This window comes from Anopheles moucheti, chromosome 2, assembly GCF_943734755.1.
Source record: "Anopheles moucheti chromosome 2, idAnoMoucSN_F20_07, whole genome shotgun sequence".
NCBI classification, from domain to species: Eukaryota; Metazoa; Arthropoda; class Insecta; order Diptera; family Culicidae; genus Anopheles; species Anopheles moucheti.
The window spans coordinates 56,066,179-56,346,018 of record NC_069140.1 but is presented as its reverse complement, the minus strand read 5'-3'; the positions used below and the strand labels follow the sequence as shown (position 1 = coordinate 56,346,018).

General features: G+C 43.4%; 26 protein-coding genes and 5 non-coding genes across 35 annotated transcripts; 20 read left to right on the top strand and 11 right to left on the bottom strand.

Annotated features, from left to right (window-relative positions):
• The first annotated feature begins 39,222 nt into the window (after positions 1 to 39,222).
• On the top strand, positions 39,223 to 40,007 carry LOC128297920 (transcription initiation factor IIA subunit 2). Its single transcript, XM_053033635.1, has 3 exons — positions 39,223 to 39,387; positions 39,478 to 39,712; positions 39,793 to 40,007. The coding sequence occupies exons 1-3, from the start codon at positions 39,316 to 39,318 to the stop codon at positions 39,822 to 39,824; spliced, it is 339 nt and encodes a 112-aa protein (XP_052889595.1). The 5' UTR covers positions 39,223 to 39,315; the 3' UTR covers positions 39,825 to 40,007.
• A 683-nt stretch (positions 40,008 to 40,690) lies between these two features.
• Positions 40,691 to 42,176, top strand: LOC128297739 (carbohydrate sulfotransferase 11). Its single transcript, XM_053033431.1, has 3 exons — positions 40,691 to 41,135; positions 41,203 to 41,460; positions 41,532 to 42,176. Exons 1-3 carry the CDS (start codon positions 40,842 to 40,844, stop codon positions 41,967 to 41,969), a joined length of 990 nt encoding a protein of 329 aa, XP_052889391.1. The 5' UTR covers positions 40,691 to 40,841; the 3' UTR covers positions 41,970 to 42,176.
• A 1,976-nt stretch (positions 42,177 to 44,152) lies between these two features.
• LOC128299606 (elongation of very long chain fatty acids protein 7) lies at positions 44,153 to 65,176 on the top strand. Its single transcript, XM_053035612.1, has 8 exons — positions 44,153 to 44,219; positions 55,633 to 55,704; positions 56,488 to 56,678; positions 56,931 to 57,011; positions 57,117 to 57,279; positions 59,450 to 59,586; positions 59,943 to 60,197; positions 62,125 to 65,176. The coding sequence occupies exons 1-8, from the start codon at positions 44,201 to 44,203 to the stop codon at positions 62,311 to 62,313; spliced, it is 1,107 nt and encodes a 368-aa protein (XP_052891572.1). The 5' UTR covers positions 44,153 to 44,200; the 3' UTR covers positions 62,314 to 65,176.
• Positions 65,177 to 84,420: 19,244 nt separating this feature from the next.
• On the top strand, positions 84,421 to 121,935 carry LOC128299386 (elongation of very long chain fatty acids protein AAEL008004). 2 transcript variants are annotated; one of them, XM_053035339.1, is made up of 11 exons: positions 84,421 to 84,889; positions 92,120 to 92,199; positions 109,340 to 109,508; positions 111,700 to 111,782; positions 114,170 to 114,277; positions 116,302 to 116,385; positions 117,185 to 117,241; positions 119,478 to 119,583; positions 119,654 to 119,790; positions 119,861 to 120,013; positions 120,501 to 121,935. In XM_053035339.1, exons 3-11 carry the CDS (start codon positions 109,451 to 109,453, stop codon positions 120,720 to 120,722), a joined length of 1,008 nt encoding a protein of 335 aa, XP_052891299.1. In that variant the 5' UTR covers positions 84,421 to 84,889; positions 92,120 to 92,199; positions 109,340 to 109,450; the 3' UTR covers positions 120,723 to 121,935. The 2 variants fall into 2 exon arrangements, with proteins under 2 accessions (XP_052891299.1, XP_052891300.1); XM_053035340.1 differs by lacking the exon at positions 116,302 to 116,385 and adding an exon at positions 115,161 to 115,241.
• Positions 121,936 to 127,797: 5,862 nt separating this feature from the next.
• On the top strand, positions 127,798 to 130,848 carry LOC128297344 (WD repeat-containing protein 37). Its single transcript, XM_053032970.1, has 3 exons — positions 127,798 to 128,647; positions 128,724 to 129,585; positions 129,656 to 130,848. Exons 1-3 carry the CDS (start codon positions 128,257 to 128,259, stop codon positions 130,029 to 130,031), a joined length of 1,629 nt encoding a protein of 542 aa, XP_052888930.1. The 5' UTR covers positions 127,798 to 128,256; the 3' UTR covers positions 130,032 to 130,848.
• A 337-nt stretch (positions 130,849 to 131,185) lies between these two features.
• Positions 131,186 to 144,434, bottom strand: LOC128297343 (polypeptide N-acetylgalactosaminyltransferase 14-like). The gene is made up of 4 exons (XM_053032968.1): positions 142,986 to 144,434; positions 132,616 to 132,905; positions 132,017 to 132,548; positions 131,186 to 131,951 (listed from the first exon to the last, which is right to left on the bottom strand). Exons 1-4 carry the CDS (start codon positions 143,318 to 143,320, stop codon positions 131,309 to 131,311), a joined length of 1,800 nt encoding a protein of 599 aa, XP_052888928.1. The 5' UTR covers positions 143,321 to 144,434; the 3' UTR covers positions 131,186 to 131,308.
• A 4,562-nt stretch (positions 144,435 to 148,996) lies between these two features.
• LOC128303446 (galactose mutarotase) lies at positions 148,997 to 150,703 on the top strand. 2 transcript variants are annotated; one of them, XM_053040409.1, is made up of 3 exons: positions 148,997 to 149,890; positions 149,968 to 150,302; positions 150,441 to 150,703. In XM_053040409.1, the coding sequence occupies exons 1-3, from the start codon at positions 149,165 to 149,167 to the stop codon at positions 150,619 to 150,621; spliced, it is 1,242 nt and encodes a 413-aa protein (XP_052896369.1). In that variant the 5' UTR covers positions 148,997 to 149,164; the 3' UTR covers positions 150,622 to 150,703. The 2 variants fall into 2 exon arrangements, with proteins under 2 accessions (XP_052896369.1, XP_052896361.1); XM_053040401.1 differs by having other exon boundaries at positions 149,015 to 149,890; positions 149,968 to 150,303; positions 150,364 to 150,703.
• Positions 150,704 to 150,892: 189 nt separating this feature from the next.
• Positions 150,893 to 152,319, bottom strand: LOC128298402 (uncharacterized). The gene is made up of 2 exons (XM_053034152.1): positions 151,951 to 152,319; positions 150,893 to 151,882 (listed from the first exon to the last, which is right to left on the bottom strand). Exons 1-2 carry the CDS (start codon positions 152,317 to 152,319, stop codon positions 151,046 to 151,048), a joined length of 1,206 nt encoding a protein of 401 aa, XP_052890112.1. The 3' UTR covers positions 150,893 to 151,045.
• A 930-nt stretch (positions 152,320 to 153,249) lies between these two features.
• LOC128298404 (glutathione S-transferase 1-1-like) lies at positions 153,250 to 154,090 on the top strand. The gene is made up of 2 exons (XM_053034155.1): positions 153,250 to 153,418; positions 153,502 to 154,090. The coding sequence occupies exons 1-2, from the start codon at positions 153,284 to 153,286 to the stop codon at positions 154,009 to 154,011; spliced, it is 645 nt and encodes a 214-aa protein (XP_052890115.1). The 5' UTR covers positions 153,250 to 153,283; the 3' UTR covers positions 154,012 to 154,090.
• Positions 154,091 to 155,436: 1,346 nt separating this feature from the next.
• Positions 155,437 to 156,258, top strand: LOC128298403 (glutathione S-transferase 1-1-like). The gene is made up of 2 exons (XM_053034154.1): positions 155,437 to 155,619; positions 155,703 to 156,258. Exons 1-2 carry the CDS (start codon positions 155,485 to 155,487, stop codon positions 156,210 to 156,212), a joined length of 645 nt encoding a protein of 214 aa, XP_052890114.1. The 5' UTR covers positions 155,437 to 155,484; the 3' UTR covers positions 156,213 to 156,258.
• Positions 156,259 to 156,579: 321 nt separating this feature from the next.
• LOC128310865 (glutathione S-transferase 1-like) lies at positions 156,580 to 157,668 on the top strand. The gene is made up of 2 exons (XM_053047602.1): positions 156,580 to 156,735; positions 156,814 to 157,668. The coding sequence occupies exons 1-2, from the start codon at positions 156,595 to 156,597 to the stop codon at positions 157,552 to 157,554; spliced, it is 882 nt and encodes a 293-aa protein (XP_052903562.1). The 5' UTR covers positions 156,580 to 156,594; the 3' UTR covers positions 157,555 to 157,668.
• Positions 157,669 to 157,882: 214 nt separating this feature from the next.
• Positions 157,883 to 166,447, bottom strand: LOC128310436 (glutathione S-transferase D4-like). The gene is made up of 4 exons (XM_053047083.1): positions 166,320 to 166,447; positions 165,637 to 165,740; positions 158,539 to 158,702; positions 157,883 to 158,455 (listed from the first exon to the last, which is right to left on the bottom strand). Exons 1-4 carry the CDS (start codon positions 166,445 to 166,447, stop codon positions 157,952 to 157,954), a joined length of 900 nt encoding a protein of 299 aa, XP_052903043.1. The 3' UTR covers positions 157,883 to 157,951.
• A 3,376-nt stretch (positions 166,448 to 169,823) lies between these two features.
• On the bottom strand, positions 169,824 to 171,045 carry LOC128299917 (glutathione S-transferase D5-like). Its single transcript, XM_053036070.1, has 2 exons — positions 170,869 to 171,045; positions 169,824 to 170,784 (listed from the first exon to the last, which is right to left on the bottom strand). The coding sequence occupies exons 1-2, from the start codon at positions 170,998 to 171,000 to the stop codon at positions 170,284 to 170,286; spliced, it is 633 nt and encodes a 210-aa protein (XP_052892030.1). The 5' UTR covers positions 171,001 to 171,045; the 3' UTR covers positions 169,824 to 170,283.
• Positions 171,046 to 172,504: 1,459 nt separating this feature from the next.
• Positions 172,505 to 173,294, bottom strand: LOC128310481 (glutathione S-transferase D5-like). Its single transcript, XM_053047128.1, has 2 exons — positions 173,163 to 173,294; positions 172,505 to 173,078 (listed from the first exon to the last, which is right to left on the bottom strand). Exons 1-2 carry the CDS (start codon positions 173,292 to 173,294, stop codon positions 172,578 to 172,580), a joined length of 633 nt encoding a protein of 210 aa, XP_052903088.1. The 3' UTR covers positions 172,505 to 172,577.
• A 2,257-nt stretch (positions 173,295 to 175,551) lies between these two features.
• LOC128303559 (monocarboxylate transporter 12) lies at positions 175,552 to 179,014 on the bottom strand. The gene is made up of 2 exons (XM_053040552.1): positions 178,159 to 179,014; positions 175,552 to 178,014 (listed from the first exon to the last, which is right to left on the bottom strand). Exons 1-2 carry the CDS (start codon positions 178,882 to 178,884, stop codon positions 176,689 to 176,691), a joined length of 2,052 nt encoding a protein of 683 aa, XP_052896512.1. The 5' UTR covers positions 178,885 to 179,014; the 3' UTR covers positions 175,552 to 176,688.
• A 19,187-nt stretch (positions 179,015 to 198,201) lies between these two features.
• On the top strand, positions 198,202 to 207,827 carry LOC128298335 (heart- and neural crest derivatives-expressed protein 2). Its single transcript, XM_053034085.1, has 5 exons — positions 198,202 to 198,417; positions 202,536 to 202,961; positions 203,038 to 203,312; positions 203,801 to 203,953; positions 207,664 to 207,827. Exons 1-5 carry the CDS (start codon positions 198,279 to 198,281, stop codon positions 207,799 to 207,801), a joined length of 1,131 nt encoding a protein of 376 aa, XP_052890045.1. The 5' UTR covers positions 198,202 to 198,278; the 3' UTR covers positions 207,802 to 207,827.
• Positions 199,615 to 199,685, top strand: Trnag-gcc (transfer RNA glycine (anticodon GCC)). The gene has a single exon. It is a non-coding gene; the product is annotated as a tRNA-Gly (tRNA).
• Trnam-cau (transfer RNA methionine (anticodon CAU)) lies at positions 204,980 to 205,052 on the top strand. The gene has a single exon. It is a non-coding gene; the product is annotated as a tRNA-Met (tRNA).
• Positions 205,989 to 206,060, bottom strand: Trnaw-cca (transfer RNA tryptophan (anticodon CCA)). Its single transcript has one exon. It is a non-coding gene; the product is annotated as a tRNA-Trp (tRNA).
• A 3,177-nt stretch (positions 207,828 to 211,004) lies between the features above and the next one.
• On the top strand, positions 211,005 to 211,077 carry Trnam-cau (transfer RNA methionine (anticodon CAU)). Its single transcript has one exon. It is a non-coding gene; the product is annotated as a tRNA-Met (tRNA).
• Positions 211,078 to 211,428: 351 nt separating this feature from the next.
• On the bottom strand, positions 211,429 to 211,500 carry Trnaw-cca (transfer RNA tryptophan (anticodon CCA)). The gene has a single exon. It is a non-coding gene; the product is annotated as a tRNA-Trp (tRNA).
• A 587-nt stretch (positions 211,501 to 212,087) lies between these two features.
• Positions 212,088 to 214,454, top strand: LOC128310290 (hydroxysteroid dehydrogenase-like protein 2). The gene is made up of 4 exons (XM_053046893.1): positions 212,088 to 212,347; positions 212,832 to 212,995; positions 213,113 to 213,326; positions 213,393 to 214,454. Exons 1-4 carry the CDS (start codon positions 212,334 to 212,336, stop codon positions 214,249 to 214,251), a joined length of 1,251 nt encoding a protein of 416 aa, XP_052902853.1. The 5' UTR covers positions 212,088 to 212,333; the 3' UTR covers positions 214,252 to 214,454.
• A 187-nt stretch (positions 214,455 to 214,641) lies between these two features.
• On the top strand, positions 214,642 to 215,819 carry LOC128297211 (hydroxysteroid dehydrogenase-like protein 2). Its single transcript, XM_053032813.1, has 4 exons — positions 214,642 to 214,731; positions 214,796 to 214,959; positions 215,025 to 215,238; positions 215,304 to 215,819. Exons 1-4 carry the CDS (start codon positions 214,718 to 214,720, stop codon positions 215,764 to 215,766), a joined length of 855 nt encoding a protein of 284 aa, XP_052888773.1. The 5' UTR covers positions 214,642 to 214,717; the 3' UTR covers positions 215,767 to 215,819.
• Positions 215,820 to 216,312: 493 nt separating this feature from the next.
• On the top strand, positions 216,313 to 226,206 carry LOC128299542 (N-acylneuraminate-9-phosphatase). Its single transcript, XM_053035540.1, has 3 exons — positions 216,313 to 216,516; positions 222,120 to 222,602; positions 224,752 to 226,206. Exons 1-3 carry the CDS (start codon positions 216,394 to 216,396, stop codon positions 225,097 to 225,099), a joined length of 954 nt encoding a protein of 317 aa, XP_052891500.1. The 5' UTR covers positions 216,313 to 216,393; the 3' UTR covers positions 225,100 to 226,206.
• LOC128299540 (neurochondrin homolog) lies at positions 216,404 to 220,395 on the top strand. Of its 2 annotated transcripts, none has more exons than XM_053035538.1 (2): positions 216,404 to 216,516; positions 217,777 to 220,395. In XM_053035538.1, exon 2 carries the CDS (start codon positions 217,879 to 217,881, stop codon positions 220,078 to 220,080), a length of 2,202 nt encoding a protein of 733 aa, XP_052891498.1. In that variant the 5' UTR covers positions 216,404 to 216,516; positions 217,777 to 217,878; the 3' UTR covers positions 220,081 to 220,395. The 2 variants fall into 2 exon arrangements, with proteins under 2 accessions (XP_052891498.1, XP_052891499.1); XM_053035539.1 differs by lacking the exon at positions 216,404 to 216,516 and adding an exon at positions 217,231 to 217,695.
• Positions 226,207 to 226,384: 178 nt separating the features above from the next.
• LOC128309571 (DNA polymerase alpha subunit B) lies at positions 226,385 to 243,268 on the bottom strand. Its single transcript, XM_053045998.1, has 5 exons — positions 243,136 to 243,268; positions 242,725 to 243,017; positions 228,307 to 228,407; positions 226,721 to 228,221; positions 226,385 to 226,635 (listed from the first exon to the last, which is right to left on the bottom strand). The coding sequence occupies exons 1-5, from the start codon at positions 243,209 to 243,211 to the stop codon at positions 226,459 to 226,461; spliced, it is 2,148 nt and encodes a 715-aa protein (XP_052901958.1). The 5' UTR covers positions 243,212 to 243,268; the 3' UTR covers positions 226,385 to 226,458.
• A 583-nt stretch (positions 243,269 to 243,851) lies between these two features.
• LOC128309828 (dipeptidyl peptidase 3) lies at positions 243,852 to 246,489 on the top strand. The gene is made up of 4 exons (XM_053046306.1): positions 243,852 to 244,098; positions 244,197 to 244,349; positions 244,454 to 245,348; positions 245,436 to 246,489. The coding sequence occupies exons 1-4, from the start codon at positions 243,979 to 243,981 to the stop codon at positions 246,434 to 246,436; spliced, it is 2,169 nt and encodes a 722-aa protein (XP_052902266.1). The 5' UTR covers positions 243,852 to 243,978; the 3' UTR covers positions 246,437 to 246,489.
• Positions 246,490 to 246,790: 301 nt separating this feature from the next.
• Positions 246,791 to 249,349, top strand: LOC128302631 (nucleoplasmin-like protein). The gene is made up of 2 exons (XM_053039499.1): positions 246,791 to 246,925; positions 248,125 to 249,349. The coding sequence occupies exons 1-2, from the start codon at positions 246,904 to 246,906 to the stop codon at positions 248,628 to 248,630; spliced, it is 528 nt and encodes a 175-aa protein (XP_052895459.1). The 5' UTR covers positions 246,791 to 246,903; the 3' UTR covers positions 248,631 to 249,349.
• A 614-nt stretch (positions 249,350 to 249,963) lies between these two features.
• LOC128310284 (4-hydroxybutyrate coenzyme A transferase) lies at positions 249,964 to 255,605 on the bottom strand. Its single transcript, XM_053046927.1, has 4 exons — positions 255,255 to 255,605; positions 251,727 to 252,524; positions 251,386 to 251,652; positions 249,964 to 251,300 (listed from the first exon to the last, which is right to left on the bottom strand). Exons 1-4 carry the CDS (start codon positions 255,436 to 255,438, stop codon positions 251,113 to 251,115), a joined length of 1,437 nt encoding a protein of 478 aa, XP_052902887.1. The 5' UTR covers positions 255,439 to 255,605; the 3' UTR covers positions 249,964 to 251,112.
• A 2,663-nt stretch (positions 255,606 to 258,268) lies between these two features.
• Positions 258,269 to 279,328, bottom strand: LOC128310133 (alpha-1,6-mannosyl-glycoprotein 2-beta-N-acetylglucosaminyltransferase). Of its 2 annotated transcripts, XM_053046729.1 has the most exons (11): positions 279,233 to 279,328; positions 272,670 to 272,798; positions 272,461 to 272,577; positions 269,906 to 270,060; positions 265,045 to 265,197; positions 264,847 to 264,935; positions 264,629 to 264,774; positions 264,379 to 264,539; positions 262,563 to 263,252; positions 259,599 to 259,813; positions 258,269 to 259,527 (listed from the first exon to the last, which is right to left on the bottom strand). In XM_053046729.1, the coding sequence occupies exons 1-11, from the start codon at positions 279,237 to 279,239 to the stop codon at positions 259,305 to 259,307; spliced, it is 2,085 nt and encodes a 694-aa protein (XP_052902689.1). In that variant the 5' UTR covers positions 279,240 to 279,328; the 3' UTR covers positions 258,269 to 259,304. The 2 variants fall into 2 exon arrangements, with proteins under 2 accessions (XP_052902689.1, XP_052902768.1); XM_053046808.1 differs by lacking the exon at positions 262,563 to 263,252.
• Positions 267,832 to 269,873, top strand: LOC128310379 (uncharacterized). The gene is made up of 3 exons (XM_053047044.1): positions 267,832 to 267,902; positions 268,978 to 269,092; positions 269,267 to 269,873. The coding sequence occupies exons 1-3, from the start codon at positions 267,832 to 267,834 to the stop codon at positions 269,843 to 269,845; spliced, it is 765 nt and encodes a 254-aa protein (XP_052903004.1). The 3' UTR covers positions 269,846 to 269,873.
• Positions 279,329 to 279,840: the final 512 nt, after the last annotated feature.

The window sequence follows — 279,840 nt, the reverse complement described above, 5'->3', positions numbered from 1 at the left end:
CTGTATATATCGAGCCAAGATAAGCACACGGATAGAATGCTGTGGGCTAACAGTCACGCTTATTGTGAGCAATCCGTCCCGTGGCTTCCTACTCCCGCGCTGGTACCATTGCCTATACCGTAAGCTACCGGAGCAATACCAAAAGGTTCATTGTGTCAACGTTTGGTCATATTAGGTTGTGCAATGGCTACTTTCTCACTGGTCCCACACCATCCGCAACCAGAACGTCCTATGAATCACGACTTGATGGATGATGGAGACGCCTGGTCGCTCTCTCACACGGGTGCACCTCAATCGGTGTCTCCGAATATTCTCACAAACCTCCAGCATCGTGATATCGACAGCATCGTGGTCGAGAATAAACGCGCATACGATGTGCATATGTATAGGCAAAACGAGACATCCACAACTTGTGAAACTGTGCAAGCGATCGTAAAGTCAACAACCACCAGTGGGACGGTTGACGAAACAACGGAACCATCGCCAAAGCCAAAAGAGACGTCTATTAATATCTATTTAATAAAAATGATGACATTGATAAATATGTTTGCCATCGTGCGCTCTCGTATCGTTCTGAACGTAACCGAGGCGGGCGGACGTGCATGTGCCCGTCCCGTCCATTTACGTATGCGCCCGAACTGACAACGTAACGAAAACATCCCATCGTAGGAGGCTTCGTTGCGAATCCGTACAACTAATGCTTTTTTCACTTTCTCTCTCTCTCTCTCACGTACTCTCTCTCTCTATGTTTTCCCCTCTATTATATCATTCTTTCTCTATCATCCATTATTTTCGCTCATAAAGTTCGTCAGTTCTCGTTTTTCTACACCATTTGGAATGGTTCGTTCCTGTTTACTTGTATCACACAGTTACGAAAATAACACGTTTATAAATAAATGTCGTCAGTTTTGACTGCTTATACCACCACACACGTTTGCACACACACACACACAAGCGCCCGTACACACCTCCATTTTGTCGTTAAAAAGGATTTCAGATTGCAATCAAGTTCACCATCTGCAGAAAGTTATTGCGGATCGATTAAAGGAAGAGGAATGTAGATGATGATGGTCTATCATCGTGCCGGTGAGTATCCAAGCGCAAACGAGCAGCTCCCCTTACACGTTTCCAATTGATTTGACTGATTGTGATAGATGACTTCGACGTGAAGGCATTAACCTTCGATAAACAGCACACCATCAGTGGAACATAAAAACGTATTATGAAACACTTTTCGTTCCTTCGTGCAGTTCGTTCTGCTTTGTTGTGTACGGTTTAGATGAGTGAAGCAATGAGGTATAAATACTCATTGTTTGGATATTTTGATTTTGTTTCGCTTTTCGTTATAAACATGAGAAGAGAGAAAATATATTATTTAATTAATTACTGTTCGTTATTGTACTCAAATTTACTAAGTAAAGACTACCGAAGAACTGTACAGTGGCTTAGTTCTCTTTACGTTAAAGCATTTTATCCACACTCTTCCCAGCCTAACCGTACATTCAAAATAGAAGATGACGACATTGACAAACAACTCTGCAAAAGGCCAACGATTGATGTCACAACCTTTGCCTAAGCATTTCACCTTTCCACCCCAATCATTCGTTAACAGCTTTGGACGGGTTTCACTTTTACACGATGAAATGGAACGTATTGTCCCCATTTACCTCTGATGAATTTACGATCCTAACAGAAAGGCACGAGCGGCACCATATACCAGTCCAAGCGGAAGCACTTTTTTGTTATCTACATCTCTTCGCTGGGGGAACGTCTGCTGCGTCTGGCCCATGTTGTTGTGGGGGGCAATTTTGTGAAAATAAACCGACCCCAGTCGGCATACATGACACGGAAGGCAGAACCACCAGTAAGATACAAGGCAACACATTCCCCTCATCCCGGGGTTCCAAACCACCGCGTAACAGATCAGCCGACAGTTGCCAAACGGTTCCGATTTCCGTGCCCATTGGCACCGAACGCCAATATTATTCCATTTGCCAAGCGTCTTCAGTCGCTTCGTTGGCCTTAAAGCATCGCTGGCTGATACTGTTGCGGTCGTCGCCATTGCAAGAATCCGCTTGCCATCATGCATATGGACCAGCAATCCAGCAGCCCGCACCACCGAAAAAACTTACGTAACGTTGCCAGGCAAAGAAAAAACGAATAAAATTCAATTTCTTTCCTTCGTGGCAATGAAGGCAAAAATCCGTCTGTGCCGGAACAAAAGAGCAAACCGAACGTGTAGACGCCAAAAGGAACATCGGCAAGCAGAAGTTGCGAACCAACCCATCCTACGGAGCTGTACCACGCTGACGAATTGTCTCAAGCGCACGGTGGTCTTTGGGAAAAGCACGAAAGCACGCCGTGTGGGCAGTGGTAGTGCAAAGACAAGCAAAAGAATTTGTTCCCAAGGACAGCCGTACATACCTTGTGACTTGCGTCGCTTCGAGCAAAACGACCGACTTTCCTGCCATTCTGCTTCCATGAGTTTGTTCTTGTGCTTGTGTTTTATCTCAATTTGATACTGGCTTAGCGTTGTACAAACCTTCACAAATTCTTTCACTTTTCTTTCGCACGATAAAAGAACATTGTTCGCTCGCCCTTCTTATCAACAAAGCCACTGAGACAAAGTGTACCACTTACAGATGGAACTTTGCAAAAATCCTCTGGAGAGTGAATTTCTTTAAATTTGCTCTTTAAACAAAAGCGCCCCCATATATGATAGAGTCATTCTAGACGGAAGCTCGCATACGCAAACATGTAAGAATTTCCTTTATCGGTATGTTGAAGCTCACCCCCAAAACAAAACCAGCCAGCAGCATTAAGACATTGCAGAAAGCAACGCGAAAGCATGCCGAAATCTCAAACCAAAGCAGTTCGCCTCATCACCACCACGCTTAAATGATAACTGACACAAGCACGTCAAATAAATTCATCTGTTGCCAGCGCCCGGAGCAATATTATGAGGACAGTTTAATCTTCCACCATTCGCTCCATCGTTTTTACGCCCGTGCTTTTTTCCCCACATCATTGAGGCATGATGAAAATTTATAATGTTTGCCTGCATCCAACGCTACCGGAAACCGGCAAGCAGCGCCCACACAGCACAGGGGGGAGATTATTCAAAAAAGTGTTGTGCCGTTTTGTCGCAAAAAAAAGGAGAAAATAAAATCAAGCCTCAAGTACGGTACTCCTACCAGCTGTTTCCGTCTTTTCGCCGAAACAAAAACACCCCGCGGAGGTAAAAACCAAAAAAAAAAAACAAGGCTAAACAATTTTTGGCGAACGATGTATGGCTTTTACTGGCGCAACCCAACAGATGAAAATGAGCCTCATTTCTTCGGTTCAGTTCGGTTTGCTCTTTTCAAAACTCGTTTGCATTACAGGCAGTGAAAGGATGCGCTGGATGGTATGGATCAAAGTGTTCGAAAACGCCTCTCATTTCCAGCCCTAACGAGTCTGGTTTGTTATTTCGGGGCCCAGAAATAACACTCAGATTAAGACAAATGATGATAATCGTACAACAGTAATACATAAACAACAATATTAACCAACCTCCCGTCACGGGCTGCCGCAGAACGAAATGAAGTGTTTTAAAATTCATGAGAGTGAGTGTTGCATTAACTTCGTGCCAGGCAGGACGGTAGTATCACACATTTGTACCACGTTCGATTAGTTAGCTGACATCGTTGTATTTAAATTTGCACCAGAAAAAACGGTTATTGTAATACTCTTGTAGCTGCGATCGATAAGTGGCTTTGTTTAGCTTGGGTTTAGTTTCCTTTATTTTAACTAAACTTCGATATATATATACCTATATACATAACGCAAACTTTTAACAAATTAGGCACTTCTCGCTTTGGCTTTTAAATCGCAACTGATTGTCACGTTTCTCCCACGCATCGTTGGGCACGCATCGTCCCTTAACCTTATGCTCCTGCACCTTAAACAGCACCTTATTTGGGCATATACTTTTCGCGCGCTCGGATTCGCCAAATCCTCTTCGGCCGATCGCAGAATGTTGACCCTTCGATCGAGCCGAACCCTGCTTTCCTTGCGGTGTTTTTAGGACACGCTAATCGATCAACGCTTGATCGATTAGCGCACCTGTTATTCCATTAACCTTGCGCTGTCATGTCAAGTCGTGTCAACAACTCTATATACTTTGAAAAAGAAGATTTAAAACTATTATCAACTTCGCTACTTTTAGATAAGAAGTTCTTGCATGTTTAGATTCACAATATGATAATTTGAGCAGTTCGGAACCGGTGGATCGCAATATGACCTTACCAAACGGAAACTTCATCCAAGCATCAGCTAATAAGTTCTTTCAAAATCTGTACCAACCCGAATTATTCTAATCATACGTAATGAGAAACATACAATCGTGAACTACAGTAAAATGAAAATAATTGACACTAGTATTAGTAAAAGTTTTACAATGAAAATATGAAAATATTATAAAACCCTTTAAAAAACAGAGAGAGTTTAAAAACTAAAGCAATACACTGGTGCAATAGATTGGTAAAATTAGTAGGATTATTGCTAAACCTGCAAAACACCATCTGTAGCTGCAGGATAATGTTTTGATTAATTTACTTACATTAATACGCTTTATCAAGAGTGTCAAAACCCATGCTGTGTGCATATGTGCAAATAATAAATATTCATAACTTATCAAACTCACGTACACATACATTTCATAACAATGTTTTAAGTACACCACAAAATTATACCAGTTTGAGTGCTTTACTAAGCCCAACCAAACCGCATAAAGCATCCAACATTAAACAGTTCTATTTTAATCCTTCCTAATCCTTCTAACCCACCAGCAAACTCTGTTTTTAATCAACTTTTAAACGAGGAGCGCTACATTTCCGCTTGTTTTTAATCTCACCATTTTTTTTTTTTTTTGCGCCACCTAACCCAAACTAGACGGCGACCTAACCAAGTCAGCAATAAATATCATGGGCAATCGTACACCTGTTCAGTGAGCTAACTTTGCTTATTAAAAACTTTTAATTATTTTGGATTCCAACCAAACCTCCGGCCCCGTGGGTAAGTGTCAAGAGCGATACCCGGGACTAGATCCGGTTGAAACTAGAAAATCATTAAAACTGAAAATGGTTTCGATTCGATCGTTCTACTATTTATCCAAACAGGCAGTGCAGAAGAGCAGTGCACTGCAGGCCGAAGCTGAGCGTAAGCTTTGACCTAAAATAAATTGACCTTATCCAAGCGCTTCAAAGACGACCTTCTACGGCAACGCCTTTGCAACGATGTCTTGGAAATGGAGGATGTTTTTTCTCCTATCATTCGATCAACCGGCACCTTAATTAGGGCTCAAAGATTGCTCTGAGGCCATTGGATAATCGTACCTAACCCTTGCATTTCCAATCACATCCAGCCGGGACAGTTCGGTTGGACTTCAAATGAAAGATAAGCCCATTAGCATTTTGCACTCTCCCTTAATCAATCCTTCTGCGTATTTTTTCCCATACATCAACAAAAGAAAATCAATAACACTGCTCGAACCTTCCGCTGTGCAGACAAATGTTTTGCAATGATCGAAACTCTTTAAACATGATGCTAGCACACAACCTTCAACAACGCTGTCCTATTTATGCGACCTATCACCAAAGATTGTTTTTAGCGTTTTTGTTTTGAGCTGGTTTTACAGAAATTAGACACGAACAACACTATTTGGTATACTAAATTATCGATCGTTCAGATCAAAATGGTGACGCACGGTTGAATTGACATCCCATGTCTGCATAAACATAGCAGGCGTGTCCGTTTCGCTCGTTTCCGCATCAGCTACCCGAAGCATCCTTTAACATGTACTACGGTCGAGATATTTGCTTAGCGTATAGCGCCGTGCCGTGCCGTGCCAAGTGACAGAACCGGTCTTAAATAACATGAAAAACCTCGTCTTTCTTGATGTACATGGGTTGATTTTCTCCAGTCTCATTTGCTCTACCTCCGTGGGTGTTGCGTTTGGTTCGACAAGAAGCACCACATCGGATGGAACCAACAACAAGAAAGGGACTGTTGACAGCGCCAGCGTAGAGCCTGTTCCATTCGCTTCGGATTTGCTGGTTCATCCTTGATCCTTGCCGTGATTGACACGCTGCTTCATTGGGTGGATACGAGGGATAAAAGGGGAACCGGAAAAGCTGGCTTGCAGGGAATCAATTTGTATTACCACTCTATTTCGCTCTATATATTTCTGCCCCAAACACACACATCAGACGCTTGGCAATCAAACCCGAAAGCAGCACCGACGTAAAGGCAGTCAACTCATCGTTTCTCAGAAGCTGTTTGCCGCTAGACTAGCCTTGTCAGACACAATTTACAAAATGATTTGTGCGAAGGTAGCTGCTGTTTGTTGTTTAAAATATACAGAAAATGCATTCTTGTTCGCTACACTTTTCCAAATATTATTCGCGACAGAAGATGCTACAGCAGCCGCATGGTCCAACTTAAATTGCCACCCGAGTGATTGTCAACTGTACGCAAATTAGAAACTCTTCAAAACTGGTATTGAAAAAACGCTAGCTAAAATATTGTTATCCTGCTTAACATTCTAACGCCTCGTAGTGCGCTGGCATAAAAGGGTCTGCACTTGCATTTCGTGCTAGTTCGAACAGCAACAGTAATAAAAAGTGAAAGATGCATCGTTGCCATCAACAGAAGCTCGCATGCATCGGATTCTGTGCCCAGCTCCATCATTTTTCGATGACAGACATTTATTCGTACTTCCAGTGGCATTCCACGACTCCACGATGGTACGCGCAAAGCCGTTCGAATGAAAGATCTTTCCCCCATTGCAGGCTTCCCCATTCGTTCGGTTGACTTATTACATGCTAACGCGAACTCGGGAGCAAGATTGCGATCAAAACTTCTTCCCCTAACTTCACCGATTTCACCGGATGAAGCTGACGCAAGGAAGGAAGAAGCAAGTTAGATTGATTGGGATTGGCAAGCGAGCACAAAATACTTCATGGTAGCCTTCTATACTCTCTTCAAAATGCCGACAGTTCCAACACATAGCACGCGTTGTGAATTCTTACCATCTTCCGCACGCAAGCTTCATTGCGCACCGATGATGGGATGGCATCGAAGGAAGAAAAAAAACACACCGAATACACCCAAATGGATGGAGGATGCCGGTCACTGCTTCGGTTTAAGTACCGACGGATCATGTTGAAAAAGGCAGCCCAACCTATCCCTCTGGTCCACGATAAATGGTTTCTTTGTTGTGCGACCGTACAGTGTGGAGGAATCAATAGTTCCTTTAGTACAGCGTGAACAGTTAGTGGACGGGCGGACGATGCCGGGAACGATGGTGATGAACGCTATTCGCCCAAGATGATCGCACGGATGCGCCGGATGCACGAATGAATGGATGGGTTTTGGGTTGCTGTTTACCGGATCTGCCGGACTTGATTACAACTTTTGTCCTCGCTCTCAAGAGCGTAAGCTGAGCACTTGAAACGTGATCAAGTGTAAAGTTCAACAAACAACCACCCTGCCCTGGATCCGGCATATCCTACTTTTCGGCTGGTAAACTGCAAGAGGTTTAAAGTTCAATGTTAAACAATTTTCAGGTATCCAAAACAATTAAACGCACTGCAATGAGTGATGGGTGTGGAAGAATTATGTGTGTCCGGTTGCTATTCACGAGAAATAATGATAATGCTGTGAAAACTTCGTCCCCGGAAAATGTATGCCCCATAAAAGTTATAATTTATTTTCATAAATATGAAAAAGATACGACATAATTAACATACTCCCTCGCCAACATCAATCCGTGCTTGTTGACACATTTCATAGCGAAATACCTCTACAGTCCACTCTTCACCCGCCAACGGGATCGTACCGGATGCACCGCGAGATATTAATCTAAAATAGATCACCCGTACGCTTTCACACCACACCCGGCCGTTGGCGGGCCCTTGCACCAAGTGCGTCGTCTCCGTAAATTGTCCACTCATGCATCCATTAACGAGCGCTTCCCGCCAGCGCTTTGTGTGCGCCAAAACACGACATTTGTCGTGCACCCAAACATGCGGAGATTACAGCGACGGTTGTCAGCACCCTGCGGCCGTGAAAAAGGGGCCGCACAATTTATTGCACTGTCACACCAGTGAATTACCGTCGGTGTATGACGATGTCTGATTTTCGCGAGTGTCGGGTGTCATGCGAAAGCGCCATTTTCTACCTTTTCTTTTGCAACCTTCAAAACCCATAGCGCTTCGCGGCACGGGATTACAAGCAGGAAAAACAAATCAGCGCTGGAGAAAAACTGAGCTTAATTTGATTGGAATATTTGTGCCGATGACACACTCATAAATTGTGCAGGATGATGCCAACAGTTGTAAACGACCTGTGTGAGATTGTCAGCTGTATTTAAGTGTATGAATACACAACCCTGCGCAAGAACAAGATCAGCTAAAAGAGTTCCATTTTAATCCAAATTTTATAACGTTGAGTCGGTCTAGTGAAGAAGCTCTCCAACAGTTCAACAGTTCTTCGATATTTTAGACCTTTCTTTTAGATATTTTTAATAAATAATTACTTACTACTATCTCATTGTCACACCGCTTATGCTGATTTCAACAATTCAATTCAATTTTCACAAACTGTTCACGCACAACAACACAGTAGGCAGGTAGTTGACAGTTGACGATCGGTTTCGTCAAGTTTCGTCAACTGTCGGAAGGTGAGTGCCAGGGGCACTCAAAGAAAGTTATAATTACGGGTGCAAAACAATAAATCGCTCTCTTTTTTCTACGCTGCACCCACGAGTCCGGTAAATATTTTAAGAAAGCAAATGAATCCGAAATCCGCAAATCCGTTCACAAGCCATTTCCTCATTGTGCTTTACCTTATCTCGGACGCTGGATATTCGACTAGTATTTTGTTTAAAAATCGCCTGGAAGTAGCAACGGTTTGTACGACTCATATATCATGAAATCTGAAAAGATTACCATGCCTACCGTGAATACTCTATTCGCAAAATACAGCCACAACAACTGTGATGAAAATAAAATTTAAACTCGCCAACAATGTGCCAGGAACGAAAATACTTTTCCAGACGTGTACCGCACTCGCTGCCTAGCGATGGTTTACTTCGTGCATCCCAATTCTTCTCAAAGGCGAACGAATTTCGCTAATTAACTAATGGCGACAATTTTCATAATTGAAATTTAAAACCCTACCCGAAGGCAACACTGCACACCATCGCCTGGCAGCTGCATCTGCCCTGTTCAAAGAGCTCTAGTGACAGCTCTGTTGGCACCTTCCAAAGAAGCGCAAATCAGGGGAGTTGTTTTTTACAGTCGTTTTTGTTTGTTTTTTACTTTGCAAAACTTCATGCACTGAAGAATCCTTCGGGCTTAAGCGGTTGTATTTTTTCTCCGGCCGTTTGTGTTTTTTTTTTGTTTGTTCTCTACGTTCAACGATCAACAAAACGAGGGAAATCAAGTTAAGAGCTGGCCAGTGCTGGAACGGGGCTGATAATGCCTGCAAAAGCTGCAATCGTAAAACATACTGAAACTGTGGAAGTTTATGCACATTGCTGCTGCCGAAAACAGGCCACTGGTGCTCAAAAACGATGGAATGCAGGCGCTGCAGTGTGGAAAACTTTTGCAATCCGTTTTATCATAACGAACTCGCCTCGCGAGAGGGGGGCAAACAGGGCACAGACATGGTAGCCAGGTAGATGGAAAACTTCCCCGGCAGAAACCCTCGAAAGGATTCACCTAGTCAAGCTGGTTCTGTTCTTTCCCAATGAACGAGGCGCATCTAAGTACGGTGATAAACAGAGAAGGCATTAATGGCATCCTTGTTCTTTTGTTGTTGTTTTTTTTGTTTGAATATCACTCCTTCCTTCGGAATTCGTTTGCAGTGGCGCATTCGCCTTTTCTCGAAGATAATGCCATCCATTGCGCGATATTGTCGAGATTTGGTCACTGCTACTGCGACCCGGGGCAAACACTTTGCAATATTGAAAACAACAAACAGTGCAGCACAGTTTATGGTGCAAAGTCTGAGGAGCGAGCGAGCCGTCCGTGTGATCAGTTGAAGCTGAATGCAAAACTTGCTAATTAATAAAACAACTCCATCCCGCGCTAAGACCGTGTCACTTTGCTTCTCCTGCATTTGCATGGCTTAATTTACTAAGAAGCTCACTGCGCTAAAACTCGCCTAGGTCTGCTGGGGCGCAATTATTTGAAAAGTTTCTATCGGAAAAATTTAAAACCTTTTTTCACACCACAAACTGTACGTAAATCGTTTGTTCTTTACGGCAATACATCCCTGCTCCTTATATTGGTGAAAATTTATTGTTTCTAAACTCTTATATTACTTATAGTAAATACTAAAATGTTTGTTTTACAAGTCTCTCTCTCCCTTGTTGGCATAACGGCCTTCTATGCCTGTTATTTCTGGCTTTCTAGACTTAATTTTATCACGTAGCCAAATTGTCAGGCCTTGCTACGGATGGGATTTTAGTCATTTGTTGTCGCGTGAAGACCGTAATCAATACATCACAGGTCACCCTATGTTTTACAAGTATTATTAACAATAACAAACAATCAAAACAACTCAGAATCTTACTATCGATAGGATATGGCGAGCAAAGTTTACTGAATCCTCCACACGAATAAAATTAACTCAGCCAGATTGTTAGAAAAACTATCTAATATTAAACCCCATAAAATACATTATGGTCAAAATTTATACTTAACAAATGGTGAATATAATAGGAATTGAAAATTTATGACAAATAATAACACTATAATACTAGTAAAGGCAGTCCCTGAGATACGCTATTATAGCGGACCCGGGAAAAATCCGAATCGAATTCTGGTGTAATTTCGTTTATACCTCAAATTCACAGAGTCCTTCTCTCTATAATTCATGCAGCGGATCAGACGATTTTTAGAAATATTACATTAAAATAATTTAAAAACAAATGTTTGATGTGACATAAAAGGTATTTTCGACCAATTTTTCACCATTTTACTTAAATGTTGTGCTATAAACTAGCTCAGCTGTCAAATTTCCAAAAACCGCGTATCTCCGAATCCGCGTGTAAGAGAAACCGCGTATCTCGGAGACTGCCTGTACTTAGTTTCCATACAATTTAATCATTAAACATTTTATTTTAAATTGCATCTCTTGGCCCGCCGATATGTGTATACCAACGTGTCAGTATTTATACAATTTGTTTTCCAAATACGCCACGAACACAAGAAAAGTTGTGTGGTTTATTATACTTTTCATCCAACAACTTTTTTTCCTCGGCTCTATTGAGTATTATTTTACATTTTTTCATCATATCTCCGGAGGCAAAATAAACCGCCACGAAATAAAACAGCTAAGCATCACACATCAACTCACTTTTGACCGATTGGCAACATCTGGCGGTCAGATTGCAACCGAACAAACAACAGTTGAAATCTATTTGAGACCCCCGAAAACGCTTGATCGTCGAACCCCGCAATGTTTCGTGGCAGCCCGCGCGATCCAATCTCGTCCCATTGTGCCATGTTTGGATTCTAACTTCACAGGCGTTTCGTGTACAAGCGGTATCCATTCAGACGCAATTTAAAGCAAATCGAAATCCCAAACTCACCAAGATCCGTCCTCCGTCTCCAAATGGGAAGGCGTCACCAGGACCACATGGAACACGAATTGAAGGGCACGAACAAAGAAGGGGAAGAACGCATTCCAACAAAAGAAAACACACACACACACAAATGAAAAACTTGTCATTCTAACCAGATGGCAACCATCGACTTCCGGCCCCTCTGACTGGAATCCATGAAGTGTTTTTTTTTCCTGTCATTTTTTTTTGTTCCCGCTCACTAAGCTCAATCTTCATGCTGGCTAAACGGTCGGTGCACTATCTATCGCCTATTGCTGGTGCGATTTTATGCAAATGTGGAGCATACAACTGGAAGCCTAAAACTTGCAGTCTGGCGCCTCCCATACTCGTGCCCTGCGGTAAGCGGAGAACAGTTGGGGAGAGAGGCGTAAAAAAGAAACAAAAACACACATCCACGCGCTCGTTTGGACCAGCGCCACTATTTCTGGCCCGGCCCCGACGTAATGCATATTTGTCATTCGAGATTCGGCGGCCGTCGAGCCGATTTGATCCGCCGAAAATGGAAAGCAAGCAAAGGCGCAGTCTTTACGAGCAGTCGCAAACCGTTTGCAATGGCGAACCACCGAAATCGGATATGGTGCAGCATGAGATGGCCCGTGCCCGTGGATGTCAATGGCCGCCGTATGTTTTGTTCGTTTTTCCTTTACTTCTTTTGTTGCTATTGATTACTTTCCTGTATGCAGCTTAGCATAGCTCAGCGCACATCAGAAAGATCACGGTACTGGCTTCACCGTTATTGCCTCGTAGGTGCGTACCTTGCGACAAGCGGAACGACCCCGGTACGGTACCGTGTCCCGTGGCGGAGAAAGCTTATTAAATTCCATTAGGCAATTTTGGCTGCTTCCGCAATTTATCATTTCCACATTTTTTTTACAAATGCGGTTTTCTGCTGCTGCTATTTCTGCACCCGCATCTCCAAGCATTCCGTGTGGAGGAGGAGGGTTTGCTTTGACGTTGTCACTGTTACGGAAATTCGGGTAGCCTTACCAAAATTGAATATTTGCTCCTTTTACGTGTTCCTTCCGAGGAAACCACTTTGTTGTCACGATTGGGACACCGTACACACATACACACAGCAGGCAAGGGCGCAGGAAATTATGTGCGAGTTGCAATTACCGCCAAACGATCCCTCCAACAATGGAGATACGGCCTAATGCCGTAGTGCGCCAATGGGTTGAGCGAAAAGTTATGCAGTGCAAGAAATGTGCAAGGCTCAATGTGTTTATAATTTAAAAACTATTGTTTCAACAATGTTTTACGTAGTTTTCCTAACTCCCTCTCCTTTTTTGATCATTTCATGTGTTTTTGATGTACAATTGTTCAATTATATTCAAATATACAGGCAGTCCCCGAGATACGCGGTTTTTGAAAATTTAACAGATGAGCTAGTGAGATGAGCACAAAATCTATGATGCAAAAAGATGAAAATTGGTCGAAAATACCTTTTTTTGTCACATAAAACATTTATTTTTAACTTATTTTAAAGTATTCTTTCTTAAAATCGCCTGATTCGGTGCATAAATTACATTCAGAGGAAGAAGTCGACTCTGTGACTATGAAATATAAACGAAATTGCACCAGGACTCGACTAACGCGGAAATTCAAGTTACGCGGATTTTTCCAGGGTTTTCCGGTCCGCTATAATAGCGTATCTCGGGGACTGCCTATATATTCAAATTAAAATGATAATAGTTATGTTGAAATATACTTTTCAAACTTGTTGTTTAAATTAAGGTTTTAGCTGGTGTACTCAACCCGTTAATGTGGTAACTCTTACAATATTCATGACTGCATTGAAATTTAAATGCATAAAACCCTTTAAAACTGAATTTTTATTATCATACCATCTCGAATATTCTTAACTTTCTTAAACAATTTAGCATACTTATTGACGCTTAATGTCGTACATTTGTACTGTCTTTCCGGTTTTTGTTCTGCACGCCTAACACATCAATTCACACATCATAAGCTAAATTTGACTAATTACATTAGTTTTATATTATTTCTCTGTCGTGTTAAACTAACAAACAATTTTGTTGATAAAGATCAACTTTTTTTTTGACAACACAAACTTTTCCAACCATCGGTTTTCGTCCCACCCTCCGATGAATTTGCGCTACTAGAACGTTAAAATGTAATTAACATGAACATGAACAAAGGAACTAGTTAAGACACGGTATCGCAAACTTCCAACGATACCGGACGCCTTTTTGACTTCCATTTCCAGTGGCTTGTGTGTGTGTGGGCTGCCACACAATTTCCACCGTTTGCGATCTACACTCCGCCTCAAAGAACGTACCAATTGAAAAGCACAAGAAAAATGTTTATTTGATTATCGTGCACACGCTTATTCTCGGTGCGGTTCGAGCATACCGAGCACTACACCACCACCACGTAGCAAATTAACGCACGTTTGAAAGGTCGGAAAAACCCCCGGTCGTGCCGGGAGAAAAGCGGGGCAACGACACTGCTTCGATTGATAAATGGTCTCTCATAAGCGCGATGACTTTGGGAACAAATTATTCGTGAACGGCAGATCGCGCGTGCCCCGAAGAGGGTGCGTTACCGAACATGAAAGGCCGATTTTTTTTGTCATGTGGCAAACGACCCGTTTGCTTTCCGTCGAAACAGTTCCGCGGTGAGGTTTGTTTCCTGTGCAAATTCATACGGCATATGCGCTGTGCGCGCAAACCACTCATGCTTGCTCATAACGGTAATGTGCACGAAATTATTAAAACCCACCGAAACCATATGGGCAAATCGAATTCCTTCCTGCAGGAGCGGATGCGCCAGCGCCACAGATCATATTAATTTTCACAATTCATCGCAGACCGTAATACATGACGTTCTCATTAGCATAGCGCCTAATCTAGCCGAAACCGATGTGGTTTCATTTCGCTCCCTTCCAGCAGTCAATCATCGGAACAGGTCAAACAGGTCTGTGGCGTTTGTTCTATTTTAATTTCATGTGCACCCATCATCAACTTCTGACGTTTCGAATCTGTTTCGTATAGCTCAAACAAACTCATACGCCCCATGCGAGAGGGCGAACGTTTCATTGGATGCTGGATAAAGCTGGAAACCGATCACACACACACACACACACACACACATCCAGCTCCATCCAGCATCCAGCAATAGCACGGCCCTGGCCCTGCGGATTAAAAAGTTGCTCTAACATTAATTAAAATTTATTTCACAACATAAATGATTGAGAGTGGAGCAGGTTAGAGGTGGAAGCGCAATGTTGCGGAGAAAGAAAAAAAATCTCTTGCCACCACGTCGTCTCACAGATATCCTTTAGGGGTGATCATTATTGGAAAAACGGAGGAAAAGCAGCTCTCTCGAACGAAAAAAAAAACGGTCACCGAGAAGAAGGTAAAGTACGAATAATCCTATTGTGAAGCAAACTTTCCGTCCTTCCAGCGGTTTTGGCCAGCACACCCTTTTTGGAAGTTTTCGGTCAAATTGTTTTAAATCAGTTGACCAAGGGTTCACGAGGGTCCGGAATACGATGCAGTAAGTAGGATTTTTTAATATGCCTATAGCAAACACGTTGTTGTTCATTGTTCAACAATTTATGCACAATTTATACATGATAGCGTTTGATCCCGTACCAATGCCAATGTCCTTTAATTTAGCGATCAAAAATGTTTCACAACTTTTGAAAGATGGAGTTGTTAAATAGAATTTTATGTTTTTGCAGTAATTACAGGGTGAGATGAAAAAACTGCAACAAAGTAACAATTCATATTTTTTGTATTTATTTTTTTAATTTAATGAATGTAAGCAAAAAATGTCGAATATAACATAAAATTTTGTAATCAATTTACATTTGTTCGAATTGGCCACCTTTGGCACGAATTATGGCCTTTAAACGGCCGATGAAGCCGTTGCATGCTGCCCGAAAGTGACTCTGCGGTATTTTGGCCCATTCTCGGCGAAGCGCTTGCTTGAGCTGATCGACACTTTGATATTTTAATTCCAACCTTATTTTCCAAAATACCCCAGGCACAATAATCCAACGGATTGGCATCTGGTGATTTTGGTGGCCATTGTGCGGTGGAAATGAAGCGTGGAATCTCATTTCGTAACCATTCTTGTGTGGCGCGTGCTAAGTGTGATGGTGCTGAGTCCTGTTGGAATGTCCAGGGTCTGCGACCAAAATGTTTGCGTGCCCAGGGCTTCAGCGTTTGCTCCAAAATATTTTCACGATAGATTTGCGCATTTATTTTGACCCCGCTGTCGATGAATACGAGCGGTGAGCGACCATCGGCGGTTATGGCGGCCCAAACCATCACCATGGCCGGCTTTTGAGTTCTGGTGGCCAACCGAAGATGCAAATTTTCAGCTGACCTCTCTGGCAAGTAAATCCGATCGTTTTGTTTGTTCACAAACTGCTGGATAACAAATGGTTTCTCATCAGAGAAAACCAAATTCGGTAATTCACCAAGTTCGGCCAAGCGAAGCAACTCCTTGGCTCTTGTGAGTCTAACTTTTTTTTTGTGCATCGGTAAGATCTTGTACTTTTTGGAACTTCAAAGGCTTTAGTCCAAGCTCGTTTTTCAATATTTGTCGAATGGAATATTGCGATATGTTAAGCTCACGAGCCATTTGTCGGCCACTGCGACGTGGATTTCGTTGAAGCCGCTTCTTCACTTTTCGAACCATATCTGGCGATGTTGCTGTTTTTTTTCGTCCACTTCCTTGACGTCGGGCTACGCTACCAGTATCACGGTAACGAGCGATGGTACGAGACACAAAGGGTTTATTAACATTTAAATGCTGGAGGGCTCTAACGATAGCCAGTTGGGGTTTTCCAGCCAAATGTAAAGCAATTACGCTGTCACGCTTGAGCTCCATCACGAATACTTAATTTTCTGTTTACTCCAACAATAAAATGCTTTACTACACTTGTAAACAATATAGTGAGCTGTCACTGGAAGAAATTTGACAGCTGTCAAAGGAGCGGTTCAAAAATAACAACAACCTGAATTTGGTTGCAGTTTTTTTATCTCACCCTGTAGTTTCGCTACAGTTGAGTTCCACACATCCGTTGGAATTGATTTCAACCCAAAGCTGGCCCCACTGTAGCTGTTCAACCAGTGATTACTCTATTCACAAACAAGTGCATTCAGAAAATATTTATGGTTTGCTAAATGAAGCGTGGCAGCAGTAGAAAGTTTTTTTTTTTTTCAATGTAAAAATGTTATTGTTTCAACATGTAAAACAGATCACTCCAGAATAAGTACTCCCGCATAGTATTTGCTATTGATTGTCCGCAAAGCACCATCCAGAAGGTAAAATTTATCAATCATAATTCGTACATCATATCATTACATATTTTTTTCTCATTTTGAACGGTTATAAATATTTCTTTTTCACTTTTGACGGTACCCAGACATCGAGGCGAACTCAACCTACACATTCCAGCTATCAACGCTACAGCACTGCTGGTGAATCGGCACATCGTCGAGCAGGATTGCCTGAGGATCGGAGCACAGCACATATCTTTTGTGCTGGTAACCTCCCAACACAGGCTCCATCTCGGCAACATATCCTTGCCCGAGAACGGTGATCCAGCACTTGGCGTACTTTCCAGCACTGGCGGATTTAAGTACCAAAACCATTCATCGAAGTATGATCGAGAGAGTTCCGGATCCAAAAGTAATCGTGAAGTCACCTTCTACCTTCCTTCGGATGGATCTGGAAGAACATATACCACCAACTGTCCTCGATCCAGAGGTCCACACTATTCCTGTTGATCAACAACAAGGTACCACACGGGTTGCTAATGCAGAGGATCGTCGGCCTGCGCGTTATGCTCCCAGCCAGAGACCCTGGCGCACAAACTTGCAAAGTGTTCGAGGGTATCTTATGCTTGGAGCATTCTGCGGCAAGAAATCGTTCAGTCATTAGTCATTTCAGACTCTTATCCTACGTTTGTTTGCAAATTACATCATTCACATTGTTGGAAAGAACAACGCTGCGATTGAGCTAACAAGCCTTAAATGTTCTTTGTAAAGCACTGTACGCCATTTCCCCATTTTTCCCTTTCATTATATTAATTAGGATGTAAGTTGTTTTTTAAAACGATTTTTATAAAAATAATATTAAGTGTACAAATAAGTGATCAACTTATATCGAACATTGTAGGGATTATGGTGAAAAATTGATTTACTGTTTCCATTTTTAAATAAACTCGATAGCAAAATGTAAAGAGTTGTTCATAGGTCGAAACAAGATCAAGCGATCAGGAGCGGCTTAACGTGATGTAAAATTGATTCATGTATTTTTCCTTCAATGCCCATTTCAAACTTTCTGTTCGTGGTGTATTTGGTGGCCCGGTGGTGTATTGGTACCAGCGCCGGTCTACACACGACAGGACCGATCTAAAATCCCATCCGAACCAATCCTTCGTACGCAGCACTGACCATCCGACTAGGGGTAAATAAAGTCAAAGAAAACCAGCATTGACAGGTCTAGACCATTTGAGGTTGTTGTGCCGATAAAGAAAAAGATTCATGACGTATCGTGGACTAGTCCTAGTCCTTACAACGGAGAAACGATTTGGATGAGATTTTGTCTCGGCCCTGTGATGTGAGACAGGCGCCGCTACCAAATTTATCACCGGTCCGGTTTCTAAGCAAAAAGCAATATTGATGGTTTGATCAATTTGAATAAATTCTGCCTCTAACCATTATGTCCCACAAGGAATACGCTTTCTGAAAATACCAATTTTATAGCTGCAAACTTCCAATGATTTTGCTCAAAAAATATTCAATACCGATGACAATGCTCAAGCAATAAATATGAAACATGTGATTTAACATGTAAAGTACCGGTTCGGTTAATTTTTGTAAAAAGCTGAAAAACTACCTGTAGACCCAACACATTCTAAGCACATCTTTCTCCACATCAATATTCATCTTTGGTTATGGAATGTGCACAGAATATTATTACCCATGATGCATAATTTGGCGGTTTCGTTTTACCACAGTTCTAATATTTAATTTTATCACACAAAAATGCTAGGACGCACCGTAATGTAATGATGCAATTAAAAACACGACTGTAATGAACGTTTGTTTCCCCCCGAAGCGCACACACGTGCGCACCTATGTGTTCACAGCATACGAACATTGAGCTAAGCGTCAAAACCAGCGAGGATTAAAAATTAAATACCATCATAACACGATAATTAAAATCAAATGCTTTAAATAAACCAACAGCCCCGCATCGGTGGAAATTTGCGTTGATGATGCTCATTCTAAATCCACTCTCGACCACTCGCTATTAGAACCGTTCACATAGCGCTGGTATTAAATTATGAGCCTTAATGCTATCAAATATCGCCTATAAATGATCCGCAAATACTTCACCCACATCCACCCGCCACCCTCCCTTGCCCCTCTTAACCCTTTCCAGTGGGTTTTACTTTTTAATTTTAGTTTTAATTTAACCGTTTTTTTTTCGAAAAAAAAACCGGCTGCTTTTCCGAACTGCAACAGGGCAGCAAATGGTACATCGTTCACACCATAAAAAGAGCCTACTGCGATGGTAAATGCACATCCACACGGATTGCCACACACGCGCGCGCGAACACCCGTACACACAGTGCATTTTTGTGGCCAACCAATACGAGTGCCGGGATGCATCATTTGTGCTTTTCATGCAAATAACCTTACCAAACGTCGTGCGGGCGGGACCGTGGGCCGCGCCGTGTCCGAAAGGGTGGTTGATCAATTTTGTGATGTTTGTTTATGTTACCACTTTTAATTGAAACCATTTGTAGTGTTTGGTATCGGTTTACCGGTTTGTTGAGTACCGGGGTATTCGTATGCCTTGTGCATTTGGATACCGCTCTTACCCGCGTTCGATGTGCGTTTGCTGTGCCGGTTTAAAAGCGTCCTTTGGTGCCTGCCCGTATACTTCGTGTTTCGTTGCTTGCGCCACCAAAACCTGGTAATACCCTTGTATACATTATTTTAATACGATTATTATAATTTATTCCGCGGAGAGAAAAAAAAACATCACCCACTTTAATGTCACTTAAGAGCAAAACTGCATACATAAAATAGTTTTCGTTCTAATTTACATCTAAAAAGGGGGCTTATTTTCATTAAAATAGTTATACGATCGCATACACTACGGTTTACGCATATCAATTATCAGGTGCTCAAAATAATTGCTTATTACAGTTTAGGTCTTAACTAAGATGGAATAATCTCCATACTGTGAATAGTATTTTAATTTTGATAACAAGTTTAATTTAATCACAATATCTTTTGTTATACCATCACTCTTATCATCGTGTAGCAAATGTTGCCTTTAAACCTTTATAAAGACGATCTGCATGAATGTTTGTGCGACATTAATGACATATGTTTTCATCCCTTAGAACCAATTTCGGTATATGTGCTGATGATTGCTGCTGTTCATTTGTTACACAAACCATCTGCCTAAGCGCTCGCCTGCCTAACTGCACAGCTGTGGACTCGCAAAAAAGGAAATTAACATCAAATAGTTGCATTGCTATTTTTGAACCAGCAAATCAACAACCTCATCCGCTTGTCAAATCAGTTCGCCAACGGGCTCGTAGGTTATTTGCAACACAGTTGAAATGTGACCTTCAATTCGTGCCTTTTTTAATCGTTTTTGCTCAAACTAATCTAACCTGGAGCTGTTTTTACCCCGTGCCTAAATTTGGTGGCTGGAATTGATGCGTTTAGTCTGAAGCGATATTTCGTGTTGACTCTCCATCTATGATTTTATGTTCACATATCCCATAAAGCTAATGCGGCTGGTGTTGACGTTCGTACATGAAAGCGATGGAGGTGTGTTGCTGACAGCGGATGAATGAAAAAACACGTGTTTTATACGTATTGCCGCACATAAAGGGGTTTCCATGCCGTTGATCTGTTTCGTACCATCACAGCAGATCTTTTTTTTTTTTCAAATATTAATATGTACACGTACATTTGCAACTGGCAGATAAAAAAAAACCTAGCAAACCAAAGAATCTGTTGCACACAGTTTTTATCAAATTATCTAAGGCTAAATCCATTCTCCTTGCGGCACGATAATTATGTTAACGATTTGTTGATGCTTTCCTTACAGAGCTTGATCATGTATGTAACTTTACCAGCGCAGGGCTCTTAATATGTTGATGCATGATTTTTACACACACCTATTCCATAATATGAATCTTATGTAGATATTTAACAAAAGAATGATTGATAGTATGACTATTAGCTGCCTTAAAATGATGGTGATGTATGATTTAAAATGGTAGAAACTAAAGAAACAGTTTTTTTATAATATATATTTGTGCAAAGTATGGCGTAAACAAGTTGCTTCAGAAAACAATAGTTAATTTATGGTGTTTCGAACATATTTTAGTAATATTCAATTTAGTTTCATAAAAACTTAGGATTGCGAACCTATGTTAATTTAGCCAAGTACCGTATTTTAGCATGTATAATGACCTCCTTTTAAATCCAAAAGGATCAAAAAAGACCAAAGTCCAATTAAGGGGGTCGTTATACAAGGGTATTAACTTTTCCGTTCTAGCTTTATGGATTAAAGGTAGTTTTGTTGAAATAAAAGGATGGATGGATAAGACAAGGATGAATCTATGGTTTAAAAACTGTTGTGAACAGACCTGGAGCTCTTATGAAAAATCAGCAATGCTAGTACTGGATACATTTAGAACTCTTCTACCAGCAGAAGTTAAACAAATTGTTGCTCAAGCATAACGTTTCTAGAAGTCATTCCTGGAGGTCTAACCAGCCAGCTGCAGCCACATCCGTTTAAGAGTATGGTAAGAGAAGAATGGAGTAAGTGGATAAAAGGGGCTGATTCGAATCTGACTCCTTCAGGAAGAATAAGAACAACCAGCGATCTGACAATGGGTCATTACTGCATAATCAGGATTCAGCGAAGCGATTGACGTCAAATTCTTTCAAAAATGCGAAATCAGTAACAATCCTGATGGGACTGAGGATCATGCAATTTATGAAGATAGTGATGACGGAGCATGTTGACAATGAAAATGTGTTTGAAGACACCAGTGAGGACGATATGAAAGAGTATTTTGGATTGTAATAAAATAAAATCTTTTTTTCCAAAAATCTTGGATAAATTATCTAGGGGATCGTAATACACGGGTGATCGTTATACACGCTGAAACTCGTTTTCAGCATGTTAGACCGAACAACAAAGCTCAACGTCATGGGAGGACAAACATAAGGAATCTTCTGAAATACTTCAATAATATATAAAATATTTATATACTTGGATATATATAATAACCAAAACCACTAAGTGGAAGTAACTTCATTGCAGTACAAAGATAAATAAGAATTGATTAGTGTTAATTAGTGTTAACAGTTGACATTCCAACCAAATGATTTTTCTCTCATTCCGATCATTTCGAAGCTTCAATAGCAGTAGAAGTGTTCAATTTTGGTAGATATGAATCGTAGTTTACTTTATTATTAAAACGAATGAAATTTTTTTTTATTGTAATCAAAAGACAAGATTTAAATTGAATCTTTACAATTTACAAGTCTGTTTTATACTCCTCGTCGTTTCTAAAGCGATGGTAAATCAATAATTGCATTTAAATTGTTCCCCTACATTCTTCAGTCTCTCAGTCGCTACCGCATTTATCGAATTGATCATGGTAACTTACACCTTCAGATAACATTTGTCCAGTGAACATCCGTCAATGCATTCGTCAATGGAAATTCTACTATAACTCAGCTGCCTCAGCTCCCTAAATAGCACCTGACATTCTAACCACCAGCTCTTGGTTACCTGTACCATTTTCACTTCCTCACAAAATTATCAGCCTTATTGAGTACCAGAAATAAAGGAAGCGAAAATAAAAAAAAATATTCCATCGATTTCATTGAGAGCACATCGGAGCACTGCAACACAAGCATTCCGTACAGTCGTTTAGCGAAACATGGTACATCGTTGCTCCCCAGAGTGGTAATACAAATCGATACAGATTTTCAATATGCATTCGACACGTGCACCCCCACGTACATTGGACTTCCTCTACTGATGTATGCATTTCACAGTAGCTTCAACGAACCGCAGCAAAATATCATCGTCGAATGCCAATGCCAACAGCCGGCACCAGTAGATGGAGAACCACCGTGAAGATGCATCGTGAGAAAAATCACACTCAGGCTAAAAACAACCAGCAAAAACGAAGGGAAAAGTGTTTGATAAATATTCCACTAGCCACACAGCCGAAGCCAAACCGACGGACCGCTGTCGATGAAAGGTGGAATGGACGAGAAAGCTAATTTTACAGCGTAGAAAAATCAGTGAAAAATGTCCCAGCAGGCAAGAACGAGGAACAGGACAGCTGCAGATGATGCAGAACAGCAGACAACAGCAAATAAAAAGGCACATCTCCAACGAAGTGGGCCACCACCATGCCGGGGACCGACGAATGGGACACATTGGAAAGCAAAGACAGACAGACACCGAGCAGGAGATGAAGTTCGTTACCGGTGACGGTCCTGGGTGGAATTTTCAATGTCCATCGATGAATAAAATATAAATCGTGTAACGGACAGTTCGAATATAAATGGCTACATAAATAGACTGTCCTTCGGGGTTGGTAGCATATCGGAATGCTCTTCCATCTTTCGTTATTTTTTGTTTCATTCAACGCGCCCTTCTACGGCTACATTCCAGCGTGCACGTTCCTGTTTACAGCAGCTATTCTCTGCCTGAGAAATCCCACCATTGCGATGCATCCATCACGTTCTTCCGCTCCATCAAAGTAGGCTTTTTTCCAAGAACGTGTGCCAAACCACTTTGTGTCACACCTTTGGGATTTCCTTTTGATGACAGGGGACACACGTCCGAGCGGTTCAAGCGCACGGTGGAAAGGATGGCTTCACAATTGAAATATCCTGAATCGCTGTTCCTCCCCAAGGAAGTCCTGCGGGGAGTTTCGAGTTTTAAGCGATTCCAAATTGATTGAACCCTTATTTCGTGCCAGGGCCGCTCTCTGTTTGTGTGTGTTGCCTTTTTTAAGCTCGTTTGCATAACGCTAAAGGCCGGTGCGGTCCTCTACCCCGAAGGGACACTTGCTGACAATCACATCCCCCAAACGATCCATTAGATATAATCCGCCTCCTATTAATACACGACCGGCATGCCGCCATGCCCGGGCACTCGGTGCGGCAAACAATTTTTGCCAGAAGCAGCCCGGTGGTGTGGCCCCACCGGCAACTCGTGTGGGCCACTCGGAAAGGGCTCACCTTTTTGGCGTTTAATTGAATTTACTCACCATCCCGTACCGTACCGCACCCGTTCACTTGTACGGTGCAGTAAATTATGAATGAACCCTCTACTGTCGGCACTCGGCCGTGTGCTTGCCGCCCGCATCTAAACACCACCACACCATCCTTCATTTTCGATGGCCTTGCACTTCATTTTCGTCCGCTTCCGAACGGGTTTTCTTTTGGTTCGCAGAAAGCAACCGTACCGCTACGGGTGGATGCAAACCGCACACATATTTCATAAATAATCAGAACTGTGCTATGTTGCGCTTTCCCCGGTGCGATCGTACGGAAGAACCGTCTGATGTCTTTCTTCCGCCGAGAATTCCCCAACCCGGGTGTTTGCTGGGTGGGGGGGTTTTTTGTGTATATTTTAGCATAAATGTGTTGCTACTTTTGCTTTCATTTTGTTTTCACTTATTTCTTCCCGCTTCTTTTTTTTTTGCTGTATTCGGTCGGTTCTCTGCGCCGTTGTCGCATCTTGACGTTCCGGTGCCCTGAAAAGGGTTTCTCGCAATAATAATCATGCTCTGGGGAATTAGATAGTGGTGCCGTACGCCAACGGCAGCAGCAAAGTCAGCGTCGGAACAAATGGACCGTAACAGTGAGGCCATCTACCGTAAGGCATCGCGTCTGACGATGAAGGCAAACACTATAGTTCAAGACATCCACTGTACCGTGTACTGGTGCTGAGGCTGATGAAAGATCCGAAAGCGCATCGCTGCTTGAATGTTGTCCTTTGTGCCTTCTCAAACTGCCACAAAAACCATCCCTTGTTTGTTGGGTCCCCTTTTTACCCGGAGGTCATAAATTTCAGTGGTTTTGTTATTTTTTGTTTGCCATCGCACTCATGCGTTTGCATGAAGTGGAACCGATTGAGAAGATTTATCTTTTAATCGAACCTCGAACGGTCATATTATCCGGCAATCAGGCCTTTGCAGACGCTAATGATGCATTTCAGTTCAGCAAACGCAGTGCTCCCGTTAGCGGAAAAAAGCTCCAGTTCGCTCGAGATGAAGAAAACGAAGTTTTAATATAACTCAACCAAGTCTTGAATGTTAAATTTTCTGGTTTATTAATAATTGATAACAATATTTCAAAATAACCAAATAACAACCATGCAGCAGAAATACATAGATTGTATAAATGTAATTATACAGGCAGTCCCCGGGATACGCGATACCTGCTATACGTGGATACGAGGTTTTTAGAAATTTGACAGCTGAGTTAGTTTATAGCACAAAATCTAAACAAAAAGGTAAAAAATTGATCGAAAATACCTTTCTTGTTATCTAAAATATGTTTTTTTTTTATTTTTGTAATTGTAATTTGTTTATTGATCAACGGTAATGTATTCTTTCAAAAGGTCGCCTGATTCTCTGAATAAATTAAGTGCAGAGAAAGAAGTCGACTCTGTGACGCGTAAATTAGAGATACGCGATTTTTTCCCGGATTACAGCGGCCCTCTATAATAGCGTATCTCGGGAAGTGCCTGTAATTGGAAACTACAGTAGAACGTCAATAATCCGGGGCTTGAATAACCGGGCGGATCGATTATCCGTGCGCTACAAAATGACAGCTAGTAGAATAGTTTTAACTTTTTTAAGCATGTTGATGACTAATGTTGACGGGAGAGCTACTTGAGAGTTTTTTAAAATAGTTTATCAAGTTAAACCTCCTGGAAAATGTTAAAGATTGTTAGTAAACAATAATTTCTAATAAAAAAAATGTGAATGCTTTTAGGGATCATCATCTTCAAGCATTGCACGTACAAAGCCGAAGGGCCTGTTATCCGTCCGCAGTTGCCCGGATAATCGACATTATAACGTACATGAAATTATGCAACAAAGTGTTTAATACAATTTAATACATTATCAGTGAGAACATAAAGAAAGAAAATGAAGAAGAGAGAAAGTGAGATAAATCTAAACGTAAAATTACATTTACCATTTTTCTGCCATATCAAACTGCAAGTAATTGATTTGGTTCATACAAAAATAACCTTTGTTCTGGTTTTAAAGAAAATTCTTCGTAAAACAGATCTGTAGTGTATATTCATCATTTATTATTCGCACTCATTATGTTAAAAGTAAGCTCCTTTTACCTCAACTACCTGTTTTTAATAATAAAACAGCGGATTGTTGTGCTGTAAATAAATTTATATCATTGACTCTACATTTAATAGCCACTCTTAGTGTTATAGACTTTTCATATTAAAATAAATTGCTGCTATTATGGTGCTATTGCTTGTTGCTATAACAATGTGGAACGTAATCATGAAAGTGATTGAGTTCGTACGCATAACCAATCATAACAAATGCAAATGCATAACAAAGTGCAATTAAAAAAAACGTCACAAGACTTAATGTTACACGTTGCATCGAACAACGCAAACTCGTTAATAATCTCATTCCCAGCAAAGCACGCTATTTAACGTGTTCGAATGAAATTCCACCTGCAGGGACCAATTTTCAACTACCCGCAGCCACTCGATTCTTCGTCAGTCACCCAACAGGTTCTGGATGCACTTTCGCTGATACGTGCCGCACAGTTCATTCGATATCCCTTTTGCGTGTTCTTACCGCTCCGCGCACAGTGCGGACCGAATGCGTGGTTACGTCGTACTCTTTTGAGCAAATCTTCACTAACCCGTGGTATGTGAAAACGGATAGCAAAAATGAAGAAACATTTTTGCGCGATGGAATTTTTATATTAAAAAGTCGAAAGCGCATGCATGTACGTGGTGGTTACTGTGGTTGACCAGGAAAATGTCACTCGTGCAGGGATTGGACCACCGGTAGGAACGAGAGAATCAGCATATTATAGCGGCATCGCGCAATAACGTCGAGTGTGCAGGTCCAGCAGGGACAACGATGTGAAATGTGAGTTGGCGAATCGATGTAAATTCGTCGTCGACTTTCACACCCACAGTTTCCACACCCATAGTCGAATATCAAAAAGGATATTAGCATGTTTTCAGGGAACGATTTCTTTGCAAAAAAAATACGTTATCGCACTTTCTTACCCGGAATTATCCAAAATAGAATCGTCAATAGATCCCATGAATGTCCAACCAAATTGAAAAAAAAACGATACTAAATATAATCTTTCTACCCGTTCAACGGATGCGCCCTGGAAGGAACAATCGCTTATAAAACGAACATGATCTCCATGGTCATTTTCGCACAATAAAACGCTTTGTGCGCAAAGGTTTCCGATGCATGGAGTAAGTAGTACAAAAAATTAATACCGTCGGTCTGATGGTTATCACATCGGAACGACACAGTGGTCCCTATCGCGAACGAAATTAACTACTAGTCTATAAAAATATCAACCCTTATAATGACAGTTATGGCGGATTGGTATCGCAACGCAACAAATTTGCACCCTTAAAACGGTGAAGGCAATTGCCATGACTACCATACAAATCGTGGGGAAAAAATCGAGTAGTCGTTAAAAAAGTCTTTAATTTGTATCGCGAACGAGCTAAACTAATTATATCAACCCATATATTTACCTACTGCCTCGATGCAGTAGTTATACGGTATCAACCCCGTTTTATGTGAAGATTTAAGAGCTTACTTCACGGGAAATGTAATGTAATGTAATGGGAGATGTATTGTTGAAAAGAAAAAGTACAAACTTATAAAAAAAATTAAAAATTTTCATTAATTTAAATTTTTTATTCTGGTAAAACGGACTTCCGCTTTTTTTCTTCTCATTTTTTGTCTGCTTTTCTTTGCTAATCTCTTTCCTTTTCAAAACTAACCGTATTCTGTTAGGTCGTCTCCACATGAGCGGTACCGCGAAAAACGCTTATAACTTTCGTTAACCATCTGCTCGGTCCGGCTCATCTCGGTCCGTGGCGGTTCTCAAATCTTCCGTGGCTGCTGTTCCGCAGAGTTGTCCATCTTAAACCACGCCGCGTTTTTCGCGGTACTGCCGCGACCGCCGTCCATGTGGAGTCGGAATTACCTTGATTTAACCACGTCCAAATGAAAAACATATTACACTAACATTCACGAATAACTTATTTCTCTAGAATAAATGACGATTAGAACCAGACCGCCTGCATACGGGAAAAGTCACTTTAGAAAAAATAAAATGGAAGAACTAGCCCAGTCGTGGAATGGTAAATGTGGAAGAAATGTGCTGCAAGTTGCTGCATCACGCAAAACACTTCTTCGTTAGCCGACGATATGAAGACAAACCATAGATTTTGACAAATGACAAAACTACTAGATCTGTATTTATAATGGTTGGTATGATTTTATAGACTGGTAGGGGAAAAACGTTCGCGATACCATTTCTAGTAGATATATATAATGGTGGATAAAACCAAGCAGGTGGATAAATTTTAACAACTTGTTTCGCGATAGGGACCAGTGTTTGCCCTGTTTCGCCTTCTCGTACCGAAAGAACTCAATACGCGATCCGCGGCTGGCTGGCGGCAACAATCTTCATAAGAGATTTATTGCATTCTAGAGGTCCGTTTTTCGAACATCACTCGGAAAAATCCATTTCACGCAGGGAAACTGCCTGCAAGAAGCATCGCCCAAAAATACGTACACATGAAGCTGCAGCACGCCATAGAGAAAACGCTACATTTAGCTCCTCTTTGGCGATCGTGACCGCAAAAAAAAAACACATACACTGGCGACATTGTTTCATAACGTCCTGTTCACAGTTTCAGTAGGAAATTCGATGGTGTTTTTCGTGTTTTTTAAGGCGTTTTTTTTTTTCACAACCGTTAAAAGTTGGCAAAGGACTGAAAGGATGAAAGTTACCTTTTATCCCCCCTATTACAGCTGCGATACAACGGTAATAAACATGTAAACAGAGCGACCCTACTGCTACCATCCCGGCTTCATGATACATGCTCTATGATTTAGGCAAAGCTCGTTAAAAAAACATGTTTATACACATCATCTTTATTTGTATGTAGGTATGTATGTATAAACGCTGTGGCACTGGAGCCTGCTGTTTGCTGTGCAAGCAGTAACAGGTAGGAAACCGTTCCCGTGTCGAAAAAATGTGTCACATACGATACGAATAACGGCTATACCAAACCAAACCAAATCCCTTTTGGCGCGGAAATCAAACTTCATAAAGCTAGCTACCAAATGGTACAGCAAACGCCAGTCGGTTAAAAGCACAATTTATGATTGGGCATTTAGTTGTAAATAAGAGCTACGTGGTAATTTACCCCGGAAAAAAGTCCCGTAAATAGAACCCGTTGGGATACTTATTAGATAGAAAATAAAACACAGCAAAATATGAACTCATACTTGAAGAATTGAACATTTTTAGAAGCAAGTGAAATGTACACGACACACAACAATTGCATCAATACGTATGAAAGTTAAAATATCTACAAATACGCAAAATTAACAGCTGTACCTATCAAACTACAGTTTCCAGGATATTTTGAATGATACCAGATGACAATTTAAGAGTTAGTCTTGTGCCAGTAACACTTTATGGGTAAACTTTGATGAATTATGTAGTGTTTTGTAGTGTGTGAAGTACGGATAAAATCGAGTCGAACAAGTGTTCATAATTAAAATGATAAAGAACTCGATATTGTTACATAATTGTTTTAATTATTATGTTATCGGTGAATTGTAATCGACTATCCTAAAATAATTCACGCAATTTTCGAAAGAAAAGCTATAAACATTTAAACGAAAATTATTTTTTATACACAATACGACCTTTTTTTATTTCTTCGGCCAGACCGTATTGCCGTATTGCTTCAATACGATATTTAAACACGAGTAAATGAAAATAGTATCACAGACAATTATTTTGAGATATTCCCAGGTAGAAAATACCATTTAATTTAGTATTTCTTTCTATTTCACTAAATGTTGACTGAAAATTCGAAATTATAACACAGTGCTGTGATTACTGGGTACTTCAATTCATAGACAAACACAAGTGGTTGGTTTCTTATAACGCACAAGGTTCTGAAATTGATTTCCACATGACGGTTAACCAACTAAAGACAGCTTTTTTGGCAGTTCTTTAATGTTCCTCAGTTTGTTGCTGTTCATTTATCTATTTTTGTATTTGTGTATGTTGCAATGTGTTGAGCCGTCAGTTAAGCCGGTCTTCACACGACAGGGCCGAGGAAATATCCCATCCCAACCAAACCTGCGTAGCAAGGGATGACTATTCGGCTACGTGGTAAAAAAGTCGATACGGCCTGGTCATTCTAACCAGAAAAAAAAACCTGTTGTAGTCCAATGTGTCCAGTTTTAGGTCCAGGGCTCTTAGAGTTTAAGAAAATTAAAGTTTAAGTTGTAAATGTATTGTTATGTAGGCATTATTTGCCAGATTACATTAAACAAATAAAATAAATAGTCATGGTAGCTCAAAAGCAACCTTTTTTCTCATTAAACCATAAAGAAGCAGCAGAGGTACAGATTCTTTCTTCAATTCCTCTGCTGAAATCATCACCAAATAACTTTAACCTCCAAACTTAAAAGCCTACTATATATTGGTCTATTGTTAATTGTTAACAATCTTCCACTTTATCTAATCTTAGCTGGGTGATCCGTGTCGCTTACAGTAGAACGGTTTGATCGAATTTTGTGTCGTTTACATCTTGTGAGCCATCACCACTAAACCAACATGGAGCCGCCCAGTAGCTCCTACAAGCTACTCCCAATAATTCCCAAAACACACGGATGATATACCCGTATTATGAAATGTATCAATTTTACGTGATAACTGTACATTATACAAATGAATAATAGATTGAATGAATAGATTGATAATTATTCTAACAATTTTATGTTATTATTGTTTTTTTTTGTACAAAATATCGCTTTATGTTGCGAAAAAATGTTGATAATTCCAATAAAAAATGAAAATAACTTTCAAGTATATTGTTCTCGGATTTAAGGGAAGTGTATGTCTATGTATGTAAGCATATCCTATACGTGATCCCCTACCTTAAGACCCAACCCAAGATGCACAACAAAACGAGCTAATTACGATTTGTGCGACCGCAACATTCTGATAATAGCATCACCATTCGGTATTTTGCACCGTTTCGGGACGGAAATACCCGGCCAAAGTTAAAACCATGCTCACGTACTAACGCTGCAGTACGCCCCGGTCTGCAGCTGTCTGCACCGGTCAAAGCCAATGAATGCTCGCGATAATTATCAATCAATTTTTCATTATTCATCATTTGCACAATTCTCAGTGCCGCGCTTACCGGCACTGTCCATACCTGTAAATGCCGCCGATGATCGTTCCTTCCTATTCGGCATCCGTTCCCGCGGGAGAGAACGGAATCGAATCCCGAAGTCCCGCACACTTCCGTTTGCGCAACTTGCGTGGTAGAAATGTTGTTGATGACTCGCCCCGCTTAACAGATTGCACACAGAACACACACACGCACCGAAACGCACATATACCCCCACACAGGGAACACCGCCACCACCTCCACGACAAATTGCCCCTTTTAATGACTAGCCGATGATTTCATTCGTCTGGATCATTTTATAGCACATTTGGCACGGTGCACATTTGTATCCTTCCTGTGCTTTATGCTTTACGGCAACTTTTATTTTTTCACTCGCGATGCATTGGAGCACCGGGGTGTGATTTAAATATCACTGCACAACGCGCTTTTTTCGCTTCTCACCTTTTTGCCGTGCGGCCGTACGGCCGGTCTTCCTTTTCACAAATGGATTTGTATCCGTTTTTTTTTTTTGTTTAATTTACTATCCACCCTTTAACTCATACGCACAGCACACGCGCACCGCCTGGCGGAATGGTTTTCACACCAATTTTGCACTCTCTTTTGATGCCGGAAAACACCCCGGCACTGCATCGAATGCAGCTGGGCAGCCTGCGAAAGCCCGACGAACAATCCGATCCGAGTGCGCACTGTTCCAGAAACGGGTTTCCATAAATCTACATTATTATAAAATTTAAATGGATTCGTTCACCGCTAACCATTTCATTGAGTAAATTGTGCTGAATAATTAAGGATTATTTATTGAAAATCCACCCGCTATGCTGTGCCGCTGCGGTGTCCTAGGCCGAACACAGGATGACGCTTTCCTACCGAGTGCGGCACCGTAAAGGCGATCCTATTTAACGGTTTGTTTTTAACACGCACCACGCAGACATACTTTTACAACCCTTTTTGGCTAACACTGATCTTCCAATTGCGGTAGACGTCGCACAAACTGGAAATGGTTGGATTGGGACAAATGCAGCAGTTAATGCATCACTTGGCGCCAAACATTCCACTAAGCCGGTTTGACACACTTCAACGCATGAATTACGATATCTTCGCCACGTGTGGCACGTTGCCGGCAACACGTTTCCCCCGGATTTTGACCATAAACTTTGGCAACTCGTCGATCCAACACTATTTACCAATTATGCGCCTAATCCACAAGCCTCACCACACAGAACCACCGGGAACCGTACGGTGGTACAAAGAAAATCCCGGGATTTCGATAACCGCCTGCAGATAACGCAACGCCACGTGTTGTTCGCTTGACACAAAACGTTCCACTGCGAGCTGCCTGCGAGTTCCCGTTGCAGCGGCGGCGCTCAACCCGAAGCGGGGACACGAACCGACACTCACGGATTCGTGACCGGCAGCCGAAGCGGGCACGAAAACGATTTTTCTCATTTTGGGCCGAACAGCGGACCGAACAGCAGGATTTAGGAGCCCATCGCGGGCGTGTGAAGAGGGGAGGGGCGGATCGAGAAAGCGTCCTCGCACAACGGGATTGTGGGATGCAACAATGTTATGCTGTGTGATGCACGTTTGCTGGTACATCAATTGAAATTGTATTTTATTTGTTATGATACATTTTTTTTTTTTTTTTTTTTGTTTCGTTAGAACGGCCTGGCCGTATCGACTTATTTTACCACGTAGCCGGATAGTCAGTCCTTGCTACGGGGGATTGGTCCGGATGGGATTTTGGTCCGGGCCGTTCGTGTGAAGACTGGCTCCGCTACCATCATGCCACCGGGCCGCCCCATTTGTTATGATACATAATTAAAATTAATATAAAATGTAAATGTAAAAAAGAAGGAAATGCAAAGGATAAAAATGATTGAAAAGTGTACAAAAAGGGCACAACAGAAAACAGCAGAACGAAAATGGTGGAAAACTGGATAAATTGAGATAGAAAAAAGAAAATCAAGACAAATATCGAATTAATTTATAATTGACGATGTATTGCTTATTTGTATAATTCATTGCTTTAAAATAAAATAACGTGAGAAGCGAATGAGGCAAATTTGATATCAATATGTAATATGTGTTTTAATGGTTTTATTTAGAAAAAAAGTGTGCTCAAATAGAGGCGGATTTATCTTTCTCTGGATATCAAACGGTGGGACCAAATTGGACCCCTTACTGTCATTTTTACCGTAGTCCGTTTATCATGTAAAGATCCGAAGAAAATTTCAATTAGTTCATCTATGAAAAAGAAAGGTTTTAATAAAAATATGCTTACTGAAAATATACTTCTTCAATAATTCTGAACTTCGTAGCGGAAAAGATTATGCTTCGGTCACATCAACGATAGACATTATCAAACATAATATTGGGTAATTGGTAGCGGGACACACTGGGGTGGGCCGGTTGTGAATAGGTAGCGGTTTCAGTCATCGCACGAAAGTACCGGTCCAAAATCCTATCAGGACAAACCCGCCGTCCTTTTACGTGGTAAAATTAAGTCTAGAAATGGCACGCATTACCAAAAGAAGATCGTTACGCCAAGAAGGGAGAGAATATATAATAGGTTAATATAAAACCATGCTGAAAAATTAAAATATTATTTATTAAAACTTCAACTATTCGGCTAGTCTATTCGGTCTTATTAATTAATAAATTATAAGGTTAATAAACTTTAAGTGCAATAAACTTCCCATCAGTGCACAAGAAACTAGTAAGTAATTTTCGCCTGAAACCCGTACAGTGATTGTGGAATGCGATACAAAATTCGTCAGTGCAGTCAGGATTCTGGTTAGGTCTAATGTTCATTTTAAAATGCTTACGCACAAATTAGTTGATGCATTCGATTTTCCATCGGTTAAGATGATATGATCAAAGCATTGCTAATGTTAATGTTAATTGACAAGGGAATGTCTCTTGAGAAATTGTTGCGTTTTTGTAAGAATTCTTCAGCAGAAATAATTACCAACTGGCCGGGCCAGTCTGTCTGTCGAACCTTTCCATATCCCACCATCTACAATAATTCTCAGGAATGTGTTGGTATGTGCAATAACAAACTTTAAAAAAATACGTTTCGACAAATATAATTGAAATGTTATGCTTTTTGAATCAAGATGCATCTTGTGGCCTCCCGTGGCCACTTAGCTCGCTTATAGGAAGGCATTCCAATGCATTTCTCACCTCTTCTTTTCAAAAAACATTTTTACGATCTGATAAGCCTGTAGCGAGATACAAAACTAGATGTTTTTTTGCTGTTGTTCGGTTGATAAGCTCTAATTAAATCAACATCAAGCTTAACTGAATTCAGCTAACACATTTCAAACATAAAACCAATCGCGAAATCGATCCCAAAGCACAACAGTGCAAGAGGAAGTAGGCGCGAATAGAGGAAAAAAAACTCCTCTGTACATGTACAGTGCAGCAAACAACCGCAGCCAGCTTAACCGGTAAGCTTTGCAGTGAGATAAATGCCATCATAAAAACAAAGTCAAACATCAAACACATTAAAAGCAAATCGTTACACATCATGCAGCCGCATCCGAAGGGCAACCCGGCCATCGACCGACCGGCACATTGGCTGCATTGGCTTTTCCGGCGCTTTCCCTATCACCATTCCCATCCATTCGATTGCCCACACTAACATTGTTACGCGTAACACCTGTTTTTCCGATTGGCCCATCGTACCGTACCGGCCAGCCCGCTCGCTTTCCCTACCGGCGCGGTTCTCCGTTTAACGACCCACGGAACCATAATTCATTTCATTCAGTCCCGCCACCGTCACCACCATCACGCCCCCACCATGCTGTTCCTCGTGCACAGTGGCTTGTCGGGCGGCAGTTAATTCAGATAGTTTTTCCTCACCGCATCAAAAAGCCATCAGCTGGGGGGGTGGGACGCGTAGGGACGAGCCAAACGGCAGAAGACAAACGTGGTACCATGTTCGAATCCGTGGCCTTGGTTCTCTATCTTCCTCGTGCACGGATGCAGGAAAATCTGCTGCGGTGACAAATGACAAACAAAAATTAAAGAAATGATTTATTCCATCTTGCAAGGAAGCACACCAAGAAGCCACGGCTTGAAACTAAATTTATCATTCCTTCAACACGGCCTGGCTGACCAAAGCAAAGTGCGGCAAGCGTTATCCACCCCTCTAACTCCCTTCACCTCCACAAAACTAAGCCACCTCACCAACCCGCCCCAATTGGCGCACACAATTAATAAGACGGATTGCTGCGATCGAGTCGGAGTGTTCGATTTACGGGCTCCTTGCCGCGATCCAGTCGTGCCGGGCCGGGCGAATGTGACGACCGCTGGTATCGCTGTCAAAATCGAGAAGCACAACAATCGATATCGCTTAAGTAGTTTGTAATTAAGAAAAACAAATCCCAAACTAGACCGATGGCACGCAGGCAACACAAACCCGACACCCAATAATAACAGACCGAAATGATTGCTGTTTATTTTAAGTACCGTTCGTGCGGGGCGAGCTCTGTTCGGGGTGGGTGCAGGGAAGAATGTGACCGCAAGATGGATTTTCCATTTTTTTTCCCCCTCCGTTGGCTAGGAAACATTTGCTGCCGGCTGAACCCATGTTTTCTATTTTGTTTTTATGTCTATTCCATCTCTCTTTCGTGCACATTCTGATGATTGTTCTGATTTGGGATCGTTTCGTTTTATTGTATTGTATTTGTAAGCCATGTAGCGATATTTTTAGTAGCAAATATTAAACTATACTTAATAATTATCAACTTTATATGACGTTTCCATATTTCTAAAATAATATCTTTTAGTACTTTCTGAAAATATAAGATGATTTAGTCGATTTAATAATGATGGGGAGCCAAAGAAAGCAATCTTGTTTTGATTTTCTTATCAAATATTTATATTTTACTCTCCTAAATGTTATAAGTATGAACGTGTGCAATTAATTAATAGCAACTTTTAATAGCAATTTCATAATTAACTTTTTAATTAATAGCAAATAAAAATTAACTGACGTTATTGCAAAGCTAATAACTTAATAAAACATGTTTTTTTTCTTACAGTAAGGAAATTGTATAACTATTGGGAATTGTCTTAACTAATCGAAGACCCAACATATTTTCCCATGTTGCTTCAATTGTGTACGGTGTACAAACACAACCGTAAAACGATCATTCGGCGTTATTTATCCTACGCCATCGGCCCAACACATCTTCCACCGTACGATCGAGCGCGGAAAACAACGCATAAACGAATCGTAAGCGCCTCTTAATATGCTTCCATCCTGTGCATGCACTTTTACGAGCACAGCAACTGATGGTTCCGTTCTTCCCGGCTGGTAATACGTATTTCATAAAACAAACAACATCTTGGCCAGCTGCATCCACACATCCGAACATCGACGCCGAAGCGATTGGTGTAAACCAATCGAGATGACTTCCACCATCCGTTGGAGGAGGTGGTGAACCTTGCCAAATACTAAACCTCGGTGACGTTTGAAAATATTAAAAATGGTCGCCAATACCTGCCAAACCAACGCTTGATTGCATGCATTCAGGGCGCTTTATTTAAATGGTCCTACAACGGGCAACGAGCAGGGGAGAATGTTTAGTTCCAATGGATTCATTTCTTACTCATCTCACTTTATGTTGGGTCGCTTGTGACGAATGTCTCCGGAATTGCCATTCAAACTGGAACAAGGCAACGCACGGCGTCTTCGAATCTCAGCACACAAATTGAAGATTAATTACGCGTTGCCTTGCCCTGCCGTAAGCACTTCTTGCTGCTGCCAAGATGCTGGATGTACTAGTTAGTCTGTGGCTGCTTGCAGTTATATTCGGCTCTTCGCTTGATTAGCTGTTGTGTTTTTCCCTCTGTGCTATGATTTTTATGATTTCCCCGTTTGTTTCTACACTTCTCCACGGACGCGACGTTTCCCTTTTGCTATTTATGTTTATTTTTATTCATCTTTATTGGTCCAGCTGGTGGCACCCTGCCATTGTAGCGGTGGTGGCACGGTGGCAGTTTTCCGCAGGGCTAAGTTTTATTTGTTCCACACTCGCACACACCCGTAAGTAGTGCTGGGACCAGAGGGAAATGCGATCCCCTTCCGATTGATAACTTGTCCCGGCAGTACGCACGATTGATGAATAATTGAAAGCAACTCTTAGCCATCCAATCCATCCGAGCAACGTTCTGTCACGATGTCACCATCAATCTAGAACTTCATGTTTTCTTTTTTTGCAAACGGATCAGAAACACAACCCCCAGCCATAGGCACACGGGTTAGCTGAGGTGGAAAAATCTTAAAATTACTCCTGCAGCCTATTCTACCCTCGGCCGGGCTCGATACGGTGCGGCGTGACGACCCCGGACAACATTCATTTCAATTAAAACGAAAATAACGACCGACAGCAGACACGGTGGGAAAAAACGAATTTTCCATTTGCTCTTCGCCGTGGCTCGCGTCGGAAAAGCCTCCATCGGAAGCCAACGCTTGCGGTAGCAATATCTCCGTCGCATCCAGCGATTGCATTGTTTTGGGGAAGGTATTTTTCGGAAGGAAATCTGGAGCCGCGACTCTCAGATTTTTCTACCAATGATTCGTTGCCTTCTGTCAACGTCATTAATTTCATCGAACCGTGTGATCGGTACCCGTTGCCTGATCGTTCCTGCCCAACCGAGCTCCTTTGTGAGAAGGTTTTTTCTTGCCTTATTTTATTTTATTTTTTCCGGGTGTCAACATCCCGTCTCTCCGTGGCTTGTTTTCCGGCCTCGGGGTAAGTTTACATTTATGGTCCAAAATAAACATGCCCCGTGCGCCCAAGATTGTATAGGAACAAAGGTAAACGAAAAAGCATTCATAAAGAAGCGAAACGTCGTAGTGACTTTGGATCTGTTTGCATCCACCCCGTACCGTACCTGGTCGATTCCTGGACACCGCGCTTCCATAATGGACAACCGCGGATTCACGATTTCCGAAATATTTCCGTTTATTTTTAATCACTCCCAAACACTCCCAAGCAACCGCGTACCTTCAAGCGGTGACGAACTTATTTCGCTCGACGGCGGTGCGGCATTATTCACATACCTTTTCACCCTAGAGGCAATGGTATTCGATAGGCAGGGGTTTGAAAATGAACTTCTTCCCACTAATGGACTGGTAGCGCTTTCGGTACCCAGCAATGCATAAACGGCGAGGGCAAACAATCATTACCATTGCCGCCGTGGCATCTCTGAGTTTAGGCGGTGCGTGATCGGAAAGCAATAGAAAGTATCAGATTACCATTCGAAGCTTGGACGGTGGCATACGGTGAGCAGATAATGGAATAGGACTAATGGTGGACGCTCTTGGTGTTTATGAATTGTGACCGGCAATTGGGGCACACAAATAAATTTAAAAAAACATTGTTAAACGATCTATTCTGTGATTGATAATCTAAACTTTGTTTATCAATTTAAGAAAAGGATTAATATCTAGATGTTACCAAGGTCCTGGTTCATCTCCGTTGTTGATTGTACCTACGTTTTGCTCTGTAATTGATCATCAATTGAACAGTTTTGCATATATTAGGTAAAATAGCAAAGGATTTGTTTCTTTTTATCCATGAATAAGATTTGTTTTAATCGTAAAGGGTTGTCCGATTTGTTTTAATTCATAATAATTCTATTCAAAGAATTGATTCATTTTAGTTTACAAAAACTGTTTTGAAGCTTGTGTTAACCTTTTTCATATTGATAATTCTTGCATCACTGTTTACAGTATCCTTTTCATATTATTTTTTAATAGAACAAATGAATTTTAAACTAGTCTTTTCATTGCTTTATAAAAAAAAAATCTTCATTCTGAAAGAATGCAAAAAAATGAATTTATATTTTGTTTACCAAAAACAGATATCATAACGGGTCGTTTGAAACATAATGCCCATGCAGCACCGTAACGCTCCAAAGTGCCCACTGGCAATGTTTGACAAACCCTGCCCACAACTGTCATTTTTAGTGTTTTGATTTTTTTTATCACTCTGCGAAGCTGCTTCATTTTGCTAAACCACCCACCCACAGTAGCCAAGAACGATCCTGTAATTTTAACGCTGTAATTAGTGAAAACAGTTGTCTGGGAAGTGAATATGTCTTACCAACTGTACCGGAACACTACACTCGGCAACACCCTGCAGGAGAGCCTGGACGAACTGATACAGGTACGATTATGATGCCAACGAATCATACACCATATGGTACACAATAACACCGTCTGACGAAGCGCATCTTGTTACGCGGATTCTTTCTAGTATGGACAAATCACTCCACAGCTTGCCGGGCGAGTTTTAGTCCAATTTGATAAATCTATCAACGCGGCGCTGTCGAATCGGGTAAAGTCCCGAGTCACTTTCAAAGCAGCTAAACTCAACACCTACCGCTTCTGCGACAACGTCTGGACGCTGATGTTAAACGATGTCGAATTTCGGGAAGTGCACGAGTTCGCACGGGTGGATAAAGTCAAAATCGTTGCTTGTGATGGCAAAAGTAAGTACTGCCAGCAAATGCAAAACTTGGCTTCATGGATTTACTCATTATCTTCTACGGCTTATTGCGCTTTTTTTCAGATGTTAGCACAGGCGATGAACCAAGCAGATAGTGCAAACGTATATATTCTCGGTTTAATGTTTTCCACCTTTCCGGATTCAGTTGGAAGCCCTTCTTGCTGGAGTGTTTTCACGACTTAGTGTGTAAGAGTGCTTCTATAGGCATTTGAACGAATATTACGCAAATACCATTTACCGATAATTGTAAATCGCTTCAATAAAACATTTTAATTTGGCTCACGTGCATGTATTTTCGAGTGGTGTCAATAATAGAGCAGCAACATGTACTGAAACACTTTCCTAGAAGTTGCATCGGCCATATTTCTCTTACACAAATAATACAGTACAAGATGGAGTACGATTTCTAAAGATTTTTAACACATCGTTCGCAGTGTTTAATACGGAAATATGTTCATCACAAAAGCTTGATGCAGAATAAATACTGCAGGTCATCCAATTTCTTTGCCATTAATTATGAACGCTCGAAATCCATCAAACAAAAAGTGCATTTTTGTGTTCAAATGTGAAGAATTTACGAATTGTATAAAAATAAGATTAATTTTGGTCAGTATGGTTCTTACGTTTGACAACAGTGCATTACAACGTTAATTATTCTTTTGTCATAACTGTCATAAACTCCAACATGGCGATCAAAAACAATTGTTGTCCAGCCTCGCGTTCAAAGAATCGCTTTTTAAGTTTTTCCAGTTATGTAGCAAGCAGGATTGTTGTACATCATAAAGAAACAGGTAATTTAATACAAGTACACGTTATTATCATCATTGTTCTCAACGAGCAGTAGCAAGCGATGCTAAAGCAATACAATCTACATTTTCTTTTTGTTACCCACTGATGATAATTTAGCTGGAAGATGACGTGTTGTTTATGACATTGAAATGTAAACAAAACACCTGAGCAACAATGTGCGAACTACCTGCCCAAAGAATGTGACCTGCGTGAAAGCATACATCCGCAACAACGATCCGATGACCAAAGGAACTACATTTCTTTTTACTCGAGTGAAAATTTAACGTCTTTCATATTAATGCAACATTGTAGTGATATTCAAAATGTGTGTCACATGCAAGACGGTAATAATTTTCGTTTTGCTCATACCGCACCTGGAAGCTAGTGATTGGTCCGCGGAAGAAGCGAGCAATTCCATCTTAACTTCCGGGTACAAAGAGTACGAGTACGAACTAACACAAGCGCACAATTTATACCGGCAAGATGTGCTTCAAAAAGCGTGTCATTACAATGTTTCGGAAGATATCGTGGAACGGTTGAAAAAACTGAGACAAATTCCCACGGACCATCTTCTAATCGATCGTGACCATAAGTTCCTTTACTGCTACGTTCCAAAGGTAGCATAAACTTGAAAGTAAATTACCTTAATTATTGACTAAATTTTACCTTCTCATCGTTTTTCAGGTAGCATGCACCAACTGGAAACGTGTAATGATGATATTGATAAACAAATGGAACGGCACGGATCCATTAGAAATTCCTGCTGATCTGGCACATTCGTCCGGCATGTTTGAGACGTTCCAATCGCTGAGCGACGAGGAAAAAATTGCTGTGCTGTCAGATTACCATCGATTTGTCTTGGTTCGTCACCCGTTCGAAAGACTGTTGTCAGCCTTTCGCAACAAGCTGGAGGGAAACTCTAAAAGTGCCAAATACTTCCAGGTAAAGGCTTCGAACAACGTCTAAGCGCAGACCGTAAACATTTCACAATAACAAATTGGTTTTCTTTCTAGGCACGCATCGGCAGAACAATTGTCAAATCGTTTCGATTACATGCTACAAACGAATCGCTCACCTATGCCGACGATGTTACGTTTAACGAATTCGTACAGTACTTACTGACACCGGAACTTAGCAAAAGCGGCAACATGTCCTTTAATGAACACTGGGAACCTATTTCGCACCTTTGCCATCCATGTTTGGTGCACTACAATGTCATAGGCAAATATGAAACGTTGACGGATGATTCCTCTCTAGCACTGCATCTTGCCGGTGCAGGTGGTTTAAGCTTTCCGATGGTGTACAAATCTTCTAGCACACGAGAGCGGCTAATGCATTATTTTGACGACATTCCTTCAGAGACCCTGAGGCGGTTGTATTTACTCTATGAGGAGGATTTTAAAAATTTCGACTATAGTCTAGAAGAAATATTTGGCTTCGAACTCGTTTGAGCGAAACGACAGTACCTAGAAATACTTAGACTCTCGTATTTAAGTACTAACTTTTTTAAGGGTTTACTGGTGTACTTACTGACAAACAAACAGGGATGTAGTTGCGGTGTTTTTTTTAAGGTTGTAGGACAATACATGTGATATTAACATTAAATGTTAGGACTTTGTTGACAATAATTAAATAAGCAATAAACATTCTTATTGATATTCTTGTAATAACATGCAAAGAGCGTATTTGATTCATTTATAACCATCATGAAGTTATAAGAATTCGGCCTGATGCTGATAACTAAAAGAATCAGCTCAACTCCACTATCCCGTCTGATACGCACATGCATAATGATACACGTGTCGAATAGCGATTAAGTTCAAAAGCATTGAATTCATATAACCAATGTTAATTCGTCCCATTATCATTCCTTTTATTCCAAATCTCGTTTCCATTTTTTTTTTAGTAAAATTTTCAACAAAAAATTGCATGTTCTAACATTTATGGCGACAGTCTAAATCATATGAAATCTTATCTGATATGAAAAAATATCATACACAAAAACTTGTCTTATTCTATTGAGACTTTTACATACCAAATTCATCCTTACTGCTAAATTTAAATCAAATAAACTGAGTAATAACAGAAAAATATGATGATTTGAATCATGAGTTGAGCAGCCCTGCAGCAGACCGAAGAAATGCAATGTGCATAGAAGCCATATTGGAACACTATTTTTGACAATACGGACTCATTGAAAAGCAGTTTTTTTAGTATTCCAAAATTTCATAAATTCTTTACCTCTTCTAGAACATCTAAAACTTACTTCGTCGATATAGAATAAGATCAGTTTTACATGCTCCAAGGGTTTATTAAGTTTTGCCAAGTAAAGGTTTTAGTAAAAATGTTTAAAATGGCTATTTCTTCATATTTAATTAATAAATCTCATATCATATCGTCATGATCGTATCAATGGTGAATGATCGTATAATGCAGGAAAACCGATTGAACAAACAAAATATTCGATGTGCATGGCTCATAGTGCCACCGGCAGTCCTGTCAGCAGCGGCACAAAACTGACAGTTGATCAAGCTGTTCAGCAACGGTCGGCGAGCTCACGGGCAACGGCATACAGCGTATCTCAGGCTCAACCCGTACTGTGTTAGTAGCGCTTGAAAAGTTCGGACGTGTTTTGCTCGCGCTCCTGCCGAAGAATTGATTTGCCGCAGCTCAGCGTAAAATAGTGAGTTTCTGTTCACTGCAATTGAACACATTCTGCTGGACATCTTGCCGGTTGGTAGGGCTGTCGTTACTTTAGCTTTCCCTCGATTCGCTCCTTCACCGAACAGCTGCTGTGTGATCCGTGCGTGCGTGACTTTTGTGATTTTTCCCATCGAGTGAGTCCCACCGTATATGTTGATTTGGGATGGTGTGATTTATCGTCGATTATTGTCGTGGTTTCTGCAAGATGTGATCGATTGATTAGCCACCCATTTGCAGCACTTCAGATGTGTTTGTAGCCGTTGGAAAAATAATGGTTCTTCCATGACGGGCATCGCAGAGATCAACAATGCCAGCAGTGTTTTCCGCCCATAAGTTTTAATGTTTGCGAGTCGTCTATTTATCCATTGCCGATAGCGAAGATGTGTGATATTTGATCCGCTGTCCCGCCTATCTTCCAATCCGCAGCGACTTCCGTGGTGCATCCTGATCATTCCGTCTTGATTTGTATAGTTCTTGCAATGTTCTGCCGATTGCGAAACGTAGCAACCTGATGCAATTAGCGCTCCGCATATCCAGCGTCTGCCATGTGGCGCGATGTTGTACTTTCCCGTTTTGGGAAAGAAAGTTTCACGGTAGTGTTGTTGTACGCGTGGACCCACCGATGGTGGTGTGCGGTAGCCTCGATTGTTTCTTCGTCGTCTAATGCCGATGGTTTTGTTTCCTGCAAGCTAATTTTAGCCAGTGGAAGTAGTTTTTTTCTCGGGTTAGGAAAACAGTTTGTTGCCGCACCGCTCGCACAATCGTAGCTGGACCGTACAAGTGAGATGGAGACAGAACGCACTTTCGGCGTTTTTATCTTCTTGCGAATGGGTGTGTATGGTGCCGCAGTTTACAGCGCGCGAGTTCAGTACTCGGATTGGCGCTAGCATTCCCAATCTCCGTGTGCCGTGGCCAAATTGCCTTCATCGCATTCGGAAAATTGTTCTGTTTTTGTATTCCACCACCAGCAAACCGGTGCATGATGTTGGGAACAACAAGTAAGTTTTGTTGTACAGTGTATTGTGCGAATAGTACGCGGAGTTGGCGGGACGTTGAATGTAAACCGTTCGTTCGTTGTGCCGGTTGTTTGCCGATTGTTCCCAACAAGGGATAACCCGGAGTTCGCCACGGAACTTTTGACTTCTGATGGTGAATCGTGAGGAATCGAATATCTAGCGCAAGACAACAGCCAAGACAAATCGGACAAATATCATCCGGAGTTGTGACATCATCTATTTTGACACAGCAGCAAAAGTAGCATGCCAAGCGCGTCAAATTCAGCTGTTATGACGACGCGCCACTTGCCACTGGTTAGAGTAAGAAGGGCGATCCAATCTAGATAGCATTGCCCATCGTCATATGGCCTACTGTCACAGTTTTAGCGGTACGGGGTGCATACTTTCTTCACTTGTTCTGTTTGTAGTGCTTCAAATGGCAACTGCAAGCTTGGGGCTCGAGCTCAGGACACCAGGAAAAGAACGAAACAGCGCTCCGTCGCCTGGCCTGGGTTGCTCTTGCTTGGATGTCACAGGATGCAGTTGACGAGCCGTGGAAAACAATCGAACAAACAATCTACTGGCCCACTCCGGTGCTCCTCCATCATCACTCACCTTCCGAGCAAAAGCAAGGACATTTTCGTCCTGCACTCGACCGGTCTAGCGAAGTGTGAAGACGGGAAGACGCCGTTCTTCGCTTCACGTACCGCCTAATGGAAAGCAACGTAACCGAACGCCAAGTACAGTTTCAGCAGGTCATGCATTTATTCCATGCTTCCTACGGACCAGGCCTTCACGGCCGTCATACGCGATGCGGAACGCATATTATAGGTGTATCAGCTTCATATATATATTTTTTTATTGCTCACGATTGATGGCAGAAAGATAGTACAGAGGCTTATCGATAGGAGCCCCCAAAAACACATCGCATGCCCATCCCCGACCGAAAGTAAATCCCAATCCCGTGGGTGCGTGTGCAACACGGAGAGACGGAAGTGAAGGTAAACTTACTGTTTCACACACTAATGATGATATGGAGGGGCCATGGTCGGTACTGCAGTGCCGAATGCCTGGTCACGAGAGAACTGCGGCTGGAAGAGCCCGGTGAAACAGGTGAACATTATCACCGTTTGCTGGCAGTGTATTTGTGTGCGTACACGTACTTTGTCCCACAAACGCAGTGGGAAATCGACTTGTATCGATTTCCAAAACTGTCTACTCCATAAAACACTTCGTGCAGCGCGTTTTGTGATTGGCCACTGTTACAGCAGGAAAAAAAGCGAGGGAATACCACCCAAAGCTGGGCGACAACCGTAAGAAACACGGTGCACCAGTATGTGTGCGTGTGGTCATTTAACTCCCGCCCTTCCCCTTTACTTTTCATTTTCTGTTGATATACCGTAGTGAGTAATCGAATTATGAATAACCCCTTTCAGCATACTGATAAGATGAGTACGTAAACGCTACAATTGTGTGTTGGATTGGGCAGACGAGTGCTTAAGCAATACAAACGAAAAAAAAAAATAGCCATATGATTCACTGCTCGTGTGACTGATTTTTCCCGCGGAAAACGCATTGTCAGCTGGTACCACTACCACACTACCAGGCGCATCAGATGGCGATAAGAAACTTGTTGCACAATTATTTGGCTCCATCCACCCGGTGTGGGTGCAAGTAGACAGCCGAACTGTACACGGGAACTGCAAAGATTCCAATCGTTGCTTCTTCATGCACCCGCCCGCGAAATGTCTGGTCAAGGCTGTTTGGGTCTTCCAAAGACGCAGCTACGATGAATCAACGTCTACGCGCATGGAATAGTCGTACACGGGGTAGACTTTGCTCCCAGGCGCACGTCACTGTTATCGCGTATCAAAACATGCGCTTCATACACATATGGGGATGGAGGCTAAACGTAAGAAACGTTACTCACATTATCTGGCTGGCTGGATATTAAATAAATCCGGTAGCAGCTGTGTACGAATGATCGATCTATCAAGGGGTTTATCGATGGACGGGTTGCGTTACGGTAAACTCCAGTACAATGACTTTAAACGCCTCTGATATGTCTAATTTATCTAGCTGGTCATATTGTGATAACGATCGTTTGCAATCTTGAACCTTATTTGAGCTCCTGTCATAATGTAAGATTAACGCTCTACAATATCTGTGAATCTTACCACCAATATTGATATACACGCTTACGCGGCTGCGGAAACATCTGATAGTATAATTTTATAGCCAAGAAACAAACCCCACATGCATTAATTCGATCACTAAACAACCCTACTAGCCTTCAGCCCATCCTCCGCAGTAAAGGCACATTCCACAAGAAGGCAACCTCTCATCAAGGGCCATCCAAGAACCCCGAAAGGTCAAATCGGAAATATCCACCGGGCACATATTCGACACAGTGACCAGTCAGCGCTACGTGCCGCAGAAAAGGAATCTTCACTGCCGAGCGAAAGATTTGTCAATCGACGCTTGATAGAGCAATGATGACCCCGATTAGTTTGGTCGACTGGTCGGCCGCCGCGCATAAGCAGACCTTACGTGAAGAAGTGTTTTTTTTTCTGTATGGCAGCACTACCCAGCACCCGTATGAATGGAGACCATTTCCGAAACACCACCGGCATAGACACCACCGGTGCGTGGATCGAGAGGGAAGCTATGTTGCTATTGCGGCCCGGTTCGGAATCCTCCACTTGGTCTCGCGCACAAGGTTGCACCGTGCGAACGAACGTTCGAGAAATCATTTCTCAATGAGGAAATATCAACAACGCGCACTTCCACTTCAAGCCCCCCAAAGAGGAGAAGGTCCACTCCTATTGCGCCGTCCGTGCACAGTGCGGTTGAAGAAGCGCGAGGAACTGACGTCATTTTACGTGTCCACGGCGAGCCTCTCTTATGATGGCAGAAAGAGAAAATACGTGCAAAAATAATATCCCCCTGTATGGCCGGTCGGGACGGGGCGACGACAAATTATCGGGCAAGCATGGAATTGCGTGCAGTGGCACGATGGCAGATTTGGAACCACCATATAGGGGTGGGAAGGGCAGGAAAGACATGCGAGCAGTGTCCAACACCATCACCCTGCCGGTAAGGGGTGCCGACAGTTTCCCTGTGTCATTTAAACAGGCGACGGTGGCGGGCGTTTTCGTGTGCGGTCTGTGGACAAAATCACACGCAGGCAAGTCTCGGTTAGCCTCCTCTCCTTCGCAGAAACGTATGCACACGAAACGGAGCGACTCACACACGGCAAACAAAGTCAAACCAAACCAGGAAGTGTGTGAGTGTGTTTTGCAAGGTTCCTACCGTTTCCGCGCCTTTCGAGCATCCGCACGGACTTGCCGTAAGCATTGCCCGAACGAAAACCCCGCGAAAGAACGCGATGAACTCTTTTAAATGTCCACGAAGTGTGGAAAACGGGAAAACCCGTACCGTCCAAACCTGCTGCGCCGAGGGTGCTGCGCTAATTTTGTCAGTACGGCCAGCAGTGGTGCGCAGGGGATGGGCCGGGGTTTGTTTGGAAACCGTGCCAGGTTAAAGCTATGCCTGACGAGGCAGCGTATGGGTACGCCAATGGGTTCGAAAATTGCTAGCCTGATGTGTGAGTGAGGGCTCTTGTTGCTGTCGTGGCCTTTTTCCACCCCAACACACCAGGGCAGTACGACACAAAGAACAGCGAATTTAGCAGAAAGTAGTAACCACCGACCAATGTAGATTTAATGTATGGCTTAACCAGCAGGTAGCTTTCAACCGTTTTAACGATTTACTTCAAGCGTCATTACTGCATAATATTTGTGCAAAAGCAATGTGGCTAGAATAGTAGAACCCGGTTAATGTTATTCTACATTTTTTCCAGTTTGAAAATCTCGTTATTAGCTCCAACGAGTCGAGTCTGGTTGCGTCGAATAAATCGCACTCAGAATCTATCTCATAAACCTTTGGACCTACCAGTCGGCCGTGCGGGTGATTCCACAATCCAGATATCGCCAAAGAATTGTGTCGGCTCCCAGCGACCTGATTGTTACTGTCCGTCGCGCGGCCAGTCGCCCTCGAGTCGATACAACCATCTAATTAGCGTCTACTCCGTCTAAAGTCTCGAGCGACGTCGCTCGGTGTGTGTCGGTGCTTCCACACAAGCACGTGTATGTGGTGGAGAATTTTTCGATGCTTTCGATGGCCGTTTCCATTTCGAACTGTCTGACCTGAGCGTCATCATCACCCTGCTTCTTCGTGCACTGGTTTTGAGGCAATTAATAATGGATGAATGTTTAATATCGCTGGTGCAGTTTGAGTGCACACGGGCGAGAAAGAGATGCATACGCGTAATTTTCATGAATAACATTGCACCTTCAGCTGGTGGGCGCCGCGTAATGGATTATCTTGGTCCGGGTAGATCGGCGCGCGCGCACGCCCATGAGCACCTAATCGGATCTCGAACATTATCTTACATCATACATGCATTGCATGCAGCAGTACACCGCTGTAAACGTTTCTCGAAACTACTCCAATACTTTTTCGCCAAACTCTCTAGAAGGCTCTCGAGAAGGTTGGCTCAGATTGCAGGTTCTTACCGTGCCACCTTGCAATGTGAGACTGTTCGAGAGATCGAGACAAGAGGCTCGCGCGTTAGCTGCAATCACTTTCCGCATTTACGGATGCTGGCACGTTTCATGCGCAACCGATGAAGCAATTCCCCTGGCGCTGATCAAAGGTGAGCATGGTGGAAAATGCTGAGTGAAACGCAAAATGTAGCGGCTTGACGGTGAATTCACTCGTGAAATGATGCGCTTTCTTCCCGATTTTTGGTGTTTTTTTTTTCGTCTGTAAGCAAACGGTTCCCACCATTTTCTACCGGGGCTCTCCATTAGCATTTTTGCCATTCACGCGTGTACGCGTGTCGTCACTTAAATCCTCGTTAGTCACGCTTCATTCCAATTTCACTGTGGACGATAGAGGGTATCCGCTTTTCGTCGTCTCCACCGTGTTACATTGACGTTTGCCAAAGTGACATCACGATCATCATGCGTACCGTTTTTCAACACTCCAGAGTTCGTCTGTGGTGGACTTACGATTCCAATCAACCATTTTGGCAGCGTTTATTTGCGCTTTGTTCATTGTTTTTTTTTGTTTTATTGCTGGCCAAGCCATGTACTTTCTAGATGATAGTTGCAAACCCATGATCGTTGCTGTTTGAAGGTTAGCAATGGTTCGCGTTACACGATGAAACAATAGTTTCATCCTGTGGTAATATAGACATTACTAGACGAGCGTTATTGTTTGGCACACACACCATTTTGTTCCGTGTTCGGTGTCTCGGAATGATTCTCTGTACTGAATGAATGACTCGGTTGCTCTATTCTGAAGATTAATGACTCCTCAAGCGTTCCAACTCTCCTCTACAATTCTTCAAAAATGCATACATCCTCAAGGATTTGTAGCGTCCCCGCTATTTGCGTAAGAACAAAAGAAATGTAGACGGATCACTCGCGGGCAGTCGATTTGAGCTCGCTCGAGTAGGAAAAAATATTAGATAAGTAAGGCAAATTTTTGTAATCAAGACAGAAGATGTTGACAAGTCAAGCGGCAAGGATCTGCGATCCGAACACGCTATTAAAAGAAGTGATCTCCACTTCAGATTCATAAATCAATATCAATGTTAATGTTAAGTTAGAATTAGTGGGGCTGTGTGTATTGGTAGCGGCGTCGATCTTCACACGACAGGACCGCTCCAAAACCCCATCCGGACCAATCCTCGCACACCGAACTAACTATTCAGCTACGGGGTGTAACTAAAGTCAAAAAGAGCGCCAAAAAATTTAAACCTCGTGGTATTGAGGCTGTTGTGCCGGTAAAGAAGAAAATTAATTATTATAAATTATAAAATAGAATCCTTATAATTATAATTATAAAATAGAATTATTATAAATTATAAACTAGGATCCTTTCTAATCAAACAAATTATGTTCAGTTAACGTACACGTAATGGAATGCTTGCAGTATTGGGATTGTTTTATCATTACAGAAATTATCATACTAGAAGCTAAAAAGATAGTCGAAAAGAATTGAGAATTGATGAATCTTTATAGTCGTAAATTTGAGGTTCCATATTTTTTTCATAATTATTGACTATTTTGATATTCGACTCAGGATTTGAGTGACTCTTGACGGAACATGTGTCTTCTCACAAAGATATATTAGATTTGGTTAGATTCCATTCATCTATCAGTTCATTTTTTTCTTATCACTACTTGTTGCTTTATTATTAAACATTTTTAGCAATTGAATTAATTCATTCGACCCCTTCCCGGTTTGTCAAATGATTAGTCCACAACATTCGACACAGCGGTGAAACAATGCCCTTGAGTTTTTTTTATTTATTTTTTGTAAGGTTAAACACTAGGGCTTGTGTACCCGTTGACTTTGAAACCGGAAAATCAGAAATAGAGTAACACGTTTGAAAGTTTATTAAGAGACACAGAAAATTAAAAATAAAAAAAAAAAGATGTCACCCCTGCGTTCCCCCGTGCTGAATATTGATGAACCACAACACGATCGATCCGACGGGCATTGGCTGGCTATAACAGTTTTTTGTTACACCCTACGCCGGTTCTGTTCATTTGCATTTGCTACAAACCCTCTCGTGAGGCAAGATTCTTCCATAAGCCTACGGGGCTCGTGACTGCCAATTTTAGGTTGGTGGTACCCCCCAACACAGCCGGTGTGCTTCTTCATCTTTTTAAGAAAAATTCAATAAGGAACTGGTTTTTATTTTGCTCTTTTTTAGGTTAAACTTATCAGGTTTTGCGTACGGATCGTCGACCCAGAACATTTATTTTAATGGTCCTGGGATGTGAATAGTGCCGATAAACCCTGCTGATGATCACCATAAACTTCAGGTTCCGGGAATGTTCGATCATCTCTGCTGTAAAAGATGTAACACGATCGAGCTTTTGTGTTTGTGTGTGTGTTTGCAGTGAAATAACTTTCGTACCCCCAGCAGGTGTTCTTCACACTGCAGGGTTTAAACATTTTATTAGCAAAATCACAAACACGTGGCGTATGCGCACCACCAGTTGGACAAAAATTTCGCACAATTTGTTACACTCCGCGCATACTTAGCCGCGCGTGTTCGAAGTGATAACCAAACAAACCCCGGCGAGAATGAGGCAGTGATTATGCGCAAATAGGCAATACGCGACTCAAACCCGGCTCGGTTCCAGTGGAGATGTTTGATGCTTAGCTTGGCTTCATCTGCTTAGAGTGTGGGCACGTAAGCGCCAAGCCTTTTTTTTACAAATCCCTAACCTTGACGGTGCTCATCACCATCGTCTCGTAACTAAACATAATATTAGCCCGCGGTAGTAGTCGGCACCGCCGCGTCCCAACGTGCATTCTCTGCTCGGCGATCGAGAAGGAATAATATTATTTGCTGGACACGCCTTTAATTTCTTTCTATGCTGTCCAAATATTGCCTTGACGTATTTCCCAGCGCTTATATTTATCAATGATCCATTGTGCATCACATTAAAACTTAGAAACTTAACCTCCTGCCAGCAGGCTGGCTATCACAATAGAAAAAGTGAAAATTTCCAATGTGACTAAGCCTGCCCCCAGTGTTGGTCGTGTGTGAGGCAAACCAGAATAACACACACATTGTCCTTCCGGTTCAATGACAAACATACTCTGAGAGTTGAGTTTATGGGCCCGGTAAAAACACTATGGACCGTGAAATTAATTCAATTAGCTGTTCCGGTTTCGTGTTTCGTGTGCCATGATTTATCGAACGATCAAATATTAATCGTCGCTAACCGATTAATCTCACTAAATGCTGCGAGGCTGCTGCGCTTTTGTTACAGCAAATGTGCTGCTAATAAATGTTCATTTAAACATGATCGGCAATCATCAGCGCCACACGCGCCCATGGTACATCCGTTGATGATGGCAAAGACCGTAATTAAGTAGGTGTGAGTACGCGTTGTGATAACAGCGGTGCGTCTAGTTGCGCCATTAATCAAAGCGCCCGCGAACTGCATGATCATGATCATGCATGATCCCGTAAAACAATCGCACAAATAATGGTTATATGATGGGGGAAAATACGTTCTACATAGCGGAACGGTGTTAATTTTTGGCACCGACATTGAAAAAGCACAACACAAATACAGCCCAAGTCGTTAGCCAAACAACATAAATCGCCATTAAACGTGGCTTGCGGTGCCAAAATGGGCTGGTTTGCGCGGGTATTATATTTCCGAACATATGAATTTATGTGATAAAGCCGTGTCCCACCAAAGCGAAGCGAAGAAAACCATCAAGAACGGTATCGAAAAGGACCGGAACGAACACGAAAGATTTCAATGCCCGGTCGAGCGAGTTGAGCGATGAGAGATAGCCATCAGAAGTGAACCAACGTCCGTCGGCTACGGGTGTGCGGTCTGGCTCTGTGTGTGTTCCTGGCTACCATTCAAAACTTGGCAAACCCGAGGTGAGCAGAGTCGTTACTATAATACAACAAAAAGAGCCCTCGAGAAAAGTGATCGCTTGCAACAAGTCCCCCCAGTACAGTAACCTTCAAACGTTCGAAGTTTTGCTTTCGCTCTGCTCCGCGCCTGGGAAATTAATGCTACATCCGATGACCTTCATTTTCCTTGAAATAATCACTTGCCCAACCGCGTAGTGGACCCCCCCCCCCTCCCACCCCTCTCAAGCGCTTCGTATGTGTATGTGTGTTTGTTATGCTTATGAGAAGGAAGCAAACAAATGTTATCGCGTCGGTAAAAGTGAATGATCTTGCGAAAGACAAACACTCGATCGATCGCGCGATCGTGCAGAGCAGTGAATGAAGATCGGAAACATTCCGCTAAATGAAAGGGAAAATGTCCGGTTGAATGATAGGTCGTATAAATCTCGGGTCAAGCCACTGCACACACATCCACCGGGATCGTGGATTTCCTTTCGAATTGAGGACACAACACGCACCTGTTGGTGAATTTTACAACGCCGCCACCAAAACAAGCGTCGTGCGCGCGCCTGTATCGGTGGTCCCCACCTTTATGGACACTGGTCTCTAGTGCTGGTGTCTCTTCTCGCTTCGCTTTTTTTTGTGTCATTTCTTCGGTACCAGTCTCGATGACGCCTGCCTATCGCCGGCCAGAGCCACGGTACATGACGATGATGATGATGATGACATAACTGGCGGCCTCCTGGCAGCCACGGCGGCTGCTTTTGCTGATGTTGATCGAACGCGCTTTCGCGTGCGGTGTTGTTCGTTTTCCTTTCAGCAGGTTCGCTTGCTTAAGCAACTCGAAAGGGGGGTGAATGGGTGGTTGTGTGTGTGTGTGTGTGTGCGTAGCGGTTTTCTTTGCGTGGAAACTCGCTGCGGTGCGATCTGAGTGGTGATCTGCCGCAGCCGCCCGCAATGGAAAGTGAAAGAATTCCCACACACCGCAGCCAGCTACAGCTCTACCATCTCGCACACACCTTTGGGATAACGTTTTGTGTTGCTCTGTGGTCTGTGTGTGTGTGTGGTATGGCGTGTGTCTTCGCAGACGCCTTTGGTCAGTGATTATTAGGTTGCCCGCGTCTCGTGACTGGGTCGTGTGCAAGATCTCACCACCACCACCCGGGCACCCGGTTACACCCCCGGGCGGCAACACCGAGCCGTGGCTTTTCACGTGTGTGTTTTTGACCCACCAGCCATCCCGAGAAGCTGCAAAAGTTGAAGTAAACAACACGGATAATGAAAAGGAGGCAAAAACGAGCAAGTAAAGCATAATCACGAGCACACTTGCGCCTCCCAAATTGTACCGACCGGGCGACGGCAGCAGCGGTGGAAGGTGTGCAATGGTGCCGGTTACGGTGCAAAATCGAACCGTCTCGAAGGAATCTGTGTGCAACGTCGAGAAAAGGCAGTACACTGCACTTTACACGTTGGACGAGCTTACCGTTTTGTTTATTGCAGACACATTTCGCCATTCACCATTTCTCGTGCCACACTTCTTATTTGGTGACTACCGATACTGCAGGCGAAACGATCCGCTACTCCGCGGGAGCGCAAAAAAAAGGGAACTTGGCCAGTACCAGTTGCCTCTGTTTGGGTCTAGCGCGTATTACATGCGAAACAAGTACGCAGACGACTGTGTGATGCACGCATACCACAGCAATGGACGCCTGGGACACCGATTATTACGGTGTCCAGCGATGGGACAACCGCTTCTTCAAGGTTACCCGGTGCGACCGCACGAAGCCAGTTCGACCGAAAAAAAAAATCCTTGTTTTCTCCCCGATACGGGTTCGAACAATCGTGGCTCGAGCGGACGGGTATTCCTGTTTACTTCACACATTGCCTGCAGGGCCCTACCGGAGCCATATAGAGAGTGCGAGTGGAATTCCAAACGACTACCAGCTCCCTTGTCCCGTTGACTGGCCGGTTGACGTCTGGGTAACGGGCGGTGCGTTTTCGGTTTTCACTATCGTTTGCATTACATAATTGCGACAAGTTGCGCATGTCGTTATTTTGCGTGGCAGACGACAAAAGCGACCCCATCTTCGGCGCTCAGAGGAAAGGGAAAACAATGCGTTCGATCGCATCGCCCGCGCAAGATGGGAATAGCCGACAGGATAGACCACTTTCGTTGGGTGCTGCTGTACGTGACATGCAGTACATCATGATGCTGTCTTTGCCCACGGACGGAACCAAAACGCGAGCATGCTTCCCAGTGATCAGCAAAATTGCGAGCAAAACCTGCGAGAATCTTACATTCCGGCAATTGGCAATATTCGCGATGGCGTTTCCTACCCAAAATCAAGATGGACGCGTGATCTACAAATAGATGAGTATCAATCCGCGATTAGGCAAACGAGCATGCATCGAAAACGACACCACACAAATAATTGAGTGTAAATAATCTTCCATTCTTTCGTGCGTGCCCCCGTCGGTGTGTTGCGTTTGTGTTTTGCATTCAGAGGCGCGCATTTCCTCATCAAACAACGTTTTATTCATGCTGTTTTCCACCGGCGCTGTGCGATGCCATGGTTTCGATTCGGCACCATCGCTGGCAGCAGCAACCAGCCAGCGATCTTGGCCTAATTTTCGCTTTCGTTAGCTTATCATTGGTGCTGCGTGTCTGTCGCATATCTTTTGCCGTGTGCTTTTGTATCCCTCTCTTTCGCATTGTTTTTTGAGCACACCAGCAGATCGCGAGCTGCGATCTTCATCGGTTCGTGGAGATTAATTTGCCTCTCCGCAGTGGCAGGAATGCAACGATTTCGGCTGTGTGCGTGTGCATATTTAATTGTCGTAGATTGTGGACGTGTGCTTCGTGCGGCTTGGCACCAAAAGATAACAACTCCACCTCTGCATGGCTACACACATCAAGCTAACCTTTTTTTTCTCCATCTCTTCCTACAGATTCACTCAAAATGGCACAGATTTTAACCAACATATATGACTGGTATAGAGACCTCATGGACAATCAGAGCGGTAAGTGAAGAATAGAATCGATCGAACCGTTTGCGCACCCTCGGCAAGGTGTAATGACTTGCACATGACACTTGGTCGGTGGCAAGTGCGTTGTTAACTAATTAGCGACACTAATATCACCACAGGCTGCAGTGCAATTGTAAATTTTCTGCCTCATGCTTAGTAATCCGCACCAATCGCGCGGTGTCACTGTCGGTCCATCTGTTTGACGCGTGACCCGCGTGTCACATCAATTGGCTTCGGGGCATACCGAATCAATTACCGATCGAAAGTAAGCCACCGTCCGACACCCGACTGATCGACACTGATCGGTAGGCTGTTGGCGTCGAAGTCTTTTGGTTTTAACATTCCATTCCGATCCATCCCGGAGGGACGGGGACGGGTGAGGGGTGCCGTGATTATGCATTCCGTTTGACGTTCCACAGCGGTAATGTGTTGTGCAGTTGCTTTAACCTAACCTCAGCTGTTGCCTGCCGCTGTACCACCGCAATTGTACGGTTGCGTTGTTCGGATGCATAATTTTCAAACGCCACCTACGGGTGCGACAACAATGACAACTATGGCAGTGAAATGCTGCCGATATATCGGTGTCAGCGGTTTAAGGGTATGCCTAAACATTTGGGTCGTCCGTCGTCGTCGCAACCTTAATGAGGTCGTTTGATGTATGTGACGACTTGCTGTGTGGGCCGAACAATTAGGCAGGGATTCGTGCAATGTTGTGCTAAATGGTTCACTTTCTCCTAATAGTAATCTCGTTCCTCTTTCTTCTCGTCATGCTTCCAGATCCTCGGGTCGCCGATTGGCCGATGATGTCGTCGCCCTTTCCCACTCTAGGCCTTTGCATATTTTATGCGTACTTTAGCAAATCGCTAGCACCAAAGCTGATGGAAAAGCGAAAACCAATGGATCTTAGGAATACTCTAGTAATTTATAATCTCTTCCAAACCATCTTCAGTACATGGATATTCTACGAGGTACGTAATTTGCATTACCATTTACGCGTGTGCTGTTCAGAAAACGCCGCAATTGTTATTGTTATCCAAGATCGTTAATTAAATGTGATCTTGTTTCTTGATTAATCGTAAGACCATTTGTTCGTAAGGGTGTATATCGCAATCACGCTTATGTAATTGATATACGCTGATGAGCAGCGCATGTATTATTAATTTAATTTAAAATTCACTCCCATATTTTTTTCCCCAACAAAATCGTTACGATCGCAACAGTACCTTCAAAGTGGATGGGGTGGACGCTACAGCTTTAGATGCCAGCCTGTCGACTATACGGATAACCCACTCGCTCTACGGGTAAGAATCGTAATGAACGCATATTTTGTCCTTTTTCTAAACCTAGCTGCTGACCTATGCACAGGCTATAATGTCCGATATCTTTTACACCAACCCATTATGTAGATGGCCCGAACGTGCTGGTGGTACTATGTCTCGAAATTCACCGAGTTCTTCGACACGCTGTTCTTCATCCTACGGAAAAAGACTCAGCACGTCTCGACACTGCACGTTATCCACCACGGCTGCATGCCGTTCTCGGTGTGGATGGGCATGAAATTCGCCCCCGGTAAGTATATTCGGGATTTGCACCGAAACAGCAACCTCTCACCACCGGCCAAAAATGGGTCAATATGGAAAGGGTTGCGCAATCCACTTAGTCGTTTCATTTCCCACATCCATGCCGCTCCGGGTGAGACATGGAGAGACAAAAAATCTTTTCTCAAAAAAGGAAGATCTTTTTATTCTTTTTTTGTGTTGGTTCAAGCCAACTTTCGCCAGCGTACGCGAAAAAAAATCCGGTAGATTTTTTGTGTATTCGACCGATTGTCCGTTTCACATTTATCAATCCCACGTTGTGCTATTATTTTTATGGCTTGTTATTATTATTTACACTCTGTCATTACGTATTACGGTGTACGGATCTGTGGCGATCATTCGGATCTTCAATTTCGCCAAACTAGTGTGGCGCTTGCCGTAGAAACAACGGGAAAGTTGTGTAGATACTATTTTTACGTCAAGCTCCCCCCATATGCCTTCCCGCTACCAACACCGTCCTCTTACTGCGGCCTTGCTCGGTGGCGCACCGGTTTTCCGCTGCGCCAAAAACCGGTTTGTCCGACCGATGAATGATCGACATTCCGGGATGATGTGTCGTTCCGACGGTGGATAGGATATTTTACAACTTGGTTGATTTGTGCACCTCGACACGTTTCGTTTACATTTGTCACACAAGAAACAGTGTCACAATGCTGCTTTCCCAGCACAGGAAGGTTGTGTGCGTGCGTGTAAGCTTGGGCATCACTTTCCTTGGCGGAAGTTGCTAAACTGACATCTAATCATGAGTGTTGCCAGCCAAACATCAGTTGCGAAAGTATAAGTGCGAAGTTGAATTCGTACACGCTAGACGTACAACAATTTGCACTGTTTGTCTCCGACGTCATAAAACGATTAGAATTCAGTGTCGGCGCAGTCCTACACTACTGTCGGTAGGCGGTGGAACGACAAGCCGGTTATATCGTTTTATAAACGCACAGACAAGAAAATGCGAGTAAAATCGGGATCGATCGAAAGTCGAACGACAGCAGTCGGCTGAAAGTAAATGGCACTCCTGTTGTAATTGATCATACGTTTCACACCCTCTCGCAGCTCCTCATGCTTTACTAGTCTGTCTGCGTGTGTGGATAATGAAAGATGTTGTAACTGACGCACTTGCTTCTGCTTCTGCAACATTGCCGAGGGAAACATCTAGACGGTACTAGATTCGTTCAATTCGATCAACGACTGTCTGGTGTTGGAAACAAAACCAGTAGCTACGCTGGTTTTATGCAAAATGATCTAGCGGAGAAGGATTAATTATTCCATCATCTCCCTTTAATTACAACCTTTCGAACGTGGTCATAGAGAATTAGGAATTTGATCATGGAATGGTGCTAACGACAATCACTTAAACTGTTACCGTAAGTGTGTAATGTCTTTATTATTTGAAAATGTCAATCTGATAATTCGTTTAAAATTAGCAATCAGCTACACGCGATCTGTGACATGATCGTGCCTAAAATGTTCCTACACACGCAACATTGAGACGTTGTCAGTAATGTGTTGTGCTTAAATAACTGCTATTTCTAGAGCAGAATCATTTCCAGTAATGGTTTGTTTATTTTGTAAATAATTTTCTTTCATTTTTGTATTTACTCAATTCCAAGTTATTGTTATATTATCGAATTTTCTATCAACTCAATTCGAACTTACATAAACAAATACACAATACATGCGGTAAATCAATCAATAATGCCAAGCTAGCTAAATAATAAATTATAGCCGAAACCAACGTTGCTGGGTAATAAAATACAATGCAACATAAATTGCTCGAGTTATCCGGACATTTTGAGACATTTTTGAAACAATTCAATGTATTGTTGCTTCAACTGTATGTATTGTTCATGTATTGCAACAGGGGTTTCCCTGATGATCGTGTTTTAGAAAGTTTTATTAGTAAAAATGAGATTTAAGCTTTTGCGTTATATAGACAAACACTATGTAGCCACAAATGCGCTTGCCGATTAAAAAGATTATTTCTGGTAGTGTATGTTCTGAACACCCAATTTGCATTTTCCTGGAATATGGAAATTTGGAATTGTAACTTAACTGCACTGACTCATATCACGCCAATTCTATTATTATGTTGTACGGTCCCATGATAAAGTTTTCCTGTTGTTTTATTCTTATTTTCTTAACAGGTGGCCACAGCACATTCTTCGCAATGCTGAATTCGTTTGTACACATTGTGATGTACTTCTACTACATGGTAGCTGCTCTCGGACCACAATACCAAAAGTACATCTGGTGGAAAAAGTATCTCACCGCATTCCAGATGGTAAGTGATAGCCATAGCGACCCACCCGTTGGGGTCGATGATTTCTTCTGTGTATGCGTGTACGGTCCGCACTGCATTAACGCTTTAGGCCGCCCTTAGTGAAGGGCGCGCAACGTATAAGGACGCTGGTGTGTGATGCGTGTATACCTTCAGTACTTCCGCAATTCACTTTTGGTATTGACCGGAACCGGCACCACGACACCCGGCCACCACAGGTCCAAGATGCTCGAAGGCTAACTGGATCTAGATTTCTTGCTGCGGCACGCAGCGATCTTCGAGTGGATCCCCATATCTATCAGTACGAAATCACCGATCATTTTCATCCGATTTTGTTTGTCTACCTTTCCACTTCGCAGGCCCAATTCGTCGCCATCTTCACGCACCAGTTCCAGCTGCTGTTCACGGAATGCGACTACCCGAAGGGTTTCATGGTGTGGATTGGACTGCACGGTATCATGTTCCTGTTCCTGTTCTCCGATTTCTACAAGCAGGCATATAACAAGCGGGTCGGACGGGCCAAAAGGGAAGCGGAAGCATTGTTGGCTAAGTCGCATGCCAACGGAAAGCTACACAACGGCGATGTCGTCAATAACAACCAGGGTGCTTGCATGGTATGTAGCGCGGCTCTCGTGCTCAAACGTCACGAACCCTTAACATTTTTAGAAAAAGTCATGCTTTCGTCACAGTTTTTGCTAAACAAGGAGTATCGCTTTTTTTCACCGCTCTACACCTGCCCTAAACCGGCAGACGCGCAAATGCGGAAACTTTTTTTTTCCATTCCGGCCATCTTTGTGGCGATCAACAATTGCTAAGAGTTTATCACAAATTGACGTCAAAATGATGATCAATTGTCGACAATGACTGGTGCTTATTTGTTATGTGCGATTATTTGTACTGGCTGTTGGTAATTCAATCAAGTTCAACGGGTTTTTTTTATTCACCCGTGTACGGCGCTTGGGGGCACTTGCGCAGCTTTTCTTGTGCATTTAGCGGACGGATCGATGTTCTTGTTTAACTTTGTCTCAGTTTCCCCCCGGAAAGGTGGTGCGCAATAATAAAAATCTCTTGAAGGTTATCTGAAGAAGAAACAGAACATTCACCATCGATCCGAATCGATGGGTGCCGATGGCAAGGGTATGGTGTAGAAGAAAAGCGCTTAACTAGCACTCCTGGTGGTTTCGTTGTTACCGCAGATAGAGACGGCACCTGACCGGAAGGTCATAAAAGTACACCGATCAAGGACAAGCGGTCGGGACGACAAGAACAAAAAATCACGTGCTCTTGACAAACTTCCATTGAGAAACGAATGGGCAAAACATTTTTGAACCCTCCCGCCCCGTTCCGGCCTAATGTGCCAACCAAGTGTGAATAGCGTTTGATTATTTATCTTTGCGGTTAAGTGCGCGCTCTGTTGTACTCACTTTTTGCATCCTCCAAATGATTCTCTTTTTTCCGCCAAGGATCTTATAGGAGAGCAGCGAGTATTGCGCGCGTTATAATCACACGTTAAAGTGGATGGTGAACAATTTACTTATTTGACCGTTGCAAACACGCATCTAATGATGCTCGAAATATGCCGGCGAGTTTTGTTTTCCCTTGACCTTCCGCGGTGGAGGATTTTTCCTGGGTCGTTGAAATTGACGTTTTGTTCGTTATTTGTTCACTTCCTTCAAGAAAAAGCACACTTGCGGTAATTGCGCGAACCCATCTCGTGTGTTAGCACTTCTCGAAAAGAACCACAATGGTGCCACGTTGGGAGGGATCGCAACTTTTCGCACCTGGTGGCGGGAAGATAAGCAAACTCTCGAACCCTAGAAACGACACGGCTCGAAGGCCAGATTTACGTAACATCCGTTCTCGTGACGCATCAAGCCTGCACACTCATTCGGGTGTTTGATTGTAAAAAGCACAATTTTATATGCTCCTGTAGTGATAAGTGGATAAGATTGGAGGATATTCTTGTGCTAAAACTGTTAAGCTAATAAATTGGCGATTGATTACAATCATTTGTACCGTGTTAAATGCCGGCGACAAATTTGTTTTTTGATACACTCAATTAAAAAACCAGAAAGGATTTATCAGCGATTGTCATTTTACACAATAGGCTCATAATCCATCAGAATATCTATATGAAATTAGTTAGATTTGTTCTGTATAAATTTCACAAAAAGACTGATCATTAGAAAAATATGTTTAATTATTTAATTCTTTGTTTTGAATCGATTCTTCATCGGATTCAATATTATCACCATTGTTTGGTGTGATGCGCAAATCGGATGAGATCTCACTTCTTCTTGATGCGCAAAAACGATGAAGCTGAGCACAATTGTTTACCAATCAATTTTATTTACCTGGGAAGTGGTTTTGATAAATCCCCGTCCTTTGCCACCTGATACCACAGACCTATTTTTATTTTTAATGCTGTATCGCAAAAATTGTACCGAAAGCACATCAGACACCTTTTGTACACAGCATAGAGAGGGAGCGCTAATACATTTACTGATTTATCATTTACTTATTTTCTCAATTTCTACTCAGCCCGTCCTGAACGATGATGATGAACTGCACCAGCGAAAGGTTACCGGGAATGGAATATATTTGAATGGTGGTGCCAAAACAGCGAATTCCTACAGCAATGGCAATTCGAACGGTTTTGTCGAATCAATCCAGCAGTCGAATGGTGGCATCGGCGAGAACGGGGGAGCACGGGTCCGGAAAATCCAATAACGCTAACAACAACTAGAAGTAATAATCATTGGTGGTTAGCATCATCGTCATCATCATCTTTCTAATTGTCACCATCATCACCACACACAACCGCCTCCCCCCTCCCATGTCAACCGTGTCCTCTTAGCTTTCTGCGCACGGCACTCGAAGCCCACGGAAGAAAGCAGGCAACCATCGGGTCGAGGAAGTTGTTTATTTTTAGTACGCTTTTGTCTAAAGATGAATGCAGTATTCAGCCTCCCTCGGTGACTCGGTCCCCAACGTCATTCTCCGTTCAGCCGTTCAGCTGCACAAATATCATCCTTGCTCCTGTTGATCGTTTGACGCATTTCATAGCACCAGCAAAAATAACAAATCGGCGTACATTAGGCATCGGTGACACAACGGTGCTTTGCATCAAATAGCAACCGGAACACAACTGAAGCTTGAACTTGAACGGTACTCAAACCCACATGACGGTATTGTGGATGCGGGGTGCTGGTTGATGGTGTAGCTAGCGAGCCTACATTAAATCTCGACGAGAGCGCTCCGCTTTCTAACGGGAACGGATTAAAAAAACACACATCAGACATACAAACACACACACAGACGCGTAGCACGATAGGATGCTGCATTAAGAATAATGTATTTTTTGGAATTTTTTACACTGTACGAAGTAAACTAGGGCAGATGTATAGAAAGGTACGCAATGAAGGTGTTGACTGGTGCGCATCACTCACGGTGCATCTTTCTTCTGAATAGTCCATGTTGATCGAACGACGATGCACTGGCAGAGGAAGCACACTTTGCGGTTGACCCTTCGAGGAAACGATAAACGATCAAGTTGTTAGTTAGATGGGGTGGTGTTATATTTTTTTGTTCATTATCGTTTTTTGTTTATTTGTTTTAAAAGTCATGTTGTACAGAATGAAAAAAAAAAAAGATTAGCACTGGAGACATGTTAAAGAAGGCAAAGGAATTGCGAATACCTGTAGTAAAACAATCGTTGCGTTATTGTAAATCAAAACAAAATGATATAAAACAATGCAACGCAGAGAGGGAACACAAGAACAAATGGCTAGTAGCGAAAGGACGAGATTAAAGAAACCGATTCTATATACATTTTGAGCGAAAACAAGCAAACCATAGAAACATTTAATCAAAGCGGTAACGAAAACCGGGCGAGAAGAATGCCAAGAAACAAAAGAAAACTATCGATGTATGTGATTGTATGTGGACTGTTTCCAACCATACGCGGTCTGTGTACAGCAACAATTCGGTTTTAGTGAATAAGGGAAATCGAAAGCATATGGTGGTGGTAGTACAGGAGAGGTCACACACAAGAACTACAACATTCTGCCGATGTTCTGTTATCGGGGACGTCGGTTTAGAATATTAAAGTAAGAAGCTGTAAGTGTAAAAACAAATGAAGAAATATCTTAAAACAATACAAAGGATTCAACTGTTTGTTTTCATGCAATATGTGTTTGGCAACGATCCATCTGAAGCGCGACATTTTGCTTGTTTCGTTGTTGGTAGTGGAAAACGTTGATAACGGATGTGTTAAAGGATTCATCCTCGTTTGTTTCTGGTTTATTTGCATATGCATTAAGCTCGAGTTAGTTTACGCCACAGAACCGTGACGTGTTTCGAATTGTGTTGCTCAAACGTAGGAAATAATTTCCATTTCCGCTCTTCATCTTTAGCACGTGTATTGTCCCATGGCATAAAAGTTATCTCCCTGCGTATGAATTATAGTAGCTGCCTCTTTTTGATTGTTATTCCAGCTGAATCATCTTTGAGTGTTTGAGAAATGAACGAAGTATGTAGTAAATGTTCAACGTATCGTTGTTAGTTACGATTCCATTTGGGTCACGTGCCGCGAACTGCAGAAGGTGTTTGCGTTGCCTTCCTAACAGAAACAAGTTTTTGGATCCTTCCTAGTCTACCCGGCATTGTGTGTTGTTTAGTTACCTGGCATATCGACAGAATTGTGTAGCTTGGAAGTAGTTACTGATAGTAAAACAATAGTAACTCACACAAAATTATTTACACGACGCCATACGCTTCATGCGATCGCAAACGAGCTGTAAAGTAATAATTGGCAAGCGGGTACTTGAATACTGTCTGTGAAATCTGTGTTTTTTTTATTATTCACTGGGTATGGCCAGAAAAGTGAGAGCGATAAACTGATACCAAGACGAGTTTGTTGTTAGTTTTAAAAACTTTCTACGTGATAGCTGTTCATGCGGACTAGGGCTCTAAGTGCGGTTGATCGTTAGCTTTTGACGAACGTAGCAGAACATAGCTTAAGGTACTTTGCGTGCGTGCTCGTGAAAAGTCAACAGCGGCCATGCGTTTCGGGTCGCAGCTACAATACCAAGAGGCAGAAAGAGGAAATGTTCACCATCTTTTAAAACATGCGTTTATTATCCTTCTTCATCGTCGTTGTCCATTGTTAGTGCGTAAGGGATAATGTACTCGTAGTCATAGTTCTATATTGTTTTCATACATTGTTCATCTTTATTCTTTCTTTTGTTTTCTTGCTCGGTTTTGTATCCACTCGGACATTTGACTTTCGCATTAAACAAAATAACAGACAGAACATGTTTTAGGAACCATTTTCAACCTGTTACGTTTTTCGTATAGTTTTAACAACAGCACAACAAGCGAGCAGGAATGACAATCGTCGCTTCATTGTTAGCATTTGACAGGGTTAGTAGCTCGGATTCGAAACCATTTCAGCGTGGTGGTGCGGCGCTGAAACGATCCCCCAGCACCACCAATCGATGCATTATGGCAAAACAAAAATAAAAAAAAACATAAACTGTACTGATGTTGAAAGCAAATGTTAAAAACTGTTATATTCAAACAGGAAAAGAAACCAACAAGAGAACAAAACTAAAGCAAAGAAATCATGTATAGAAGTAAGGCAGAACAAAACGCGTATAGCAAAGGAAAGCAAACAAAAAAAAACTATTGGGATGGAGAATAAAAAAAACTATTAATTTAATTACAACCAACTGCGTTTTATTACTGTGGGTGATCAATTTTAATTTATACTTTTTATTGAAATCTTCGCAGTGTAATTCTTTGAAAGGTTGTTCGTGAGTTCGAAGGAAAATCTTGTCCATTATACAATGCTTGAAGTGTTCAAAGCCTCCTTATCCTAATGAGAAATCATTTCCGAAATGTTATCACACAAACTACACGATGAATTTACATTCTAACATTCCATTGCATTGTTTTATATGCTGACTAAAGTTATTTATGATAATAAACCATTCCTCTCTACTCCTTTTTATACCTGAGAGTTTAAAATTTCATGAAAATAGCGAGAGTTTTTGTAATCGAACCTCACCTCATACCCCAACACTGGTATGGGAGAGACGATGTATTTCGTAAGATAACATGTTTGACAATATCTTCGGGTCCAAGCACTCATTTGTTCCGGGTATTGACATCACCTTCTATCCTAGATCTATATGCCTCTATTTATAGACCATGCTTGCAGTCATAGAATGCCTCTTTCATAGGTTCCATAGGAGATATGTTCAGTATTTTCTCACAAGGACGTTAATTTCACGCCCCTTTCGCCTTTTCGGTTGATTGTGAGGTTCGTTGTCTTTCGAGTTGATGTCTCCAGCACGGAATCAATCCAAACAGCTTCCGGCATGTTTGTTCTTAACCGTTTGAGTTACTCTTTTTGCAACACATTTCAATCTTTAACCAACAAACAAATCACTGAGAGTGACATGAGCATTGTAGTGGAGGTAAAGATAACCGACAAAAGTCGCCAATCGTAGCAAGCCGCGCGCATGTTCTAATCACGCACCGCTATTGTGATGACTCAAGGATGGTGGTAAATAAATCGTTCCAGAACCGCCATCTATTCACAGCCATGCGCACGAAACGGTAAATTTTCCACCCGCTAATGAAATCTGCAACACTTGCCGCATAACGATCCAACACTCGAGGGCGGTGTTATTTTTGCCTTTGTCCTGCTGTATTTCCCCTCCTTAACGATTACGATAGATCGTTCACGGTTTGCTGCGCTTTCCGGCTGCCAAAGGTGGGTTCATTAAAATGATCCAGGCGTACGCGTTGTCGGATTGAAGCCGTTGGATTACGGTGTGTAAGTTGTCGACAGAAGTTGTTCTAGCGGCTGGTAATTTGATCACGTCCCAAAACCCAACCGACGGCTGACTAATGCACGCGTCAGGATGATCCGGATCCCGTCATGGGTTTACCCGGGGAAGTACCCGGGTTCTATCTTCCCAGCCCTTAGGCTCATGTTCAAGCGTTGAATTACTTTCTCGTGACTACTTGCGTCCGAATGGTGCTCATCAGCCGCTGAGCAAAATTACCGATTAGTACTTCACGTTCCTGGTAGGTGCGGTCCTAGAAGTGCGTGCAGACAACCGATGGCGCCGCCCCGATTCTACGTACAGCATCAACCATGTGAGCCCCCCGATCAGCGTGACCTTGGTGCAAGCAACGCAGCCGTTGCTATCGAGAATCGTGATGAGGTTTTCCATTAACTGTGATAATTTCGTCGATCCATTGAGTTATCCTACAAATTTAGCGACATTACCGTTGCTAGAAGCTTCCGCCCAATTTGCTGTACAGCTCTCCGACAGAAGCAAAATAAACCCCTCGTTTATGCGTACTGCAAACCACTACGGCAAACACTCTCCGATCTATCAACGGTCGCGGACCGGTGGGACTGTGATGCTGCCAAGATCGAAAAGCTAATCGGAAACACCTGCATTTGTAGAACCTAGTATCATGTGTGTGGTGTTGAGACCGCAATATTTGCCCAATGGGGCCAGCAAACAACCACCGACTCCCCACACGCCCCGCTCGGCAGACACCTTGGGTGTGGGAGTTTGCTAATCAGGCACTGGTCTTCACCATTGCAAAAAATGCTGACTTGCGAAAAAATGCTTGGTGACACTTGTTTTCCTTCCGCTTCCTGGCCTACGCTCACGTGATTGACACTGGTCTACCAAATAGCGGTTCTTCTATTGCGCCGCTAATGGTCCAAGCAATTCTCATGAATATTATATAAATCAACTGTGGAATTAACCGTAAATCAACCGATACAACCAACTACAATTACCGTTTGTAGCACACTGCCGAATGTAGAATGATGGGCCACTACGAGTTTGAAGAACCAGTAGGCATTTGAGAATGGTCATTTCGGAAAATAGCTTCCTACTAACATTATAATTCTCCCCAACAGTCTAGTAATGGGCTCCGTTTCGTAAACTGTCAGGATATAGAAAGGATCAATCGTGTGAGAGCTTGTGGTAAGTGTTAATGGAACTGAAATGCCGATTATTTCTGACTATTTTATCTGAAGTAAAGCTTTTGAGATGATATCACAGTCTCTTGAAGTCTTTGCTTTTTCTTACGCTTATCGGCGACAGCATCAATATTCGCTTGATTGAACATTCTTAATCTTTTTTTTATATAGAATTATTCCAGGACCGTCGATCAATGCATTACATTCTTATATCCCGTGTTTTTATATACATGTAAATTGATTTGGTCCATTAAAATGTTATGTTAAATATGGTTTATTAAATTAAATCATCCACAGCGAAGAAAAAGTGTTACTATTTTTATTGCACACAGTGTACTTTTATTAAATTCGATTAGATTAGATTAGATTAGAGATTAGATGTAAATTTTAAGGTTTGAAGTTCAGTTGAAGAAATGTTAATGTGTATGATTGCGCCCTACACTGATTGACTGAGAATTCGAGAGGTGAATCCTCCAAGGGGGACAAAAATAATAGCTTTGATTTTAACACATCCGAGAGCGCTTCCAGGTGTCTATTGTTTGCTACCCGTTACCAGGATTCGCAATAGAGCTGACCACTGAATGGTTAAAGGATAAACTCCAAATCTTGCTGTTGACTCTTCCAGATGGTAGAGTAAATAAGAGCCATAAGAGTATGCGTCGATGGTGGTTTGGCACGAAAACATGTATAACCCTCATGATAAGTCTTTCGTGCTAAGTTTCTTCCTTTGGTGATCCAATAGGTTTGTCGGCTGATACTTAACATCAATTGCGGTCCAGCATGAAATTGTGTTAGATGATAATGCTTCATAAGCAAGCTAGTCAAAGGATGGTTTCCCGGGATAACGATTGGATGCTTCGCGTTGTCCGATAAAGATGAGTGTTCCAATCGTCCACCAACTCTGATGATTCCATCTGGTGCTATTTTAGGGTTGATCTGTTTCAATTTGGATGATGCAGCCACCGGCTCGTTGCGTTGAAGTGCCTTCAGTTATGCCTTAAAGTAATCAGTGTAGGGCGCAATCCTACACAGTTAAGTTGAAGTGTATCAACAAAAAGTTGGTGTTCCGTGCCGGTGGTTTGTAGATTTCCTCAAAGACGTTCAGATCCTACTTATTTCAATCGCACTCGTCAATTGATTTTAGTAGATACAAAGCTCATCTTTCACTTATTCCACTTCCATCTCTCTATTGCATTCGTAGTAGCAAACATCATAAATTAAATATAAATAAATTAAAGTCTTAAATTAATAAATTAAATTAACAAACATTAAATAAATAAACAATAAACTACCGTAGAGAAATGGAAAAAAAGCTTGAGGATGGCATTTTTTGTAAAACCATGACGTACGGGAAGCACTTCATTTTTCTCCTACAATTAAATAAACATTGCAAAGTTTAGATTCTTACGCAATATGCACAAAATATATTAACAATTATTTTTGTCACACACCTGTCAAATGAGCTATGCAAACGTTTCTTAAATATGTGTACTTACCTGCAAAATGTTTAGAAGTAGTTAACTCCTACACATCATAGTATTGGTTTACTTATTTTTATTCATTTATTTACTTACTTGCTTAACCCCACGGCACAGATATATTCTCTGAATCTACTGATTAGCACTGTAACCCTCACACTTGGACGTAAAAACCTTCTAAAGCTCATTTGCTGTTTCTACGATGAATAAAACAGCTCATCATTCCTACTGATAAACAGCATTGTCTCATGCAATATATAAATAAAAAGTTAATTAGATGTTCTGTTGCGTTAGACGATGATTGCATAAATGATGTTGCGTTGCGTTAGGTGATGTGTCGCAAAAGTTGATCGCGTGCTTAAAAGATGGAATTATTGTAACCGATCGGGCTTGCCTATCAGTCATTGTGTATATTTAAAACACAATGCAACCGACCATGCCCGGTATAAGGAAAAGCGCAACGAGGAAATGTCTTGCACTGTCTTGCATTGAAAAGGCAGTTCTAGACCTCTGAAGGTTGTTGTGCCGATAGCAAAAGAATAAAATAAAATAGTAAAAATTTAAACAAAAACAACATAAACCTTAATATGTTCATGTATTCACATTTAATTCAAGTCTTGCCTGGTTATCGTCAGGGCAGCCTAAACAGTTGACGCAATTGGTCCGATCATGTACAGGCAGTCCCCGAGATACGCTATTATAGCAGACCGCTGTAATCTGGGAAAAATCCGCGTAACTAGAATTTCCACGTAAGTCGAATCCTGGTGCAATTTCGTTTATACTTCAAAGTCACAGAGTCGACTTCCTTCTTTGGACTTAATTTTTTCAACGAATCAGGTGATTTTAAGAAAGAATACATTAAAATAAGGTAGAAAGAAATGTTTTATGTGACAAAAAAAAAAGGTATTTTCAACCAATATTCATCTTTTTGCTTAGATTTTGTGCTATAAACTAACTCATCTGTCAAATTTCCAAAAACCGCGTATCTCCGAATCCGCGTATAAGAGGAACCGCGTATCTCGAAGACTGCCTGTACTTCATTTTATCTTTTTTTAATCAATTAGTGCAACTTCGGAATCCTGGCTTGTGCTTCAGTAATCTGGACTTGATTGATCGGTTTGTTGGCCTATGGTCGAGTGGTGATGATGATGATGACACACTTTGCTTCCTGAATACGTTAGTTTCTTCCAGTTTCAGGATGTGTGGTGATGGGAATTAGGATACCACAAAGTTTAAATCATCTGAGTTTGGGTCATTTCAGCTATCCTTTTAAACAAAAATTGAGCTCTTATTACACAATTTAAATGTAGTCCATTTGACAAAACATTTTTCAATATATTAGCCTTTAACATAAAAAAAAAACAATCAGATTCCGGTTGTACACCGTCGAATTTTTCATGTAAACAATACTTGGCCGTTAAACTTAACATCCGGTATTTGTTTACGCGGGCCTTTTGGAATATTAAACTAGACCAAACAGAACTAAATATACGCATGGTTAACGAAAACAACGATCATATCACTTGAATATCCAAAGTCTACAGTTCACAAAACCCATACCCAGCCGTATCGGCCCGTATCGGTGTTTTTGTGCTCTGCAGCTTAATTGCGCCGTACAAAACAAAATCCCCCCCTTTTTCTTAGCTTCTCGTTATGTTTTTCCATCTGATGTTAGCTTTCCACTCAAATCCACATGATTGAGATTGCAACCGAAGGGGCGACAAAAAAAGAAGTTTCAAATGTTCTAAAGTCCGCTGGTTCTACGATGAAGGATACTTGAAGGACAGCGGCGCTGATGGTGGCACGTTGATCGTAAAGTGCCACTTCGACACTTCTTTTCGCAAGCTCGCACGCTGTTCATCATCTGACCCACAATGGGTGTATGGAAAAAAAACATCCCGCCGATGATAAAATGTTTCGTCGGGTAAAAACTGACCGATCTTACAATGGCGTTTACCAGACCGTAACGACAAATTAATTGTACGGAGGAAAAAGGGTAGCTTATAAGAATGGTATAAAAAAAACAAATTCAAATACTCAAATGAAACAAAAAATATAGTTAAATTCTGCCAGCTAAAATTAGTATAAAAAAGGTAATACCATAACCGATCATGAGATCAATGATAAAACCGATTCCGATTTTAGTCCAGTCCCGTGAATTTGATTTTGTGAATTTTGTAACGAAAGTAAAACAAATTTTCAACAAAAATGGAGTTTAACATGGTCGAGATGTTTATTAAACAGATAGACCACATCAATGTTCCTCCATCAACGCAACGCAACGGTGATGTGTGTTAACCTTTACACTTTGATTTTCATTGAGAGTTCATCCATCATCAAATTGATGATGAAACCCGGCGCCATTCCTCTACTTTCAGCAAAACTAATTTTCGAAAACCCATCAACCGCGCGCTGTCGTTGCATTAGAATTTTAATTGGGTGACTTTTCGATCTTCAACGATCGGCCAAGTAATCACATCCTTTGAGGCGCAATAATGAATGGTAATCATCTTAACGCTTGCTAATGATCCCACCCTCGGCTCCTTTCGGCAAATCACCGCTAACGATACGCACCGGAAGCTGCTGACCCGCGAAAGTGACACGCTTGAGGCGAACATCCTCGCTAAATGCCGACACACTTACATCAAATGTAAGTGCGCGTGATAACGTGAAATACGCCCCAACTCCACGGTGCGCCGGGCGAACAAAAATGGCAACCATTCCACGATTTACGACGGCTTGCATGCAGCAGCCGTTAGAAGGATCGTCGTAAACTTAATGCTTAAGAACCGATTGCAACACGATGTCACCTCGCTCGCATCCCACCGAATGGGGCTCAGCACGGGCTGGCCGCTGTGTGCCGATGCGGTGAAGGTTAGGTTGACGAAACGGCTTCAGCGAATCAGCTGGAAAGGGGTCTCCTTGAGGGAACCTTGGCCTATGGTGGACGCTATCAAGAATATCACGCGCAATAGCCCCGCGCCGCGAGTCAGTGTCAAAGGCGGCATATAATGGTTTTAATTTCCACGAAGGAAAACTAGCAATAATTTATCGAACCGCCGGCGCCGCGCATCGTCCGAGAAATGTTTCGGTTCATGCTCCCGGTTGATGATCTGTCCGCTTTTTGTACCGTATGGCGGTTTGGGCGGTTTAAGGCAGGCGGAAAAAAAAACCACGCACTCCAAGGCAGGCAGGATGCATGGGTTTTGGCGCTGTGATACATTTTTTTCTTCTAGTTGTTACTTTCCGTTGGACCGAACGATCCACCAGCGCACGTTCCACGATCGCATGGCCATTAACTCATAATACATTTTCGATGGCGGCGAGCGTGCGTGCGTGATTTTCACGTGCGATGCGAACGCACGGCGTCAATTATGTAAAACAGTGCACGACGGTTGGACAATTTTGTAGTCGGATTTTTTTTGTTTCTCCGCAACTCCTTGTGTTTGTTTTGGTTTTGGTTTTGTTACTGTCCCGATTTTCTTTCCAGCTGATGGATTGCCTTCGCGAAAGGTGGCTTGGGTATGTTTTTTTTTTGTTTTTGTTTTGTTTTGGCTTGGCGTGCGCATCACCCTTGATCCACATTTGCGGGCTCGAAATCGGAATCGTCGGATTGCGAGCTTGATTGTACGGAGCAGCGTGTGGTTGTGTTTGTGGTCATTTTCTTTATTTATTTAGCCTCCGCGATTGCCTTTGGCCGATGTGCATCAAACAGAGTTGTACGATTGTTCGATCGAGGCAAACGATTAGAAACATGATCATCAAATTCACTGTGTGAACGTGATTGATCGTGTTTTAGAATCTTGAATGTATGCGCTTAGTAAATGGATATGCTCCATTGGCATTTAATGCAGAATTCATTTTTTTACATTAAATTAATTTTACACTAATATCGCATCGATTAAATAACTGATGATATTTTTGATATCTATTGATATTTATCTAAAATTACCATATTAACTTATACATTTTAAAAAATGGACAATTTTCCCAATTTTCCACACGAGTTCTCTGCCCTCTAAAGGGATACTCGGCATTGTTTCGTTTTTTGTAACTATCCTATTATGTACAGCCATAAAATTTGACAGTGCTATCAGTTCATGTGCAATGGCCGCAACGAAAATACTAGTAGTAAGGTAACTGCTTTATAGAGGTTGTTGCCACAAACTGCATGTGTCACACCGTTCCGAAGAGGTTTTCCAACCGAAAATCGCTGCGCATTCGTCCGATATGACCGATCTTTCTTCTTTTATGTCTTGTCCTATCTTAAACAAGGTCATAATGCCAAGTCTTATCCTGGCCATCGCATCAAAGAACACCTCGATAGCAAAACCTTAAGTTGAAGATCGTAGAAAATCGTAGATTCCCGCGGAAGTTAAAGCAATCGTACAAACATTGAAGAAGTACTTGGATGAGAAGAACTTTGGTTTGTGAAAGAGTTGGGCAAGACCAGTTAGTAAGTTAGTAGCAACGGTTAGTAACACGGAGTGACTTTTGATAGTGTTGTGGGGTGGTGTGTTAGTTAAGGTCCTGGGCATTAGGCCATGTGGATTAAGCATTCATCCACCTTCAGACTTTATCCATTATATTATCTTTAATCATTTTTATTTATCGTTGTTCACAGTTTGTTAATTTTTTGCCCATTTTATGTTCTCTCAAAAGATATCTTTGAAGTGTGATATTGAAAATCTTCCATCAACACGAGGCAAATTTGTTATTATTTATTACATTTAACGGTATGACGTAACAAGCGTATACGCATAGGTTGAGATATTTCTGGTCATTTTACTTACTTACTTACATATCCGGCGCTATAATCACTTCATGGTCTTGGCCTGTTGCAGGAGTCCTCTAAACCGCTCTCGTTTGAGCGCAATCGTCTGCCAATCAAATATCCCAGCACTTTCAGACGGACACATCTGCACCTTCACTTAATCTCAATTTGGACCTACCACGCCTCCTCTGTCCATGTGGACGACCTAAAAGGACGGGCTGGATCATCCGATGTCATTCACCAGCCCAGCGGAGCCTGCTGAGTCTAATCCGTTATACGACAAAAATCTTTCTGAGCATTATTCTCTCAAACGATTTCTGGTCATCTGTGAGTCTAAAAATTCATAAATAAAAAACCATTTACGGTGTATTTTTGGTATATTTTTTTGCAGACAGATGAGTCCTTTCATTCCAAAGTCCATGAGTATTAAGTCCACGTCCAAAAATGATAGTTTGTTCTGTTTAAGACATTGGATGTTTTTCAAAAAAACAATATAATACATTCAATAACAAACGAATGAACGGCTTAAAAAAAGCTTTCCATTTTGTAAACTAACAAGAACCTGTTTGATGGCCACTTCAAGTCTCTGTACAGTCTATTACTGTTGGCCATCTTCATAGACCTCTCGAAAACATGTTCTAAGACATTAAGATCTAATGAAGCGACTACCCAGATCATTGTGATGAATTCAGACAGGCTTCTATTGCCTTGCTGGCAGAAAGGGATGCATTATCGCGGTAGAAAATAATCCGGAAAATACCGATAATCGCTCGTGTGATTCCGTAACATATTTCCTTTCTAGAATTATACTGGGTTGGATGAGGTCTCTTTCAATTATCGGAGATATGGGGAAAAGCATGGAGAATTTTACTTTCGGCAAGATCGGCCAACAATTCTGTTCATGAAAGTCAAGTCAAATCTGGCAAACTGGCAAATTATTTCGTCGTTATAGCAAAAAATCCTCTGAAGCCATGCTTGATGTTAAGAACCTCTTTTACAGCGGAAATAGGAGACAGATGGAAATATTAAACATGATATGCCTCACCGAAGTTATCAACTAATATCAATTAAACAGTACACTTATTTACTTATAAGATGCTACATATGATTCGCGGCCTTGGTCACGGTCTACAGAAGTATCTTAACGCAAGACAGACACATCAACGCCATCATTTCATTTAACTTGTTCGTGGTTGTATATTAATGTACTGAAGATACTAATGATCAGTTTTTTTTTACCTCAGTAACATATGTAACAATTAGCAACACTTTGTACTTGCGAGACGATCCCAAACATGCGATAATTGTTTATAATTTCGGAAGCTACATGCATTTGCTCAAATTACCATCACTTCCTCCGGCAACCGGTACCGTGGGTTTCTGCCGGTCAACATCAATTCTCCGTCACGCACAGCGCATTAAACGGGTGCACAACGAAACCGTGCCCGAAAAAGCCGGAACTCTCCGAAATGAAGGTCCACCGCCTCGCGGGGGACAGCTTACCGCCTCCCCGAAGAGGCTTCTGTTTGTGGCTACTTACATTGCACGCGAAAGGTTACGCCATCTAATTATTCGCTGCGATCTCGGCGCACTTCCAGCAGCGCAGGTGGTCTGTTACTTCCTAGTCGTCTTAAACACCGGGTGGTGTGAATCCGTCAAGGTCACGGCAACAGTCCACTTGAAGGTGTCCTCGATGGCGCACTTGGCTCGGTAATTGCGGGTTATCGTATGTGCCGCATCACTCAAGCCGAGTAAAAGGACGCCTCTGAAGATGATGTACGGTGTCGATGAAGACAAGGTAACTCATTAGTCACCAATGTCTGAGCGCAGGTCGATGGTCCCGTTTCCGAATGGGTCCAGTTTCGATCAGCTGAAATTTGGCGCACTTGAGCCACTAGCCACTATGTGCATAAAAACACTGCAATCCAAACACGGCACTTCATGACTGTGGCAGCTGATGGTCATATTGCTTGTGTTGGGGGGATTGGCCTGTCGAGTACTTCCACGGCTTCCACGGCTGTCTCAACGAAACCAGGCCGACACTTCCGATTGGTTTTTTGTAAGGCTGGTGCACCCATCGACAAACGAAAACATGTACCAAAAATCGGCACAATGTCTATGTAGGGCCCCACTTACAGAACATTGAAATATGCCCATCACATCACGTAACAGGATCTAATCGATAGGATCGTGATCCGCTGCGATCGTGGACTCCACTGCTAGCTAACAACACAACGAACGAATTAGAAATCAAGCGGCATTTGCATAAATCTTCATCGAAGTTTTGGTTATTGCCGTAAAAATGAGCTTCATCATAGATTGTCTACAAATTAACACGTGTCCGGAGGTTATCGCTTTCGATTCGGATAACCTCCGCGCGCTGGACTTGACCACGAAAGAAGTCTAACGACCTTGTACATTTATTTTTATATGCCCTTTGATTATACAACTCCGAATGCTCCGTGAATCCGGTTTTCCATTAGCTAGTTTTTTTATCGACAATATAAACAGCTTGATAAATAATTATGTAGTACAAGCAAACTAACACAACCACGCGCCCATGAGTCATGTGATGCATTATGGGTGGGGTTTATTGAGGTTTTCCTATTGGTTCTATTATGGTTTTTATTAATTGAACCACAAAAAAAGACACTTACAAAAATGTCAAAAATTTTGTGGGCTGAAATAACATTACGACAAGAAAGAAATTTTAATCATAGTGCACGTTTTTATCAATCCACAGACATCCCATGCGTCCTGTTAAACCACAGTTTTGGCAAATTAGCACCGCCATCTAGATGGGGTTCCATTTTTTTAAAATAAATTTAGCACCAATGTTAACCTCCACTTTCGATTTCTTATCTTTCACCTTCATGTTTTATTTAACGACACAAACGACCGACCAAAATGCATCCGGAGAAAAATGACAACATTGTGACACTATCTCTGTGCAACAAGTGTGCCATCGGAGTTTGTTTGATTTTGTATTTGACCCCGCAAAGCAACCGTCAAAACTGAAGGTTTGTGCTAATTTCTAACATTTCTTTATCTTGGTTGTTTTTTTTTTCTTTCTACGCATTCTATTACGCACACTGCGTCTTCAAACTGGAACTTGAATTTAGATCAACGACGCGTTGTGTTGTGAAACTCTCCATGTCGGCTCGGGAAATTCCCAAAATCTAAAGTTCGCTGCTGTTGCAATATTTTTTTTTCAGACGCCACTAGCCAGGGCATGGACGCGGTCGATTACATCCGCCACGCAACTGACGCAAACGAGACCCGCACTGTTCTGGGCCAAGAACACCTCACGTCGTATTATTTACCTATTTGTGGATCATCATCAGTTCCAAGACCACAGAAGTGACCGCAAGTGGTTATTTCGAGCACCTTCCCCCCAGGCCCAAGAAAGCTGTCATTATGGCATAGGCGAGATTTGGAACCTGGCGCGAGGATTACGACGCGTTTGACGTCATCAAAACCGAACAATTCATTGCGATTTGGCACAGCAATGGACAAAGCTGGAGGGTAGCTAATTTTTGTGCTTTGGACTTTGCACCACGGATCTTCACGGAATCAATGTCCGCGGGGCGGGTGTGTAAGTGCAATTAGTTGTTCAATTGTTGGGAACAAATAGCCAACCTAAGAACACTTCTGTAACACACAAAAAAGCAGAACCTGTTTCAAGAGTTTCCTCCTCACATTGTCTCAGGTTTTTCATATCGAACACCAACCGGGCTCCTCGCCAACATCCACAATAATCGCAAAGTCACCAGCGTCAATATCGAGTGTCTCATTAAATGTTCTGGAAGGTTTCGGAAAGAAAGAACGCTTCCCGTTTTTTTTAAGGCACAACATTTACCCGATGATCTTAAACAGACTTTTTACCTTATGTGTACACGGATAACGCTTCTTGCGGGCGACTGGCTACAAGGAAGCCTCGAATAATGTCTTTTTTGCGCCCGTTTCGGTCCATCGATAGACGATTTGTTTGCCGGCTTTATTTAACCCTTAGCGAACCTGCCGAAAGCACACCGGACCGGAATGGGTTAGGAAATGAAAAAAATGGAAAACGATTTGTTTACCACAGGTTGTTTCGGTACGTAAATTCAATTATGTCTCCCTCCACGATGACACTCGACTGGTTGCTTAACCGCGGGGAACTCGTTACTACCATCGAACCAGTGTCAGTCATTAACGATTGATGCTGAAGTCGCCAGTAGTGGTAGGTTTAACAGTAAAAAGTCTTTAAAACCCAAAAAAAAAAACAACACTAAAATAAACTTCACGCAGACAACGGAAACGATTCGCAAACGATTTCTCTCCATACTTGAGGTGATTCTTTTTTTTTTAATAAAACTCCCCAGTATCTTTTTGCTCAGTAAAATGCTTGTTTTGCGTGTACATACGTGCCCCGAAACCTCCAACATCCGTATCCATAGCATCAAGAGGCAACTTCACGTGCCGGAAAGCAAGTAGTTCATCTGCGTAAAGAAGATCGTTGACGATCTTCGGTTTCTCGGTGTTGGAGATGGTTGATTTCTATTTGTCTGCAAATTGGTGCGTATATTTGCTTTAGTTGACTTACACTAATGATTGCTTTTTGCTGCCAGAAGGTACCTGCAATTCTACCAGTAGCACCAAAGTCACCAACACTCGAAACCAATGCACTACGGAAACATTGAGAACAGGAAGGCTTGCGTGTGCTCCTTGACTTATCACGTGGGGGCCGACGAATGTCCAGAATCTTCGGAAATGTGACGCATCTTCAACGCACCTACCGTTGTTTGAGAGAGTTTGTTTTTTTTTTATACAATCACGGTGTTCCCGTCACCTGGTCAGGAAGACTGATGCTGCTGTACAGCGTACACCAACATTGTAGTACATTTGTTTGTGCCACCGCTGTGCTGACACCATATCGGACTCGTTCTGACGTCAGATGCTTGCGATGGCCAATCGTTTTCCAATTACATCCCGAGCAATTCGATTCGTTTACAGTAATCACAAGCAAGCGAATGTCATCGGACAAGTATCGGGGGAAAAAAAGGCAAAAGATCAACAATTCCTGTGCAGTGGAGAAGTGCGTCAAGAGAAAAGTCCAAATCATGCTACTTGCGCAAATGATAGGTGACGCGGATGTTTTCAGAACTATTAGTAGATGATGTATATGTGTAATGTACTGTATTTTTTTAATTACTACACGTGTCGCCTACCATTCAACGTATTAAATATGTGCTAAACGATTCCACATCTGGTGTAATATGGTTGCTAGGCGTGAAAAAACAAAGCACATCCTTTGGGTCTAAGAGGAAACAACATCTTATGACCAATCTAATAAACTGGTTAAATAGCGTAACAAACATGCTTCCAGTCACGTTAAATTTAATTTATGAGGAACTAGAGATGCAGCTTCTCATGGACAATGCTGGGAACAAAGACATCAAAAAAACGATACTCCAAGTACTGCATGTGTAACAGTTCACTTCTAAAAACATCACGCCGCACGTAAGAATTCCGGTACGAGGTTCGCTTTTTGGGGAACGGTTAAGAGTTCATAAAACTCTATACTCATGGCGTCTGACGATTTTGCGAGCCTGCCGAAGGTAAAAACAACAACTGCTCAAGCTTCTGTTTCGAACGACTGTCGAAGGGTTTACGTCCGCCTACCGTACACCACCTTAACATTAGCCTAGTGATTTTGCAGTCCTGATCTCGGTCCGTGTCAGCAAATTAGCTACCCGGTGTTCCGGTGGCGTGTGAAGGTTACTACTATGAAACGGTTATTTGAAACGGAAGACATCTACTGAACGTTTTATGATTAGCTGCGTATCGTTCAGTGGTTTTATTTAATAACGTTTTGTTGTTGTGCTCTGGCCTGTTTACATACCGGTTATGGGGCTGTGGCGATTGTTTCACTTTTCGACGCTACGCAGTTTAGTGAGAAAAAAAATAGTGAATCATTTTGGGGGATTTCTCATCCCTTTCGTTATTATTTTGATCGTTTTAAGCTTCTTAGTGACGTCATTAACTCATATTATGTGATTATGAAAATAAACTTTTAAAATCTGGTATTAAAACCGTGTATTTGCATTGGAGAATTTCTGTACACTTAGAACTGAAAACAAATCAACAGATACATGAAACACCTGTTGATCTTACGGGTGTTCAAGAACGTCAAGTATCACAGCTGAAGCTGCTTGAACCACCTTAATCGTACCTTCCTTACATGTCCTTCACAGCACACCAGCCGGGCTAACGGACGTTCGAGGTATCTGGCCTTATTCGATGCTTCCTGCACTATAGTAATTATCCCGATGAAATGACCTCCTTTAGCGCGTGGTTGTACTATGACGTACGATAATGCGACACGTACGATGATTTTGATTAGGTATGTGTGTCTTGTAGTGTTTAAAGAGTCTTCATATGCGTAAGAGTGGTTCGTCTAGAATGGGATGTCGAAAAGCGTATATCGTCATCGAGTTGTTTTGGTTGTCGCCTTTCGACCGATATTTTTCGAGCTAACGAAAATAGATATGACACAGGATCACAGGATTTTGGTGGGGCGCAAACCCATCAGATGTTCTGCGACTGTATAAGACTACGGTACTCTCTGTATTGGGATATGGAAGCATACGCTTTCATTGGGCATCCAATTCGCAGTTCCTTAAATTGGAGAGATTACAATATCGCACTAGGGAGCATGAATTCTACGCACAATATGTCCCTTGGAGTGATGGCCGCTGAGATGACGTTTTGAAATGCTGTCGCTTCGCCTTCAAGTTCGTTCTTCAGTATCAATTCCCTTGATGTTAGAAAATTTTAAAGCGCTTATCGAGGCAGGTTTTAAGAGCAAAATTATTAATATCTATAATAATTTTGTTACTCTACAAGTCAATCCTAGCGCCCCACAAACAGTAAACCGTGCTGCCCTTCCTGAGTGCTACAGTTCCTCCTCGTTGCGTGAGGAGATCAAGATCACTCCTCATGATCTTCGTCCGAGGGTTGTACCAGGCATTTTTGTAAACAAGTACGGCCATAACGACAAAATGAACCAGTATTACACTGATGGGTCATCCTCTCAGGAGGGCACTGGCTTCGGTGTTTTAGCGAGACCACCGAAGCATTCTTCAAATTGAGGCAGCCATGATCCGTGTTCACGGCTGAGCTTGCCGCAATTTTTTACGTACTATTCTTAATGGCAGCGAGTCCCCCTGATCAGTACTTCATATTTACAGATAGCCTTAGTGCTATTGAAGCACTGAAAACTCCGAGGGCTGTTAAGAGCCAAGACTATTTTGTAGTTAAAATTGTTGAATTGCTCGGCTCTATCTTTAACAACGCGTTCAAATATTGCTAATCTGGGTCCCTTCTCGTTGTGGAATTCCCGACATTGGCCAAAACAGGCGTCAAAGAAGGCGTTTTTTACGACCGATCCAACTCCCACCAAGAGTTCTTACGAACTCCACAGCAACTTTTCCTGTCCCGATGGCAGTGCAAGTGGAAGGCGATTCCTTTTCTCGGTCTCTCCGCAAGTGTCCCTGCGACCTTGGTTCGGTGGGCTCCCTGTAGATCGTGCATTCATTCGGATGATGTCCTGACTCATGCCGAATCATTTCGCATTGGAAGCACATCTACAGCGTATCAATCTTGCTGAGCCAAAAGTGTGTGGCTGTGGGGTCGGATTCCATGATTTGGACCATCTTCTATGGCACTGCGTGCAGTGGCGGATTTACACGTCCCGGGGCCCTAAGCGGTAAAAAATGGGGCCTCCGTAAAATTACAAGTTATTTTCAATTCGTACTTTTTTCTTTATAGATTCAAATTTATAATTGAAGCAATACGGCCGGTAAAATCGCATTAAAAATCCTATTTTATTTGTTTTAATAATACGCTCAGGCCATTCTTCAGTAATTAGTAAACCATTTACCACTTAAGTTTTAATAAAGGTTACAAAAATATCGATTAGGCAATTAGGTTATAACCACTTTAAATATTTTGCTAACCCTGGATTTTCTAATGCTGGGTTTTAGTTGAAAAAAAAAATATATAAAAAGTGAAAAACTACAACCATTGGACAGGAGAGAAAATGTGTTCAAAGTACTTTTACACCTTCAATAATATTTTCAATCAAATTTGTCAAATTGTTAAATAAGTAGAAACAAATACATACCAACAATCTTATGATTTATTTCACATTCTATACTTATGAAGTAAATAATTCTATAAAAAACACTTAAACCTAATAATTAAACATTATAATGAAAAATAACACTTATATTAGTTTTTTCCTTGATTTTTTTCGAGCAAATTCTTCGATGATAGTTGTTGTGTCAATTTTATCCAAAAATTCTTGCTCTATGCAAAGAATGGCCATATTGTTTAATTTACATTCTCCCATTGAGTTCCGCAAATAATTTTTCACACGCTTTAGAGCAGAAAAGGAACTTTCACCTGATGCATTCAAAATGGGAATGGTGAGCAAAATTTTCAAAATTGTTTCCACATTTGGACATCAGTACAAAAGTACAGGACATCTCGCGGGATATTTTATACAGCTTAGCAATTTCTAGGGAGCTAAGACAGTCATTTTGAGCTCCTCCTTCCTCCTGGTGAAATTGGACAGTCATTGTCTTATTCTCACCGCTTATAATAGCTCCTCGCACTCCCACACATTGAATCCAGGAATAGGTAGGCTATAGACGTGACGTGTTACGTATTGGTAATGATTTTGTAAGTAAATTTTAGCTGTTTAGACAGAAATGAGTATTGTGAGCATCTTTTATTGAAATTAAGTGTAAAACGTGCGCTAGGAAGGCTTAGCTAGGAGCTTGTTTGAAGCTCGATGCTCCTTACTTGCTCGGGGGCCCTTGCTAGCTCGGGGCCCCCCGCGGCCGCTCAGTACGCGTACCGTTAAACCCGCTGCTGACTGCGTGGAATTCGAAACCGCCAGACCCTCCTTGAAGAGTTCAGTCGTGGCCATCGTTGGAATCCCGGATACACCGGTACGAGCTGTTTTGGCTGGCAGAGACCTGAAATACATGAGGCTTATCTTCCGCTTCACCAGAGACAACGGTCTTCTCCTTTGAATCCCATCCTTATTCCCACGCGATTCCTTTCATTCCGCATCCTTTGTTATTCGTTGTGTGGTCCTTATAATTGTGTGGTGCCATTGTCAAGCCATTGAGGAAACGATCGCCTTTGAGGACAGCACCAAAGCCGCAAAAGGGAGGCAGACTTATGCTTGTAGTGTATGCTTGAAGTCCGTCTAAACCATTTGTTGTCTGTTTTGTTTCAGTCCCGTCATGGCTCGGCCAATGACCAACACAGCTCGGCTAATGTCCAATCGACTAATATGCTTCCTGCTCATAACTTCATCTCGAAGTGATAAAGGATAAATGAAAAATGCATTTTTGCATTCAATAGGAACTGTTCTGTTCTATTTGTCTGTAAATGCATTTTACACGCGAAATCCTTGAAAGATGTATTTTTAGTGCGAATCTTAAAATGAATTGCCCTGGAAATGAATCAACAGTGTGTCTTGCATTTTTCGCATCCCAAATAGCGATTACAAATGTAGTAATTGTTGCCAAAATAGGCGACCGGTGTGTGCGTAAGATGCCGGTTCGGAACGCGCGCGTGTGCGTTAATCATGAGCGTGAATTTACGAGAGACGCACCGTGTACGAGCAACGGAAGTGCGGGAGCGAAGTGATTTTTTGAGAGCAAAAGTAATTCGCTCTTTTTATCTATCTCTCTGGCACAAATTACAGGGTTCGTAATTAACAAGTTAACGTTTGCTGTTATTTTCTTACTTCTAATGTTCATCATCATAATTAGTTTCCAATAAACCTACCGCTGCTTACTACATTAAAGCATTATTCCGAACTAATATTCCATGTTCCTAGCTGTTGCAAGCTTTAATGTACAGCCTTTTACCGAGTTACGCGAATCTCAAAATGTTGACAGTTCGTGTTAAATTGTATGTGGAATTGATTTTTTTGTGTCAAATTTCAAATTTTCCTAAAAATATGTTACATTATGACATTATAAACATTAGTTTTGGCAACAAATTACTCTAATTGACGAAATAAACTTAAAAATACCAATTATTAATATGCTTCCTAGCGTTCCATCAAGAAGAAATCGACCCCTAAATACAAAATGTAAATGATATTTGAAAGGGAATTCGAGTTACGCGAAAATTCGAGTTCCGCAAATTGCTTTGGCACGCATTATTCGCGAAACTCGGGAAAAGACTGCGCTTTTGGCGGTTGTTTTAGTTTCAGCTGTGCAAACCCTGCAAGGAACAAGTTCGCGCTCACCTGGCACGTGGTTTTTCTGGGGTGCGTGTGTGTGCGTGTGTATCTCTATCGCTCTTTCTTTCTTTCTCTTCCGCTGTTGGCGCACGATTGCTGCGAGCGGAGCAATATCCCGCACGCAGGTTAGTTGTGTGTGTGTGTGTGCTTGGGAGTGTATTTTTGCTCTGACCGCACGCGCTCCATCGGGAGCCAAACCGTGCTGATATAAACGGCCGCCCCCGGGTCGGTGGTGGGAGAACTCGCTAAAACCAACGTCAAAATCCAGCGGAAGCGTCAGTTGCTTACAATCAGATTGGATGCGTAGGAAACCCATCTAAATCGCGAGCTCACATTCATGTTACTGCTGCTGCCGTAGTGGTGCTACGAGATCCGTGTGCCGTTGTGGTGCCGCCGTGTTACCGTTGTTCTCGCTACCAGTGCAATAATCGCTCCCGAAGTGCAATATTCTAGTTTGAAAAGAAGAATTTACCAACGATCGGGATAAAAAGATAAGAAACAATTGTAGCGCGCGCGTGTGTGCTCCCATTGCCGTACGGTTTTCTTTTTAATTTTCTTTCGTTCGGTGTATTTGTGTGTCCCAGTGTTGCTTGTTGCTTTTTTGGCGAAGACAATCCCACCCCAATCGCATCTTGCCTGTGTTCTGCCGTTCCACGACGCCGCACCAAGTGCAAAAGAATCTGCTTCAAGCGGATTGGCAGCGAATCCCAGCAACACTGCAACAAGTAAGTGCAGTTTCGTAGTGTTGATGTGCGTTCAAGGTGGCGTTCCGTTTTGGGTGGGGCAGAGAAGGGGATCGTACCGTTCCGTTGACGAAAGTGCGGTCATTTTTTCCTCCCAATTTGCGACATCAGCCTGCTACGTACGGTGCGCCAAAGAGTAGCGCTAGCATCTGTCACCACAATTTTCACACACCTTCATCAAGGGCATCAAAGGAAACCGTGCGCGCGGGAAATGTTACCATAAACGATACGTGCCAGCGTTTGTGCGTGTGTGTGCGTTCGTGCGTGCGTGTGTGTTTGTGTGTGGCTGATAAGAAAAATTTGTACGTTACTTTGCTCTGGTCGCGTGCAACACACAGCATACCAACACGCTGTTGGAGCGAGAAGGCAAACGCACCACAAACAGAAGAGCGAGATACGTGTGGCACACGGAACACATGTCTGCTAGTAGGCTGGGAAGTTAATTAAGCGTAAATGAGAATATGAATAGTAAAGCAGGCCACAAGAGCAACAGAACCAGGAACGGCGAGGGATAGACCGGTGTGTAGCAAGAAGTAGGCTGAGGGAGTGCTGCCAACTTGCCAATTGAGGCCACACCACGTGAGAAAGGAACAGGAACGAACGTCAAACGCGGCTGAAAGACACAACATTAAGCAAAAGGGCAAGGCAACAACGGATGGAGAAACAGGTCTCGCGAGGTGTCCAATTTTTGTTCTCCCCGACAAGTGAAAGTGCGTTCTAATGCGTTTTTCTCACCGTCTCGCCACGAAATGGGTCTGCGAAAACGGTTACCGGTGACACATTTATCCGCCTTGCACCACCTTCAAATCCGCCACGCCAAGTCAATCATTATTCGTTCGCGAAATGATTAGGCGCTGTTGTTCGGCATTTTTCTCGGGCTGGTGGCGGTGGTTTTGTTTATTCCGCGAGGCCCAAGAACAGCCCGGGATTACATAAGCACTTTTCTTACCAGATCTCATGCACATTCTCCTCTCACGAAACCGTATTCCATCTCGCGCGCGCGTGACACAGTTTTTGGTGTGCACAGACCGGGAAGGAAGGTTCCGGCACGTGCGCGGAAATGGATCCCGAGGAGGTTGGCAAGCATAATCGTTCTTTGGCAAAGGGAAGATACGTTTGTGTGTCTTCTTGCACACACAGTGTGCTCTGTGATGTGTATCTGTGCCTCTCTTTATCAACGTTCATCTCACCGCTGCACAAAATATCCGCCAAACGAGAGCCAGAGATGTGCCAATTACAATCTGCAAGGTAAAAGCCGCGCATTCCGATCGTGTGTGGGTACATGCACCGGTGTGTGTTTTGTGTTTTGTTTTTTTTTTGCTTTTTACGTCAAATGCTTTTACGTCAAAAGTTGAAGAATCGATCTTTAGCTCTCAAGATTCGAATTCTTTGCAGAATCCCGTGTCCGGTATTGCATTCGTTGTGAGAAATGCGTTTGGGTTATGTAATGTTGGAGTATGTTTATTTATATTTTAGATAACGAGCGTCTTGCACCGATTTACAACACACTGGTTGCTGAAAGTGTACACAACTTGGAATTTACATCGGAAGTTATAACCATGCGAAATGTTTTCAATCAACCCGTTCTTCCCGCCGATCTGGTTGTCTCTCTTGCTTCCTCCGTGGCCTTTAGAGGGCTTCTCGATGCATCCAATGATGGAAATGGAGCAACACAACGAGATTTACACGTGTGCACACGTTTGTGCGGTCCCCGAAGGTCGGTGAATGGCAGTGCGGAAGCGGGGAGAGGACGCCGCAAATAGTATGTTTTGCAACCTGCAGTTGCAGCTTACGTTGAGTCTAGGTGTAATGCTGGACGCACTAGGTGTATACACCGGTTTTCCACCCAATCTTACTATCTGCCCCGTCAACAGGTAGACGACCGGTGCCTCTCCCTTGGCCCTTGCATGCATTCTGGGCTGACGCTTGTTCGCTGCTAATATTCAGCCATTGCCGCAATAGACACATTTGATCGCGAAACTTCCAAGTTCATGTAACCGCCACGCTTCCAGTTCTTTCTAAACACAGCAAAAGGACCTGTAGATGATGTTGACGGAAACAATCACGGCCCGCGGGCCAGGCAATGCGTGTACGTACGCATACCACCACTGTCTCTCTCTCTCTCGTACACACCGCCACACAAACGTACTAATGGGCCGAGCCCCCTTTTATCATTAGGTGCGGTAATAAATTCGCCAATTTCCCCAAAAACTCTGTTGCCGATGATTAATGTTTGGCATGAGTTTGTTGGTTTCGATTATCTGTCCCCTCTTTGCTGATCGTTTGCTTCTGATTAATTCGATGCAGACATAACATTGACTGTACCCTGGAGGATTAGTCATCCGTAGCGGGCAGAATCTGGCAGAATTCTTCGTCTTCGTGTTCGTCGGTGAGCTGTGGTTAAGTTGCTTTTTTGTTTATCTTATCTTGTGCTGCAACAAGTTCGATATCGTCCATTATCCAACTCGCGCTAGTGGAAAGCGGAGATTTCCGGATGTGAACTTACGTATCGTTGAACTGTACCCATCCGGCAGTTTGGGGTTTTACACCGTCCTCTCGCGTAATTCACCGTAATTCACCTTTCCAGCCCTTTCGTAATTCCATTTCGTTACTGATACCGTTGTGCAGGACAGTGGAAATCTTAAACGAAACGTCCACTGAAACATCTCTCTGATCTTCGTTCGATTTGGTCAGAAATAACTTGTGATGATTGTTTTGGAAAAAAACGGGGGGAAAATGCCTTCAACCAAAGTGTTGTAAAGCGCTTAAAATAAACTCAGCCATTGGGAGATAAGATCCGGTAAGGGAGATATCCCATCAAGACCGGAACTGTCGATGGTGGCAGATACTGTTCTCTCACCACATGCTTCATCCTAATGCGACATACATCAGTTGGCTGACACAATTTGTTTTATATTAAATAAAGGTCCGTTTTATCGTCCCAGTTCGTTGCACTTCGTTGCAAAAAATGAGAATGCATTTCTCAGCAAACAGTTATAGTCGATTTTGCTTTGGCACGTGGTCCTTCATCCTATCACACACACTCACACATTTCTTGCAGGGCCCCCAACTTGGCAAGGTCCCCCGGTATTAAAAGTAGCATGAAACTTGTTCGTGTTCGTTAAATAGTTCGAATTCCATTAGCGACCTTGCAATTATGCAATTTCTCATTTTTCCAGTTACACCACCACGCGGTGTAAGTTTATATTGACGCTCTCCCACGCTTTCCTCAGACGGCGGGTTGTATGTTTAGTATCCCAATTCCTAATAAAACCCTTTAAAACATTACACCTGTTCGAACACGCCGGATTCGGGTGCTACCCTTCCATGAAGCTTTATAGAAGGTTTATGATCACCGATCTGTGTGCGTATTAGAGCGTTAGAGGTTTGGTATTGATCGGAATGTTTTTTTTTTGTTCAATTTTGGTTATGTTTCGTGCGACTATGAGTTACGTCGTGATCGACATCGTCGTCTTATCTATCTAGCTCCAAAAAAAAAAAAGAAACTTGCCCCATCAAAGTGCATGGTAAAAATCGTTTATGAGCGTTAATCATTCAACCTACATTCAACCAGATTCGAGTGAAAAACGTTCATTTTGACGGCTGTTACACCATTATGTGATTTTTCAACGAATGTTAGATCACGCCTGTTTTGTGTGCCGTGTGTGTGTGTGTTTATTTTAATTGGTTTCATTTGATGAAATATGTAAACAAATTAGTTTGTTAAACTGTCCTTTTAATTAATAAAACTATTGATACAAAAAAAAAATATTTGCTTATTGCAGAAATTATTAAGCAAATATTAAAGATTATTATGCATGAATTTATATTTGTTTAGGTCAATTTATTTAATAATGTCAAAACCGGGGGGAAACGGTCCGGATGGAATTGGGTACCGAATTTGTGATATGAAGCACTGATTTATGATCATGCTATATTTGAACAAATCAATTATACCGATACACACAAATATTTATTTCTTCCTTATCATCGATACTTCTGTTTTGAAAACAAGTTGTATGCCATAAACTGATGCAGGAATTTCCGCTTTTTAGAATAAATTAACGCTAACATTAGCTGATACCGGTGCGAATTTCACTCCGCCATTCATTTACTCGTTTCATCAATATTTAGCATAAATCAAAAGCATAAAACGTGATATGCTAAAAACATGCAAAGCTTGGTGATGATGGTGGGTTGGTGACTTTATTTGTGAAAGTTCAGCATATTGCGTGCATGTGAAGATTTGATAGCATCTACATAAATTGTCATAATCCTTAAAGTGGCAAGCTGCATAGCCCCCAACCGATCAGTGGTCGGAGTTTGTCAAAATCTCGCTAAAACACCTCGCCAGGAAACGCTCAATTAATGTAAAACAATTCCGAAGAAATCACTTTCCGAAGGCTGAGAACGACAGTCACAATCGGCCAAACGCTTTGCCGAACGGTGAGCGACAACTGCAATGATGCGGTTGTTAAATGTCCAATTATGCCACCGTTAATTACAGGCCGTTCACATGAGCTTTTAGCATAATGAGCACACCCGCATCTCGGCGAAGCAATCGCTCACAAGCGACCATGGCCAGCCTTTGCGTCCCGGTCGATGTGTTGTTGTTTTTTTTGCCTTCTTCGGTGCTTTGCCACCACCGTGCCCGGCGGTGCCGAGCCTAATGGCCGAGTGCTCTTTCACTCCCACCTAATGATCTGTGCCGGCCCATTACCAATGCAAACATGCGCCAGTAATGATTGGATGACTGACAAGCGCAAGGCAAGGAGATGCATTCTAATGCAATCGCAATCACAATTCTATTGCCGAGCCATCGGGTGGGAGGTTTTGCTTTGGTTTCGTTGCATTTGAACGAGAAATTTAAATAGACACAAGCACACACAAAGGAACCCGCTGGAATGGAAGTTATGAAACGCAACCTTCCCGGGGCAAACGTAGAAGAAAACAAACGAAACGAAAAACCAACAATCAAATTCTTAACGGTCGAGAGGCGCGCAAATGAAGCCATTTGCGGTTGAACCGTTGCCACGCGACCCTTTTTTCCGTTTAAAATGTTGCACCGGCCCAAAAAAGGGTTTCTTGTTGTAAACACGACAGATCGCACAACACTATCAGTTGGGAACGATCCGGTGAAACGTGGCCGAAAGTGATCGAGCGCGCTTGCACAAACAGAAGAAACCGGATGTCAGCGTCGTCGGGTCAGCGGGCGCGGTGGTGTATCGTCTATTTTGCCGTGTGACTTCTTCCCGTCCAGCAGTGAACGATTGCGTGTCTGTATGATTGCTATTCATCAGGTGTGCCTATACGCCGAAGAAGCGTCCGTAGCGCAACGCGTGACCATAATACAGAGCGGGCATTCTAAGCACCTCCGGAATGTACCTACGGTGTATATATATATGTTCTTAGGTTTTCTTTCCATATGAAGGAATGCTCCTATAAATGGGCAGTGTTATCTGATAAATAATATTATGTTGTTGATAAATTACGGCCAAGCAGAAAAATGCGCGACGCTTGTCGATGCGGCCACCGCTTCCGATGCGACCAGCGGAATGAATGAACCTATTCAATTACCAGCTGTGTGTCTCGTAGTCTGGTTTGGGTGATACGTTCAGCTGTCAACGATCGTGTTGCGAGTGGGGTGGTGACTGTCCTCTTTCTAATCTTGACACAGTTAGCTGTGTGCTTACGCGTTCGCGTGTCCGCCGGTGGAAGGAAGAGCCGCATTATGGTTGAGTTGCAGGAATAGTAATGTAACGCGCCCTTGTATACGATAACGGTAGGCAAAGGTATTATGCGTTCCATTTTGGATTCCCTTGTGGTGTGTGTTATGTTCACCGCACATAATCTTTCTTCGTTGCATTAAGATCGCTCAGTCTTGGTCGGGGGTGGATGTCCTCCAATCCACCGTCCGTCGTCCGTCTTATGTGTTTTTTTTTTGCTTCAAATGACCACGAAAAGCGAAATCGGAACCGACATTTTGATGGTCCTTGACTTGTGACGGTGAGCGGTACCATCCCATGCGAATCGATCGTCCACACTAACGTCTGAAACGAAAAAACACTAACTAGCATGCTTGAAATTCAATCAAAACTCGATCGCAACTGGTCGCAATCGGGCATAAACGATGCAGTCGTCGTTGACAGTCCGCGCTTAGGCGGCCAAACTTTCGGCTGCCAAAAGCAAACGGCAACTATATGTCCGTTTGACCGGTTCCTCCCAGGCGCAGCCGAATCGGGGTTTCACTTTCGATTCAGGTGAAGGTTAGTCTTCGCCATCGGTACACCCCACGAGCGGTCATCCTTCGGTACCTGCCTGCCGGTCCGGTTAGGGAGACGGGCGTTAGGTGGCCGCCGCCGGTCTGCCGGTGGTGTTATTTGATTATTATTATGCCATCGTCCCCCGAGCGCTTCTTCGCAGCGCGACCGAAGGCATTTGCGTTGGTCAGGTTTTTCAGCAGTGCACACGGGGCCTGCCCCCAGGACGTGCCCCGAGGGTGCATCATTCCTCGGCGGGGTACCGTGCCAGGCAGCGCGCTGGTTGATGTTTTGCTGCTGGCGTGCCTTCATTCTTTTGAGGCTAAATGTGCAGCGTACCACTACCGCACGGGGGACGTATCTTGTTTAAAGACGGCCAAATTCAAGGGTTGACCGGTGAGGACAGCGGACATTAGTAGGTGCGAGGTAGAATGAGGTGCGCGCAGTGCTTTGGTGGAATTGGTGAATGTCAGCAGTTTGACGCTTCCAGCGGTGGTGTTTTGGTACGAACTGTAGCTTGAACCCTAGCCATTTGTTGCATCATAATATTGTTTCGTTTCGTTTTTTTTTTTCGGTGAGTGTCATCCCAACCCAGACCACCGCCACCAACCCCGGCCATCATCTCTCGCCATGTGTGAGCCCAGTTTAGGGAGTCCGCTTGATGGTCAAAGATATGGGAACCGTGAAAGACGAGAAACTTGCATCTCACGGTCAAATGATAGTAGGGTGTAAATATGCGTGCGTCATGCGTGAGTTATGCACTCCATGGCATGCTGCGGAGTGTGTCACACAAATCATTTACCATGGTTCAAGCAACCTCAAAAGAAAAACGGACCAAAAAGCACACAAATAGCGTTACTTTCGGAATGTTTACTGATGTACACCAGCAAAACCATAAGTTCATTGCCATACGAGTGTTTAACCAGTTCCGATCTGTTTCGTTTCTCTGCAGATATCATCGTCAACGAATGCTTGAAACCACCGTGGTCCTGACTGAACACCTCCGAAACCCTTAACAACGTGAAGCTATAGGTAAGCTAACTTTTCGTACCTTTTTGTGCACCTCATGCGGCTCCCGTCCGGTTCGGTCGACTTTCAATTAAAAATAGTATCCCCAACACATGCTCGCGCACCGAACGAGCACAGGTGCTGCGTTTTTATATATATTTATGCCGATAATGGTCGCTCCGTATAGAATCAGCGCACCTCGGCAAACCGGACCAGTTTCTCAGGAGTTTAATGTTTGGTGAACAAGTGTGGTATATACATTGCACTACCGCACACTACCGTTTCATTTTGTCTTGGTGTGAGTGACTGTGGCTTAAAAATAACTTAGCTACAGCAGGATAAAGCGAACGCTCCAAAAGTAAAGTATTTTGGACTGGTTAACGGTCACATACGCCGCCACCTAAAAACAAGGTCAAGGTGGGCTGGAGAGCGGTCTGGTGGATCAACAACGGTGGTTGGGGCTCCTATATAGGGTGACGAGGGGGGAAGCGACCCGTGTGAAGTCTGCATCCGAAGGGTATTGATCTTCGATCCGGTAGGGTGTATTATGGTAGGTTACCTTTGCGATTTTAAATTCCTTCGATTATACTGCTTTGCAACAAGACATTTTTCAATTGGACAATAGGTGTGCACTAGGTGTGATGCCGGAAATAGACCGGTTTAAACAATCTGTTTCTTTTAGGTCAAATGGTTTATACGATTATTATTATTATGACTGACTTTACACTCCTTGTAAAGTGTAGTGTTTGTGTAAAGTGTGACGAAGTTTTGATTTTTTGAACTACTCGCATAATTCCTTTACAGGGTGATCAATATGTGCGAATACACTTTCACAATGCGATTAAAAACTAAATAATATTTTTTGTTTTTGGTTTTTGCTATTGAACATTATGGCTATAAAGAACGTTTACAACATATCTTTTAAAAAAATCCCGTATTTCGTATTACTTCACGAGCTTCATGTGTTGCTCGAACCAAGAAGCAAACGGCTCGTACGACTTTGCATGGAAATTTTGTCCATGTTTTAAGATTTACCGTCTTGAGCTAGTGCAAATCGAAGTCCTTGTATTCGTTGAGAATCGACTTCGAACAGAACCAAACAAAAATCATTCTTTAAAGCCAGGTTTGGACCAAATTTCTGTATATTCTAGTGCACCGTCCTGCTGGAACTTGTAGTGCTCATCTCCGTTGGGGTTTTGGAGACTGGAAGCAACAATCTGCACCAGAAACGAAGTGTTAATGTACGCCGGGTTGAATTTGGGATTATTTTTCAAAGAATACCCGTTTCAATTCCCCTTTTTGTGACTACCCTCCAAATCACCAAAGACGATGTTTTTTTTTAGATGCGTAGGATGTTCGTATTCAATTCAGGAATGATGTTCCATATTGAAAGCTACATCTGGTCTTGTTGCATATCATGTGGCTGCTGCAGCACGAACAAAATATCGTCCAAAAAATGAATTCTTCATCCCCGTGCCGAAAGCGAGGAATCTTCGAGTTAACCTTTGGACATAGACAATGGGAAAAATAATGAAGCGTATTTGGCGCAAAAGTGCATTCGAACTTATTAAACACCCTGTACCATCTTACCACGATTGGGTTTAGTGATCGAGAAGCTAGTCTTCAAACGAAAGGAATATTTTTAAATCGCTTTGGGAAATTTAATTTCATTTTTTTTCCCAGCTTTTACGGGCAAATAAGTCTCAAGTGATCATAGTCATTCAATAATTCTTGTAAAAAGATTCTATGAGTATTTGCATACATTAAACCGAATGTCGAAGCATCAGGACATTTCCTTTGCGTATTAAAATGAATCTGACAATCTCAACTGTAAATAGATGATTTTACATAAGTCTATGTCCTTCATCTTTTGTATATTTAAAATTGCATCAAGATCAACACTATAATTGTTTGGTTCTGAGCCATATCTTTAAAGTAGTCGTACGCGATCACGAAAAGTTCATTCGCCCGTTCTAGTAATTGCTGTAGCCGCTACCAGCGTCCATTTCGAGAACGAGGTGGTTTCTCGCAGCAATTATCGCCAACTAATGATTTGGTTGACGGTCAAGGAAAGGCCTCCAGCGAGGGGCCTCGAAAGGACTCTAAGCTACTACACCTCGCCTTTAGTTCCACTCCAACTGGCGGTCTGACTTCGGTGGAAGATTTCAAACGGAGTGGAATGCTGGGGATGATTTTGTGCGAGACACAGTGACGTTCGACCAGCGCACACCGGCGCGATACAGAAGCCGGAGGTACGAGTTATGAAAGAACCTGTTATTTATTGCAATTTTATGTCGAATGGCGAGCGGAGAACATTCTCGTTTCGAATTATTGCCCCTTCCCGAGTGCGTTCGTGAGTGTGAGTGTGTTGTTGAACTATTTGTCACCCTGTGCGCACAGTACCACTTTACATCAGCACGACTGCCAGCCCTCCTTACTTGCACACTTGCCAGACGAGAATTATTGGACCGGCCGGCAAGCAAAACGATCGCACCAAACGAACGTGATCGACTCACTGTTGACATTTTCCAAATTGGCACCGGGTCGCTAAACTTTTCTATGAAAGCCGATGGGCACAACTGTTCTGATGTGAATGTGGCGCAATTGGAGCAATTCTGGGGCCAGTCTGGTGACGAGAGGCAATTTTCTTCTTTGCTGCTAAATTTACGCAAGAAACTAAATCTTCTACTCAAGAAGAAGTTATTCGTTGATTTAAACTACAGCATCACAGCCGATATCTGGGCACCGGAAACATTGTAAGCGCACCATCAATATCGATAAACATTAAATATGGTTGTGGAAGCTGATGTCTTCAACAAACACTAGACAAATGTACCTTTGGACCCGAGCCGGTGTTAATACAATTAGCACGCTACCACACTCGACGAAAGACGCTGAACGGTGCAAAGTGTAATCTACCGTTTCCGTCGTCATCATTGACATCATCTCGACAGGTATTGAATGGGATGCGATCGACGAGAATTTATCGAGCGGTTTCGACACGCCTCGGGCTGCCATGTTGACATTAGACAGTTTGCCGTCAGTTCCGGTCAGTACAGTATGATTTTTCTCTTCTCGAACCTGTCGTGTGTTAAAACGAGAAAAGATGCGAATTACCAAAAGTTCTGATTCAGTTCTGCCGCTTTTTGTTTGTTTGCCCTGTTGTCCATTAGCATAACCTGTCAGCACAGTAGGTGAAGATGAATGACATCATTTGCATTATGTGCTACGTTCTCAGCGGCTCCGGTAATCGGTTAGTGGGGCCGGATGATTGATTGTGATCGACTTACGGCAGGCTTAATGTATATTGTACATAAAGACAATACAGAAACAATAGCAATAAAATAGTTCACTTAAAGTTTCAGGCTTTTTAAGGTATCTCGTGTTGCTGATCTTTATTCTATTGTTCTGTCATGCACGTCCAAGATTATGATTTCTCAACACGCAATAAAGTAGTCCTGTCAAGTGAGTTGTGGAATTTGACGTTTTTTTGTTTATAGATTGCAATGCATTACTAGATTACCAGTTGCACAAGCGATGTTACCCAACACCATTTAAAATGATCTCGTAATCTCGTGCGAATTGGAGATTCCGCGCCCTCGCTTTGCGCTGTGAAACTCATCGAGAACGAAACCATATATCCACCGTGTGCTAATGAAAGGGAGAACATATTATGATCTAAGCTCCATTCCGTCACCGCCGTCATCGCGATCATTAAGCCGGGTCGCTAATCACACTGAAACGATCATGTTCGTGGGGCCAGACTCCTTCCCCACTCCGGCGCTCGGGCAGGTGATCGACGGGTGTGTAAATGGCTATCATTATTCTTATTAGTACCCACTGCTAGCAACATCTCTGGGCTTGTAGAAGCCGTAAAAACGTTCTCGCAGAGGAAAAGTGGCAATGATTTACGTTCACCAGTTAAAAGGGTTGTCCCTTTTGCTTTTGAAGCTTTGTTTTAAAACACCCACAGGCTCAGTGGCAAGAATGTTCGCAAGTTTTATCAGAATGTTCAACCCACTCACGATGAGCGCAATAATTAAACGTTATGATGTCGTTGGAAGCTAGTGCATATATATTTAATGCATTCAATTGGCAGCACTCCATTGTTTCCATTATTGAAACGTTGGATCTTAGCTGTCAGAGGAAGCAACCGCTCAGAAGTGATGATGGGAACGGTCAGAGGACGGTGATCTGTTTGTTTTACGATTTGATTTCGCGAACGTCGTTACTTCCCTGTCAACGCGGGCGCTTGCTACAAAATTGCCCTTCGACCCGCCAGAAAACACCATTGCGACAGTGCGGAAGATGCGGACGGTACGGCAAACAAACTCACACCGCTGTCGCGTATCGAGAATCCTCTTCGCGTGCATCGATTTTCTAATGCATCGTTCGCATGTCAGCAGCGCTGGAGCGATTCGGCGAACAGCTTGCCAATGCATGCTTGGCATGCAAAGTGACGATATTGATCTCGACGACGACGGACGCGAGTGTGTGCCAACGCCCCGGTGTGTTGTGTTGTGGCAGAGCTGATCGATAGAGCTGCCGTCAAAATGGCTCGCAGCGGACGGAAAGTGGCCATTTCGTAAGCGCTTCGTGTTTCGTGTTTCATTTCATTAGATCTTGAGGCTATTGGAAGCATACATACGTCATATAAAAGAGATCGACAGATCGCGCGCGTGTGTGTGGCTGTTTGGCCGCTTTAAGTATTGGGCAAGCGTGGATGGATTGTGTAAAACCGAAAGCAATACTTTGTGGGCTTCTGGTAGTGCGCTGCAAGCACTGAAGATTTTTATTGTTTTCGATTACATTCGATCCCTGTCCCTTTGCCCAGAGGGGGCACAAGATCCCAAAATGCGCCCGGATGATTTTGTGCCGTAACTTCCGACACACTCATTCTCTCTTGCTCTTTCTATCTTGGTGGTCGTAAATTACGTTTTTGAAAATAAAAGAAAACAAATCGGAGAAAACCTTCCGTAAACGCTGTGTCTGCGGAGTTCGCGGGAGAACAAGCCAAGTTGAAGGCGACTACAAGTTACAAATTGTCACCATATCGTGGGAAAGCCACATCCACTGGGAAGCAAGCCGGAACACAGGGGGCCAAGCAAAAGCGGTGGAAGCAATTGTACAACGCGCTCGTGGTGTCCGATGTGGCAATGGGTATCTGCGGAGGACTTTCTGGTGGTGGTCACCTTGCGATGTGGTGCTGGTTACTTGATGGTGAAAATACTGCACAACCCCCCACGCGCACCCCTCCTCTGTGTGCGTCACCTAGACCTGCCAGTTACCTTGTTTGCTTCCTCCCACCCCGTCCTTTCCCCCGTGGTCATAATGGTCATAAACGATTCCACAACTCTCAAGGCCAGCGCACAAAATTGGGGAAAGAAGACCGCAGACCGCAGCCGTGAAAGGCGAGACACGCGTGGAGGGAGGTCGGTTGGGGCTGGAGCTGCAAAAGAGACTGTTTAATGCCCCTGGATCTGGTGCCGTGGATCCAGCACGGTTGCTCCCTCCTTTCCTCCCTTCCCTGCCACCATTTCACACATGAGCAGAATTACTCGCGGCACACCAAGCGAAGTGATAGTACGCGCGTGTCCTCCAAAGGCCGCTCCAAGCCCGCGTTCGTTCCAGGTGTCGGGCTCGGTAATCGCCGCAGTGGATACGATCTTTCGAACATTGGTGGGGGGAATGCGTGAATTCCGCCGCGAAGAAGTGAAAGTTGATTGCGCGGGATCAATTCCAGCGGGCGGCAACCTGCGCCCTCGCAGGCACCGGTTTCTTCTCCGAGGTGACATGACGGCACCATCCTCAGCCTGACCAAAACATTCTGACTGTTCAATTTCGTGAATGAATTCCTCGTATTGGGGGTTACTAATTCCTTGCTGTCCCGTAATCGGCGGAAATGCCAACCAGTAGTAACTTTTACATTTCTTGCAAGAAATTGCAAATTGAATTGTATTGGTTTATACCGAAATCGTCGTATAAAGCTGTGATTTAGCTAACGATCTACCAATATCTATCAACGGTTTCTCCAAATTTATATTTAAAGCATTGTTGGAGCACCTTTTTCCGCACACGGCAAATGAAAAACTGGTCATGCATGGCGCTACTATCGCCCTGACATAGTACCAACATCATTGCGCAACGAAATTCGGATACGGCCAAGGTTTTTCCAAAGGTCTTAACATTACTTTGACCAACATGATCCAAATCACGGTCTGGTGTATCACAAAAGGTGCCGCTCTACTTCGGATTCGACCGATGATCAACTTGAAAAGCTGATCCACTCATTATCAAGGTCAGCTGACCACTAGACGTGCTTCCGGTCTTGACTTGCTGTGAGACCGCTGCTTTCGGGGGCTGTCTGGCTGTGTACCCATCATCATCCGCATTAATATTAATATTGTTTCTTGTTGTTCATTTCATTTTTCGCGATTTCCCCGTAACCTTCGGCGGGGTGGCGTTATGGTGGATGTTACATCAGTAGAGCGCCACTGACGTCGCGCATCGCGCATCGCGTGCAAGAAGCGAATTTTAGCCAGCAAACAGATAATGTCGATATGCATTCACCCGTGGCCAAGAACCAAGCGGTCCGCTGCAGAAGAAGAAGGAGGTTAAAGTCGCCGTAAACCCGTCACTGTGTAAAATAACCTTGATGGGAATGTAAACATGCGGATCCGGGAGTAGAGAGCGAGCGACGCAAGGGATGGGATGCAAAGGCAAAGCTGTGGCAAAAGTGTGGCCAGAAAGTCGAAAAACTGGCCGATAAGCGGCATATTCTGCAGCGGCCACTGCAGAGGAAGTCATCGACTGCGAGTCGACAGCAAACACTTGGTGTCGACCAAACGTTGACCGGCTGGCTCGTTTGAGATCGTTTGTAGATCTTTCTCGATCGCCTAAGGTGATTAAGGATATGTGCGGTAGAAGATGTATGGTGTGATGGGCGAAAGAGAACCACATAATCGCACACACTACCACTACGGGTGCGTATGGCTTGCTTGCCACCCGACCATCGGCGGAAAACTAGTTTTGTTTTTAATTTATCACACACGCCCATTCGGCTGTGTTTGTTGTTGGCCACGTAAGAGAGGAGCAGTACTGGAAGGTTCGGTGGACATTCTTGGTGTGTGCTATCACCGTAACCGCGGGTGTATTCGTTAGGATGGATGGTGCACAAAAACCGGAATGATGCGAGAATTTGGCGATCGTGATCATAAACGGCGATTATGGTGTGACATCGGTCGAAGTGCCCCACCCGGTGCCTTACCCAATCCCAAGAACCTCTTCAGGTTGTGTAGCGAGAGAAATATCAGGAAAAATTTTACAACAAATATAATAATTGTTTGACTGCTTTTTGTAAGATCTGTTTGCTATAGAAACTCTCGAGTATAACAACACACAAAACGGGAACTAGAATTTCTTTTTGTTTCTTTTATAATCGATATGTGTTCTTCTTTTTAGGCACAACATCCTCAAGAGGTCTTGGTCTTATAAGGCCCTATACAATGTCTGGCTTTCTGTGACTTTATTTACCCTTAAGCGGGATAGCCTCAGTCCTAACGCACGGGGGTCTGGATGGGATTTTGTCACGCTCCTGTACTGTGAAGATCGACTCCCCTACCAATGCACCACTGGGCCGCCCCATTTTCGATCTGTAGAGGAAGATAAACAACGGAAATAACGTACACACATCGTATGCCCTAAACGGGAAACCCCAAGAACATGTTTCGATACAGCGTAGAATCGAAGCTTCTGCACGAATGATTACCGGAGGAATGTATGGACACCCACTCGGTAGAATGATGCGATGTGGGGTGATTGGAATGCTAGCTTATATAGAATGCATACCAATTGTATTCACCAATATATCCACCCCAGCGCAAGACGTATGATGCGAAAAAGAGTGAGCCTTACTCTCTCTCCGGTGCTTGTGCGTTGCGATACAAACCCTGAAGACGACTCGTTATCCACTGCAACGCATATCAAACAGCGTTGAAACAGAACACACCGTGGGTGTGTTGCGCCCAGCATATGTGCCAGTGTGTGTTTACATGCCTATAATCGACGTCTTTTTTGCCAGGACGATGCGCGATGCTTGGGGCGTGTGGGCGGTGTGCGTTGGGGGAGTGAGAAGGAAAACGCAGCACGCGACTTTGTCACCTTCTTCGGGGGGGCTGGCTGGCTTATGGACGATGCACCGAAATGGAAACGAGATCCAGGGGGACGGGTGAAGGGGGAAGGGTCACCCGATGGGGCGCAAGGCAATGGGACGCGTGTATTGGGTCAGGGTATCGATTGGTCATTGCAGCACATTGGGTGGGTTTCCTACATTCCAACCGGCGCAGCGGAGGGACATATGCGTATGCGAAGGTTCACTTTGGAATAATCGTGACGCATAACTAGCGGTGGATAAATTTGGCCATTTTGCATCAGCCACCAGGTAAGGTTAATGTGATACGGCGAGGAGAGTATTTATAGCCCATAGTTTGGGGGGTTGAATTTTTCCTTTTAGGACATTTACACGTTTCAAAATAGCGAAATAATTATGACACTAAGGGAACCGGGATGACGGTACAGAGCTGTTTCCCTTCTCCAGTTCGAATAGTTTGGCTGCGATTAGGCCATCGTGATCATCTCCCGCATGTGGTCCATGTGCGCATCTTTCGCGCCTCGAAAGCGCACACACCATGCGCGTTTGCATGTGGGAGATGTAAGAGGACACATAATGAACAACAACAAAAATGAAGTCATTTACCACTACACCACTACAGCGCCGGAATCGAGCACACTGAGGCAACGGTGCGTCGAAACCGTATACTTACCGGAGATGCCGGAGAGGAGACCTACTAACCGCGTTAATGAAAGTAAAAGTAAGCTAACTTCACTCTCTCATCCACCCTTTCTTCCGTACCGTCAAACATTTCGTGGGGTTTCGTTTTTTTTTTCTTTTCTCTCTTCTCAACGTTAGTTTTTGGTCGCTTTTGACACTAGGCCATTTGACTGGCAAAGCTTACCAAAACTATCGAAACCCGCGCCACGCTCGCGCTCGTTTCCTTCTTTGCCTGTGCCTGCGTTTGTCCGGGGAAGAAAGGGTCCGCGATCGTGTGTACCGCGTGTGAAGCTGCGAAGTTTGAGCCGCGGGTAAGGTGTGGAGTTTTGACAGAGGCCTCCAACCTGAATATTTGGACGCGATCGACGACGATCGAGAGAGGTGGAGGGGGAGCACACCATTTTGAGGACTACATAACAAATTATGGTACTATTTAGTAAGTCGAGTTTTTTTCCCTTTGTTTGTTTGTTTGGTTAGGGGTAAAGGGGAGGGGTGGTATCGGGAAGAAGAGAAAGACAACGGCGGCAGCGCAATACAACCCGAAAAAATCAATGAGTGATCCGCGCGATCGACAAGGATCATATGTAATCGGGCTCGTGGCACGACAGGGGCGGCAGACATTAGGGGGCATTGGGTGTATGTGAGGCAGTTCCAAAATTTCAACAATTTCCACACACACATACATCTGTGCTCTGTACAATCGGGCCGGTATTTTTGGTGCTTGACGCGCGTTACAAGACCACCACCAGGTTATCACCTTCCCGATGTAATGGTTTGCTGTAAAAAGGGAGATTTCTGCATCGCAAACGTAGCCGAACTTTAAGGCGAGTTTAAGCCGGAGAGGGCTTATTCTGCATATTTGCAAAGTCAGGCGCAAACTCCGAACGGGGAAGTTAATTGGGAAAATTCACAAGGTGTCAATGTGTGCGAAATGACAATTGGTCGGAAAATGGTCGTTCCCCCCCTTCTGCTGCGCCGCGTGCATTTTGTTGGTGCTGCAGTTTTTTGAACGCTGTTGCTTCACATTTGAATGAGAAGGTGGCTGGCTGGCAGGCTGGCAGGCTGGAAGTTAATTGATATGATTCGCATGTTTCCACCCAACTAACCACCTGCCTACACACATGCACGCGTATGTGTCGCTCGCTAGATGCTTGTATATGTCATTCGAAACAAAGGAAACCCAGCGTCCGCGCTCAACCCCGCACTTGGCGTGTCGCGATCTCGCAGTATTAATCACCGACGGACCGACGCGCGACGATTGCACAGGAGCATAGTTTTGCTTTGCCAGGCTGACCTTGTCAAGAGCGCGGGGCCCGCGCTTTCGTACGTTTTCTTATGTAATGGCCATTTATTTTATTATTCAAGTAAAGTTTTAACGCATTTCGAAGCGGGTTTTTGGGTAGAAGGCTGCACCACCACCACCGCTATTGCTCACCCAATCGTCTGAGGGCCGATGGATTTCGTTTTTCGTCTCTTTATTTGATCGGCTTACTTTTCGGGGCACGGAAAGATATTGAAAAGAGGGGGAGGGGAGGAGGGTGTGGAACCGAAGGGAGATAGTGTTGAAGTATAGCCAATATAATCAAAATGTGTATGTGTGTGGGTATGCGTTTTTTTTTGTTATGTTATTTTGGAAGTTTCGATAGGAATTCCCTCCCCATCAGACGGGGAGAGTTTGTGTTCGGGTTCCAGGGAGATGGAGATCGCTGGACAACCCGACCCCGGGCTTGCTTAATCTACGAAAATAAAACATAACAGAAGGAACAACGACAAGATGCACATAACAACCGCGACTAGTAGTCAACCAACAGATCTAACATAGTGTGTGACCCGCTTCCTCAGGCGAAGTGGATTCGCCCTCATGATAGTGTAAATAAGAAAAGTTGGCACTCATCAAGTTGGTGGCACATTTGCCAGGTGGTGTTTGCCTGTTTCGCGTTCTTTTTTTGTTGTATTTCAAAACACGTGCGTTATATTGCCTTTTTTATAATTGTTGCTTGCAATATGTAATTTTTGTTCTATAATAATGAAAATTTTATGAATTTATGATTGACTTTATTTATGAACAAAATGAACTTTATTTATCCAATTGAAAATCTACCAAGGTTCGTGGGGTAATGTTGGCAACGGAACAGCAACTTGATCTCATTATAACTCCACTCCCACACACACACGACTGAGAGATCAGGGTGATCACCATCATCATCGATCAGTTGGCTGGAACCGAAGGGGGTGGTTCGGCTCGTCTCGAGTGCTCTCCACCCCTCGGGTGATTAAAAAGCATAGGGCGGCAGATAACATGACAACGAAAACTGCAAGCAACCCGCAACCGTTTTGTCAACTACAGTCGCCTCCAACACGCATCGGTTTATTTTTTTTTTTTGAAGTGTGCGCCGCGTAGCGCACATAACTCAACATCGAATTTTCATCGACCCATCTCCCACCGGGCCACCGGACAAACCCTCCCCCGTGTGTACCCGAATTATACACACACACACACACTCTACGGACCAGTCGCGTTGTTTGCGAACTTCGGAACCCCGTGGAAGGTGTCTGATGGTGGGGAGGGCCTTCTCCTCGTGGAGGGGGATTGTCCTCCCCCTTCCCTCTCGCGCTCGGTTTGTTCGCTGTCCCCTATAGCTTCCCTTGTGCTATGTTTCCGCAGCTAATCGCGGGTACGCGCCGTGGGGAAGCTGAAAGTAACGTTTAGAAAACGACTGATTGTCATCGAGTACGGTTCGCGCGCGCGGTCGAGAGTTCGCTCCAACGTATATCTGATAGGCGAGACGAAAACAGAAAAAAAACAACCAAGACCACCGCTGCCCAGTGCCACAGTGCCCTATGGTGGGTGTTTTCCACCATCAAACCGTCGTGCCGTCGTGTAATATTAGGCGTGTTTACAGCCTTCGCGCGTCAACCGGAGAAGAAACAGTCCTCCAAAACCCCAACACTGCGCTCGTATCAGTGGAACTTTACGCGCCCAGCAAGAAGGTGCGCCTCAGTGTGCGGACAATACCGAGTTTGTGGTGTTCTGTTCTCTCTGGGTGTGCAGATAGGTAGGTTTTTCCCACTGCCCGGTGGATAAAAAGAAAAAGCGCGCGTAAAGCGGTTCCTGGGAGGGTTTTTGATTTTTGGGGGGGGAGTTGTTCAGTTTGGTGGGATGATTGGAATTTTCGGTTTGACGGTGCAGAATTGGTTGAATCCATCAGCGATATGCTGTGCTTAGCGATAGTGTGTTTGCATATGGTGATCGCGTTGCAAGTAACGTAAAACTGCATTTTTGGCACTTTGCATGCCGACGAGCCTGGTGGTGCGCTAGAGTGAAACGATGAAACGTGTGTTGGTTTGCGGGGCTGTGTGGCCACAAAATTAGCCCCATTCAGCTGAATGATTCGTTCGGCAAGCGAAGCACGTGTGTTAAGAAACTGTAAAGCGCGCACCCATCGAACTTCACACGTAATAAATGGCAATGAACTTTTGTCCGCGTCAGTCCGAATTGCATTGCATGTGGTAACAGCGCGGTGATATGAAGCTCCCAGCCGGGGACGGAGGATCGTTCTGTTCGTGTGTTGATGTAGTGAAATGTTTGAGCTATGAAAATGATTTGAACAACAGAGAAACACCCAACCCGAAACCTCGAACCCCCCAGCCCCAGGTAGAAACAGGTTCCGCATTGATTCGTATCTGACATCAGCTCCCGTGCGCGTTGTTGTGTCACGATCGGTTTCCCTCGATAGGAGAGTGAACTGGAGTTGCTCCTTACGTGAATTTTTGGTCTATGACAAAACTCAACAAACGGTTACGCAACGTGCCGAACCTAAACACCCGTCCCAGTATCGCACCAGAGTGACAAATGGATGCAAGGAAAACGAAAACGAACGTGCCCCGTTCAGCCCCCCGACGCAGTGTGTGATCTATAGCTCGCAAACAGGGATGATCCATCCACGAGGAACGAGGATTATTCTGCCACATAATGCGTCTGCACCATCACCGTGGCGCAGATTTACCGGATCATCATGTCGCACTATCACAGTGGGATGATGTGCCCTCCCCCCTGCCTATCAGTGCGATGCGATAACAGCGCCCCATGGGTGTGTGTTGATGATGGTGGACGAAGAAGTTGCGGTTAAAAATTTTATGGAAAAATTCCACCCCACTCTCGGGGGGTGCTCGGGTTCCAGCATTTTTGCACGCCGTTATCGCTTTAGGGACGTTCGCAGCCCACTCATCTAGAATGACATTTGTCAAATCGGCAAAAATGTGGGCCAACTCTTCCCGGGCTGAATGATTTTGCCGCCCGACGGGGGCTCCCCGAGGGAGGAGTGACTTTGTAGATATCTCCGATAAGAAGGGGAGCGCTATTACCGTAATAGTGTTGTGGCACACGCGGGCCTCGGGGATCATGACTCACCAAATGCTCGAGTTTTGTCGCGATTACGCACTCCCTTCGCGTAACACACACGAACCGCCCAAGTGAAGATCGAGTATCTAAATGGTGACATGTTTAACTGCTGCTTATTGCCGATGGGGAACCCGGGCACGATCGTTCCAGTGCATCGTTGTTTCCCGCGGTGTGCATTTGTCAGGGCACCGTTTCCGTTTGTCAGAGCTCGTGCCAACGGGTAGCGATCGTCTTTTCTAGTTCATTGAGAGCCCAGTTGAAGGTTTCGCACCTCTCCAGGCTGTGCCTAGGCTTTTAGACGAACCTCGACAGTACAATTTATTTTATTTTACCCTCAAGAGTCGCTCGGGTTTTTTGATAAAGAGCTTAGCGCTAAAGCGTGTTTAATGTAAGCTTACCGCATGTGCACTACATGACGACTTTCCGGCGAAAAATGGGAGCAGCTCAACAAAACGGTTAATCCCCCCCTCCGCCCAAAACAGAAAACAAGATATGAGGGGTAACAGCTCAGTACATAGTCTGGCTGACACCCCAACCATGGCGCACCATATAACATTGGCCGAAAAGTAATAAAAATAAGGTTTAAGCTTTGCTTACAGCGCGTACGTACAGACAATGTGTAGTGTAAAGTGTAGTAAGTTTTGTTTTATAGTGTTTCTGTGAAGTATGTTGAAATAATTTGAGGTTTTTCTTTCAACGGTGAACACACACTTTTTTATTGACTTCATCTTAAGCAATGTTCTCGCGCCGTTCACAATTTATCACATGATTGATTGTGTTGCACACGCTGCCACAGAGACGGTAACATCTTTGTGCTGCGGGTGTAAATTGCAGGTTTTATTAGTATTTGGAAAATTTTCACATAATATCGCATGCAACATTTCATTTAGTAGAAAGGCCTCGGAGCTACAGGAGCGTTCGTGGCGATTGTCAACAGTGCTCTTTTTAAAGAATTTAGTTAGAGCTGTCCTTAATGAATCTTTTGAGAAGAGTCATTCGAATGATTCTTTAGCGAGGAGTCATTCAAATCAGGAATCGACATGTAGGACTCTAGCTGGAGGTAATAAATCTCTTTACTGATTCATGAATCTTAGAGGAATCATGAATCTTGTAAAAAGAGATTTTGATTCATTCAGTGCAAGGATTCATTCTGGTTCAGGAATCTCACTCAGATTCACCGACAATAACCACAAAATATGCAATACTTTAGCAATGTTTTTTGATCACGGATAAAGATTTGTTACTGCAGTTGAATGCCCATTTAGCGAATTGGTAAATTAATTTATTAAAAACATGTTTTTGTAAGTTATCATCTTATTTAGATTTGTTTTACAACTGTTTGATCTGTGCGCTTGAAGATAACGTGCAACAATATTTTCTTATTTGTAGTCGCGTTTTGTGCAGTAAATGAGGAAGAACTCTGGATCCTATGACGAATAAAGCGTATCTGCTCCGGAACTCGAGGGTGCTCAAACTGTCTCACGGCACACGACACAAACCAACGGTTTCAGCGCATCAGCAGGTTATGACATTACAGCAAAAGAGCATTAATTACTTACTCCGATGCGGCTTGCGACGTGATGAGTTAATTGGCATTGAAAATGGAACGGGAAATTGAATCAAAGTCCGCGTCCGCTCGCCTCTGTCCGAGCTGCGAGCGTTCTGACAAAACGATTACATCCACCGATCGTGACCTGGTGAAGCGTATCCAGTGCCGGGCTAGAATTCCGGCATTTTAATATACCGGTTCCTCCCGGCTGTAATGCTCGGCTCGCTTATGTAACGAATCGAGCTTCTACCACCAGTAGGAGAGGGCAGGTGGACTGCTTTTCGTCCAACCGACAGCATGGGTGCGCGTTTTCTAACGCACTCTCAACTACAAATTTCGGCTGATGCGTGTCTATATGTGTTGGGGCAGCGGGCGCGTCATCAACGAAACAGAAAAACGTCACCATTTTCGTGTGTCTCTCGGCGAGAAGAAACCTTGTTCTTGGCTTGGCGGTTCACAACTGACGCACGCACGAACATTTTTAGCTTACATTTTGTGCATTTTGCCCTTTTTGCAGCCGGCGCGCTGGACTATAAATAAAGTGGAAAAAGCCATGTTTCGAATACGAATATAAATCCACTCGCCGGCTAAAGGGTTTCTCTGCCAAGAAGATGGACGCTTTTATTCGGTGCAGTTTTATTCGGTGCATGTAACTGCAGCCGGCCACCGTGTGTAAAACCCGAACGGCGCCGGGTCCGTGCGTCGATATGTCTGGGTTCTAGTTGAACTTTACTTCACAGTTTCGTGACCCCCCCTCCCCCGTTCCGTGAAGGTTCGTGATCGGGGGAGGGAGCAATCGATCGTACGAACCGCCGGGTTTGTAGTGTCACATGAGCACGTGAAATTGAACGAACGTCAGCGCACGGTTTCATGTTCGATGCACTCTCCGTTCGGTGTGTGTGTTCCTTTGCCTAGATCACGAACGGGCGCGAGGGTGGCGTACTGTTGTTCGCATCGCCGCACGTGCAAGCGCAGCATGATGTCATACACTCGCACAGTGGCGCGGGCCAACGGATGCACTCAGCTGTTTCCGCCCGGGCGCGACACACCGTCCGGTTGTTGATGGTTTGGCTTTCTTTTACCCACGTGATGATGCCAACGATTTCGCTTCACAGCGCGGGAAACAACGGTGTTATGCAAGAGAACGAAAATCACTGCGCCTACCTCTCCTCGGTGTGTCGTCTCGCCAACGGTTTATTATCACGCCAGGAGGAGAAGGAAGACGGGGCGTGTACGTGGCCGTCGCGCATGTAAAGCACATTATCCCGTTTTGCCACCACCGAGAACATTTGTGCAGCTAGAATTTGAAATATGATCCACCGACAGCAAGGATTCGTTGGACATGTTGGCGCCTCGCAAAGTTTCATGTTGCGCGCCGGCAGCAAATGAGTTCGACTCATGCAATCGCGAGATTGTTTTTTCTTCCTCCACGCTTCGCTAGCGGTCTGCGTGCCGCTGAAAACAAAACCAGTGTCCTAATTGATATAACTGCATGTAGTACGCAGGAAAGCAAAGCCGCCAACCCGCATGTTAAAGCATTACCGTGAGCCTGTTGCTGCTCCCCGTTCATTTCCTGTGTTTCGAAGGTTTACAGCAAAACAAAGCAAAACAAAAAACGGTTCGGAAACTTATCTGATTATTTCCCGCAGCAAAATAAACCACACTAACTTTGTCCATGCAACCACCACCACGACCACCAACGAAGGCGGGTATCCTTTGTTTTGTGGGTGTGTGTGTTAGTATGTCACGGTACTACGGAAACACTGTAACGGTCATCGATTCTCTAGCCCTCGAAGGCGAACGATATCATCAAACCCCGATCCAGTGAAGACTTCTGCAGCGTTTACCAAACAAAAAAAAACACACAGGACGAATTCGTTCGTTCCGTTCGCTTCGAATGCAAACGCAACGGCAATGTAGGTCACCATCGCTTGGACAGAGCCTCGCTAAACAGTAACGAACTCATTTCAATAGGTGTTTTATTTTCCCGCTTGTGTGCGCGTCAACACGCCTAGAAGCCGTGGCATTTGAGCGCGAGCATCAATATCTCACACCGAGCAGGGAAATGGCTTTCGATTAATAATCGATGTGGGGTGTGTATATTGGGTGACGACGACTAGTGGTCGTGTGTTTTGGGCCGGACGGTGGTAACACCACACAGCAGCATATAAGGGCCCGGTTCGGTGTGTTAACGGCAGAAAATTGTACATCACACCCAATGCAATGCAAGATGGGCTTCACGATATAAGATTGATTTTACGTTTCCCCATGGCCAAGTTACGCCCGACGGTCGGTCGTGCGCGCCGCGCTAGGATGTAATCAAATTATCACATTTTTAATTAATCCATTCCCCCGTTTTTTTTGCTCTGCGATATCGTTTCAGCATTCAGCGGCATTCAAGCGCTGCCCGAGAGCCAAATATCCCGTTCCCGCATCGCCACATCGCTGATCGTATTATAGCCGCCACGTCACAAACCCGCACATACTCACAGAAATGGCCTTAATTATGAAATACATTGACAGTATGCATCACTACATGGACAAATACGGAGGTAAGCTGGCGAAATGGGAGTGCAGGACCCTTTGCAACAACAGGACCTTGCAGGAAACTATTTTGTCAACGATGCGAGTTGCAGGCGGCACGCTCAGAAATACGTGACACACGACGCGGTGTATGATAAACACGAGCCGAGCGCCAACCCCCACAGCAACAGTTCTTGATCAACAGCAAACAAAAGGGTGGCCCTGTATGCCTCATTAAAGCTACCTATGCAAGTGGTGAAACGTGTTGGTGAAGGTGTTTCATACACACCGCGGACACTCCGCGTAGCGCAATGGTGGGCGCCCCTGCGACAAGTGCATTAGAATAATCAAAAGTAATTTAAAACGCATCGTCCGACGTGGGGAGCGTACTGCAATGTGGTTTTGTTTAGTGATTCTGCTCCCCATTGACGATTTAAATATGCATAAGAAAGGAGAGAGGCCACCCCAAGTGGCTGGGAAGGGGCTGAAGCGTGATTTAAAATTCTGCCAAATGCGCACTACGGACGCACTCGCTCGCGGGTTCGAAAGATCGTTCAAATCGATTTGCTTTTCGATTCGCGCCTAGCGCTCGAGAAAGAGCTTCCGGTTAACGCGGTTCGCGGTATCGATTTCCATAACGACGACTCAGTTCACGGCGCGCCAGTTCATGACCCAGAGCTCAGCAAGATGTAGTGCATTCACCTGCGTGTCCCAGCACCTCAATGCGCACTTGCACTGTCGTCGTTGGACTGGTGTAAATAGCGTACTTTCCGCTCGCCCGGGGGGCAACCCGTGTTAATTGGGAGTACAGAAGGACGTCGACCCGCAAGCTCGATCGCACCTACCCCGGAAAGTGCATCGTTGTAATATGCCCCCGGCGGCGGGTGGCGTGAAACGCACAATCATGGAAATAGGCGCAACGCGCGTGCGCACTTTGTTCTATGCCCAATGGAGGCGCATGGTGGTTGAAGTTGAGCTATGCTTTTGTTGCTTCCTCCCTATATCTCGGCTGTGCCATGGCACCTTTTTCTCGAAAGCAATTGATCGATTGATTGTCTTGATTGTCGCGAAGGGATCAATTAACGTTCGCGCGTTCATGCAATCTTTGTTGAGTTTTTTTTTGTGATTAATTTGTCCCTTTTGCTTGCACTTGGACGATGGCAGGGCATGGAAAAGTACCTGACAACCTTCGGCCGGTACCGGTAGATGCATTCATTATCCAAACCGCGTGAGTGGAACGATTCAAAGATGCATGCGATGTCTAACTGGTGCACCGCGCTGTGACGACGTGCATCACAGATGGAGATCTAGCGATGTCATTGACGCACGACTGATTGTAGAATTTATTAACCAGTGGAACTTTTTCCTTTTTGATCGCACGGAGAGAGAGAGAGAAGTTCTGTGCCTTCTGTGCTAATTGAAACGCTAAAGACGTGTAAATGATCGACATCGTTAGCATTGTTGCGAATCACCTGGGATCTTTTTCGTCGTTGGGTAAATTCCAACGTATTCCACACGTAACGCTTCAAAACACACAAAGATACTATTTCCCCTTCGAAAGTAAGTAGCATTCCATGACGTCAAATCTCTCAGTTGTAAATCTCATTATAGTGTTTTGCTATTTAGTGTCACACATCGTTAGCAAACCGTTTCTAAATTGTGGAAAGCCCATTGCAGATGAATATCGATACGAAAAGCATTACTGCCGGTAGATTGCGTGTCTACATTGGATAATGATGAAACAAACATTTGTCGCCCCCATTTGCCATGCAATCGCCGTAAGCACGCACCAATCAAATGATGGTTGGATACGTATCCATCTCGGTGTGTAATCAATGACGCTTTGTTTGTACTGCCGTTTAACACCTCATTTTCTCTTTTTGCCTCGATAATTTCCCGGTGCGTTTCCCGGAACATCGACATTTTGCAAACCGCGACATTTGGAATTCGGTAGCGGCATTCGGTTTGGTGAGCTCTCAAACCCCCGAACTAGGTGGCCCATCATCAACATGCGCGATTCCCACGACCACTCAGCTGAAGGGTTTGAGCATACTCATTAGGGAGTTGGGAATTGTTGCGCTACTCTTTTATCATACATTGTGTCTCCACGTTGACATCAAACTATGGTTCAGTGATCCGTGATTTACTACTATAAATAAAATACTTTAAAAAAACGCATAAAAACAAAGAAATAATCATTAATTGCTTCTCCTCTTTCAGACCCCCGGACGAAAGATTGGCCACTGATGTCGTCGCCGCTCCCAACCCTAGCACTATGTTTAGGATATGTGTACTTAGTCAAAGTAAGTATGCAGACAGTAAGTTTGCTGTAACGAAACTATCGAGGAATAGCATCTCTCCTCACATGTGCCTATATAGCAGCATCGTCTGAGGCTATCCAAACGCAAAGAAATACTCACACAATCTTACTCCTTGCTAAACCTATACAGCGAGCAAACTGAAACAGGATTTCCACACTGAAATATTCAAATTTTGTTCCACATGCATGTGCGAGTTCATATTTCTTGTTTTTTTTTTAAACCTGTGATTTCGCCTGTGGTTCATTTCAGACAATCTGAATAATGAATAGTGGATTTTTCCATGACGCTTTTTTTTCTCAAACCGTATTGCTTATGTATTTTTGGTTTGATATGGCAAGAAAACAAACTTCGCACCATCTCCTAAATTTCTGTTGAAGTTTTACAATTTTTTTCCGTAAAAAATTTCAAGGTAATCAAAGACCCAACCGGTCCACGATATCGTGGTATGGTGAGAGAGGGAAGGAAGGAGGGGGTGATGATGGTTAGGAGATGGGTGTTCGTATCTCGAAACTAAAACTGGTTTACGTGCGATCGACGTTTGATTTTTGATTTCTAAATCGAAAGCCCACGACTTTTTTTCTCTCTTTCTCTCTCCCTTTGTTGTGACCTGTGTTTAAGCAGACAAATTTCTTATAGAGGGAACCCACACGCTGTGTAGGTCAGTCCGATGCAGCTTCACATTGGGCGGTTTCTCAACGTGTACCTATTTCCTCACGCAAAATTGTGAGATGATGCTCCCCGTGCGTTCCTCACTAGCGGTACGAAACAGGTTCATTCATCTTGTCTGCGGACCCGGTTGGTTTAGTGCGGGTGTCGAAAGTCGATGCGGTCGATTTGTGGACAACGCGGCAACCCGGGGTCCTCCACGGCTCTGATCGATATTGTACCAATGCGTCGCTATGATGGCCGTCTGTGAAGCAATGGACAAACAACACGAACACGCGGAGTTCACGGTTGCCACCGGTGCATCCATCCTGCCACTACCAACCCACCTGCCGACGGGTGGACATTAGTGCCTGCTAGTGTTGTCGAAACTATCGAGTCAACCTTTGGAGAACCCCTCTACATTTATTTCTCATATTTATGGAGGGTCGATCGCGCAACGATCATCATGAGCGTGATGTGCGTACGACTCGCTCTCCCATTTTTTTTTGTTGGCCCGCACCTGCACAAACGCAACAGGGTGAACACAGCAAAGTGCGTACCGGAGCGTCGTGAACTAAGACAGGATCGCTTCACGAACAAACTTTAAAACTTCGACCGTTCTTGCATAATGCCACGCGAATGCGAACCATCCGTTACCGGACGGGCAATTTTCGGAATTTCACTTTGCGCCTTACTGTTTAATTTTACCACCTCCCTCAATCGCTCCCACCGATAAATTTTCTTTCTCTGTCGCAATTGATCGATGCTGGCCAAAAAATGGAATCAAATTTCCAATTCCATCATCAGCAGTGCGAAGAGTGGCTTTGCAAAAAAAAAAAAAAGATGGAGGGATAACCTTCAATATGCGTAAGACCAGTGGCCAATGCGTTACAGCCAGTGGCAAATAAAAATGCTTCACCACAAGCATAAGTATAGTTTTAAACCCCTCTCTTACCGACCCGGCTGGTGGTTGATGTTATGCATTTAAAAGTGAAACGAATACTCTCTGCACACGCTAACAACCGGCTGGCTGGTTGCTGCCACCGCCGACGACGCTGCTGCTGCTGCTGCTGGGTCGTGAAAGCATGTCGAAATGGAAAAAAAATCGGTTAAGGTTAGCTTATCTAACATACCTGACCTTAACCGGACCGGATTGTTGTGGACCGGGGGCGGCCACCATTGCTCAAATGCGCGAAGTGCACACGACGACGAAAACGATTATTAAAACCCCTGCCACGTTCCGGAATGCCGAACCGCTTTGACAGCAGGCAGCGGGTTGAAGGCGAGAAACCCCCGCCTGGCGGTGGCAAGGGCCGCTACCACCACCACACCGTTTGAATGCGTTTTAGAACGCGATCATAACGGTAGCGGCGGGTTAATAGCTATTTAATTACCACAAAACCGGGCCATCGTCGTCGATCTTGATGCAGGTTGCAATTTCGCCGTCTACTTTTCGATCGCGTTCGACGCGCTTTGCTTTATTACCGGTGGTGACAACAACAGCCGCAGCAGCAGCATTTTATTTACGAGATCAATCTCCTTGAAAAATGGAAAAACAACAATTACTCACCCGGTGCCTTACTTCGGCAGCTTTATGGAGCAAAACAAGCTTCCGTTAGTTCCGAGTACCGCTTTAGTTGCACGGAAGTGCTGATCTTCGCACACGTGGTTAAAGGCTACAGTACAGTGTATTAATGCTTTACTTTTATCTGTTTCTTCCTCAGGTCCTGGGTCCAAGGCTAATGGAAAACCGCAAACCCTTCCAGCTCAAAAACACCCTCATAGTGTACAACTTCGTTCAAGTCGTGTTCAGTGCCTGGTTATTCTATGAGGTAGATTGGCTGACGTTCTGAGGCTACTGTTATTGCAACAAATAATAATTGTTGTATGAAGCATTCAAAAGACGACCGAAACGCAATGACCAAAACGCGTCGATGTACATTTACAAGAAAAAGGTTTTTTTCCCCCACAAGACCATGACGCCTATTAGACGACTCACAGCTCAGAATTTCTTTGCGCTGTACCACATCGTACGCATTTTGCTATTAGACGTTTGCATCAATGTTTCCATTTGTGTATGTGTGTTGTATTTTTGGTAGCATTTATAGCGTTGCATGCCTTTAAACCACCTTCCAGTATTCAATGCATATACCGTTCTACCATGTTCTAGCATGTGACTGATCGGGATATCGGAAGCAATGAACTGCGCACAGTCAGTCACCTTCATTCAGCCATTTCCTTATAGCGCATTTGCTTGGCTCTGTGTCAATACACTTGTTTGAGGTTGATTGTGTGTGGTGCATCAAATGTTAATTGCAATGGACTGAAAATTGGTGGGTGGAAACTGCTATGTGTCCGTAGGCGGATTAAATTGGGCCATTGTTTCCGTAAGAATCTATAAACTTTGAACTTAATGTATTTCTCAAGAACACGCTGAGTGGAATCCCTTTCACTAGTGTGTTTATCGTACGTATCGCAGCGTACGACCTTGCCCAGTTTACATCAACAAAAGCAACGAACTCATCGTGTGTCCATCTCCCCGCGCAAGCTCAAGAGAAGAACCAGAAGGAACCCTACCAGGACGAACCTCCCACCCTTCTGAATACGCTTTAAACCTTGATTGTTGTTTTTCTTCTTTTCTTCTTAAAACCAATTTTTGCTTCCTGCTTCCTTTCGTGCCGTGTGCCGACCGATTCCATCCACCCGGGTACGTAGTGTTTAATGGGCGGCTGGTGGGGCGAATACAGCTTCCGTTGCCAACCCGTGGATCATGGTACTACCGGACGCGCGATGAGAGTAAGTGTTGCCAGCAGCTGGTTGCAGCAGTGTGTATCAGCAACGATCGCGTCACCTACTCTTCGAAGAGTCTAGTTTTTCCCTTTTCCCCATCCACGCACACACTTGTGCGCGATTTGATGTTCCACAATCTCTTCGATCACCGTGGAACGTCCCTAATTTGTGTCCTCCTCCTACGTAACATCTGTTATCTGATCGTAACCGTCGTTGCAAAGCAAAGATCAATCATCGATTCATGGTCAAGCGTGTATGGTGAAAGGAAAATTCGAAAACGGAACAACACCCCGAAACCTTCGTACGGCACTCGTCTTCATCCGTTCAATGCTATGACCCGAGCGGAACATATATGTGTTGTTTCCTATGATTCAGTCTGCTGGAGAGAAGGGGTTCCCAAACATCATCCTTCCGCTGTAGTCACCGTTTAGCTGCATCATGCAGTACAATCGGGAAAATTTACCAGACACACACACACACATATATCATCGCACCGATATATGCATCATAAGAATCCTAGCTAAAGACCTAGGCCTACCTCATGTGTTGGTATGTGTGTACGTAGTTTAGCGTGTCTTATTACTGTAAGCAACGAGAAGGCGATCCTGATTGCTACTCTCTGAAAGCTGTTAAAGACCAGTGATCAGTAGCGTTAAGCAACACTAAACGGTTTGTATGTTTTTGGGAGGTTTTGTTTTGTATATGCGGGAGGGCAGAAGTTCCATTATTACAAGATTTCTGTTTGAGCTTTTCAACATTGCAGCTAATCGTTGTTTAGTGTACAAGCGCAGTTGTTGATGGTTCCACACAGTAGTTACCGTTAGCAATGACAGATGCTGGTACAAAACCTCACACAAGAGGCAGACCAGACACCAGACGCGACGTGTAGAACGAAATGTACCAAACACCGTATTCTTACACACGTTCACACAATTCCTACACAACAACCGGACGTAGACTGTGCTTCAGACAAAAATTATAAAAAGCGACAATAAAAAAAAAATCAGTACAATATTCGGATTCGGCACATACTAACCACTGGACCACTTTTTGCCACTTTTTACAGATTGGTGTATCGGGTTGGCTAACGGGACATTATAACTTCCGATGCCAGCCAGTCGACTATAGTAACCACCCCAAAACGCTGCGGGTAGGTTTCTCGTACGAGGCAAAACTCGGCAAACGCACTGAACGTCGTGTGGAAAGTGCCAGGGTTGCTTACCGGGCGGAGGGGGGGCCCATCAGCTTCATCAACATCAACAGCGCTCATTCCATACTATCGCTAACATTACTTGCTATATTAACCACGGTGAAAGCGAACATGCTATTTTGTTTACCCAATAATGCTTTATTTATTAATTGCTGACACACTTGTTTTACTTCCACTGGCTAATACTGTTTGCGTAGAATTTATAAACATACATATATCCTTCGTTACTACTAAACCATACTAATGCGCAACTGATAACGATCATAAGATCGGTAGAATTGAGAAATCCTCAATGTTTCATTTTTTTTCCTAAACTCGCAGATGTCCAAATTGTTTGCAATTTTTAAATATTAAAGTTTCCTACCCTCACTGCATGCTCTTCGTATGTCCATCCTATCCAAGTCCCGTTTTCCTCAATTTTTAATTTTGTTATCTCCTTTAACACCCATCCTTTGCATCTAATGTTCTATCATCGTAAATTTCCACAATCATTATCCTGAGAGAGACACTTTTGTCCCCTTTCACGTTGTTTTTATCTGTGCTCGCGCTGTCTCATCCTTCTCGTATATCCCTGCAAACCCAACTCAACCGTCAATTCAACAAAAGCATATCGCACCCTGGCCCCTTTCGCTGAATCGTTGTCATTTTCTGCTAGATGGATAGAATGTTCTTTAATAACACTGTTTTCTTTTTTTCCCACCTGCTGCCGCGGTTGGTTAACCTTTGCCGGATGATTTAGATGGTGCATGCCTGCTGGTGGTACTACTTCTCAAAATTCACCGAATTCTTTGACACGGTAAGTATATTATGTTTTTTTTTTTTGCAGTAAAACAACAAATCTCCACTTTGCAACACAAGCGACAAATACTCGATCTCATTCGTTCCTGCTCAAACGTTCAAAAGATCGCGCAATTGTTAACGTTCGCCGTCCATCATTAGTCGCCAATTGGGAAGAAACTTTGACGGCTGTGGCGAAGAAAAACATAATTGAAGTGTGCGCTCCAATACCCTTGAAACATAGTCGTGTCACGGTCATCCTTGCGCTGATTGTGTGGCGGTGACCTGTGCACGGAAGACACGCACCCTGGCTCATTTCCTTCAGGCTGTAAAAAAAAGGCGGCAGCTACTGACGGACGAAAAAAAAACCCCGAGAGAGAGCCCTCTTTGCAGTACTCGAATCAACATTTACGTCAATCGAAGATCACTTCCTGCTTTGTCGTGCCTGTAACGAAAACTAACAACCTCTGCGAATTAGCTGCGTAATACACGGCGCGAGATGATGAGCCCTGTTTACTTAGGTTCAGCTGCTGCTGGACACACGTTTCGCAAATAGGATCTGAAGATGGTGCCTCCATTCTGTGGTATTGTTTTTTTTTTTGTTGCGAGTTCCCTCACTGCTCAAGACATGGCGAGTCATGTTATGGACGATGTTGGACCCTCAAAAATTAAGAAAAAACATTGTCTGACCGAGGGCTCGTCTTTCTTCATTAAAGATTTTACAAAGAAAGAGTTTGTATCTCTCCTTTTCTGGTGTAGCTACAAATTATTATTCCCAAAATGGTGTCGACGAAGAAGAGGAAAACCGCCTCTGTGCAGAAAAAAAAAACAATATTGACATGGAAAACAAATATCGTCATCATGAGAAGATATAAAGTGCCAGTGCTCGTGCAAGATGAAACACCCCATCATCTTCACCACGGCTCGATGCCTTATAGTGGACTAGACAAATGTGACCTGTAGATTTCCGGGGTGTACGAAACCACTACCCGTAGTGGTTATATTTGTACAGTTTTTGACGGTTGTTGGGAGTGTTTGCTTGAGTTTCTGATTCGACAGCGGAACGATAACCGTTCGGGGGGAGAGAGGGAGAGTTGAATGTCAAGTACCGTATCTCATTGTCCAATGCTGAGGATGACCACATACATTGAGGATCAATGAACTCTTCTCGATTCGCGCACGATCGTTCGTTATTAACGCAAAACCAGCAGGAAGCGTCTTCAGAGTGCATTATCGTCAGTGTGCAGATCGGCCCCCCCAATTGGATGCTAAACGGCTTTTTGGGTGAGCCTGAAAAGAGTCTGCGGGAACAATCTTTGCAAAGTAGAACGACAAAGGTGGTAAAACCCGATCTCATTCACGCTGAAATGCTACACTCCCGTTAGTTGATTTTCTCGCTTATCGAGTTTTGCCGAGTCTCCATATTGCCTTCATCTGTGTTTGACTTCGACCATGTTGCCACCGGTATGGATGGGCCCGTTGGCTTGTGCACGATCACACACGATCACCACAGAACCGGCTGCATGGTGCAGATTTATCCAGCAAGTTGAAACCAATTCCGGTTTTGGTCTTCCACACTGGAATGGTAGGATTTTTCGCACGCAACTTATGCTTTGCTTTTTTCTTGGAAAAGGCTAATTGTCACCAGGCCCAGCACTGCACGAAGAAGACACAGCATCGCCTGAGAAATGAACGCTTTGTATGTAGGTACTAATTTGATGCAATATGAAATACTTGTAGAATACTACTTCGTGCACTCATTGTATAGATTCGTGCATTGCTCTCAGCATGGTACCATGCCAGAGGTGCTAGATCTCGTAGTTGATCTAGTTAGTACAATCGCACCATCAAAGGAATGGTTGCGACTGGTAGCGATCGCATGTAAGTGGCAGCTCTACTGACCGGGTCATGCTAGGGCACCCTAGAAAAGCGTGTCCGTGAACGCGACTGTGCACGTTGCAACCGGACTGCCTTGGGATGCCTCGTTCTGAGAAAACATATGTGTGACCGATGGTGGTCACCGTAAGCGGTTAGTGCGCGTACTACAAACCACTCGCCAGTGCACTTCTTGCACTGCACGTAAGGCGCAACATAGCAGTGGTTCAAGACGAATGAGCAATAAGAACGGAATGGGGTGTCATCGAGTGTTTGTGCAGAGATATATACTGAGAAGATGACAGAAGATCAACACACTGATCGGTATCTCGTAGCTATGAGCGACTAATACATCCAATGTTACCTTCCTCTCTTGACAGTTGTTCTTTGTGATGCGCAAAAAGAGTAGTCAAGTGTCTACACTGCACGTCATTCACCACGGATGTATGCCAATGTCGGTGTGGTTCGGTGTTAAGTTCACTCCAGGTAAGCTATCCGGCAGTACGGTAGATCCGTTCTCTTACTAATACCCTCTGCGCTCTTACCCCACCAACAGGCGGTCACAGCACATTCTTCGGCCTTTTGAACACGTTCGTACACATAGTGATGTATACGTACTATCTGTTTACTGCCCTCGGACCGCAATTCCAGAAATATTTGTGGTGGAAGAAATATCTAACCGCCCTTCAAATGGTAAGTGAAGCAGCAGCCCTCCTTAGTGTTGTTATGCCCCACAATGCTAACGTTCACATTTTGATTGCAGGTCCAGTTCGTCCTGATTATGGTACACGCTTTCCAGCTGCTGTTTATCGACTGCAACTACCCGAAAGCTTTCGTCTGGTGGATCGGAATGCATGCTGTGATGTTCTTCTTCCTGTTCAACGAGTTCTACCAGTCCACATACAAAGCCCAAATGGTGTGTATTGGGACTTCTTTCCCCCCCAAGTTCTATCGAATGCCTGTGCTATTGCTCCAATACCAATGCTCTAGGGAGCATTTTTTTAAATCAAAATTATGTAAATTTTACCAACGAGCTATATTCGATCGATCGCAATATAACGCAAAGTGGCCGAGCCTGAAAGCCACTTGCGTGTGGTAGAATTTTTGCCCTTCACACGTCACTAGCAATGGTGCGATCATCATCCAACTATAAAACCAGTTCTTTTTCGAATTCTTTTTCTTAAATGTGGAACACACATAACGTTTCACGTGTCGCTAGTGTGTTTCTGGTTCGGATTCAAGACACGGATGTCATAGACCTCATCATTTATCGAACTTTAAGTTAACGTCTCGCAAACTCGTTTCAATTTAACATGCACTATTGTTTCTCTCATACTGCATCTATTTGAAAATTGTGTTTATAATTCTGTTGCGTTTGTTTGTTTCTTTCCTTCGCTTTACAGCGGAAGAGGGACGCGGCTGCCGCTGCCAAGAAACGGGAAGCTGAACTACTCCTGCAACAGCAGCAACAACAAAATGGCCACGTGGCCAACGGCAGCGCCAACGGTACGCTCAGCAATGGCACCGGCAACAAGGCAGCCGATTACTACGTACGCGGGGACGTACCAGCCGAGATGGAACTAACGCAACGGTCTTCAACGAATACGCACACGGCAGCCCAATAATAGCGGGATACGGCAGACCGGATTCGGTTCTTGTAATTAATTATTAATTTATTGTAAAATTGTCCCGGAACCCGCGAATGTGTGTGTGTGTGTTTGGGTGTGCGTGCGAGCACGTGTGTGTAGGGTATCGTAGATGCCACCGGGTAATAGCATCCCAAGTCAATCGGTTAATCGCATCCCAAGGCCTCTCCCTTTCCTTACACTCATCCCCAATCCACGCATAATTTTGCAGCTCTCCAACCATTGCCCGGTCTGATGTATCTTTTCAGTACAGGCTCTGGTACGCTCCTACTGCTTTTGAATTAATACAGTACGCCACGTACACCGAGATGGATATAGTAGCTTGTTTTTTAAAGTATCATTTTAATTCTCCCTTACTACTACTACTACTACTACTATTACCGTGGAATGCCGAGGCACACATACAAAACAGCACACACGTCGTCGCAGAGCAGCAAATCTAACTAAAAGCATTCAATCTGACGAAGGCTGCTTAGGGCAAGGTTAGTTACGGCATGTTACGCCTTCGGGTCTGTTTAGGATTTCATGCAAGCAGAAGTATGTCTCTTTGGACATACATACATATAAAATGGAGATTAAGAGGCAGGCAGGCAGCTTTACCCCCTTTTGTCTTTTTTAAGTTTAGTAAGAAAGCTACATTGGTGTGTTTTTGCATAGTGATGATTTATTTCGAAGCAAACATATTAAAAAATACAAACAAAACACAAGAAACAAATGCAAGCAATCGAACGGGGCAAGCTTAGCGGACCGAGTTGTGTACAGAATACAAGCGACAAATGTATAGCCGTAGGTGCAACGATGGTGCAGCAATCAGGAAGGTATATAAAGCAAGTTGAACTGAACGTGTGACAAGTGCAATGGTACATAGCGTTAAAAAGGGTTAGTAGAATGGGTACGAAAGCAAAACAAAAAGCGGTCGAATAAAATCAAGGATATAATTGATAGGAAAAGAGTTCGAGCAAAACTATCGATGTTTATGTGCGTTGGAACGTATGTGTGTTTGTGTATGTGTGTGAGAGAGAGAGAGAGAGAGAGAGAGAGAGAGAGAGAGAGAGAGAGAGAGAGAGAGAGAATATGATTAGCGCATTGCAGCGACTTTGCGTATTCATTCAGCAGGTCGATTGTGAAATGCAGCAGTAAACTACACTACGATCCACAGATGTTTGTCGAACATGATGATGCTGCGCATTGAAAGGTTTGCTAAAACCTTCCGTGATCCGTTGTGCTTGAGGGCGTTGTACTGCTGCTGGGTCCGACCTATCTTAGATTATGCCAGCGTTGTTTGGTCTCCTGTCGGTGTCACCGCAATGGATAGATTGGAGAGGGTACAGCGGAAGTTTACTCGAATCGCCATTCGGCGGTTCTTAAACAACCCCAGTGCTGCTTCCCCTCCTTATCCTGTGCGGTGTCAATTGTTAGGTCTGGCCGGGCTAAAAGAGCGCCATGGTCATGCGCGCGTGCTATTTATTGCCAACATCCTTTTATCCAACATCGACTCCCCTAACCTTCTGGCGGCTATTCCCCTTTATATCCCATCCTACCGCTTGCGCTTACGTCCACCCCTCTTCATCCCTTTGCGACGCACGCGATTCTCCCAAAGTGATCCTTGGGTTCGTGCGCATTCTGAATTCAATTCCGTGGGTGATTTGTTTGACCACAGTGTATCTTTCTCTACTTTCCGTTCCCGTGTTCTGTCTACTTCTTCCTAATGTGTCTCGTCTCCTCAATCCTATTTTCTTGTCGTTATTTTTGTTTTGTTTGTAATCAAAGACGTCATTGTACAGCCCTTGAGGCAAGCAATAAGAAATAAAATAATAATAATAATAAAACAGTACATAAACGTGAGATAAAGAGAGAATGATTGTGAAGCATAACGACAGATCGACCTTAATGCTTTGTAGTACTAAATTTTCCACCAATTTCAATAACGACATGTTTTGGAACTAGAGTCCGTCAATCGTTTTCTTCTTCGATCCTGCAAACCCTCTCCCACCTTTCCCAATCCATCAATGCTTCCTAAACTTCCCCTGTCGATTTGCCAGTCCTACCTGGTGGAAATGCCCGGTTTTTAGTAGCTGTCGTGATGTGTGGTGTCCTATATTATACGTTTAAGTGGAATACCAATCTACTTTTTCACTCTAAGTCTAAGGAATATTTTTTGGAAGGACACTTTCGGCAATAAAACAGAAGATTTAAACTGTATCCCATGTTACGAGAAGAAGGAGAAATGTATCGTCAGAAAGAAAGCAGCAGCGTTTGCTATACAGACTTTTCCCGAGTTGCGCGAATTATACAACTTTGACGGTGCGTTAACTTTCGTATTTGTAACTTTACTTGTATCTGTTAAATTACGTAACATTTTGTTGTTAGTAAAATCAATTTTGGGTAAAAATTCAATCCAATTGTCGAAATAAACGAGAAAATATCAATTTTGAATGAGCTTCGTAACATGAAAATAAATATTCGATCTTTTAATACATTTTTGGAACGATATTATTTCTCTAGAATTCGCGTAACTCGGGCAATACACTGTATCCACCGATCGTTCATGGTGGAGCTGAAGTATTAAGAGATTGCAGCCCTTTATCATGGGATAGCGCGAAGAAGGAAAAGTAAATTAATGCGTCGAATTAGATGTAGAAATACAGACTTTCAAAACTAGCGGTGAAATCTTAATCGATCATCAAGCTATCCACCGATCTCTGACTGTGCTGATATACATACTGGACATAATCGAAGAAAATATTAATCCAAACGCTGGGATTGTACGCAAAAAGCCACCTACTAACCCTGTGGATGATCCTTCCGAGTACCCGTACTGTATAGAACCAACTAAGTAGACAGTTTCACTCGTCCCTACCGCTTCTGATGGATACCATCGGTGTTTATTCGATAGATGTAAATATAAAAGCTCCATGCTCCAGACGAATTGCAAAGGGAGGCTTGATTTTACAATCGACTTAGGCAAACGCTTTAATTTCTGCTTCGCAAATCGAATACATCATGTGGCAAATAAAACGATGCCTCTGTCTCTGTGTAACGCGGTATTGTACTAACCTGTACAAAGGAACAACCCTCCAACAACTGCTCGCAAATTATCCCAACGGTTTATAATTAAAAAATAAATTAAAAACGAACAACAGAATCAGCACGCTAGAGAAATGAAGAATGATACTATACAAATTTTTGTAACGTGTTTCGTAGGCGTGAAAATGTTTTGGAGTAGTAAGGGAAAACCAAATCTCAATACTACTGAGTACTGCAAATTGTTCAATCGCGTAATTAACGAAAACTAAACACTTCTACCTAGCTGCACCCACAGAGAGCGACCGATTAAACGGCATTGCGATCAACGACGATTTAATAGCTGTGTTTTCTGCTGGCAGAAAGAATAAATGGTAACTGTAATAGATAAAATAGTATATTGTGCGTGTATGAGCTACAAATTTGCCATGGGTGTCATTCACCAAGTGTGTAGATATTGATCATTCATGGGTGTTTAGGCGAATAAGTACTATGGTTTTGTAAAACATAAAAAAACGAAATCACCGTTCAAATAGGAGCCTAACTGACTAACACTACCTTACTGTTCACTGTACAGCCAAGCCGATGATGTGTTGTTGCATAGGTAAAAAATGAGTTTAAACTACTGTTGAGTGATGTCTCACACATAAGCGAGCTCTAGATGGTTTAACTATGTTGATTACAGACTAAACGCTAAGCATACGGTCGTTTCGAACAGCAGTCACGTAGTTTTACGCAACCAGCCACACATCCACACAGTTGAAGAAAAATAAACATTTGAACAGACACACTGAGTACATTATCTTACTAATCTTCTTGCTTATCCGGCTTTGAAATCCCGCGAGACTCCCGCGACTCCTCTGCTTATGTGGGTGTGTTGTGGAAAAGACGACTTAAAAGGTGATATCACTCCTGGTGCTTTACTGCTCCGAGTGCAAGAATAATTAGGGGCTTACAGCAATGCCTCTTTAGCGCTATATTGAAGATAGTCAATCACATCCTTTCAAGGATGCCAGGACATTCTTCTTACTACCATATCTCTATTTATTGCCGCTATCAGCAAGCTTCTTCGACCCGATCCGTACTCTACCGTCCTGTAGTATCTTATGCATGGACGTCCTTATTGCTGCCCCGTTTGTTTCTTGAAGCTGCATAACTGGATCTTTACAGACTGAGCTGACCTGAATTAGTTTTCTACAGAATTTTCCTCGACAGCAGCCTTTCTAAGATGTCTAAGATAATCTTAATACCGTCGAATTTAGACGTTTGCTTTGAAAAGAGTCCGCTCAATTTCCTTGAGGGTCAACCATGCTTGCTCGTGTATCTTGGAGGTTGAAGTCACCAGCAAAATAATTAAAGAAATACCTGAATAGGATCGTTCTTTTATGTGAAAAAGTCTATCGACTAGCAGACAATCTGCCAGAAGGAGCAGCTGAAGGCTCTGGGAAAGGTAAACCTTTTAACGTGTCCATTAAAAAACTGGACAAATTAAAGCAATATTTCTTACGAATTCTTTGTCACCTACAGGAGAACCCAATACTGTGTTTTGTAGCTATCCTTTTATCCGCCACCAAAATGTGACAGATGAATATCGAAGGTAAACTGATGTCTGCGAAACAGTAAAGAAATCCTGACCAAGATGCTTGTTTGTTTTGTGAAAGTGTTTGTCATGACCAGTCACATATGAACAGCAGTCATTCTCCCAGAAAGAGTGATTAGTAAAAAATACTTGTCGAATGGTGATTTAAAACGATTAACCGCTAACCCCCAAAGGACTCTTGGTGCCACTTTTTTTTGTCTCACATGTCTCAGGGGTGTATGTACCCCATCTTTGCGTAAGTTAGGATTTGTAAGCATTTGTTGCCTCGTTAATCTCCAACCCAAGGTTTTCTACCGTCTGCTCAATCCTTTGGTAAGCTTCCACTCCGTAACAGATCCGTAAACCAATGATGTCTATGGCATCAGCGTATGCCAGGATCTGGATTGACATATAGAAGAAGATCCCCGAAGTGTCCACCTCCGAGTCACGGCAGTGTTCACCTGCTCAACGATAGGTTGAAGAGTAGACAAGCTAGACCATCTCCTTGTCGCAGACCCTTGGAAGTAGCAAAGGGCTCTGAGATTTTTCCATCCATCATCACCTAGCAATGGCCGTTGGCCATTCCCATTCTTACTAGTCTGGTAAGTTTTGCCGGGATTCCAAAACAGTCGTAAAGTTTTACTCTGGCTATGCTGTCGTTTACGGGCTTGAGATCGAAGTCGATGAAGAGATGGAAGGAGTGTAGCTACTGGTCCGTCATCTTCTCCAGGATCTGCCGCATGGTGAAGAACTGTACGGTGGCTGTATTTCCGTTTCTCCTCTGACAGTTTCCAACTACCTTTTCTACGAAAGGGACACGATCAAGGAAACTTTACTGTATTCAATTATCCTCAACAGTTCATACTGTACCAAAGATCGCCCATTTAATGGCGCTCAGATGCCAAGAAAAGAACTGTTTAGGACATACCTCCGAAAAAATATCTGCTCCTACATTATCTATTTAGCTTCACCTTGCAGAGCCAGATAAGTGTACATGTTTCTTTTGCGTAAAACCCCTATCTGGCGTACAACCAATTCAAAACAACATCAGCAATCTGATATAAAGTCGTACGACAGCATTATCTCCTATTTTCGGGCGATTATAAAAAAAGTCGCGTAAAAAATCTGGTTCTGGATGCAGCTTCTCACACTATTAAGGTAAAAAACAACAAAACACCATATCGTATGTTGACTTGAGCGTCTTGCATGTTTCGTCACTTGAGCCAAGATTTGCATTCTGTATCATTTATCTGACGCATTTCATCTACCAGTACCGCTCGATTGTTATGCCAGCAATCATTAGCTGATAACTTTTGCGGCTGGCAACCGACGCGAATGCTTTATTCTATTGCTTGTCGTTCGGTGAGATTAGCTCATTCGTGAAGTATTCGTGGAGTAGAACGCAACGCCACAAAACAAAACGCATCTTGAACATGGAAACAATAGAAGATCTGCCGAAAATCGACTCAACACAGCATTTGGATAATGTTGTGAGCCGTCAAGAGTACGATCAACTGCTGGACGATTATAATAAGCTGAAGGAAAGGAACGAATCTAAAACCACGTCGGAACAGGACCCGGAAGTTTTTGAGTCGTACATAGGCCGTATCGCCCGATTCGAATATCTCATGAAGCAACTACAGGAAGACTTTCTCGAAATGAAAGCAAATGTTCGATCGCGAACCTTCGTCAACGGTTTCGAACAAAACGTTGTGCAACGATCGCGCGGTGAAGATAGCAGTGCAATAAACTACGTTATGACGATCGTACATCCAAAAAGTCGCACGAAGTAGGTTTGGTTTGGAGACCTGGCAAAATAAAGATTTATTTCTATAAATTGTGTCACTATCATACAACTCGGAATGAAATTTAACCACACAGCAGAATAGATTCCAGAATGTAAAAACAGCCTTTTTTAGTTACGTGTCGTTGGCAACTGATAGACGTTTTAATTGAATTATTGAAATAGAAATCACAGTATCACGCATTTTTTTTCTCTACAATGGTGTATTTGTTAGCACATAATAAAATCGAAACTAAAAGAAGAGTAAAAATGGCCATTAAGTAGCGGAAGAGTCTGAGCGAAAGGACTTAAAATTGACTACACGCATTCAATTTCAATCCACCTGGTCGGTAGTTGTCAAATGCCATCGTAAACGTCAAACTGTTGAATATTTCAGGGCTGTCAAACCAAAATGCACATTGTGGTACACTATTTTCATTACAACACTTTCTTTAATATATCCTCTTGAAATGGATAAAAGTCACTTAAATTCTATTTCGCACATCAACCTAGAAAACTCAATAAAATCGCACCATATTTTAATCGCTTTTGTGAAACACAGACAAAAGTTATACGTCCCTGTTCTACTTGACAGCCCACCTCACCTTTAGCCACTTCGATCAAAGCTGGTGCTCAAAACAAATTCGACAAGTAGCGCTAGGAGAAGTCCCTGTTTTGGTGTAGATTATCGAATAAAATCGGGCCTCAAAACACCTGTACCCGTGCCGTGGTTAGGGAAAACGTCGTAACCTAGCTCGGTGGCAAACGGATCGGGAGGTGCCTCTTCATTTCTTCGCTGATAAACATGATTGTTTGAACGAAATTGCGCCCCAGCTATCGTGCGGATAGGAATTGATTAGAAAATATTGACCTTCAGTGACACGATTTGTGAGAGTGCAGCTGAAAAGTGGGTTGAAGTGGGTGAATTTTCCCAATTGCCTTGAAAAGCGAACGACTGCAGCGGCAGAAGGTGGTAAAAGTTTTGGGGAGGGGGCAATCGACGCATTTGCACACTTGCATAACGACGACAACGATATCGCTAGCGCTCCCGGAGCGCAACGGAGGTGGTGGTGGCGCACGGAAACGGATTAAGGCACCAGCTCACGGTAGCGGATTCGATAAAATCGATGGCTTTAGATTTGCTTGGTCGTCAGAAAATGCCATTAGATGGATCCTCGTCGAAGCAACCTGCGGTTGGCTCTTCCTCGGTTAGTGGAAGTTCCGCCGGAGTTAGTACTACGGCAGGCGTCGGTGGACCAGCTGGAGTTGCTGGTGTTGGCGTGGGAGGAAATGCCACTGGACCGGCAGTAACTGGCGCGACGGCCGGTGGTGTCAGCGGAACCTCGGTCATGGGCAAACAGTTAACAGCGAAGCGCTCGTTAAAGCTGGGCAGTTTGGCGGAAGACATAATGCCCGGATCGTTGGGAGGTGGCGAGGAACCGTTCCGAGCACGACTGCATCATCTGTTTTCACAGATCGAGAAGGAGTTTGAACTATTGCATGTGGAAAACATGAGCTGTAAGTACACCGAACCGAAATTAATTGCATCGTTTCGTACACATTTTACATACTCCTGCTGTTTTTTTTTTCGCAGTGCGTGAAAAATTGGAAGCTGTCGCTGGTACTCCGCGTGATTCAACCGTCGGTGAGAGGCTTCCACTACAGGACGCATTCGAGGTGGATGGATCAGTAAATAAGAGCTTCAAATCGAAGCTTGGCAGTGCAGGCAGCAAGGTGAAGGCGGGTCACAAGCTTCGAGCACAGACGAGTCGCATCGTTTCAAGCTTCAAGGCCCAGTCCGTCGTCAGCTCGTTAGTGCGCGAATTCTGCGGCCACAAGGACGGTGTCTGGCAGGTCAGCACAAAAGCCGGCCAACCCATCATCGGTACCGCTTCGGCCGATCACAGTGCATGCATTTGGGGCATCGATACGGGGCGATGTCTGCTGCAGTATCAGGGACACAGTGGATCGGTCAACTCGATCAAGTTTCATCCAACGCGCGACATCGTGCTGACTGGCAGTGGGGATGCCACCGCTCAAATATGGCAAGCTGCCGTGAACTGGGAGATACCGGCACGGAAGGGCCATTCCTCGGAGGAGGAACTCGAGGAAGAGGAGGAAGGACCGTACGAAGAAAAGGAACGGATTGATGTGTTGCGGACGCCGTTGTGCGAATTTTCCGGCCCCGGAGGACACACGGCGGTGGTAGTGGCAGCCGACTGGTTACCCGGTGGCGATCAGGTTATAACGGCCAGCTGGGATCGGACTGCGATTCTGTGGGACGTGGAAACACGGGAACCGTTGCATCCACTGTGCGGTCACGATCACGAGCTGACTCACGCGTCAGCCCATCCGAGCCAACGGCTCGTTGTGACGGCTTCGCGTGATTCCACCTTCCGGCTGTGGGATTTCCGTGACTCCATTCCGGCGGTTTCAGTTTTCCAAGGACACACTGAGTAAGATGCCTAACTGAGTACGAATGTCCACCTCGCACGTCCTGTGAATGTAATCGTCTTTTTCTTCCAGAAACGTCACCTCTACAGTATTCACACGTGATGACAAGGTAGTCTCCGGATCAGATGACCGGTCGGTGAAGGTATGGGAGCTGCGTAACATGCGTTCTGCGCTTACAACCATCCGCACGGATTCCGCCGTAAATCGGTTGGCCGTGTCGGCCAGCGGTGTGATCGCCATCCCGCACGATAATCGCCATATTCGGCTGTTCGATCTGAACGGACAGCGCATTGCCCGGTTACCCCGTACGAGCCGCCAAGGCCATCGACGTATGGTATCCGCAGTCGCCTGGACCGAGGATATCAGCTCAAACTGCAATCTCTTCTCAAGTGGTTTCGATCGGCGAGTGTTGGGCTGGGGCGTTTGTTTGCCACCCAAAGACAACTGAGCAACTAATTCATGGGTACGTGCAGGTAACCGCGTCAGAGGATCGAAGCAGAGCAGGAAGCACATGTCGTTTTTTGTTGTTTCGTTCGTTACATTGTTTTAGTTTATTCAATAATGGTTGTTTGTTGTGTATGTTTCATTGCGCGTTGCATTGCCACCAACTACTTAGTCATTAGAGTACACGGTACAGTAAGCTTCCCAGTGATGCTGCGTCAGACGAAGGAATTGTAGAATCGGAATCACAATCGATACTTGCTAGACGAAATTATTATTCTGCTACATGTTCGTGGCTCAACGACCATGCTTGTTCTTGTTAACTTTCTCTTTGCATCCGCATCTTAAATGTGTTGGATTTTTGAAGGTTTTTTTTCTTCTTCCTTGTTTCATTGCTATGGCGGGATAAAAAAGTCTCGGGTAAACTAATCAAGGTAGCGCAAATGCAAAATGATGCTAGAATTAGCAAACGAGAAGAATCTCATTCACATTCTGGGTAAATATTTATATGCGGTTTCAGGTCATTTTTTATATTCTAAGCATTTTTTTCTTCAATAGAAATATTTATGTTGTGGGACAGCTACCTCACAAAACTGATTAGATTTTGTGAATGCTGGGAGAAAAAAAGCACACAATTACCTTAGCAACACCTTAATTTTTCAAACATCAGCAGCAGAGAACACAAATTAATATTTAAATACAGTCAATATACAGTCACTAATGGCACCTTACGGAAATGGAGGAGAATTCTAATGTTCCAACTATATTTTAACCAGCATCAGTTTGGGTGGAGCAGTTTGGGCAGTTCCAGGGTACGGGTTAGTAGAATGTAAAGGAAGAATGTGTATTATCACGTAGTACTATAAGGAGGGATAGATACAGACAGGTAGAACTGCATAATTGCAACGATGAACAAAACATCACAGTTCCGTCACGGACAATGGACGACAGTAGACTGGAGCCCATTATTTTTAACGCTTACACGTTACGAAGATTTATTAAAGATTGGATGGACGATGGAGTTGACGTTGAAGAGCATTGTGGGTAGTCGAGACGATAAGCAAAATACCAAATGTATGTACGAACGCACGACTGGTACTCAATTCGAATGTAATCTTGTGATGTAAACAAACACACTTGGAGAAAGGAGACAGTACTATCAACTAACAAACATCAATCGGGTGTATATTCTTTGCAACGAAAGGAAAGAACGCACCGGACCGGAACAGGCTGGAGTTGAAACGCTTTGTGTATATTTTTGGTACATGAGCCGCAACCGTCCACCTACGTGAGCTGTTGCACTTCTACGGAGAAACTCCACAGCTGCGATGGTGCACCACGGCGGCACTCGGACGCACCGACATCATCCCTGACGAGACTTTCCAAGCACATGCCGCTTGCTTGGTGTATCAGTGTACCACCCTGTCGTTGCCACCGTTGTCTATCCTTATCGTCAGTTCGCGGAAGGTTATTCTTCTGACGGCAACGTTCAGCCAGCACGAAACCATTACGCACCGTAAGGCAAACCGCCCGATCCGTACTTAACTGGCCGTTGGTTTTATGTAGCGCCCACTGCAGCTGTCCATCGCTGCCGTCCATATCACGCGCCCCACAGTCCACCAATGTGACGTCATTCTCGTTCAATCGCTTGCGCATTCTTGCCGATGCTGGCACTCTCTTTGGTTTAACGGCAAGACATCGTTCGCCGTGTCGTAGCTGCCCGAAAGCGACATTGTTCTCGTTGGGAAGCTTCAGGTCGAGGAACACGTTCTGCAGGTACCAGCTGAATTTGCGACAGTTGAGCGATCGTCGCAGATGCTGCTGTTGAGTAATCGATCCCGCATCGATGGGGACCGCCTCTGGGCGGGCTTCGTAGAAGAAGTTTTTGAACTCATCCATCCAAACGAGTGCCACACGTTTTGTGTTGCTGTAACAGCAAGCGGGTTTCGATAGATTACTTACTTATTATCACTATCAGGGGTATTTACTCACCGTAGATACGTCACATGGCTCCCGTCCGGTAGAAAGCTGAACGGATGCTTACGCCGGAAGACGTGCCCAACGCGTGAACAGGGCACCACCTCCACGTGTGCACCGCACATCCACGCTTTCAGGGACATCTCGAGCGATTCGCCACCCCAAATGTCCATACCCGGATCGAATCCTCCCAGCTGCTCGAACAGATTCTTCGCCACGATAAATATGCCGCCGGAGATGGCGGGACTGTAGAACGGTAGCGATTCATCGTGCCGCCGATGCTCGAACTCTTCCTCGGCGATCGGCAACCAACGAAAGTGAAGGCTCCAATCGAAACCGCCCCGCAACCGGGCACTGTTTGCCCGATACTCGAACGTACCTGGATCGATGATGTCTATCACCGGGCTAAGGATGGCGGTCGCGTCGATCGCGAGTCGATCGTGCAGTGGTTCCAGCCACCCCCGATTCACCTCACAATGGCTGTCCAGAAACAGAATGTAGCTTCCAGCCGCGTACGTCGCCCCAATGTTTCTGGAACGTATCAGTCCTGCGCACGGAAAGTGACGGATTAAACGCTGCAGTAGAATGGACTAATGCTCTCCAGTAAGTATTACCTTGTCGCACCGAATTACGGTAGTATCTCACGAGCGGAATTTGGTTAAACCATTCGTAATACCTAACATCCTGAGGGTTTCTATCCATTTCCGCAGGATGCTCTAAGCTGTTGTTCACATGATTGTCGCTGCAGTCGTCGATCAGGATGATTTCGTGCAACATATCGAGCGGAGTACGCTGCAGGATGCTGGCGAGCGTTCGCAGCAGTGTGGAGGTAGCTTCATTATGGAACGTTATTATCACAGATGTAGTACGCCCAGGGGTCGTGAGGTAGGTGCGCTGTTGGCAGCTAAAACGATAACATTTAAATGAACACGATTGAATTGTTTTGCATTAAGTAAAAAGTGTTTAAAAGCACGTTAACGGCTTAAAACGGGTACATTTTTTTAATCTCGCTGCGTTGCATGGGAATTCACACGGAGCGGGTGAATCAGCTCAATGATATTCAAGCTCATGGGGCGGCACAGGCGTCTACTGATGGTGAAGCCGTGAAACCTTCAAATCGAATAATGAAGCATATGTAAATAACTCGTTTCAACACAGCACACTCCAAGGCAAGTTCCAAAAGCCATTACGCCAGCTGATAACAGACGCTAATATGTATCGGACCGTCGACTTCCTGCTAGAGATCCAAATATTTTGAATACTTATTTAAATTTCATCTACTCAGTCCACCCCACTGGGTGGCGGTGATGGAACCCAGCCTATGGTGAGCATGAGCCATGATATATAAAATTTAATCACGCATTCATCAATTCGAGCGGATTACGACTATCAACAGGGAAATGTAGATTTATGTGTGGTGTGTGATTGGATTTCTCAAGACGTGTTTCGGTTCAGCTTAAAATCAGATTGAATTTTATTCCATTTTTGCTCAAATTCATTCATGTGAAAATGAATAAGCTTTTGTTTTAATGAGCTAGTTTTACCCGTAAATTTATGGTATTTATACTATCGATTTTTTTCATAAATTACAAGTCTTGTAACTAAGAATAGTAAAATTTTGGACCATAATTTTACCGATGGCTTTGTTAAATTAGGCTAATGAATGAGACGTTACAATAGTTAAGCGCAAAGCGACATAACTCTGCCGATTCACTTTGAATTTTCTAAAAGCTTTTCTGTACTAATCTTTTTACACTTATCTTATAAAAAATTCCATCAACAAAAGTTTGCTTTAGCAAGTTTAAATGACAAAAAACCGTAAAAAGGGTGTTGCATTCGATTAGGCGCACTGCTAAAAAAGCCAAAGCAATAAGTCAAACAAGTGACGGGTTTATACTCGTGGGGAGCCTAAGCGGGAAAATGAACGCGCACGTGTAAAATGCTTAATGTACATCGCTGATATAACATGAATTCTACGGCGAGTTCCTTATCGTATAGCGGATTAGACTCGCCAAGCTTCGGTGGGGTGGTCACGTTATTAGAATGACACGGGATGACCCAGCCTGTAAAGTCCTTTTAGGTCGCCCACATGGACAGAGGAGGCGTGGTAGGCCCAAATTGAGATGGAGCGATGGTGCAGATGTGTCCGTCAGAAAGTCCTGGCATATTTGATTGGCAAACGATTGCGCTCAAACGTGAGCGGTTTAGAGGACTCGTGCAGCAGGCCAAGACCATGAAGCGATTGTAGTGCCTGATGAATAAGTTCTTCCTAGATTTTTTATATCGATCCATTATGATCTTTCTGTTTGTGATCTGTCCTTTATTAGTTACAGTGATAAGGTGGTGTGAGCGGGAACGAGTCCATTGCTAGGCGATCCAACGAAAAATGTCCCAATTCGCTTTCACTTCATGCTTTATGGACGCCATGTTTAAAAAATGTTGTCAGGCATTGTTGATTTTCTGAAGTTTGTGAACCTAGTCGTACTCAGAGCCTACCATATCAGCAGCCATGTAGCGCAGGTAGAGGACCAAAGTAAACGAGACTGCGGTTGCAGGAAAGTGACACACATTTATTGAGCAGGGTTGATGCTTCTTATGAACTATTCTAAGGTTCTACCCCTTGTCAGCCTAGGAAACCGTTCAGTCCGCTTACCGTTAAACCCTTCACTGACTCAAACTGTCTTGAAATTATATGTCTTAGTATTTGGTAGCTCCTCTTTTGGTTTTAATTACTTCAAAGATTTGTTTTAACATTGAAGTAAAGAGGTTTTTACTGTTTCTGAGCAAGTTTGCTCTCTCCATTCCCTTGTACACACATGGAGGTCCTGTAGGGTGTTGATTGAGTTGTCCCTTTGCGTGAAACTTTGATGCCATTATTCTCCAAAGGTACTCGATAGAGTCGCAATCGTAGCAGCAGACTGGCCATTCATGAACGGTGATTTCTTTTGACTCAAACCAAGCCTTTGGTTGGCATGACACATGAAGTTAGGCATGTTTCGGCTAGTAAACAGGCGACCTATACTCAGTGGAGGATCAATCCCCTTGGAGGCCCAGGGCGGAAATATAGTTGGGGCCTCTAATTTTAAAACGATGCAGGAGGGAAGGGGGACATTGAGGGGACTTGAAATGAGACAAGGCGAGAAGCGCAGTAAGACGGGGTTTATTGCCGTTTGATCCGCCGCTAGGCTGTCCCTAATCATTCATACGTATGAACTCATGTCTGTTCGCGATGAACTGCGCCTTTGCCTCCTTTCACGTATACCAGGTATTGACCAGTTCCGGAACAACACACCGACTGCAGGTGAGATGGGTCATGTGTGTTTGTGACGACATCGTCGGTAGCACGGAACATACACGGGAGATTGTGCTGCAACATCGTGCTACAGGATCCTTAAGGCCAGTGTATGAGACCAACCAGATCATGCGTCCACTACAGTACCCGATCCTGTTTCCACGGGGTGAAGCCGGTTGTACTCATGGTATGTTGAAGATACGTCGTCGAGGAAGACAGCCGAAACAATCGAGCACGGGGACAAACACAGATAGTGGTGCCGTCATCAATGAGAATGATCCCCAGATGGAGCCGAATGCAGAGGAAAATTCATCCAATCAAATTACTCCACGTAAATATGCCGCGTATATATTACATATCCTGGCGGGAGATCGCTTATTCTCTGATGCATTGTGAGGGGTAATCACCTGTCATACATTTTGCAATACAGAATGAGCAAGTTACTAAGTTGTGAATTTCGATTTTTTTGTTTGTTTATTATTTAGGGGATTGTTTAACATTGTGTATCCCATTAAACAAACAACGCAAATTTTATATAATAATAATAATTTGTGTTATGCACAGTCGGTTAGATTTGCATAGCTTTTAGCATTTGAAAACTAAATGCTAGGTCAAGTTTTTGTGTTGAAAGACTACCTCCATGATCATTCGCTCACGTCGATGTTTTAGGCGATGAATAAAAATTAACGGTTGATTCCTGTGGTGAGCTTCTACTTACTGAACTTTTTCAACAACTGATCATGTTTTAAGCATTCTTTGATCCATTAGGTGCAGGGCCACGAGAGTTGACAAAATGCTGACTAATTTGTAAAAATGACCAAATCAGCTGGTCAACTGTGAAAAGCACTATACGGTTGCCGCGCACACAATTGTTTTCAGATTTTCGATACCAGGAGAGCATGTTTTTCAAGAGGTTGAATAAATTTGCGCTGCAGGTGAAATATCCTACAGCGTGGAATAAATTTGCCCAGCAATATTGCATTGCGTACTATCAAACCCGTGAGAGTGTTCACTAGTTTAAGAAAAATGGATGAAACGGAGAGCATCCTTCATTTCGCTCAAACTATCCATGGGCTGGTACGAAATTCCATACAAAACCAGCTGTTTTCAGATTCCCGATACCAGGAAAGCATCCACGGAAGAGGTAGCACCTTGTACAGTAATTTTGCTCGAAAACCGCCTAAAGGTATGCAATATTCAAAACATTAACTTTCCCGTTGGTCGTGAAAAATTTCTTCGAAAACCGCCGAAAGGTATGCAATATTTAAACACTATTTTTCCCGTTGGTCGTGAAAAATTTCTTCGAAAACCGCCGAAAGGTATGCAATTTTTAAACACTAACTTTCCCGTTGGTCGTGAAACATTTCTTCGAAAACTACCAGTTTTCGAATGTATAGTACCAGGAGAGCATGCACGGAAGAGGTAGCACCTGGTAATTTTGTCCGCCTAAAGGTATGCAATGTTTATACACTAACTTTCCATACAAACCAGCTGTTTTCAGATTTTCGATACCAGGAGAGCATGTTTTTCAAGAGGTAACACCTGGTACCAGCAGAGCAAGATGGCGCCCAACAATTCATGAAAAGTTTCATGAAATTATTTCATGAAATATTTCATGAAACATTTCATGAAATATTTCATGAATGAAATTTTTATGAATGAAAATTTTATTAATGAAAATTTAATTCAAAAAAATTTCATTCATAAAAATTTCATTCATAAAAATTTCATTCATAAAAATTTTATTCATTAAAAATTCATTCATAAAAATTTCATTCAAAAAACTTCATTCGTTAAATTTTCATTCATAAAAATTTCATTCAAAAATTTCATTCACGAAAATTTCATTCATAAAAATTTCATTCATAAAAATTTCATTCATAAAATTTTCATTCATAAAAATTTCATTCATAAAAATTTCATTCTTAAAAATTTCATTCATTAAAATTTCATTCAAAAAATTTCATTCATTAAATTTTCATTCATAAAAATTTCATTCAATTAAATTTCATTCATTAGATTTTCATTCAAAAAAAATTTCATTCATAAAAATTTCATTGACAAAAATTTTAGTCATAAAAATTTCATTCATTAAAATTTAATTCATGAAAATTTCTTTCATAAAATTTTTATTCATGAAAATTTCATTCATGAAAATTTCATTCATGAAAATTTCATTTATAAAATTTTCATTCATGAAAATTTCATTCATTAAAATTTCATTCATAAAAAATTCATTCAAAAAATTTCATTCATGAAAATTTCATTCATAAAATTTTCATTCATGAAAATTTCATTCATGAAAATTTCATTCATAAAATTTTCATTCATGATAATTTCATTCATTAAAATTTCATTCATAAAAAATTAATTCAAAAAATTTCATTCATTAAAATTTCATTCATAAAATTTTCATTCATAAAAATTTCATTCATGAAATATTTCATGAAATGTTTCATGAAATGTTTCATGAAATATTTCATGAAATATTTCATGAAATTTTCATGAAATGTTCATGAAATGTTTCATGAAATATTTCATGAAATAATTTCATGAAACTTTTCATGAATTGTTGGGCGCCATCTTGCTCTGCTGGTACCAGGTGTTACCTCTTGAAAAACATGCTCTCCTGGTATCGAAAATCTGAAAACAGCTGGTTTGTATGGAAAGTTAGTGTATAAACATTGCATACCTTTAGGCGGACAAAATTACCAGGTGCTACCTCTTCCGTGGATGCTCTCCTGGTACTATACATTCGAAAACTGGTAGTTTTCGAAGACATGTTTCACGACCAACGGGAAAGTTAGTGTTTAAAAATTGCATACCTTTCGGCGGTTTTCGAAGAAATTTTTCACGACCAACGGGAAAAATAGTGTTTAAATATTGCATACCTTTCGGCGGTTTTCGAAGAAATTTTTCACGACCAACGGGAAAGTTAATGTTTTGAATATTGCATACCTTTAGGCGGTTTTCGAGCAAAATTACTGTACAAGGTGCTACCTCTTCCGTGGATGCTTTCCTGGTATCGGGAATCTGAAAACAGCTGGTTTTGTATGGAATTTCGTACCAGCCCATGGATAGTTTGAGCGAAATGAAGGATGCTCTCCGTTTCATCCATTTTTCTTAAACTAGTGAACACTCTCACGGGTTTGATAGTACGCAATGCAATATTGCTGGGCAAATTTATTCCACGCTGCAGGTTATTTCACCTGCAGCGCAAATTTATTTCACCTCTTGAAAAACATGCTCTCCTGGTATCGAAAATCTGAAAACAATTGTGTGCGCGGCAACGGTATAGTGGTTTTCACAGTTGACCAGCTGATTTGGTCATTTTTACAAATTAGTCAGCATTTTGTCAACTCTCGTGGCCCTGCACCTAATGGATCAAAGAATGCTATAAAACATGATCAGTTGTTGAAAAAGTTCAGTAAGTAGAAGCTCACCACAGGAATCAACCGTTAATTTTTATTCATCGCCTAAAACATCGACGTGAGCGAATGATCATGGAGGTAGTCTTTCAACACAAAAACTTGACTTAGCATTTTAATTTTCAAATGCTAAAAGCTATGCAAATCTAACCGACTGTGCATAACACAAATTATTATTATTATATAAAATTTGCGTTGTTTGTTTAATGGGATACACAATGTTAAACAATCCCCTAAATAATAAACAAACAAAAAAATCGAAATTCACAACTTAGTAACTTGCTCATTCTGTATTGCAAAATGTATGACAGGTGATTACCCCTCACAATGCATCAGAGAATAAGCGATCTCCCGCCAGGATATGTAATATATACGCGGCATATTTACGTGGAGTAATTTGATTGGATGAATTTTCCTCTGCATTCGGCTCCATCTGGGGATCATTCTCATTGATGACGGCACCACTATCTGTGTTTGTCCCCGTGCTCGATTGTTTCGGCTGTCTTCCTCGACGACGTATCTTCAACATACCATGAGTACAACCGGCTTCACCCCGTGGAAACAGGATCGGGTACTGTAGTGGACGCATGATCTGGTTGGTCTCATACACTGGCCTTAAGGATCCTGTAGCACGATGTTGCAGCACAATCTCCCGTGTATGTTCCGTGCTACCGACGATGTCGTCACAAACACACATGACCCATCTCACCTGCAGTCGGTGTGTTGTTCCGGAACTGGTCAATACCTGGTATACGTGAAAGGAGGCAAAGGCGCAGTTCATCGCGAACAGACATGAGTTCATACGTATGAATGATTAGGGACAGCCTAGCGGCGGATCAAACGGCAATAGGCCCCGTCTTACTGCGCTTTTCGCCTTGTCTCATTTCAAGTCCCCTCAATGTCCCCCTTCCCTCCTGCATCGTTTTAAAAATTAGAGGCCCCAACTATATTTCCGCCCTGGGCCTCCAAGGGGATTGATCCTCCACTGATTAGAATACATGAATAGGTTGAAGTAAAAGGGAATGTAAGGGTTCACGGGGCGGCCAGATGGTGTATTGGTAGCGCAGCCGGTCTGCACAAGACAGGACCACGGAAAAATTTCATTTGGACCACCAAACCTCCGTACGCAGCTCTGACTATCCTGCGTGTAAATATAGTAAAAATAAAAATAGAAACGGTAGGCTTAAACATCCTGAAGATGACGTGCCGATAAAGAAGAAGGAGTTTGAATACACTGCATACTTCTCTTGCGTAGCCGTGTAACCGGGCCGATATACCTAATCAAATAGAAACAAATGTTTTATATAACCAAGGATATATAAAATTCAAAGATACCAAGGATATTTTCGATCAATTTTCTACCTTTTTAATTAGATTTTGTGCTATAAATTAACTCTGCTGTTAAATTTCCAAAAATCGCACAGTCTGCACAAGTTGTTTGGGGCCCCCAACACGACGAGGCCCCAGGCGACCGCCTACTCCGCCTACCATTTGATCCGCCGCTGCCTATACTCGTCGAATTTGGAGGTTAAATGCAACATCTTCCAGGAGTTCACAGTAAGTGTTCGTCAATCTCGTGGATATTCAACCCGTAAAGCTTGCAAAGAAAGGCGGCCCGGTGGCATGATGGTAGCAGCGCTAGTCGTTACACGAACGGACCGGACCAATCCCCCCAATCTAGGACTGACTATCTAGCTATAAAGGTAAATAAAGTAACTGAAAGCCAGAAATGCCAGCAGGCCTACTACTAGACACCTCTTGAGGTTGGTGGGCCGATAAAGAAGAAGAAAGCCTGCAGAGGAAGTGTGTGGTCTCCTGTCTCGAAAAGGGAAAAATTCACCATTACCATGGTGACCATGAACAAGCATTACGACTGTGTATTGACGACCACCAGTCAGTAAGTTATTAAACCCTTGTACTGTAGGAAGTCTCACTAAATAAAACGAACAACAAGAATAACTGGGAATTTTAATTAGTCGTATCACTAAAACAAAGAGACATGCAATTAATGGTCGGTACGTCGTACCATAAGTGAGAAGCATTAACGTGGCAGTAGGGCGGGGACTTCACGATCAAAATGGGTTTGATTGGTGTAAAGGTGATGTGCTGCATAATGATCTCCGTTTCCAAACATATTCTATTTTAACGATCGCGCCCTTGCCGTATGGGGGGGGGGGGGCTTTTTTGCATATTTTAGTAACATTTATCCAATTGGAATTTATTACCATTTGTTTTGTTTTGTTTTTTCTTCCAATTTTTTCAAGTGTTGATACACTCGCGTTGATTTCAAGTGGATAGTGTCTAATTCTATTTTTAAACTAAATAAAAGAAAGAACATAAATAATTTTCTCGTTGAATGACTGCTGTACAAACGCACGCTAGCAGTATAGCATCATTATTTTATTTCTTCGTACCCCAACACATGGCAGGTTTGGCCTCAATTTGTGTTGAAATGTTAGTCCTCAACAGATAACGATGTGCCTTTTTGTTGTTGTGTGTTTTGTTTTTAATGGTTCAATATATTTTTCTGAATCCAATCTGCCAACAATCGTGCGTGAAGTAGCATGATTATGTGCACTAAGCTCACACCATCGTCAATCAAATCCGATGAGTTGCTGAACACACACTTGACCGTTTTTACTACTGCGAAACTACTCAGCCCATTGGCCATCCGCAACTCCTTGCTTTGGGGTCAATAACTGGCGAGCAAATCCCGGCAAACTGCGAAATGATTCGTTCCCGCTGATTAGCGGAATGTCTTAAAGCGCCCTGCGCCTTCGCGACCATGCGCCTTGCTTTCTACCACGTGCGGGCAATGTTTCGATGGGTCCGGCGATGAAAAATGCCGGTCAAGATTGTTTACCAACGGGTTCAAATCTAATCGCCGCACAGCCAGTGGCTCTTAACCTGTGTAGTGGCTCAACATGATTTATTATTGTAATAAGAAGAGATAATAATTTGTTATTATTATCAAACTGAACATTAATTAAACAATCATTCAAAAAAAAAATGTTCCATTGGTCTCGGGCCTTGACAGTCGAAACACAACTGGATAGGTTCCACGCAGCAAGGATTACACCGCCTACGGGATACAAATAATCTTACTGGATCATAAAATGGCATATAACCTAGTAGAACATGTCTTCTCAAAAACTGCCTTAAAATAAGCTCCATCATCATCATAAAACCAATCCTATTTTGTTCTAGTTCCAAAAAACTCAGAATAATGTTGTATTATGAAATTAGGAAGATCTAATATCTAGGAACTAATATTCATAGAAGAAATTGTAAGAAATTGTAAGAATTCTGTTGCCTGCAGAAATCTTTTCCAGAGTTACGCGAATCTGAAAATTTTTACAGTTCCTGTAATTGTGTATGTGGAATTGAATTTTGTATGTGTACAAATACTTCAATTTTTCCAAAAAAAGTTACATTTTAATATTTAAAATATAAATTTTGGGAAAGATTTTACTATAATTATGGGAATAAACGAAAACATATCGATTATCAATGTGCTTCGTAACGTGAAAAGAAGAAATTGATACCTGAATACTTAATATAAACGATGTTATAAAAGGAATTCGAGTTATGCGAATTTCTTTGGCCGCATTATTCGCATAACTCGGGAAAAGGCTTTATCGCAAAACACCTTATGGCACACATCGAATAATTAATAAACATTTAATTTACTAAACAATCGCTAATTGTCAAATTAGATTCACTATGCTTGCTTAATTATTGTTTATAAAACAAAATGTTATACACTGTGTCCACATTTTTTAGCAAGTGTGGTAATAGCCGGACGACCCAGTAGAGGCGCTGACCTTCACGAGACAGGACTGATCCAAAATCCCATCCGTTCCAATCCAACTCTGTGCAAAGAGGACTGTCTATCCAGCTACGGGGCATAACTAAAGTCAAAGAAAGCCAGAAATGGCAGACCTCTTCAGGTTGTTGTTCCGATAAAGACGAAGAAAAAGTGGGTAATAGGCATCCAACTCTGGAACAAATCAAAATACTAACTCTCGAACAAAGTATTTAATGTGGCTAATTCCTATCGAGGAACCGTATCTGTTATTTCAGGCGAGTGTAAACAACGAAATGGCTCATTGGTTTAATATGGCTTGATACACAGCCCTCAATGATTTGCGGTTAGGAAATCCAGAAAATATTACAGTTCAAACCAAACGTGATGTGATAGTGACAGCACGATTTTTATGTCCCACGCTGTACAGGAATCTCGCATAAAATTTAAACTACTTACTTTGGATGACGCGTATCTGGAATGGGCCGTTCGACACCGAGTCGATCGCTAACCGTACGGTTAAAGTGGTGCTGTTCGAACGGCACCGGTGTAGTCACGAGATCTGGACCGCCGCCGCCCCCAGACTGGAAGGGTGGTTCAGCCATGGCCCATGCATGCCAGAGCCTGCGCACCACCTCCAGCCCGACGCTGAGATTCTGCTCCGCCTGGTCCTGATCGACCTTGCGCCGCATCTTCGGCATGTGAAACAGATACAGGTTGTTGCAGCAGAAGAACAGGACGCCAAACGCCACGATCAGCAGAAAGACGATCGGTTTTTTGCGCTGGATCTTCATTATGCCGGACCCGTTCGCATCTCGTTGGCAGAGGGCGTCGGAGTCGGGGTGCGCGGTTGGCAATTGGCGGGGCTAAGACGAATTAACACTTTTCGCACCCGTGGATGTTGGTGCCCGCGTGGCCACTTTGTAGCCGGGAAAGATCTTTCACAGACGTCTGCACGACTGCTGTAGGCACTTCAATTTAGACTAATTTGCACCGTGTACATTCCATTCGATCGGCGATCTATCTCGCATGATCTTGTTGCTTCCTCTCAGAACCGCTACCAGCCATGCATGCTAGCACAGCCCTTGTGGGGACGTTTCATCGCGGGTCTGCATAATTCATTCGCACTAAACATACACGATTTACAGCCAGCATGTGCACCGGTTGCTTGCTCGAAGATGGGAATTCCCGGCCGTTCGCGAGCGGTACTTCAATGGAAGCCCTTTGCGATGATTTGGTTCTGTGTCTCCCGCTCTTTGGATGATGATATTGGCTAATGGAACTTGCAGTGCCGTTTGGCAGTGCCTTTTATCACAATCGCAAACGCGAGATCTCTGAACCCTGAATCCGATGTCCACGTTCGACCAAGCCACAGCAATACGTCACACGCGATAAGAAACGCACTCGTCATTCGTCAACAGAGAGCGCTGTTTACATACACCTGATGCATAGTCGGCGGTCCACCGTATCACACTATCGATCCGGCCGCGTCAATTCACCCTGTCACGGGAACCACAAATATTGAGGTAGCAGCACTACTCTGAGCACGTATCCCGTAATGTGTGCACCGGATATGGATAACGCTGTACGTGGAACTTGCGCATCCAAATCTCACGTTCTTCCCGTTTCCTTACACACCACACACCACACACACACACGCACATAGAAAAACCCTGGACAACTAACAAATCTAATCACGTAACACGCGCAACCCTCTAATCCCGCGCACTTCCACTCCCGGTGGTTCTGCCCGGAAAGGTGAACTCGCGTAATCAATCGATGATGCGCCAAGGCCAGCAACGAAATCAGTTTTGCGCGATGCCTGACGCCGGAGCTGACTAATAGGAGCCTACCGTTCCTATCGTGCGTTGTTGCGGTGTGTGCCACCGACCTTTGTCGCACGGTCAGTGGACTGGGCCGGGAAGAGCCGGCGCCAGAATCGATTGCGTTTCAGCTCGGAACGTCCGCACGCGTGTTTTTTTTTTTTTTGTTACCTTGGCTCCGGGTTCCGGGTCTTGTTTGCGCGGTTTGCTTTGCGGCTCTTCGTGTGCCCGTGAAGAACGCAGCCGGTCGTTCCTGAGCTCCGTCGCTGGTGCCGGCTGGATCGTAACTGTTTTCCGGCGCGTGTGTGTCCCGCGGCGCGTTCGAAAATCCACTGCCCCATTCATGCTCATGCCTCTGCACCTATCGCTCGCACTTGCTCGTACGCTCTCGTTCTCTCTTTCGGGACGCTACGAAATGCGTGGAGTTCACGAATCGATGGGGCCGATCATCCTTGCTCATTTCTTCCATTGCTCAGCACAATCGATCAGTGCTTCGCAAGCGCTGGAATGCTATCGCCAAATGATGCGATTTGCTTGCATGCTAATGGAGCGACACGCTTTGCCGGAGGGAACAGCGCCACACGATTGACATCCAGGTCTGCCCTCGGTTTGGTCAGTACAGTTGCGATTAGTGTAGCTGGATTTAGCAAATACTGATCGTGACAGTAGTTGAGGTGAGTGACAAATAGCAATTTGGGGAGAATATTGTCACAGTTTGCGCATGAGATCCCATCCCGTCAGATGCGGATTTACCCTTTTCGGGGCCTCAAGCGGTAGTACCTAAGGGGGCCCCTGACCATCTCCCATAATATATGGAACGTAATATAATACATGCAAATGAGAATCTTGAAAATATGCTATAATACTTAACCTAACGTAGTTAAGGTCCAATTTTAATTGTTATGCCAATTTGTTTGATTTTTTTATTATTTTTCATCTTTTTCTGATTCCCGTTATTGTCTTCGTGTTCATGACTCTTAGTCATATTATGAGAGCTTATATTTTCTTATACACTTCACCTTCCTGTTGTCCTATCCTAATATTTATCTCTTTATTGTACATTAAGATTAGTTGTTATCTTTAGATTTATAAATTCGTACATCCTATATATGAAAATAAATAAAACAAATAGTAATAATAATAATGATGACAATATTTCGGAATTATTTTAATTGCAAACAATGACCGTGGATTGATCCGGATGGGATTTTGGAGCGGTCCTTTCACGTGAAGACCGGCACCGCTGGTACCGGTTCCGTTACCATCTGGCCATTCCAAAGATGGGCATAATCAAACATATTTTAACGAATGTTATAGTGAGGTATATAATGTTGTATACGACAATCGGGGTTGCCTGTCCCTGGACCCGAAGGAGTGAGTGCCGCTCCTACGGGACGACGATTGGTATCCTAGTGCATTAGGTTAGGGAGAGTGTTATAATAAAGATAAATTTTTAACATTGTACATGATGCAATCTAATATTACCCATTCTATTTTATATACATCTTTGTTAGTTTAAGCTCCTCTAGCACATTTTTCTTAAGCTTTGGAGTATGAAAGGAATTATTTATGCGTTTACGCAAGTTTCTGATAAAAAAATCCTTCCTCCAGTAATCCTCACCAATTAAAACGTATCCCTTTGGTATTCCAACCATACTGTTCGTTCGTGGTCGTTCAGACATAGATGTACACTACTTAACAAGTTTATTGTATAAATCAACACCATCTAATTTTTTACTAACAAGCCAAATGCAAACTTTATCATTTCTATCATATATGTTGATATTTGAGTGCACAGTTGAAACGAACAAAAAAAAACTTTTCAAAAAATAAAACTGAAATGTAATGCTTTCTGGAAGCACGTCTCGGGACCCCGTTAAGGTCGAGGCCACCCGCGGTCGCGCAGATAGGAAAATCCGCCGCTGCATCCCGTACCCGTTTCGTTGGGAGACGTTTTTAACTGACACACTCCAGATGGGTTAGCTCCGCCAATATTTGCATTGTGCGTTAGCGTTTAATCGTGGAAATCAATGCTACACGAGCTAATTGATCGAATGAACGAATAAACCCATTGAGCAGGCAGCACTCTGTTCCTAACCGGGCATCCATCGATCGGTCCCCTCTTTACATTACGATCGAGGGCTTCCGTCGTATTACCTCTCATCGTTCCGCCGCTGATAAGTGGGCAGCTTCTTATGCAACATGCATTGCCACCATCCGATAGCTGTAATCACGCTCAACACCTCCGTGCCGGCAACAGTTTCCTCCTATCCTCCATCCTCCCCTCATTTCAATCTGTACTACTACCACGTACGATTGGGGTTTCCGTTCGTCGCTCAATGATGAGTTCGTGGTTTTTGTTTTGTTTTGTTTCCCAACTTCATATTTACCCTACACAAACAGTTGAAGCTCGAGTATGTGCTTTTTTGCACTTTGTCGCTAAAAGAAAACTTTGTTTTCTTCAATGATTATTTTCGTTCATTGACAATTTCCCTGTGAAACATGCGCTCCAGTGTCGATCGGTATCTGATCAACGGTCGCAAGGTATGGCCCAACCATTAAAAGTTCCGAAAAGTTTCGTTCGTTTGTTATACCGGGCGTAAGGTGTAAACTGAATTTGCATACCACCGAGCATCCCTACCTGAATTTCCTGTTCACTGCATTAATGCGCTTGTTTGTCGATTGATCGTATTGGTTTTGTTTGTTGCGTCTGTTGACCAAAGCAAACCCGCCACAATGGCATGAAGGCATTTTTGCGTAATATCCACATTGGGCAATTTGTTTTCAAAGGTTCACAACCTTAACCGTTCAAGGCATGTTGTGTGTGTGTGGTTTTTTTTATAATGATATTTTATTTCAACAAAAAAAACTCATAGCTAAGGGTAGATTTTGGGGCGCTTTACCCCTCAAAGCCTTCCTTCTTGTTGGGTGTTGTTTTTGCCATTTTGCTATTTTGCCGAGCGCAGTAATTGTTCGATAATTGCTTCCGGGTGCAGATTTTACCGTGACGTAGCCCGTTTGACCGTCGGAAGGAACAACAAAAAACGAACCTTCACCTAACAGGCCAACCGGTGCCAGCTCCAGCAGTTTACAGTGTGCAAGAGTAAAAAACGAAACATAAGTTATCCGGTTTGTGGTGTGCGATGCGTTCATCATTTTGTGGAGCGCAAATTACGCATTGCACTTTACGGCCAATCCGCGCGATTGTTTATGCACTTGGGCACGTGATTGCTTATGTTGCGCTACCAGCATCCAGCGTGTTTACTTTGAGGTTGCCCGCTGTTTGCTTCCGTTTTAGCAGATCAATGTTTACACATGGCAATGGGGAGTGCTGTCTAGTTTGGCGTGTTTACATGCGCCAAGAAGCATGTAACTGAAGTGAAAATCGCCGTGCACTTCTGCCATGTATACAAGCTATCAACTTAGATGGATACAATGTACGGTATGGACTGTATTAGTATTTCAGATGATACGACATGCCACCTACCTACCCATTCATAACTTAAATCTCAATTGAACCTATCTGTGAACATATCCTGCCTAGTTGTTAGTGATGATCTTTAAGTACAGTGATGTTAATGTTTTATTTCAATTATTCTTCTTGACTAATCATTCTGTTTCAAGACGATCAAGCCGTTTTACTAGTTGATTGATTTTTGCTATTTTATGAAAGATTTATACTATTTTTTATTTTATACTTCATGGAAGTTTATAGTAATATAGGATTTTTATATTGTCTGTTGCTGTAAGATTTCTTTTATGTGCTGTATTCTAGTTTTAATTTAAATATTAGATAATACTGCGAATGTTGCTATCCTAGATATTGGTGTATTGATAGCGACACCGGTCTTTACAATACAGGGCCGATCCAAAATCTTATCCGAACCAATCGCCCCTAGCGCAAGGACTCTGACTATCCGGCTACGTGACAAAATAAATCTACTAAGCCGGAAATGACAGGGTTAACCATGATCTAGTAGGTAGGTCGTATAACCATGACCTAAGTAGAGGTAGGTCGTTACGCCAAGAAGCAAAATACCGTTGATCATCCTCACTTCGATTTAAGATGTTTTGGATAATTAAGAATAGAGCGCCAATTTTTATCTCAAACGATTCGAAAAAGAACATTAGTTAGTTACAGACCTTATCAGACATAAAAATAGGCAAAACAATTTCTCTAATCGAAGACATTCGAAAAGCAATTAATTTATTAATGCAATAGAGCATATATTTAAATATTCTTGCGTTGTTTTTAAATGTCGATACGATTATTCAGAAAACGCTGCATATTCGGCCAGAAGGGCTTTAACCCTTGTGGTTAACCACATGACAAAACAGATCCAACGATACAACAAATCAAGATGCTCTAATTAATTCCCCTCCGTGTTGCACACAAGCACACACTTTGTTACTCGATCTTCTTACAATGGAGCAGATGATCACAACATCAGAGCAGAGAGTGCGTGTGTGTATGTGCCCGTATTGGATGATTGTGATAACAGAAATTTTCTTTGCGTGCAGCCCAGTGTCTGTAGCCACACACACATGCACGGTCGGTGGCAGCATCGATTGTGCGACACAAAACAAACGCAAATAAAAACAACGCTCAGCAGGCTGCGAAGTATCATTTCCACTTGTCACTTGTTGAACGGTTTGTGCAAATTTCCTTACTTTTATCAACAATTATTTGCTGTCTTTAAATTTCAGTGTGATAAAACCAACCAGGCAAGTTTTGGTGCAGCAGCAAAAATCAACACTCACGGTACTTGGGAAAGCTATTTACACTCTTCTTCGCTTCAAAACGCTGATAACGCAATGAGTGCCACGGAAGATTTAACCGGGTCGTCTCCAGATAACAGCCAACTTTCGGGCGCATCGGTCACGATCAAATCAATAGACAGTGTGGCTGAACAGCGCGGATCGCAAACGGAAAGCTACGAAATGGTCGATACGGGCCGAAGCGAACCAGTAACGCTGACCGTGGATGGTTTCGGTACGGTAAAGCACCCCAAAACGGGTGCTACCGAGACGGTGAAACGGTTTACTTGGCGGAACACTAACGGTATGTCGGTGCAGGTTATATCATACGGGGCCATTATCACGGTAATGAAGGTCCCAGATCGCAACGGCCGTGTAGACGATGTGGTGCTCGGTTTCGACGACGTACAAGGTTATCAGACGCCCAACAATCCTTACTTTGGAGCAACCATCGGGCGCATTGCGAACCGTATTGGCGGTGGCAAGTTTACGCTCAACGGGCAAGAATTCCAGGTGACGAAGAACTTTGAAAACCGGCACCAATTGCATGGTGGGAAGGTTGGGTTCGATAAGTACAACTGGGATGCGTTTGTCGACGGGACTGTGGTGACGCTTACTCACACGTCCCCGGATGGCGACGAAGGATACCCTGGCGCGGTAATGGTAAGCGTTCGGTACGAACTAAAGGGGGACAATCGATTCGAAGCCCTTTTCAAGGCAGTGTCGACAAAACCCACACCGATTAATCTAACCAACCACTCGTACTTTAACTTGGCGGGTCATGTAAGTGTAAGGGCTCTAGCCCATTTCCTATATTAAATTATCGTTACAGTGTGAATCTAAATTGTCTTTTCCAACAGTCAACAGGCCATGAGGAAATCTATCGCCATGTTGTTAGCATCAACGCAGATAAGATTACCGATACCGATGGCGATTCCATACCGAGTGGTAAATTCATCTGCGTCGGTGGCACACCTTATGATTTGCGCATAGCGCGCGAACTTGGCCCAGCTATGGCGAAAACCGTCGGTGAAGGATTCGATGATAACTTCTGCATCACCAAAGGTACAGAGCAGGGCCGAACTTTTACCGCCCGTGTTATCCATCCGCACAGTGGGCGAGTGCTGGAGATGTACACCGACCAGCCGGGTGTGCAATTTTACACCAGCAACTTTATGCCGGATCCAAACAAAAATGTAATGTCAGATACGTACTAGCAAAAGATGATTTTATAGAGAATCCTTCCTTTTTAACAGATTCGCCCAAAAAAGGCTAATGCTCCGGAATACTATGACGTAACTCGCCTCGAACCGGTCATACCTGAAGGTGTGACCGATCCTCCGATTCAAGGTAAAGGTGGAGCGAAATACTGCAAGCATGGTGCATTCTGTTTGGAAACACAAAATTTTCCCGATGCAATCAACCATGCCAACTTCCCATCGGCCGTACTAAACCCTGGGGCACTGTACGTGCATGAGGTAGTATACAAGTTCGACGTCCTTCGTGACCAATAGCTACCAACAAAATCTATACAATGTTGGATTTCGACACGAAACGGTTCTGTGAGAATCCTACATGTGAAGAAATAAAATGTGTTTGCCTAATTTACTTCATTTTGTTTATTTTACCATGATGATGACGCATTTACAGTGTTGTCGAATTTTATGCACTTGGTACCTCTCTGCGCAATGCAATTTTCTATGATCAAGGGATTTGATACGAACGTAATCTCAGCGCCGTCACTCTGGTCGATCACTTCTAGGGACGCGTTATGGTAAATTTCATACTCCCTCGTGCGAGTCTAATTCTACGATACTGTAATTTCTCCAATTTGACGTTCCAATACAGAGGAGTATAATAATATTATACTTTCAAATATTATAATATTATTATTATACTGTATCTGTATATTGTCACATAAAATATTACGTACAACCGCTAACATGCATCGTCGACATCGATTTCTCCTGATTCCTTCCATTCATTTGCCTCGCTTTTCGACGGCAAACGAAAACGGAACTCTTCCTTGAAGTGATCATACACATGCTCGCCTAAATTGATCATATCGACCGCCAGGCTCTTCTCATCGGTTTTCCATTGGCGTTCGGTAGATCCGGCAAACAGCTCCATTCGAAGCAGCGTCACCATCGTCGGGTTGAGGTATCGTTTAATGTTGTTAAATAGTTGAGCCTTAGTAAGCTGCGGACCCTTTTCCATAACCACCTTGGACGGTCCAGCCGCAGCAGGAACAATCGTAGGCTGTGGTTCCGGACGATTCGCGAGATCTTCCACTAGCTTCTTGAGTTCCGCCAGTTCGTGCATGTTCTGATCCATTTTTTCCAATAATACTGGATCGAGGACGGGCACCGTAACGGGTGTGGAAATTGGCAGCACGACGCTTTCAACGGTGGAAGAGTTCGGAATGTCATGTTGATCGTTCACAGAAGACGATGATTCTTCCGGCTCATCTATGCATTGTATTTCGTCATGAATGTAAACATCCAAATCGCCGTCATCAGCAAACGTTGGTTCACCATTTTCGTCGCTAATGATCGTTGCTTTGGTTTTATGGTGCATCGAACTCACTTTCTTATTCAACAGTTGGAGAAGACGCTCCTTTCCTTTCGGCTCGGATGTTTTAATCCGTATCACTTCACACGGTGTGCCGGATTTGTTGCGAATCATCGTTTCCGAATTTAGTATTTTTATTTTCTTCATCGGGGGCTCTGCAATTTTATTTCTTCGCACTGTATGCTGCATTTGTATTTGCTCAATCTAAAGAGAATGTAAGAGTAATTAAAGTACAAAAACAAATGATTTTTCAAATTTACTCATCTTCTTACTTTTATGGTAGTTTTCTCCGAAGATGTTCCTTCTAATGGCCCATCTTCGAGCGATTGGTTATCGTATTCTACCCCCGTTTCCACATTCAATATAGTGCCGTCCGGTTTCGGCATCAACCGAGGAATAGCCAGTTTCGTCAGGCGATCACACAGTTCATTCATGAACATTTTACGCTCAAAGTGTTCCTGACACACGACCTTGTTGCAAACTTTGTCTTTCGGTAGAGCCAGAAATTCTTTACGGTTAGCGTTCTTTACCCATATCTGCATCCGTTCCGGATCACGAATGGGGAACCGAAAGTAGTGCAACTCCTTCCGTATGGAAGTTGCATTTCCACATTCACGAAACGTACATCGACATCCACCCATGCTTGGACAATCAGGGCAAAATGTGTTACATTAAAAAACAGATCGGTATAGGACCTGATATGAGCGTTAAAATAGTTTTGCACAGAACCACCCCCGCAGCGTTGTAGGGATTTATTTACGATGATTTGTTTACAACAACGCCAGAAAACCGTTGACATTGGTTTGACAGGCCATCCGCACAGGGTGCCTCGTGGTTGTCAAAATTGATTATTTCAAAAAAAGGGAGAAATACTGAAATATTTCAAAACATTGAAATATTTGTTACACGGTTCGCACCACGTGTTTAACAAATATCAAACGTTTTTATTCAGACATGGTAAGTTATTTTAACAAGTATTTTTTTAAACAGTTGCTCGAAAACTTTGTTTTAGTATAGATGCATTTTCATCATGTTTACAATTTGGAGTATTTTGTTTTGAATCCTAAAAAAGTGATAACGAATAAAATCAATACAAATAAAAATTTGATAATTGATATAAACCAACATTTTACTAACATAAATCAGATTGTATGCAAAGGATGAGTTCCTAAGAAACCTCTGTAATGTGATTAATTTTATAATAATGTCAATATCTTTGAAGGACACCGATTCTCACGTGATGGGAAAAGAACGGGTGAATGCATTTGCAATTCGTTGAGAATAATTCCTTGATATATTGTCACTCCCACGGGTACATTTCGATCATATCGCTCGCATCATATTTTCTAAATATGGACCATGGCATGGATGTCATCCCACGAAGCATAGTTTAAACCACCATAACTGAAAAGAATGATTATGATATCTCACCGGCGGTATAGGCAATACCAGTTGATGACGCAACCAAACGATAGCGCTGATAACGGTTAAACAATGCTGATAACAATCAATTTGTAGCCAACGCTCAAGTGGCACTGTCATTCCGATACTACCACAAGTTATGAGGTACTTTCCGTGTGCTGCGGTCGCAAACGTCTTCACGGTATGGATTTCTATCATCTTCCCATGTCGGTTCCGTGCCAGTCCGTTCGTTTAACAGCAAAAGCCCTCGGCCTTCATTTGAATCTGAAGGAGCTTGATCTAATGAGGGGGGAGCATCTGAAGCCAGAATTCCTGAAGGTGCGTATGCAACTGTTCTAATCAGCCGAGCCGAGTACCGAAAAATTGGTGTCGTAACTTGCTACCATTGATCTTCCCCACAGATTAACCCGCATCACGTCATCCCAACGCTTGTCGACAATGACTTTGTACTGTGGGAATCGAGAGCGATCATGACGTACCTGTGCGAAAAGTATGGCAAAAACGATGCCCTCTATCCGAAAGATCCGAAAAAACGCGCGTTGGTAAACCAGCGCCTGTACTTTGACATGGGAACACTGTATCAGCGGTTCTCGAAGGCTTTATACCCGGTCATGATGGAGGGAAAAGAGCTAAGTGCAGAAGATGCGGTGAAGCTGGAGGAAGCACTCGAGTTTTTGGAAATTTTCCTCGACAAGACAGCATTCGCAGCGGGTGATAAGCTAACGGTGGCAGATTTGAGCCTACTGGCGAGCATCACAACGATCCATGTGGCTTGCGAGTATGACTTTAGCAAGTACACAAACATTCAACGCTGGTACGCACAGCTGAAGGAATCCGTCGCGGGATACCATGAAATTTGCTTCGAAAGTGCCACTCTGTCCCGAGCAACATTCAACGCGAACAAGAAATAATCGTTACGTACTGAGTTGTATAGTTGTGGCACAATAAAATCCAGTGAATCGAGAATAAATGCGTCCCAGTGCAACCAAGTCTCACACACGTTACCAACCGTACAGTGCGCTCATTCGTCCATTTCATTCTACCCCCGTTTCCACATTCAATATAGTGCCGTCCGGTTTCGGCATCAACCGAGGTATTGCCAGTTTCGTCAGGCGATCACACAGTTCATTCATGAACATTTTACGCTCAAAGTGTTCCTGACACACGACCTTGTTGCAAACTTTGTCTTTCGGTAGAGCCAGAAATTCTTTACGGTTAGCGTTCTTTACCCATATCTGCATCCGTTCCGGATCACGAATGGGGAACCGAAAGTAGTGCAACTCCTTCCGTATGGAAGTTGCATTTTCACATTCACGAAACGTACATCGACATCCACCCATGCTTGGACAATCAGGGCAAAATGTGTTACATTAAAAAACAGATCGGTATAGGGCGTAATATGAGCGTTAAAATAGTTTTGCACAGAACCACCCCCGCAGCGTTGTAGGGATTTATTTACGATGATTTGTTTACAACAACGCCAGAAAACCGTTGACATTGGTTTGACAGGCCATCCGCACAGGGTGCCTCGTGGTTGTCAAAATTGATTATTTAAAAAAAAGGGAGAAATACTGAAATATTTCAAAACATTGAAATATTTGTTGCACGGTTCGCACCACGTGTTTAACAAATATCAAACGTTTTTATTCAGACATGGTAAGTTATTTTAACGAGTATTTTTTTTAAACAGTTGCTCGAAAACTTTGTTTTAGTATAGATGCGTTTTCACCATGTTTACAATTTGGAGTATTTTGTTTTGAATCTTAAAAAAGTAATAAAGGAAAAAGCGATAAAAATAAATGCATAAATGATAACTTTCTCGATCTTGAACCCAGCAGAGTTTGTATTGCTTGGGTTTGTAGAGCTGCCGAATTACAAACATAACACTACAAACCAACATTTTACTAACATAAATCAGATAGTATGCAAAGGATGAGTTTCTAAGAAACCATTGTAATTTTCCATATAAAACTGATAATGTCACTATCTTTGAAGGACACCGACTCTCACGTGATGGGAAAAGAACGGGTTAATGCATTTGCAATGCGTTGAGAATAATTTCTTAATATATTGTCACTGATATATGTACCCGTGGGGGGTACATTTCGATCATATCGCTCGCATCACATTTTCTAAATATGGACCATGGCGTGATGTCATCCCACGAAGCACAGTTTAAACCACTATAACTGCAAGGAATGATTATGCTACCCTACCGGCGGTATAGGCAATACTAGTTGATGACGCAACCAAACGATAGCGCTGATAACGGTTGGATTCATAAAATAAATTTGTAGCCAACGCTCAAGTGGCACTGTCATTCCGTTGCTGCCACAAGTGATTAGGTACTTTCCGTGTGCTGCGGTCGCAAACGTCTTCACGGTATGGATTTCTATCATCTTCCGTTGTCGGCTCCGTGCCAGTCCGTTCGTTTAACAGCAAAAGCCCTCGGTCTTCATTTGAATCTGAAGGAACTTGATCTAATGAGCGGGGAGCATCTGAAGCCAGAATTCCTGAAGGTGTGTATCCAGCTGTTCTAATCAGGCGAGCCGAGTACCGAAAAATTGGTGTCGTAACTTGCTTCCATTGATCTTCCCCACAGATTAACCCGCAACACGTCATCCCAACGCTTGTCGACAATGACTTTGTGCTGTGGGAATCGAGAGCGATCTTGACGTACCTGTGCGAAAAGTATGGCAAAAACGATGCCCTCTATCCGAAAGATCCGAAAAAGCGCGCGTTGGTAAACCAGCGCCTGTACTTTGACATGGGAACACTGTACCAGCGGTTCTCGAAGGCCTTCTACCCGGTCATGATGGAGGGAAAAGAGCTAAATTCGGAAGATGTTGTGAAGCTGGAGGAAGCACTCGAGTTTTTGGAAATTTTCCTCGACAAGACAGCATTCGCAGCGGGTGATAAGCTAACGGTGGCAGATTTGAGCCTACTGGCGAGCATCACAACGATCCATGTGGCTTGCGAGTATGACTTTAGCAAGTACGCAAACATTCAACGCTGGTACGCACAGCTGAAGGAATCCGTCGCGGGATACCATGACATTTGCTTCGAAGGTGCCACCCTGTTCCGAGCAACATTTAACGCGGACAAGAAATAATCGTTACGTACTGACGTATAGTTGTGGCACAATAAAATCCGGAGAATCGAGAATAAATGCGTCCCAGTGCAACCAAGTCTCACACACGCTACCATCCGAACAGTGCGCTCATTCGTCCACTTCATGAGTCGGACACCAACGACAACAAAGAATAATACCACCACTAGATGGTTTGCTTACTGCCTGTGTCCACGGCCCGGGCCCCGAGCAGTCGGTTGATAAACGTACCGTGCCCGATTACGCACGATTAGATAAGATGGCCGAACGAAAGATGACAAACGCGAGAGATGGTTCACCATTGCGCCTTGCGCGGGTCCCCGCCGGTGGGAACTTTATCAGTTGTTGCCACAGCGTACCTGAAAGCGAAAGCCAATCCACGACTATGCCACTCGATCTGTACTACAACATAATATCGCCTCCGTGTCGGGTGGTGCTGTTGTTTGCGAAATGGTTGAAATTGGAGCTGAACCTCATCGAGCTGGATGTGCTGAAGCGGGAGCACTGCAAGCCGGAGTTTCTGAAGGTAACATCATCCTTGAAGGCGAATTTCGGGGCAAAGCGTAGTAATGTGGATGACTGTTTTTTTGTTGTTGCTTGCTAGCTAAACCCACAACACTACATTCCCACCCTGGTCGATGGTGACGTTGTGGTGTGGGAATCGAGCGCTATCCTTATCTATCTGGCGGAAAAATACGGCACGGACGAGACTCTCTACCCGAAGGACATTGCACTGCGCGCCAAGGTAAACCAGCGGCTGTTCTACGACATTGGGACGCTGATGCGCAGCGTTACCACGTACTACCATCCCATCCTGATGGGGGGCGAAGGCAAGCTGGAGGACTTCAAGAAGATACAGGATGCGGTTGGCGTGCTGGACAGTTTCCTGCGCGGCAGCCACTGGACGGCCGGGGACCATATAACGGTGGCCGATTTTGCCATCGCCGTCACGGTAGCCGCACTGGATGGTTTGCTGAACTTCGACTTCACCGTCTACCCGAATGTGCACCGCTGGTATGAGCGGTGCAAGCGCGAACTCGTAGGCTACACCGAGATCACGAAGGAAGCTACCCAGAAGACGCAAACCTTCCTGGAGCGATTTCGTGCTATGCGAGCCGGCGAACAGGAGCAACTGTGCAATGAGCAGCAACCACAGAGCAGAGTGCAACAGCAGCCGAAGGATGACCAGCGTAATAATGCGCAACAAAACCAACACTACACCGAGCTGCAGACGCCACCGAAGCCACGCGCACGTGAGTGTCCGAAAGCTGTTGCGCCAATTGCCACCCCGCCGGTGGATGAAGCAAAATCGGATGAGTCGTCACAAATGTCTACGGGAGATTAGGGTCCCGCTGGGTGCCTCTCATCCAGCGTCTGGGAAGCGGAGTAGCGCGATAAACATTGTTCGACTTTCGGCTTCTGTGCCGCGTAAGCGTGAAGTCAATAAATGTGCCCAAGCGTGCCAACGCTTATCGCTTGACGATGGCGGTGGACCGTGGCGCAGAGAAGCGAAGTAGTTCTGTACATTGTTATGCTGTCCCCTGCGTATCTTATCAACCTATCGTGCACGTTTGACCATCGCGATGCAAGTCACTGTGCCTTGTGTCAAGCGTCATAAACACCTACGGCAACCATTGCCGGACGAATATAAAGGACACACTGTATACACCTACATATCGAGATAGCTTTATTCAAAAATCGATCACTCGATAAACGGATTCGCGATCTCGTTCATTCGAGGTTTAGTTGTTCTTTGGCGCTAGCAGAGCTTCGAGATCAGCCTTGGCCTGAGCACGCATCGTCTCCAGGTCCGGAATATGCGTTCCCATCGTGTTGAACCAGCGCATGACGTTCGGATAGGGCGTCAGATCATACGTTATCGTATCCAGCGAGCAAACGCTCACAAAGATGGGGAAATCGGCAATCGTCAACTTTTGTCCCGCGACGTACGGTGCATCGGTGAGATACATCTCCACAACCTCCAGCGCACGCTTAACCTTCGCCAGGTTCTCCTCCGGAATCGGGTTTTGCCTCGTGTGCTGATTCAACGCTTGTAGCGAGCTGCCCTGGAACGATCCGCTATCGAAGAACAGACGCTGGTGGACAACCGAACGCTCAGCGTGATCCTTCGGATAGAGACTATCGTCCAGCCCGTACTTCTCCGCCAGATAGATCAGGATGGCGTACGACTCGTAAACCACATGCCCATTGTCCACCAGTGTAGGAATGGTGTGCTGCGGATTAACCTAGGTGCGACACGTACACGTACCACATGCGCTTTACTTGCACTGCGTTGCTTGATTGACCGATTGGCCGTTGGCGTACGTACCTTCTTCAGCGCCTCGAAATCCGTCGGATCGTATATGCTCGTCACCTTGTGATTCACCTCCAGGCCCATATGTTTGAGCAGAAACGCCACCGGTTGGCAGGGTGCTGAACGGATATGGTAGTACAGATCCATCTGGTGTTTTCGGTCACTGCTAGCAAACGGCACTGTGTGTGAGGAAGCCGAATTGAACCGTACCAAACGCACCATTTCCGCGCATCGTTATCTTACCGAGCGAACACATCCTATCAGTAGACTGCAGGGGTTTTTGGGGATGATTTGTTTTCATCTGCATGGTTTTGATTACACTTTAATAATTAATGAAGCTAATGATTTCAATCGGGCAATCTGATCATATTTCAAATTTGGTGCAACGGCACGACTATTTCAATTCCAAGTAATTTTCTCCGTATTAAAAACTAGGTCTCGATGCGAGCCCTGCCGTGTGACTGGTTTTTTATTGAACAATTTTCCTTCTTTCTCTCTACCTCTTTCGACGCGATATGAGGGAGCAATTGTGTTGCTGATCATCTTCTTTATCAACAACAACAACCCCAAGCGGTTTGCGGTCTAGGTCTGCCATTTCGGATTATTGTTTGACTTCCTGCGTACCATGGTTGATTTGATTTATTATTTTAGCGTCCGCCCCAAGACTAAAAACAAACTATCTAAAAAGCTATATTACGATATGCTTAACTTCTAAAGAGCAGGACAACAATGGACTAAATGGACTAAAGTAGGATATTAAATAACAAACTTTACAAAGTAGATTCATATTCGATTCATCATAAAAATGCAGAAGGTATGGCATAATATGGCAAGTGAAAGGATAGAGGGAAAAGACGATTGAGGTGAAGATTATGAAGAAAAGGAAGAGCTTTGACCAGCGACAGAGGAAACAGTGGAGGATCAATCCCCTTGGAGGCCCAGGGCGGAATTATAGTTGGGGCCTCTAATTTTAAAAACGATACAGGAGGGAAGGGGAACATTGAGGGGACTTGAAATGAGACAAGGCAAAAAGCGCAGTTAGAAGGGGCCTACTCCGCCTACCGTTTGATCCGCCGCTGGGCCGCCCCTAATCATCTTCTTCAAATAGTCCGCCAGGGCCATCACCATCTTCGAATACAATATCGGAACCGGCTATATCACCACCAACTCCAGTTACCACTGTATCTGAACTCTTCAAAATGGAGCTACATTCATACGTGCGCCAGCTTAGAGAAGCTGCACGTGGTGGAATTTACAACTAAAGCATCTAAGGAACACTTTGCCATTGCATTGACTGTGCTTCCGGGATATTTGTCATGCAACACTCAGTTATACTACTTCGATCTTAACTTAACTTTACAAAACATTCAAGCACCAGTAGTTGGTGGTGGACATAATCGATATTGTCTGTCCTGCAGCGAGTATTTATCACTCGCAATCTCCTAACTCGGATGTTCAGTCATACATATGAACGCATGTCTTTTCGCGATGAGCTGCGCCTTTGTCTCCTTTCACGTATACCAGGTATTGACCAGTGCTGGAACAACGCACCGACTGCAGGTGAGATAGGTCATGTGTGTTTGAGACGATATCACCGGTAGCACGGAATATACACGGGAGATTGTGCTGCAACATCGTGCTACAGGATCCTTAAGGTCAGTGTATGAGACCAACCAGATGATGCGTCCACTACAGTACCCGATCCTGTTTCCACGGGGTGAAGCCGGTTGGACTCATGTTATGTTTAAGATACGTTGCCGAGGAAGACAGCCGAGACCATCGAGCACGGGGACAAACACAGATAGTGGTGCGTCATCAATGAGAATGATCTCCAGATGGAGCCGAATGCAGAGGAAAATTCATCCAATCAAATTACTCCATGTAAATATGCCGCATATATATTGCATATCCTGGCGGGAGATCGCTTATTCTCTGATGCATTGTAAGGGGTAATCACCTGTCATACATTTTGCAATACAGAATGAGCAAGTTACTAAGTTGTGAATTTCGATTTTTTTGTTTATTTATTATTTATTATTATTACAATCCACGTTTAACATTGTGTATCCCATTAAACAAACAACGCAGATTTTATATAATAATAATAATTTGTGTTATGCACAGTCGGTTAGATTTGCATAGCTTTTAGCATTTGAAAACTAAAATGCTAGGTCAAGTTTTTGTGTTGAAAGACTACCTCCATGATCATTCGCTCACGTCGATGTTTTAGGCGATTAACAAAAATTAACGGTTGATTTCTGTGGTGAGCTTCTACTTACTGAACTATTTCAACAATTGATTATGTTTTAAGCATTCTTTGATCCACTAGGTGCAGAGCCACGAGAGTTGACAAAATACTGACAAATTTTCCCAATGATCAAATCAACTGGTCAACTGTGAAAACCACTATCACATAGCCGCGCAAATAATTGTTTTCAGATTTACGATACCAGGAGAGCATGTTTTTCAAGTGGTGACATCTTCTTTCCCCCTCTTCCCCCTTCTCCCTTCATCGCTCACTTCTCGGCGCTTCCCGATAATAGTTGCAAATCCCAAGTGCAAGTGAGATGGGCGAAATGGGAAGTATCCCTTATCTCTCTCGCTCAAACTTTCCATTGACTGGTACGAAATTCCATACAAAACCAGCTGTTTTCAGATTTCCCATACCAGGAGAGTATGTTTTTCAAAGACCAAGAGGTGACACCTGATACCAGCCGAGCAAGATGGCGGCAAGATGACGGTAGATGGCGCGCAACTTCGTATGCAATTCCATACGAAATTCCATACAAAACCAGCTGTTTTCAGATTTCCGATACCAGGAGAGCATGTTTTTCAAGAGGTGACACCTGGTACCAGTCGAGCAAGATGACGGAAGATGGCGCGCAGCTTCTTATGCAATTCCATGCCTTTTAGCCGTCGATTAGCCGTCATCTACCCCCCTTGTGTCACCTCCCCCTCGTGTCACCACCCCCTCGTGACAACATCCCCCACGTGTCACCTCCCACCACCCACGTGTCACCACTTAACTCCCACGGGACACCACTTACCTCCCACAGGTCACCACACACCTCCCACGGGTCACCAAACACCTCTAACGGGTCACCACCCACCTCCAACGGGACACCACCCACCTCCCACGGGTCACAACCCACCTCCCACGGGTCACCACCCACCTCCCACGGGTCACCACCCACCTCCCACGTGTCCACCCACCTCCCACGGGTCACCACCCACCTCTCACGGGTCACCACCCACCTCTCACGGGTCACCACCTACCTCCCACGGGTCACTACCTACCTCCCACGGGACATCACCCACCTCCCACGGGTCACAACCCACCTCCCACGGGTCACCACCCACCTCCTACGGGTCACCACCCACCTCCCACGGGTCTCCACTCACCTCCCACGGGTCACCACCTCCCACGAGTCACCATTGTCCTCCATCTTGTCCGCCATCTTGGCCGCCATCTTGTCCGCCATCTTGTCCGCCATCTTGTCCGCCATCTTGTCCTCCATCTTGTCCGCCATCTTGTCCGCCATCTTGGCCGCCATCTTGGCCGCCATCTTGTCCGCCATCTTGTCCGCCATCTTGTCCGCCATCTTGTCTGCCATCTTGTCCGCCATCTTGTCCGCCATCTTGGCCGCCATCTTGTCCGCCATCTTGTCCGCCATCTTGTCCGCCATTTTATGTCCGCCATCTTGGCCGCCATCTTATCCGCCATCTTGTCCGCCATCTTGTCCGCCATCTTGTTCGCCATCTTGTCCGCCATCTTGTCCGCCATCTTGGCCGCCATCTTGGCCGCCATCTTGTCCGCCATCTTGTCCGCCATCTTGTCCGCCATCTAAGCCGTCATCTTGTCCGCCATCTTGGCCGCCATCTTGGCCGCCATCTTGTCCGCCATCTTGTCCGCCATCTTGTCCGCCATCTAAGCCGTCATCTTGTCCGCCATCTTGGCCGCCATCTTGTGTCCGCCATCTTGGCCGCCATCTTGTCCGCCATCTTGTCCGCCATCTTGGCCGCCATCTTGTCCGCCATCTTGGCCGCCATCTTGTTCGCCATCTTGTTCGCCATCTTGTTCGCCATCTTGTCCGCCATCTTGTCCGCCATCTTGGCCGCCATCTTGTCCGCCATCTTGGCCGCCATCTTGTCCGCCATCTTGTCCGCCATCTTGTCCGCCATCTTGTCCATCATCTTGTCCGTCATCTAAAGCGCCATCTTGTTCGCCATTTTGTGTCCACCATCTTGTCCGCCATCTTGTCCGCCATCTTGTCCGCCATCTTGTCCGCCATCTTGTCCGCCATCTTGTCCGCCATCTTGTCCGCCATCTTGGCCGCCATCTTGTCCGCCATCTTGTCCGCCATCTTGTGTCCGCCATCTTGTCCGTCATCTTGTCCGCCATCTTGGCCGCCATCTTGTCCGCCATCTTGGCCGCCATCTTTTGTCCACCATCTTGTCCGCCATCTTGGCCGCCATCTTGGCCGCCATCTTGTCCGCCATCTTGTCCGCCATCTTGTCCGCCATCTTGTCCGCCATCTTGTCCGCCATCTTGGCCGCCATCTTGTCCGCCATCTTGTCCGCCATCTTGTGTCCGCCATCTTGTCCGTCATCTTGTCCGCCATCTTGGCCGCCATCTTGTCCGCCATCTTGGCCGCCATCTTTTGTCCACCATCTTGTCCGCCATCTTGGCCGCCATCTTTTGTCCGCCATCTTGTCCGCCATCTTGTCCGCCATCTTGTCCGCCATCTTGTCCGCCATCTTGTTCGCCATCTTGTCCGCCATCTTGGCCGCCATCTTGGCCGCCATCTTGGCCGCCATCTTTTCCGCCATCTTGTCCACCATCTTGTCCGCCATCTTGTGTCCGCCATCTTGTGTCCGCCATCTTGTCCGTCATCTTGTCCGCCATCTTGGCCGCCATCTTGTCCGCCATCTTGGCCGCCATCTTTTGTCCACCATCTTGTCCGCCATCTTGGCCGCCATCTTTTGTCCGCCATCTTGTCCGCCATCTTGTCCGCCATTTTGTGTCGGTAATCTTGTCCGCCATCTTGGCCGCCATCTTGTCCGCCATCTTGTCCGCCATCTTGGCCGCCATCTTTTGTCCGCCATCTTGTCCGCCATCTTGGCCGCCATCTTTTGTCCGCCATCTTGTCCGCCATCTTGGCCGCCATCTTGTCCGCCATTTTGTCTGCCATCTTGTGTCCGCCATCTTGTCCGTCATCTTGTCCGCCATCTTGGCCGCCATCTTGTCCGCCATCTTGGCCGCCATCTTTTGTCCACCATCTTGTCCGCCATCTTGGCCGCCATCTTTTGTCCGCCATCTTGTCCGCCATCTTGTCCGCCATCTTGTCCGCCATCTTGTCCGCCATCTTGTTCGCCATCTTGTCCGCCATCTTGGCCGCCATCTTGGCCGCCATCTTGGCCGCCATCTTTTCCGCCATCTTGTCCACCATCTTGGCCGCCATCTTGTCCGCCATCTTGTCCGCCATCTTGTCCGCCATCTTGTCCGCCATCTTGTCCGCCATCTTGTCCGCCATCTTGTCCGCCATCTTGTCCGTCATCTTGTCCGCCATCTTGTCCGCCATCTTGTCCGCCATCTTGTCCGTCATCTAAAGCGCCATCTTGTTCGCCATTTTGTGTCCACCATCTTGTCCGCCATCTTGTCCGCCATCTTGTCCGTCATCTTGTCCGCCATCTTGTCCGCCATCTTGGCCGCCATCTTGTCCGCCATCTTGGCCGCCATCTTGGCCGCCATCTTGGCCGTCATCTTGGCCGCCATCTTGTCCGCCATCTTGGCCGCCAGCTTGGTGGGGAAGGGGGGGGAGGGGGATGGAATATGTCACCTCTTGAAAAACATGCTCTCCTGGTATCGGAAATCTGAAAACAGCTGGTTTGTATGAAAAGTTAGTGTATAAACATTGCATACCTTACGGCGCATTGCATTGCAAGCTGATTGCATACCTTCCGGCGCAGCACCAGGTGCTACCTCTTCCGTGGATGCTCTCCTGGTATTATACATTCGGAAACTGGTAGTTTTCGAATAAATTTTTCACGACCAACGGGAAAGTTAGTGTTTAAACATTGCATAACTTTCGGCGGTTTTTGAGTAAAATTGCTGCAAAATTTTACTCGACCAACGGGAAAGTTAGTGTTTAAAAATTGCATACCTTTCGGCGGTTTTCGACCAAAATTGCTGTACTAGGTGCTACCTCTTCCGTGGATGCTATCCTGGTATCGGAAATCGGAAAACTGCTGGTTTTGTATGGAATTTCGTACCAGCCGACGGAAAGTTTGAGCGAGATGAAGGATGCTTTCCGTTTCATCCATCTTCCTTACACTAGCGATCGCTCTCACGGGTTTGATAGTATGCAATGCAATAGTGATGGGCAAATTTATTCTACACTGCAGGTGTCACCTCTTGAAAAACATGCTTTCCTGGTTTCGCAAATCACAACATGAGCGAAACAGGTGTCTAAGAAATTTCTCTGATTGTTACCGAAGAAGTAAACCGATTGAAAACTGTACCTTGGGCGAAAAATCGTAGAACGCGTTGGAATAATCAGGAATCGTAAATGTACGTAAATCGTAGAAAATGTGATCCAAGTAGTGGCGTTATCGTTCTCCTTAGCGCACACAAACGTTTATACTACTGTGTCCGAAAAATAAAGTGACTTTCCGTTTTTTTTCTAAATGGTTTTTTTATTAAACCAAATTAAGGTCATTCCATTCGAAGTAATCCCCTTCCGATGCAATGCACCTCTTCCACCTCTGCTGCCACTCCTCGAAGCTGGTGGAAAACGCGGATGCAGGGATGGTCTTTAGTTCCGCCGTCGCTGCGGCTTCTATCTCGTCGATAGTGTCAAAACGGTGTCCCCGAAGCGGCCGTTTTAGCTTGTTTGAAAGCCAGAAGTTGGCTGGTGCCAAATCTGGTGAATACGGCGGTTTCGGAACAATATAAGTGCCAATTGTTGTGAAAAACTCCCTCAAAATGATGGCCGTCTGGGAGGGCGCATTATCATGGTGCAAAAACCAACTGTTGTTTTTCCACAAATCCGACCGCTTTCCGCCGGCCGGAAATCCCAACACTTTCCGAAAGGTCTCGTATCGTCAACCGACGATTGTTGACCACCAAATCCTTGATTTGGACGACGTCGGTCGAGGTGGATGGTCTTACCGGACGGTTCTCGTCTTCGACCTTCTCACGGCCATTCTTGAAATCACTGTACCATTTGTACACATTTTTCTTCGACATAGAATCTTCCCAAAAGGCTTTTTGTAACATTCGCAATGTTTCCGCAGCGTTAATTTCATTGCGCAAACAAAATTTGATACAGGTGCGCTGTTCCACAAACTTAACAACTTGGTCATTATGGACAAAAACACATGGCGCAGCTCCGAAAACAAATTGTCACTACTAGCCGGGTTGATGCTGTGACTTGAAACTTGGCAGATCTGTCAAAAACATACATATTGACAAACGAAAAATAAAAACAAGGGGCTTCTTTAGGTGCACGAAATTTGACATCTAGTGTCACCTTACTTTTCGGACACAGTAGTATATAGACTAGCTTACTAGGCCTATTTACAGGGCTACGCAACAGAACTCTGAGATGTACGCAAGGGAGCTTTCTTTCTGAGACTTTGCTGGTGTTGTTAAATCATGTTTGAAGTACACCTCCCTAACACCGATAATACCGTAGCAAATTTATAGGCCCCCCTTTTAAAAATTCCGCCCTGGGCCTCCAAGGGGATTGATCCTCCACTGGGACCGAGTAGAATATCTCATCCAGCGTACCTACAATAATGTATATAGCGCTACCGGATCGTATGTGATCCATTTCTTGAGGTTTAATGTGATTCCTAATTTATTGGCAACCAATATGGCACCTTGACTGGGTGGTGAAACGATACTAAAGTAGCAATCCATCACTGCAGATGTGTCTAGAAAATTTTCTAGCAAAACACTGTGACGGAGATAAGGTTCTAATGAGATTATATAACTATGCAATGCACAACAAATTACTATCAAAGATTTTTACGGAACAACGCGCATGCGATGGAAAATTAGTCTCGATAAATTGTGTAAATAGTTTACGTTTTCCCTTACGTGCATTACCGATTCGAATGTAATTACAGTATGCATTTGTTCGATATACATTTCCTCCGGGTAAAGTATGTTTTCAGTATCATAGAGTTCATTCATACAGAACGACCTGCGGACGTGGATTATGCAGCGTGTGTTAGAAAAACTTTCGTTTCGATCGACGACTAATAGATCTTGCTTTCTAAAAGGGCTTATTAAACTTATTTCTCTACCAAAGTCGATCAGTCAAAGCTTGGTAGCTATAACTTTTGGTTTTCAGACCCGTCATAAAGAACCGTCATAAATGTAATAATAACACATTTCCATTTACCAATACTTTGTTTAATTGTTGCAAGCATAATGAAGGAATGTTATCATAACCTGATAGTACTGTTGCTAAAACCACAAACCGCCAACGTCACAATAATTATAATAAATATATTTCCGTACGTTTGGTTATATAATAGTGGGGTGGAAGTGTGAGCATTGAAATACAGTCATGAATAAAATAAAATTAAATTAAGACTACAGAATGAGCGTTGGAATGCCTTGCAGGCGAAGTGTATTAGCGTATTTGTAAGGGTGCTGTCGTGGTGAATTGTGTGTTTGTTTTTTTCTACTTTTATCTAATCTAACTAACCTATAATCCATGCATAATACTATACAACTACAACTATATAACTAGGCTGCTTATCAGCGGAGATGGAGAAGCCGCGTATCGGACTTAAAATGTAGAGCTAGCTAAACTTGTAACTTTCTTAAGTGATTTAACACCAGCTTGTGTGTATATATCGGCGTTTCTGGTATATAAGTAATTTGTTGAGCAAAACATGGAGAGTCTTCGAACATGAATCACATACTGGTCTCGCATAGAGCACCGTTGGCATAAAGATTTGAATCGAGACCTTCGACAAATCAGTGGCGACACTTCAGGAGCGAATGTCCTCTCGTCAAGAGTTGGTCTACATGGTTTCAAAATAGCATTTTATTATCAATGGTGATTCTCGTGTATTTCACCAAGGAAGACCAAGAGACACTTGTACCATCGACAGGAAACCCAGTTCTCATGGGTGGAACAAGTGATCTAATCAAACGATGAGAGAATACAATTGTTTGGGTCTTTGCTGAATTTATTTTTATTTTGCAGTCTGTCGCTTATTTGAGCAGTAGGCTGAGACATCCTACTTATGAGTTCTACAAACCTCCTATCCCTCATTATTATGACAGTGTCATCTGCGAACAGTAACAACCTGCCATCGCAGGGGAGCGCTGATATATCTGTAGTATATGTATCTGTAGAGTATAGAGCATAGGTGCCAGCAGACTTCCTTGAAGAACGCTTACTGGGATAGCGCATGTGTCTGACAGGGCAGAACTCAAAGCCACCTTGAATGTCCTTTGCTTCAAGTAACTGTAGACTATCTTTGTCAGCGGCGGATCAAACGGTAGGCGAAGTAGGCGGTCGCCTAGGGCCTCGCCGTGTTGGGGGCCCCAATAAATTTGTGCCTATTGTTTGATTTTTGTAAATTTTAAAACAAAGTTAAATTATAGCAAAAAAAATTAATTTACAAGGTAGAAAATTGATCAAAAATATCTTCTTTGGTTATATAAAACATTTTTTTCTATGTGATAAATTAAATGCAGAGAAGAATATCGACTTTGTGACTTTAAAGTATAAACGAAATTGCACCAGGACCAGGACACTAATTTTCCCGTTGGTCGTGAAAAATTTCTTCGAAAACTACCAGTTTCCGAATGTATAATACCAGGAGAGCATGCACGGAAGAGGTAGCTCCTGGTACTGCGCCGTAAGGTATGCAATGTTTATACACTAACTTTGCAACCAACTTGCAACGCAATGCGCCGTAAGGTATGCAATGTTTATACACTAACCTTGCAACCAACTTGCAATGCAAGTTTGGTGCATGCAAGAAACTTGCAGCAAGATGGCGCCCAACTTCGTACTTGCATACAAACTTGCATGCAAACTTGCATGCAAGTTCTTGCAAGCAAATTCTTGCATGAAAACTTGCATGCAAGTTTGCATGCAAACTTGCATACAAGAACTTGCATGCAAACTTGCATGCAAGTTTTCATGCAAGAATTTGCTTGCAAGAACTTGCATGCAAGTTTGCATGCAAGTTTGTATGCAAGTACGAAGTTGGGCGCCATCTTGCTGCAAGTTTCTTGCATGCACCAAACTTGCATTGCAAGTTGGTTGCAAGGTTAGTGTATAAACATTGCATACCTTACGGCGCATTGCGTTGCAAGTTGGTTGCAAAGTTAGTGTATAAACATTGCATACCTTACGGCGCAGTACCAGGAGCTACCTCTTCCGTGCATGCTCTCCTGGTATTATACATTCGGAAACTGGTAGTTTTCGAAGAAATTTTTCACGACCAACGGCAAAGTTAGTGTTTAAACATTGCATACCTTTCGGCGGTTTTCGACCAAAATTGCTGTACTAGGTGCTACCTCTTCCGTGGATGCTCTCCTGGTATCGGCAATCTGAAAACAGCTGGTTTTGTATGGAATTTCGTACCAGCTAATGGCGATCCAAGTAGTGGCGTTATCGTTCTCCTTAGCGCATACAAACGTTTATATATAGAGACTAGCGTACTAGCCCCGTTTACAGGGCTACGCAACAGAACTCTGAGATGTACGCAAGGGAGCTTTCTTTCCGAGACTTTGCTGGTGTTGTTACATCATGTTTGAAGTACATCTCCCTAACACCGATAATGCCGTAGCAAAATTATGGGCCCCCTTGAAAAATTCCGCCCTGGGCCTCCAAGGGGATTGATCCTCCACTGACAAGGTTTAATATAATACAACTTTTTTGTAGTAAGACAAATTCTTAAGATGGTAACAATGGCAATAGTAGCGTAGGGCCTGACTGGAGGTTCTCTAGGGCCGTAGTTTGGAGACCCCTGTTCTAAATGGCATCACTGTAAAATGTGATTCCTAAAATTTCTCAGGAATGCGAATGTGCTTCCCTTCCTTCAATGAGTATTTAGATAAGTAATGAGGTAGATGATGTAAATTTTTTATTGAAAAATCATAATGTCCCTAAATAATCTTGAACGATTCCTGAGTTTATTTTTGCACTGATTCTTACGACGCCTGCTCTGTTCACAACAAGATGAGCGTGCACATAAACGTCTGCGAATGTATTTAACCAACGATAATGGAAAAAAAATAAATGTGATGATGTGAAACAGTGTGCTGCATGGAACAACCTTGCATTTTTATTGCATTGCATTTTTCTTTGCTCAACTCTGCTGCTGCTAAACGATTGAAAATCCTAATCTGATTGCGTGTATATTGATCAGTAACCAACCAAAATGTATTAATTACTGTTGATAAATATCCGAAAAGAGTGTGCGATCAGATTCAATGTGGTGCATTCTCCAACGTGCTGCGTGTGGTGCGCGACTAATTGACTACAACATGTATGCTCACTGATAATCAACCCGTTTAGATAAGAATTGGCAGGCTCACAATGATGTATTAAATTCGTACGGATCCGACGATTCCAAAGCCTCACACTCATTCCAAAGCGACACAAAGCCTCTGAAAAGTATTTCCATGTTTACAAAGCTGCACATTGATCGTACGTTGCATCACATGCTGCCAACTACACAAACCCTCAACTAGACCAAAAATCCCGCACGCCAGTCGTCTCACTTCCGATTGGCGACGTACTCTTGGATGGCTTGCTCAGCCTCCTTCCGGAAGTCGGCATAGCCAGGGATTTCGGCAGTCACCCGTGCAATCCATGCCCTGATGTGGGGGAAAGGTTCCATATCGTGCTTCAGCCAGTTGAGTGCGGTTACCGTGCCCAGCAAGCAGATGTCCGCCACCGTCAGGTGATCCGCTGCGACGTACGATCGCTCGGTAACGAAATGTTCCAACAGTTCGATGGCTTTCTTCAGCTTTTCCATCTGCTCGTCGGTGGGTTGTTCCTTCTTGAACACCCGGTGGATGATTTCGATGAGCTGCTTGTACAGCGTGCCAATGTCGAAGAAGAGCCGCTGGTTTACGATGGAACGCACTTTCGGATCCTTGGGATAGAGTGTGTCATCCTTCGCATAGGCCTCTACCAAATATGTCGCGATCGCGTACGATTCCCACAAAACGTGCCCGTTGTCCACCAGCGTTGGGATGGTGTGTTGGGGATTTAGCTACGGATTGCAACAAAACCACACTTTAGACGCGCTTCCAGCGAAACCATTTCAAATGTTGAGTGTTTTTGGCCATGGCCGTACCTTGGTAAGTGCCTCTTTTTGAACCGGATCGTGGATGTTCGTTTTCTTGAGATTCAGCGTGATTCCAAGCTTCTTCGCCACCAGCAGCGGGCTCTGGCAGGGCGGTGAAACGAGACTGTAGTAGTAATCCATCGCTCGAGAAACTTTACGAATGCGCGCCCCGCGTGTGTATCTGGCTAAAAGATGACTGTCGGTGCAGCAAGCGTTTGCCGGTGGTTTTATAATACCACGCAGCATTCAAGCACTACACACAACTAATACTGCTTCGCCCGGCCACAATTGGACGAGAGTGCGCGATGATGTCAGGCCACCAGCTTCACCAACACATTCGTGAAGTTGGCGGCAAAACGGCATGACTGGCCAAAATGTTGTTTGTCCATTGTGTGTTGGGGGGGCCAGCGATAGGAATCGCTGCAGTCGTTTTCGTTTTCTACACTCCCGGTATCTTCCCGGTTCGGTCGATAAAGTACGCCACCAACACACCCCGACAACGGGAGAATCTGTACGTGAAGTATTACCACAATTATGAGGGTTTTTTTGTTATTTTGCTCCTCTCTGCGTGGAGTTGATCCAGCAGCGTCATAATGAGTTGGGGGTTCGATGTTTGTTGTTTGGTGGCGTGGTAAGGTGTTTGGTGGTACGTTGCTGCCGTTGAAGCATAAATAATTTCATTCTCAACTGCTCACACACACACTACGGTGCTCATGAAATTGTAATTATAGTATTAATCAGTTTCGTTATCGATATGTTCTGCAGCAATGTTACATTTATGTACCTTTTTTACGATAACATATATAACGATAAAGTATGAAGATAATGGAAATAAATAAATGGTATAAAATTTAACGATAACGAAACTGAAATTAACATTTCTTTACGGATAAATGATTTACTCATTCCAGCCAACGATTGCTTTTCAAACTGTCTAAAAGCATTACATTTTCGTTCCTTTCTAACACATGCAAAAGTATAGTAATTTCCGCAATTTATTTCATAAATAACCACGAGAGAAAAATCCCAACAGCAGCAAGCGACACAGCTTACCAATATTGAATTATATGTCCTTTTTTGCATAAAACTTCTCGATAGGAAACATTATCACTAAGCTTTATTTTTAAAACAATGTTTTTCATACTCTATACATATTTTTGTTCAATAATTTCCAATCCTTGTAGTTCAAATAGCAAACGTGACACAATGATTTTTAATGTATTTTTTAAATTATATTAGCTGAAATTAACAAGTAAGAAGTAATTTCATTTAATGCCGTCCAGAAAGATCGGTTCAACTATGAAGGCAGTATTGCACAGGGTCTATGAATGAATCCATACGTTGACAAGTCCCGTGCCACCTCACCCAAAATTCACCCTATAGCCATAAGGGTGGCAAGGTGGCATGATGAGTGCTGTGCCAGTCCTCACACGGACGGACCGGACCAAAATCCCATTCAGATCACTCCTTCCAAAGCAAGGACTGACAATAAGTCTAGTAGGCTAGAAATGACAGGCAAAAGGCCTACTTGGTCGTTACGCCAAGGGAGAGACAGAGAGAAGTCATAACGTCAATTAATGAAGGTCAACTATAATGAGCCAATCATAATGAAAGTGATTTTCTTTGTTTGATTTCTATTCCAGTGTGTATTTGAGAAATTTTAGAAGATAATTAATACAACGTGCTGGTTGAAGATCCCCTCACCCAATATCAATGCTCTACAGTGTTTTGATGTACTCCAGGCTCTTCTCTACAAGTTCCTTGTGAAATTCGCCATAGTTTGGCAGTTCGTCCGTCATACGCGTCACCCAAGCCTGAATGGCTGGATATGGCTCCAGATCGTACTTAACACCCGTCAGCAGCGTGACGCTGCTCAACAGACAAACGTCGGGGATCGTCAAATGATCGGCAGCAACAAACGAACGATCTTTCACGAACGATTCCAACAGCCCGAGCGCCTTCTTTAGCTTCTGCACCATTTCATCGGTCGGTTCCAGTTTTTTCTTCAAAATACACTCCACGTACTCGATGGCAGCCCTAAACATGACGCCATTGTCGAAAAACAATCGCTGGTTCACGATGGAGCGTACCATCGGATCTTTCGGGTAGAGCGAATCATCTTGCCCGTACTTTTCCACCAAATAGATGGCGATGGCGTACGACTCCCAAATAACGTGCCCATCCTCGATGAACGTCGGTATGGTGTGCTGGGGATTGTGCTGAAACGAAACAGAACGGAAGATTGCGGGACAATGATTAATGGGGCGTAATGATTTGAAATGGGTACATTGCACACCGTGTACCTTCCTCAGCTGTTCCCGGACTTCCGGCAGATGGGGATTGACTTCCTTCAGGTCAAACGTAATGCCCAGCAGCTTGCCCACCAGCAACACACTTTGACACGGCGGTGACACAATGTTAAAGTACAGCTCCATCGGGGTTACGATTTGGGGTTAAATGTTGGTAAACGAACAACGGTCGCACGCGACTGATACAGATCCACCCGTCGGCGAGGTAGTTTTATACTTCTGAATGAATATTCGGTGGTCCCAAACAAACCAACACAAACGCATTAGACGCAGGCGGATTAGCGAACATTCGATCGATGCGTTTGTGTATGATGAAATGTTTCGGGTCCGTTACGGTGCCACCCATCTCCCGTCGAGTGGATTCAAACAAAACAGTGAACAGCGTTGACGAAATGATGATTGTTTAATGCTTTGCATGAGAAACTTTAGGTATGACAAAATTATGTTGTATTATTTAAGAACAATTTGAACAATAGTGGATTAATTTATTCAAAATGTTTGTTTCTCAATAACGTGCCTGTTTGTATTATTTTATTCACCATTTTAAAAACAGCCATGACTGTTATATTTGACTTTGTCATACTTCATTGCTCAATCTGCACTTGTTATCATACAGTTTGCTCATCGATTAATGTTATCAAAAGTGTCAGGCGAAGTTGCTGCATGATAAACAGTGCGTTATGTTATCAACTTTTTTACTGACAGATTTCTCTGTCATAGCTCATTTGAACATTCGATGATATCGGTTCGTTTAATGCTAAATCTATATTTGGAAAAGCTTTTTTAAGTATATGAATGTGACTCAAAAGTTTGAAGAATTACTGATACTTCTTTTCTTTGTATTTAGATTTGCTAAAATAAAAACAAAACAACTTGCTGCTAACTTATACAAATATATGTGCAATTTAATATCAGAAAATTATGAAGGCAATGAATATGGCTATTCAAATTGCAAAACTGTGATATGTGCTAATTATGGATATGCCACATTTCTACATATTTCATGTTATTTTATGGAAATGTTTTATATCAATTAGGAGTTTGGCCCTCCGAGTTTACCATTTCTAGATTCGAATAAACTAAAATGTGCAGATATATTTCTTCAATCCTTCCTCCTTGCAGGAGCTTGTACATGAGGTGACTAAACGAGCTGACGTATTATAATCATTGAATTCAAATATTTCATAAGCAATTCTACATCAACAAAACCTAGAAATGGCTCTAACTTTGGATAACCACGTGAATCCTGTATGTTTGACTGGAGGCGCCCAGTACTTGACAGACGCCAGCAATAATAATTTAGCATCGTTTTGCAATCAATGTGATCAAAAATCAATTTGATTTTTTGTGTTCTTTGATTATCTGGTTACCAATATAAATGCTGGAACGTTGTTTACAATACGCTCCAACTGTTTTTTAAACCTCCGACAAGTAACTGTCGGAGGAGCGAATTAGTTCTGAAGTAAAGATGTCCGGATACTTCTTTGTTTTGGTATCCTCACGAGGTAAAGCACCAGTCATAAAAGCAACCAATTCTGTAAATTTTACTTAATAGTAAATGCTGGGTCTGTTGAGAATGATCCGAATGCGAGTTGGTATGGACACGGTTATCACTTAACCACCGGGCGCCCCCATGGCTAGTCAATTACTTTGCAGGAATACCTCGGGTGCCTCGCTTATTAAATCGCACAAGCGAATAAGAAAAAGCGTGAGATTGATCCTCTGATTTACTTGCTGAATTAACTTAACGGCTGATTGAGCGAATATATTTAAAAAAAAGTAATTATGGTTCTTGCAAGACAAACAACGGATGCGAATTCTAGTTGAAGATATCATAAGAAACACAGCGAGACAATGAAGTGTTTTAGGAACCTTTTTCTTTCTAACAATACAATAGTAAGTAAGTTATACAAATAGTAGCAACAATAGTAGTAAGTTATACAAATAATTATTAAACTCAATGGTCAGTAATTGAATATACTCCACAAAGGAAAAAAAAACAAAAGAATTCTAATGGTTGAACAAGACGAATACTTCATGAATTCATAATAAATGTCAGCGCCTATGATTAGGCAAAGCGACAAAGGTACATGAGGTAACATGGGTTACAAGCATTAGTGTTAAGATTAATATGCGTGATAGGCTTAAGAAAATAATGTATTTGAATTTGTACATGAGTAAACTTCAAATAGAAGCTATGTCTAACCATCACCGAGAACGGACGTAATTTACTCAGCCATCGAAAAGTAATAATGGTAAAATGATTATCATCGTGCGGTACGAAATCAATACACATCCCTCAACTGTACACTAATACAGCTCACAACATATTTCGGGCTACCTTTCGGACATGTTTACGATTGAGCAGTGCGCATTACTCGGTTATGGTTTGTTCTATATTTTATCGGTAGTTTTATCTACATCCTGTTTTAGTTCCGTTTTAGTGGCAAACAAAAAGTAAACGGTATATTTTATGGTTTATTTTTCTATGTACTCATCACACTATGTAACGCTCTAAATATCTTTCTCTCCCACTTTATCATCCGTTGAATGCCGCTTGCTTATTTTGGTATGCTTGCTCAGTGGTGATCCTGATTGTGAACCGCGCTCATCCATTCATATCACACACAAATACGCAAACACACCTACAGAGTGAGACATAAAGAAGTACACAAAACGGGAGGGAGGGACAAAATAACACACAATCTATATAGATAGCTAATAGGCTCTTGGTCAAACGCTTACGGTTGTAAACTCTTCTAAACAATACTTTCATGCATATGACGACATCCCGCTTACTGTATCAACCGTTATCCTGTATCGCAAACTCGTCAAGAGCAGGAAATGTTTCGTTTTAAATGGACACAGGGAATAAAAAGCTCTAAAACTGACACATTCATTGGAGTTACACTCTCACTGTCACACATCCTAATAGATCACACGTTCACGGATCGTGTTAGTCCTGTTTCAGCACAGCATTACGATTGATTTATAGCATAGTCCCAACGTTCGTGAGGCACGCGTGAAACGTGTAGATGAAATGGTCAGAGAAATATCGATTGTTTAAAAAACGAACACGTCCAATACGAATAGTCCGAATGAGAACATCACCTGCGAGTCTCTCGGGGTACGCCATACGAATAATTAATACTAATGGATCCGATTTTGATCCCTGTCCCAGCGCTGTATCCCTTTGTGTTCGAGCGTCGGATCGATTAGACTTTCTCCGCTTTGAGCTTGATGGCCACTGTTCACTTACGTTAATGTATTTCTATGTGTTTCTCCTACTGCTGTTTCCGGTCGTATTCCTATCTAGTATATGGTCACTTTAGTTGGTTCTGCTTCTTCTAACACTACCTACCGTTTGTCATCTACTGCATTCACCTACCCTAGCTCTGTTTCCTCAACTCGTTTCCGTCTCAGAGTGGAATCTTACTCCCTTCGTTACTACCTGTGGCTGGCGCATTGAGCGAAATTGTCATTAAGTGCGAAAATGCTGCATAAAATTCCATTTCTTCTTCTAAGCGACAAGTGACTTGTCCACTAAATCGCGTTTCAACTGCAACGGCACATCATCGTCCTCGTCAAACGGTTGCTGTGGATGATCAGCAAGTACCTTCGTGGCTTCTGCTGCCACTTTAGCCTCTGCCTGCGCTTTTCTGCGCTTCTGGCGATTAATCAAAGGCATAAAGCCCCACAGGGCCGACCCGCCGAGCAGCACAAAACCGAGCGCCGTGAACAGCGGTTGGTATAGACCCATCCGTTCGAAGATCACTCCACAGATCGGCGGTCCAATCAGTTGTAGGATGCCGTTTACGAACAGACTAATGCCGTACGATGAGGTAAGGCGCTCGGTACCCAACATATCCGCCATAATGACCGCCGTGATGCCGACGTACGTACCGGAAGCGAGCCCAAACAAGCCGCAAAACACGCTCACCATTGTGTAGTCGCTCACGGTTGGTAACAGTGCAAGCGCTAAGCCCGATATCGACAAACCACCAACGAAGTACCACGTCTTGGGGATGAGATTGGTGTCGGACAGGGCCGATCCACCAATGCGGCCGACCAGATCCAGCGTCGACACGATCGATAGCAGGTACGCGGCCAAACTCTTGTCAAACCCGAGCGAAATGGCGTATGCCGGCAGAAGAATGATAAAGTTAGTGTAACCGATCGCGTTCGTTGAGTTCGAGATCAGGATCACGAGGTAGGCCGGATCGCTAAGCAACGACAGATCGAAGAACGTCTTATCGCTTTTCTTATCCGGTTTGTTTCGGTCCGCTTTGTCTTCTTCCGGGGCAGATGCTTTGCCCCGCGATACACTGCCACCGAACGAACGCAGCGACAGATGGGATGCGAACTCTTTCGGCTGATGAGTGGAGAGTGTGCTGCCGTGGAACGGTGTGCTCATGTACTGGAAGCTGCTGGTCGATGGGGAACGCTTCGGTGGTCGATGTTGCAACTGTTGCCCGCCACTTCCCTGCTGACCGATTCCACTGCGTATCGAGTTCAGTCGGTTGAGGCGGAAGTACGAACCCAGTGTGCCCTCGTTGCCAAGGAACGAGTTCGAGCTCAGTTGGCTGGTGAAGGTAAGGTTTCGATGCTCCTCCTTGATGGGTGTGCTTATTTTCCGCTGCCGTTGATTACCACCACCAACTCCTGCACCGAGTATATCATCTCGATCCCGTGCGTACGAAACCGGGACGGCTGCAGCCGATGCGCTTCGGGCGAAACTGTCGATGAGTCCATTCTTTGGATTGAAGCGAAATATGTCCGGAGATTTGTGCTCCAGCGTGGGCGTCGAGATGGTCGGAGTGTCATCGCCGGTAATGGCGAACTTTGGCTTCACACTTGTCGGCTTTCCTTGCGGCAGTAATGACTGGGATGCATTGACGTTTATTGCCATCTGTCCATTCGTCAGCTCGTCAGCCAGTGGATCGGTTTCGTTGGATTCACATTCCTCCAAGATCACGTCGCGTTGCTGAACAACCACTGCCGTCTGTTCCTCGCCATCCACCTCCGGCTGTACCTTACGGACCCGCTTCATATGTTTCTCGACCGGTTCGTAAAAAATGGCCGCCACCCATACATTCAGCGTAATACCACCCATGATGAGGCAGGCACCCCGATAACCATAGTTCTCGAGTAGGAAACGCAACACCGGTGGCAGGATGATCGAACCGAGCGCACTGCCTGAGATGCACAGCCCGTTCGCAAGACCGCGCAGCTTCACGAAGTACGACGTTACGATGTAAACAGTCGGCGGGAAGGATAGACCCGCTCCGGTACCCACCAACACACCATAACTGATGTACAGATAGTTCACCGAGGTGGCCCAGAACGTGATGATCATACCGACCGCCGCAAACGTTCCGCCGACGATCGTAACCGTACGGTAGCTGTACTTCACCGACAGGATACTCGAAAGCGGTCCCAGCGAGCTGTACAGAAAGTAGCAAAGTGCCGGAATCCAGGCTGCCGACGATGGGGATGCCTGGAATGCTTCCAAAAACTCCACAAACAGCACACCAAAGCTTTTGATCGTGCCCGGGACGAGAATGTTCACCAGCATGGAACCGGCCAGTACAAGCCATCCCCAGCCACCGTCCGGCGGTACGAGTTCGTAGTCATCTTCGGTTGTACCGTCCTCTGGATCACCTTCCTCAGGCAGTCGGAATCGGTCTGCTTGGCCGGATTTAGCATTCGGTTGCATGGTGCTGTTGGAAATGCTGCGACAAATAGTGGCACTTCCATTGCGTGGAAGTAAAGCTGCCCGTCCGTTCGATTCAATCTGGTTCTGAGCATGGTCCTGAGACTCTTCCGTGCGTGATGGTTCATTTGTGTTGTCGTTCTGTGGTGCGATCAGCAGTGCCGGTGGAAGCACCTTGTTAATCTTTGTCGGTTGCTCCGCTTGTTTAGGTGTGGAATCTGTAAAACAAAACACAAAATTAAATAATATACTGACTGATAGGCAAAGCATCCTACATTTTGTTCTCCTCCCCATCTCTCTCTCTCTCTCTCTCTCTCTCTCTCTCTCTCTCTCTCTCTCTTTCTATCTTTCTCTTTTTCGCTTTCTTTCTCTCTCTCTCTCTCTCTCTCTATCTCATTCGCTCAAAGATCATTATGTAGTGCATTCGGTGGGATTAACACGAAATCGTGTATTATGAGCTATTGTGATTGCCAGCCAATATTGCCAATATCGATCACCGGTACCAGAATTATCTACGAATATGGGAACATTTTTTTTAAATATAAAATCCGGTTTATAAGAAAGCTTCGCTGTCGTTAACACAGCCTTATTTAACATACACAGAATTCTCAATTCGACTATGGGTAATTCGTGTCGCTAGCTAAGGCAGATATCGGCTATGTGCTTCTTCATGTGTGTTCACGCTTAAGCATTCTTAAAACTCATGCGCTTTTCTGTATGCACAAATCAGACTGTAATCAGTTACATGGTTAGAAGCTCATTCAGGTTAGAACCTGATAACCTAAACCTAACCCAAATATCAAGACACACCTTCAAAGTTCAATTAATCCATTTAGACCCCCGTAATGCACTAACTCTAATTAAGTAAAAACTCTTGGTGATAGACCACTAAAACATACTACTCGTATTTAACTTTCTATAAATGAGTAGTACAATAAATGTTTAAAAAAGTTGCACAACCTTCGTTCCATCTATATATAAACGTATAACAAATTCATAAACTAAAAAGCTATCTAATATTGTTAGTTAGTAGTATTAACAAGAGTTTCCTAGAAAGATTTTGCATAAAAAGATGAATAACCAATGCAAAATACAAATGAAAATAATTTTAGAACATTCAATTGTAGTATTTCAACGAACACAAGGGTTAACGCAGCCACATTTCGGTAGCAAATACACGAACCCAGCATGCGAATTCAATCAGCTGATAGCGGCAAAGCAACCGTTGCCAACATTTTGTATTTGTTTAGTAGAGATGTTACCTGCATCGCTATACAAATTGTAACCTCAAATTTTATTTCTTCCAATATTTGAAGTTGAATTTGGCTATCCAATACTCGTACAATTTGTACTGAAAATTTTCACTTTTTCCCTTGAAAACTTCGTTTGCGGTTGCTGCTCTCTTATCGTCTACAAGCAATCATAAACAAACCGAATGCGCATGAGCGCGACTACCTCATCCATTCCTTCAAATTAGCGGAACCAAAACATTTACCATTCCAAAGTTACGGATGCACATACACCGACCTATACTTTTTGACACCTTCATTTAGCCCTTCCAAATCACGTGGAATTAGAATCATTCGAGCTACACCAGCAGAACAATTAATATGTCATGTGTCCGTTCGTTAAAACCGTTCTTTCGTTTCACTCCGAGTCTTATTTTATCCAAATCGCTAGATCACTTTTCAGGTCAAATAAAAATATCTCATTCCATGCGTCGCTCTTGGTGACCGCGAGATGTGTCGTGCTGGGCAATTCTGCTGGCAAGGATAAAACACTCATGAGTTGGCGCTGTTCATAGACGAAATGTGTTGCTACGTTTCGATAACCTTAACCTTGCACTAGAACGGTGTGTCATAGACAGGCGAAATAAATGAACATTTTCCTTCTTGGCCAGGACAAATGGAAATGGACAACCGCACCAAGGTAGTGCACACACCGTTGTGTGACGTGATGCTCAAAATAGACTACCTTTTTCCTACCCATGAAGGGGTACGAAATAACACAACGCTCTGCACAGCAACATGAGCAAGGGGAAATTGATTTCCAGATTTCAAATCCCCGAGACTATAAAATGGTAGATAATGATCGATAAAAGATGATACACATAACATTATTTTGTGTAGATGACATAGGAAATTTGACACATAAATGAACCAGCAGTTGGTAATGCATGCCGCAACGTGTCCCACGTATACCGGAACGGATACAAAACTACTGCACGTGGCTGGCTCACAGTTTGAGGTCTACTTAAGAACCGTCAAATGTGTCCACACGTCTCATATTAACCTTCCCCTCACATACACTTCTCCTCTCTCATCTCACCGCACTGAAGTTAAACGTGCATTAGAAAATTATTGTCCAATAATGATTTGTTTTTTCTTCATCACCAACGAATTATTCTGCTCGATCTCCGGGAATGTTATTTTGATGATTTAACAATTATTGACACGTTCAGCGTTTGCTCCCCAATTCATGTCAAGAAACTAATAATAAACCTTACCAGCAATGGGTTCACAATTACGTTAGCTAGTACTACTACCTAGCACTGTGGCTCTTACTTTTGCACCGTTGTTCGGTACGCGGTAAAAACGCGGATATTTTATTGATGACCTGGCATTAAGGATTGTCATTGTTTATGACTTTTAAAACAGGTATCAAATTGGAGAATAACATTTTAGACCAATAAAAACCATAACACTGTAATGCACGATTCAACAATATGTCAGATTTCGGTTCAAATCTTGACTCAACCGTGTTTTATATGAGCAATGAAAATAACAATTAACCCCTGGTTAAACGTTAGGTTTTTTCATATGCCAAAATAAAAATGTATTGTTACTGACACCGACAGGACACTGATAAAAAATTGCAAGACAAAGAATTATTGTTAAAACTTTATTACGTTGTGTAATTTAAATTCATGCTCTTATGAAAGGGGAAAGTGTGTTAAACATGAAATTGGTAATATTTTTTTCGAATACAATTTATGTTTCTATTCAAAACAAGGCACTCATTGCAGTGATTAACGAACAGTTCTTTAACAAATTTTGAGTTGACTTATTAGAGTTCAACAGGACTGTCTGCATCGGTCTCAAAGAATAAACTACCAATTCACTCTTAAGTAGTGAACTGGCCTGCTAACTGGGATTATCGGCTGCCTTAGAGCTCACCAATTTTAACTAATATTTAGTGAAATTAATACCATAAGACCATTAATAATAAGACCATTAAGAGAACCATAGGACCATTTCTAGGATAAGTGTTATTCGTGGAATGTAAAATATACAGTCATTGGGACACAACAGTTGCCGAATAATCATATTACACGGATAATAGACGGTGTGTATAATTTATGTTTCCCTTGTGTGTTTGATTGTTGCAAAATAAGCTTTAGTTGTTTTTTAGAATTCGAGCACGTTTTATCTACTAAAAGTTGGTCTTTCATTACTACCAGACATCTACCAGGAACAACCCGGACACCCCACTTCTTGTTTTTCTTCAATACCGAGCACAACAATCTGCCATTTCTGGCTTTCTTTAAGTCAATCTATACCCCGTAGCTGTATATTTAGTCATTTACTACGGGGGGCATTAGTCCGTTTGGGATTTTTGGACCGTTCGGTGTCGTGTGACGACCCGTGCCGCTACCAATACCATCTAAACAGAAGCATTGCAATGTTGTCCTCAGCCTGGTAACACTCTCCAACGGCCATCTATTTTCTTCTCTCAAGGCCAACGTCCATCACGATCATGCTACCCCCATTGAATCAACGATAACTGATAACAATTACTACCAATTGTGCGACAAGCGTATCCGCGCGAAGTGTGGCCTTTTATCTGTCTATCATGGGTTGATAATTAATAGCAAAAACACTCGCACACACATTGTGTTGTAACAGGGAACCACCATGGGGCTCACCAGAGGACCGTGGGTCTCAATTTGCACGATCTTTTACGGCATCCATGGCTTCTTTCTTATCGGTATCTTATACCGTATCGCGCTCAAATGGGTGGAGGCCTGTTCAATTCAAGGTTGCTTCCCATGCACCGGCACAAGCAATAAGATAAAGGAACGCGTTTTCCCACAGGATGGATGTTGTTTAACGACTTTAAACGATCAATTGAAGTACGGCCACCCTCAACAATCAGCAACCCCAGATCGAGCCATTATACTCGATCGATCTCTTTGTCGCAAAACACCGCGAACACCGAAACACACCGTGCGGGGTGGTTTCTTTCTTTGGCATCGTTTTGTTGCACCTAAAATGTGGGTTACGGCCTATAAATAGGGGGCGACGACGACGGATCGTGATGATGATGTTGGTGATGCTTGTTACAAACCCCTTTTACACCATTCACCAAGCTTCAAACAAGCACAAAATGTTGTCCAACGTAGAGTCTGATTTCAAAACCGAAACCTATCAAACCGGTGCTTGGCTTTCAACTACACTCACTTCATGCTGCGTTTGTCCCGGTGGCCTCGAAACACCGAAAACCAATCGCACTACAATTACCCATGGGCCAACTGTCCGGACGGTAAGGACCGTTTAAATCTAGCGAGTGGCGGAACTCATTTGGCACAAATTAATTGTTAGCTTCTGGAGCTCGATTTCAAGCTGTTTTATGTAGAAACTTGATGCAAAAAGACGTACTTCAACCGGACATTGCGTACGCATTCAACTCAACCGAAGAGATGATTGCTGATAGGACAGGCTTTCCATATAAAAACGAGTGATGTAATGCGAGCATTCAGCTGTTTCATGCAGTGATTGCACATAATAGATGTACTGCGAGACCATTAGGAAAGATCTTTCACATTCATACTCATGTATAGTTGAAATATCTTGTTCACACAGCCCTGTTTTTTAATTAAAACGATGTTCTAACGCAGTCCTTAGTATACTTCACCGATGTAATATTATTACCTACAGCATGGCAATTTAATTTTTGAATTTACTATTTTCATTTTCGACTTCCAACTGGTACGATGAAATTTACAATTAATATTCCGCTTTAGCGACTCGGTGACCAAAATGGCGCTGATGAAGCTGGTCCAAATTCATGAATCGGAATCAGATTCTTTAAACCGATTTGCATTTTACAATTCCATGATTTTCACAAGGAAATAACAACATGTTTCGCAACAAAATAATAAAATATGACACGCTGCGACAACAACAAATCAATAACACGAAGGAGGCGTTGCTAGACAAACATTGTTTTGTGCGTCACAAGTCACAGCATTTGTACTTTGGAACTTCAAACAGCATAAACATGTTCATCACCGTCAGGCAGCTGAGCCATGCAATGTAATGCGTCCATTAATCGACCTCGGCCCGTAGTCAGATTCCGTGAATTAACGTGGGGAAGACCCAACAGGTCGAAAAAACGCGCCGTACGTACGTTCTAGAAGTCATGCGGTTAGTTGTTTTGCTTATCAACTGACCATCAATTTCGCCGCAATTCAATTGACCTTAATCAGTCTGCTGGGACTGGCCTGTCAGTGAAGACACCACTCGTAAGTTCGCGCGAATCATCTCGTCCATCTCACAAAACAAATGCGTCGGCTTCGTCGTACATATCGTATCGCAGGCGCGCAAAATGACTAATGGGTCAGTTATCATTCGACGGTGCTGTTAACACGCGGAAGCTTCCCCCTATTCATGCAACCAGTGGCACAATGTACGGCGTGATTTTGGCGCTGCTCGCGTGAAGCTAAAGGTGTAAAAGATTCTTACCGGTCGGTTTGGAGCTCGCCGGTTCGCATACAATGCTTCGCGGGGCGTTATCCTCGCCGCGGGTGCTCTGTTCGTCTTGCGATGCTTCGTCCTGTGAAGGCACCTGAGAAGGATGCTGCTGATGATGGTCCTGCCGGACCGGGCTGTAATCGGCCACGTGCGGCTGCAGCAGCTTCCCCTCGCTGCGCTCCAAGCTTTCCTCGCCCATGGCTTCGTCGGCTTGTCACGTGTTCACGTAGTGGATGCCTATGGAGATGCTTTACAGCGACGACATGGAGGCACCTGCAACGATTGTCTTGGAACTGTTGCTATCGGATACGGTCCTAATCCAATCGCACTCCGCCGGCGTTGCTTCCATTCGGTGCCCAGCACGAACCAAAGCGTCCTCCTACCCTTGATGCTGCGCTCTACGCAATGCACCTTCTTTCAAGCAAAACCATCCGTTACACCTGACGAGAAGGAAGAAAAGATAACGTGCAATAACGAATGAAAATGAGATCACGTGCCGGGCTAGAAATCGTTCAGAAGCTGTAAATTTCTGCTAGGAAGTAATCGTGCCCAGTGCTTTTTCGTTCCATGTGACCTCATGCTGCTGCAAACTTGACAAAACAAGCGAAACAAATGCCTCACGATTTCGAGCAGACCATACAGACCGAATGGTAATACCAACCAACACGACTGATAACCTCCCACAGTAATGCAAAACAGCACAAGCAACTGGGTCGCCCAAACCGGTTCGAAGAAAGGGTAAATCTGCTTCCGCACACAACAAGTGACTCACACGGGTCGGCAACAGCTGACGAACGCACAGCAGGGGCTACGTGCTGATCGCACATCTCCTCGCACACTTGTTTCTCCTGTTCCTGCCATTCAACCAATGCCATTGCACCATCTTTTCAATCAAACTACAACCAAACAACAAACTGCTATCGTATAATCATCCACAAAACCCTCCACGCAACCACCACCCCCGCGCTTTTGGACAACGGTGAAAACGTGACCGTGGTGGCATGAATGTCATCGACGTTCAAGGATAAACATTACATTGACCCAAAGAGGAACGTCGAACGCGTCCAAGAAAAAACTGGAATTACTGTTGCCAGAACTGCGAAGGTTGCACAGCTCCGTATCCCGGGATATTGGCGCTAAATGAAGTCACTGAAGCGTATATTTGTTTTATGCATAAGCTGGGAATAAAGATCATATTCCCTATTCCAAATGGAGACTTAACTTCAACCGTATCGTAAAACATACTTTCAACTTTTAAGCATCAACAATGTTATGCCGCTTAAGATTGTTACATTCGTAAGTTGCGTTGGCTGTAACGATATTGACTGAGCGTCTCTTAGACGGATGTTGAACAGCTTTAGTAGATGTGGACAGAAGATTACTGGGAATAGTACCTCAAACTCAAACCACCCGCACTCTCACCATCCTTCTCATGGCTCCTTATCGTACATCTTATGGCACAGCGGAATTACAGCTGTTACACACGCCCATCGCTCTATCTACGTTTATGGCAGCTACGATTGAGTGCACAGAAGAAGAAAAAACGCACATCCACAGTCCACAAAACACCAACCCCATTCATCACCGATGGCCGACCTTGGCGGTAAAGTTCGTTACGGTAGGAAAAATTGCAAAAAAAGATCCAAAACACCAGTCAGCACCAGTGTTGAACTGGCGCATCAACAGCTTGGTTCAGGAAAACAAACCTACCCCCCTCGCGGCAATGCTACGCAAGCAAATGTTGGACAATAGTACTACGTCGAATGATAACAATTGCGCATGCAAAACACGTACTACAGATGATAAGGAGGAGTACGTTACATGACCGAAGCAGTATTGTCACAATCGAATGATTATCAGGTACGTAAGACCAGATAAGTTGCACTAAAAATAATAATAAATTAAACACTAACATTACTCAATCATCCAAAATTTCCATTGTTTCATTTATCGTACTGAAACCCTCCGCACATATGTGCCAACGATGGAAATTATTCTAATGCGCGCTTCATTCAACCCCAAAAAGATAAAATAGGTCAGCCAAATTCAAATCTGTCACAACATCGGCATCGAATGTGCGGTTTTATTGACAGTTTAATTCCATTTGACATTTTGCGACTGCGTAGAACTTTGTAATTCATTAGCTACCGGGCAAAGTTCAACGTTCCGAAAGCCATGTTTGCGCTTTAAATTGATGTTTATTGTTGATCGATACCGTCAAGTTTGCCCGTAAAGTTTTCATTTGCCGGAGAGATCATTGATCGGTCATTAGCTAGGAAGGTCGAAAACGGTACCACCAATATAGGATGCTAAGAAAGAAGCTTCAATGTAAGCAGAGCTGGTATTCGGGGATTCTAATTTCTTCTACTTCGATAATGCGTATTGATGTATAAAAAACATGTTTAAAACATTTGTATCAATGTTTGTTCTGTGTAAAAATATGTTGAGCATACCTAAGTGCCAACTACTAGCGATCTAGCTCAATTTAAGGTCAATTTAAGCATAAGCGATGTGATGTATTCCGTCTAATCGAGATCTCAAACCTGTTATGATTTAATATATTCATTTAAAACCATAAGAAACTCCTAAAAATCGAAGGTAAACACAAAAAATGTTTATATTCTTCCAGTATGCAGTGAAGTTCTTCAATTCTTCAATCACCTAGATCGAGTAAGTTGATCATGTTGATTGAAATGTGAAAAAGTTATGTTTTATTTCACAATTGATACTTTTTTAACTGAAATAAAATTCAGGAATTAAGTTTGTGGAACTAATAAAATTGTAGTTTAGCTTAATATTTGCAAATGTCAATTTAGTAGACAATATGTTCCACAAAAAAACACAATACAAACAAAAATTACAAGTACATGAAACACATTTTATTCGTGAAATGATATGTGTTGTCACCGTCAAATCCAGTATGGCCCCCACTGAGCTGAAATTGTGAGACAAGTGAGACTTTGCTTTTGAATGCCTGATGAATTCTGAGACAAAGTCTCAGCCCATGTGACCCCGCAGCTCTAGAGACACGATTAGTATACTTAAAAGATACAATTACATTACAAAATAGTGAATAAATTTTGGAGCATTCTCCCGAAAATATAGGTCAATGGCAAGCTAAATATTAGCCACTGTTATCTACTGCGGCTAAGGTTTGCCTTTAATCAGCGGTGCGATAAAACATTGCAAACAAAAAACATGCGGCTCGCGGGTTCACAGTGACGTCACTTGGTGGCAAAACAAAACTGCGCCTCAATTTTCATTCACCAAAATGGTCTGTCTGTCCTTTACCTTTACCTTACCCGCGCCATGGATAGCAGCGATGGTTGTTTATTTCGCTACTCGGTAACGTTTCATTAAGACGGAGGGGTTTAAAACGTCTACCTCTCCATTCCATCACCACCAATAGTTGCCATTGGGTTCGCTAGCCTGGAAGGGGTGGAAGTCATTGAACTTCATGAAAATGCTGGCAACAACATGCCATCAAACACCAACATTGCCGCTCCGATTCAATGTCGTTCCTTCACATCCATCCAAAATGGATTGGCCTCGTTTCAGGGTTAGTTGTCGTTGATACGTTAACCTAAGCGTCGCGTTTTTTGGAATGTTTGTTTCAGTCGAATGCGTACTATATCGTTCCGGTAGTTCTATGGTTGCAATAATCGATAGCTTGAAGCAATCTCCAAACATTGGAGTGACTCCAATCTTCGGAATCTTTATTTCGATTGGTTTCCCCAAAAACCCGATTCAATGTAATGCTGATTCAGCGAAGCTTTGCAGCTTTGCATCTTACAAAGCGACAAAAAAAACAGTAGCTCAGCTGTGCAAATAGAAAATATATTCTCTTCATTTTCTCCAACAACCTTGACAAGTTGGACGGAACGAACCTAACCCCCGTTTTCACACTAATCAATCATCAGGTGATTGATTTCAAATCACACACGAAAAACAGAAATGCTGGCGCACATCCCACAATCCATTTTTTTCTGGCAAACATCTAAAGCAATTAAACGAAAAACGGACACACACGCAAGCACATTGGCCCGTCAGATCAAACCGACCTGAAATTCACTCTAATTGCAATTAGTCTCCTCTCTACACTAATACCCTGCCAGGTGACTTTACGCAACGAGCCGAACATCAACGTGGGCTGGAGGAAAACGGAAACGCAGAATAACGCTGGATACAAATGAAAAAAAAATGATATTCTGCTATCGTAAATAAAAAATTCTTACTCAAAACAAACAAGTCTTTAAAAAAGACTATTTAATTTAAAAAGTTATAAGCTCAAAATAAAAAAATATCTATGATAAATGATTATAAAACATCGTCGATAGAATAAGGATGAAATTTCGTATGATTAATCGTACACAAAACATCATCTACTGTTACTCGTATAAACTCATGTCTTTTCAACAAATAACAAAATTCGTTTCATGCATTGGGTTTTTATTAAAGCTAGGATATAATTTAATTTATAGCAAAAGCTTTGATTACATCATATGCCCCGCAATTTCCGAATTATGTTGACACGCAATGTGATGAACTGTGATTGAATCACACGCAGCAATTAACAATGTTTGTTTGTTGACATGAATAAATAAAATTATTAATTCGACTCGATCGAATACCTGTCCGCCACTCGTGATAAACCTTCCCACGAGCTATCCCTTTTGCGTTACATATTGCATTGACAAACAAGAGATACAACAGGAAATTTTGCTTATGTTTATGCTAGTGGCCTCGCCTGCTCAATCATTACCTTCCGTCGGCCACACACCAAAGGGGCGATTATAATTGCGAAACAGCCACCTTCAACTGTAACCGGGGCCAGCCACTTTGTCCACTAACGCACAACCTCACTTACACAACCCCGACACAGGGCCACCGGACTCCGGACACGTGGACTCCGGTGTGACTTGCAATCATAAGCATTACGTACATGTACGGCAACCTTTCGGTGAAGTTGTAAAACACATGCTTTCGAAATGACCAAAGGTAGTTGCAGGATTGACGAGGACGGATTGATTTTTTCTCCCCGTTGTTGTTGTTGTTGTTTGGTGCTAAGAAACATTTTCCGGGTCATTGACTGCACCATGCTCAATCGAACGCAAGTTGGTGCCGCTGCTATGCACTTTGTTTCTCATTTGCTCATGATTACTGGCGGCACTCGTGCTTGAAGAGTTTTCCGGCAGTAGAAGTTGTTTGTTGAGAGCACATTTCATTCGCTTTTGGATGTGTTCGATTTGTACGTTAATCACGTGTTTTATTGTATATTTTAATATAAAAAAACATCAGCAAAACGGTCTGACCGTTGTTACATATGATTTATATTGTAGCAAGTGCTAATTTCTAGACCAATACTCATAAACTTTTCAATTCTGCAATTGCCTCCTCTTGAACTCGTTTACTACGTTTCCCAATCTCTTTTGGCCCATGTTCTTTATAATAAATCCGGAAACACGGCTTTTTTCTCTCTCGCAGTGTCCTTTAACCGTCCATAAACTTGTGCATCGAAACGAATGTACACACTGCCTCACAATAATGGTGTTCGATTCGTCTGACCGAAGGACAATTCAGCCGTTAAATAATGAAACCGTTTCCACATCGCTGCACCGTTTCCTGGGTCCAGCGCACATTCCATCAACACACAATCACGAGCACAAAGGATCGGATTCCCGAGGGCCGTCTCAACCGATTGACAGCATCAACAGTTTCGGCTGCAAGCTCATAAAGTCCTATCGGTTCTAATGAGCAAATGGTGCAAAGACGATGATATTGCCTTGGTGCTGTGTAAACTGCGATCCTAATAGAAGGTCGCTAATTATTTCGCATTCTTATGCTATCTTTCATCTGCTCTTCGCGACACATTAATCACCCAACGAGGTGTCCCCTTCTTGACGAAGTACTGAAAACGCGTGTGCCTCGTGTTGACAGAAATGATTACGCTAAGCTGCATGCTTCGAGCAGATGCACTTCCCTTCTACGACACTGGCAGGCTGAAGGGAAATAAGCTCAAATGTCTACAATGTAGCACTGGGTGCTGTAGTTGGATCCATTGCCCACCGCATTCTGATTGGTAGGGGTGATATAACGCATTCCTCAACAAGGAACTACAGCAAATTGTTTCGTGCCCTTAAAGAGCATCTCCATTCACAAGCGTATCGTGAAACGATTAAACTGTGCTTGAGTGTCTTTAAAATACTTATAGTTCAAGTAATTACTTCAAATGTAGCAACGGGTCATCTCTCAAAACGTAATTGATAATAACGAAACTATCGTCATTAATAAAGTAAACAAATAAATAAATAAATAATCTATGCTACAATTCACATAAGTTGGAAGCGATTTTCTTTTTTCAAACCGTAAAAAGGGCACCTCATTCCAGATGCACCTCAGCGGAGTAATGGGCCATCTTCATTCACTATTCTAACAACGTTACTATTTAGCTTGAATATTATGTTTAATATGCCTCCAAGAAAGAATCATCATCAGTTGCTGCCCAGAAAGCCACCCAGATCACTAATGTTTGCCATTTGGTTTAACTTCTCCATGGCCTTGGTTATCAAGGTGGTAATAGACCACCGGTCCGGCGCCAGTAAATCCTGTTTCCTAACTGTTACAAATTGTCTGGTAACGTCCGTTCATCAGACGATGGAAGAGCTGTGTCCTTCAACAGGTGACAGAAAAATCCTCTGGAAACTCGATAAAATCAATTCATGTTGCTAATGCATGCGTGCATACCGTCTAATGTTATCACTAACTTTACTAAGGCAAATCTAGTTTTATTCATGTTGATTGGCTTCATGTACTCATTGATCGACAGCTGATAAATAGCCATATCGAAATGATTCAACAGTGGTGGTCCAATGTTCTAACCAACACTCACGAACGGAACGTAATTAGCAACTTACCCGAGCGTTGCTGTGAAACCCTGTGTGTGTTCCTGTAGTTCGGTGATATGTTTCATTCAGCACCCTTTGCAACTTGGGGGGGATTCTTGTTCGTTTCCTCTTTATATAACCGCAGCTGTTCACCGGAAAGGTTCACTGTTTTCTGACGCCTAAAGCCAATCTTACAAAAACACACGTTCACTATAAAACCACAAACTAAAAACAAAAACAAACTGAAAAAGAATACTCCGATTAGCATAGGTATTAGGCCGCAGTGGCTTCAAAGTTGCATCAAACACTTCCACCAACTTTACTAAGAGATTGCGTTCGGTTGTGCTTAGCACTCAGCACCAAAACTTAACACTTAAGTACACACAACCGCCCGGTATGTAAAACGGTTGAAGCCGATGCGAAAGAATACTGACGCATTTCGAGAGCCTAAAGAAACTGAATTCACGTCTCACAACACCACAAAAACACACTGCGCACGAGACGACACGACCCGCTTCTTCTGCTGCTGGTGCCGCGCTTGGTTCACTGTCTAAAGTCTAGACTTTAAACGCACACCATCAACAAAACCAGCTGTCAGGCGCGGCGGCGTGAGTTCTCGTGCGAAGAAAATCACCTGGCGCGTCACAGCTGACCGAAACCCGCCGCACTAGTGGCACCGTCCGCGCGAAACATCCTCACGCCCCACACCGTAGTTCCGTCGTTCACCCAGCCCGCGTTTGTCGTTTTCGCATGCGTTTCCACCACAAATTGTGCGCGTCATTGACATTGACTTTTGACGGGTGGCTTTATTTTCGTTCGACGTTTGTCGGTTTTGTTTGGGGTCGTTTTGTGTTGCTTCCCCCTTATCACCCACACCAGGGGATGCGGTTTATCTTGGGTAGTGCTTGTGGGTTTGCTAGTGGCTCGGGGAAGAGGTCGCCGTGTCGAAATATTGTCGTTCGACTGTCGATTGGCAATCGGAGTGAGTCCGGGCGTTGATTTGCCCAGAGGACTGACTGTTTTTTTTTAACTACTTTGAATCAAACAAAGTAAGAACCGTCAAGCGTGTCCAAACAAAGACAACGTACACCACATTTACTGCACGGTTCGAAGCACGGATGCGATCAAATGGAGCAAACGTTAGTCACTCTTCGAAGCACTAGGTAATTTTAAATAGCTTTGCTGTGCCATTTGCCCAATCATTCGGTTTTCCGTTTTCCTCTTTTTATGTAACCTACAGAAGACAGACAAACACAGCGAAGCGAATCGGTAATTTTCCACTGCTCAGCAATCGGATCGAAGGAAGGCGGCGCCGGTATGCGTGGAACCAAACTTTTCGGTCTTTCCGAACGAACTTTTTGTGCATTCCCACACACTGTGCGTCTATGTTTCGATGAGCATGTTTGGCGCTCGATGTGCTCACGATGGTTTTTATTCTTGATTTGCTTCCGGCGTTACCGCAGTTGGCGCTTTTGCATAACGCACAGCAGCGTGTGGATTCGCACGCAAGTTCGTTGCCGTGTCGCTGGTGCATCAAAAAGCAGCACGACTGCACTGCGTCAGTGGAAGTTGCCTGGTGATCGGTTAGGAAACATTGCACCTGGAAGCATAACTATTGCTTCGGCCATGTCGTGCCCACCCCTCGTACACATTTCTTCCGTCACATTCACACAACATCCACAGGCTCCACCTTTGTTCTGCTGCACTGCAATCCCCAAAATTATTTCTAATCATTACACTAATACAACAAACTGCTCGCGACTAGGTGAAGGCCACGGCCTTTTTGCTCCCCCAAAAAAAAACAAAAAAGCAATCCTCACTGTCACCACGTTGTTGTTCCATGCGTTTCAACCTCTAACAACAGCCCACGTAACACGGAGCACACTATTCTGCACTGTTGGTCTAGCGCAGTCAAAACAAACACAGCGCGAAATGGATAAAGGTCATTGATCGATTTTGTTCTAAATCACCGGGGTCTGTCGAAGATTTTTCCTGCCCAATTTAGCTCACTCGCTTACATAGCGCACAACGCGGGAACGGCCAAGGCTAGCTGTTGGCAACAGGCAGGAGAGGACGATTTGTTACTATGATGCACTCACGTTATGTCTGCTATGCTGCTTTTTCATTTCTGTTCGATTTTCACTTCTCATGCGCGAAAGTAACCGATCTCAGCCTGGCACAGTGCGATAGTCGCGACCGGGCTAGTGGCTAATATATTAATATCTTTTAACTTTTGAAACTGTTTTGAATGACATGGGCAAAAATCAAAATAACATTTGCGTGTGCGAGTTTGCAAGTAGTTTGAATATTATAAAGACATTTATAAATTATTTTATCAAACGTTTCTAACATGCAGTAGGTGTGTAAAAATGAAACTGTGCTTTAATTAGTGGCAAAACAATTACCCCTGATGACTTTTACTCCAATGATTTTAGCCTATCTGATAACTTGTGCATGGAAGAGCAAGGTAATTGCACCCAAGTTTTTATAGAGACTTTGAGCTGAGCTGCTTTATTCGCATTTTCCGAAGGAAAATTAGTCTTATTATTATTATTATTTTTCCTTTGTTCTATGGACATATGCCTTTTCTTTTTGGATTGTCAGAGGAGAGAATCTTCATAGAGAACCCACATCCTTGCCAAGGAAGCCTGTTGAAGCAGGAACCACCGATTCGCCGGAGCGCCTACGGACTAGCAACTCCTCAAGCCTCAGAACCTATGCCGGTGGTTTCTGTTCATGAATCGATTAACTTGAGGCGTAGACTGCCTTCCTGCGTAGAGATCCCAAATTAATATTAAACCGTTAATGCGTTTGTATCCAAGGCTGAAATAAATGGCTAGTAAATCGTGATAATGTTCGCACTCAGCTCACTGTGAGCAAACGGATGTCGTATCTGTAATGTTTTTTGATAAAGTCTTGAGGTGGTTAGTAGTATTTTGAATAATCATGACGTAGCGCATCTTGCTGACATCAAAGGTTTACTATTTTTTCATGCTTGAAGAAGCAATCATTACACAACTTCTTTTTTTAAGATACTATATGCGTTTAATAATTTTGAGTAACTCCACAGCATTGAATTATGCTTCACAGAATTGAACCCCCATATAATTCATCATAAAACACGCAACTAAATTTTTATTTCATTTTTACACACCTGACAGTAATTTGGAAACGTTAACTCAATTCAGGTCCACTATTCGTTGGAGCAATTGCTATACGCACACATTGCCAGCATGAACAAAGATGAGGCCGCCGCTTTGTCTCCCCGCGTCGTGTAAAAATCTACTACCGATGCCACAGTCGCAACAACATCACACCACCACGCGCAAAACCGGGTAAACCATGCTGACGCACACTGCCGTTTGGGTACCGCGCAGTTGCGTAGCGCGAAAAAACATATGATTTGGCACCATGGGCTAATCCGTACCGTACACGATAAATATTTGAAATATTCGAAATTTCATCAATGAAAACTTACATCTCCCTGGAACAAAATTCATCTCGATTAGGCTTGAAGCACTTAACGGGCTTAACAGGCAAAAACAAAGACGTCTGTAGCAATCCCAAGCTTAACGGGTGCTAAAGCATGTATCCTCCACGCTTTCGTACAACATTTTAAATATAAAAGTGTAGAAATATCCCATTACATGGCTCTGAATATTAAATATTAATTTGTAAGTTTCATTTTTGTCGAATCTGAATATATTTTCTTTAAAATCTGAACCCAATGTGAGTCAATTACAGCGACCGTAGAACAGTAAAGACACAGTATAACACGCTCGGTTCGGTTTAGCCAATACTGAAACCATTGGCTGCGTACGTAGACAATTCAGACCGGTGCCTTTTTGTTTCACAATTTTTGGCTCTAAATAGAATTTCTCGATACGATGCGATAAATCATTAAACGATAATACCTCGTTTTATAAAAATTTATGAAACTTCATGGAACAACCTGGATGGGATTTCGTAATGGAATTTAACCTCATTCGTTTGTAGAACACACCACTTTCATTCCTACTTCTACATATGCTTTCACCATCTAGTGTGGAAATTATTAATACTGCAACGATTAAATTTATTCGGATGATGCGAGGAATGTAATTATACTAAGCTTTATCTAATTTTAATAGTTAACAGATCGTCTGAAGGAATTGTTTGAAGAATTTTCTCCATATCGACCCTGTTTCCCCTTAAAAAGATAATATTCTGCCTTGATTACAGGTGTACAATAGTGGGGAACAATTTCTTCTTAATGAATAATATTAGGGGATTAAAAAAAAGACTTTTAAGAATACAAAATGAGTCATATTAACTATATAAACCATGAAATACGTGTCCTTTTGTTATGAAAGAAATCATTCTTCTCATAACCAGCGCCGACCTCTGTACCATCTGTAGAATGTGTATAAGACGCACCCCTCCATGTAAAAGGGTCAATTTCAGCAAACAGGTGCTACTACACAATACTACTACACTTCACAATCTAATCTAATACACAACATTTATTATCCTAATAAAGAATCATTGAACAAGATATAATAATAAAATAAAGGAATCTTATTTTAAAAAAACATGCAAACAAAACATTTTGTAGACAAACTACCACCATCGGTTACCCTTTCGATCAGTACACATCTGCACACAAAAAGGTCGTGTCTCTTCTTGTACAAAGCCGCATTGGTCAATGTTTTGACACTTTGTAAATCAAATCACGGTGATTGTTAAAACATATGGAAACAATTTGAGAAACCGGTACAGCAAAAGCACTGGGAAAACTATGAACGTGGCGCTAACGGCAAACTGTGCTGCTAAACAACGAAAAGGACCTTTCTTCTACATTCGAGCAACACGCTCGAGACAAAACGTCATAAATGTCACCAGCCGTTCAAAAGTGAAGAACTTCCAAAAATTTACGACCCTGCCTTTGTGTTTGTGTGGTCGTCTTTCTTTTGGCTAAAGTCCTGAAGTGTTTACGCATGGTGTTTTTACATCTCCTTTCTATTGTAGGTTTTACACCACACCTAGGCTAGTTGGGAAATGCGTTGAAGAATGCTCGATATTAGGCCGGCTTATAATTTGATGGTTATATTAAAATGAGTTGTAAGGAAACAAAATGTTGAACGAATGCAAACGAAATAACACCAACACAGTGTGAGCGTTTTACTTATGTTTGACCTCATGTAAACATACATTGCACTAAGCCGACACTCGACATGTCTACCATCATGGGAAAGATGCAGGAACCAGCAAGAAGAAACAAAGAGCTTCACAGGATGAAATGCCAGGCCGCGCAGAACAGGTTGATGGGTTCGTGCGACCAACAACGGGAAAAACAAATGAGGACAAATGTTAGCTGCGGGGGACCCTTTTCTATCCTTTTTCCCTTGTGAAAGCCTTCCTTTGATTGCTGCTAGACAAGATTTTTTCTTTCGATTATAGTGTATTTCAAGTGCTGATGTCAAGTTGTTTTGTGGCAACGGTGCCGCTGGTATACAGAATCTCAATAACATTCCTTCACTTTATTCATCAACTTGCAGAGATAGTTGAGGATAAGATGAATGAGGAAACTATAAATTTAATGGAAATTATATACCGAAGAAAATATTTTATTTCACAATAAGTAAAACGTTCTCTAAATGATAACTTCCTCTATGCAAAGTACGTCCCAAAAAAGCGTAAATCATGAAAATTTAGAATATTTTCAAATTGAGTGTTTCATTGACCTAAAGGGTGTGAATTTAATGTTAATTAAACCATTGGACTAACGTCAAAAATTGGAATTGCAAGAAACCTCAACACTCTACCTTTTTTTGCGGAAGAATTATTCAACCGCAACACATTCGATGGAAGTGTTTGTGTAATAAAAGTATCCAGCTAAAATTCCGTACAATTCAATTCCGACGCGGTTGTTTTAGTACGGCGAGAAGAAATAAAACAACCCGACCACACAAACACGCAGCACTGAACGCACCGCAGGCTACAGGAAGGAAGGAAACTGCACACGAATCCCGAACAGAACTAGTGTGCGATCCGATATTTTGATGCCGCGGAAAATGCACATCACAGAAAAGCGATCCGCACTGTCATCGTATTTCCGCGACAAAGAGGCGTGGCTAAACGTGGAGAGCAGCCAACAAGTTGCGCAAAATCGATGCGAACAAAGGAGGCACAAGATTTATCTGAACGACCGTTACCATGGAGCGGAAATTTCAACTTCATTCAGCATAACGACGAAAAAAACTGTCCCAACGGATGAGCTGGTTGAGAAAGAGGAAAAGCGAAATAAAAACGACAGAGCAGCGGGGGAAAATCAACAGCATCCCCGATTTTCCACCTCACTAAGGCATCGCTGTTTCAACCAATCAGCAGCCAGTATGAGCGTTGCAGCTCGAGGAAAATTTCAAAAACCAACGTTGAACCAGCAACGAAACCGGTCGGCACACTTAGCATGAAGGGGTGATGTTAGTTTAGTCTTCTGCTAGAACTTGAGCCGTGCGTGCGTGAATGTTTCGGGAATCGGGATGTTCAACAACTAAACCAACCGTCCGGAATCAAGTGCATCAAGTGTTTACGAAAATACCCTCTTCAAATGCATTGCAAGCATTGTGAGAAATTCGTGCGAGTGCTTTTAGAAAACAGAGGTTTGGAAATTTAAGTGATTGATAAAAAAGTTAATCGGAGTGTAAAAATTTTTACTCATAATCGAGTTACAACAAGTTAAAAAGAACGAAAGTGTATAGACCAAACAACACGCGTCTAAATGTATAACAAAATGTCCAGCTATGAAACTGCATCGTCGGATGGCGATCTTTGTCACCGTGTTTGCGACCAAGACCCGTACTACGAGTCGAATGGCAGCTACTATACACAACTCTATCCAGCAGATTCACAAAATTCAGGTAAATGTTAATAAGTTTACCGAATGTTGAGGTTCATCTACAAAGTTTACCCTGAAAACTCCCAAAGTTTCCATTCGTCGTCATTGTAATAACTCAATTTCAATAAGTTGTTCCCCAAATTAAATACCAATATGCTTATAACAAGTTCTTTTTTACTTGATAATAATTTTTCCTACAGTGCTACGGTCTTTAATGCAAAGAACAGTGTGAGAAGTTTGAACAAACTGATGATACATTTTAATTCTATATTTACCACCCTTTATACACTGTGTTATATTACTAATCGATGATATTACCCATCTATTGCTCTACATAAAAAACACACTCGATATTCATTGCTTGAAAGTGAGATTTCACACAAGCATGAAACATAGTTTAGCAAACGGGCGGTAACTGAAATAAACAACAACAAACCAATATGTCTGTACCGTACCTTCCACCTAGATCTTGGAAGCGAAAAGGGTACGATTACTCTAAAATTAGCCATATTACCGTCATAAAACCCGTCCGATCGTCCGATAAGCGAAGGTCTCAACTTCTTTTCTGCTTTCGGAACTGTTTACTACGAAAAATGTGAAAAAATGAAATGAAAACCAACCCCAATATGTACCAGTTTTCGATCCCAATTCGTTTCACAGTTTACTTACAATATCTTCCCACTGCAGACATTAAGATATCTCCTATACCATTCCTGGTGTGTACATTTTTCCTCGTGAAACCACTAGTTTGACGATATTAGTTTGATTACTTTGGAAGTAACCGAATCCGACGCTCCATCAATATACCATCAATTCACCGTTTACCTTTGAAGCACTCACACCCGCACGTGACACGGGCACGACTACGATAATTATTGCCCGGCGCACTGACTAATCGTTTGGTAATTTTGGGAAGCATTTTTAGGATGTGTGAATGATGGCGCTCTGTTTGTGATGAGATTTACCACGTGTCCGACGCGGTACAGGGCAGGGGAGCGTTAAAAATGTTTTGTAATCATCGGTACAGTGTTATGCAACTTGGCAGTACATGAAATGAACGAAAAAAACGAAGCACATTTTAAAGCCTTTGGAATAATGCAGTGCAAGTACGAAGGATATTTAGCCATGACGAACATAGGTTGTGGAGCTGGATGGAATGAAACCTAATAGAAGGATAATTGCCGCTTAAGTTGTTACAAACGCGCTCTCTTCCCATCAAGCATCGGTGGTTCAGTGGTAGAATGCTCGCCTGCCACGCGGGCGGCCCGGGTTCGATTCCCGGCCGATGCAAACTTTGCTTTTTTTGTTTTGCTGGGCTAGTTCTCAGATTACATAAAGTCTATAGATAACAGTTCATTTTTTTATTATGCTCAATAATACCCTGCCTCTTTGAGTAATTGCCCTTTGAAGACTAATTCTCTGTTGATACAAACGACAGTTCGGTCATGTTTTTTTTTTATATTACATTGGCTGTTTGGATTTTCGTTTTATTGTGGTTGTCTTATCTAATAGATGATATTAAATTAAACCACGAGTTTGTTGCATGAAAGACCAGATCTATTACCAAGTATTAATTTCCTAAAACCCAAGAATTAATACACAATCTATATAGGTCAAGCTTAAACAACTTATGTATAATTTTACAGTTAGGTGCTCATATTTATCAAAATACACAGGATTGTCCAACAACATGCGGCCCATGGAACTGGTGATAAATTCCCAAACTTCTATCGCTATGACAAAGTTCATGCAGAATACAGTTTTAACCATAGTTTTGAAAACAAAATCAACTCAACAAAATTACCCCGATATGTTTGTGGCAATCATTCTTTTTCTAATAAGACTGAAAGAATCCATTTATATAACTCATTATTGCTAATCAACAAACAGCATCCCACGTAATTGTACCAAATAACATGTTAAAAGTAGTTGATATTAAACTATAGGATACCAGTAAATAAGAACAAGCTTCCTCTTAATTCAAAAACAAATTTAAGCATCAATTTGATTTTGTATGTTGTCAACAACACATACAAAAAACTTGACATAAAAATTTATTCAAATTTAGCAAGCGCAAGGACTTCATCAAGCTAGAATAAAATAGTTTTAGTCATGAGTATCACTTCTTCAGGACATTTAGCCACTAGTTACTGATCTCATAGGAGTTAGACTTTTTATTTGTAAATTTACTAAGTCTCATGAAGCTGGGTTCTTTATTTATTCGGAAGGGTTACCTCTCATTGACCAAGAAGAGAAATCCTTCACTGCCAATAGGTTTTGAAAATAAATAGCTGAATTATACACTGGATTAGAGCTGAATTAGCACAAGCTGAATTAGAGCTGGATCAGTTCTAATTTCAGCCATATTGAAATTCAGTTTTACAGATTTATCATTTACTTTTGCCTTATTCCACATGATGAGTTTAAATGATAGATCATTCAGAAGAAATTCACACAATACGCTGTTAGAAAGCAATTCAGTTAATGTTCCAATTCGATTTTACAATGTCCATTTCTTTGCATTTAATGTAAACTCAAGCTTCTTTATCATTACAAAAGTAACAGCTGTGATAAACCGTTCCTGCTGGGTGCAAATTTGCACAAAACTTTGAACCATTTCATCCATCTTTAACCATACGATTCTGTAAATTAAGCAAAGACTTTTAACACCAATTGGAATGTACCAAATGGAAGTTAATGAATTGTGTTACACGCTAGTTCCGCCCTCGTGTCAATGGGTGCAAACTGTAAAAGGATATTTCCTGTTAGTATCCACTATTCGAACCAGGAAATTGTGAAGCTGGAAAAATAAACAGCTTCTTGCCTTTTCTCAAGTGCTAATATCCTGCCGTTGAACAATATTAAATAATCATCAATGCGCTTACAAGTCCGTTACACACAGACGCATTCAAGGAAGATCTTAGGTCCTCGATAAAGCTGAAATATACCAAATCGCTAATGAACCGGGAAATTATCACACAAACAAGGCTCGAAAAACAGACCACGACCAGAACAACGATTGATAGTTGTGAAGCACATTTTAACACTATGAGACAGCCGAAGGGATGGGACGCTCGTTGACAAACGCTACTGTGTGCTGCTTCCGAAAGGATATCGAATGCCATAGGAGCCGTATCGTTCCGATGTTTGTCCGGAAATCGGATACATGCACTTGTGTTCAGCCAACAAGGATCAATCCTTTCTTCATTCACGCGTGCAATTTTTCACTTTCTGTTTGGAGAAGACTTTCTTTATCCCGGCTTCACTTGATCTCGTCTAGAGGGAAAAGGCAACTGTGTTTTTTTTTCGTTTTATTTCTGCTAGTTGCTCCGTTGCACTCCTGCAAATGTAAACAACGGGTTCGGGATTTATGGACTTGACCCCGAGCATTGTACGGGCTATCCCTCTCTCGAGAACGATCTTCCTCGCGTATGTACATGTACTAGCGGGTATCGGTTTTCCTACCAGTTTTTCCGTCTTATTCTGAAGTAGTTTCTAAAAAAACATCAACCGATAATCTTTTCTCTACTGCTTTTGCCTGCAACTTGATCGAGGGTAAAACCCCGGAGAAGGGTTCTACCGAAGACATTTCTCCGCTCCACTCCCGGGCGATCACCACCCGGGCCCATTCATCCCGTTCCTGCAGTGTTGTATCACTTGTACTTCGATAAACAAATCATTAAGACACGATACACGAGAGCATCTCCGGTGTTCGAATCCTCATCCGCCGGTTTCGCTTTCCTTCATTTCGGCTTCGGAGGTTTTCCTTGAGAGAATTTCCCGCGTGTAGAGGTCAGTGAAACGGTGATGATAGTGCGCGTGGCTACGTACGTATGTCGGCATTTTTTCCCCCTTTTTTCGAATCACCTTCCCAAGCGCACGCAACACACTTTGTTTATTGTTGTTGTTTCATTTACTGCTGGAAGTTGGCCGAAAAAAAAAACCGAACCTCAACTCACCGTTTTTATGTTTGTATGCGTCCCAGCATCCTCGCGTGTTGGACGATCGAGGATCGCACGTGGGTGGCAAGGGATCTTCTTTTCTTTGGCGTTTGGCGTTCGCCGTCCACTGTGTGTTCATCGTTATTTTTGTTTATCTCAATCTCTCTCTCTCCCTCTCTTTGTCCATGAAATGCTACAGGGGCACAGGTGAGCAGCGGAGGTGGTGGAGGTGTGATCATCATGGACGAGGAAGGCTACTGGGGTTCACCGTGCAGTTCGAGCGAATCACACCCAGACATCCACAGGGACCGATACTCTCCACCGGCGGTAAGTGCGACGACGGTAGTTAGTGTCAGCGGGAACACCTCCTCGGTCGTGGTAAGCGCTATTCGCAACATCACGCAACAACAACAACACCAACCGCCCGATCAATCGTCCCTGTCGACAACGTCGCTGTCGTCGGCTTCCTCCACGTCATCCTCGTTGTCGGCGTCTTCGTCACCGTACGGAGGTGCTGGCCATCCCCATCCGCCCGGTGGCTACCATCAGCAGCACCATCACCACCAGCCAATGTCCTCGTCCATGTACTGCTCGTCCACGATTGTTTATGAAAAGAGTAACGCCGGTAAGCGAAATTGACACAAACCAATGTACAAAAGTGACATTTTCATGCTGCCAATATCCACTGCCACTTCCATCAGGAATCTACGTACCGGATGAGGGATATTTTGGAGGAACCGGAACCTCCATTGACCCCGTTTCTGGCACGACGGGGAACGAACACCAGTCGCTTATGCACATGGCGCCCTCCTCTTCTGGTGTAATACCCGGCAACGGTGTGCCAGTAGTGCGGGTGGTCAAGCGTCGCAACACGGCCAACAAGAAAGAGCGCCGTAGGACACAAAGCATCAACTCGGCGTACACCTCACTGCGGGATCGTATTCCAAACGTTCCCAACGATACAAAACTTTCCAAGGTAAAAACCTCGATTCAGGTCTAGTATTGTGCTATTGAGAATCTTTAGAGATTGATTGTTTGTTGAATCTTTGACGATTCATGAAACTTTGGAATATAAATTCAGATTTATTCTCCAAGGATTCATTAATCTTTCAGGACTCATGAATTCTCTCTAAGGATTTATGATTTTTTGAGCATTCAACAAACTCTGATGATTCATCAATCTCTGAAGATTCATGAATCTATGAAGCTTCATGAATCTCTGAGGAATCTTCAGAATTCAGAGATTCAGATTCATTCTCTGAGATCTCTAAGGATTGATGAATCTTTGAGCATTCAAGAATCTCTAGAAATTCATAAATCTCTAAAGATTCAAGAATCTCTTGAATCTCAGTGGATTCATGAATCTCTGAGGAATCTTAGAGTAGAGATTCAGATGCATTCTTTAACCCAACATTTTGTATGAAACATTTCTATTCCTCATTATCATACATTGTCGTCCTGCAGATCAAAACACTTCGATTGGCCATTTCCTACATCGCCCATCTGCTGGCGGTCGTGAATGGAAACCAGGATCCTTCGTGCGATTTCCGCGCCGAACTGGTGCCCTCATCGCGCAAGATTAATGCCGAGCGGCGTGCCCAGAAGACGCTCATGCAAGTAAGTAATGACATCGTTCGACCATACATCGTTATAATGCCTACGCGAACCAATGATTAAAACGAACGAACGACTCCGTTACGAAAAAGTTAGAAACAGCAGCAGCCGCAGCGGCGAGAGAGAAATAGAGAAATGTTCTTAATCGAATCATTATCTTTATTGGGTGGGTCTGGTTTTTGCTTTCTGTTTCTGGACCTTCACTTCAACCCTCTCTACAACACGATATGAAATGTTGGCTACAATTTAAGCAGTAAATCAAATAGAGAATTTAGCAACAAAAAAAGTCCCTGTTTCTACTTCACGACACCATTTTTCCATGCAGGACACTGAGGCAGCACGCAACTACACCGAAACAATTGCGCATGCTGCAGCCAACATAGAACTCGAACAGAATCGTCTGGTTTTCACGCCTCTCTCTCTGTGCATATCTTACCGAACCTGGCCAGCCACATACCCATTTGAAGGGTGTGAAAAAGGCCACAATTTCAGTACCTTCCATTTTCACAGATACAACTTAATACCGCAAAGTGGCCCACTAATAGCGGGTAATTCAATTATTCTCACCCAACGGCTGCACCCTTCCATTCCCTGCTGTTTAAGAGTTTAATTCGCTGATTGTTTGTCATAACCTCAACAGTCAAGTAACAACACAATTCAACGCGACGGTGGTGCGTAATGAAGATTAGGGATAGAGAAACCTGCCACAGGTCCTTCTTTATTTCCAAAATCCCCTGTTTTGTGAAGGAAGCCGTGAATGCACGTGCACAATAACGATGGGAAACTGTACGGGTATAGCACTTGACTGCGCAATTACACGACATTGCAACTCCATTATCCTGCCATCAAATGCCAATTACGGAGAGTGATAAAAAGTTTTCACCACGCGAGTGTACATCTTGAGGGTGGGAAAATCATTATACACAGCAAGGACACAGCAGTTGTGTGGTAGGCAAAACATTTCCATTACAATAACGTTGTGTTGATTCCAAACCGACAGGATCCGATATAACACTCCCTCCATCGTAAGCCTCGATAGCGCAGTCGGTAGCGCGTAAGTCTCATAATCTTAAGGTCGTGAGTTCGATCCTCACTCGGGGCAGATTCGGTTTTTTTGGTGCCAGTCACACGATCATCTACAGGATATCACAAAATGTGGTATTAAACATTCAGGGAAAGCCTTAACCTTAAAACCTTAACGTCAAAAATATTTTTGGCTCCTCGAGCTAATGAATTTTTCTTCACCGAAATCTTCCTTTCGGCATTCTAAATAAATTCGGCAAACGAATAAAAACTAAACACAGCATGATTGGAAGCAATATGGCACATTTGTTAACAATGTTTTTTCCAAGTTTCTACATTGGCATTTTTTCGAATTTTCCAACGCACTCATTCAGTTCATTAGAATGTTCAGATATGTTAAGAATAAGCTTAAATTGAGAAGAAATGAAGAAAAATGACAGTAAATTTTTGCCTAAGTAGAATAACCGAATCTTTTCGAGCGTTTCGGTACCAAAAACGCGGCTCAACGTAAGTTTTCAATTTTCTTTGATTTAACTTGATTTTTTGTTGCGGGTCGCGTACTAGGGCCTTAAAGCAGCAGTATCAGCTACTATAACATCACATAAAGTGAAGTAGACAAAATAAGTTGATATGTAACGTAATATGTATCACAAACTGTTATTGTAGAGGTCATTTCCCTCGTTACTACTACCATGAAAGCTACTAAAAACGCATTTGTAATTCAAAAATGCCACAGGGCTACATTCACTGCAGGAAGAATTCATTTGAGTAGCAATCAAATATTTTTACACAGAACACAGAAATAGCATAGAACACAGAAAACATGGTGCAAGATAATTCAATTCCACAATATTCATACACCTATTCACATTTGAACATTTGAACTTAAACAAAAAATGTGATATTGCCACACTCTTTGTGACAAAATAAGCGTGATATGCATGACATAAAAATCAGGCGAAAATAAAATTTCCTGCCCATATTATCCTATATTATGATAAAATATTTATCTTCTTGACCCCGACGTGATTTGAACACGCAACCTTCTGATCTGGAGTCAGACGCGCTACCGTTGCGCCACGGAGTCTTGTCTCTACTCTCCACACAAAAGGCATATACAAATCGACAGCATGCAGTAACATTCTAGATAACTCACTGCATCATCTCAACAAGCAACGCCCCTTTTCTATTTTTACCGATGCTGAAGATCAACACCGTGAAAATAAAATTGCATTTCGGCGCATGCGCTCTTTACTGCGCTTCGTCAGCTAAACCCAAAAAAGATATCAATGAAAAATTGTGTCAAATATGTGACCCTTTCCACTAATCAATCATTGGAACAATCTAAAAACAACAGTCACTCGAGTGACGCCCCTTTTCATCCACTTGTCTTCTGTCTCCTGGTGGAAACATTTTCCAAATTCCAATGCCTATTTTCCTTCCGTCGCTCTATAAAGAGGCACATCTAATTGTGTCGGATAATTTGTAACATTTTTTAGTAATTGACACCAAAAATAAATTCTATCTAATTTTAAATATAAATGAGCTTCAGCATGTTACACATTGCTAGATTTATATGGTTTTTCACAGAGCATAGGCAAGAAAAGCATAATTCAAGGGAAATCCCGCTCCGCTTCGCTGTATATATAGCTCAGTGCAATCTTATCCTTCCTTGTGATGTTTCCATAATGCATCATCCATTCAATTCATATCGCCCACGCATTCAACCATTGGGAGATAAAATGCATTTCCTGACGGAAGTAAACCTTCAAGTGTCCACAGAAACGATGCGGGAAGAACCACTCAGCGGCATCAGGCATCACTACGCGGGAAACCCACACCACAACATGTCACCGAATCATACATTCGCCTCCTGCCACATTACACTTTGGGAAAATTAAAAGACGCCTTTCATAACTGAAGTGCCCGAATCCAGTCAAAACAGTGCTCGCCTTATTGCCTTTTGGGCCAGCATCAACTACTAACCAAACCCTTCCGACTTCCCACGGCTCTTTCATATTTTTCTTTTTGCTTGAGGCGGCACTTGACAACGATAAAGCTGCACTTGAACTTTCCATAAAACAAATTACGATTACTTTGGTCTTAATCTTCCCCACAATCCACTACGGCGGTATGTGCTCTGTTGGCTGACAAAGCCATTTGTTTTGTGCACGATAAATGACGTGGCGCCCGATTTGTATTCCCCCATCAACGAACGGGTCGTCCGCCAACCTGAGTTATAAATGTATTAATAAACGGTTGATCAATTGGGAAAAGATAATGTCATCCTATACATATGATTCGATAAAAATATGAAAAGAAGGAAGAGTCGTCCGAAGGATCAAGCTCAAACTTCCTATCACGAGCCTGTATTATTCGGTATAACCCAACGTTTAGCTCAAGTGGAAAAATATTTTCCCAATTGTAATTGAAACATGGAAGAAAGGAAAATTGGGCTTCAGGTCCGTCAGTTTCAGAACACAAACGAAAAGCCGCACTCAATCGTGAGAAAATGTTCTTCACAGCTCGACCCAATGAAGATTCCATTAGGAATGTTTCAACTATTTCTCGAATTTCTGTACGCCGTTCTTCGCGCGGCCTTTGAAAACCCGCGTTTAGGCCTTCGTTAACAATCGCACTAATTGTGCTACAAAGCGTTCTAATCCTTTATCGATCTTTTTCCCACTTAGAACTTTACCGCCAATGGGACTGCCAGCGCCACCAGCACCACCAACCCACCAGGACTGACGGAAGGACGAAAAATCAAAGGACGTACCGGGTGGCCGCAGCATGTCTGGGCGCTGGAGACGAAAACCACTATCAAATAAGACCCATACTAATCAGCGCTCGGCCACGGAAGAACAATTTGCTGTCAGCTTGAAGTCTAATTTCACAAACAAGCACAGCATTATCGCTAGTTGCGCCACAAACAACAAAAGATCAATGGTGGTGTGATGTTGCTCTTTCAAGCGAGATAGAGATACAAACGTATTCCAAATGTCATCCGCATTGTGGAGCAATGGAAAGTTTTTAAAAAAGACGCCCAAGACATGAATTGCTGCACTCATTTTCTAGAATCTCGCCATCCGCAATAGAATGTAGTAGGCAAACGTTTAAAGGCACACACTACAACGCTAATCGTTTCCGCTTTGCCACCAGGCCACACCATAGTTAGTAGCACCATGTACAGATTCTATATATCATAGTTCGTTCCTCCACTGCTTTCGACTGATTGGCGCGTTCAAAATAAGGGAGGCTGTGCCAAAGCCATTAGAGTAGCAATCGGTTGAGTTGACGCTTATTGCAAATAAATAGTAAACGTTTCCTCATCAAATTTTCACTTCGTCTAACTTTACATACTTTTATAAACGAAAGAAACTTCAATCAAACCAATCAAACCCGTATTTTCGAGGGTATCACACTACCTTTGCTGCAGAGTGGCCACATCCAGACGTGATACAAGCTAATATTAGATACATTTTAATCTCGAATGTTTGAGATAACTCGGGCAAAAAACCAGATGGCCCTCTTCGTTCAGCCACACACAGCACACACACACACAGTACACAGCATCAGCGACAAACGGCACCGCGGAACAAGCAAAAGGAGTGTGAGTCTTTTATTTTTCTCTCGCGCAGCAAAATACAACCCCACGCGGTGTATTGGTATAGGATTTAGGTTTTCCGTGTCCGGTGTGTTCGGTGTGGAGGGTAAATATTTTGATTTCCGATCGTGGATATTCCGTGCCCCGCAATGTACACGTGTGGCCCCGCGCATGTAGCCAGCCTCCGAAAGAAAGCGCACCGTACTCCGTATTGCATCGGCATTAATGCCTGCCGATAGCCAATCAATAAAATAGTGATCGCGGATTGGGGCGTTTGCGACTCGAGTTAAGCTTATGGCAACAAACAGCCGTGTGCGCCATCGGACTTCTGGCAAGTAGAAGTTCGTAAAAGTAACTACGCGAATGAGGAGCATCTGGAAGTGTTTCAAGCGACAACATGAGATGTTGGATGTGGACAACATGAGAATGGGAAAAACAACAAAAATGCATGTTAATTTAGAATTACGATGGATACAACAGGAAGACAATATTTATTAACTAAGTTTACTTGTGTTAGGTAATTTTTTTATTTAATTTAAATTTCCACTAGAAAGGCCACACCGTATTGCTATACCGGCAGTACCCGAGATACGCGGTTCCTCTTATACGCGGATTCGGAGATACGCGGTTTTTGGAATATGACAGATGAGCTAGTTTATAGCACAAAATCTAAGCAAAAAGGTGAAAAATTGGTTGAAAATCCCTTGTTCCATCATTTAAAACATTTCATTCATATAAACATTTCTTCTTAAAACATTTTTTTTCATTTCGACTTACGCGGAAATTACAGTCGCGAATTTTTCGAGTTACGCAAATTCGAGATACGCGAATCACAAAATTTTGCCAGTTCCGTAAAATTATACTCTTATTGTCGCGAGAAACGTAGAAATATCAATTATAAATGTTCTTCGTAACGTAAAAAAATAGTTTTCGATCCCTTTAGTACAAAAAAATAACGATGTTATTAAAATAATTCGAATTACGAGACTTTCTCTTGCACGTATTAATCCCGTAACTCGGAAAAAGACTGTGTTTTTAAACCAGCGACCAGCACTAGTCTGGTAAGTTTGCCCGGGATTCCTTATAATCATTAACTGAAAGTATTATTTAGAACTGGAAGTATTATCAGTTTTGGTCCAAATCCCATCCGGATCAATCCCCCGTAGCAAGGACTGACTATCCGACTAAGTGGTGAAATAAGTCGATACGGCCAGGCCGTTCTAACGAAACAAAAAAAGTATTATCAGGTTTACGTAGTAAGCAGTAGATTAAAAACACAGTCTTTTCCCAAGTTACGGGAATAATACGTGCTAGAGAAAGTCTCGTAATTCGAATTACTTTCATAACATCGTTAATTTTTTGTACTGAAGGATCGAAAACTGCAAAAAAATCCTAACTTATGCCATGAACTATTCTTTCCCCCAAAAACTCAAGCAATATACTATTAAAACGCTTTTGTATAAAGGTCATAGTTTGGTAAATTGTCCTTTGATCGCCGGATATTGATTTTAGGATATCTTATTATACGAAACTTCATAATACGATTTTTTACCCAGTTATTTTTCCTCTACTAGAAAGAAACAAGATTGTCCAGGAAAAATCGACTTCGTATGATATTATTGATTTGTGGAGCTGAACATTTTTAACAAGATGAACATTATTCGTTAGTGTACTTATCACATTATGTTTTTTTTTTTTAATTTTGACTGCATGTGTGCATCGAATTCCAATTATGCATCCAATAACCTACTTGCCTTTTTTATATGTAAACTGAAAGTTACAGTTTTACCTCCCAACCTTATATGAAAAATGTTTCGTTTTTGATGATTCCATACCTATTTGCTAAATAACTGATCATGCTTTCTGTTAAACATATTAAAAATCCCTGATTCTTCCCAATTAATTAAACTCTTAATCAAAACAGAGCTTAAGCAATCTCTAATTGATGTAATTGGTGTTTAATTGAAGCCTACATTTTTATAACAACAAAGCGCAGTAACAAAGCGCTTTGGGTAACATTGCCATTTTAGAGAGAAAATGTTTTAACCTGTACACAATATTTTATTCATCAAGCAGCTCATTCGCTGATATAACTACTGCCCAGATTTAGAGCTAACCAAAAAGTTTACTTTGTATATCATCAGCTTACAAGCTATCAATAATATTTAAAAATAGTATAATATAATTTTAAAAAGCAGTTGGTTCTGGCCCCCTGTGGGAACTTCTCCTATATCTGTAGTTATAAATAAAAGGCATTAACTGCAGGATTTAAATATTTTTTTTCGCTCTTCTTCGACATAAAAATCGTTATTCTGACTAACGACTCTGATTAAGAAAAAATACTAAATTGCAGCCGCTCGATAAAGGAATGAACAGCATCTGAACACGCACTTACTTTGATCAGCTTAGAATACCAACTCCACCACGGCCTCGATAGCGCAGTCGGTAGCGCGTAAGTCTCATAATCTTAAGGTCGTGAGTTCGATCCTCACTCGGGGCAGAATCAATTCTTTTTTCTTACCAAGGCACCAACCAACACTAAAAGAATTGTTTGCTTGCTACTATGCAATCTTTCAAACTTTTTTTCTAAAATCATTCTGGGTGCCTCTGCAAAATTAACACATCAGCAATACAAAACTACCGATTATTATACTGAGTTGCAAGATATACAGAGCAATCTAAAATTTCTAAAATTTCTAGGCGTATCTTAAAATATAAGGGACGTCCGTTCTATGCATGCTTGAACTACAAATTATTCTATTACTTTAATACTCGTTAAAATCATACTAATAAACAAAATAAACTGGTGAACTTTAAAAACAGATCCGACCTGGGTTTCATGGAAAAAAGATGACCCCGACGTGATTTGAACACGCAACCTTCTGATCTGGAGTCAGACGCGCTACCGTTGCGCCACGGAGTCCTACACAAATTCCGCCCCTTAATGCCCTATTTTAGTACAAACATTCACCTTTATCCTTTGCCACATTAATGCCAGTTATGACGAATGTATTTTCAATGCCCACACAAGGCACAGTGTGCCACTGTTCTTCGAAAAATTACAATTTAGAACATTTTCAAATGTCACAGTTTCATTTTCTACATTATCTAGATTTCGAAACTAAAGACATAGATAAATTTGAAGAGCAAAAACATTCTGTAGAAACAATTTAGTCTCCTTGCGTATTTACATTTTTCTAGCAGAAGAATGAACTTTGCATCCATAACACGATTTACCAAATTTTACTAATTATTACCAAAAGTCTTAGGGTAAGTTGGGCTAGTTTTTACCAACAAGCAAAACACCGTATGTTTTAAAATGTCTAATCAACTATCTATTCTCTAATCGTTAAAAAACGCTATAATCCATCCAACAACCACTATCCATTCGATTCACTCTACGAGTACGAGAGTACAGCACCCCTGATGTAAACATGGGAACTGTCAAAGCTCCTGTTTTCTATTCGATTTCGCACCATATTCGCTTACCAAGTGGACTTTGGCCCCATCTTCTCCCCACCGTAAGGGTGTAATACAATCAGGGAAAGTGTGTGTGAGCTGCGAGTCTAGTAACAAACGCTACGCATAAAAGACTCATCAGTTCGAATACCGCACGCAACATAACATAGGTCGCGGCGTATGAGAGAATTCCTCGCAGATTAGGACTTGCTCCGTGAACGTCTTTGCCGTTATTTCGCGACCAATACACTCGACTGCCGCTTTCTCATCAACACTGCCCACAAAAGAGGAAAAAACATGATCAACACTGGGTAAGTAGTGATTTGGTACTTCGTTAAAGAAAAGTGTACCGTTCTATGGGAAGTTTCCGGTTAAAGCGGTGCATTTTCATGTGTGGTCAATTGTTATCGGATGTGCCAGCCACAGATAACGTAATATCGTCCGGGTCCGAAGGTCGTCAGACAGCATCGCTGCCAAAGATTAAAGCCCTTACAATGCAAGATTCCGATGTTCACAAGGGGACGATTCGCAACTGAACACGATCAATAACAAAAAATGATTTTCCACTTATGAAGGATCGTTCAGTCTGACTGACACGTCATAATACATAATCACATCATGTTGTAAAAACATCGTAATGATCTTATGAAATGTTGATAATCGCAACATCCACACACCTGCGAAACCGGTTTTAGTTATTCCCTTGAGAGAGAATGTGTGTATATGTGTGTATGTCATCATTTTCAATTGACTAAAATATAAATTTATCATTTCTCTTACCTTTTGTTGTAACAGAAAGCTAGCTGGACGTACGCTCTTCATTACGGGAGCTTCGCGAGGCATAGGCAAAGCAATCGCACTAAAAGCCGCCCAAGATGGAGCGAATGTCGTGGTCGCAGCAAAGACGGCCGATCCACATCCGAAACTTCCCGGCACAATCTACACAGCAGCAAAGGAGAGTAAGTGTGGATAAGATGGAATCGATTAATTAAGCTGCAAAACATAAGAGAAAATCATTAGACATTGAATCTTCTCTTCTTCACTGACACGTCGCTTCTCACCTCTTATTTTTGTAGTCGAAGCCGCTGGCGGTAAAGCTCTTCCTTGCGTGGTGGACGTACGCGATGAAGGAGCCGTTCGGACCGCCGTACAGAATGCCGTGGCCAAGTTCGGTGGAATCGATATCGTAATCAACAATGCCAGTGCGATCTCACTCACGCCAACGGAACAAACCGATATGAAGCGATACGATCTAATGCATCAGATAAACTCCCGTGGCACGTTCCTGGTGTAAGTAATAGTAGATGTGCATAATTCGTCCGTTAGTATAAATGTCTTATTTTTTCAAACATTTAGATCAAAAGAATGCATTCCTTACCTTCGCAAAAGCAACCATGCACATATCTTGAATATTTCACCACCGTTGAACATGGCTCCGCTTTGGTTCAGCAATCACGTCGCCTACACCATGGCCAAGTACGGAATGTCGATGTGTGTTCTTGGTATGGCGAAGGAGTTTGAGAATGCCAACATTGCCGTCAATGCGCTCTGGCCCCGTACTGCCATCCACACGGCAGCCATGGAGATGCTGACGGGTAAGGAGAGTGATCAATTTTCGCGCAAACCGGAAATCATGGCTGATGCGGCATACGCCATCCTTTCGAAGGAACCCCGTTTTGCAACGGGCAAATTCTTGATCGATGACGAGGTCCTCAAGGCGGAAGGTATAACAGACATGAAGCAGTACGCGTGCGTGCCAGCGAACGCAGACAAACTGATGCCGGACTTTTTCCTCGACGTCGAGCCGGAAAAGTTGGTGGAATTCGCGGCAGAAGGTAGCCATGCGGCTTCGTTGAAGAAACCGGCTGCTGCTCCCAATGGTAAGATTGAGGGATTGTTCGTGAAAATCGAGAGCCTGCTCAGTGAAGAGATCGTCCGCAAGACGGGTGCCGTGTACGAGTTCAAGGTGAAGGGTGACGAAGCCGGAACGTGGTTCGCCGATTTGAAGAATGGTACTGGCAAGGTGGGCAAAGGCACTCCGCCAGCAACGGCTGATGCGGTGCTGACGATGGATTCCAAGCACTTCTTCGACATGTTCACAGGAAAACTTAAACCGGCAAATGCATTTATGACGGGCAAGCTGAAGATCTCCGGCGATCTACAGAAAGCGATGAAGTTGGAAAAATTGATGGGCGGTTTAAAGTCGAAGCTTTAAGCTAATGGCAATATGAATGGGAAGTGGGTGGATCGTTTGGTCATTTTCTTGATTGGCATGTAAGGGAAAAGTTTAATAAATATGTACAATTTTCATAACATCACTCTACCTCAAAAGTGCTTGAAATTTCAGCAAAGCGGCTATTGGTCCACTACATATTCTGAAAAAGACAAAATCAAATAAAGAAAACGTTAATGACATAATTGCAAAGTGAAAAGGAAAACGTACATATTACTGCTTCGGAGTGATGCCGGGGAAATTGCTTTACATGTTGATTGCATATCTTCTGTTTATATGGTTATCGCGTTTGAAGAAAACAAGATTACCCGTTGGCGTAGATAACAATGCGCAATGTCATTCTCCGATTATTTCTTCACCGGGCAACAGTCACATCAGCTGTCGGTGTGCGAGGTGCTAAAGTTCAAGCTTAGAGTACGTCGTACGGTGTTTGAAACAGGAATTCACGATGAAAAACACAGGGTAAGTGTCGTCCTTCTGTGATATTAAACATGCATACCTTACGTTATCATTTCTTGTTCTGCAGAAAACTCGCTGGCATTACGCTCTTCATTTCCGGTGCGTCTAGAGGCATTGGCAAGGCGATCGCACTGAAAGCTGCTCGAGATGGTGCCAACATTGTGCTAGCGGCCAAAACGGCAGAGGCTCATCCGAAGCTTCCAGGAACTATCTACACAGCTGCGGCAGAAAGTGAGAATTCGTGCTTGTGTGTCCTGGTATAGTGTGGTTGCTCTACCAAATTCCTTCGATTTCAGTTGAAGCGATCGGTGGCAAAGCATTACCATGCATCGTTGACGTGCGCAGTGAAGAAGCTGTCCGTGCAGCAGTACAAAAAGCGGTCCAAACGTTTGGTGGCATCGATATTGTGGTTAACAATGCGAGTGCCATTTCCCTGACTCCAACCGAGGAAACAGATATGAAGCGATACGACCTCATGCACAACATCAACACCAGAGGGACTTTTCTAGTGTGAGTATTCAACGGGATCACGATCTTGCTTTGGCCTTTTTAATCCACATTCATGCTCGTTCCAGATCGAAAGAATGTCTACCGTATCTGCGCAAAAGCAAGCATGCGCATATTTTGAACATTTCACCACCGTTGAACATGGAGCCTCACTGGTTCAGTAACCATGTGGCTTATACCATGGCCAAATATGGCATGTCTATGTGTGTCCTCGGTATGGCACGGGAGTATGAGAGTGCCAACATTTCCGTGAATGCTTTATGGCCCCGTACGATCATCTACACCGCCGCAGTGGAGATGCTGCACGGCCAGGAAGGATATCCATTCTCTCGCAAGCCAGAAATCATGGCGGATGCTGCTTATGCGATCCTTTGCCGAACGCCAGGGACTAGCACTGGCAACTTTTTCATCGACGATGAGGTACTGGCAGCAGAAGGAGTCAAGGATTTTGCACAGTACGCCTGCGTTCCTGGAAACGCACTTTCTCTCACGCCGGACATCTTTGTAAACGAAAAGAAATCAAAGCTCTAGTTCAGGTTTGAAAACTTGTTTCTTCTACTAAATAAAAAGGCACACAGTGCAATACAGGTGATGGACAATCAATTTTAAATCTGTTTATGGTGTAACTGATTCGTTCTAGAGAGCGAGAACTATGTTTCGTGGTATTTTTTGGATTGCTTTTCGAATAACTGACGATTTTCACATTTATTACTGACCGTACATAAGATACCGCTACACGGTACGAAAACGTGACAGTTAATCGATAAAACTTCTATCATGAAAGAGTCTCATTTTTAGACATATTTTGACACAATACTGAATACTTTGTCATTAACGGAAATTGTTATATTAATATAAAGCGATTTTGATATCATTTTCTAATGAAGAGAGTCCTTCCAACGAGGACCTGCAAATCCATGTGATTCGATTGAGTCGTGTTTACACAACACCCCAACCTGATCGATTAGCTGTCAAACATTCAAATCCCACAATATATCGCACCGTGTAATCACATCTACAGCATATGAGCAGCAGACATAAACACTTTTTGTTACCTGCAACTTGGTCAAACCAGCAGAACGAGGCACACTTTGCATTTAGAACACCAAACAAGAAATACGCTCGTGCTTAGCATCCAAAACAAATCAATCTGCAAACATGAGTACATTCCGTGGTGCCATCAAGAGACTAAACTGTGATTCGAAGATATCTGCTATTTTCTTCGACCTTGATAACACTCTGATCGCAACCAGGAAAGCCGATGCAAAGGCATGCAGCAAGGTAAGTTTGGTGGGGTCTACTATTTGGCAATAGGAGCTGGCTAAAATATTGTGCGTAAAATGACTTATATAACGCAAACATAACAGATTGTCCCGATGCAGTGCTTCGCATCCAGCACCAGTGGATCTTCTGAAAGTGTTAAACGATGTGGCAGAACAATTTGTTTGACCTCGCAGGTCATATCAATTATCCTTCCTGGATGGAAGGGCATTTGTATTGCGCTTTTTCTCCGCGGCCGAAATCGATCTAATGCAAAAGGTCGTTCTTAAACTGTTGTTTTAATGTGAAAAACGTGCACTTGAAAACGTGTAAAAAAACCCACCTTCCGTGTCTAGGCTGTGTGCATTATTTAAACCCTTAACAGTCCAGCATACGTTACACACACGATTGGTTGTCTGACTCTGTAGAAGCAGTAGCGATTGGGCGATAGAATACTATTGACACTAAAGACTGTCGAAATCAACACCATAGACGCCAGTCTAATCGGGGTAAATAGAATTTGCAGTTTTATAATTACTTGCCAAAATGCACGTGAAATATTTCATTAAAATTCCATTGAAATGATTCATCTCTGTCACAACACGACACCGAAGGGTTTTTATCGAACGACTGATGCCAAATGAACGCAACGTTGTTCATTTGGGCCTGTCGCACTGACAGCGCTATTTTGGTTTGTCACGAGTTTTATTTTTATTTGCGCGGAAAACGTGTGTGCTTTTGCTCAGGAGATTTCGGTGTCGGTGCTCACGGCTGTGGCAGTGAGTCGTCATCGTATTAAAATTCCCGCACAACGTGCGGAAAATGTGACGAAAACAAACGATTATTCATCATCTTGCCCGTAATGGGCAGTGAATTGCACACGCGTGGGATTGTTTACTTCCGCGAGACTTTTCAAAGGTCCTTCGTGCAAGCAGCACGCAGCACGGTGTAACAGCATTGTGGAAACCCTTGCAAACGCCAGGCGTAGTAGAGGTGATGAGACGCCGGGGTCATTTTCCTATGGGAGCGTGAGAAAGGAATCTATTTTAACGATTTCCCGACTCTCTCGCGGAGAACCTTCGGCGGCAACACCGTGTAGTGAGTGGAAATGTACTGCTGGTTACCGGTACGACTGAGAAAGTAGAGAACAGTTTTCCACCGGTCGTCGTCGTTGCCAGAATCAGTCGAGAAAACGTCCTGGTACGGAACGGTTCGCGAACAATCCACGGCGGTGTTTCCATTTAAGAAGGATCATTTCTAGCCCTAACCGTCTACTTTCAGGAATACCGAGTGAGTGTGTTTGTGTTTGCCTGAGCAAGATCTGTGTGTCGCTGTGAGAAGAACACTAGAAACGGTAGAGTGATCAACAAATCAGTCGCAATAATGTCGGCCGAAGTAAGTGAACCCATTAAAAAGTGTTCGCTGATTCTGAAGAATGCAAAGAGTGACACGGAAAAATTTGCCGCACTGTTCATGGTGACGAAGCTGATCAAGGGGAAGGACTGCAACCAGGCCGGCAAACGCATGCTGTTCGAATCGATCGGGTTCGAGTTTTTGCGCAAGTTGCTCACGAGCAAAGACGTGCCGGATGATTGTCCCGCCTCGGTCTATCAGAGTGTAGCGCTGTCGATTCTCACCTGCTTCTGTGAAGATGAGCAGCTCGCAACGCACCAGGACATGCTCGACAGTATACCGGTGTTTCTGGGGATCGTGTCGACGTGCGATGACGACGAGTACGACGACAATCTGATCGTCATCAACGAGGCGTACCACTGTCTGCAGAGCATTTCGCTGTACGAAAGTGGCCGGCTGGCTCTGCGCAAGCATGATGTCATCACAAAGATGGCGCAGATCTACACGCAGCGCAGCTTCCAGATCGACGAGGCACTGACGTTGATCGTGACTTTGGTGTCTCGCTTTGGGGCCAACTCGTGGGAAAGCGATCCGAAGCTGTTCCATGCGTTGCTGCAGCGCGTGTCGCTAGACTTCGAGACGGACCATGCAGAGCGCAAGTTCGAGCTGGCGGAGATGATTAGTGCACTGCTGTTCCACTGTCGTCGGGATTTGGTTGCGCGCACGGTCCAGGGTGAAATCTGGCCGGAATGCTTGTACAAGGGGATCAGCGATATTTTGAAAAGCAAAATCGGTAAGGCACAGCGCGATCCAGCCCTGAAGCTGGCAGCGAACGCGGTCGATGTGCTCGGTATCGAGTGGACATTGCACGATGTGGAAAATCCGAAGAAATTTTTCCTCCTGCTGCTGCAGCTGGCCGCGATCGAGGTGCGCATGCAGATGGATAACAAAAGCTTCAACCAGTGCGTTCAGCAAGCCGATCTGATCACTGCCTGCTTCATTATTCTCGAACTCTCGATCAACTATATGTCCACGGATCAGCTCGATCTTGACCAGAAGGACAAACAGCAGGTATATACCGGCCTCAAGGGTGCCTTCTCCGCCGTGCTGGGTGTATTGGTAAAGTTAGCGAATGATACCAAAAAAGATCGACTGCAGAAAACGGAGAAGGCATTTGCGTACGCAATGGTGCGCGTACTGACTGCCTGGTTAGCGCAGGAAACGACGGCCATGAAGAACCACGTCGCTAAGGTCCTGCCGTTCCTGTTCAAGCTAGCCAATGAGTCATTCTACGAGTCACGCGACTACCGCATCGCGCACAAGGCCGACAACGTAGACGATCACGAGCAGCAACCGCCGGCCGACATTCTGCGCGTGATGCTACCCGCCATCTGTCACCTGGTGGTGGAGGAGGAAGCACGTCAGATCTTTCTGAAGGAGAAGGAAGAGCAGGTTCTGTACGATTGCCTTCTGTTCCACTGGTCGATTGCACACTACAAAAAACCACCGGTACCTCGCGCCGAACGTCTCAAGCGCATGAACGAACCAGACCCAGAACTGACACCACAACAGCTGGACGACATGAAGGATTCGCGAACGGCAATCGTTAGCCTGTGCAATATTCTGATGAACATTACCGTGCTCGAGGCCAAGCTGGTGGAAGAGAGCACATTGTTCGCCCAACTTCTGCGGTTCATCTTCGAAAACTTACCAGAGCTGAAGGACATCCCGGACAATCTTGTAATGCACGGTCATCTGGCCGTGCTCGGGCTGTTGCTGCTGAAGCAACAAGCTTCCAAGATCAAAAAGAATGATTTCTCCATCTGCCGCTACATCCAAACGACGATCCGGTTCCTGTGGGACGCGTACAACATCGACGAATCGAACGATCCGCAGGCATTGGTAGTGTCGCTGCAGTACAAGGAGCACTGGTTCGAGATCATGGAGCTGTGGTTCCTGGGCATGCAGACGATGAGCGGCATCATCAAGCTGATTCCCTGGATCTCCGAGTTCGCGATCGAGAGTGGCTGGGCCGAGGGCATTGTGGAAACGCTGCGCAAGGTGAAGATTGGCACGTTGCCGCCGAACGTGAAGCTGGCGTACGAAGACTTCCTGTCGCAGCTCGTCGACGCTAATCCGGCCGTAGCGCCCGTGCTCAAGAAGGCGGACGCCCTCAAAGTGTGTCGCAACCATCGGATGATGGATCTGGGCAAGAAGCTGTTTGGAGACTAGAAAATCCACCGTAACCTGCAAGTGCGCAGTTTGCAGTTCATTTTTTACATTCTAAATTCATCTCTTTCTTTGCCGGCTGCCCGCTTTTGCGCCCGCTTGCCAGGGCGGCAGCGGATACATCATCATTTACTATAATACGATTTGCTGCATTTTCATTTTCATTGTCCATCTTATACTTTAGCGCATATTTTGCGTTCGCTTAAAGGCCGCCATATGCACGATGCATGGGTGATATACTGAAGGAGTCAAGTGTGAAAAGAGTAAATTACGAATGTACACTATAATGTGCAAAATAAACGTGTTTTCTACGTGTAAACAAAAAGAGCACCTTCTTTGTTTCGTACCGGTTCTTAGCTAGAACTTTTCTGTCCATCGTGCAATATATCAGAGGCGAGGGCAGAACAGGTTGATCACACTCCAGGTTCCATTTGTAGGGTCTGAAAAAAACATTTATCGGTTGTCCTACTTTTATTTCGCCCATCTTGGACAACGAAAATCTCGAGAAGATGAGCAACAGTTTCTCTGTCGTCTTTCACCGTTGTCGGAGTGCGTACATGCTGTTGGGTGGCTGGCTATGCCGTAGTGTAGGTTTCCGTTAAAAATAGAACTTTCTTTCCTACCCACTGGGCGAGCGAGTATCGTGAGGTGGTGCGCGATGCAAACAACACACTCCACCCATACTTCTGCATGTCGCGTGTTGGAGGATATCATCTGCAGGGAACTCGGACTACAAGAAGATTTAAAAATGAATGAAAGAAATTTGGATCTCCCATAGCGATCTCTAGCGATGTCAGGGCACACCAATGCCGATGAGTAGCGGTGTTGCAGTAGGAGTAGAATACTTCTTCGGTTCTCCCTCTTGTGAATCCCTTTCTTCGTTGGTATGATCCGATTAATCTCCCATGGCGAACGAACTCGTACGACAAACGTTTCGCTCGCATGATATATAAAAATTATATTTATTTTGGAGAAACCAAAATGTCCCATTTAACACCCACACCACACATGTCCGAAACGAATGGAACATGCCAAGGAATCTCGCATTCTACACTTTCATTTTCTTTTTTGTTGGCATCGATGAAGCGAGCTACAAAATTGGAGGGAGCAAATAAAACATCGCGGTGTAAAAACACAGCGAAATTAAGTATTGCCTCTCTGGCGCCCTCTTGTGGTCGGTGTGCAAAGTAAATGCTTTCCTGTCTGTACTGCAATAACAACGAAGAATGGGATGCACTTTTTTTCCTCGTTCCATCAATCGACAAGTGCATGCTGGTAGTTGTGGTTGTCCTCCAATCACACTGCCCCCCTTCCACACAAATCTATCGTTTTTCTCGGAAAAATATGAACAAAAAGGCACAGAGCAGCGCTGAAGAAATCGTCGTATTTCCATGTGCAAGGAAGGAGTGCGGCAAATCCGAAAATAGCATTCAATTTCTGTGCTCTGCGCCTTGGCCCGTGGAGGCAAAATAACACTCAACTGAAGGGACGCATTAGCGAGGTGATCGCCTGCACATGCCCCTGTTTACCCAGTAAACCCAGAAGGTAAGCACACTTACCCACATTTAGATGATGTATGGGCATATTGTAGTGAGCCGTTTCTGAATAAATCGTTGGTAGATCTCCGTCGTTTGAATGATCTTTTGTAATAATTTAAAATTTAACAAATTAGCACAGAGCATTTGTACATGCTGATGTCTGAAGTGTTTTGTGAGACGTTTTGGAAAGTCGTTCACTGGAATATGTTCATCGCGCTTATTGAATGTACTCTGATCGACGAGATTGATAGTGGACGATCGTATTGTTGCAAGAAGCAGATTGAAGCAATATTTTAAATTCAATGCGTTTGGTTTTGCTCGTGCTGCATATTTAGATGAACTCATAAACATTCCTCCGCTTGTGTAAACACGTCGTACCGCCGAAATATTTGGCAAAAGCGTAAATAATGTAGCAGTAAGATCAGGGGAAGCGAGTTGCATATTCCGTCATTAATTTTACTATGAACCGTCTGGAACGAAACTTTGCTCTTTCTCCCATCCCAGGTGGCCGATTTGCTACACCGCGAACATGGCCTTAGTCGCGAGCTAGCGAATGAAACCAGTACCGATTATCTGACCGCGTTTCGCCGCTGCCCCGACAACCCGGACATGGCGCTGGCCCAGTGGCGTTCCCAGCTCTGGCAGGACGTGCTGCCGGTTACACACAAACATCTCGCCTCGGAACTGTACGGACGGTGGCTGGAGTGGCGTTACCGCTATCTGGCACTGCCCGCAGAGCTGCAGACCATGCTTCAAACGCTGCGGCTCCAGTACCTGCTCGGCGTCATCACCAACGGTCCGACGGCGGCACAGTGGGAAAAGATCGACCGGTTGGCGCTGAACAAGTACTTCGATTGCATATTGGTATCCTCTGACTTACCGTGGGCCAAGCCCGATCGCAATATCTTTTACGCAGCTTGCCACTATCTAGGTGTACCGCCCGGCCAGTGCGTGATGATCGGTGACAAGCTCGAGACCGACATTCAGGTGAGTGGTGGCGATCGCCACACGGCACAAGGACGGCTCTGTGTTTCTTCCCCCACACACCCTTCCGCGGTTGTTTCCGTATCTTAACATTCCAGGATGTGTGTACCGCGTCCTCCTATAAACCGCTCACGATCCGTCCTTCTTGGGGGAGGCGAGATCGAAACCCATACGAGACACACTGAGAAAAGGTACCATTGTAAGCACGCCCACATGATGTACAGGTGTATCCTTCTCTTGATCTTCATTTTATTGCACCCCACCATTTTCAATGCCATTTTCATCTCCATCCTTTGAGTGGGGGGGCGCACCTTTCGCCTCCTAAAAAGAAAGAACAATCATCATACGTGCGCGTTCGTTCATTTACAATCATTTCCACCATAACCATCATACCATACCTGCGCGAACAGAGGGAAGAAGTGTGGAGGTTGCTTCGCCAACATTCGCCGTCAGTCGGTCGGGACCCAGGAAAGAAAACCATCCACACACACATACACACACACACATGCTCATCGACGGGACCGCGCGCGCTTTCGGGTTTAATGATTCTTCGAAGAAAAGAAAAGCATGAAGCGAAAAATATCGAATTAAAATCAATAACCAAACGTCGTAATTGAGTCGTATTCCGGTGTTGACATGCCACTCCGTTTTGTTGTGCCACTACCAACCGATCGGCTTTTCGACGTAAGTGCCAAGTGTATCACGCGGGAAGAACGGAACGGGCAGCGAGTCGGTAGCCCGCCGCGGTTGTCGTCTCGTAGTTAATCGTGCCGCACAAACGAAGACAAAAAAAAACAGATGAAAAGCCAAAACGAAACTTTCTTTTTGTAGTTAAGAAACACATTCTCACACAGATATGGTAATACTAAATGGGTTGCCCTATTGCGCGAACCGCTTAACAAGAGAGAGCGCTAACGGTAAGTTGTCCCCTTGTTCCAACAACACACATAATTCCTTCTCATACTGTTTTTCTTCTATTGGAACTATATAGTACCATACTGTGAGGGCTCTGTTTGGTTCGAATGCTGCGTCAAAAAGTGCATCACATTACGGTCCGGTTTTTAATTGTGTGATGCGAGTGAAGTAGCGAAAAACAAGCTTAATTTCACTTAAAATATCTTATCATTTCCTAGTTTAATGTTGATCCTCTTTCTCGAACCGCTTACAAAACTGTACTACTGCATCATCATTTTCAGGCAAACAAGTATTATTCGTAACGAAACCAAAGTTCTACTTAAGCATGAATGTGACGACGATCATCCACTACTAATTCACTATTGTTTCCCCTTAATATATGGTGAAGCAACATCGTGGTGACTAGAGAGCAGGAGTGTCGCGGCATTCCTGTTTTACGTATAAACAATTCGCGATCATGGTCAAGAGAATACATATTATCAGAGAAAAGAATATCCTTCCAGATCATATAAATCCATGCATATGTCTAAGCCGTATTTCTTCTATATAATAATGCCATTAATGCCAAAAACCTGATACACACTACACACATTTACCAGTTTAATTTCATTTGATTGAAGCATTACTTTCCTTCCCATTCCCGTTCCCGAAATGACTACCTCCACATGGTGCGCGCACGAAACGACCAACAATATGTCTGAATTCCGATTTTTCTGCACACACTGAAAAACATGAAAACATTGCTTCAAAAACTTACGAACGGCCAATTGCTGCTGCTGATGATGATGATGATGATGATGGTGCTCCGCGACCGAACGATCTCTACAACACAACGCTTGCGCTTGGGCCCTTCAAAAAATCCGGCCGACATCTTGTGGACTTGCCTACACTGGCTGGATGGACGACATGTGGCCTCTGTACACTACACCAAACATTGGCTTGCTCTCTATTGATTGGTAAATATCTATTTTGTTTCGATAAACACATATGATATTTAAAAAACAAAACCGCCGGCTCCAATCGGGTGTTATAAAACCACAAAATCCCGCGCTGGCCGGCCCCCTTACGAAACGAACCGCGTGACACGGGGACGTGTGTGGTCGTGTATGTTCGCACGGGTTGCGCGCGTGTATGAAATTGTGTGTATGGGGACGAACGATAATGATGATGATGATGATGATGATCGCTTGTGTTATGGTTGGTGCTTGCTGCGGCTGGGCTGGTCACACTCTCACAGGGTGGCATCGAGGCAAATCTAGGTGCGACGGTTTGGCTTCCGCTTCCTACGGAGCAGCGCATCGTCGGGGACAGAACGATGCAGGATGTGCCGGACCATGTGCGGCCGGACGCGATCGTGGACAGTGTGCTGAAGCTACCGGCCCTGCTACCGCCGTCGACGTCGTTCCGCGGACGAACACCGGCACAAATGGGCGCTGGCGAGCAGAAGACGACGCGCAACCGCGCGGCACAGTACAATCGTATTATACCGGAGATTCCGGATCTTTACAGCACGTACAGCAGCTCCAGCAATGATTGCAGTCAGCACAGTAATGGCAGCAACAGCAGCAGCAGCAGTAGCAGCTGAATTTGGCGATGATCCAACGGTAGCCAAAGGGTAAACTGTCGATCAACGGGGCGAGTACTAGACAGAAGCGTCTTATAAGCGGGTGTTTGCATATCCTTCCGTAAGAGGTAGTTCCTAGACGCAACTCTCGTCCTCTTGTGGCAGCCGAGTTGACGCACGGAACACAGCCCCGATTGATCGACGCCGTTACTATAATCTTGTGGCCGTTTTTCCTGACGGTGATGTCTCCCGCACATCTATTCATTACTTAAATTATCGCTTTTCTTGATTCACTATCGAATATTTCTTCACGATGGTTTCACACCCTTTATCCCTACTAATGCGCTTTAGTTGTTTCGTTCCGACAAATCTGGTCGATCTTAAAAAGAAAGGTTTGATGATGATCTCCATACACTCACTATCCTATCACTATATCGCAAAACACATTAAACACACATTGTAGAATACTGAAAAGTGCGCGCGCGAACGAATTTTAATTTCACACGAATGCCGAGAGACATACAGGCGCACGGAAGGCCCATTTATTGGTCCTTGTGTTCCTAGTCTGTTCGCTGGTCAATGTGGCTGTTGCGCTTCCACATACTTGCGCCCTGCATGGAGATCAATACAATGTATTTCGAATATTTTCACCATTTTTCTCGCTATCGTATAGAATTCTGTAGATTACCATAGGGAAGTACCTGATCTGATTTCGAACAGTAGATGTAAAAACGCATCCTCTCTCTAGCGATGATAGTCGGCATACAAGAGAACACACAAAGAACAAATTAGATCTATTCCCTTTCCTGCACAATACACACCCGCTGCGAAAAAGGGCACGGGGACAGGGAGAAGAGTCACATACAGAGAGCTAATAAATATTTTTCAATACATTTTTGCCATGTAATCTGCTGGGCAGAGCAAATAAAGAACGAAATCGAAACAAGATATAATTTTTCTCTATTGCTAACTTTTCTTCCACGAAGCTAACCAAGAGAATTCCGGAATTTAAAAACAAAAAAGAACAGGGCACACACACCAAGAGAGCATTATAAAGAACGATTTCCGAGTAAAGGAAAACAATTTCTATGCAAATAAACGGGATTTTACATATAGAGCGTGGTCTACACACAATTGTTTTTAATGTTGACTTGGAAAGAAATGCTAATTGCAGCACCAGGGCCCACCGCCTTCTTACGAAAGATGCACTGTGTGTATCGCCTATTTCGAAGTAAGTTTGAAATTTTGAAGAGTTTGTACATCATTCATCTTATTTTCTTTCCTTCATATTTCAAAAGGTAGCTAATGGGAAGACTCCTGTTGTAATTGTACCGCGCGGGAATGGTTTGCAGCCGCTTTTTATTAATCATCCGTGGCATATCAAGTTTTCACTATTTGACAAGCAATATAAGTTCCCGGGGCTGGATTATCTTTCTGCTGTATAGCGGTTGAATTGTCGATCTCTGGCGGTTGCAGGACCAATCTTGCGTACGACCCATCTGCAGAGAGACCGCCATCGACGAAGCCGGGATTTATGCAAACACAACCATTAATTTCCTGCGAATCGAAAACCACAAATGATTAACATTTCTTCCCAATGCCGACACTAAATAGTACATTTAAATTAGATGTGGACACTTACTCGCACGTATCGGTTAAGGGCGCTTGGGCAAATCATTACATTTGGTACCCGGGTTAACCGGCCAAACTCATTCAGCATATCCACATCCAACGGCACATCCTCCGGGGGTGGATTCAACGGGTAGAACGATGCCTGATTGAAAAGATGACTGTACGCCCGCTTGATTTTATCGCCTCCCATAGGTGCAGCCGAACCCATCGTTACATGCGCAGCCGTGCATTCACTTTCGATCAGCTGCTTAATTACGTCCACCGTTGTAACTCCAATTTCCAAACCCTCGATACTGAACAGGCACGGATCGGGCAGGAAGTGTAAATTCTTGTAGAAGCTTGCCACCTTGTACGGTGGGGTGGGATACACAAAGGAGCTCACCAAATCGTCATGATTGGCGACCACAAACACCTCCGTCTGTCCACCGATCGTGTTCATGATCGTGCCGATGATTTTCTCGAAATATTCGTCGAACGTTTCGGCAACTTCCGCGTACAGCTTGCAGTTGGCATCGGCAAAAGGTCCGGTAAGGATCAGCACATCTGGCGGATTGTTACAGCAGTAGACCAACAGGTTGGAGAGCTTTTCGTACAGCAAATCGTCTCTATCCGTAAACGGACCGCTCGCAATCACCATTGTTAGTGTTTTGTCAAGGCTTGTTGGTGTGCGTGGAAGCATCAACGTTCGCTCACAATGTATTTGGCTAACGGAAAACATTAATCCACGCGGATTAATGCCCTCTAGCAGCACGGTTTGTCCGGGAAAGAGTGACCACCACAAAGGGACCTGCACCTTACTCAAATCGAGTCTGGTGTACCGCAGCGTATGCTCATCGAAATCTACGATTGCTAGCTTGCTGGCCTGATTCCGGCCACTCACCCCGGTGGCGATGTTGGTACTAAGGGACGATTCGGCAACGATTCTTCCCAGCACACGGATGGGTTCCGAACTAGGATAGTCCACATGGTGTACCTTAACCCCATCGAACCAGTTGCAGAATTTCTCCTCTTCCATCCCATTTCCTGCTTCATCGTCCTCCATGGGTTCCTGTTTCACAATATTAGACGCTTCCAAAGATGTGGAATCGGTCTGATTGTCGGTGGCCTCGATCTGTTCCTGTTGTTGCTTCTTTGATTGCCTTCTTGTTTCTACCGTCAACCGTTTACAGATGGCATTGCCACACTCGTAGATGCGATCGCCGAGGATCATCACACGATCGTAACTCGTGTCAAACATGTATTTGCAGCCTTCGTTAGCAAACTTCGACGCATTCATTGCGAAGCTTATACCTTTCCCACGGCTACCACCGCCGGCGACATTACGCTTTTTTTGATCGCCCAGCGATACATCATCTTGATCGGCAGTCGAGGTGGAATCGTTGCCTTCGTCGGTCGTTGCTACTGCTGGTAGCCAGTGGAATTGTTTCAGCAACTTTGCACTGCCGTAAGTGTACACGACCTGTCCAGCTTTGCTTGGTGCATTTGGATCGTTTTTCTTGGACGAAGCAGATCTACAAAGAAAATGGAACAAAATGCGGAATGTGTATCATGACGATCGGTCGAGTAGAGAGTAAAAACTCCTTTACACACACTTACATTGGAGAATATGTGACGGTTGTGAAAGGACTTCCACCGCCTCTAACACCGTCCGGCGTGTTCACATTATGTTGCTGCAAGCGTGACGTTGATTTTTTAGTCTGAAATAAAGAAAGCGAAAACAGTTGTAATATCATGTCTAACATTGGCTATTGGAGCAATTACGCATTTATATAAAGAAATAATGCCACTAATTATTATTAAACACATAATTTGAAATTCAAAAGACTATTATATATAGTATAAAGTATATTCTCAAGAGAAACATAATTCGAAAATCTTATTCAAGATAAATGAGATGCTTTTTTCGCTCTTCCTCACTTTATAGGGAATTTTTCATACGTTGACGTTCTATCTCCGCCTCATAGACGAGCATGTAATCTAGTCACGAAATTCATAAAACCGTGACACTAGAAAACATACCCGTCCACAAAGATGGAGCAACATGCATATCCAAGGCCCATTGTACAGATTTGCTCTGCATCTCCATTCGCTTCTCTATGCCTTGTGGTTCGATCACGATTAATTTTTGTTCAGTGCCGTTTAGCAAGGAATTCAGAATTTTTGCGGGGATTAAATAAATGAACCAGCGTTACACGAACGTGATCACGACTTTTACAGGATGAAACAAAACCGCGTTACTGTTAGTAGAGTAAATATTGCCTCCTTACTCCCCCTTATTCCCACTTATTGAACGAAACGGGTCGCGTTACGATGATCCTGCGCCATTCGAAGTCCTTCGAGTTTTTCTAGTTAGTGTTACACAATCAATACACCTCACCATCGCAAAATCGTTGAACTGCTCCAAACCTACATTAATGAGTGTGGATCTAGTCACAATATGAAAATAATGTGAAAGAACTAGAATCACACTCATTGATGCCGGCAGGAAGTGTTATTCTACATTTGAGTATTACCGAAAACAATTCTCTATTTAAATCATCGGTTTAAACTTTTAGCTGCTATTTTGACAAGAAGATCTAACATCACTGTAACTCGCATCGTCTCTTTAACATAGTGTTAAATGCTGGACACGTGTCGATGGAGTGTAAATTATGGATACTTTAATAAAAAAACAGACGCTGAATTCTGCGTACTCCGCTCTCTCCCTGTTCTACTCTCATATTCCCCACGGATTGAAATTCCTCCCGCATTAACCGTATTATAGCGTGGGAAAACGATTTATAAAAAAAAAAGGTTCGCTGGTTTTCATGCTGGTAGGAGGTTTTCAACTAGTTATCAATCTATATCTATGGCACCATTATCACAAACTAGATGCTCACTCAGCGTTTGTCATTGTTAGAAAGTAGTTGTACTTTATAAAACATATTTTTTCAAAAGTAAATTACGATAGTTTAACACACAGCTGTACACCATCGGAAATCTGATTTCTGATTTCTTTCCCCTCTAAAACGCGCGCGAAATAAGGTTGACGACCTTCATCATTATTATGGGTGATGGAGGAGCGCAGAACAACGACGGAAGCAGCGGAAAGAATGAGTAAATAAATACAGAGTATTCGCATCGATCTTTCTTACCGAACATAAAGCAAACGCAGTAAGAGAAAAACAATCACCACTGGATTTAAGACGAGAATCTTTCGTTGCTCCCAATCCCGTCACCGGAAAACATAAGTGAATGACGATCGAGAAGCTGGAAGCATTAAGATGACTTTCCTTGACTGACTCTGCACATGGATTACATAAATACAATTTTAGGCGCGATCATCTGCAAACATTGCTGTGCGAGATAGCTTCACAGCGTATGTTGCAACGCAGATCTAAAATTAAATCGCTCACTACAGAACAAATGGTTTGCAAAGTGATAAGTTTAAGATAAAGGCAAGTAAGATAGTACACAACTGACAACGTAATGTTGAATTTTGTAAAACAAGAAACGAACAACTAATGATCTTCTACAGTAGTTATGTTCCATCGTTATTGTAAAAGCTTCTGTGCTTACTTGGATCGTATGCTAGGTGCGCGAGGAAGCATGCGCTACAACGTGTGACGCGGCCTACTTCACTCCACCGAAGCGTAGAAATTGAATATCCCTCATCGTAATGCTTGGGAGGGTTGCTGGCTTTGCTAACCTTTCCCGATTGCAATAAAGTAGTGTAAAAATTGAGCATACAACAAAAAGAGCTCCCTTTACGGATTCCAGCGGACACACATTCTCCATCACCGTCTACAAAAAAAAGTGCTGATCAACCATCCTCAATCCACCGAGTCACGCATATACACACACACGCACACTACTGGACACACTTTACAATTCTCTGTATCGAGAAGAATGAACTGTTTTTGCGCTTGCTATCTATCGCACTCAACATCAAATGTTGTCTCCTTTTGTCTTGAGTGTACCTTTTTCCTTTCCGCCACCTCCTTTCGGAATCATTCCCTTCGTCCATCATTCTCCTCTTCGACCAAAACTCCTTTGGTACGTCGTCAGCGACGTTTTGATCACCCTCATCCACCTCTTTTCCGCTTCCCTTCTTCTTCTTTGTCTTCTTTCATCATCTTTCCACAATAACACCACGCGATCTGCGTGCTTTTTCATCCCTTCGGGAAGCTCTTACAACAGCACACAACATCATCATGATGACCACTTTTTACCGACCACAGGTTTTAATTCTCTTCCCATTCCTTTTTACAAGCGAGCTCCTCCTCTATGTATTATTACTTTTCCCTTAGGTACCCGTTGCTCCTTTTTGTTCGATTCTCCTTTTCTTCTCGTCTTTCTTTGGTGGTTTCGTCCGGCTTCTTCTCACTTCAAGACGCGCGCGCACGTTTGCGGTGTGTGCTGAGGATTCGTTTTCGTATTGCTTCATGGCATGGTAGATTTTCAAATTATTTCTCGTTCTACTTTTCTACCGATTCAGGTAAATATTCCCCCAATATCCTGCCTTTGTGCTCGTGAGGACATGCAGCGGAAGAACTCTCTGCTGTTATTCTGGAGCTTTTTCTATACCCTGCAAGCTAAAAGAATTTTCTGTAGTAGTGACATGACTATAATCATGGTTACTTAATGAAATTAACAACCTACAAAACTTCAGGATCTGATCGGTCTCTCTAGTTTTCGTTATGGACTTATTCGCTTCGCTTACATCTTGAATAGAATAGTTCTCTTCGCGTATGTAGACGCCAATAGGATGGTTCGATCACAATGCCAGAGCAATCCAAACGATAAAAGATAGATCGGAAGAGATGATGGTTGGAGGGGTGAAGTTGGATAGTAGTGTGAGAAAAGTGCGTATAATTAAAAAAAAGCACATTGCTCCGAATTTTCTTACGCACACAATAACAACCGGGAGAGATCTCACTTCCCCCGGACTTTAACAACCCTCTATAACCGAAGAAAAGCACAACAATGAGCCAAAAAGATACATGGAAGGAAGGGAAAAGAGGAGGGGTTGGGGGGGGGGGAGTAAAAATGGCGGCGAATCCGATCATCGAAGACTAAGATGGCCGCCACAATGATGCATAAGAAAAAGAATTTAAAAAAATCTCTCTTTTCCCCCTGTCAGTCCCATTCTCAACAAAACCTGTTGACTCTACCATAGCGGCACAGGCCAACATTCGTTCTCGGAAAGATACTACGATGATGATGATGATGATGATAGTTGTGCGTTTTTGCCATCAACCCTATTATTACAGATTTGTTGCCCCTTGCATGGTATATAGTGTGTATGGTCCTCTCCTCCCTGGATGCTATTGAACAGCCTCAGTGTGCAGCGAATCGATTCGCTACTTCCTGGACCTGATCTTTTTACTGCCCTTTTTCCGCGTTTCTTCGAACGCTTGTATCTTGAAGTTCACGTTTATTCCGAGTTGTGATAAGAGCCGACATGGCTGGAAGAATCTTCTGAATTTTTCTACATTTAACCAATAATCTGACTAAATATTTAAGCACACTATTCGAAACGATCGTTCGTTCTGTATCTTTTAATAACACGTTAACTCTCAAATTCATTGCACAGCGGACAGCCGTCCGAAATGCAGTTACAATAAGTAAACGCCAACTGAAGGTTGTTCTGTGAAGTTTTTTTTTCATGGATTTATCAGCGCACTATTCAAAACGATTACTATTAAACACACTCTTGGGGCTGTTTCCTCAACACAGCACACGCTCCGTTATCGCTTCACTGCCATCATCACATCATGGTTGAATCCATCATTGGCACGCACGCTGTGGCACATCTCATCACAAATCTTTTCCTCATCGCACACCCCGTGGAATTGTGGTGGTGTACTGAAACTTGTTCTACTATGCACTTATAGTGCAATTGGAATGTGTACTATTAGCAATAAAAGCGATTTGTTTCCCCTCCGTCTATCAAATCTTGTCGAATGCCGGATATTTGAAATAGTGAGTTCTTGGTCTTCTTTAACTGATGTGCAGTATTACAACTTGCCTATATCAACTGAAGCAGCTGTGCGAACAACATCATGTATTTAAGGTAATACAAGTTTGTCTTGCATTGATCGCATAGCAGCTCTATTAAATGAGAGAATGATGATGTTCGTCGTCCCCCTCAATAATCTGGACATTTCCCATTGCTCCAAATGCTCGCGTAAGAATAAAACACACAACCGAGCGTTGTGTTCTGCGCGCGCCTTCTCCGGAACGTTGTTTCTATTGGCCACCACATGCAACAACATCAGGCACGTACACACACACACACACACACACACGTTCGAGGAAAGATTTGACCGAAAAGTGATGAGAAGAGTGGCGTTATCAAGGGCAACAATCTCTCTCGCCCCTCATCATGATCATTCGCGTGACGTTCAGCTCATCCCCTCGGTCAAAATGATATGGCGCAAAGGCTGTGCGCATGCATTGGTGGGAGAAGAAGAAGCTGGAAGTAGAGCGAGACGAACACGCGCGTGTCGCACATGTGCGAATGTGTGAGTACGAACGATCGCACCAGCGCGGGGTCATCTACCGGCATGCACATACTTGAAAAAAAATCCGTCTTTCCAGCTCTTTGTCCGTAGATATATGTCGTTATTTCTGGGGGACGACAGTCAAACGATTGTGACGATGCAAACTTTCAGAGAGCATACGCAAAGAATCTGCTTTTTTTTGTACCACACATTTAGACAAACGGTTGCATACACTGTCGTACACACAGGCACATCATAACCATTTGTATTTTAAAGAAAACAGAACAGGACAACTTAGTGGCAAAATAGCGTCTATTCCACAATATCCTATCACCAATGGCAAAAATGGTTCACGGTACCTCCAACCGATCTAAGCAGGCACATTCATCTTCAACAGCGCTCCTTTGGTTCAAGGCAACTATATTCCAACGCACTCCACAGACTATGAACAACACCGCCTTCTTCGAAAAAAGCAACCATCGCTGTTATCTCTAGATCGTCTTGGAGTACATTAATTGGGCGAAAAAGTTCTCTTGTTGCGGCGCTGAGCTGTTGGACCGTGGTCAGGAATAATCACATACCACGCGCTACGCGCAATGCAGTCTTTACATGCTATATATCGCACACACACATTACACACACAGCAACACTACACAACTTCTTTTCAGTTTTCTCACTACCGGAGGGCATAAGCCGCCAGCTAGCACCACTGATGACTTCTTCTTTCGGGCTCGTCTTGGCTAATAAAGGATCATCATACAATTCGCGCGCAATGTTAGGAAATTGTCCAAAAGTTGTTTCTTGTAGGTGCTACATGTGCAAAGTATTTTTCCAAAAACTATCTTTGGGAACAAAAGTCTCAATACTCGATAGTATTGCAACAAGCCGGTAGTCGTCCCAAACGAGCTAGTCGAATACCGAGTATTCCAGCAATTAAAAATCTCACATAAAAGCGTGTTTTCTTCAGTCTGAATATTATCGAGAATGAGGCATTGCGTGGTGAACACCATGATTTGTGTTGCTGCGCTCTGTTCTTGGTTGCTGCTTTCATCAGAAACACGGTCGTGTGCCCAAGCAAACGACGTTAATTGTGTATATTTCGTATCTCGGAAATGGTGTGCCTGTGTTTGTGGGGACCAATCTCAGCGAGCGCGTTCACTCTGGTTTAGCAAGGCAACGGTGAAACCACGGAGAGGAGAAGGAGGATGTGGTGACGTACGAAGAGAATGCCGACGCTCACTACCGCCAATTTGCTGCCTTCACACACTCGCCTATCTCTTCCACGAACGACTCGATCCCTTCTTCTTCCAGCTCTGCCACCCGTACACACCGCGCGCGCAGCACAACGAACCAACTATCAGGCGCGGCCGCCATTTTTGAGCCGTACTTTTCCCAACCGAAAACCTTAGCGACAGAAAATTGGCTTGCGTTTTTCGTGCGCTGCTTCAAGCTGAACCACCCTGCGCGCACCTTTGATTGCTATGTTCACTTAAATACGACATTGCGTTGCTTATTGCATTATCGACGCAATCACGACGCGTTAGAAACTAACCGTTACGAAAAAAACGCTGCGATTGCTGCTTGAAGTAACGTCACCATCGTGGATTTTTTCTACATCTTCACTTGCACACTGGGGCAACGCGATCCGAACTTGAAACTAGTACGAACTCTTTCCGGTAACAATTCGGTGTGAACCGGAAAATACTTTTCGGTAAACGTTTTGAAGCGAACTATGGTATCACTATTCGAGCGCCAAAACTGGTCCATCGGGTTTTCACCGCCGTACAGGAACATCACAGCCATAGCGCAACGCAGCCTCGACACGACCGACGCTTCCGAGCGAGAATGAGCCTCTATCCAAATACAGACGACGCTACCCGCAAAGCCAACGGTTTCACACTCCAGCCGAACACCGAACACACTTTCACTAACACACTCTCGCACCAATTCGAGAACGTCTCTTTCGTGCACACACAGGAGAGTACGAATTTGCAAAAAGATCCTCCATTCGTTTTCTTCACACACATTGTGCGCAGAGCGGTATAATCGATCATTCGTCTCGCTCTTACTCCATTCGTGTTACACATGTCAGATGTGTGAGTGGTTCCAGCGTAGAACCGCTTCGAGTGGCTGCCTGTGTGCGTGAACAAATTTGAAAAACGTAAGCGTAAGCGGTTTTGTGGCGGTAAGTTAACTTGCGCAGGTTACAGGGTGCTTCCAAACGTTCTGTGAACAAAAGGAGTACTCGGAATACCGTCACATACACCCTTCCCTTTCGCTTTGTGTACTTTCCACTCGACTACCAAAGGAAGCACTTTGCACGTGTGGAAACATTTTACTCTTTTTCCCAGAAATTTCTAGCTTACTTTACATAATTTCACGATAATCGAAATAGCCAAAGGACAAATGTGTTCATTGCATGGAAACAAAGAATAATAATGTAAAAAAAAACTATATAACAATCGATTGCAAGGAAGAAAAAATATTAAACTATTAAAATGAAAAAAAAAGATAATCTCAACTGGTAGTTTATACGTATTATCCGGGGTTTTAGATTATTTAGGTAATATTGTTCAGTAAACTACAGTAACCAATATTTTTAGTAATTCTATATTGTTTTGTCAGCCTCGATAGATTTTCTATTATTTATTATTGCCCACAAGTCTTTTAAAGCCAGGTTCAATCGCCTGACTAGTAAAACTTTTAATCCAATGCCGTAACACTGTTAAAGTTATGTTGCAGGATAAATAACAAGAGCATTAAAATGTGACAGCATAATGTGAGACTGTTTTGTTTCTTTGCAAAATAGAACGTTAAAATCAAAGTTCAAAGGTGAAACTGGGCATGAAGCAATGCAGGTCAGTCTGGTTGAGGCTTCCCATATTAACCAAAGTAAGATAGAACGAAGAGAACCACTATAGCTTCGCCATCAATGCTCGAAGTATTTCTTTTAAAGGTAATCTTCTCGTGCGAGTAACGGCAACATAAGCAGAAAATGTACGTGTACAGCGTTAAAAAAAGATGTACAGTATTTCACGAATATTGCGAAACATCACATAAATTACTAGCCAAAGTAATTACGGTTTCATGGATGTCTTCGTCACAAAATGACAACCATGAAAAGTTTGAATCATTCGGAAAGCATATTCAAAACTACGTTTAAACTGTCAAGATATTGTTACTAAATGTTAATTTTTATCTACAATATTACATTAGCGTATAAATATATCAAGAGTCATTTTCAATGTAAACGATAACCCTGGAATAGTTGTTGAATATGAAACTCACTGTTTGGTCACTGACATGTGAAGGAAAGAGAGCAGCCAGATCTGTACAGATCATAGCACAACGAATTCGTCCTGCCTACACATACGTGTCTGAGGAAGGAAATAATTATCCATTCCGGCGCGTTGATCAACTAATCCTGACCTGAAGGCAACAACGCTCGGGTTCTGACTGCAAAAACCAAGGATAAAAGTAAGGGAACGGATGGAAGGACATTATGCCAGACCAAGGTAGCAATGAGACTTTCTCTTGACGTAACACATGCTAAAATGGATTCGTATGTTAAACCGTAACATGTGTAAGCTCACAGCGTTTCAAAGGATATAATTCTTCGTGATTTTCTAAAGATTCTTGCGAATTGTTACCTTTTCTGAATTTTGATATTTTTTGGAAAAATGAAGGCAAAATTTGTACGCTTTAATCATATTTCTTGATCTTCAGTGATCAGCACAGCTTGAGCATTTACCTTGGAGCAAGATATGGAAATTCAATAAAATTTTCCACTTGTCATATGGAATGAATATCCTCTCTGAAATAGTGAAGATACATGGATTAACTACAACTCGGCTCACTCCGATAATCCAGCGATCGTTACAATGCGCATAGCTACATGATCAAGCTTGGAGGAGCGCTGGTGGTCGATAACCTGACGTCAGCAAAATAAACTTCTGTTATGCTGTTGGCTACGTTGTAACTGTAGCCGTACACATATAGCGAGAAGAGACCTTAGGTGCATACACTGCTGCCTCCGTTTGAAATCACTCGAAAGAATAATGCTCGAAAGGAGGGTTATGCCCACTCCGGATATTAATGTTCAAGCTAGCGAAGGAACGAGGAACGAATCGAATATCAAATGGAAAATGGAGAAAAAAAAGAGACTTGATTAGCTTCCGAAATACAGCCAAGTCATGCAACTAAATCGAGAGTTTCTGCTACTCAACATCCGCCCTCCCGCGACACAGGCCTGGCGGAGGGAAAAGATTTTCCACCAATTCGTAGGTATCTTGCATCGGATGGGTGTCTGTGGGGACCGAAGACGTACCGATAAATACGACCATGAACATAGAACAGAGAGCGAATAAATCCTTTCGCGCAGGAACAGCCACCACCAAGCAGCACTTGAGAGCCAGCAAAGTTACATCAACAACTCTTGACGGAGGGTAGAGGCAGGCCAGTCTTCTCTGTACGCGCACTCTAGTTTCTTAATAGGCACGGTCGTCCGCTGCTTTGTTGTCCGCATGGTGTACCCAACGCCTAGCCGCTGTAGAAGAAGCTTCTTTGCCCCTTTGCGCTGCGGTTTCGAATGTCTAGCCGTGCTTCACACTCGCGTTCCTACGGATATTCGCGTGCTAGTAAAGCATAGAGTCGGATGTTTTTTTTTGTTGTTACTCATGGCATCATGGCATCATGGCGAGCAACTGGCAACTGGTGCAGGGCGCGGGGTAAAAACTACAAACGCCGGACGGAATGGACGGATATTTGCTGAATCGGTAGAGTGGATACGGATCGTAGGAAAAACTGGAGAAGAGAAGAAGCGCAAAAGCGATTTAACGGAAAAGGCGAATCGGTTGCGGGAAAGGCTTGGGACTCGTAAAAATTGGAACCGGTTATTCTATTTCCCAAATCCCAAAGTCCAAATGAGCAAACTGAAGGAAAACTGCACGTTGCAATAGATCAGTTGATTTCGATTAGAATTTAATTTCATAAGATAATAACAATTCTACGCAGCCATGTGTTTGTATCAAACAATTTTCTTACGCTGATCGTCACGTCTTTTGGCAGCTGTAACTTTTACTTGTTGTCCACTGTACTACAGCTTTATTCGCTGTCCACGCTGTCCGTTATACAACTTGCTGCATGGATGATGGATACCTTCGATCGGATGATGAATCGCAGCGTCCATTTCTTCCACAGACCGAATATAAAGAATAACCTCCGGAATAATTGGAGATCACCAATACACTCGCGCTACTGCTACAGGTACAGGGCTCTAGCATCACCAATACAGTTTGTTTTGAAAAAACAACCCCTAGCCCAAAGCTGCTGGTCCGTGCACGAAACAAGATTAGGAAACATTCAGTTTGCAGAGATTCAGCACCTTTTGGGCTCAGGTGTGTGATTTGAAGAAAAAAAAAATGTAGCCAGTCTGCTACACACTGCTTCACTGCAAGAAAACAGGATATTCGGATAAAAAGGGAATAGAACAGAGTACGATGTACCCTTATATACAAGCATTGTGATCGCAGCATAGCAGCTGTGTGTTGATTCGGGCCAGCATAACCCAGGAAAGGGTTGCTACGGTTGTTTTGTTGCTAGAAATTTGATCTCCCATCCGAGCATATTCTCAAGCGAGTGTTTGTGCATCGCCGTTTTCAGGTTGTCAATTTCCACTAAGTAAGCAAAATCGCCGCCTGCTTTGGTAGCAGACTTACGCGTTTGAAAAAAAAAAAAACGACGGTTTGCGTGGTTCATTCTAACAACCAGACGACGATGATCGTCTCTAAGCGCGATGGGTCAGGCAGGCAGGTGTACGTAGGAAGACGTCTTCAACAGTTTTTCCGCAACACGCCAACTCCACGACGCACGAGGGACGACCATGATGTATACGCAAATTACTGCAACAAATAATTACGCTACAAACGTAGAACGAGAGGCATACAGGCAGAAATTGCCTCTATTTGCAACTGTAACAACTCGGGTCGGACTGTTTTAGCGCGGATACATGGGACAAGATATGAGCGGCAGAATTACACTGTACACACGTATGTACACAGCAAGCGGCCATTCGCCAGGTTTAAAGCGAACATACACATAAGTGAAATGAACGAACCACAAACCACTGGGACAAATGTACGGCAAGCAACGACCAAAACAAGTCTGTTTGTCCGCCTCGAGCGAAAGAAACAGACCACGATGAGGGGTGCGCGCTGATGCTGACGACCTCGACGACGTTGACCCTTTGCTGCTGCTGTTTGCTTCCCTTGGGAGGAAGAAATGCGCTCTCGCAAAGAACCACGCAATGACCAACAACACTGTCGGCCGATCCTTTAATTCCCCTGCCACGAAATTGTTCGCGCTACGGTTGAACCTTTCGAAACAATTCGCGTAAAATAAGCACAGCATAACGGAGGAAAGGAAAGGGAAGAATTAGCATAAGACTGAGCTATATAAAACAATTCACAGGAAAGGAATGAGAAATATAAATAAAACGACTGAATTAATCATCACACTAGCTACAAAATTGTTTTTATCTTGTACAAGCACTCAAAGTTTAGGTGCTTTGATATAACAAGCTGCATATAACGATCCTGTGTCCACGTTGTTTGAACATAACAACGAGATTGTGTTCAAGCAATTTCAATAGTGCATTGTCTTGTTTTGGCACTATCTCGTGATATGCTTCAAAACCAATGGTCTATTGCTAGTTTATCATTTGTTGCATAACATCAAACAGCGATCGAAAGCCAACCAGAATACCGTGCAACTTTGGACACCAAATCTTGCCTGGCAGAGGAAGATCGTGAGACGGTGATCATACTGTACCATGGTGTGCATGATGTTTATGTAAACGTAGGTGTGTGTGTGTGTATATATAAATGGCCGAATCGCACCATCGGTAAATGATTCGAAACGGCAACAAAAATCACTAAAGCAAAGCCACTCAAAAGCCGGAGCGGGAATACTGTCTTTCCGGCGGCGATTAACAGAACGCAATGTGGAGGGTAGTGTGTAAAACAGTTTGCAAGTGTTCTTTTTTTTCTCACCGGCTTAATCACCACACAAACAACATGCGAAGGGCTATAGATGCGGAGCGGACCGAAAAGTTTATTTTGTATTGGAGAGCTTGTGGCGATCGCGTTTTGGAAAGCGGAAAAAGTACACACCACCACAGCGCCGCGGTCCCTTCGAAAGCTAAGGGCCTGTGCGATCGTTACGATGCGGGATTCGATGATGGTGTGCGCGAGGTCACTTTTTGTTGGCTCGCTGTAGTACACAACAGGTTCTGTCGGTCGGTGGGGAGGAAAGATGGAGTAAGATAGTCAACGAGAGGTTATTCTTCTTCTCATAGGTCCCCGCCACCAAACGAAAGGGGCTGACTATGCTGAGATATTCGCAGTCTGGAAGCAAGGCGCAAGGGAACCGGCGGTTAAGGATTGGAAGGTAAAAGCTAGGTAGGTAGAAACGAGAGTCAAGAAGCATACCGAGCGGTCCCTGCGTACTGGTAGTGGTATACGCGCAAGTCGAAAGATACCCAAGCCATCGAGAAGCCCAGGCAAGGCGTGAGAACGGACGGAAGAAATGATGCCAAAATCTTCGGGCGGAATTGCGATCGTAGCAATATATCAGAGAGAAGGAGATTGAACTTAAGATGCCAAAGAGTGAGCGAGAAAAAAGGGAAACGAAATTGCCTATAATAACTGCTTCTGGCCTACGATTAGAGTATGTGCTGCTCCAACGTCTTTTTTCCGCTCAAAGCGGCGCTTGGTGTCCAAGAAATTCAAGAAGTTACATGCCTTGGCACACAAACATTATGTTCAGAGCAAATTTCACAACAATTGTAAAATGGAAGGATTCATTTAATTCGGCAAGAATTGTCAAATAATGAAAGAGTTCGATATTACTATGAACGACGAACCCCACAAACAATTTGTTGCCAACGGGGCTCAGAACCAGAACCTAGACCATCGCATCGATCATTTCTTTAAGAGCATTGCATATTATTGTTATATTAAATACATTCATTTGAAATATGTATCACAGTTTAAATGGCTTGTCTGCTAGATAGCTACGTCCATGGAGAAGAAAAATAAAAAAAAAGTTCAACATATTTCACCGCGTTGTTACGAATGTAATCTTTTCTAAGAAAAACAACCAACCATTGAAGGTACAACCGACCCCAACAGCAGTGTTATAATGGAACACAAGAAAAAATCATAACCGTAGTAAAGACATTTAAATGTAAAAGAGAAGAACGCTTTAAACTTGGTGCCTTGGTGGGACAGGCAAATGCGTCAAAGAGGGAACGATATACTTTCCAATGTTCACCAAGGGTCATCTAACTTTCCGGTCAAATAATTTGCATGACTTTTCCGTCCAATCCATATGTGGCCGGTTCAGCAATGTTGCTTTTTCGTCATACATCGTTGGCTAGGGATCTAGCAGAAAATTGTCTACAACCCTCATCATCTCCATTACCGGATCCCAGAGCATGTTGGATACATGGAGCCAGTAGTTGGTTTCGTGTATGGGTGCCGAAGAGAATGTTTGTTGCAAGGTATCGCGGCTACCACTGCATCATCTTCCTTCACGAATTACAAACATACTGATACTGATGTTGTTTGGGGTTAGCTGTTACGATAGTACACATTGATTCCGTTGGCTCGTGATTTAGTTCGTGATGGGGGAAGCGTTGGCGCTCTTACTGTATTGTGTCATGCTTGTTGGGGTGTTGAGTTGCTGGGAAATGGGTGCAATTCTCCCGAACGAGCATCTTTGTTTCACGCGCGTTTCCACTTTGTGCGAGACCTCCCGTTATTCTCCCGGCGTGGGGATGGTATGAACGGATAAAGGCATCTGCGATTCATACTCAAATTGTGATATGCCATCATGTTGGATACCAATGGAAGGAAGATGGAAGAGGTAGTTCTTTGTTTTGGTTCTTCCATCTTAATGATCTTTCTTCGTTACGTTTACTATTTACGTTCCAACTTCCATCGATGCACACTAACGCTTTCGTACTGTGGCGGTTCCATGCACCGCACAGCAGCGGCTATGTTTTAAAGCTACGTAGGATGGTGATTTAAAAACTGAGTTCGATGACCTCATTAAAGCTGTAACGCTTTCATGATTTGCACGTAAAAGGAAATGTTCCAGTGGTCAAAGAAGTTTGCAACATTGGGATGCAGCAAAACAATCGGGCAGATGGAAATGCAGTAAAAAATCTTCTTTGAACAACCTAGCCTAGCTGTTCTTCATGCAGCAAAAGCAATCTTCTACATTCTTAAGAAATCTTGGCCTGTTTTTTCTAACAGGTATCTTTGTCTTTACTAACTAATCACGCGTTTCTGGATCTAAACCTGCGTAAGAGGGCACGGAAAAACATAATAGTAGTTCCCAAACATTCCAAGTAATTCTAATTTAAATGTACTTCAGTGCCTTAACTTAATTGAGCTGTGACGTGAATGTTTTTTACAATATTATACATGAATACTGTAATGGAAATCACTGCACAATTGTAACTTACCTTTGGTGTAATGCAGCCATACATTTCTAGCACATCTTGTTCAGCAGAATCAACGTTGCGGTAAGTCGTTATCTTAGACACTTTGGTGTCCATTCGCGGAGATGCGCCAACGTTCCCGGCGGTTGATAACTTCGTTGCCTTTCGCAGCTTGCTTGTGTACTCGCGGGCTTCCATTTCGCTCAGATAGGCAACCGTTGGTTCGGCACCACTTAATTTCGACACGCTGTACGCCATCCATTGTTCTACAAACTCGATCGGATCGGTAATATCGTTGTTGTTACATATTTCAATACCTACAAGGAACAAAGCCGAGTGAGAAGTGTTAGTACCCAAATGAGTTAAACATCGATATGCATGTTGGACGCGCTCATTGTTTTCTTGTGATGTACACCTTCTTTTTATTTGACTCACATTTATTTATAACTTCATCCGATGGTTCTATACCCAGTTCATCAAACTGTTCACGAATTGTTTCAATTGACACCATTTTACATCGATATTCACGGTTTCACTTTACTAACAGAATCTCGTCTACATGCCGATACGAAACGAAAACATAACTCAAAAGCGCGCGAACGCTGTTCGCACGTTTCAAATTTTTGACATGACAAATGCAAAACCCAAAATTAATACCCAAGTTACAAAATACCAAATGTCACCACATGGAAATAAAGTGGAAATCCATTTATGCGGGTATATTAGCAGCAATTAAAACTAAAACACGAACATCTTTGCATTGTCATATATTCTCGTGTCACATACACAATTCAGTAATTGTTCGGAGTAACATTTGTTTTTCTAAATTCTGATGCAAAATACCAAATCACAATCATTACATTCGCTATTATTTAAGAACTTTTTAAGGAAATAAGCAACGAAACCGTTTGAACATTTATAGTTTAAACTTTAAATTTAAATTTACGTTGAAATGATGCACAAACTCTGTTCTTTCTATTCATCCTTCTGTTTTATTCCTAGCAATAGAGCATATTCAACCCACCAATCATGTGTTCTAAACTATTCATTTTGTTCCTTGGACTGATTTTTGCCCCCTGGGTACTGACGGGTCTGAAACTGTCAACACAAAAAATAAAACTCATCACTTTTGTTACTGTTTCTGAGAAAAATCGTTGTGTGGCATAGATTGCTCAATTGCGGGTCAATTTGTTCGGTTAAATTCAATTTAATTTTGCGTACCATACGCACTCTCAACAGCCATTGCTATTACGTTAGTGCAACCAAGAGATAATCAACATGTCCGATAAAGCTCAGTTTGTTTTGCCCAACACGCAACCGATCGTAGAATTGGAATGTGCCACGGCTTTCAATAATTTGACCGAGACGGAAAAGCAGTATGCCCATTTCTTCAGCAAGGTATGCAGTTTCTTTTTTATTGGTTATATGGTCCGAGGTTTGGGGGTTCCTATACATATACGCTGATCATATTCTGTTCTTTTTCCTTTTGTTTATAGGCGTCTTGGACTGGTGGATTAATCGCTCTGGTGCAGTCAAGCCCAGAATCTCCAATCATTTTCTCTTTGCTTCATCGAGTATTTCTAGCTGAGACAGTAGAGGATTTGAAGAAATCTGCAATTGCAGCTGGCGTATCGGAAGACGAATTTACCGTATGTAAATGCTTTACAATCATTGTTTTATGTGCGACCATTACACAGCACTTATCTTATCGCACTGCTATAAATATGGATGTTCATTTGTTTGCTTTCCCCAGGCATTTCTTGTGTACACCTGTGGATTCCTGGCGAACGCTGGCAACTACAAGGGTATGGGCGATAGCAAGATCGTTCCCAACTTGGATGTGGATAAATTCGAAGCAATCGTCAAGTGCTCCGCTGCCCACAAAGCGAATGCTAGCGCCATCGATTCATTATGGGAAACTACCAAGGTGCCCATCTTCCTGCTGACGGATCGTATGAAGACACTTGGTCTGTGTGATGCAGGTGTAACAACCTATTTCTCAAGCAACGTTACGCACGATGACACGGAGCTGATAAGTGAATGGATGAAGGAGCACAAGTTTGAGGCATACATTTGCCGTACTTTCAAAACGGTCGAGAACGGCAAAACGGTGTACGATATAAAGCTTGCGTCCGGCGAAGAAGGTGGCAAGAAGGGGCTAACGCGTGAACCCGAAGAGTACAAAGGATGCATTTTCAAGATAACGCGGGGCGATTACAAGGAGTTAATGCAGATGGTGGCCGACTCGCTAGAAGAAGCTATGAAGCACTGTGCCAATGAAAACCAGCAGCATATGATCGAAGCGTACGTCGAGAGCTTCCGCGAAGGTAGTTTGGACGCGCACAAGACCGGTTCACGGTACTGGATCAAGGACAAGGGACCGGTAATCGAAACGTACATTGGATTCATTGAAACGTACAGGGATCCAGTTGGACAGCGGGGAGAATTTGAAGGATTCGTTGCCATGGTAAACAAGGAGATGTCGGCCAAATTTGGCACGTTGGTGTCAAATGCTGAAAATTTCATCCAATTATTGCCTTGGGGGAAGGAATATGAAAAAGATTCCTACCTAAAACCAGACTTCACTTCACTAGACATATTGACGTTTGCCGGATCAGGTGTACCGTGTGGTATTAACATTCCCAACTGTAAGCATGCCGAACATTCGGTGGAAAGCACTAAGTATACCTAACGTACTCTTGGTTAATGGGATGGAAATTTTGTTTCGCTTACAGATGATGAAATCCGCCAGGACGAAGGTTTTAAAAACGTGTCCCTTGGAAACGTGCTTGCCAACACGAACAAGACTGACTCAATTCCTTTCCTCTCGGAGGAGGATCAGACGTTGATGAAGAAATACAAAGCGGCTGCGTTTGAGGTGCAAGTGGGTCTGCACGAATTGCTGGGCCATGGTAGCGGCAAACTGTTGCGCATCGATGAAGCAGGCGAGTATAACTTTGATACGACGAAGCTGAAAAATCCGCTCACCGGGGAACCGGTCGGCTGTTGGTACGAGCCAGGTGAAACTTATGATTCGAAATTTAAATCGCTTGGCTCTTCGTATGAGGAGTGTCGTGCCGAGGCGGTAGGATTGTACCTTAGTTTGAACCGAGACGTGTTGAAGATATTTGGGCACACCGACGAACAGGAGATCGATAACATCATCTACGTAAACTGGTTGCTGCTTGTCTGGGGAGGAGTCGGTGTAGCAATGGAGCTGTACAATCCGGCGCAGAAAACCTGGCTGCAGGCACATTATCAGGCACGATTTGTGATCATGAAAGTGCTGTTGGAGGCAGGCGAGGGTCTGGTTAATGTGCAGGAGACTGAAGAAGGCAAAAATCTGCTGCTCAAGTTCGATCGCAGCAAGATCGAAACGGTAGGAAAGGAAGCGATAAGAAAGTTTTTGTTGAAGCTACAATTCTACAAATCGACCGGTAATGTAACGGCAGCAACCGAAATGTACAACCATTACTCGGAAGTGTCCGAAGGAGGCGAACATCCGTGGGCCAAGTGGCGAGATATAGTACTGCTGCACAAAAAACCAAGAATGATCTTCCTTCAGTCGAACACCGGTATCGATGCGGATACGGGCAAGGTGATGCTGAAAACGTACGAAGCCAACTTTGCCGGTTACATTCAATCGTGGGTTGAGCGCTTCCCGGATGCGAAAATCGATGAAGTGCTAGAACGCATCCATGCTGCGGATAAACGTTATTTCGAAGGATTGTATTAAACGGAAAACAGTTTGTGAAGAAATCTGTTTCCTCAGTAAATCAAGTTGAATAAATGAACATTTTGAACATGATGTCTATATTCGTTATATAAAAGGTAAATTCACATACTGTGCACATTTGTAGACGCATAGTTTGTGGCAGGCAATTGGCAAGAACAATTGTAATTTCTCGGCAAGAAATCTATTCTCTATTAAAATTTGCGGAAGATCAACAAACGCCATGACAAGTTCTAAAATTTGAAACTGGCATAATGACAGTTGACTATTGTTGCAGCCCGAAGTTTGCCCGACGATACGAAACGTCGGCCGAAGTTTGACAAGCGAGTCCCATCGGCATTTTATTCAACTTGGGCAAAACGGATGTGTTTTTTTTTTCATTCTCTTGCAAGTTCCAAACGTGGTGAGAGTCGCGCATCCATTTGCTTTCCTGAAGAAAATCCGGAAAAGTTAACTACCCGCACACAAATATGACCGACGAATACTTTTACGGTGAGTAGACAACTTTTGTATCCGATTTCGTAAGTGTTTCGTGCCGCTGGTATGTTATTTCGAGCGATTTTCGCACGAAAAGAGTGAAGTGTGCCGCCAGCCGCCGCACCGCGCGCATATTTACCGCACGCGTTCGCTTCACCGCGGAAAGGAAATGGTGGCCGTCGTCGTCGATTTTTCGCCGTTCCGCGCGCACACATTTTGTTTTTTTCCGGAATCATCACCCGCTGGTGGAGTTTTTGCGTTAGTTGCGCTTTGGGAAGATTTTTGCTAGCAGCATCTCTGGTGCGCTTGGTCAAATGGCGTCTCGCATAGCGTTTTGGATGCCTTTTCCACATGAACATCGGGCATGATTTGCCGGTAGCGCTAGCAACTGGAACAGCAGGGGGGTCACTTCTATCAGCAGCTTCCCTTTAAATGGGCAATGCTATATTGTTTTGTATCATTACAAAAGACATTTCATCATCAAACGGATTCCTTCGTTATTGCATATAGCCGGAGATAAATCCGCTGTATCTTGGTGTACTGTGAGCGAATGCTTTTTTGCTACGTTCATTTTTATGCATAGTAAGCAAGTACGGCGGCGTCTCGATGTGAGGTTATAATTTCCTATGATGCGAGGCTATTATTTTCCCGGTGTTTCTGGTGGTGCTGCCTAGTGTGGATGTGTGGACTATAGCATGTGTGTTGGTTATTTACTCACTCGGCTTTGAAAGGCTGCATCATCCACCACCGACCCTCTTTCTTGGTCCGATTTATCACCTCGGCTATCGAAAGTGTTCTTTCGTTAGCGCCTTTTTGTGTGGCGAGTATGCGGATCACACCTATACATGCATGCGCGCGTTGCTGCCCAGATTCGCCATGTGTTGAGCGTGTGTTGGTGAGAATGGTTTTCGTTTTTGTTTACTTCATTCTGTTCCACTTTTCCCCCTTCGCTCATTACGCTGATGCCGGGTGTGATGCCGTTGTATGAAGGGTTAAAGCTAGTTCATTGAAATGGCGGCGTCGTCGTCGCCTACTGCGTTACGAATACTTTTTTAAGAGCAGAAAAATGTTTCTTTTGCGGTGTACGAAGCGTATTTTCGAAGCGTAGTGTATGTGTTACTTCGATTCGGCTTTCGGAAGAGGGATCGGATATGTTAAGTTTTGCAACGAGAATGTTTTTCGATTTTAATTTTTTTAATGTTATCTTCCCATAGGAGCAACCCTGAAGGAGGGCAGCAAAACAGTGACATGGGATCCGGACAACAAGCCGGAAGGTTACCCGAGAACGAACAAGCTGGTGATCAAACAGTGTCTCCTCGGCCATGAGGCAGCAGCGGACGAGTTCAATGTGGTACAGGTGGAAACCATGACTATACGGGACACGCTGCGCATTCCGATCGCTGTGTTAAAGGTGGGTGAGCTGCGACAGGCCCGCATGGACCTGGAGTTCTCGGACGCCCCGGTTACATTCACGTTGGTCGAGGGCAAGGGCCCGGTGCACATTCACGGATTGCATCTGCTCGGATCGCTGGTCGAGGAGTTCGAGGATATGGAAGAGATGGAGGAGGAGGTGCTTGACGAGGAGGAAGCCGACGAGGATGAGGACGAGGACGGTGCGTCACAGAAGAAGAAGCCAAAATTGACCAACAATTCCAAGGGCAAACCAGGAGCTGTCGCCGGTGGGCCCGCGGGCAACGACAAAAACCGGAAGAGGAAATAAACAGCGCAGGCACGTTCTTTTTTTGGTTTTGCTCCGGCCAACGAGCAAAATTTGCCAGCAGCAGCAGCAGCAAAAGCAAGGCCGTCACAACGTGTCATCATTCCTCACCACAATTTAAATATATGTATTAACAAAAAAAAAAAAACAAACAGACAAACAAAATCTGCAACTACCATAAAAACATCGTATAGCCGTCAATCTTGAGAAGACCGGCACAACACAACAACATCCCCTACGTCATGCGAGAAAGGAAAAGAATCAGACGAAATTGTCCTATATATATTCCAGCTGCCCATGAGCTCTGGTATGCATCCTCTCGTTCGTAATTCTCGTACAGTTTGCCCGTGTTCGATTCGATCGGTTGCAGGCGCGAAAGCGCTTAATTCTCTTTTGTAATTCAAACACTCACGCGCGCACGTGCTCCGGATGACGGGGAAGCAGCGTTGCTTTCTTAAAAACCAATTAGACTAGCCTGTACGTAGTAGAGCATTAGTCGCGTCACAGAGATATAACCATCCAATATCCCTACAAAACGATTTAAGCCGTAGCCACTAACCAAGATATACATTCAGCAATTTATTAGAACCCAAGCGAGAATTTGCATCGAAAACGTCGCAGGAAGAAGAGACTAACCGCAAGAATTGTTTACTAACTGTGAATGAAGCAAAACTTCTAAGATAAACTTCCACAAATAATTATGGAATCGGAATACAAACGGATGTAAGCTTTTATTTTCATTGCGTTCTGTTGGGCATCTACGATGGCGTTATAATAGAAGCCCTGATACGGCGACACACACACCTTTTGGGGGAGGGTTATCATGATGGAGAACTACGGTAGGGGAAGAACTATATCATCTTCATCACAAGTGCGCCCTGGGCTCGTGGGAATATTTTGGTCAATTTCTTATGACTGAGCTGTTGTGCAGGTGGCAAGACGCGAAACTGAGAAACCATTTTAATGACAAACCAGCAGCCAAATTGTAACTAAAAAGAAACTCGGATGTGTGATGTTGCATCCGTTCCCATACAGGCAAAAATGCAATTTCACAATGCAAAATTGAACAAAAAGCAGCGTTCTTAAACAGGTTTGGAGAGCAGGACGGCGGAAACACATGGCGCATGTGAAATTCATCAAATGTAAAGGCATGGGCATACAAAATGGACAAATAAAGATGGAATCGAAACAAAATGGGAGTTACTTCTTGTGGTTGGCTGTAATGAGCAAAATAAGGAGCAGGAAATAGCCGTGGCCATTGCATACATTTAGGCTGAATTATGACTGATCAATATCTTTCCTTCAAAGATGCACCGCAGACACATGTTGTGTATTCACTAGGATAACTTTATTTTCAAAGCTGATTTTGAGGTTTCGATTAACTCGTTCTTTGTAATTTGATCACTGATTTTTGCTCTTAAAGTTGATAAACTGCTGTATGATTGTGGTTCCCGCTTGCGCACGTTATGTAAAAAAGCGGAACGGTCTAACCATCCAATTCTCTGCCGTCTCTGCAGGCCAATACACCGTAGGTGTATCATTGTGTGAGATAGTTCGTTTGATGTTAGTAGTATTTTGTTTGTTACTGTTCGTTTAACCCCATCTACTGTCTAGGCATTTTTGTTCTATTTAGCAATACTCTGGAATAAGTGAAACTACCTAAAAAAACGGGAACACTGTTAGCGGATTGTTCTACATGTGGTTATGTTGCTACTGCTCCTGAACCTTTCGTAGCAATTTAATTTAGCAGTTGTTTTAAACGGCAATTTATAGTAAGCGCTCTGTATTACCACAAGCCTCGGAAGGTCATACAAGGCATGCTTTTGTGTGTCTGATCCCGTGATGGCAGTTTTTGCGTATTCGTTATTGCATTCCAGGCATTGCAGTGTGCTATTGCTACTGCAAATGGATCATTTCGTCCAACCAGCTTAATCAAGATTGTTTTCGGTGTTGGATTACTAAAACTAAATTGCTTTATTTGGTAATTTTGCTTAGCGTTGCGTGCGCGACTTAATCTTCCTTCCCTTTCACGGGGCTTGCTTTTGCGCAAAGTTCTTAACTTTGATGACCCAAAATGCTAGAATGCCAAACGATACATCACATGAAGCGTTTATGGTAAAAAACGAAATTATAAAACAAAAACAAACAAATTAAAAAGAAATTGATAACGGTCTAAAAAGTTGCCGTGCATGGCCAAATACGATTCCATTCGCCGGAGGGTGTAAAGGATCTCTTTTGTTGTTTTCGCGTGGAACGTGATAATCTCTAACTCGGTGTGTGGTGGCGGCAACACGTCGATATGGGTCGATAAAATCCATTGCTTTTGTGAATGCCGAAGGACTTTCCCTGTGGACATCGACAGCATGCTGAACGTCGATTCGTTCATCGATTAGCTTGTGTGTGTGTGTGACTCTCCTACTTTCGAAAGGTCTGAATGCTGTCTATTTTGATTGAACGCATGTGAACAGGACGACAAAATAGCTTCTTAGTTCGGTGTTGGCATCGTTTTCAAACGCTCGAAGGCTGCCTTTTCAAGGGCTTCGCGGTGATCGGGATGAGCGATCTGGATCAGTGCGTAGGCACGCTGGCGCAAACTGCGACCGAACAGATTCGCAATACCATACTCGGTGACAACATAGTGGACATGGGCTCGAGACGTTACCACACCAGCACCTGAAAACCATGCGATAACAATGACAATGTGATCAATTCCATTCGAAACTCAATCGCAGCCACGCTGTCCACCAACGATGCTTACCCGGCTTTAGGATGGGGGAAATTTTACTCTGACCCTTGTTTGTGACGGATGGTAGCGCAATGATTGGTTTGCCCTTGCCATCGAAACCTTCGGCAGCACCGCGAATAAAGTCGACCTGTCCTCCAAAACCAGAATACATGCGCGTACCAATCGAATCGGCACACACCTGTCCGGTGAGATCTACTTCAATCGCCGAGTTGATGGCCGTCATCTTGGGGTTTCGCGCGATAATGCTCACATTGTTGACGTAGTTAATTTCCAGCATTTCTGTAGATTGGGAAAGAGATGTCAATGCGTTATGAAGATCACTGAACTCATACTCGGAAGAGAGCACTACGTACCGATGAATGGATTATTGTCGACAAAGTCATACAACTTCTTGGTACCGATCAGGAACGAACCGACGATGCGGCCACGATGGAAATTTTTCTTATCATTCGTCACGCAACCCTTCCGCACCAGATCGACCACACCGCCCGCAAACATCTCCGAGTGAATTCCCAGATCCTTATGGTTGTGCAGTGCGTTCAGGACCGCATCTGGAATGTTGCCGATGCCCATCTGCAGCGTCGCACCATCCTCGACCAGATTTTCCGCGATCAGTTTGCCGATCTTGGTTTCCACTTCCGACATCGCATGTCCACCATGCTCCGGCAGCGGTATATCCACATTGATCGCATAGTCAAAATGCGACTGGTGAATAATACTGTCGCCGAATGTGCGCGGCATCTGCTTGTTGACCTGGGCGATGATGACTTTTGAGTTTTCCAGGGCCGCACGCACACAGTCCACGCTGGTACCGAGCGTACAGTAACCATGGTTGTCCGGTGGCGATACGGACACGATCGCTACGTCCGGCTGGATCAGCTTGCGCCGGAACAGCAGCGGAATTTCGTGCAGGAAGATCGGTACGGCATCACCGCGTCCATCGGCAACGGCCGCACGTACGTTACCTCCCATGAACAGTGATTTCGAGCGGAACACATCCTTGCATTCGGGTTTGCAGTAGGAGGCAGGTCCTTCGGTGTGCATGTGCGTCACCGTGATGTCTCGCAGGTTGTTGTCCATGCCATGCTTGGTCATCGCATCGAGCACGTGAACCGGGGTAGCCGCTGCACCCTGAGCGAATACAATGTCACCTGCAAGTAGAAGAAGGGCAACAGGTATTTTAGAAATAAATTAAACAATTGACGATGATGGTGGTGATCATCTTGTGGAGCGCAAATGTTATGTAGAAAAGTTACATAGTACGTAAAAATAAATATTTCCAAAGTGGATATCACATTTTGGGGGTACAGTCGGGACTAATCTAGACAAATCATATGATCATAGACCATAACAGGTCTGTAGCAGATAAGGCGTATCTTATCTCCTTCATGTTAATAACCCTGCAGCTATTGGACAAATAAAAGCAAGCCAACAGTTCTACCGTAAAGGCCGATGAGCATACAATATTTTCGAAAATAGATTATCTCCACAGTTCCCGAAAAAGAAAACAAGAACATTCCTTCTCTGTGGTTTATGTTGCCGGTGCCCTTGTCCGTGAAACAAATGGTAGGTGTTATCTGTTTCGTGAGTTACACATTAGCTTTTTTGAACGACACGTGTAAAAGTCTATTGCCAACTGTGAGACACTACAATATGGAGAAAATTGAAGTTGTATTACGTATGCCTACTATGGCCCAAACAGAATTGTCAACTAGAAATAATCTCACGTGCGATGATCTTTTCATGCGTTCTATCGCTAAAACGTCCGGACAAGGACAAACGTGCCGCTATAAAACCTGGCACCCGGCTGTTTTGTTACGAATGAAAGAATTTTGCCTGTTTTAAACAAGTTTGTGCCACGTTCAAGCAAGTCACCTTGATGAAGTCTGACCGGGCACTTTCGGGTAGCCCATCGCAACGCAGTTTCGTTACTCAAAAGCATAGGCAACATGACCGGCAATGGACAGTGAACGATTGCATTGAATAATTAAGCAATTTTACTGCAACCGTGTGTTGGGTAGCAACAGGGCATGGAACTTGGTGGCCGTGTACGTTGTACAGCAATGACACATGCACATTTATATGCCCTATTCGAGAGACACATTTGTAATGTGACTGTGCAGCTTACATCGGGCTGCCGTGCGATTGCATGTCATTTGTTGTTTAAATTAATGAAAAGACCTTATTCCCAACGATTGCCTTGATCGAGTGGAGAAGCGACCTGTAGTACGTACTTTGCGTAATATTCAATGCTAATGATCGGTGACATTGGTACATTGATGGTGCTGATTTGGAGATGAATTTTGGATGTGATAATAGCAACCTTGTACTAGGTAGTCAAGAGCAACGGAGCGTCGTCCGGTAACGCCATTGGGTAGATATCAGTAAGGAAGAAACTGGTTGTTGATGGTGTTCTTTTTTTAGCCACATCGCGAGCGCACACATTCTCTGCGACGCGTTCGTTTGCGTTTCAAACTGAACCTGAAAACCGGATCACTTCGAAAAAAAAAAAACAGAAACGGTTGGGGGAGTAATATTGATGGTTTGTCCTATTACTAGCGACGCGATACTATTCCTAGGTCGCGGTTTGATGCGTCAAGGGGACGGCACAACTCCCCCGTATGTTTCAGCAGCGATTTGACCTAGAAAACATTCCCTTTTCGAAGGGTTTATCCGTTTGTTTGGTTTTGCTCGTTGCACTTTCTAAACAACACAAACTTTATAGAAGTTTGCTACCCCTGTAACAATCAACTGCAAACGCCAGATGTCGCTTAACTTCCGGAGCGCACTGGTAATGCAAATTGAATAAACAAGCATATCGCACGAACACACTCCGACGGACAATTCTGCTGCAAGTTCGCGCCAATTGAGTTATCATGCAATTAGGACCTCTCAAGCTCAAATCACGTCCGTGTTAACACTCCTGGAGGTGCTATGTTGCCTTCCCCCCCTCACCCCACCCCTTTAATGTCAAGTGAACGTTAATGGAGACCCGTTTGAGTAGTTATTCGTTTCCAGATGCATGAAACCTTTGATCCGAACCGATCGGAACTCGCTAGTAGTGGAGTTTGGTGATTTTAAAATGCGTTATGTGTTGTGACGGGATTAAAATTTTGTAACGAATGTTGCACAATACAAACAGTGTTGCAATACCATGTAAACAATTCCCTGGAAATGGGCAATCGAAGCAAACAAGTAAGCGGAACCATGTATTCTACAATCGACGCATCATCTCCCTAGCGTTCAAAGTCCATAAACATCGCTAATCAAGTGGTGCTGCGCAGGGGTATGTTTCCATCTAAGAACACCAACACACGCTGCTCGGGTTGTGATGCGACTACTTGATTTTTTTTTCCTGCCACAAGGGGACCAAAGGAGGATTGAGCAGCTGTGGCTAAGTAGGAAAAAGGTACAGAAACATTCGGCCTTTGTACGCCTGATAATGGCGATAAGTAGGCCAGAACATCTTACTCATTACACTGCCTGAACAGCGCTAGAGTTTGTCGCACCTAATGGCCATTGCCATCGTCACAAAAAGCAGACCAAAAAAATCATCCGAAAGTGAAACTGATGACGGGTGGAGGAGCATAGGGAGGAGGAAGGTTCTGGTGTGAATCTGTGCGTGCGAAATTATAGTAGCTGAAATAAACATAGCATTGCGTAACGGCGCACGGTTAATTCCGGCGAACGTCTTTTTCACACTGCCTTCACTAGAATTAAGTAAGGCTAGAAGACTTGGATCCGGGTTTCATTTTTGAGTTTTTGGTTTTCATTTCAGATATGAAATTAACGAACCACACACATTCACACACACACACGCGCATTCCAACAATTGAAGAAACTCATTTTCCTGCTCCCCGTCGTAGTACGGTGCTCTTTACCTGATTTGATGACTTTGACCGCTTCTTCCGCCGTCGTGTACTTGGGTTCGCGCTCGAGCGGCTGCGAAATTTGGTTGGAATAGGTGAAGAAGGAATTCCGCTGCGTGGCCGCGGCCACCAACCGTGGGGTCGAATTGCCGGTGAGCAACAGCCGGGGAGCAAAGCGGAGTGCGAACGAAGACATGTTTTTGTACTTCAATTATTCAATGAACTTGCGAAATATGTGTTCCCACTTTACTGAGGTCCGTTCGGGTTTTGTGTGGTTGGCCGTAATTTTACACAAACTTGCACTGCCGACACGCTCTGCTCCCGCTTTTGCGTCGAGTTATGCGAAACTAGGTTGTTTTCATTCGATCGGTGCTGTCACATTTGTTTGACAGTTGCTGCCGACAGTGTGGTGGCCAAAGAAATGCAATGTTTTGGCCGTGTAGCACGCAACGTACAACCATAGTTGGGGAGTTTGGACTTTTGGACGAGTGTATTTCATGTTGGTCCAGCAGTGCAGCTTAACGAAACTATTTGAATTTGAACTAAGCAGTATTCGTTCGTTCGTTCGACGGTTGGTTCAGGAAATAGAAAATGATAGAAATGATAGAAGGCGAAAGAAATGAAAATGGTTTTAAATTGACGGTTTACGGCCCGACGGAAAATTCAAGACCATAGATTTACATGGCAAAACTAAATTGATGATGGCCAAAGCAAATTGAACACATTTAAAATCAAACCACCATCGGTTCTGCTAACAAATCCTGACGTACGCTGGAACGACGTACAGAAAGGCGATCGTACGTTTAAAACGCATCTATTTTTGGTCAAATGTCAACATCGACAACAGCATTTATGATGAGATACGCGCTGCCATCGGCCATTCTTCAGCCTGAGGAATCTCAAACTACCATTCGCTGGGGCTATATTGGGTACGAACGAATTGATCCTTTATAGTTCCAGTACTCACATATTCCTCTGAGATATGGTCTTTGTCCATAACTGAAAAAACCATCTTAGACCATCTTCCCTATAGTCCCTGGGTCCGTTCACTTGGGTAGAGAAGGCCAGTGGAGGATCAATCCCCTTGGAGGCCCAGGGCGGAACTTTTAAAGAGGGGCCTATAAATTTGCAACGGCATTATCGGTGTAAGGGAGGTGTACTTCAAACATGATTTAACAACACCAGCAAAGTCTCGGAAAAAAAGCTCCTTTGCGTACACCTCAGAATTCAGTTGCGTAGCCCTGTAAACGGACCTAGTAAGCTAGTCTTTATATAAACGTTTGTATGCGCTAAGGAGAACTATAACGCCACATTTTTTACGATTTACGTAAATTTACGAATCCTGAGTAGTCCAACGCCTTCTACGATTTTTCGCCCAAGGTATAGTTTTCAATCGGTTTACTTTACGGTAACAATCAGAGAAATTTGTTAGAAACCTGTTTCGCTCATGTTGATGTTTAAGACCATGAACAACACAATTGTTTTCAGATTTGCGAAACCAGGAAAGCATGTTTTTCAAGAGGTGACACCTGCAGAGTGGAATAAATTTGCCCATCACTATTGCTTTGCATACTGTCAAATCCGTGAGAGCGATCGCTAGTGTAAGGAAGATGGATGAAACGGAAAGCATCGTTCATCTCGCACAAACTTCTCATCGACTGGTACGAAATTCCATACCAACCAGCTATTTTCAGATTTCCGGTACCAGAAAAGCATCCACGGAAGAGGTAGCACCTAGTACAGCAATTTTGGACGAAAACCGCCGAAAAGTATGCAATATTTAAACACTAACTTTCCCGTTGGTGGAGAAAAATTTTGCAGCAATTTTGCTCGAAAACCGCCGAAAGGTATGCAATGTTTAAACACTAACTTTCCCGTTGGTGGAGAAAAATGTCTTCGAAAACTACCAGTTTTCGAATGTATAGTACCAGGAGAGCATCCACGGAAGAGGTAGCTCCCGGTAGCGCCGTAAGGTATGCAATGTTTATACACTAACTTTGCAACCAACTTGCAATGCAAGTTTGGTGCATGCAAGAAACTTGCAAGATGGCGCCCAGCTTCGTACTTGCATGCAACAAACTTGCATACAAGTTTTCGCATGCAATTTCTTGCATGCAAACTTGCATGCAAGTTTGCATGCAAGTTTGTATGCAAGTTCTTGCATGCAAGTCTGTATGCAAGTTCTTGCATGCAAGTTTGCATGCAAGTTTGTTGCATGCAAGTACGAAGTTGAGCGCCATCTTGCAAGTTTCTTGCATGCACCAAACTTGCATTGCAAGTTGGTTGCAAAGTTAGTGTATAAACATTGCATACCTTACGGCGCATTGCATTGCAAATTGGTTGCAAAGTTAGTGTATATACATTGCATACCTTACGGCGCAGTACCAGGAGCTACCTCTTCCGTGGATGCTCTCCTGATGCTATACATTCAGAAACCGGTAGTTTTCGAAGAAATTTTTCTCGACCAACGGGAAATTTAGTTTTTAAATATTGCATACTTTTCGGCGGTTTTCGATCAAAATTGCTATACTAGGTGCTACCTCTTTCGTGGATGCTCTCCTGGTACTATGCATTCGAAAACTGGTAGTTTTCGAAGAAATTTTTCTCGATTAACGGAAAAATTAGTGCCCCGGTCCTGGTGTAATTTCGTTTATACTTTAAAGTCACAAAGTCGATATTCTTCTCTGCATTTAAATAATTACATAGAAACAAATGTTTTGTATAACTAAGGAAGATATATTTTATCAATTTTTTACCTTTTCAATTAATTTTCTTCCTATAAATTAACTCTGCTGTTAAATTCCCAAAAATCGCACAATTGGCACAAATTGTTTGGGGCCCCCAACACGACGAGGCCCTAGGCGACCGCCTACTCCGCCTACCGTTTGATCCGCCGCTGGAGAAGGCGTGTCAGGCCCAAATTGAGAAGAATTGATGGCGTGCTGCATTTCAAATCACCATTTCAAATCATCTGCTTCTACTATAAATATAAAAAAAACCGTCTCACAATTCATATATACATTCGATTTATTAATTTGAGTGCCTGTGCCGTTCACTTAATGTTTATTGTATTCGTTTCCGTTAAACCTAACATTACACTTACGTACTATTGCCAATAGAGGGACAATTTGACAACACTAGCACTTAACATGATCGGCAAACGTTAGGCTTACAGCAACCGTAACAATCGAATTTTCTCTTTCTTTTGCTACTTTTACTCACATGGAAAGAATAAAATTGTTCTGACTTGTGGACACGGATACGTTTTGGAAAATAATTTTAACAAAATACCATTGAAAATGAAACAAAATAAAAAAGAAAACATCCGGGACTAGAGTGTTGGGGATTGGTTTGAGATGCATTCAAAGAGACCAACAGCAATTTTTGTTTGCATTTTCCTAGAAAAAACGTGTGCAAAATACTTTACCTTCCAACACAGTAACTTATTGGACGACAAGGTGCTGTCGATGCTTCAACATGAACAAAGAATGTTTGAATAAATAAAGGAAATGCCTATAAAAAGCAGCATCCCGTAATTTTTAGCGCTCAGGATCATTACTGGCCTGTTGCCAAGTCTTAGGTTCTGTCTTTTTCACTTACATCTAATCTAACGCTACGCTTAATACTACCTTCGCTTTGCCTGTGTTTTTGGTAACATTCGATTAAAATCAACCACTCTGCCCATTGCCATTGACTTACTGTGCAGGCAAACAAAAGAAGAACAATGTGGAACAATTGGCTAGTGGAAATAATATTCTAAAATAAACATTCAACTCAAACATAACTTTGGTCTTGCCTTTTTCCAGCCCTGAATACAAAAAAAAACACACGGACTGCTTCTTACATTGTCTATTTAGCTACGGAGGCTGGGGTTTCGGGTTTATTACTCTACTTACATACAACGTAAGAGCTAGACTCCCTTGCAAACGATTCGATTCATTATACGGTCGTTGTAGTGTTACGATCGTCCCTAGTAGTGCACCCATGGACAGCAAGGAATGTGCGTGTTATCTAAGGGAAACGAGCTGCAGGAGTGGTATGGTTGGTTGTTGCACCGCAACATTACCGCCCAACGAGCGTCATGTTGAAGCACAGCTGATGATCTCGCTGATCGCCCCATCCACCGTTCCCTTTGCGCAGCTTCGTCTTCTTAATCACACTGGTTTGTGTGAGTGATATCGAACGGGGGAACAGCTGCTGGGAGCCACGTGCCACCTTCAGGACTTGCTGCACCTTCGAGATCACCTGGTTCGACTCGCAGTTACTCTTTTTATGATGTACTCCACTAGAAAGCAAGATAGGTGGACGTTAATATACTATGCACAGTGATCATTACCTTCTACGCGGGCACTGTACCATTCGCCGATGTGGAAAACTCTCGGTCCTTTCACCACCATCACGTGCAGCTTTTGTTTTAGGCATTGTTGCGACACGTGCTGCAATGACCAGTCCCAGTTGTAGTCGTCATACTCGCAAAAGTGACGCGCACAGCGTACTATATCGTACCAGGTGGTACGATTAAACGCCATGCCCATGTTGTGCTTGCTGCTTATCCAGGGCGTCACTTCAACCTGCGTAAGGAATGTGCGTGCAATGTGAGTTACGTAGTTGAAAGTAGCCGTGTAGCCAACTCCACAGTAGTGAGTAGATGGGATAACGCCGAAGCGTAACGCAACGTAACGCAAACGTACGGGCAAACAGTTCGGGGGTGTTACTACTAAGTTTAGTGCTATGATGCAAGGTTGTAACAATTTTAGCAAACAGTACTACCGGTGAATTTATATAGTTTACAGTTTAGGAGTAGAGTTTTTTATAATTTAATTGCCCTTACGGATGGTGGAAATTTCCAAATAAAACATTGCAATTTTCCGCGTTGACGACTAGCAAGAGAAACCATAACAAAGAACTTTCTAGCATAAAAGGAACAGACAGAAACATATCCAAACATACTTGGTTCGAAGGACAGCTTTTCACACATTTAAAATCAAACTCAAAAATACAAGCCTTGGATTGCAGGATAAATTCATCCTGAATGGTTGAAAAGCTACGTGCGATAATGTTACTTTTACAATCGAAACGCTATCGTTTAGGTGCTCGACAGATGATAATTAAAACTGCACAATGAAATGAAAGGATAACTGGTGCGGGGTAAACTGCAGCATAAATGGAAGCGAATTGCCTCGCTGGAAAGGGAAAGGATGGCAGGATGGCAGGATGGCAGTTTAGCAACTAGCATGCAAATCCAGTGTAAGTGTACGTGCTGTGCAATGGTGCTTTGGTGGTGCTCATTAAAACAATAACTGCTTCTACACGCGGTCTATGATCGATATCGTTTGGTATGGCGAGCAATAATGGATGAAATGCAAACATACACACAGTAAAAGCAGGCTTTAATAGATGGACAGACACATTTGTACATTGGGGTAGGGAAACGTGAAAGAGAGAGAGAGAGAGAGAGAGAGAGAGAGAGACTGAGAGCAGTGACACGCACACAAACACTTCCGCAATCGACGGAAACTGAAACGGTGAACGTTGCAAGGATGCATCATATCGAACCGGTTGAGCATGTCGACAATGAATGGAGCATGAATGGTTTGTATAATCTGCCAACACGTTGTACGACACTTTCAGTTTCGATTAATCTTCGCGATGCAATCTTCCTGATAAGCGGTAACAAATAGCTTAAACCCTTTATTTACATGGGCATTATGAATTTGATAGCATTGTAATAGTTCATTCGGTGCGGCTGTTGCGATAATTCAGTTTCTTTTTCATTCATTTAGAACGGCCCGGTCGTATTACCGCAGTAAGTGTTCATTGGGTAGAGATTAAAGTGATACAATTGAAAATAAATCGAAGCAAGCTAATGAACGCGAGATGTCACTGCATATGAACTATTTGGACAAACTTAAGAACGGAAGTAACACCACATAAGAAGAACAAATTTGCGCGAAACAGAGGCCTCGAATGAATAATTTTATACCAATATTCGATAAGGGAAGGAGTTCATCGCATCATTTTAAATGCCAAAAACATTCTGACCTAATCGCAGTTGACCAATATGTCATAAGTCTTCGTTCAGGAGCTACTGTAAAGTTGTTTCAAAATTAAGCTTGGAGTTTGGGGCCTTGAACGCTAGGTACGAATTTCCGTGAAACCTTGGCCAAATAAATGAATGAAATCGTTCAAGTTCTTAATGTTTTGAAACGTTGAAGAACTTCAATCGGTGACCAAATGAGACTAACGATCAGAATAGTTCTACTGAGTAGTTGGTGGGACTGGAAGGAAAACAGCTATTATGAGTTGTTTTCGTACTCCGAAATGCTAAATTCAGGACCCTATTCTCCACAACTGAACTGAAAACTGTCCTTAATGACGTTTCAATTTTTGTTTTTATGTTTTTTTCGTGGGTAACTGTCAAATTTACCTTGAACTCCCTGTATATTGGGATGGATGGAAGGAAAGTAATCAATTCCACGCAAAAATAATGGATACCAAACTAATATGGAATCCATCAACATCATATGTCAAAAAATCTATATTAATCATTGCAAACGAGTTATTCATTTGATATCGTTTTGTAAAAGTGTGTTTACGAAAAAGCTCATAGATTTTGCAGCATTAACTTCTCAGCAACTGAACCATAAACAGAGAGCAAGCCAAATTTATTTATTGAGGAACGGCGACAATAAAGCAATTGAACTACTCTAAAAGGGATTACTGCTATTTGATTTCATTTCATCACAGAGATATTATATAAAACATATGAACATTATGTTCATTTATATGCATGAATCCCGCTTGAAATATGCGCTTGAAACCTTAATGTTTTAAATCGTTTCTGGAGCATTGTTATGTCAAAAGCAAATTCACCAAACAAATGTATCTCATCGACTAGCGCAAATAAAATAAGCAGAATGGTTTTTGTCGGTTTGGCAGTAAATAGGCAAATCAACAAACGATAAAAAAAAATTGCAAAACAATAAAAAGACAAAACAATGCAATACAAGTAAAATTGATCCGATATAAAGCCATCTAATCCAAACGAAAACCGGGTGTTAAAAAGATAGGCTGATAAGCTGATATACACACGCCACCTTAGTATATGCTGACTAAAGTGTAAAGGGTCAAAACTAGTAAAAGTATGCCATTACAACGTGACGTAATTGATAGCAATAATAGTAGCAGCATGGTAGTAGAAAACAAATAACTTCAGATATTGGGTAACAAAGTATAAGTAATGGTAGTAGTAGAGGTAGTAGTTGCAGCAACTGCTATAGCAGTTTGTAGCGTGAGAAGGAGATGGATAGATGGCGCTACCTTCTGATAGATCGAGTACAGGGTCGGTAGCACCTGGTAGCCCCACTGCGACTGTGACGCATACTTTTCCGTGGTGCCCTGCGTCTGCAGCGATTGCTGTTGCGACTGTTGCTCTTGCTGCTGCCGGTCCTGCTGCTGTTGCCGCTGTTTCTGTAGCATCAGCTGCTGTTGCTGCTGCAATTGGCGCTGCTGTTGGAGCAGCTTCTGCTGCTGTTGATGCTGCAGCGGCCGCCGTTGTTGCCAGACGTTGTCGGGTAGCGAGAGTGGTTTTGAATTGGAAGGATGATTCAGAAAACCGTTACGTTCATTGTTTGCGAAAATATTGCTGTGGTGTGTCTGTCCAATCAGTGCGTCTTGTGGCCGATCGAACCAAGCAGGCAGATCGGGAGGTGACCGACGGCTAGCGGGATGCATCCGTAATGCATCCACCGTTCCACGAATCGATCCCGTCGAATCCGATTGGAAGTGGCGATTGCGATCTAGCAACGCACCGACATCGACCGTTTCGGCCCGTATTCGGCGTTCTGCATCTTTCAACTGACTTCTACTAAGCACACTGTAAGCGCCCGAAAGGGAGGCGGACGGTCCTCGGTCGGTATTCGTACCGTGCAACGGAATTGACTGTTGCCCTTCCCAGACAGTGCCCACTTTTGCTACCTTTCTCGGATACCAGCCGTTCTGCTGGGCACGCTGGCGGTTTCGGCAAGTGTGGCGTTTGGTGTGATGAAATGAGGGATGAGCGAAGATGATGGTAGATGATGGTGAATGATGGCGCGGTTTGATGTGTTGAAGCACGCGTTAGTGACACGAAAGATTGTAAGGGTAGATAGAGAGATATTTAATGTTCTTTTAACCTTTAGTAGCAGCAGCGGCAGCAGCAGTGTGTACGTGAGTGTGTGAGGTTATGCGACAAAGTGATACATAGTAGTTAGTGTTTTGTGCGACAGCACATCCCGAATGACAGACGGTACAGACATTCAGACATCGATGTCGGGGAAAATGTAATAATCCAGGCGATCCCTGTCGAACTCTTCCCCCGTTTTGTGCATCCTCTGCGCCAATGGAGCAATAGGTGACAATAAATGTAGTGTATCGTATACGTGACGGAGTGTAATATATCTATTCGTATTGAAACATTCTAAGACGTGAATGGCCAAGCACAGGGTGTGTAGGTGTGTTCATTTGTGATCTAGTGGCGTTGGAGCAAGCATAACTAAGGACCATATGGAAGTGTACTTCGCTGAGTATCTTCTGTGTTGCAGTGAAACTTAATGTAATGTATTTAAAATCTTTAATTATAATTACACAATTGAATTTACAAAAAAAAAATAGAAGAATCAATCGATCAATCGATCGTCGAGGACAAAATAACTTCCACTGTGCGATGTGTATCGGCAGTGTGTCGATAAATCGATAAAGAATGTAAAACTATCACAGCGAACAAAAATGATACGGAAAACATAACCATAGCCAACGTAAAAAGACGAAATCGATCTATTCTGTACATTCGGATTTGTCCCTGTTTGTGTTGCATGTGGAGGGGTGGAAATAGAATGGTCTGCTTGCGCTGTGTCTTTGCTTCACTTTTGGTAAATTGCAAAGGAACTAAATACACTCGATGATTGGTTTGTGTGCCGAATTTGGTGTGGGTTCAGTGTTTCAGGATATACTTAGACAAGCGTACCGGTGCCAGCGTACAGGAACTGACTGGACTGTTTCGTTCTAATGTATCAAACCGATTTTGGGGGGGGAACTTGTGAGTTTGGGTGTGGCATTGTGTAACCTTCGGTGTTTTAAAATTGATCAATTAAATTACCTTCTTGTTGTACGTGTAGTAGTTGAATGTTTTCAGATATGTGCCTAGCGATAGGATGTTACACTTCGGACACAGGTCCTGCGATTTCCGGAACATGAGTTCGAGGATGTAGAGAAAGTCCTCGGCGACGTAGTGATCCTCCTCGAGAAACACCACCATCCCTGAACACCATCCCGGGGAACGAAAACGATTGAGCAAATTGAGTGTTGCTGCAGGGGGATTGGTTTTTTAACTCAGTTTGTGCACCTACCCGTATGGTACTTGGTCACTTCCAGCTGGTCAAACACACGGTTCGCCTTCCACCACCAGTGGTGTTTGGTTTGGGTGAATTTCGCCTCCCGGTAGTGTCCGTACAGATCGGGATGGAGCGCATTGTTGCACTTCCGCAGCAGTGCCCTGTGGGTAAAGCGCATACCAAAGCAAACCATCAGACAATGACTGTTGAAGCATCTCTCAGCAAAGACTTACTGTTCTTTTTTAATATCCCTCGGGCAGTCACCGGGGTCGGCACCGGGAAACTCGTTCGGGTGCGTTTGTATGGAGAAGGGATAGAAAATCTGACGTCGACCGGATACGGTATGAAAAAGTGTTACAAAACAATCAATTTATGCGCCGGATTAACACGACCATTGTTGCAACGGTTACGGACGAGACATGAGTACGTACCTGCATTACCTTACAAAAGTCTATACTCTGTACCAGATCGTTGATATCATCGTCGTAGTGGTCGTGTGAGAAGACGAGCAATGTGCGCGAAATGTCTCTCGCTTGGGCCAAGCTTACAATTAAATGCCGTAAGTATGTTATCCTTTTGTGTACCTGTGAGCCATGCGAGAAAAAGATACGTGAAGAGAAAGAATGTAGAGAAAAATGTTTAGATTTAAGTAAAATAATGTTCTAATATAAAATATTCATCATTATAAATCTCGGGTGCTTCTCTCTTTTGCACCAGCTGTGAATATCCCATCGCAGAAAAAGGCTCTGATGAAACGCAAATATCTCAAACTAATAATTACTGGACTGGAGAGTTTAAATTTCAAACCTTTCAGAACGCGTTTTCTATGAGGTAATTAAAAGCAAACATTCATGGACCACCAGCCGCCGCAGTTCGGTGCCATCCTTCGCGCACGGGAGTAGAATAATTTAGGTGGAAAGTGTGGTGTGCACACCGTGAATAAGTTCCTTCTGACCAGCCCGTTTCTGCATGGTACGTGATTTTAGCCGCACAATCACTGTGCGAAGCTATTGAGCTGTAACGAAATTGGTTCGTGCCAGCGACGGCCACGTGCGACATTTGAATGGAGGCGCCTGGTTGTTTTTCCGTTCCACGGTATCGGGATGGTACCGCGCAAGGACGTACAGAAGAATGTTCCCCCGGTGCGTAATGTAAGGTAGTAATTATTACCGCCCGGTTGTCTCCCGGTTTAATGGGGAAATAATTGAGTCACCATTTCCCACAGCCAAAGATTGCTGATGCAACGGACTCGAGGACCGTGTGCGGGTTGTTTGGGGCTGTAGTACGTAGTGGTGTCTCTGTAGCATAATTAATATCGAATATTGCAACATTCGGGCACGGTCGTGGATGGTCGTCGAAAATAATGTCTCCAAGTGGTCGGTACCATTAAAAAGAAATTATTACATTATTACCGGAACGAAAGCTCCACCAAGGCGGGGGCAGATGTGTTGCTTCATCGTGAACATGAGAGTTTCGGAGAGAACTATTCATTGAATAGAGTTGTTAAGCATTTGATAGTTTTGAAAAGAATCGTTCCACTATTTATAAAACAATTCGCAACAAACTAGTAACATATCTAATAAAAAAAAAACAATGATTGCAGAAAAGCCGAAAAGCGGATAACGATATTATTCTTGCAAAACCTTCACACTGTGTTTTTTATTCCCTATTCCCTTCCGATTTCCTTGAGAAAATTATGAATGAAAAGCGTTGCCTCCAGCAGCGGGTTGAAAAACTCCCAATCCCTAGCACTAAAGAGCACTAACCATTGGAATCATCCGCACAGTGTAGCGCGGGACGGGATTGTTAATCCCGGATAATTTTCCTCGCTTCACGATTCGAATTCCGGGTGCTAGCGTAAACGAAGTCAGCAAAAGTCACGATCGAAAAAATGTGGCCTTTTTTGTTGTGCGCTTCCCTTCGACATCGACATCATGACTTGGGGATATTCTTTGTTTCTTGACTTCCGGCGTTTTTTTTTGTCCGCAATTTAAAAGTCAAGAATCGATTCATCGTTCTTCCACCCGGCGGCAACTTCGCCCCGAGACGAAATCAGAATTTCTTGGGAAAAAAAGGGACCGCTGAAACGAGCGCAAGAAAATCACTTCCGGGTAGTATTATGGGTAGGGAATTTTCCAGCTTAGCCTACCACAAAAATCACGGTCCGCTTGGCCTCGCACGGAGTGCTATTTAAACGGTGGGGTTGCTGTGCTGACAAAGGAATTTTATTTGCATTCAACTAATAACCGTCGCTGGTCTTAGCGATAACGGCGCGAACGGTGTTTCGGTTTCAATGGCAAGACCATAACCATAACATAAAACGGATACGCCATGGCAGGATCCGTTTCTGCATACAGCGCATTGATTGTGTGTATAAAATGTTTTATTAAAATACAATTTTTCGGTTGCAGATTGAGGAAAGCTACCACAAATAGATGCCCCTGAGGTGGAGTTTGATGTGGATTCCAATCAATCCCTTGCGCTCTCTGGCAGCCTATTGGGACCCACCTATTGGGACCTGACCTATAATAACGTCACCAACATTAAGCAACGCAAGCGATAAACTTTCGATTGTCAGATCCCACACTCTCGTTTCTCGTTTCACGTTCCCGTGTCGCTGATGTGGCAGGGAACATCATCGCTCCACCATCGCGGAAGGGATCTGGGTGGGGGGTCTGGCCTCTGGGGAAGGTGAGATTGGGAAAACATGAAACGGACATATTTAGGACGTCCGGAATTATAATAGGTACCACATCGCTCTGCATGACACCGGGTTGTACGGTGTGTGCTGTGTGTAGAGTACGGAGGTTTTCCCTTTTTTTGTGCACCGTGAAAGGCGTAACAAGCCTTTCGCCTCGTACAGGCTCGCCCATTCGGACTGGTCGTAAACCAAACGAACGGTTATTATTGAAAAAGCGACCATCGAAGTTTAGCACAACTCACCCATAGAAAATCGCCCAGGTAAAGGGAGCGCAAAAAAAAAACGGGGATAAGGTTGACGTTGGGAGCCCGAAAAACGTTCCCGCTGCTGAATCGATTTCATTCCGAGCTCGGTGTTTCAAGCGATCGGAACGGGTTTCGGTTCGGTTGGTGGAGAGCCCTTTATTTTATAAGTGATTTCCCCTGAGAGGGTCACATCGATTAATCGGGTGATCGGAACCATCAGGTTTCGGAAAGAATCCGTTTTGCCAGCTGGTGGCACACCAGCACAGTGTGTAATGAATGTGATTAAATTTAAACTTCCGGTTAGCTTTGAGCCCAAGTGCAAGGTGTACCGCAGCCGGCGAAGGTTAGTGTTGTGGCGCGGCGCGGTTCGTTGTGCAGTGACAAGCGAAGGGAATAGAAATAATAAATACACGAATACACCACAAACCGTGCCCGCGTGGTGATGGGCGGCAGAATATCGCCGAACAAACGCACCTTTCGCTGTGTTAGATCATTAAGCAAATTGATTGGCTATCGGATAGCCTGTGGTTGGATTTCGGTTGCTCACAATGTAATTCAGTTTGTTTGCAAAGCCGCACTTATGGGGTTTAATTAAATGGAATCGAAATTTTACCCACACGCTATCGCTACTTATCCGTGGTGGGCTATTACCCTCGTAGGAAAATGTTTAAATAAAAGTACAGGCAGTCGCGGATACGCGGTTTTTGGAACTTTGACAGATGAGCTAGTGTATAGCACAAAATCTAAGCAAAAAGATGAAAATTGGTCAAAAATACCTTTTTCTGTCACATAAAACATTTCTTTTAAACTTATTTTAATGTATTCTTTCTTAAAATCGCCTGATTCGGTGAAAAATTAAGTCCAGAGAAGGAAGTCGACTCTGTGACTTTAAAGTATAAACGAAATTATACCAGGATTCGACTTATGCGGATTTTCCCGGGTTTTAGCGGTCCGCTATAATAGCGTATCTCGGGGACTGCCTGTATATTACTCAATTTGTTGCCCGCTTTATTGCAAGCAAGACCAACCTCTATAGAATGAATTTAATAGCATACGTGACTTTTCACCTAAAATAGCTATAACATAACCCCTCGCTTATGCGACCTTGACTCTTTCGCAAACTCATACACACCCTCGTCACTACTAATTTCCTGTCTGAGCCCCGTCCCCGCAAGCCGGAGAAACCGGACGTGCATGGGCATGCATAAAGTTGACCAATTATAGAAGTTATTCACCCACTGCTTTCACCGCTTTCGGAACCCGGGAGCGCAAGAATGATTTTAGCTTCCTGCCAGGAGCGCCAGTAAACAAACTCGCGACGTGCCGTTGCCGTTACGCGTTGATGCAAAATAATGCAGTGGAAGTGTTTCCCATCTCATCTTCCCTCGTTTACATGCACGACACTCCGGACCGGACAGGATTCCTCGCAGCGCCCACACCACGCCGGACACGCTGTTCAGTGTGTGCGAGTTGGCACTCCGGAAGTTGCTCGGTAGTCGAGTTCCGCGCAGAAAGTTCTGGCCGACCGTGCTGGTAAGTGGGAGCGATTGTTTGACCCAGTGTCAGCTTTTGTTTCCCGTGCGATCTCTCATCTCTACCGGGACCCGATCTCGGGCCCGTCCACTGACGTAATTGATTGCTTTGAAAGGATGCCGTCACTCGTCGCATGAATTTAACCGTCCTTTCTGCGTATCGTTTACTTCGCAGTCGTTGCTGCCCGGGGCAGAGTCACGCCGGCTCAGTGTGCGACATCAGCTGGAGTGCCCACAGGATTTCAACATCCATCTCAGGGCCAGCGTAAACTATGCCAATCACTGGAGTCTGCTGACGGAATCGCTGAGGCATGAACCGCGTTGGCCACGGATACGCATCGGTGATCCAGCCCGCAACCGGATTACTCGCCTGCACCAGGACTACCCCTCGCAGCACATCTGGCAGATCCGGCCCTATGACATGCTGACCAGTGCGTTTATCGTTCGCACGGCGGCCAAAATTGCATCACTGGAACAGCAGCGCTCCCAAGGCCGGTATCGGGCCGGGCGGACGATTTCCTCCCTAACCACCACCACCATCACCACCGCGACCACCTCGTCGACGGGGCGGCGACTGAGTCGGGACAGATCGATCGATGTGCCGGACGATGATGAGCAGGACGACCAGCAGCGGGTGCAACAGTTACAGCGGCAACAGCTAATGGTAATTGGCAAGCGCACCACCGGAAGTTACGAGCTACGGCTCAACAGTGTATCGGCTAGAACCTCCCGACGCAAGAGACCCACACGCTAAAGGATAGCAAACCCCCCCCCCCCCCCCCCCCCCCGCTCACGCTTCCTGTACCGGACTTACCTGCACTACTATTATCACAGAATCATTTTGTAATGGACCGTAGATGTCCTCGTTGAGAACAGTCTGCAGGTCATTGTAGCGGTGTATCATGCGCAGGATGTCGCTGATGTTGGCCGTCCGGGGCCCCTCTCCTCCAAAGTGTGTACCATTTTGACCTGCAACGGAGAAGGATACGTGTGCAATTACGACCGAATGCGGAATAAAGAGGTGTGCAAAGCAAACATTTAAAGTATTAATTAATCCGGAGTTCTCTTCTGATATCTAGACAACATAAAAGAAGCATTTTATATACTTTTTGGCCTCATGACTTTTTACTGGCCTTCTTCTTCTTCTTGGTGTAACGATCTACTAGGTCTGGTCATGCCTGCCATTTTTGGCTTATCAAACTTAGTTTACAACGTAACCGGATAGTCAGTTCTTGTGCTAAGGGGAATTGGTCCGGATGGGATTTTGGACCTGTCCTGTCGTGTGAAAACCGGCACGGCTACCAATACACCACCGGATCGCCCCGACTTTGTGGTCTTATGTTTTACTACAAAGCCAAATGTTCAACCATTGTTACGTGAGTTAAGTTATCTTCTGTCAGTTAGGTACTTCTGCGGTCAAGGAATTCATCTCCTGCTCCTGGACCTAAAAATATTTGAGATTGGCAACATGGGCCCTTTATCTGTAACCCTCAGTGCAATAAATTTTCTTGTCTTAGATAGACAATATACAGGCAGTCCCCGAGATACGCGGTTCCTCTTATTCGCGGATTCGGAGATACGCGGTTTTTGGAAATTTGACAGATGCGCTAGTTTATAGCACAAAATCTAAGCAAAAAGGTGAAAATTGGTGGAAAATACCTTTTTCTGTCACATAAAACCTTTCTTTCTAACCTATTTTAATGTCTTTTTTCTTAAAATCGCTAGATTCGGTGAAAAAATTAAGTGCAGAGAAGGAAGTCGACTCTGTGACTTTGAGGTATAAACGAAATTACACCAGGATTCGACTTACGCGGATTTTCCCCGGATTATAGCGCTCCGCTATAATAGCGTATCTCGGGGACTGTCTGTATTCTGTTGTAGAGTTCTGTTATGAACATCAAAAATCAACGCTTTTAATTCCTCATGGCCTACTGTACGGTTGCATCTTGAGAACTTTGAGCTATTTTTCACCAAACTGACGGGAAATCAATTCCTTCAGCCAACGGGCCAAGCAGGGTAAATAAATAGAACACAAAAAAATATCATTTGGTGTTTCAGAAACGCTGCAAACACGTTTTCCATCAAAAGTGACACTTTTCGTGCCACGAGTACCGAGGTGACCTGCTTCGCCTGGCGCTGGGATCGCGGGGATATGGTTTGAGCATTCGTTTGAAGGCTGCATTTTTGCGCGTACCTCGCATTATCGAGCGCTTTTTGCACGAATGCTGTTACAGTCTTTATCAACGTTCCGTTCCTTGCAGAATAAAATCCCAAAAAAAGGGCAGCACCAGAGAAGAAGGAAGCGAATAAAACAAAGCTAAAAATTCAGCTTCCACGCCATTATGCAGCTTGCAGTGAAGCGTACGCCGTTTTGCCGCTGGAGGAAGTCTCCAAAGTTTAAGCATCATCGTAAAAGCTGTAAGCCGGTGCTATGAGAGACGTGAGACGGGAGAATATTTTAAGCGACCATTGTACAATACGCTCCATGCGAATAACGTTCAGCATCAGCAAAACACTTATCAGAAGACGATTCGAAGTTTCTTATAAAAATGTTCTCTTACTTACATAAAATAATATATGTAAATAATACCGGAATAGGAATAGTTTCTTTAAGGACCTTTACAGCGATGCTGTTAATTGTGTTAATATTTTATAGAATCGAAACAGTCCTGTAGAGCTTAGAATGTTCTCAAATTCTGTATCAGTGATAGTGTTACATGCCAGGTAAAGCTTCCAAACGTCAAGTCTTCGCAATGCTAGACAATACTTTTCCCTCTGGAGGTGTATGGGTGGTTCATAATTAATTTGTTTGATAAGTGCCATAAAAACTCGGCTAGTTCTTCGGGGTTTATGGTGCTTTCCGAACGGTAATTGAGTTACTGAAGGATGCTTAATATTTAACAGCAAGCAACGGGTGAGCTGTTCGAACTTATCGGTCCGAAATTATTCATCACCCCTCCAGTCGAGAGTTGGCCGAAACCCCAACCGTGAAGGGTGTGTTTTGGATGTTTCCAACTGCGCCGTTGTTGACAGGAACGGTGCCATAAAAGTTTACGTTATTCCATTAATATTAGTAACATCGGCGTCCCTCGCTATCGTGTGGAGTAAATGATCGCAGTGAGGCGGAATAGTGAATGATAAATGATTCATCAACATTCAACGATCAGCTGCATTCTTGTTCACATTCACTACGCGTTGAAAGCAGGCAAGTTGCTTGAGGTTGGAAGGTTCAGTAAGACATACTGTCAACAGGCGGGCTAAGGTTAGACGGGCGGGCTAAGGCTAGATTGTATCATCCAAAGTGGTGTTAAATACTTTCGCAAACATTCTCGACCGTGGATCATTTTGTCGGTTGCAAGCAGCACTTACCGTGCGTGGAGTTGCGAGGTTTTCCGGTCAAATACTTGTGAAATACCGGCGGCACCATCTGCAGGATCGCTGCCGTGGAATAGTTGGTACTGTCGCTGGAACCACTATCGGAGGAGTCTGCGGAAAGGGAAAGGGATATGCGAGATGAGTGTATTTGCGACAGCAGTAAGATGAAAGACAGTAGCTACTTACTAGCAATAGATACTTACCATAGTTTATCACATGAAACTGCAGGAACGCAAACAGGATGAATACAATTATGGCGGAACGAATGTACAGCGTGTGTCTTCTACGGGACAGTGCGCCAGTGTTCGGTAGTGCGATTGGTATTCGTCGACCTGTGAACGGAAAAGGAAAGGAATCGTTTGATGGTTGATTAATTTGTTATGGAATCAGTTTTCAATTAGTGTAATGCAAGCTTTAGAATTATAAGGAAATCAGTACTGTAACTCATGCTTTTTTATAGCAAATACTAAGACAGTGAGTGCCTACGCGAGGTATTCCGTGAAATAAGTGATAATTAATGAGCTCGCTCTCTCTGTGTTCGTACGTCGTTTGTTTGGCACCAGAAGCATACAATAAACTACCATACATTTATCACAAAATATTATTTTCAGTAGGATATTGGGCATGTAAAAGATGCCGATTGGATCGAGTACTAATATGTTTCAAAACAAATTGCTGAAAAGAATAATGAACCTCCCCCCATGGTATAGCACAAGAATTATCCATAGCAATTATCCATCCCAAATCGATAGTGTATTAGATCACATTCAAGCAACCAAAAAGAAATACATAACAAAATGTATTAATAGCTCAGATAGAATCCTACGAAATCTTGTATGATGATTCAAAACCAACGAGTCAAAACCAACGAATTGACTCAAGAGCTTAGAATAGGTTAGTTAAAAATAGGATACTGTTAGGTTAATTCGAAATATAAGCTAATCTTTATTGAGGGGTTTTTTAAAAACATTTTTGCCCAATCTAAACATTCCCACTCAATTAATACTATCACAATCCCCCACAATATCGAGTTAAGGGAACATCCGGCACCGATTACAAAGCCAATGTTACTAATTATACACACATTATATCAATAAACACAAATGAATGAAATGAATGAATGGATCGAGTACTAACATTCGTTCAACGCCATTTGTTACGCCATTAGTCATTAATTGTTTGTTTAAACTTTGATAAACACCCAAGATTGAGTCAGTTCGGTTAAACTGTGTACTAATAGCTACCAACCCTGTACTACTGTAGACATCAGACTGCATACATTCAGGCTGATTTTGACAACAAGCAAACAAAATGGATGAAATTTACCACAGCGTTTAAACCGTTGAGCGATACCGTTGAAGAGTTTTAACAAAATAGGAGGTTGAACGATATTTCCCAAACAAATACAAACATACATACACAATTTCACGGTATTTGACGATTGAACTGACGGTAACCCTATTTAATTCGACAAACTTCTGCCTTTGTTTTCCCTTCACTACTTAGAACCAGCATGAAATGGGACCAACATTGGTCGCCGACATACGCCAGCGCACCCACACTGGTTTAGCTTGCCAATGTCATGTTTCGTATAGAATTATTATCGAAGGATGGAAACAATGTGTGTTGGTACGAAATGTTAATCCTCGCGGGCAAAACTTTTTGACACATTCTCGGAAAATTCTCACAACAAAACGATTGTCAAGCACATGTGACATTGCGCTCGTCGTTCCGCCAGGGGAAGTTTAACGATTTGTACCATCATATATGTATTTTTTTTATTTATTCCTCATGCCGGAAGTTTGCTCAAATACATACACACATACAATACAATCAAAACAACGCATTTTAATGATTTCTCTAAGCTGACGAGAAAACAACACAAAGCACTAAGTTTGCTTAAAAATCGGAATAATTCGAAAAGTCAGCGACACCGACAGCGGCGAAGCATTTTGTTCGTCGGATGATTTTTGGCACGGAACAGGGAAAAAGTTTCATGCGAAAAATTGCCTGAAAGTCCTTTTTGACGAGGATTATAGGGCTGACTACCGGCAGGTTCACACGTTGAGCTGATGGAAAAGTGGGAAAAATGCGTTTCTTAATAAGATGAAACAAAACAAAAGTCGTCGTGTTATCGTTCCTTTACACACACCACATCTAACCCACGAGGTCAAATTGGGTTGAACATGGCAGCGAATGTCACACATTTGTGTCAAAATTGTTTCGCACCAGTGGATTTTATCGTCCCCAGCATATTTAGCTTCACAGCGCCCCGAGAATGGGTCGGTACGCCACGGGCATCATTGGCATCTCGCAGGCAGATCCGTCTGCTGCTGTGCAAGGAGAAAGCCTCTTTTTCCCAACCAAACAGCAGCTTCAACTCTGGCATCGGATCGTGTCATAGCCCGCATTTCCGTTACATAATTTTCCGTCCCAGCACCGTGGGAGTTGTGTTCGCATCGGAGGTTTGCTTCAGACTGCGAAAGGCCGCGTCAGCGGCTGAGGCCATTATTTGTACCCTTAACCTCTTTGTGAAAGAAGCCGAAAATGAACGAACGGGCTTTACTAATAATGCACAAGAGTACTTTTTGATGGGAGCTGGACGCGGTCATGGGATAAGAATCCAGAATGGCTTCTGGAAACCAATTTCCCCAATCCTTCCGGATCACGGTACACAATGGATATTCAAATTCATGTTCATTTAATGAAAAGTTGAAATGTCAGCTGTTGCATAACACTTCCCGATCCACCGTCGGCGTTAACGCGAAAGGACAGTTTCTGTGCGAAAAATCGAAATTCATTTGGCGCAGTAGAAACCCTTCGGTTTCATCCTCGGTTTCGCACGGAATGGGCCACAGATCGTGCTCCGCAGGATGCTCGAAATTTGTCAAACATAAAGCACCATTTGGAAGTGTCGTTTCGTGGTTGAATGCTTTTTTCCAAATGTGGCTCTGTGGCCGAAATTGGAGAGTTATTAACATCACCTGCGTTTATTCAGTTATAACCATACTTTTATGGTTTCAGTCGAATTTCTGAAGATAATATCGAAAGTAGTTCTGGAAACTACATTCAACCGGTAGCTCGACTGGTCTTTCTATTCTCGTCCATTATATTGCAATACATTTTTCCATGTCATACGAATTAAATGTTTCGTATCGGTTGTTGTATTAGTTTCATTCGTTTAGCAAAGTAAAACATTCTTTATAAAAAATCGGACAACATTAATTTCAAACACATTATTCTTTTATTTCCCACCTTGATCATTAAGTTCGAAAATCATATCATAATACAATAAAAAATTAAATAACATTTCTTTAAACAGGTCCAAAGCGATGACCTGTCGTTCGTTGAGAATCGACGTCAAACAGAACCAACCAAACAGAAACCACGAATGGACTAGTGATGAGAAAGTTCCTTTTTTTGGAACGAAACGGAAGTAGGTTCTTTTATTAAACAAACCTTTCACGAGAAAATAAAAATAATCCTGTATGGTATGATTTTTACATGTTCGTTAGAATTATTAATCACATCAGGACAATTCCTTTAAAATTTTTGGTTAAAAATGGTTTGAATGTAAATATGGTATTATTATTTCTTCGCTACTATCGACGAGGATTTTTTCTCAGAGTTCTGAACACATCATTAAACAGAAGAACAAACAAGCAAACTGAAGAAATAAAAAGATGAATGGTATTTCAACCATTAACGACCGTGGTAATACTTTATACATGTATTTTGTTAAATTTTCTTAAGCGATCATTTATTTCGTCGTTCCAGTAGACATCTGCCAAGTTTTTTTTTTAGAAAAACCGCTCCGCACAGAATCTTGCCTTCTAAGCCCAAACAACAACATTGTGGCACACGGACAACCGTTACCCATGATAATGGAATAGAACATTATCCTGGATTTTCCATATCAAAAGTACATCAATTTTGCAGCAGTTCATTGAACAAACGTGGATACATTTTTGTTACTTTGAACGTTACTTACATTCTAACAGTTTTGAGCAAGAGTAACAGAAGTTAACGGTAACGTTCTAATCTTCGCAAGATAAACAACATGTAGGTGCAAAAAACCTACTTTGTGAATTTTTTTACACCTTTTCCACCTAGTAGGAACGGAATTGTCATCACTAGTTTGGACCCAATTGCCGTATGTTCTGCTGGAACAAATGGTACTCATCTCCACAGTGGTTTTGAACCACTGGCAACAACCTACACCAAATACCAGAATTTTGCCATATTTTACAAAGAATGCCAAGGGAATTGTCCGCGTTTGAAAAATGCCCACCGAAATCATCATAGACGATGCGTGGGATGTTCGTATTGGATTCAAGAATGCAATACCCATGTTGCAGGCTACAGCTGGTCATGTTGCACATCGCACAAAAGTTTCTCATCCAAAAAAAAAACCTTGACTCACGTGCTTAACGACAAAAATCTCTACTCGACTCAACTTTTTTGCCCCCCGAAAGAACAACTCACAGAAAACAATGCACATTTTAAAACATATGCATATGTGTGTAGCTAAAACTGTCAACAGCAGCAGAACAGAATATGAACGTAAAGCGCAAGAACAATTACGTTTACTTGACAATGCAATGTGACAATGTGTGTTCGAAGTTATTGATCACGGTGCAATTGAACAAGTTGCGGTGCGTTTTATCTGAGACAAATATTGAATTTCGACGCTCTAAGCCTACTTAGAAAGAGCGAGAAAGTATGTGGCAAAGTCTGTGTAGGATAGAGGTCGAGTAATAGCCAAGATAGAGGTTCGCCATTTTGGATTTCATTTGACTTTTGGTCGCCCGTGTAAGATTCCTTGCGTCTAGCCTACTTGTTTACTATATCGCGAAGTTTCACAATTAGCTTGGCCGTTAAAGTTTTCCTTCGTTTTGAATGCCTTTAGTTAAAACAGCAAACTGTTGATGGTTTTATAAAGTGGTGTGTGATCATCACCTATTAGTGTTCTGAAACCAAGGGTTGATCACACGGTACCGGATTTTCACGCCGTACTGTGAACCGAGAGATATGATGAGCCTTATTCCCTTCCTCATATGTGAAGAGCCTCACCGATTCTCTGCCTTCTCACCTGCCTTGAACACCAATAATTCCTAACACCAATCGCCAATAAAATCTGCAGATCTTATTCCGGACTAAAATCGAAAAACAGCGACACAAATTTGCAACCAAATCTAAAATAATAAAAATCTTGTTGCTATGACCGGCCCGATTAACCGACACAACTACACACAAAACATTTGAATGGAAAAGGGCGTCCAAACGTCAAATCACGTGTAACGAACTTTTGGCTGCTTGTCAAATTGTTCTATTATTACTCGACCTCTACTATACACAGACCTTGGTATGTGGGCTTTATTTTCGCGTTTAGGTTGTCCGTTCAAGTCTTGCAGTTGGCGTAACAATGTGTCCCAACACTACTGTGGGTTACTAAATTAAGTGCAGTCAAGTAATTATATATATTTTAACTTATAACTTAACTTATAAGGGTCGATCGTCCATAATGAAATAAAATATGTGTGTAAAAGGGTTCTTTAATAGTAAGCAAGAATAATTTTCCCTCAATTGTTAGTAGTAGTAGTATACAACTGTAATATTTTAACTGTTCGTACCAAAAATCGTCTCATACCATAAAGTCATAGAGTTCATCATGTCGTTCCACTAAGACGCATTGGGAAAAAAACAACAACCATGAGCCGGTCTGTTTCATTTCACTTACATGAACCACTAAATTATGCAAGCTGTACGCTTGTGCTACAAAATCACGCATCATGCGACTATTGGGACCCATTAATCACGGCGTGGCAGTGTACATAAGGCATCTTTCTTTCATTTCATCCCGTTCGCACGACACAATTTATCTTCACAATTAAGTATTTACTCAAGTTCGCGGACTCAAAACACGGACACAGAATGTTTGTTTTCGTAATTTTCCCGCGGTGCGGCTGATGTATTGTTTGCCATTCCAGCCGAGTTCGGGGTGGAAGCCGGGTGGAAAATGCGTCCCCGTCGGGCCGCAGCCTTGTAACAAAACATTCGTGCTGGTAAGATCCTCGCTCCCACAGCGTAATAATTCGATTAAATGGATTAATTTTCCCGGGCGACTGGGTTTGTGTACGACACGCGCATACTGGATGGAAACTGCTTCCAGGTGCAGGAAGATCTAAGGGAAGGGATGCTGAAAAATTAGGCAAACATTTCATCTGCGAAATAACATCGCAACAAGTAACGTCCGGGACTGCTGCGATAGAAAAACCACAAATTACAAAGAAACGAGATGAACCACAATATCGCGCGGAATGAAAGGAAAACGGACATCGGCAGGCAGGATTCTCACCGGGAGTTGCTTAGTAGTTGCTTAGTTCGGAGCGATTTTGTTGTTTGTTGCTTTGTGGTGAGTGTTTCAAACTGGTAGCAAACCACAACGCATGCCCCAAAGTTGTGGAAAACATTCTTAGCGTTTTACTTTAGCGAACTAGACGGAGGGCACAGGCATTGGGTGTGATCCAGCTCTCCGTAATCTGGGGCGCGTGTGATGCCTTAGATTGTTCCAGTGAGATAGTGGGAACAGTGCCCTTATATTGGGGTTTGAAAATCGCAATTGAAACGAGATGTTTGAATGTAACTGTGAGGAAACCCAGAATCCCCAACAATGTACGGATTGGCTAGCATAAACTTCATCTGCTACATGAAGATGAAGTGATGTTTTGCGCATAGAGTTTGATCGTGAACGTTTGCTACTCACCTCTCATTATATAACGTTGTCCACTCGGCTGTCTTAGATTGCCAAGAGGGGTTCCTCCACCGAACCAGTACTTCCAGACTGTGGCCGCAGAGGTAGTCGGTGATGTCCTATTGGTGGTGTTTCACCTGAAGTTCTCCTTTCGTGCACTTTCACAGTTCAATGTCACCCCACTTTAAGACCGTGATGCTACGCATGAATAACAGCATTTAAAGTCACTTGCAAAAAAGAAAAACTTCACTTGTTCGGCTTGCCATTCATTCAGAAGATCCACTCGAGAAGAGATTGAGCATAAGGAAAGCTTTCAGGTGATGTGTACTAACGTGCAGCACAGTTAGGCACGTTCACACACGCACACACAGTAGCTAGCCGTGCATCGTACCCGTTTGCATTTCAACATAATATCCGTACCCGGATGCTGTTAGGCAGCGCTGGCGATGCAAGCGACGACGGCAAGAGACAGAGTGTCCTGAGATTAAGCCGAGTCGCATTGTTCCCGGATGTTAGGACGTTGTGTTACACCACCACGGCATGGATGACGCGGCAGAGACACAAGCGCAGACGTCAGTACAGAACCGTAGCGTAGCAACCGTACTCGCTCACTGCTGGTG

What these genes read in the sequence shown, in the direction of transcription:
- LOC128297920 (XM_053033635.1), top strand. Translation starts at nt 39,316, where the DNA reads ATGTCTTACCAACTGTACCGGAACACTACACTCGGCAACACCCTGCAG. An exon ending in GCCTGGACGAACTGATACAG is followed by an intron (nt 39,388 to 39,477) that starts GTACGATTATGA and finishes GATTCTTTCTAG; the next exon opens with TATGGACAAATCACTCCACA. An exon ending in CGTTGCTTGTGATGGCAAAA is followed by an intron (nt 39,713 to 39,792) that starts GTAAGTACTGCC and finishes GCTTTTTTTCAG; the next exon opens with ATGTTAGCACAGGCGATGAA.
- LOC128297739 (XM_053033431.1), top strand. Translation starts at nt 40,842, where the DNA reads ATGTGTGTCACATGCAAGACGGTAATAATTTTCGTTTTGCTCATACCG. An exon ending in TTTACTGCTACGTTCCAAAG is followed by an intron (nt 41,136 to 41,202) that starts GTAGCATAAACT and finishes ATCGTTTTTCAG; the next exon opens with GTAGCATGCACCAACTGGAA. An exon ending in AAAGTGCCAAATACTTCCAG is followed by an intron (nt 41,461 to 41,531) that starts GTAAAGGCTTCG and finishes TTTTCTTTCTAG; the next exon opens with GCACGCATCGGCAGAACAAT.
- LOC128299606 (XM_053035612.1), top strand. An exon ending in ATCTCACCGCATTCCAGATG is followed by an intron (nt 59,587 to 59,942) that starts GTAAGTGATAGC and finishes TCCACTTCGCAG; the next exon opens with GCCCAATTCGTCGCCATCTT. An exon ending in ACAACCAGGGTGCTTGCATG is followed by an intron (nt 60,198 to 62,124) that starts GTATGTAGCGCG and finishes ATTTCTACTCAG; the next exon opens with CCCGTCCTGAACGATGATGA.
- LOC128299386 (XM_053035339.1), top strand. Translation starts at nt 109,451, where the DNA reads ATGGCCTTAATTATGAAATACATTGACAGTATGCATCACTACATGGAC. An exon ending in GATATGTGTACTTAGTCAAA is followed by an intron (nt 111,783 to 114,169) that starts GTAAGTATGCAG and finishes TTTCTTCCTCAG; the next exon opens with GTCCTGGGTCCAAGGCTAAT. An exon ending in TCACCGAATTCTTTGACACG is followed by an intron (nt 117,242 to 119,477) that starts GTAAGTATATTA and finishes CTCTCTTGACAG; the next exon opens with TTGTTCTTTGTGATGCGCAA.
- LOC128297344 (XM_053032970.1), top strand. Translation starts at nt 128,257, where the DNA reads ATGGCTTTAGATTTGCTTGGTCGTCAGAAAATGCCATTAGATGGATCC. An exon ending in GCATGTGGAAAACATGAGCT is followed by an intron (nt 128,648 to 128,723) that starts GTAAGTACACCG and finishes TTTTTTTCGCAG; the next exon opens with TGCGTGAAAAATTGGAAGCT. An exon ending in GTTTTCCAAGGACACACTGA is followed by an intron (nt 129,586 to 129,655) that starts GTAAGATGCCTA and finishes TTTTTCTTCCAG; the next exon opens with AAACGTCACCTCTACAGTAT.
- LOC128297343 (XM_053032968.1), bottom strand. Translation starts at nt 143,320, where the DNA reads ATGAAGATCCAGCGCAAAAAACCGATCGTCTTTCTGCTGATCGTGGCG. An exon ending in CCAGATACGCGTCATCCAAA is followed by an intron (nt 132,906 to 142,985) that starts GTAAGTAGTTTA and finishes TTATCGTTTTAG; the next exon opens with CTGCCAACAGCGCACCTACC. An exon ending in AGCCATGTGACGTATCTACG is followed by an intron (nt 131,952 to 132,016) that starts GTGAGTAAATAC and finishes TTGCTGTTACAG; the next exon opens with CAACACAAAACGTGTGGCAC.
- LOC128303446 (XM_053040401.1), top strand. Translation starts at nt 149,165, where the DNA reads ATGAGTGCCACGGAAGATTTAACCGGGTCGTCTCCAGATAACAGCCAA. An exon ending in ACTTTAACTTGGCGGGTCAT is followed by an intron (nt 149,891 to 149,967) that starts GTAAGTGTAAGG and finishes CTTTTCCAACAG; the next exon opens with TCAACAGGCCATGAGGAAAT. An exon ending in TGCCGGATCCAAACAAAAAT is followed by an intron (nt 150,304 to 150,363) that starts GTAATGTCAGAT and finishes CCTTTTTAACAG; the next exon opens with ATTCGCCCAAAAAAGGCTAA.
- LOC128298402 (XM_053034152.1), bottom strand. Translation starts at nt 152,319, where the DNA reads ATGGGTGGATGTCGATGTACGTTTCGTGAATGTGGAAATGCAACTTCC. An exon ending in CGGAGAAAACTACCATAAAA is followed by an intron (nt 151,883 to 151,950) that starts GTAAGAAGATGA and finishes CATTCTCTTTAG; the next exon opens with ATTGAGCAAATACAAATGCA.
- LOC128298404 (XM_053034155.1), top strand. Translation starts at nt 153,284, where the DNA reads ATGGATTTCTATCATCTTCCCATGTCGGTTCCGTGCCAGTCCGTTCGT. An exon ending in TGAAGCCAGAATTCCTGAAG is followed by an intron (nt 153,419 to 153,501) that starts GTGCGTATGCAA and finishes TCTTCCCCACAG; the next exon opens with ATTAACCCGCATCACGTCAT.
- LOC128298403 (XM_053034154.1), top strand. Translation starts at nt 155,485, where the DNA reads ATGGATTTCTATCATCTTCCGTTGTCGGCTCCGTGCCAGTCCGTTCGT. An exon ending in TGAAGCCAGAATTCCTGAAG is followed by an intron (nt 155,620 to 155,702) that starts GTGTGTATCCAG and finishes TCTTCCCCACAG; the next exon opens with ATTAACCCGCAACACGTCAT.
- LOC128310865 (XM_053047602.1), top strand. Translation starts at nt 156,595, where the DNA reads ATGCCACTCGATCTGTACTACAACATAATATCGCCTCCGTGTCGGGTG. An exon ending in GCAAGCCGGAGTTTCTGAAG is followed by an intron (nt 156,736 to 156,813) that starts GTAACATCATCC and finishes GTTGCTTGCTAG; the next exon opens with CTAAACCCACAACACTACAT.
- LOC128310436 (XM_053047083.1), bottom strand. Translation starts at nt 166,447, where the DNA reads ATGGATTGCTACTTTAGTATCGTTTCACCACCCAGTCAAGGTGCCATA. An exon ending in GTAGCGCTATATACATTATT is followed by an intron (nt 165,741 to 166,319) that starts GTAGGTACGCTG and finishes CAAATGGTACAG; the next exon opens with TGATTTCAAGAATGGCCGTG. An exon ending in ATTTCGAGGCGCTGAAGAAG is followed by an intron (nt 158,456 to 158,538) that starts GTACGTACGCCA and finishes TGTCGCACCTAG; the next exon opens with GTTAATCCGCAGCACACCAT.
- LOC128299917 (XM_053036070.1), bottom strand. Translation starts at nt 171,000, where the DNA reads ATGGATTACTACTACAGTCTCGTTTCACCGCCCTGCCAGAGCCCGCTG. An exon ending in AAAAAGAGGCACTTACCAAG is followed by an intron (nt 170,785 to 170,868) that starts GTACGGCCATGG and finishes TGCAATCCGTAG; the next exon opens with CTAAATCCCCAACACACCAT.
- LOC128310481 (XM_053047128.1), bottom strand. Translation starts at nt 173,294, where the DNA reads ATGGAGCTGTACTTTAACATTGTGTCACCGCCGTGTCAAAGTGTGTTG. An exon ending in TCCGGGAACAGCTGAGGAAG is followed by an intron (nt 173,079 to 173,162) that starts GTACACGGTGTG and finishes GTTTCGTTTCAG; the next exon opens with CACAATCCCCAGCACACCAT.
- LOC128303559 (XM_053040552.1), bottom strand. Translation starts at nt 178,884, where the DNA reads ATGCAACCGAATGCTAAATCCGGCCAAGCAGACCGATTCCGACTGCCT. An exon ending in AGGAACAGACGGCAGTGGTT is followed by an intron (nt 178,015 to 178,158) that starts GTTCAGCAACGC and finishes ACAAGTGTGAAG; the next exon opens with CCAAAGTTCGCCATTACCGG.
- LOC128298335 (XM_053034085.1), top strand. Translation starts at nt 198,279, where the DNA reads ATGTATAACAAAATGTCCAGCTATGAAACTGCATCGTCGGATGGCGAT. An exon ending in TTATGAAAAGAGTAACGCCG is followed by an intron (nt 202,962 to 203,037) that starts GTAAGCGAAATT and finishes CACTTCCATCAG; the next exon opens with GAATCTACGTACCGGATGAG. An exon ending in CCCAGAAGACGCTCATGCAA is followed by an intron (nt 203,954 to 207,663) that starts GTAAGTAATGAC and finishes TTTCCCACTTAG; the next exon opens with AACTTTACCGCCAATGGGAC.
- LOC128310290 (XM_053046893.1), top strand. An exon ending in CTACACAGCAGCAAAGGAGA is followed by an intron (nt 212,996 to 213,112) that starts GTAAGTGTGGAT and finishes TTATTTTTGTAG; the next exon opens with TCGAAGCCGCTGGCGGTAAA. An exon ending in TCCCGTGGCACGTTCCTGGT is followed by an intron (nt 213,327 to 213,392) that starts GTAAGTAATAGT and finishes TCAAACATTTAG; the next exon opens with ATCAAAAGAATGCATTCCTT.
- LOC128297211 (XM_053032813.1), top strand. An exon ending in CTACACAGCTGCGGCAGAAA is followed by an intron (nt 214,960 to 215,024) that starts GTGAGAATTCGT and finishes CTTCGATTTCAG; the next exon opens with TTGAAGCGATCGGTGGCAAA. An exon ending in ACCAGAGGGACTTTTCTAGT is followed by an intron (nt 215,239 to 215,303) that starts GTGAGTATTCAA and finishes TGCTCGTTCCAG; the next exon opens with ATCGAAAGAATGTCTACCGT.
- LOC128299542 (XM_053035540.1), top strand. Translation starts at nt 216,394, where the DNA reads ATGAGTACATTCCGTGGTGCCATCAAGAGACTAAACTGTGATTCGAAG. An exon ending in ATGCAAAGGCATGCAGCAAG is followed by an intron (nt 216,517 to 222,119) that starts GTAAGTTTGGTG and finishes CTCCCATCCCAG; the next exon opens with GTGGCCGATTTGCTACACCG. An exon ending in AGCTCGAGACCGACATTCAG is followed by an intron (nt 222,603 to 224,751) that starts GTGAGTGGTGGC and finishes ACACTCTCACAG; the next exon opens with GGTGGCATCGAGGCAAATCT.
- LOC128299540 (XM_053035538.1), top strand. Translation starts at nt 217,879, where the DNA reads ATGTCGGCCGAAGTAAGTGAACCCATTAAAAAGTGTTCGCTGATTCTG.
- LOC128309571 (XM_053045998.1), bottom strand. Translation starts at nt 243,211, where the DNA reads ATGGTGTCAATTGAAACAATTCGTGAACAGTTTGATGAACTGGGTATA. An exon ending in ACCGTCACATATTCTCCAAT is followed by an intron (nt 228,222 to 228,306) that starts GTAAGTGTGTGT and finishes TTTTCTTTGTAG; the next exon opens with ATCTGCTTCGTCCAAGAAAA. An exon ending in CCCTTAACCGATACGTGCGA is followed by an intron (nt 226,636 to 226,720) that starts GTAAGTGTCCAC and finishes TTCGATTCGCAG; the next exon opens with GAAATTAATGGTTGTGTTTG.
- LOC128309828 (XM_053046306.1), top strand. Translation starts at nt 243,979, where the DNA reads ATGTCCGATAAAGCTCAGTTTGTTTTGCCCAACACGCAACCGATCGTA. An exon ending in ATGCCCATTTCTTCAGCAAG is followed by an intron (nt 244,099 to 244,196) that starts GTATGCAGTTTC and finishes TTTTGTTTATAG; the next exon opens with GCGTCTTGGACTGGTGGATT. An exon ending in TGGTATTAACATTCCCAACT is followed by an intron (nt 245,349 to 245,435) that starts GTAAGCATGCCG and finishes TTTCGCTTACAG; the next exon opens with ATGATGAAATCCGCCAGGAC.
- LOC128302631 (XM_053039499.1), top strand. Translation starts at nt 246,904, where the DNA reads ATGACCGACGAATACTTTTACG. An exon ending in GACCGACGAATACTTTTACG is followed by an intron (nt 246,926 to 248,124) that starts GTGAGTAGACAA and finishes ATCTTCCCATAG; the next exon opens with GAGCAACCCTGAAGGAGGGC.
- LOC128310284 (XM_053046927.1), bottom strand. Translation starts at nt 255,438, where the DNA reads ATGTCTTCGTTCGCACTCCGCTTTGCTCCCCGGCTGTTGCTCACCGGC. An exon ending in GGTCAAAGTCATCAAATCAG is followed by an intron (nt 252,525 to 255,254) that starts GTAAAGAGCACC and finishes TTCTACTTGCAG; the next exon opens with GTGACATTGTATTCGCTCAG. An exon ending in CGACAATAATCCATTCATCG is followed by an intron (nt 251,653 to 251,726) that starts GTACGTAGTGCT and finishes CCCAATCTACAG; the next exon opens with AAATGCTGGAAATTAACTAC.
- LOC128310379 (XM_053047044.1), top strand. Translation starts at nt 267,832, where the DNA reads ATGAATGTGATTAAATTTAAACTTCCGGTTAGCTTTGAGCCCAAGTGC. An exon ending in GTGTACCGCAGCCGGCGAAG is followed by an intron (nt 267,903 to 268,977) that starts GTTAGTGTTGTG and finishes CGGACCGGACAG; the next exon opens with GATTCCTCGCAGCGCCCACA. An exon ending in AGTTCTGGCCGACCGTGCTG is followed by an intron (nt 269,093 to 269,266) that starts GTAAGTGGGAGC and finishes TTTACTTCGCAG; the next exon opens with TCGTTGCTGCCCGGGGCAGA.
- LOC128310133 (XM_053046729.1), bottom strand. An exon ending in AGTGACCAAGTACCATACGG is followed by an intron (nt 264,540 to 264,628) that starts GTAGGTGCACAA and finishes GATGGTGTTCAG; the next exon opens with GGATGGTGGTGTTTCTCGAG. An exon ending in GTTTTCCACATCGGCGAATG is followed by an intron (nt 259,528 to 259,598) that starts GTACAGTGCCCG and finishes CTTGCTTTCTAG; the next exon opens with TGGAGTACATCATAAAAAGA.